The sequence below is a fragment of the Armigeres subalbatus genome, chromosome 1 (assembly GCF_024139115.2).
Source record: "Armigeres subalbatus isolate Guangzhou_Male chromosome 1, GZ_Asu_2, whole genome shotgun sequence".
In the NCBI taxonomy this organism is placed as follows: Eukaryota; Metazoa; Arthropoda; class Insecta; order Diptera; family Culicidae; genus Armigeres; species Armigeres subalbatus.
The window spans coordinates 257932487-258186028 of record NC_085139.1 but is presented as its reverse complement, the minus strand read 5'-3'; the positions used below and the strand labels follow the sequence as shown (position 1 = coordinate 258186028).

The window sequence follows — 253542 nt, the reverse complement described above, 5'->3', positions numbered from 1 at the left end:
GTAAGGGTGGAGTCGGTCGCCTCTTTGGCCGCAGTAACACCGCTAGGGGAGGAGAGGGCCTTAGTCTGGGTATCTTTGGCTACCTTCTCTGCTCCCGCTACACGCCCGATGAAAACGTCCTGTTCTTGTCTTGCGACTCGAACAGCTTGCCGAAGCACCAACTGTTTAAGCTCCTTGTTGGTGTTCTGCTACCGCTTATGAACTCGATGATGTCATCGAGTTTCTCGGCCACCACCCGTGTCCCTGGTAGTGGCTCAATGGACGTGCAAGCAGGGCTATTCCCCACCACCACTGGAAACTCTTCGGTACTGCCAGTTGCAGCAACCGTCATTCCATTCTCCCCCGCTCTAATAGGGGACCTCGCTAGACCCCTTCTGGCAAAGGGGTCCACCACCTCCATCTCCAAAGATTTTTGCCTTTCAAGACTCATTGCGATATGGGTCCTCCTTGCGGCTGCCGCCGAATCCTACTGGAGTAGTCGCCTTTAGTGATCCCATGGTTGTATATGCCTGCCTTGCGAGAAGCAGGGAAGCCATGAGAGGGTTGACACTTGCGTGTTCAGAGCCAGATCAGCGCATGTCAGGAAAGGGCATCTCTGAGTCTACTCCCACCCAGTAGGCAAAACTGGATGGCAGGATTGGGCAGCATGCTACAATGCCCTCCACGGTTTTATGGGACGGAAGACATCCTAGCCATTAGCCCACTCGCCGTTTCGAGTCGGTGTCACCCGGTCCTACTAAGAGAGTAGAATCTCAGAAGGCCAGCCCTCGCTTCACAATATTACAATATACCATACACATAGCCTTGACGTACCGTAATTGAGACCTTACTGGCGTCAGCCTCAATGCGCTACCGCGCTCCCTCGTTCGTAGCTCATTTAGCCGACTGGTCGTATCAACTACACTCTAACTTTCATCAACTCAGTGACTGAGTAAAATTGTATTGCCATCTCTTTTCTTCCCACGGAAATTTTACTCAATTTCCGTCAAAACCAGGATTACTCATAGTTTTGAGTTGTCCTGCTTTTGACGGAAATTGAGTAAAATTTCCGTGGGATAGAAAGAGAGAGCAATACACAGTCACTGAGTAGGTGAAAGTTAGCGTGTAGTGTTGACCGACCATCGTTTCCAGCAAGATTTTTTTATGTATACAGGTTATCCGACTTGTCAATATCCCCAACTCAGCCATCTTGGATTTTTGTATGGAATTTATGCTCGTTTGTTTACGTTTTGCACTGAAAATGTATGTTTCCCCCCCGCGCTGGTTATTCCCATCTACTGACGAAGTCGGATAACCGGTTTTGAATCGTTCTGTACTTTGCTAATAACACCTCGATATAATCTTCTATATAATAAAAATGAAATGGTCTGTGTTCGTATCCGCATAACTCGATAACGGCTGGATGGATCATCATTATTCCTTCAGCAGAAACCTCCATTATAGTTTCCGACGGGTTTATATGATATTTCTTTAGTAGAAATCACCAGTAAATATGAGTAAATCGTAAAAAACTGAAATTAGGATTTGTATGGAAATTTCCCACGGGCAGTTCACAACGTGCATTTTCGCCTACTATGCAGGACTACGTCTGCCGGGTCGACTAGTAGTTCTAGACCAACATTTGAAAAGGGTGTAACAGACAAAATTTATTCTTTTTGATTCCTCGACTGCATATAAAGCTGTATATGTAGGCAAAGATTCAGAAGGAATAAATTTTGGCTGTTACGCCCTTTACAAATGTTGGTCTAGAGTTAATAATATACGATCACGACTTTGATTTTCAGCAACGTACTTAGCGAATATTCTGCGGACAGCGATTGAAAAGACGTCAGTACTCAACACGACAACGACAACAATATGGCGTCCATACAGATGTGCTCGACTTGCGGTTAACGGCAGTACAGCTCTTCGGCGATGAACCTTCGACAAATAGAGTATTCTTCTCCACTGAAGTCGATCCTGGCCCAATCGCTTCCAGTCGCCCTGAACGTTAAGCGCCCTCAGGTCTGTTCGGCAGAGCAAACAAATGTTCGGCCGACAATGTCCATGTCATCTGCGAAACAAATAATTTGACTGGATCTATTGAAAATCGTACCCCGTCTGTTATACCCGGCTCTCCGCATCACACCTTCTAGCGCAACAACAGGCACGAAAGTCCATCACCTTGTCTTAGTCCCCGGCGCGATTCTAACGAACTGGAGTGTTCGCCCGAAATCTTCACACAGTTTTGCACACTATCCAGCGTTGCTTTGATCAGTCTGGTAAGCTTCCCAGGGAAGCTGTTCTCGTCCATAATTTTCCATAGCTCTACGCGGTCTATACCGCCTTGAAATCAACGAACAGATGGTGCGTTGGGACCTGGTATTCACGGCATTTTTGAAGGATTTGCCGTACAGTAAAGATCTGGTCCGTTGTCGAGCGGCCGTCAACGAAGCCGGCTTGATAACTTCCCACGAACTCGTTCACTAATGGTGACAGACGACGGAAGATGATCTGGGATATCACTTTGTAGGCGGCATTAAGGATGGTGATCGCTCGAAAGTTCTCACACTCCAGTTTGTCGCCTTTCTTGTAGATGGGGCATATAACCCCTTCCTTCCACTCCTCCGGTAGCTGTTCGGTTTCCCAGATTCTGACTATCAGTTTGTGCAGGCAAGTGGCCAGCTTTTCCGGGCCCATCTTGATGAGCTCAGCTCCGATACCATCCTTACCAGCTGCTTTATTGGTCTTTAGCTGTTGAATGGCATCCTTAACTTCCCTCAAGGTGGGGGCTGGTTGGCTTCCATCGTCTGCTGAACTGACGTAGTCATCTCCTCCGCTGCCTTGACTTTCACTGCCTGTACTCTCAGCGCCATTCAGATGTTCCTCGTAGTGCTGCTTCCACCTTTCGATCACCACACGTTCGTCCGTCAAGATGCTCCCATCCTTATCCCGGCACATTTCGGCTCGCGGCACGAAGCCTTTGTGGGATGCGTTGAGCTTCTGATAGAACTTGCGTGTATCTTGAGAACGGCACAGCTGTTCCATCTCCTCGCACTCCGCTTCTTCCAGGCGGCGTGTCTTCTCCTGAAAAAAGCGGGTCTACTGTCTCCGCTTCCGTCTATAACGTTCCACGTTCTGCCGGGTACCTTGCTGCAGCGCGACCGCCCGCGCTGCGTCCTTCTCCTCCAGAATCTGTCTGCACTCTTCGTCGAATCAATCGTTCCGTCGACTTCGACCCATATACCCGACGTTGTTCTCCGCTGCGTCGTTAATGGCTGCTTTGACTGTATTCCAGCAGTCCTCAAGAGGGGCCCCATCGAGCTCACCCTCTTCCGGCAACGCTGCCTCGAGATGCTGCGCGTATGCAGTGGCGACATCAGGTTGCTTCAGTCGCTCTAGGTCGTACCGCGGCGGTCGTCGGTACCGAACATTGTTGATGACGGATAGTTTTGGGCGCAGTTTAACCATCACCAGATAGTGGTCAGAGTCGATGTTAGCGCCACGATATGTCCTGACGTCGATAATGTCGGAGAAGTGCCGTCCATCAATCAGAACGTGGTCGATTTGTGATTCTGTCTGCAGTGGTGATCTCCAGGTGTACCGATACGGGAGGCTGTGTTGGAAATAGGTGCTGCGATCGGCCATATTCTTGGAGGCGGCGAAATCAATTAGTCGTAGGCGTTTTCGTTCGTCAGCCGATGGACGCTGAACTTCCCAATAGTCGGTCTAAACTCCTCCTCTTGGCCAACCTGAGCGTTCAAATCTCCTATGATGATTTTGACGTCGTGGCTTGGGCAGCTGTCGTACTCACGTTCCAGCTGCGCGTAGAATGCGTCCTTATCATCATCAGTGCTTCCGGAGTGTGGGCTATGGACGTTGATTATGCTGAAGTTGAAGAACCGGCCTTTGATCCTCAACCTGCACATTCTCTCGTTGATCGGCCACCACTCGATCACGCGCCTTTGCATATCGCCCATCACTATGAAAGCTGTTCCCAGCTCGTGTGTGTTGCCGCAGCTCTGGTAGATGGTATGATTACCTCTAAACGTTCGCACCATTGATCCCTTCCAACAAACCTCCTGCAGCGCTACGATGCCGAATCCACGGTCCTTGAGCACATCGGCGTGTATGCGTGTGCTCCCGATGAAGTTGAGAGATTTGCAGTTCCACGAACCGAGTTTCCAATCGCTAGTCCCTTTTCGTCGCAGTGGTCTTTGCCGATGGTTCCGGTCCGTACTCTCTTGTTGATTGTTCGTTGCTTATGATTTTTTAAAGGCTGGCTTGCAGGGCCTGACACCAAACCCCCTAAATTTCCGGAGGACCATTCCTCCTTATTTCCGGTGGACCATGGTGCACAGTTTCACTTAGAGTTTCACTCGCTGGCACTCGGACGATGATCAGCCGCCCTTAACATGGAGAACAGACGCTGTTGTGAGCCGATCCTGACATGGAGAACAGACGCTCAGTAAGATTTGCACCTCCCGAAATCTTCACACAGTTTTGCACACCATCCACCATTGCTTTGATCAGTCTGGTAAGCTTCCCACACTTTTTCACACTACTCAGTCTTAAATTTCTTCTCATTATTGTTGGGTCCATGGAACCATGCAGTTTAGTGTTTTTTACGCACTTCAACAGTTATTAACTGCGAGGTTTCTAAGCCATATCACCATTTTGGCTTTCTTATATCATGAGTAAGCATATGCGGTATTTCGAAAAATTTCGTTTCAGGTGGTTCGAAACAATCGAATTTCACGAAATTTGAGCATGGCGAAATCTGAGTTCTTGATTTCGTTTCGTTTCGTAAAATTACAAAAATTTCGCTAGAGAAAACTAGCTTCTATCGAAATTTAACGGAATTTCGAAACAAATTTGAACTTGAACCATGCTTTATATTATCAAAAAATTTGGCTGCGCCACTGAACAGAATCATAAAAAATAGCTTTTTGATTTTACATTTTTATGTTATGCAGCTTTTTCTATTAACGCTTATGTAGTAGTCCCATTAGTTTTGTTCTATGAAACGTCTTCAGTAAGGTGGCTCAAAAAACACTTTTTCAAATTTTTTGATGGGCCGCCTTCTTATTCGATTCTATTTGATGCCCTGATGCTCTGGACAAAATTTCAGCCAAATCGGTCAACGTTTGGGCGGTGCTAAACTCGTTGGAAGTTTATATGAAAAAATGTATGCAGAAACATCCAAAAACAGTGATTTGCAGTTGGACGGCACAATTTACGATCAAGAACAATGATACTCATTCAGTTCTTGTAGAATTAAATACAGAATGATATGCCGAAAACCGCGAGAAGATTAGAGTTTATTAGACAAAGATATTAGCATTTCACTGGAGTGTTGTATGGGTGAATTTATTTCTTTTCAAAGATAAAAGAAACGAAATTTGCTCAAACCCCACTTCAGAGAAATGCTAATAACTTATCCAGGAAAACTCTAATCTTCTCGCGGTTTTCTGCATAACATTCTGTATTGAATTCTTCAAGATCTGAATGAGTATCATAGTTTTTCATCGTAAGTTGTGCCGTCCAAATGCAATTCACTGTTTTTGGATGTTTCTGCATACATTTTTCCATATAAACTTCCCACGAGTTTAGCACCGCCCAAACGTTGACCGATTTGGCTGAAATTTTGTCCAGAGCATCAGGGCATCAAATAGAATCGAATAAGAGGGCGGCCCATCAAAAAAATTGAAAAAGGTTTTCCCATACTAATTTAAGCCACCCTCTTCAGTGTTTTGTTAGAAATATCTAAAAGAAAACGAAAAGTATCTTTAACTATTCTATCCTATGTTTTACAAAAGTGATCCGACTCAATATTTAAAACGTCAGGCTTAGAGTGTAAATTTAATTGGATATAAATCAGATCAGTATAACTTTGTTGAAGCGTGGCGTGGATTCCTAGGGCCCTTGTGAAGTTTTTTTAGCGCCTCTTTCTTATTAAAGGCCAATTTCTTCACCTCCGCTTAGGCCTCAAACCAGGTTTAAGCGCATGAGTAAGCACCGCTTAAGAGTTAGGAAGGCCCTAAGGAAAACATAATGCAACGTTTTACGTTCAAGCAACAATTAGAATCTTACCTAAAAGTAAGAATTAGAAGTTCAAAGGATTGAAGATCCTTGACACAACAGTCAGTATTCGGCGAATCTTCGAAATGTACATACAGCCCCCAAGATTTGAATTTAAACTCTGTGATATTATTTGACTATTTGCACAACATGAGTGCAGAATCGATCGTATTGCTACTGGTCACAGGACGGCAGCTAGTCTAGAAAACGCAAAATGAAAAAAAATCTGCCTCGCGAGCAGATTTTTTTTTAATCAGTGTGCTATCCATCGTGTTGATATTGGTGATGCTAGCTAGTGCGGGAGGATACGAGAATAAAAAATAATGTCTGCATCGAAGGGCACAAAATTATGTAGTGCAGAATCGATCGTGTTGTAGAGGTTTATTATACGAAGCACATTGATTATGCGTCGGATTGATTTGAAACCCGGTTTTAGTCTTCGGGTTTTCAAAATAACTTCGTTTAGTCGCTTACCAAGGTGGCTTCACATGAATTACCTTTTCAACTAACCAACGATTCCCGATTTGGTAATGCAGCAACTCAAATGTGATCAAATTCGGTTGTATATAAGTCCGAGTATAAGACACATAAGTTGTTGTGCCTCATGTGCTCGGGAAACTAATCTTCCTCTCCTAATCCTAAATTGACTGTAAGGACGTGACCAGCATCGTTATTGGTCATGAATTGGAAACTCCGAAGCAAGTACAATGAGATTTTTTTTATCTCAAGCAGATTATTAAATTGGTAAGCTATGCATATTCGCTGTTTCTCGGCCAATCAATATTAACAACTACGATGTGTACAATTAATCAAGCTAGGCTATTTATTACTATTTGTACAATATGTAAGGAACATTGAGGAGTCGTGAGCTTTTTGCATGCCTCATATGCACACACATATACAAGGAAAAACATCCAACAATTTCTTTATTTTTACATACTTACTGATATAAAACTGAATTGATAAAAAAAATGATCACTTTCTTGACCACTCGCTCCACGATGAATTCATTTGAAAGCGACACAAATGCTGGGGTATCGCCTTATCGCCATCACGAGTGGTTGACGAAGGCGGATGTGTGTCGTTGCGCTCCGCAAGTATTTAATTTTTTTTCTCGTCGTGTAGCCACTCGTATCGCGGCGTCTTAACAATTTTTAAACATTTAAACTTGACGTGATAAATATTTTTTATTTTACATACCCGCGCGTTCTCCTCGCGTTCAACTTTACCCCGCCGTGCTTATCTTTTAAATATTTTTACCTGACCCGCGCGCATTTCGCGTTTAATTGTGCCATCAAGCGTGGAATAAGAAATTGTGCGCAAAGTGACAATCACTTTTTATGGCGCTGTTATGGATCCTGCAAACGCACCTTTCATGCAGCATGCATAGGTGTCCAAAGGAATCACGAAGAAGTGCTACGCACTTTTATGCTGCCTCTCTGTAATGATTGCCAAGAAAAGTTCGCGCAAGAACTCAATCTAAATAAATTATCAATGTCTCTGAAAAACATTTCTGAGAACATTGAACACACATTAGTGGCAAATCATAAGGTGCTCACAAATTTTGAGACCTTAAGCAACACACACGATGAGGCGATTGCTCACGTCGAAACAATGCTTACCAACATTGAGCGGGGCGTCATCAATGCCACCAACAACAACAGAGCATACGCTACAGAAATTAAAAACAAGCTATCAGCATTTTTGGACACACCTCCTCCGGACGACCTCATAGTAGAAAAGGCGGTTAAATCAGCTACAGCAGCAGCAGTGGAGGCGATGGAAACAACAACAATTTCAATGGGCCTTATTCCACAACTAATAAATGACCTCAGAAGCGACCTGGTGCCATCTTCCCTAGTCCTCACTGAATCAAAAAAATTGGATGAATTATTGGATGAAGTGAAACATGTTTCTGCTGCTGTTTCCAACTTAAGTAACAGTGCAGAAATAAATTCACCTCCTTTACACAACACTTTGGCAGACGAGCTATATGACCTTTCGACTACTGAGCTGTCTCAACAACAACAAGAACTGCATCAACACCAACAACATCAACAACAAGAACAGCAACAACAATCTTTCCAAGACTCCAATGAACGGCAAAAGGCATCAGAACATCTACAACAACAACAAAATCAACAATCCCAGCAAGACGTGACCAATAATGCAATCATGGACCTGTTTGCTGAGCGTCGAGCCAAATTCTCTAAATTGAGCAACGAAGCTCAATCGAAAAAAGACCTTTCCTCCGCTGGTTGGCGAATGCTGGGAAATAAATGGTATTGGAGGCCATACTGGTCGACATACGACAAGAAGCTGAATAGGCAAAAGCTCCAAGAAAAAGCCGTTGATAAGGCTAGACAACGAAGGAAACGAAGAAAACAACAATCCGCTCGTATTAGCAACAAACCACCTGCAACTTTCAAAGATCATACTGAAGGACACATGGGTAAAGACAAGGAACTACTTGCTATTGCTAAAGTTAAATTTGCCGGTCCACCCTCTATCACCGACCATCCTATCCCTGGTCTATCGGTCCCAAAACTAATTAATTTTAGAAAGGGTGAAACTATCAACTAGGGTGGCTCAAAAAACACTTTTTCAAATTTTTTGATGGGCCGCCCTCTTATTCGGTTCTATTTGATGCCCTGATGCTTTGGACAAAATTTCAGCCAGATCGGTCAACGTTTGAGCAGTGCTAAACTCGTTGGAAGTTTATATGGAAAAATGTATGCAGAAACATCCAAAAACTGTGATTTGCAGTTGGACGGCACAATTTACGATCAAGAACCATGATACTCATTCAGTTCTTGTAAAATAAAATACAGAATGTTATGCTGAAAACCGCGAGAAGATTAGAGTTAATTACGCAAAGATATTAGCATTTTACTGGAGTGTTGTAGGGGTGAATTTATTTCTTTTCAAAGGTAAAAGAAACGAAATTTGCTCAAACCCCACTGCAGAGAAATGCTAATAACTTAGCTGGAAAACTCAAATCTTCTCGCGGTTTTCTGCATAACATTCTGTATTAAATTCTCCAAGATCTGAATGAGTATCACAGTTCTTCATCGTAAGTTGTGTAGTCCAGCTGCAATTTACTGTTTTGGATGTTTCTGCATACATTTTTCCATATAAACTTCCAACGAGTTTAGCACCGCCCAAACGTTGACCGATTTGGCTGAAATTTTGTCCAGAGCATCAGGGCATCAAATAGAACCGAATAAGAGGGCGGCCCATAAAAAAAATTGAACAAAGTTTTTCCCATACTAATTTGAGCCACCCTACTATCAACCCATATCGAGCAGAACCACCTATTCAAAAAGAACAACATCAACCAGAAAACTATCAACAGTCACAAAGCCAACAACAACAACAACAGCCAGCACAACTTTCTTGCAGCAGTGAAAGCCGACTTTAAATGGATATCGAGCACCCTTCTCTGCTGGACCCAATGCGACCACCTATAGTAAGACTCAAAGAGCAATCTGCGTCTGGTGATCGACGTTTTTTAAAAGCACGACTACGGGACCCAAAAATTATGGACATTGTGCGTATGTTCCTGTCATACTTGCACGACCAGCCACCTACAGTATGCATTCGTGGAACCACCAAAACCAGCGCCACTGCAATGCTAGCATCTGAAGGACTACCAACAGACTTACAACTATTGCGTCAAATTTTCCTGGATGTACCAGAGGATCTAGGAATATCTCGCAACGACGCCTTGGCAGACCTTCAATCACACCGTTCGTTCCTTTCCAGTGAACGCACTCAACAACTTCAACGCACTAGGGAGGCCGCATATAAATTCTACAGCCCACCAAATTTTCATCGGCAATGACGCACTCTCCGGAAATAACATTAACAAGTGAAGATAACACGCTACATGAAACATCAGAAGAGGTAAATATTTCGTCGACCGTCATACTTCCAAAAACTTCTTCGCAGAAACAGAATTCGACTGAAGTTCTAATTTATTGTCAGAATTTCAATCGAATGAAAAGCCCAGCCAAAATGAAGGATATATTTATAAATTTATTAAGCTCATCCTTTTCGATTATTCTGGCAACTGAAACAAGCTGGGACGAAAGTGTTAGGAGTGAAGAAATTTTTGGAAGTAACTTTAATGTATTTAGAGATGACAGGAGTTTTCTAACGTCTCAGAAAAAGTCCGGTGGTGGTGTTCTAATAGCTATTTCAGCAAACTTTAATTCAGAAATCATCACAACAAATAAATTCAATGAATTTGAGCATGTCTGGGTAAAAACCCATATAGCTGGAGAAATGCATATATTCGCATCAGTATATTTCCCACCTAATCATGCTTGTAAGCACAACTATGAATCTTTTTTTGAGTGCGCTGAACAAATACTATCAGAACGTCCACCGGAGGTTAAAGTTCACATCTATGGGGACTTTAACCAACGCAATGCTGACTTTATTCTAAACTCAGAAAACGAATGTATCCTACTGCCAGTCGTTGGGGATAACGAAACTTTGCAATTAATTTTTGACAAGTCTGCAAGTTTAGGATTGAACCAAATTAATCACATAAAAAACAATCAAAATTGCTATTTGGACCTCTTGCTGACAAATATCTATGAAGATTTCTGTGTAACAGAATCTATCAATCCATTGTGGAAAAATGAAGCGTTCCACACTGCAATCGAATACTCGTTATTCATCCATGAACAACAAAGACCCAACGATTGTGAGTATGAGGATGTCTTTGAATACAATTTAGCGAACTATGAAAATATTCGAGGTAGGTTAAGTAGTGTAAACTGGCAAATAGTTTTAAGAAATGAAGAAAATGTCGAAGCATCTGTTAACACTTTTTACAGATTATTATCTGACATAATCTCACAAGAAACTCCACTAAAACGAAAACGACGTCATAACAATAATAAAGACCCAGTTTGGTATAACCGGCAAATCAAGAATTTAAGAAATCGCAAGCAAAAAGCACACAAATTTTACAAAAGTCATAACAGTAATGAAAATTTAGTATATTACTTGGACGTATGCGATCAATTGAATTACGCTATCAGTAACGCATTGGAAGATTACAATTCAAAAACTGAGAGCGAAATAAAGAACTTCTTTAATTACGTAAAAACAAAACTGAAATCTAATAACTTTCCATCAATTATGCATCTTGACGAAAACGCGGGGGATAGCTCGGAAAAGAACTGTAATCTTTTTGCAGATTTTTTCCAGGAAACCTATTCTACATTTTCTGAAAATGATCGTGACCGCGACTATTTTGCATTTTTTACAGACTTTTCAAATGATATTGGAGTGAATCAACTTCATCTCCATGACATTTTGCAGGCCCTACGTAATTTAGATGCTTCGAAAGGTCCTGGTCCTGATGGAATCCCTCCTATATTTATGAAAACCATAGCAGTGGAACTAACCACTCCATTATTTTGGCTATTTAATATGTCACTAGAATCAGTATATAAACGGAAACGCGGCAATTTATCATAGACTGCTTCTTCTGTAATTATAGATCTATTGGTTGCAAAACAGATATTTAACTTCGAAAAAGTTAAATTCGAATTGCGTATTTAATGTAAAACCAAATCAAAATAAAAAAAATTCCGCGGAAAAAAAATTAAAATTTCGTTTCGTTTCGTAAAACTTCGAATTCAATGGAACTTGATTTCGTATCGTTTCGAAATCTCGAAAGTAAATCTATATTTCGTTTCGATTCGTTTCGAATCAACATAGACATTTTAAATTTCGTTTCGTTTCGTTTCGTTAGGAAAAAGTGTGTTATCGCATACCCTTTTCATGAGGCTAACACGATAATACTTTTAGGTCGAAGAAGGACGAGAAAATTCTCAACGCGAAAATGTGCTTCAGCTTTGCCCGCGACTCGTAACCGTGCATCTTACCGCACGGCTAAGGAAGGTGCTTAGCCTCTATCAATATTCATAACAGTGCTTGGCAGACGCAGAACCAATATTTTCAGGATCGTAGCAACATACCCCGCCAGTAAAAAGTCGCTGCAAAATGTGGTTCCTTAAAATTTGGGATGATACCTATGTCAGTTTCGGACTTTAAATAAGGGACAGATAGGCACACTCGAAGCTTTGCTCAACGAGAATATGAGACTACACGAAAGAAAGAGAGAACAGAGATGAATTACTCTCAGCTGGTGGTTACCAAAATCAAACTTTGCAAGCACGAAAATGAAAGCATCTTTTCGAAATGTCGAAAGCACAACCTCTCTAGATCAATAAGTTATGGATTATCCGAAGATCCAAAGCTATATATTATATATACGGTTTCTCTAGTATCTGGCAGCTTCTATTGAACACTGCAGCCGAAATTCCCTTTTTTTATTTATCATAATGTACGAAACTGAACATAGTTATTTGAAAGAGCTCCTGATTAGCTTTCTAGTTCAATGTCAACATAACCAAACTTAAACTAATATTAGATTAGTATTATTCAGAAGCACGCCCTTCTTCAACCATCACACGAGTTAACAAGCATACACTGCTTTTGATTAAAAGCTTAGAGCTCAATAGTGTTTCTGGATATGTACGTGGGTCGGCGTGAACTACATAATTGCAAACGGTTTACCAGAGTTTCTTCGGAAGTTCTTCACGAGTTCGTTGGAAAGTTTTACAAAAAAAAATCTTCTCGACATTCCTTCAGAAATTCCTCCGAAAGTTCCTCCAGGAATTCCTCCGAAAGTTCCTCCAGGGATTCCTCGGGAAATTCCTTCAGGAGCTCCTCCGGAAATTCTTCCAGGAATTCCAGAATTTTCCAGTTTTCCAATAAATTTTTCGACTAATGGCCATCGTTTTCCCCACCCTGACACGTTTGTCCGTCAAGATTAATTTCGGCGTGATATATTCCACGAGCCTACACTGTTTATGTGCCTCCGAGTCTCCTAATCTGAAAGACTAAGATGTGGGACTGGCTGCAAGCATGACATATTACTCAATTAAATGTCATTGGGATGTCATCCAAAAATAAGAAATGCTTCTATAATATTTTAAATTTTCTTCATTTTTATTACATTTTCTGTTTCACTTCTTCTCATTGTTGTTTTCTTTTTCCATCAACAATTGCATTTCAGCGCAGTGTTAATCAATTTCATAAGAAACAAAATCTAGTCTATCAGTAATAGTGTTTTCTCTTCTATTGTGATCCTTTTGCAACCACTTTCCAATTTTAAAACAACAAACAGAATAAATCGCACCACTTATTTGATGCACTGGTTTCATCAATATCCTTCTGTGTCGGATTGCTATTTTAATGCACGTATGCCTATTAAATAGTTCGCATTGAAGCGATGATGTTTCAAGTCGTGTCCAATTCTCGTTTGCGATAATATCATTCTAAATAACTATGTACAAATGCCGCGGAATGCTCGCCCGGATGGGGCCTGATAGCGTGGCGCCAGGAGTTTCGATTCAAGCTGATTTGCTCGACCTCGATCAGTGCAGTGTGGCGGCGGCGGGTGCACCACAATTGACAATTCCGCCACACCCATTTGCCGTTCTCGGGCAGTCCGGGAAACTGTTTGGAGATAGTGAGCATTTCCTTCGCAAAACTTCTAAGGTGAATGAGTCGTTTGTGCTTTGTTTTAGTGTTTTTTGAGTGATGAATTTGGTTTCGATTTAGGTGTAATGAGATTAGAACTGTGTGTAATGCGGAGCTGTAACGCCACATTTAGTTTTATATCAATTCCTATCCCAGCTGTGCTTTTTGCTCTTAATTTTTGATTCTTTCGACCAGCTGTTCATCAGCTGATCGTCGCTCTATTTTTAAGTAGTATAATTTTCCTTATCAGCTAAGTATCAAAGTGCATTTCCGCGGGTTTAGTTCCATTCTTTACAATAAATTAGAGCACTTTTCCGTCTCAAGAAACAGAGAGAGAAAGAGAGACATAGGTTATCTTTGTATAAATATTACTATACTAGTTAATAAATTGCAAAACAGCAGCCTAGCGCCAATATATTTTCGATAGTATTTTCTTTCTTTCGAATTGCAAACATTTCTCTTTGACTTAAAACTAAAATGAAAAAGACAGATAGAGGTGTAGACAGCCAGCTTTTTGAAAGCGTTAGTGCTTGGTAATTGTGGTTTCGCTGTGAGACTTTCGCATTGTAACAACAAGAGCCAGGTGTAGGGTGTGCGATACATTTGTTTTATTTTTTCCCAACCGCAGACAAACAGTCACAGCATCTGGGTTCTAGTGATCACTTCGAAACAACCGTGACCCGTGGAAGATTTCGAGGGGTGCCAGATCTGTTTGTCAACGATCAAGTGGTGAGGTGGGATTTATTTGTAGCGATTTTAGGTTCCCCCAAACACACGCGACGCGACTGTCGCGTGTGTTTAGGGTAACCATTATTCAGTTTTGAAATTTATGTAGAGCGTTTTTTCAGAAGCGTCATTTGCACACCTTTTCTATAACAAATTGTACAGCTTACATGGCTACAAAAGAGGGGAAATTACACAATTTGGCGAACTTTATATTGTATTTATTACGTATATTTACACATAACTAAAGAAAACCAGTCCAGGAAATGCATTTTGTTGTTGCGAGTTGCTTCGTATTTGGTCAATCCAAAGTGACAATTCAGTTTCTACTTTTTCAGAATTTATAAAGTTGAGTCGAACACCTTTCCATTTGTTTCCATTTCAACCTCCAGACTATCCTTAAAAGCTTGACCAATTCTCACCCCTAGACCCATTGTAAGCCCTGGCTTAATTTTATTCTTCTAAAGTAGACAATTCGACAACTGTTAAAATAATATTAAGATTATGCTTTTAATTTAAAATATAAAGTACATGACACATTCCGTGATGTTACAACGTTTTGACGTAGGTTCTTTTAAATGTTTTTTTTTTTAAAGAAAACTTGCATAAAGCATCAGAAAACCTTTGCTGACGTTCCAACGCGTGAGAATTCTTGACTTGGACTTAATTTTCTGCTCTGGACGATATTTTAATTCCAAATATAACAAATATAACACTCTTCAAATATATGAAGATCTCTGATGACCCTGCGGGTTGACATGTCCAAAATACGGACTAAGTTTGGATTATTCGACATCAACATTTCGTGACGTTACAACGCGAGGTACTCCAAAAACAGGATTTTCAAAACGTTGTAAGAAAAGTCTACCACTTTGAAATCAATTTCAAAAAAGGGATTTTCGATCCGCATAGAATGTTATTATACCAAAATGAAAAATATAAAATATTCGATTATTTTCACACGAACCCCTGATTTTTGATCAATGGACGGTCAAATCCAATGCCCAGATATGCAATCTGAAACACATAGAGAATCCAAGAAGGACACTTTAGGCACCGGGAACCAAAAGTAGTTTTGTTCTAGCGTGTTTTTTAGTATATTTCCTCTACACAAATGATCATTATGTGGAGAAATTATGTTTTGAATTGACAACCGCATTAATTCTGCAGAAAGGTTTGTGTGTTTTGACCCATGGTGCATGGATCCCGACGGGAATCCTCCAAGGATTTCGATAAGAATCCTATATAGTGATTCTGGCGAGAATCCCCAGAGAATCAACGGGAATCCTCCAAGCATACCGAAGGGTACCTCCAAGGATCCTGAAGGCAATCCACCAGGGTTTCCGCTAGGAATGTTCCAGATAGTCTGAAGGGAATGATTCAGGGATTCCAAATCCTCCCGGGATGTCGACGGGAATCCTCCATTCAGACGGAAATGTTTCAGGGATTCCAATGAGAATCTTCTAGAGACTCCGAATAAAACCCTCCTGGAATTCCGAGGGAAATCCTTCAGGAACTCCAACGTGAATGTTCAGAAATTTCGTAGGCAATGTTCCAGGAATGTAGAAGCAAATAGTCGAAGGATTCCTAAGAAAATTGTCGAGGAACTCCGAACTGATCCTCCAGAGATTCCGAAGGGAATCCTCCAGGGATGTTCGTAATCGTTGTAAATAAGTAGTAAATCGTTGAGGGAATCCGAAGCAAATCATCACGGATTTCGAAGCAAATCGTCGAATGATTCCGAAGCAATTCGGCGAAGCAAATTAACGAGAGATTCTGAAGCAAATCATTCATAGATTATGAAGGGTAACCCCCACAGATTCCCAAGTGTATCGATACCGAAAGAAATCCAGTGTGAATTCTTCTGGATTCCGGTTGGAATACTTCGATGATTCGGGTAGAAATTCTTTAGAGATGCCAACGAGAATTCTTCTCGAACTCTGATGGAAATTCCTCTCGGATTCTGATGAGAATCCTTCTGGGATGCTGATTATCATGTTGATGGACAAGTGGAAGTGTGCTGGAAAACTGTCACTCCAGTCCGAAATAGTTGACCACATGGCTTTAACTGCTGGCAAAGCAGCACGATTGCTTTGATTGATATTTTGGCGGCTCGCTGTTGTTGTTCATATCAAGCTTATTTTGGTGCTTTCAAATCAAGTAGCTATATTTTTCATAATTAACATCAAGTGTGATTTCATTGCCACATACACGGAAGACAAAAGTACCCAGCGTAGAGTTTTTTTAAACTTATTTTTGAGCTATTTTTTCTCTTCTCTTTCATCCACTATTTCATCTGTTGTCAAAAACAAAAGAGCCAAACAATCCAACAACGCCAGTTCAATACGGGAAGCCAATTTTGAGTTTTATTACCTGCATGGTTAGAAAAAAGTACCTAATATTAGGTACTTTTCACTCAAATCGGGGGTTTATTGGGGGAACCCAAAATTAAGCAATTTTTTTTGGAAATTAAGTAAAATTCTTATAATATTAAGTAAAATATACTTAATTCTAAATAGAAACTAATCAAAAATTAGGTAAATTTTGCTCAACTTTTGTAAACATGAGATTACTCAACGTTGGATTCCCACACTTTAATGCCCTTGTTGAGTGGTTTTGCTCTTCATTTTATGACAACAAAGGAAAGAGGGAAGGAGATGCAATAGAAAAAAAGTACCTAAAATTAGTTACTTTTTTCTAACCGTGTGAGGTCGAAATTGAGTGAATTAAACTTACATTTGGGTAAATAAATTTTCCGTTGGGTACTTTTTTAACAAGGGAGTAAAGGCAAACTACTTCGACCCGACATTTTGATTTATATCCTGGAAGTTCTAAAAAACCAACAAAAATGGCCCAACTCTATCGTGAAATCGCAGAGGAAGCTCTACAGCGCCATCCTGGGCGACTGCTCGCTTTAGTCTTGACCTGGGCATGAGCAGCAGATTTCTATCGACTTCCTTTATTTCTTTATAGAAGCTAGGTCGTCACGATTCCCTGGGTCTGCCTCTGCTCCGATGTCCTATCGGATTCCAGTGCAGCACTTGCTTGCAGATTTCGTCTCCTCTTTTTTGTAATGTGTAGCCGACCCATCTCCATTAACGCTCTCGAATTTCTGTTGATATCGGTTTTTTGATGGCATCGCCGACGGAGTTCAGCATTCGAAATCCAGTTATAGGGAGGCCTTATAATCAATGAAAACCCTGACTAATCCGCCTAGCAGTGTTGATGCCTTTCTCGTGCAAAAAATACTAAAAAAATATAAATCTCGCTTAACTTTTCAAAAGGTCCTAAGTATCATTTTTTTTCATGATTTAATTTGAGTATTGCAATCAACAGATTAACATGAAATATGTTGATTGCATTATTCAGATTAAATCATGAAAAAAATGTTACTTAGGACCTTTTGAAAAGTTAAGCGCGAAATGAGCACTTTTAGCGTGTTTTTCAAAAACGTAGACATCGATTGATGAATACTTTTTGCGTGATAGGGTAACCGGCGGTAATGTTGGCCCTGGATGTAACATTGGCTCATCACGCAAATTAATCAATATTTCAGCGATAATACGTCGATTTGTAGGGAGATATTAACCACTGCTTCTATAGAAAAGTGTATCAAACCCATATCTGCATCATAACTCTAGATTTATACACTTCTTAAACTATTAAAAGCAATTATCTTGCGTGAAAAATCACTTTGACTCGGTTTTTTAGCAGCCATGTTTCGTTGACTTATGCAGGCTGGCTGTACTAGAGTTTTACTTTTGCCCAATAAAAGAGTTTTCTGAATGAACATACCTGCTTTCGATCATCAGATGAATGGATAACAACCACACTATGTCAGCTATCATTTTTATTTCACAATTTCCATTAGTATAGCGACATAATTAACCAAAACTTTTTTGGGCAATACTGGGGGCACCCGTAGCCAAATGGTGGCATGCGCTTTCGATTTGTAGCACTACTTTAGTATAGGTGAAACTCAAAAATCGAAACATTCTCACCAATAACCCGTTCTGAAGAAAATAATTGAATATCCTATGCTTGCGATTAGGTTGCTAAGAATTTTTGTTAAAACAGGTTAATCCACTCAGCGGTTAAGTTTCATTCGCAAATTACATAACGCTAAACTCAACCCATACCAAGCCTCTAGTAATGCTTCATGTATGGTAGGATTCTGAAATTTATATAGTCCTTAACGCTCAGATATGTACCCTCCCACAACCTGAAACATCATGTAGTTTGTAGGGGAAGTGGGGATAGCACGCCCATAGGGGTTAAAACGCGCCACCCCTGAATAAGGTTAAAAATCCCCATTTTGATTATTTTCAATAGTCTATACGATAAAGCAATGAAAAATATTGCCATTGGATACATATATTTCATGATTTTTCTCTAGTTATACATGAAAAACTCGAAAAAAACGATTTTTGCGTGTTTTGATGCAATCTAGCTCGGTGGAATTTAGTCTTTCTGTTGCTGTTATACATTGATAAATTAATAATTGAGCCATGAGCCATGCTGCTTACTCGTGTTCTTTATGTTCCACACGAAATCGTCGTCAAAAATGGTTTTAAAACGATTTTATGGGCCTTCAAACTTCTGAGGTCGGTGTGGGGCATTACGCCCATGCTCATTCCGTATGACCGAAACAGCTGAAACATTCGGTTAATTGCCTTAATGTAGGAAATTAAAATGAAAATCAGTACGATAAGCACATGCGCGTTTTAACCCATCCACTGGCGCATCTCACCCCGCATGGTTTCAAAATCATTTTTTTCGGGTGCTTTTTAAAAATCAAATTTCTGTGCAATAAAATGGACAATTAGATATCTGTTATCGGTAGTCAGTCGCAGATATGCTGTTCTTCAGTATGCGCTGATGAAAACTGGCTGAAATGGTGGTTTTCATTGATAAAAATGGCATTTTCCTTAACGTGGGCGTCCTACCCCCAGTTCCCCTAAATGGGCCCTCATGATGCTTTTCTCGAATCACGATATAATCGCTTTCATTCGCAGAACATACCAAAAATAATTGCCTACCTTACGGCTTCCAAACACGATTCAAGCAAAAGCGATTCAAGCATCAACCTTTCGTGGTTCGATACACCATTTTCTTCATAATTTCGCAAATAAATGATTCAATTAGTATAAGAATATTTAGTTTTATCGTCTTTCGCACGAAACCTACAAACATTTTCTCATTTAATAATGGAAAGATACAATGGATCGTATGTTTTATTAGATAAACTTTCAACGTCATTTCATGTGAATAATTTCAAGTCAAATTACTTGACAAATACCATCATCATAATTGAGATTTATTATTTCTTGCAAAAATTATTTTGATCTGTAAAATGATACCGAAAAAGTATTCTTTCAACTCGGGAAGTTGAAACACGTGAAAGTTTTGAGAGGATTCACAACAGCTGATCGATATAGAGAGGAGTGGAATCAAACGCACGTATCAATCATAAAACTTCAATGCAGGCAGAGTTAAAAACAAGCATCCAATAATTTTATTTATGAATAATTGTGTAATAATATCAGGTAGTTGGCACAGTTATAACTGTTTATGCACAGTACAAAGCAAGGAATTGCCTAGAATAAGTTTTACAATTGGCTTTCTTTAGTAGTGCGTTATGCATCATCCCCACCTAAAGCGTTGTTTACGTTTTGGAAAAAATGTTTTTAGGAGAGTATCGCGAGAGCGAGAGCAACACAACTGCCATGGTTTCAACTAGCAGTAAATCTTAAAATTATGCGGCAGCCAATAATTAACGTACGCTATTTGTTTGAAGGCACAGCATGAGGGCTAGAACATGTAGCCTTTCTGCAAGTGCAGTTTTTAATGCAGTTTTCATTTTTTTAAACTTCTACACTTGCAAATATGGTAAATATTTGGGAAATAAATGATTCATATAATAGTATTTTCGTTAGCATGTCCTTGGTAAGCGTGCTATTGGGGGAATCTGAAACGCACTCTACAGTCAGTGTGGTAGTATTTTATTGTCAGATTTTCTGGATATGATACACTGCGCGGCGTTTGTAGTGTTCCCAAATGGGTACTTGCACAAAACTTCACGCGGCGAATGACTGTCGAAAGGTACGGCCGCGCCAAACGATACGCCGCAATGCTATTCACCCATAAGAATCAAGTAAACGGGGTGCAGAAAGCGCGGCGGTACCTTTCATGAAGGGTTCGCCGCGTGTAATTTTGAGAAAATCAGGCAATACATGCAACCAATTAGAATTCACGCTCAATAAGATGATTTGATTTTCTCTATTTGTTTGCATGCTGCCTTTATTTAACGCAAGCAAAATGACTTGTACTATAAACAGCAACCCATCTTTATCTCTCGTATGTTCGAAATCAACACTCACTCGTCCCAAGTGGGCTGAAAAATTATCCACCTGATAGGGACAAGGATGCCGACATTTTGTCCATTTCTCTCGAAAATTTCGCTGGTTTAAATGAGATATTGCGGACATTCATCGTCGTTTTTTGCTATTTGGCGTCAAAACCAAATGTAACCAAGCTGGCTGGTGGAATAATTCTGGTTAGAAATGCAATATATGAAGATTTATAACGATAAATGTGCTCAACCGTAGCATAATGGGCCAAGGTTTGAGCCGTTACCCCTATCTGCTGATACACATCGAGTCTCACTGGCGTATAACAACACAGGTTGCCATATATTTCGAAAGCTTGCAAAAGCAGCCCAAGCCTTCTTGATCCTTGCTGCTATGTCGATTTGTTTGCTTGGTTACTCAAATTGCTGGGTCGTAAACTCGCCAACTTCGATCTGCTGGCCTTATGGTCAGCACAATTACACCATTTTGTGACACAAATGGTTACTAACGCCTGAAAACGATAGCTAATGGGTGCGAGAATTGCAAAAAATTATGTATTCTACAATGTTTAACAATACAGTAGACGTTCGATAACTGCAAGTCATTTAACTGCAATGCTTTTAACCTGTAATTCGATAGTTGCAACAGTTTTGCAGTTATCGGACCGTTAAACTTCAAACTGATGTCAGACTCAATGACAGTTGCATTGCGCTGCACATTTAGATGCACTTTTACTGCATGCACCGTCTAGAATGCGTTGCAGTTATCGAACGGCATTCGTTAACTGCAAAGTAAACATTTTGCAGTTATCGAACGGCTACTGTACAGGATGTTTGCAAATTACCCGTACAGATTCTGACAGTTTGCTTCTGCAGAGCAAAAACAGACAAAAATAGACTGAATCAGTAGCTCTATGGGTATAACAACTAAGCAGGCTGTAACAGATATTCCGGGAGTCATTTTATTTAGGAAAAAAACTTTTAGTCTTTGTGAATACTTTTTCGCTTTTCTTTTCGAATACAAAATAATTGCCACCGGATTTGAATTGAATTTATTATTCAGTATGGTCCAAGATGAATACAAAACTAGGTGTTTCAATCTGCCAAATTTACGATTCAGCCATCTTGGATTTTAGTATGGGAGAACCATCGAGTTTGATCACGTTTTGCATTAAAAATAAATTTTCCACCCTCGCCTTCTTCTCTTCTATGAATTCGTCGAAAATGTCTGGAAACTTTCTGTATAGAAACGTGCGTTTATCCGACAGGGTCGAAGGTTTATAACTCGGGATACAAGGGTCGTTTTGAAGTGAACAAATTCAGCTTAATTCATGTAATCCAATTATAATAACATGCAATGCAAGCTGTTTTTTTATTTGTTCAAAAAATAATTATGAACCTGTTTTGTACGGATAATTAACAAACACCCTGTTGTAGATCAACGTAAAATGAAGTTCTGAAGAAATTATGACGTTCGAGCGGGTCGAATAATTAAAGGAAAATGAACTTTTGTTCGAGTGGACGACCCGCTGAAATGTCAAAATTCATTGAGTGATGTGTGCTATCCTCTGTTGGATCGTGCGTCACTCAAGATCAGTAGCTATTTTTAAACTTACTCCGGCATTGGCCGCCCCCATTCATAAGAATCTAAAAATGAATTCCAGTCGATTGTGAATAATTTTGGGAAAAAAAATCCTAAGCAGGATTAAGAAACAATGCCTGCGAAGTTCATGAAAGGAGTACTCGAGAAATAATGTGAAAATGGATTCCTTTGACATTTGAAAAGATTTCCTTGGAATCTAAAAAAGGTTTCTCGGAAATTCATGATAAGGTTTCCGAGAATCATAAAAAATATTAAAAAAAAAAAGACTGGACATTTTTTTGAAAAAATGTAGATTTTTGAAACTTTTGAGAAGAATAGCTGAGAAACTGATTGTTGGCAAAGCGAGATAGGATTCTCTCAATTCTGTGAAAAGATAATCGTGTTAATAATTTTTGATTCATGAGAATTCGAAAGTCCAAGAATGCAGAAAAGGAATGTTTCAAAATTTTCTGGAAAATTCCGAAATTATTATCATGAATTTGAATATTTTTTTAAAGTTGCCACGATGTGAAACCACTCATTGCTTTAATATTGCGCATAATTATCAACGTTCAACTCAACAACAGAAATGGGGGCGACTCCTTCATCAGTGCTGCCTCCTAGTAAAAACTTGAGAAAAAGTAGAAACATGGAAACTTGACATGACATGATATGGGAAATGAGAATTGAAATGACTCTAAAACGCTATAAAAAAAAATCAGACAAAAATTACTGGTTTGGAGAATAGAAAATTCAAAAATCAAGAATAAGTTGCTTCCATTATAGGTACTTCATTTCCTATCCCGGGCAGCAGAAAATGGACAAAAATTGTTGCATCAACTTGATTGTGACTAAATCTGGTCACATATGGGTTTCAGTAACTTATGTGGAACATGTGTGTTGCTAGGGATACCATACCGGGTGTAATTTCCATGATTCTCTGTAGCAGCTGGCGATCTTCGCTTCTTCTATTGTCTTCAGGAACCATAGCTAGACGTCGAATTGTCACTTTGCATGTAACCATGAGACCAGTATCGAACAATATCTCAACCCGTAAGCCATTTTCCCTATAGATCGCAGCAAATATATCCCTTCAAATGCATTTTAGTTAGCGAACAGCGCTTCTATTTAACACAATCAACAAAAGCGAAAAGCGACTAATGAAACGCCACAATCGCAATCCGCTTCCACGCCGCTCTTAACGTCTATATTTACATCCCACTCGTCGCCGTAGTCCCTGCGCCGGCACTGATGGTACCGACCGAGTCCTGCTGTTCATCCTCCCCGACGCTGCTCTGGCCAACGGAAGTCGGTCCACTGGAAGTGGGGTCCGTTCCACCGGCACTGCACAAACCTCACCCGGTGCTAGTGCCCACCGTTTCCGTTCCAACACTCGCCGTCGTAACCGCCGCCGACGACGACGCTCCGGCCGTCGCCGAGCTGCCACTTCCGCCGCCATGGCTTGGTCCAAACTTACTACTAATCTTGTGCGACGCGCTCACGATGGCCATCTCGTGCTTCGAGTCCAGATCACAGTCGTACAGGCCGCTCAGCGAGTCCAAACTCAACAGGCGGCTGCTGGCCCGGGACGATATCGAGGTGTCGTCCACGTCCGGTGCGTTGTACAGGGAGTTGACGTCCGAGAGGGCACCCTCCGCGTCCGTCAGACCGGCCTCGTTCAGCAGCGAGATGTTCTCCAGACCGGGCTCGTCCGTGATGTAGCCGGTGCTTTCGGCGCCACCTAAAATAAGTGAAAATTAGTTAAAATGGATTAGGTGTGGAATTGTTTTCTGGCGTGTTTACCGGTCGCCTCCTCCCGACAGTCGTCGTCGCTCCACTCGGACTGGCTCTCCACCGGATTCGAATCCAGCGACTGGTGGTTGTGGTGCGAGCTATGGCTATTGTTGTGATGGCTGTGGCTGTGATGACTGAGGTCTCGTTCGCGTTCCCGCGAGTGTCCTGCACCGTACTTCAACTCGTCCGAGATGTAGTTTCTCGTGGCATCACAGCTTCCAGTGCGGGATCGCTCCCCGCCTGCAGCACTCAGCCCCCTTCGGACCGCGTTCCGTCTAGGTTCTCGTTCGTGTTCATCCTCTTCGTCGTCGTCATCGTCATCATCGTCGTCGTCCTCCGACTCTTCCTCCTCTTCCACATCCTCTTCGTCCGGTTCGTCGTCGTCGAGCATGTCGTCCGAGTCCCGTCCCCGGCCCCGATAAACCGCTTCGTTCGACAGCCGCAGGTCCTCGTCCGCTTCGATGTTGGACGACGTCTCGTTGGAGGACTTTTTCGTACTGGGCGCATTGTACTTGTGGTGATGGCTTCGGGGGTGCATCCGAGGGGACTGCGCCAGTCCGTGGTGATGGTGCTGCCGGTGATGGTGGTGCTGATGCCGACGGTCCGCAGAATCGGACCGTCCGCCACCGGCGCCGGACGCCGTCGATCGGTAGTCGTGGATGATTTCGCACGATTCCGTGTCGGAGGTTTGCCTGCAAAGAATGAACATTTGATTAGTGTGAACATATAGATTACAATTGACGCAATACTGACATGTGACTGGACTCGGAGGGGTTTTTGTTCCGGGTGGCTTCCTTGATCGCCTCAAGCGTTCCGGGATGCTTCGCCAGTAGTAAGTTGTTGACGTTCTTGATCTTTTCTGCGGAGTCCCTCCGCGCCGATGGTAGATCCGGTTGGTGGTCGTAGTTGTTGTTGCCATTGCCAGCGGCGGCAGCCAGCATCGGACGCGACTGCGATTCAGCCAGCCGTCGTTGCAGCTCCCGTTCGAAGGGCGATTTGGGGAAGTTCGACGGAGGTTGAAGGGGTTGAGCTGTCGTTACGGGAGCGGGTTTGTCATGGAACTCGAAGCTATTGCACGATTCGCCCTTGTTCGGGTTCACCGATGATTTGGTTTCCGCCGTTGTGGTTACCTCGAAATCTTTCATGTTGGCGAAATCTATTGGACTGAGCTTTGGAGGGGAGGTCGGGTCCACCTGTATGTCACCCGGGTAGAGATACTGGAGAGGGTTGTTGAAGTTGTTGGGGTATGAGGTTCGTGCTGGGAGAGGCGAGTGACCGTCCAGCTCTTCGCCTTCGGTGGTTTTGGAGTAGCTTTCATCGGAAGACGAAACCGAGGGGGAGTGCGGTCGAGAGCTGAGATCATCTGTGGAGGACATTTCTCGCGATTCGTCGTATTCATGAGGAAGTTTGGGCAAGGGTTTGATGTACTGTTTGAGGAGTTGTTGCTGCTGGTGCTGTTGCTGCTGGTACAGCTGGTGCTGTCGGACCAGATGCGGGGGTGGTGCCTGCTGCTGATGATAGCTGGGGACTGCGGGGAAATTATAACTGGTATTGTTGTTCATCGGTTGTTGAAGGGGGAAGGCAGAACTTCCGGTGGCGTAACGGGGAGGTTCGTATTTAGGAATTTGTTGGATTTGCTGGATGGGTTTGATAATGGCATTGCCTATCATTCCCGTGCCCAGCAGGGGTTCGTTCTCTGAAGCAGTAACGTACCGATTGCTGGGATTGTGGCTGACGTTTACAGCACCGGGATCGTGTCGATGATGATGATGGTGGTGATGGTTTTTGTTGTTCCGGACTTTGTGTCCACTGTGGTTAAGTTTATTGAAATTGTTCTCGTCTGTTTCTTTTACGTTAGGATTTTCGATGATGTTAAAGTTTTCTCGGATGTTGTAGCTTGGTTGGTGCTGCCCAACTACCGAGCCGTTGCCATGGAGATAGTCATTTCGTTTGTTGTAGTTATTGTTGTTGTTGTTACTTATCTGGTTGGTTGGTTGACTGTGGTGGTTGCCATGGTAACCAGCACTAATGTGATTATTGTTGATGTTGTTGTGTTTGTAAGCAATCTTCATATGAGCTTGCTGCTGTAGTTGGTGCTGCTGAGCTTGCTGTTGCTGTTGTTGAAAATGATGCTGCCCAACCGCAGTTTGTTGATGCAGTAAGTTTGGGCTCTCCAGGAAGTTGTAACTCTCTTTCTTCGAGAAACTATCATTCCCTAATTGCCATTTGGTATTTTTCATACTCCCACTGTCCATGTCTGTCCGTTTCATGTAATAACTCTGCGGTTGAATGACTGGAGCCTGCGCTTGGAAGCAACCCTGAGGCTGAGCAATATTCATGTGATGGAAACTGTCCGTCTGGTAGTTCGAGATAATGTTTGGAACCGGCGTCTGACGCTCTCGCGTTCCTGCGCCTCCCATGGCGCCAGCACCATTCAACATATTTTCGTTCTGTTCGCACAGGAAATACGTCACCATGTCACCCTTACCCTTAACTTTAATCTGACCCCGACATCGGAATTCGAAGTGACTACCCTGAAGGCTGTCGATCACCTCCTGCGTCACCTGCGTATATCCAGGAATACCCGTCGAATCCATTCTACTGGCCACATTAACCGTATTTCCCCAGATATCGTACTGTGGCTTTCTCGCCCCAATCACTCCGGCTACCACTGGTCCAACGTTCACGCCAACTCTCAGCATGAAGTTGTTATACGAGTTCTCATTGATGTTCTTCAGCGTGACCCGCATAGCCTTCACGAAGTCGATCAACGCCGTCATTAACTTCCGCGTCGAACCCTGGTCGTTCGGGAGCATCTTGAACTCCGGGATCAATCCCACAGCAGCCATGTATGTGCTGCCCACCGTCTTGATCTTATCGATCGCCTGAAACCGTTCCTCACAAAGCAGCTCGTCAAAGTCTGCGATAATCTCGTTCAACAGCCGCAGACACTCCACGCCCTGGTTGGACCCATCCAGTTCCGTATAGAACTCGTGAAAGTTTGGCACACTGGCGAAGATCACGCCCACCTTGCAGTAGCTTTGATGGTACAGGTCCTGATTGCCACCAAGAGTTCCCTGTGAATTAGACTGGGGCTGTTCTTAAACAAACCAACACACTGCAAGCCGGCGACTACTCACCATGTTGTTCCGGCTGAAGTGGTTGTCCAGGAAGTGCGAGGCCACGTGCGACGGCAGCAGATTGTACAAGATCCGCCGATTGGACTGCTGCAGCACCGACATCTCCTTCTTCTCCTGCGAAGCCTGCAGCTGCCACAGAAAGTCCAACCGAGCGGTCCACTCAACCTGCCGCCCGTGGGCCAAGATCGCAATCATAAAGATGATGATCCTCGCCAGTGAGATCGTGTGCAACGGAATGGCCGACTCGACCCGTTGATCGTAACAGTCAAAGATATTCGTGTGCGACAGTTCGATGAACAAGCAGTACATAATGCCCATCAGCATCACTAGGAACGTTTTCACCATTATCGGAAGCCTAAAATATATGACGATTATGGCGGAGGTTACGAAGGATCACAATCTATTGAATACCTCAGGAAAATCGACACAGTCAAAAAGGAGAAAGCCGCCGACAGGGAAATGTACTGCGGTAGGGCGCACTTCCGGTGAGCGTAGTTGACTCCGGGAGGTGACTGCACGGAATCCTCCGAAAAGGGTACGTACGTCTCGTGCGATACCGACATCGAGGACGACGCCGAAGCTGCCGCCGGATCCACGTGTTGGAACGGATCCACGGCTTTCGTCGTAAAGTTAGTAGTGCAGGGATGGTCCGACAGGCAGGTAAACTGGAACAAGGGTCAACACACTCGATGTTAGTCTCACCAACAAAAAAACACGAATGTTAAACGTAGACGAAATCACTCACCACATTGACCTGCCCGACCGAGTAGAGCAGCACGATCGTAAACACGGTAATCGCCAAACGGAGCGAGAAACTCTGCGACAGATCCCAGAAGATCCACTTCAGTCTTACGGCCAACAGCAGCATCAGGATCGAGCTGATCCAAATGAACGCCGTCAAAAACAGCAGCAACAGTATCAAGGTACGTGGTAACGCTGAAATCTACGCAAACGAATTATTTCGAAAACCCTTTCAAACCGCACCCCAACAACACCCACCTGCAATCCAGCGCTGAGTATCAACAGCAGCAAGCTGCAACCCATGGCCGTGGTAAAGCCCAGATCAAAATCCTGGTGGTACTGACGTTCCTTGTCCTTCTCGCGGAACTGCAACGAGATCCGTTTGACGTGAACGGACTTCTCCCGGTCGACGCTGCGGGCTTCGATGGCCTGCGACAGGAACTTGTTGACCCGGTTCGATGGCTGGTGGTACACGCTGGAGTGGCGCTTCTTGAACGGCCGCTTGAACTTGTCCGTGACCTTGTTCTAGAATCGGTCGAGATTAGGGGGGAAAGTGAGACGGATTTCCTACGCTTGAAATTATGTTTTTTATGGAAACTACGGATGTATTTATGTGCTACAACTAGAGCGCAAATCAAAGCTACGAAACGTTGATTTAAACATAGAGGAAAATAACTACAAGCAGGCTTAAGAAATCGTGTTAAGATATCGAAGCTTGATGACGATCGCTTGCCATTCCAGATGGAGCTAACGAATGCACGAACAGTATGAGTGCGCTTTCATTTGGTGCACTGATGGGATGACTATTGTTAACGTTTTCATGCATGCGATTTGCACACGTTCATTTAGATACATGCATGTAAAGTCTTTTGGACGATTGTCAAGAACCGCTGGGAAATATTTTGAGAATCGATTACGCGTAGATCACCTGTTGAGCCTAAGTAGCTTTAGAAATAGCTTTAGAAATATCAAAATCTGAGGTCAACGAAGAGTGGAGAGCCGGAGGAAATTCTGTTACAGATTCGTTTGTAGGAACTTCCATTGAACATTCGTCGGAAGCTACGCTGAATATTCGCTCCAACAGGGACTCAAAATTATCAAGAATAACTGCTACAGATCTCTGTTGGTGTCTCGTCCAATTCTCCGTTGGAGATTCGTCGGAATATCCGTAAGAGCTTTGTACAATAAAACGAGTTCATTCGGAATCTCCGATGGAGTTCTTTCGGAATCTCCGATGGAGTTCCTTCGGAATCTGCGGTGGAGTTTCTTCGGAATCTCCAATGGGTCTCTTTCGGAATCTCCGATGGAGTTCTTTCGGAATCTCCGATAGAGTTCTTTCGGAATCTCCATTGAAGTTCCTCCGGAAACTCCGGTGGAGTTCCTCCGGAATCTCCGGTGAAGTTCCTCCGGAATCTCCGGTGGAGTTCCTCCGGAAGCTCCGGCGAAGTTCCTCCGGAAGCTCCAGTGGAGTTTCTCTAGAAGCTCCGGTGGAAATCCTCCAGAAGCTCCAGTGGAGTTCCTCCAGAAGCTCCGGTGGAGTTCCTCCAGAAGCTCCGGTGGAGTTCCTCCAGAAGCTCCGGTGGAGTTCCTCCAGAAGCTCCGGTGGAGTTCCTCCGGAAGTTCGGTGGAGTTCCTCCGGAAGCTCCGGTGGAGTTCCTTCAGGAAGCTCCGGTGGAGTTCCTCCGGAAGCTCCGGTGGAGGTCCTCCGGAAGCTCCGGGGGAGTTCCTCCGGAAGCTCCGGTGGAGTTCCTCCGGAAGCTCCGATGGAGTTCCTCGGAAGCTCCGATGGAGTTCCTGGAAGCTCCGATGGAGTTTCTGTGGAATCTGCAGTGGAGTTCCTGCGGAGTTTCCGAGGGAGTTCCTGTGGAATCTCCGGTGAAGTTTCTGTAGAATCTGCGGTTGAGTTCCTCCATAAGCTCCGATGGAGTTCCTCCATAAGCTCCGATGGAGTTCCTCCATAAACTCCGATGGAGTTCCTCAGTAAGCTCCGATGGAGTTCCTCCGTAAGCTCCGATGGAGTTCCTCCGGAAGCTCCACTGTTGTTCCTCCGGAAGCTTCACTGTAGTTCCTCCGGAAGCTCCGATGGAGTTGCTTCGAAATCTCCGATGGAGCTCCTGCCGAAGCTCCGGTCGAGTTCCTCCGGAAGCTCCGATGGAGTTCCTCCGGAAGCTCCGATGGAGTTCCTCCGGAAGCTCCGATGGAGTTCCTCCGGAAGCTCCGATGGAGTTCCTTCGGAATCTCCGATGGAGTTCCTCCGGAAGCTCCGATGGAGTTCCTCCGGAAGCTCCGATGGAGTTCCTCCGGAAGCTCCGATGGAGTTCCTCCGGAAGCTCCGATGGAGTTCCTCCGGAAGCTCCGATGGAGCTCCTCCGGAAGCTCCGATGGAGTTCCTCCGGAAGCTCCGATGGAGCTCCTCCGGAAGCTCCGATGGAGCTCCTGCCGAAGCTCTGATGGAGTTCCTCCGGAAGCTCCGATGGAGTTCCTCCGGAAGCTCCGATGGAGTTCCTCCGGAAGCTCCGATGGAGTTCCTCCGGAAGCTCCGATGGAGTTCCTTCGGAATCTCCGATGGAGTTCCTTCGGAATCTCCGATGGAGTTTCTGCGGAATATCCGATGGAGCTCCTGCGGAATATCCGATGGAGCTCCTGCGGAATCTCCGATGGAGCTCCTGCGGAATCTCCGATGGAGCTCCTGCGGAATCTCCGATGGAGCTCCTGCGGAATCTCCGATGGAGCTCCTGCGGAATCTCCGATGGAGCTCCTGCGGAATCTCCGATGGAGCTCCTGCGGAATCTCCGATGGAGCTCCTGCGGAATCTCCGATGGAGCTCCTGCGGAATCTCCGATGGAGCTCCTGCGGAATCTCCGATGGAGCTCCTGCGGAATCCCCGATGGAGCTCCTGCGGAATCCCCGATGGAGCTCCTGCGGAATCTCCGATGGAGCTCCTGCGGAATCTCCGATGGAGCTCCTGCGGAATCCCCGATGGAGCTCCTGCGGAATCCCCGATGGAGCTCCTGCGGAATCCCCGATGGAGCTCCTGCGGAATCTCCGATGGAGCTCCGACGGAATCTTCGATGGAGCTACTGCGGAATCTCCGATGGAGCTCCTGCGGAATCTCCGATGGAGCTCCTGCGGAATCTCCGATGGAGCTCCTGCGGAATCTCCGATGGAGCTCCTGCGGAATCTCCGATGGAGCTCCTGCGGAATCTCCGATGGAGCTCCTGCGGAATCTCCGATGGAGCTCCTGCGGAATCTCCGATGGAGCTCCTGCGGAATCTCCGATGGAGTTCCTGCGGAATCTCCGATGGAGTTCCTGCGGAATCTCCGATGGAGTTCCTGCGGAATCTCCGATGGAGTTCCTGCGGAATCTCCGATGGAGTTCCTGCGGAATCTCCGATGGAGTTCCTGCGGAATTTCCGATGGAGTTCCTGCGGAATCTTCGATGGAGTTCCTGCGGAATCTCCGATGGAGTTCCTGCGGAATCTCCGATGGAGTTCCTGCGGAATCTCCGATGGAGTTCCTGCGGAATCTCCGATGGAGTTCCTGCGGAATCTCCGATGGAGTTCCTGCGGAATCTCCGATGGAGTTCCTGCGGAATCTCCGATGGAGTTCCTGCGGAATCTCCGATGGAGTTCCTGCGGAATCTCCGGTGGAGCTCCTGCGGAATCTCCGGTGGAGCTCCTGCGGAATCTCCGGTGGAGCTCCTGCGGAATCTCCGATGGAGCTCCTGCGGAATCTCCGATGGAGCTCCTGCGGAATCTCCGGTGGAGTTCCTGCGGAATCTCCGATGGAGTTCCTTCGGAATCTCCGATGGAGTTCTATCGGAATCTCCGGTAAAGTTCCTTCGGAATCTCCGGTGGAGTTCCTTCGGAATCTTCGGTGGAGTTCCTTCGGAATCTTCGGTGGAGTTCCTTCGGAATATTCGATGGAGTTCCTACGGAATCTCCGATGGAGTTCCTACGGAATCTCCGATGGAGTTCCTACGGAATCTCCGATGGAGTTCCTACGGAATCTCCGATGGAGTTCCTACGGAATCTCCGATGGAGTTCCTACGGAATCTCCGATGGAGTTCCTACGGAATCTTCGATGGAGTTCCTCCGGAATCTTCGAAGGAGTTCCTCCGGAATCTTCGAAGTAGTTCCTCCATAATCTTCGAAGGAGTTCCTGCGGAATCTCCGATGGAGTTCCTCCGGAATCTCCGATGGAGTTCCTCCGGAATCTCCGATGGAGTTCCTCCGGAATCTCCGATGGAGTTCCTCCGGAATCTCCGATGGAGTTCCTCCGGAATCTCCGATGGAGTTCCTCTGGAATCTCCGATGGAGTTCCTCCGGAATCTCCGATGGAGTTCCTCCGGAATCTCCGATGGAGTTCCTCCGGAATCTCCGTTGGAGTTCCTCCGGAATCTCCGTTGGAGTTCCTCCGGAATCTCCGATGGAGTTCCTCCGGAATCTCCGATGGAGTTCCTCCGGAATCTCCGATGGAGTTCCTCCGGAATCTCCGATGGAGTTCCTCCGGAATCTCCGATGGAGTTCCTCCGGAATCTCCGATGGAGTTCCTCCGGAATCTCCGATGGAGTTCCTCCGGAATCTCCGATGGAGTTCCTCCGGAATCTCCGATGGAGTTCCTCCGGAATCTCCGATGGAGTTCCTCCGGAATCTCCGATGGAGTTCCTCCGGAATCTCCGATGGAGTTCCTCCGAATCTCCGATGGAGTTCCTCCGGAATCTCCGATGGAGTTCCTCCGAATCTCCGATGGAGTTCCTCCGGAATCTCCGATGGAGTTCCTCCGGAATCTCCGATGGAGTTCCTCCGGAATCTCCGATGGAGTTCCTCCGGAATCTCCGATGGAGTTCCTCCGGAATCTCCGATGGAGTTCCTCCGGAATCTCCGATGGAGTTCCTACGGAATCTCCGATGGAGTTCCTACGGAATCTCCGATGGAGTTCCTCCGGAATCTCCGATGGAGTTCCTCCGGAATCTCCGATGGAGTTCCTCCGGAATCTCCGATGGAGTTCCTCCGGAATCTCCGATGGAGTTCCTCCGGAATCTCCGATGGAGTTCCTCCGGAATCTCCGATGGAGTTCTCCGGAATCTCCGATGGAGTTCCTCCGGTATCTCCGATGGAGTTCCTCCGGAATCTCCGATGGAGTTCCTCCGGAATCTCCGATGGAGTTCCTCCGGAATCTCCGATGGAGTTCCTCCGGAATCTCCGATGGAGTTCCTCCGGAATCTCCGATGGAGTTCCTCCGGAATCTCCGATGGAGTTCCTCCGGAATCTCCGATGGAGTTCCTTCGGAATCTCCGATGGAGTTCCTTCGGAATCTCCGATGGAGTTCCTTCGGAATCTCCGATGGAGTTCTTTCGGAATCTCCGGTGGAGTTCCTTCGGAATCTCCGATGGAGTTCCTTCGGAATCTCCAATGAAGTTCCTTCGGAATCTCCAATGAAGTTCCTTCGGAATCTTCGATGGAGTTCCTGCGGAATCTCCGATGGAGTTCCTGCGGAATCTCCGATGGAGTTCCTTCGGAATCTCCGATGGAGTTCCTTCGGAATCTCCGATGGAGTTCCTTCGGAATCTCCGATGGAGTTCCTTCGGAATCTCCGATGGAGTTCCTTCGGAATCTCCGATGGAGTTCCTTCGGAATCTCCGATGGAGTTCCTTCGGAATCTCCGATGGAGTTCCTTCGGAATCTCCGATGGAGTTCCTTCGGAATCTCCGATGGAGTTCCTTCGGAATCTCCGATGGAGTTCCTTCGGAATCTCCGATGGAGTTCTTTCGGAATCTCCGATGGAGTTCCGTCAGATTTTTTGATGAAGTTCTGTTGTAATCTCTAATAGAGTTTCGGAGGAATCTCGAATGGACCTCCTTGCTGTCCCAGATGGAGCTCCTGCGGAATCTCCGATGGAGTTCCTTCGGAATGGACTTGAATGTAAAATTAAACTCAAATGTATTTTTGATAAAAACAAAATCAAAATTGAACGTATCATATCAAACGGTTTCTGCTCATTTGCAGTACCATGCGTCTCCATCTATTTGAATGCCTTCTCATCGATACAAAATTAGCTTTGGTTGTTTTCTCAGTAATTCCGAATTCAGGATTCTAACTAACTACTCGTTATTTGAAGATCATTATCCTTTTCGAAAAATGTAAATGCCTACGTATTTTACTTTATTTGTGTAAAAACTGCCACAGACGACTTCAACAAATTGGAGGAAATCACCTCCATATGCCTCTTTTCTGTTACTCTCGACCAAAAGATTCGAAGTAATGAAACACTTTTCCGTCAAATACAGGACACAAGTGACAAAATCTACTTTCTCTAAGTGCATAACGACATCCAACAGCAAGAACAATAAACATACAAAGTAACATAATGCTCGCAATGATTCTGAAGCACTCTCAATCCGGCTTCCTTCAACACAACTTGTACCTACTCACTTGTGGCGATGTTAATCTTAGTACAAACTCTCATATCTGCGGTACGTCAAAAAAAATGAAAAGAAAACATACCAAATGTGTGATGCTGAAGCAACCTTAGTCAGTCAGCCGGCGCGATGGCGGTGGCGAGCATTCAACTAAGCTCCGAGCGACATGGGCGAGCAAATGAGTGGGCTGTGCGCTGAATGGGTGGTGCAAAGGGAGGAGGCGCCGGATGCTTTTTCTCTTGAAGGAGGCGGAGGGTGGTGCTGCATTAATTGTCACAACCAGAGAAGTAAGTGCTTTTCGTGTTGTTGTGCATGGGATTGTGCTTGTGGTGTGCGGATGAGCATAACAACGTCACGAAAGAAAAACATTTCCCAAGCACGCGCGCGTCGCCCGGTGAAAGAATGAAACCACTTTCGGTCGATGGAAAATTTCAGACAACTTCAACCAAAGGAGGAAAGCGAAAATGGAGAAAAGCTTCGGGTTTCGGTTTGTTTTCATACGAGTCTAAAACTGGTAAACAAAACACAAAACAATGGAACGATTGGAATAAAAGTAACGCATACATAGTAAGCCATGAAGAGTTTGAAGAAGTAGAAAAATGCAATAAAAAGAGAACGAAAAACAATAAGAGTAGAAGAGAGAGAGAAAAAAACAAAAACCAAGCAAACCGTGTCCTCACTTTGAACGTGGTGCCACCGGAATCCGTATCGTACGGAGAGGAGTCGCCGGCGGCATCGCCGCCTCCATGGGCGGCTCGGGCTCCGGCCGCCATCAGACCGGTGCATTCTCCGATGGCGCCGGCGCCAGTTGCAGCGGCGGCAGTGGCCGCCAGGTGTGCCTGGTAGGGGCTGGCGTGGAGCATACGTTGCAAGTGCAGCACCTGGCATGATAGACATACGGGAGGGAGTGGGGTTTTTGTTCGTATGGATGGTTGGTTTATAGAACATGTTGTTAAGGTTTTGCATGATTTTGTGTGGTATTTGCCGCTTTACGATGTTTTTATTCGAAAGTTTTCCAGAACGGAATGAGAATGGATGAGAGTTTGAATGGTCGATAGGCGATCATTAGACCCATTGGACCCAAAAGACGAATTAAACTGTTTGAAAACAAGACCAGACAGCAATCAGAACTGTTCCGAAGAACTTTTTTTATTATCTTTATTAAGGAGACTTTCAGCCCTAGGCTAACTCGTCTCCGCCGAAGAACTTCGAAATGCGGCTTCGCAACTTCGAAGACCCATAGCCCTAAAAAGTTCCTGTCATAAGACGAGTTTAGTACTATTGCATTTAACTACACCACGTTGTAGTATCTACAGATACGTATTTCGAGCTCAACTGTAAGGCCGTCTTCAATGGCTCGTACTTGAATCGTAATATTTTTTTGACGTTGGACAACGTATTACCCGAAGGTACTGGGTTTCAAATCAGAATCTAAAATTGGGAACCGTCACGAAATCATGTGAGATTTTGAACGTTAATAGAGCCTTTATCTTTCGATGGATTTTCAAGATTTATATATCAATCGACTTGAAAACTCTCCAACAATTTGCCAGTTTCATCGAAGCTTTTGATTATTTACGATAAACTATTGAAAATTTCAATTCTTGTCCTACCCAGTAAATATATCAGAACCAACCAATGCCGTTCATGCATTCCTAACACGGACATCAGAATGATGTAAGTTACGGGTCTTTTGACCGTTTTCACCGTTTCATTTTCTCCGGGTATGAAAGCTCGCGCGTCATTTCTTAACGATGATCCACGGTGAGTGGTCACGGAGAGCGGTAACGGAGAGCGCATAGAACGATGGCTTGATAGCGGTCCCAGCCTCGATGGCGGTGGTTTCTGCATGTGTAACGCTTTAGCGGCAAACTATCGAGTGGATATCGTCGGCGTCAGCGGCACTCCACTGAAAACTTCTTGCATGGTTATGGATCTGGTTTTGTTGCAGGACCAATAAATTGGTTCTTTCCAGGGCCGCCACTTTATACAAGGGAAGGTTGTTGTGTGAAGACTATTGTTCAAAGTGCAAATTAACCGCTTTGCGACGCCAGAAAGTTGCCATCCGTAGGAGAATCACGAACGCGCGTCGGAGGGAGATGCTACAAATATTCATTGGCATGGATGGCATCAGTGGCATCCACGTGAAAGTTTCTCAAGGTTCTGATTTGGTTTTGTTACTGTTTGTGACTGGGAAGGCGATATGTTGAGAATCAAATTTTAGTATCAAAATCAGTACTGCAAAAGGTCGTGATCGTCATAAGACAGAGAGCAAAGTGCCTTTTTCTATCTCGGGTGACCAAATGAAAGTATCATTGGTTCTTTGTTCAATTTCGCATGAAAAGCAGTCATGGAAGGATGTTGTGCTTTGTTTTAAAATTAAAATTTCCAAATTATTTCAATAGATATATGCAAAGAAAAATGACAAGTCGATAAATTAATCATATTCCTTCAAACCAATGAATTGAAAGTGGTGATTTATTTATTTCGCTTGTTTCATCTGACTGTGTCGTCTACATGAAAACTTAAAACTAAAGGTCAGTTGATAAAATGTCTGTTTAGCCGTTAACGAAACGCGGATGAACTGATGTTGAAGTCGAATTGGTCCGACACCTCGTTGAAATGGCGGATCATAGCGACAAAGCAGCTATTGGCAGCATAATTGGTGTTATGCCTTTCTTTGAAGAGCAAATCTTGAGGTCGAAGGGATCGCGAGGGTGCATACAATGGAATTTTGTCAACAAATCTGGCACATCGTACTCGGATAACAGAAGTTTTGCGATGAAAACGGCTTGCGTCACATTTATCCGCTTTTCAAGAGTATCTGGCCCCAGCAGACTACAGCGATTAGCATACGGTGATAAATTCAGCGGGTCCGTCCATGGGAGATGGCGTAGGGCATATTGTACGAACTTGCGTTGCACAACATCAAACCGAGCAGTCCAAACAGCTTGATATAGATTCCAGATAGCAGAAGCATAATTCGAGCTGAGAGCGTACAAATGAGCAGTATAAGGCTTTGTAGCATAAAGGATCGCGGAATTCATTTGAGATTTTAAAAATAAAAACAAGCTGGCGATTCGCTCTGTCGATCGTAATTGAAAAATGACGTCTGAAGGTTAGCTTAGATCTTTAACATGATTCACACGTTGTAAAGTTGTACCTGCGATAATCGAAAACCACGGTTTCGGCAGAGAGATGAAAGTTTATTACGTAGCAGCCAGGCTCTCATGCTGCAGGATTAATGTTACGTCATTCACGAAGAGCGAAAACAACAATGGACCCAGCGTGCTTCCTTGGAGGACTCCGGATCCGTTCGAAAAACAGTGGGATGAGTGATCTCCAATGATGACGGTCACTTGACGTTGCACTAGATATGATCGAAGCCAGTTGCAGAATGTTGTAGAGCATCCCATTTTTTCAGGTTTTGCAAGCAGTATGTCGTGATTCACTTTATCAAATGCTGGTTGTAGTCAGTATACACGGCATCGACTTGCAGCTTTTTGCGCATTATCCATATAATATAATGTAAAGCTGACTAGATTCGTTTCTACGGATCGACCCGGAAAGAAGCCTTGTTGATACGAACTGATGCAGTTTTTGCATGAGGCAAACCGTTTTTCATAGTGACTCGAACACTTTCGATTCCACGCCAAGAGAAGTAATGCCTCGGTAGTTTCTCACATCGCATTTGTCTCCTTTTTTGTACACCGGATTCCTGAAACATGGTAGAGCACTTCCATTGAGTAGGAAACTTTTGCCGACGGAGTGATAAGTTGAAAAGCATGCACAGGGGGGTAGCCAAGATACCGGAACACTTTTTCAGAACCGCTGATGGTATAACACTAGGGCCTGCTGAAAAGGACGATTTTATCCTATTTATCGCTGAGACAACCATATCAGTTTCAAAGGTAAAAACATCCTTGCTGATGACATTGTTAGGTACGTCTCTCGCTGCTCTTGCGATGTCAGCTTGAGATGGCGAAGCATTCGACAAGACGTGTTCGGCGAAGAGAATGCATTTGTCCTCGGCTTTCAAGGCAACATCATTGAAAAGAAATACTCTTGACAGTAGTCCGATTTCTTTCCTCTTTGCATTGACGAACGACCAGAATCCCTTGGGATGACGGCGAAGATTATGCTGCACGTGACACACATACTGCTTGTAAAGATGCTTGTTATAGCGGCAAGTCACTTAGGAAACAGTTAAAACGGCCAACCGCTGTGTCAATGTCCGAGTCATTCAAAGCATTCCAGTCAAATCGAGATAATTTGCGTCGGAGTAGTTCAAAATTTGTCTTGCGAAAATTCAAACAGTCAGCATTCGAGCTATCATCAAATCTGACATGATCACTGTTCCCGATAGATATCACCAGAGCAGGATGATAATTATCGAGCGAAACGATGGCATCCGGTGATAAACACAAAAATGAAGCAGATATTGCACACTTTCATGCCCTATTACGAAATAATTATGTTTTGATATTTTTGTAGCATGCCTTTCATCCTTCACGTTTCTATTAACACGTACGTCCCCAACCCCCATTTTAGGACAAAACTCAAAATTCAAAACCACGTTGCTCAACCAATTTCTAACGGATTTTCAAGCAATCTTCTGGAATCGATCACAGAGTTTTAGGAACCAATGCAATGACCATGGTTTCGGATATATTCCGGAGAGTACTGGGGTTACCTCCCGGAAAAAATGATCACTTGCAGATCGGCTTCGAAATCCATCTTGCAACATGTCAAACTTCATGATTTTGCAAAACAAGTACACTGGAGTACATTTCGGCGATTTTCTGTCGAATTGGTCACCTTCCGGGTACTTCTGGGTACTGTGCGCTGATTAATATTTTACCGGCGGTGGCTTAATAGATCATTTTCAGCCAGCAGCGGTTGCGTGGCGTCGTAACGCCGTTGGTGATCGGTGGCGGCGTGGATCGGCGTTAACCAGTTTCAAGTGCCAAAATTCCTCCGGAAGTTTCTCCAGGAATTCCTCCGGAAGTTCCTCCAGGAATTCCTCCGGAAGTTCCTCCAGGAATTCCTCCGGAAGTTCCTCCAGGAATTCCTCCGGAAGTTCCTCCAGGAATTCCTCCGGAAGTTCCTCCAGGAATTCCTCCGGAAGTTCCTCCAGGAATTCCTCCGGAAGTTCCTCCAGGAATTCCTCCGGAAGTTCCTCCAGGAATTCCTCCGGAAGTTCCTCCAGGAATTCCTCCGGAAGTTCCTTCAGGAATTCCTCCGGAAGTTCCTCCAGGAATTCCTCCGAAAGTTCCTCCAGGAATTCCTCCGGAAGTTCCTCCAGGAATTCCTCCGGAAGTTCCTCCAGGAATTCCTCCGGAAGTTCCTCCAGGAATTCCTCCGGAAGTTCCTCCAGGAATTCCTCCGGAAGTTCCTCCAGGAATTCTTCCGCAAGTTCCTCCAGGAATTCTTCCGGAAGTTCCTCCAGGAATTCCTCCGGAAGTTCCTCCAGGAATTCCTCCGGAAGTTCCTCCAGGAATTCCTCCGGAAGTTCCTCCAGGAATTCCTCCGGAAGTTCCTCCAGGAATTCCTCTGGAAGTTCCTCCAGGAATTCCTCCGAAAGTTCCTCCAGGAATTCCTCCGGAAGTTCCTCCAGGAATTCCTCCGGAAGTTCCTCCAGGAATTCCTCCGGAAGTTCCTCCAGGAATTCCTCCGGAAGTTCCTCCAGGAATTCCTCCGGAAGTTCCTCCAGGAATTCCTCCGGAAGTTCCTCCAGGAATTCCTCCGAAGTTCCTCCAGGAATTCCTCCGGAAGTTCCTCCAGGAATTCCTCCGGAAGTTCCTCCAGGAATTCCTCCGGAAGTTCCTCCAGGAATTCCTCCGGAAGTTCCTCCAGGAATTCCTCCGGAAGTTCCTCCAGGAATTCCTCCGGAAGTTCCTCCAGGAATTCCTCCGGAAGTTCCTCCAGGAATTCCTCCGGAAGTTCCTCCAGGAATTCCTCCGGAAGTTCCTCCAGGAATTCCTCCGGAAGTTCCTCCAGGAATTCCTCCGGAAGTTCCTCCAGGAATTCCTCAGGAAGTTCCTCCAGGAATTCCTCCGGAAGTTCCTCCAGGAATTCCTCCGGAAGTTTCTCCAGGAATTCCTCCGGAAGTTCCTCCAGGAATTCCTCCGGAAGTTCCTCCAGGAATTCCTCCGGAAGTTCCTCCAGGTATTCCTCCGGAAGTTCCTCCAGGTATTCCTCCGGAAGTTCCTCCAGGAATTCCTCCGGAAGTTCCTCCAGGAATTCCTCCGGAAGTTCCTCCAGTAATTCTCCCGGAAGTTCCTCCAGTAATTCTCCCGGAAGTTCCTCCAGTAATTCTCCCGGAAGTTCCTCCAGTAATTCTCCCAGAAGTTTCTCCAGTAATTCATCCGGAAGTTCCTCCAGTAAGTCCTCTAGAAGTTCCTCCAGGAATTCCTGGAATTCCAGCTGGAATTCCAGCTTCCCGAGGAATTTCTGGAGGAATATCCGGAAGAATTCCTGGAGAAACTTCCGGAGGAATTTGTGCTGCAGATATTCCGGAAGGTGACAGCGTCACCTTCCATTAAGAATGCCTTCATCGCCAACCAGTGAGAACAATCTGGGCGAACTGCGCACCCAGAAAAAACAATGGATCACCGATGAGACCTGGAGGAAGATAGAGGATCGAAGAGAAGCCAAAGCCGCGATAGAGCGATCAAAAACCAGAGGAGCCAAAGTCAAAGCCCGTCAACGATACTCGGCTCTGGAGAAGGAAGTGAAACGTTCATGCCGACTGGACAAGCAAGCTTGGGCGGACTCTCTAGCCGACGAAGGAGAGAGAGACGCAGCAACCGGGGATATTCACCTCCTATACGATATCTCACGATGCTTAAGCGGGGCGAAGATGAATACAACGATGGCTGCGAAAGACGCGAATGGTCTGTTATTGACCGACCCTGAAACGCTGGTTCGAGCACTTTGAACAACTTTTTCAAGTGCCAGTCAGGCCACCACCACCTCGGCATGATCCGCCTTCGGCGTATAACACACGTCAATACCGAAGCTCCATCACTGCTCAAAGCTGACCCCATGACATCCGCTCAACTACTGAATCATTTATTTCGAAATATCTGGGACACCACAACTTTCCCGGTCGACTGTCGACTACCCAAAAAGGGCGACCTGACTGTATGCGATAACTGGCGAGGCATTATGTTGCTGTGTACCCTTCTCAAAAATCTATGCAAAGCTATCCTAGCCCAGATTCAATAGAAGATCGATGCGACTCTCCGGCGGCAGTAGACCGGATTCCGTGCCCGAAGATCCAGTGTGGACTATATTGTCACGCTCCGTATCATTCTGGAGCAGGACAACGAATTCTTGTATTTATTGACTATGAAAAGCTTTCGACCGGGGCGCCCTGAGACGCAAGGGGGTTCCTGAGAAAATCATCGGCCTCATCGAAGCACAGTACGAGGCCTTTTCGTATAAAGTGCTGCACAATGGGGTCCTGTCCGACCCTATCCGGGACGTAGCTGGTGTGAGGCAAGGATGTATTTTATCACCGTTACTGTTCCTCATCATAATCGACGAGATTCTGGTAAATGCGATATACCGTGAACCAAACCGCGGGCCGTTATGGCGGCCTATAACCATGGAGCACCTAAACGACTTTGAATTGGCTGATGACGTTGCACTCCTCGCGCAACGGCGCTCTGATATGCAGAGTAAGCTCAACGACCTTGCCGAGCGCTCCTCTTCGGCAGGTTTAGTCATCAACGTCAACAAAACCAAATCGTTGGATGTAAACACGGTGACTCCTTCCAGTTTCACAGTAGCCGGCAACCAGTGGAGAATGTTAAAGGCTTCCAATATCTTGGTAGCCAAATGGCGTCAGACGGCGGTACCAAGACCCGAGTAGACGAAAATAGCTCATTAATATCAAATGTTGATAAGATAGCAGAAGAACCATCCATCGTTTACACCGCGAAAATCGGACGACTGCGGTGGGCCGGGTACGTATCCAGAATGTCGGACAGTAACCCGGTGAAAATGGTTCTCGACAACGATCCGACGGGCACAAGAAGGCGAGGTGCGCAGCGGGCAAGGTGGATCGATCAGGTGGAAGATGACTTGCGGACCCTCCGTAAACTGCGTGGTTGGCGACGTGTAGCCATGGACCGAGCCGAATGGAGAAGACTCTTATATACCGCACACGCCATTTCGGCCTCAGTCTGAATAAATAAAAATGAATGATAAGATAGCAAAATGACATATGGACATAATTGATATAAGAGATAAAAGATCAGACGCTAATATCAAAATTTTGCTCTAAAATATCATGGGAATATCAAGTTATGCTATTTGTAATAAGTGATCAATATCATGTGCCATTAGCTTGTTCTTATCCATAGCATATATTGATATTTAAATGATATTTCGGTGCAAATTTTTGATATTGTTGCCTGTTCTTTTATCTTTTATATCAATCAAGTCCATATCATGTTTTGTTATTCTGTTCATTGCTTCTGCCCGGGGATCGACATAGGCGCACGGATCAAGAAAGCAAGGGCTGCCTTTGCGAGTTTAAGAAATATCTGGAAAAACAGGCAGATAAGTGTGGTAGAGGAATTGAATTTTGAGGACTATTATTATTTCTTATACATGACTATATTTACTACAAGTATTCCTCTACCACAATAAGTGAGTGCACTAGAATACGAATTTTCAACTCTAACGTAAGCTAGCGAAACATGGTTTGTATCAGTGGATAACACTCAACGGCTGCAGGTGTTTTTTTTTTTTTTTTCAATAAATTCATGTTTATTTCCAGATATTTTTTAAAAAATGTAACATGGTAAGTGTTTGACTAGTTGGCCCTTCAGCTTTAGTTCTATGTTTTCAAAGTTTTACTCTAGTTTACGAATTTAAAAAGTTTTCTAGTTTGGCAATTTAGCCTTTAGGAGGCATTGATTTGTTTGTAAAATTTGATAACCTAACTACTATGTACACTAATATTTACAATAAAAATTTGATAACCTAAATTGGAACTAGCGCCCTAATTGGAGCCTGATCCGAATGCAAGCAACGGACCCTAAACTTTTCTTTACACTCACCAAAGCGTTCATGTAAGGTTTTTATTCCGGCCAGACGGTGGACCTCGGATGTTCTTGTCCTGGGAGGGGTGTTGAGGATCATCCTCAGGAATTTGTTTTGGACACGTTAAGGTTTGAGGTGATGGGTTTTAGCGCAGCTCTCCCAGACCGGCATGCAGTATTCGATCACAGGGAGGATGATTTGATTGTAGACAGCAATCTTATTTTTCAGGGACAATGACGACCGACGGTTGATCAAAGGATACAGCAGTTTCAACAAATTGTTACCCTTTGTCACCGTTTTGTCAACCTGTTGCCTGAAAATAAGCTTGCTGTCGAGGGTCAAGCCAAGGTAGTCTGCCTCATTGGCCCATTCCACAGTCGTGCCATTGAGGATGATTTTACAGTCCCCAGGCGGAACAAGTTTAGGGGATTTGGAGTGGGGGAGAATGATGACCTGGGTCTTCGCCGCGTTGATACAGATCTTCCAGCTGGTGAGGTACTCTGTCAGGGCATCCAGGCCTCGTTGGAGTTTTGCCACTAGCGCTCTGATCACTCTACCGTTGTAGACGATGGATGTGTCATCTGCGAACAGAGACAGAATGCCGCCGTCTGGAGGTTCTGGCATGTCGGAGGTGAACAGATTGAAAAGCAGGGGCCGGAGGATACTGCCCTTGGGGACGCCTGCGACGATGTTGTGCGCATTGGAACTCGCGCCGCTGATTGAGACCCGGAAATGTCCTTGCCGACAGGTAATTGTTGATGATTTTCACCAGGTAGCTGGGAAGATTGTAGCGTTGTAGTTTGTACACCAGGCCATCATGCCATACATTGTCAAATGCCTTCTCGACATCGAGTAAGGCCATGGCGGATGTTTTCGAGACAAACTTGTTCCGTCTGAGGACGTTGGTAACTCGAGTCAGTTGGTGTACAGTTGACCGACCGCGTCGGAAACCAAACTGTTCCTCGAGCAAGATGTTGAGATTTTCGGCAGACTCAAGTAACCGGTGATGAATAGCTTTTTCGAATAGCTTGGATAACCCTGAGAGAAGGCTGATGGGTCGATAACTTTTGGGAGAGGAAGGATCCTTCCCAGGCTTCCGGATGGGGATGACTTTCGCTGACTTCCAGGACGATGGGAAGTAGCTGAGCCGGAGACACTGATTAAAGATCAGTGAGAGGTGCTCAAAGAACGGAGCACTCATGTGTTTGAGCTCGAGATTCAGGATGCTGTCGAAGCCTGGGGCCTTCATGTTCTTCGACGATTTGATATAGGCCGTCAATTCGCCAGCTGAGATCTCCAACTCCTCCGAGAAGTCGTTGGGAATCAAATGGATGTTGTTTGCATGCTCGTTGACGGCTGCTTCGTGAGGACTGGTGATGTTCTGCCCAAGATTGTGTGAGCTGACGAAGTGACGACCTATTTCAGCGACCTTCTCTGCAGGAGTTATCAAGCGATCCTTCGAGCCATTATTGTCTAGTGGGATCAAAGGTGGAATGGGCCGAGGCTTGGATTTTAGAATTTTGGTCATTTTCCAGAAAGGCTTAGCATAATCTGGGAGAGTGCGGATCTTATTCGAGAAGTCGTTATTTTTGAGGTCCACCATTCTGGCCTTGATAATTTTTGTGATTCGATTGCAGCGTGCCTTAAGCTCAGACAGTCCTGTCAGGGCTCAGGATGGTGTAGTGGCCCTCTAGTTCGTCGTTGGACCAGACGACTCCGTTCCGGTTGGAGACGGTGTTTCCCCACGATTGGTGCTTTGCGTTCAGGTCTCCGGCGATGATGAACTGCCCCTGCCGCCGAGTGAGCTTGACTATGTCCCTTCGTAGCTCAGCTGACGAGCCATCGTCGACTTTGGCTTGTGTGGGACAGTAAGCCACGATGAGAGTGACGACTCCGACAGAAGTGGTGGCTTCCACTCCAACGGCTTCGATGAGTTTAAGCTTGAAGTCCGGCAGCAGGCGGCAGGCGATGGTGCTTCGCAAGGCGATTGCCACTCCTCCCCCTCTGGAGCTTGTTCGATCGAACCTCACCAACCTAAAACCCGGAATTGTTGCACTTACCTCGGGCTTCAGGTGGGTTTCGGTGATGAAAGCGGCGTCAATCTCTTTCTCCTGAAGGAAATTGCTGAGCTCGATGATTTTGCTCTTTAGTGAGCAAGCGTTCCAATTGACCAGACCCACCCTAGCAGCCATTTTCAATGACGAACATGCCCAGGGTGAAGATCTGGTCGAAGCGAGTTTTGCAACCGCGAAGTCGCGTTGCCAGTTGGGTGAAAATCGGAACTAGTTGCTCCGATGTGTAGAGCGGTGGGTCGCCCTCGGCCGGAAGGGGCTCATTATCCTGACGACGGAATCCAGGGGGGGGAAGCGGGGGCCAATCGCTGGTGGATGGTGTTGGAGCTTGAACTAATGCTGCAGCAGCCGCCAGCCGTTTGTGTGGCTGCAAAGGTGGAAGAATTGGTATCGCTCGCCGGGGAGCCGGATGGCCGGAAAGTTCACCTCGTTGAGAGCAGGAACTCGGTTCTTTTTGGCAGGGACCTGGTGGAGGCCTTCTTCCTGATTTCCAAAAACGCCGCCCGCTTTGGACAGTCCTTGGTTGTAGCCCGATGCTTGTCGCCACAGTTGGCGCATTTGGGATCAGCAACCTCCATCTTGTCGCACTCATCGGTCGGATGGAGCTCGCCACATTTGTTGCAGCGCGGCTTCATGCGGCAGTTCCTGGTGCCGTGCCCGAAATTGAAGCAGTTGGTGCACTGCGTGACGTCGCGGTGCACTGGCCGATATCGCTCCCAGTCAACGACGGTGTAATTTATAACGCCGACCAGCTTCAGGTCCTTCCACGTGGTGGAGCCGTGCTTCAGGTGGATCAGGTAAAGCTGGTCGCGATATCTCCTCGTCTTGTCGTGACGAGCGATCTTGTGCACGGCCACCGGTTTCAATCCGCAACTTTCGAGCTCAGCTTTTAGCTCCTCTTCCTTCATGTCGTGGAGTCCTCGCAGCAAAGCCTTGAGCGGCTTCGTGCCGGGGTGGTCATGAGTGTAGTACTCATACTTGTGGACCTCGAGGAACTCCACGACGGATTGATGATGTTCCTTGTTTGCCGGCATCACTTTCACACCCTCGCTGCAGAGCCGAAAAGTACATTTCAGCCCCTTAGCGATCAGCTGGCGAATTTTTGGGCGCAAATCCGGTGGATCACCCTTCACAAATACGGGCGGGCACTTCTCCTTCCGCTCCGGTTGCACCTGCGGCAGCTGCGATTGCTGCTTCTTCCTCTTTTTCGGCGGATTGCCGGCGTCATCAAGCGGCAACGGCGAGAACACGTTGCTCTGCAAAAGCTGCTTGGAGGGGTTACCCGCGCCTCCAAGAGCAGTGCGCTTAGGCACTTTTCCAGCGACCGAAGCGGCCACCGAGTCTCCCATGACGGGTCCGGGAGAGAATAACGCCAACGCGACAAGCGAAAACGTAAACAGCGAAAGAACGAGAAAAAACACTTCGAAAAAATGCGCGAGCAAAAAACACGTCCGTACGTGTTGCTGTCTCGAACTGGAATGGCTGCAGGTGTTCATTAACAGATGCCTGCGGTATATAATTCGGGCCTGGTGGCCTCACAACTGGATCTCAAACAACGAGCTCTATCGTCGTTGTCACCAGAGGCCGATAGCAACAGACCTTAGCAGTACCGTAATAACAGGCACAAAGGATTCAGCGAAGATTTAACGAAAAATGTTGCAATTAATTGCATATTATTCGGCAACTCGGCCGTACGAAAACCATTTTTTTGTTAAATATCTTGGCTGTGCATATGCACAGCATATGTTTCGAAATGGACAAATTGATATGAAATTTGCGAAAAAGAATCCACGTGTCTTGGAGGGACTCGAACCCTCAACCTCCTACTCTCTAGATAGGCGTAGGAAGTAGGAGGTTGAGGGTTCGAGTCCCTCCAAGACACGTGGATTCTTTTTCGCAAATTTCATATCAATTTGTCCATTTCGAAACATATGCTGTGCATATGCACAGCCAAGATATTTAACAAAAAAAAAAAAAAAAGAAAAATGTTGATTTTTCATCATTTTGAATGGAATTTTGCCAAACAATAGCTGCTCTAGTCGTCAATTCGAAGAGCTTTAGCATACCCACAATTGTTTCTAATGCAACATTAGGACCAGGCATTGCAATATCATCTGAGCACAGGATATTATTTTTATCTGTGCAAAGATATTATCCCTAATCAAAGAGCACTCTGGAAAGATATTATCATTTGAGCATTTGATGATGATCCTGATAGCCAGCGCGATTCGAGGTTTGTTCGCGTTGCGAGGGCGTTGCTACAACAAAAGAAGTGAAAAAACGTTTCTCCATGGCGAACATTGTACTTTCGTTACTGAGCAGATAGATAACTAAGATCGATATCCCAGCATATCGTCAGTATCTTTGCTCAGAAGATCGAATGATGGGATAAATTGCAATGCCTAATTAGGACATACCACAACGATAGGACGTTTTATCCTAGATCACTGTTTCCTAAAATTTTTATTTCTTCAATTCCTTAATTCCTATGATGTACTTATGATTCTTAAATTGCTTAATAACAAAATTTCCAGATCCCTAAATCCCTACAATAATTAAAATTCAAAATTAATAAATTCCTTAATTTCTTAATTCTTAAATTCCTAAATTGCAAAACTTTCAAATTGCAATATTCATTGTTGGCTTAATTCCTGTTCCTATAAAATCCTAAATTCCCTAATTTCTTGATTTCCAAAGCCCTACTTTCCAAAGTTTCCAAATTTCTTATCTCCTAAATTGGTAATCACAAATTCTTGAATTAATAAAATTCAAAATTCGTTGATTTCTAAATTCTTAATCCCCTGGATTCAAAAATTCTTCAATTTCTAAATTTCTGAATTACTGATTTACAAGAGTAATAACTTAAATAGTCTTAGCTTGAAAAAATCCAAAATTTATAAATTTCCAAATTCCATAACTTCATCCAGCTTTCCACGCTCGCCATAAATAATTCTGACAGTTACTGCTTCCGACACTAGTCGGTTTTCGACGCTTATCGTATCTAAGCAACAATTTTCTCTTTTTATTTATTTCTTAAGAAAATTTGCGCCTGGAAAACATGAAAATTTCAATTTTTGGTTTAAACTTTAAGATTTAAAAACTAATGCCAAAAAATATGTAACTATTTTTTATGTTTTAGGTTGAAGTACAGGTTTTATTCTTGCATCGGTACCATCTTGTTTCAACTAGCATTGGATCATCTATTACTCATAACGCTGCAAACAAAATATATCTGTGTTTAAATTTCGGCGATATGATTCAAGTTTTTCCGAAACCGATGCATGGGCACTTGGTTATACCCTTTCAAGTTGGCCCTTTGCACTCCTGAGGGTGTACAGGACCCATTAGTAAAGTGATTTGGGAATTGATTGAACTTCTAATTTCATATATTCCTATATTTCTAAATTCATAAATTGCTAAATTCCCAAATTCCTAAACCTAAATTCCAAAAATGATGTATTCCTGAATTGTAATTTCCACTAATTTCCAAATTCGTAAGCTACAAAATACCTAAATGCCTTAATTACGAAATTTATAATTTATGTAAATCTCAAACTCCTAAGTTCATTGATTTCTACATTCAAAGTTTGCGGAATTCCTAAATTGCTGAGAAATTAATTTACTAGATTCCAAACATCCTAAATTCCTTTATTTCTAAATTGAGTTAACATTTTAAAATTCTCAAATTCCTAAACTTCTAAATTCTTTTATTAACAAATTCCCAAATGCATGAATTCCTAAACTGCTAAATGTATAAGAAATTTAAATTTCAAATTCCTAAATTTCTTGATTTGATTAGATCTTAAATAATTCACAAATTCATAAATTCCTTAAGTCTGCAATTTTAAAATATCTCAAGTTCTGAATTTCCCAAATTCTAAATTCCTAAATTCTTTAATGCCCAAATTCAAATGTCACAATTTCCCTATATCCTAAATTAACAAATTTCTAAATGAATTAATTCTTAAATTCCTCAGCTACTGTGTACTAAGTTATCAGTTTCTCAAAATCTTACATATTAGGATTCCCAAATTTAAAAATTCGATAGATTGACATAACTATGAGAAAATTAAGATTTCCAGATGATCCTCAATTTTAATTTTCATGGTTTTCATCTAAATATCATAACTATACAGTTTTTTGCATACGTTGCTACTCATGGTACTAATGAACACAACTTTGAATTGAAACTCTTGAAAAAAAATACATATAAAAAATTCCAGTGGTAGTCTGAACGTATGGCAGATGAAAATCCTGGAAGAACTCCAGAATGTATACCCCGGAAAAATGTAAGGGAAGATTCCGGAAGAATTATGGGGAATGCTTTAGGATTGATCTTGCGCAATTTCAGGAAAAACCGAAGAAACTATTCCATAAAAAAGTTAAAAAGAAATCTTTTGAATTATTCCCAGGAAAATCTTCTTGAGCAAGCGATTTCAGAAAGAGCTTCTGAACCAAATCAAGAAGTAGAGCCTGGAAGAACCTCAAGTGGAGTTCTGCAGCAACTCTTAAAGGAGCTCCAGGGTCATCTCAATTAGGAGCTCTTTGGGCAACTCTAGAATAAACTCCTGGGGCAACTCCAGGATGAGCTTCTGGAACAACTGCAGAAAATACTACTGGTAAATATCAAAGAGGAAAACCTCGAGCAACTCCGGCAGGATCACCAGAAAAAACTCCTGGAGTAATTCCTGGAGCAACTCCTAGAATAACTTCTGGAGCAACTCCTTGGGTAACTCATGGAGAAACTTGTGGAGGAACTAATGAAGCAAATCCTGGAAGAACACACCTGCAGGAACTCCTTGAGAAAATTCTAGAGGAGCTCCTGGAGCACCTCCTGGCGGATCTTGTGCAGCAACTCCTTGAGCAGCTCCTGGAGGAACTCCTTGAGCAACTCCTGGGGGACCTCCTGGAGCAATTCCTGGACATTTCTGGAGAAATGAACGAATTACTGAAAAAAATGGAAGTATTCAAAAGGAATCCTCGGAAGAAATTCAGGAACAATTTGAATAAGATTTCCTACATGTAGCTAAGGCGATTTTCTGGAGAAGTTTCAAAACCGTTTCCATAGAAATTCAAAAGAGTTCGCCGTGATAACTCAAAAGAATTTCCCATGGAAATTGAGAGAAAATAAATCCGTCGAGATTCAGCCAAATTTCCCTTGAAAATAAAAAATCTCTTGGAATATAAAAAAAAATCCATGCAAATTCAAAGAATTTCTCGTGAAACCTTGAGAGAATTTTGGTAAGAGCTTTTAGAATCTTTGTTGTAGTACAGTAAAGTTGTTCAACGAAGAGAAGCCATATAAAACACCCTTCATTCTTCTCCGCTTCGTTTCAAGCTTTGCATTTAAAATCCTCTCTTCTTTAAAAGATGAGGTATTTGTGGAGAAGGAAAAGGATCCTTTTACACATTAGACCCAGCTGAATAATTTGAAACTATTGTTTAACAGAAGCTATAGACATGCCGATATGTTAAAATTAAAAAGATTTTTTTCTAAATGTTATGTAGATTTGTCATTCTTTCTTACACATTGAAATTAATTTATTGCTTATAACGTTAAAAAACATCGATATTTACACCAGTTTTACATCAGCAAACAACACCGAAAGCGTTTGTTGCTGTTCAATTCGATGCATTCTTGTGAATCAATCCTCTAAACATCCAACTGTTGATCTATATAGTGTATCTATTGCCTAGCAAAATACCACCGTGGGACGTAGGAAAGCAGCTTTCAAGCGAAGAATTACTTACCGGATCCTGCACAGCATTTTTACAGGAGTCAAAAATGATGATGAAAATATACAAAAGAGAAAAGAAAGAAATACGAAATAATATACAAATAAATCTGGCACTTGGACTAATAGATTTCAAATGTTCGCTTGCTAAAAATGCTGGAGAAATTTCATCGCTTCGCTTTCAACAGCGTTCCCTCTCGGTTTTTTACTTTTGAAGAGACTTTCCGGAACTGGTTCAAAGAACTGTGTGCTACATGCCAATCATTGCCACCCTCGAGGAACAACATCGAAAAGCTTCAAGCATTCGCGCCAATACACAAGTAAAAGCAACTATGAAGCACTCGCTTGCTGACTAACTCAACAAATTGCTACGAAAGCTGTTCAACTCTGAAGCTAACTAACTCGGCAAAAGCCATTCTAGTAGAGGCAGCGTTATCTCCTCTAAACCGTCACTTACCTTTCGCGCGTTCTTATCGAGGAACATTCCGCCACCGGCGGGGCCACCGCTGCCCCCTCCACCGCCGGGATAGGGTGACCCACCGGTGGCCATGTGCGAGAACGGCACCGGCACCGAGTACTTGATGGTGTGTAGCAGCTGGACCACCACGTTGGACACGTTCCGGAACGAGAGCTTCCTTCGGTTGGCGGCCCCCAGCGCCGAACGGACCCCAAGCGTGTTCAACATCAGGGGCTGTGACACACAGACATCACACAACGGGAACAGTCAGGGATGACCACATGACGGACGGTGATGAAAGTGAGGATGATGGTGGTGGTGGTGGAAACAGGCAGGATGAAGACGACCAATGCGACGGCGATCGTTTTCCCGAGGGAAGAAAATAAAAGAATGTACGAAAGAATAAAGGATTAGCTTACATGACACTGAGACATTGGGCATAAGTGGGGTTCAGGAATCAGTCATCGCTTCCATGGCAATGAAGATCGTTAGGCCATATTCGTCAAACCGAACAGTCAGTCAGTTCCATCTCACAACAAGTTACCTTTCTGCGGTGAGCCGGCGGCACAATGAAGTACGTATCGATCTGGTGATCGCGTAAATACGAATCCCTCGTATCGCCGTGACCTGCCTCAACTTCGTACTCCCCTCCGAGGGCATCCAGCGTCGCCCGGGTCACGTGGACCCGTCCGGCCTCCCCTCCACTTTCCATGTGGTTCGCCAACGTCACGTCATTCGACCACACGTCAAACTGCCACTTGCGTAGACCCAGAACCCCACACAGCACTCTCCCCGAGTGGATTCCCACTCTCATGTTGAGTATCACATCCGTCTGCTCCACCACCGACGCGATCGCGTCGATCATGTCCAGCCCCATTTCCACAGCACATCGCGCATGATCCGCCCTCGGATCCGGGATACCCGACACGCAGTAGTAGCAATCCCCCAGGATCTTTATCCGCAAGCAGTGGTTGTCATGCGCCAGCTGATCAAACCTCCCGAACAACTCGTTCAACAACCGCACCAATTCCTGAGCGCTACATTGCGACGCCAGCACCGTAAACCCAACGATATCCGCAAACAGTATGCTCACGTTCTCGTGCTTCTGGATGTAGATCTTGTGGAACTGGCCCTCCACCGGCGACAGGATGTCGTTTTTCATTTCCATGGCCACGTGCTGCGGCAGCACCGACAGGAGCAACCGCTCCAGCTTTTCGTTTTCGTCCTCCATCTCCAGCCGGGCGGCGATGCAGTTTCGGGTGTCCAGAAAGGCTCGCCGCTGGGCCCGTTCCATCATGACGTTCACGACCAGCCCGGCCACGTTGACGCCCACGAAGATGACGATGTTGGCTGCGAGCTGTAACGCAAAGCGAGGGAAAAGAAAAATGGTAAGAAAAAAACTTTTAGGTGAGTGTATGTCTAATATATGGAGATCAAGCCCAGTGGAATCTTGTGGATAATATCTGGGAAATACGTATACATATAAGAATGGTGGATCCGGTTTAGTTGACTTGTGTACACGGGTCGCCTTTTACACGGATTTTAGGATTTACGCGTTTTATACGCGGTACGAATCCTCGCGTAAAAACCAACTTCTGTGTATTAAATCTAGAGAACGAAGGGATCATGGCCACCGTAAACTCAGAGAATTTGTTGATCAAGTTCAAAAGACTTGCAGATCAAGTTCAGAAGTTTTCATTTGTGTCAAACATCGTTCAAGTGCGATAGTATTATCATCGCTGAACGATAATAATTATTATACAGCTTTATCCGTGAATCCACGGGGTCACCGTGTTTTATGGTGATTATTCACTGACACAAGCCCCAATGATTGTTCCGTGTTTCCTCGCGATTTTCTCGTGCGTTTAGCCGTTAAAGGCCAGTATGCTGCTGAAAAGTACTGTGCAAATAAATAGGACACAGAATGGTCACGGAATGATTTCGCTAATGAAATTCCGTGAGCAGTACGGAACTGACAAGTAGAGAAAATTTAGTAACGCAAATAACGTGAAGCCTGTCGAACGAAATTCCTCTGGGACTCCAACTGAAATATTTCTGGTATTCTAACGAAATACTTTTAAGAATTCACACGAAAATCCTTCTGGGCCCCCACAAGAATTCTTCGGGATTTATTCGAGTAACATACTCCTGGGACTCTGACGGAATCTTTCTAGGATACCGAGAATAATCTCTCAGTGATTCCGATGGGAATTCTTATGGGATTCCGAGGGAAATCCATCAGTGAGTTCGACGGGAATTCTGCAAAAAAAATCGACGGGAATCCCTTAAAGATACCTACCAATGGAAAACCTTCTGGAATTTCGTAAGCGGATGTCAACACCCAACAAACATTGAAAGAGATTATTTCGTTGAAGATAAGATTCTTCAGCTAAAAAAACTAGCTTAATTAGCGAAAATTGTTTGTTAAGAAAGAACACTTCAGGGATTCCGAAGGCACTTCTTCAGGTATTCCGAAGAGAATCATTCTCGAATTCCGAAGAGGATCCTTCAGAAATACCGAAGTAAATTCCTCTAGGATTCCGACTAGAATCCTTCTTGTAATCCAACAAAAATCCTTCAGGGATTGCAACGGACGTCCATCAGAGATTCAAACTGAAATCCTTCGGAAACACCGCAGATAATCCTTAGGTATTAAGACGGTACTCGTACTTCCACTGCAATGCTTCCGAGATTCAGGCGAGCATCCGCATGGAACTCTGGCGGGAATTCTGCAGGGATCCTTGAAAGGCTTTCTTCGGAATCCTTGAAGGATTCTCTACGGAATTCCGAGGAGAATCCTTCCAGGATTCCGAGGAGAATCCTTCCAGGATTCCGAGGAGAATCCTTCCAGGATTCCGAGGAGAATCCTTCCAGGATTCCGAGGAGAATCCTTCCAGGATTCCGAGGAGAATCCTTCCAGGATTCCGAGGAGAATCCTTCCAGGATTCCGAGGAGAATCCTTCCAGGATTCCGAGGAGAATCCTTCCAGGATTCCGAGGAGAATCCTTCGAGGATTCCGAAGAGAATCCTTCGAGGATTCCGAAGAGAATCCTTCGAGGATTCCGAAGAGAATCCTTCGAGGATTCCGAAGAGAATCCTTCGAGGATTCCGAAGAGAATCCTTCGAGGATTCCGAAGAGAATCCTTCGAGGATTCCGAGGAGAATCCTTCCAGGATTCCGAGGAGAATCCTTCCAGGATTCCGAGGAGAATCCTTCCAGGATTCCGAGGAGAATCCTTCCAGGATTCCGAGGAAAATCCTTCCAGGATTCCGAGGAGAATCCTTCCAGGATTCCGAGGAGAATCCTTCCAGGATTCCGAGGAGAATCCTTCCAGGATTCCGAGGAGAATCCTTCCAGGATTCCGAGGAGAATCCTTCCAGGATTCCGAGGAGAATCCTTCCAGGATTCCGAGGAGAATCCTTCCAGGATTCAGAGGAGAATTCTTTCCTGGATTCCGAGGAGAATCCTTCCAGGATTCCGAAAGGAGAATCCTTCCAGGATTCCGAAAGGAGAATCCTTCCAGGATTCCGAAAGGAGAATCCTTCCAGGATTCCGAAAGGAGAATCCTTCCAGGATTCTGAAAGGAGAATCCTTCCAGGATTCCGAGGAGAATCCTTCCAGGATTCCGAAGAGAATCCTTCCAGGATTCCGAAAAGAATCCTTCCAGGATTCCGAGGAGAATCCTTCCAGGATTCCGAGGAGAATCCTTCCAGGATTCCGAGGAGAATCCTTCCAGGATTCCGAGGAGAATCCTTCAAGGATTCCGAGGAGAATCCTTCAAGGATTCCGAGGAGAATCCTTCAAGGATTCCGAGGAGAATCCTTCCAGGATTCCGAGGAGAATCCTTCCAGGATTCCGAGGAGAATCCTTCCAGGATTCCGAGGAGAATCCTTCCAGGATTCGAGGAGAATCCTTCCAGGATTCGAGGAGAATCCTTCCAGGATTCGAGGAGAATCCTTCCAGGATTCGAGGAGAATCCTTCCAGGATTCGAGGAGAATCCTTCCAGGATTCGAGGAGAATCCTTCCAGGATTCGAGGAGAATCCTTCCAGGATTCGAGGAGAATCCTTCCAGGATTCCGAGAGAATCCTTCCAGGATTCGAAGAGAATCCTTCCAGGATTCGAAGAGAATCCTTCCAGGATTCGAAGAGAATCCTTGCAGGATTCGAAGAGAATCCTTGCAGGATTCGAAGAGAATCCTTGCAGGATTCGAAGAGAATCCTTGCAGGATTCGAAGAGAATCCTTGCAGGATTCGAAGAGAATCCTTGCAGGATTCCGAAGAGAATCCTTGCAGGATTCGAAGAGAATCCTTGCAGGATTCGAAGAGAATCCTTGCAGGATTCGAAGAGAATCCTTGCAGGATTCGAAGAGAATCCTTGCAGGATTCGAAGAGAATCCTTGCAGGATTCGAAGAATCCTTGCAGGATTCGAAGAGAATCCTTGCAGGATTCCGAAGAGAATCCTTGCAGGATTCCGAAGAGAATCCTTGCAGGATTCCGAAGAATCCTTGCAGGATTCGAAGAGAATCCTTGCAGGATTCCGAAGAGAATCCTTGCAGGATTCGAAGAGAATCCTTGCAGGATTCCGAAGAGAATCCTTGCAGGATTCGAAGAATCCTTGCAGGATTCCGAAGAGAATCCTTGCAGGATTCGAAGAGAATCCTTGCAGGATTCGAAGAGAATCCTTGCAGGATTCGAAGAGAATCCTTGCAGGATTCGAAGAGAATCCTTGCAGGATTCCGAAGAGAATCCTTGCAGGATTCGAAGAGAATCCTTGCAGGATTCCGAAGAGAATCCTTGCAGGATTCGAAGAATCCTTGCAGGATTCCGAAGAGAATCCTTGCAGGATTCGAAGAGAATCCTTGCAGGATTCCGAAGAGAATCCTTGCAGGATTCCGAAGAGATCCGAAGAGAATCCTTGCAGGATTCCGAAGAGAATCCTTGCAGGATTCCGAAGAGAATCCTTGCAGGATTCCGAAGAGAATCCTTGCAGGATTCCGAAGAGAATCCTTGCAGGATTCCGAAGAGAATCCTTGCAGGATTCCGAAGAGAATCCTTGCAGGATTCCGAAGAGAATCCTTGCAGGATTCCGAAGAGAATCCTTGCAGGATTCCGAAGAGAATCCTTGCAGGATTCCGAAGAGAATCCTTGCAGGATTCGAAGGAGAATCCTTGCAGGATTCCGAGGGAAATCCTTGCAGGATTCCGAGGGAAATCCTTGCAGGATTCCGAGGGAAATCCTTGCAGGATTCCGAGGGAAATCCTTGCAGGATTCCGAGGGAAATCCTTGCAGGATTCCGAGGGAAATCCTTGCAGGATTCCGAGGAGAATCCTTGCAGGATTGCGAAGAGAATCCTTGCAGGATTGCGAAGAGAATCCTTGCAGGATTGCGAAGAGAATCCTTGCAGGATTGCGAAGAGAATCCTTGCAGGATTCCGAGGAGAATCCTTGCAGGATTCCGAAGAGAATCCTTGCAGGAGATCGGAGAAGATCCTTGCAGGATTCCAGAGAATCCTTGCAGGATTCCGAAGAGAATCCTTGCAGGATTCCGAAGAGAATCCTTGCAGGATTCCGAAGAGAATCCTTGCAGGATTCCGAAGAGAATCCTTGCAGGATTCCGAAGAGAATCCTTGCAGGATTCCGAAGAGAATCCTTGCAGGATTCCGAAGAGAATCCTTGCAGGATTCCGAAGAGAATCCTTGCAGGATTCCGAAGAGAATCCTTGCAGGATTCCGAAGAGAATCCTTGCAGGATTCCGAAGAGAATCCTTGCAGGATTCCGAAGAGAATCCTTGCAGGATTCCGAAGAGATCCGAAGAGAATCCTTGCAGGATTCCGAAGAGAATCCTTGCAGGATTCCGAAGAGAATCCTTGCAGGATTCCGAAGAGAATCCTTGCAGGATTCCGAAGAGAATCCTTGCAGGATTCCGAAGAGAATCCTTGCAGGATTCCGAAGAGAATCCTTGCAGGATTCCGAAGAGAATCCTTGCAGGATTCCGAAGAGAATCCTTGCAGGACTTCGAAGAGAATCCTTGCAGGACTTCGAAGAGAATCCTTGATTCCGAAGAGAATCCTTGCAGGATTCCGAAGAGAATCCTTGCAGGATTCCGAAGAGAATCCTTGCAGGATTCCGAAGAGAATCCTTGCAGGATTCCGAAGAGAATCCTTGCAGGATTCCGAAGAGAATCCTTGCAGGATTCCGAAGAGAATCCTTGCAGGATTCCGAAGAGAATCCTTGCAGGATTCGAAGAGAATCCTTGCAGGATTCGAAGAGAATCCTTGCAGGATTCCGAAGAGAATCCTTGCAGGATTCGAAGAGAATCCTTGCAGGATTCGAAGAGAATCCTTGCAGGATTCCGAAGAGAATCCTTGCAGGATTCGAAGAGAATCCTTCCAGGATTCCGAGGAGAATCCTTCTAGGATTCCGAGGAGAATCCTTCCAGGATTCCGAGGAGAATCCATCCAGGATTCCGAGGAGAATCCTTGTAGGATTCCGAAGAGAATCCTTGCAGGATTCCAAAGAGAATCCTTGCAGGATTCCAAAGAGAATCCTTGCAGGATTCCGAAGAGAATCCTTGCAGGATTCCGAAGAGAATCCTTGCAGGATTCCGAAGAGAATCCTTGCAGGATTCCGAAGAGAATCCTTGCAGGATTCCGAAGAGAATCCTTGCAGGATTCCAATCGAATCCTTGCAGGATTCCGAAGAGAATCCTTGCAGGATTCCGAAGAGAATCCTTGCAGGATTCCGAAGAGAATCCTTGCAGGATTCCGAAGAGAATCCTTGCAGGATTCCGAAGAGAATCCTTGCAGGATTCCGAAGAGAATCCTTGCAGGATTCCGAAGAGAATCCTTGCAGGATTCCGAAGAGAATCCTTGCAGGATTCCGAAGAGAATCCTTGCAGGATTCCGAAGAGAATCCTTGCAGGATTCCGAAGAGAATCCTTGCAGGATTCCGAAGAGAATCCTTGCAGGATTCCGAAGAGAATCCTTGCAGGATTCCGAAGAGAATCCTTGCAGGATTCCGAAGAGAATCCTTGCAGGATTCCGAAGAGAATCCTTGCAGGATTCCGAAGAGAATCCTTGCAGGATTCCGAAGAGAATCCTTGCAGGATTCCGAAGAGAATCCTTGCAGGATTCCGAAGAGAATCCTTGCAGGATTCCGAAGAGAATCCTTGCAGGATTCCGAGGAGAATCCTTGCAGGATTCCGAGGAGAATCCTTCCAGGATTCCGAGGAGAATCCTTCCAGGATTCCGAGGAGAATCCTTCCAGGATTCCGAGGAGAATCCTTCCAGGATTCCGAGGAGAATCCTTCCAGCCCAAGTAACAATTCTGTGACCGTTGGGTTTTATATGAATTTTAATAAGGTTTTATTCTGGGAATAATTAAAGCCTATTGTTTTATGGTGGTCATGAACAATGCTAACGAACAAAGGTTTTATATAACTCTTGAGATATCCATAAAACTCTTATAAACCATGTTTTAAAACTAAGCTTTTTGTTAGCTTTGAAGTTTTAATAATAGTTTTATTATTGCTTTCAAATGCATCATAAAACCAGCTTCGATCACTGCTTTAAAACTACTCAACGCGAATCGATCTATTCGCCATGTTGAATTTGGAAAGCAGTGTTGCTGTAAAACTTATAATTTAATCATCCAATAAGACGCATAATGAGGTTAGTATATTTTTACCGACATAATGTGAATGACATGTGTTTCTGATAAACTTAAGATGCTTCTCATTTCCCAAATTAAAAAAAAAAACTTTAGAACGACAAGTAAAAAATCCCCTGGTTATACGAATCTCCGGTGCTATCCAGTAATACCAATAAAGGTTTGTCAAGAATAATTCGCTTTCTGTCAATAGTAATTCTATGAGCAGGGTTATTTGAAAGTTATTGAGCTGTAACTCTTATGTTAGTTTTGATTTTGATTTGGGAAATGAGACACATAAATATGAAATGCTGTTAAAAATATGCCCTTATTTGAATTGCGGCTTTTCATGAAGAATCATTTTAATGAATTATTGGCAGTGGCTGATTTTCTACCCACCGCTTCCTCATCCAGGCGCTATCGTATATGCCCAAATAGCCAGCAAGAGTTAACCACCAGAAATTTGTATGGCGAAAGACATCTAACGCGGGTTTTCTCAAAATTAGTATCTTTTCATGAAAAACTATTTGGTACCAGTTATGTAGGAAGGTGTCCGCTACTACGCCTACCAAATATTTTTTCGATGAAGCCGCTTAATTTTGAGAAATCGAGCTTTAGATGCCTTTCGCCATACTGATTTCAGAAAGTTAATTCCTCGTGTGCCGCTGTAAGCACGCTTAAAGCGGGCGATTCATTCACGATGATTTCGAGTTTCTGGTTTCTAAAAAAAGGGAAGGAGGAAATAATCTTTTACTCATGCACATGTCCTCCTGATCAGAGCATAAAATATTCATCTTCATGAAGCAACTTCGGTCCGAATTTTGATAAACATCGCATGAATATTCAAAACATAGAATGACATAGTCAGACGACTACTCCACAAACTCATTCATTCGACTGTCACTGAGTGTGCTTACTATGTACAGAAAAAAAACATAATAAGCATTGTTTATGTTGATGTATACCGTTGAAAGTGCCTCGCGGATTAAAATCGGATTCAGTTCTATGTGATACATTACTTTACTCGTTTGAAACGTGTTCAGATTTCAGATAATTCAGCAATTTGTAAAATGTGCATAAATATTCAATGACTAATATTCAACTGAATATTGACAGTCCAGAGCCGACTATGAATGTGTCTGGAAGTGAGCTGTCAAGTGAAGAAAGGAGGAGTTCACCAAAAAAATCGATTATTTTACACTCTGCTCCTGATTAAAGAATTTTCTCTTGTAAATAACATACACACATTTAATTGCTACAAATTACACCGGAAATTTACGGCTACAAATTACGGCGGAAATACGAATTGGTAATGTTCCATATATTTGTAGGTTCACTAATTTCAGGAAATTACTAGCATTCGTAGATTTCTTATACGCATCCGCAAATCCGCCGAGAGCTTTAATTTCCACGGATTTGGCATCGTTGCCCGTAGGATGAAAAAGTGCTACCCGTCACTAACCACCAAGCCACAAGGCTGCATGTTATCGAACCGCAGGCCATCTGTAATGCCAAGTGTAAACATGACAAAGGTTTATAACAAGTTTAAAACGGTTATGAAGTAACCAAGGAGAATTATTGAGGTTATCACAAAAGCCTAAAAAGCTATTTATCGCCAGATTTTTTTGTTTTCATAAAAGAAATGTCGCCATGTTGAAATAACGATAAACGTCATAGCCGTGATTGAAAAAAATACATCAATTACCATCAAATAGACTATTCATTAGTGAAATTAAATTATTTATGAGGTTTTTTGATATAAGCAAGGTTACTTCATAACAAACTATTTGAAATTGAAATATTTTGAGCAGTTTGGATAATTATTTAATTTCCTATTTTCATGTGATTATTCGATAATTCCGAGGCGCGTTGATTTTAAGCTTCTACAACCTCAATATTCACGATAAATTTGGTTGCGCATGTCATTCTGATGTATGAACTACTTAAAAAATGCTTCATTTTCAACATCAACCATTACAAGTAAAATCAGAAGCATCATTTTCCACACATCAGCTTTACATAGGGGACATTGTTATCTAGTGAAAATAAAAACAAAGGCACTGGAACGACAATAAATATAATCCATAAATTGAAAAAGTTTTATTGTTACTCTTATGATGGTCCATGACAACCTCTCATAGAGTATCAATAAATTCAATACAATGTTTTATTGCAGTTTTATTACTACTCTTAATACGGTTTTAATAACTTCTTCTAGATTGGTCCATTAGGCCGGAAGGCTATCTTAATGATGTTATGAAGAGGTTTTGGTGGAGTTATTAGTTTTATTAGCAACTGGTCATGAAAACCTCTTATAGAGCATGATAAATCTTAAAATGTTACTTGGGAGGATTCCGAGGAGAATCCTTCCAGGTTTCCGAGGAGAATCCTTCCAGGATTCTGAGGAGAATCCTTTCAGGATTCCGAAGAGAATCCTTCCAGGATTCCGAAGAGAATCCTTCCAGGATTCCGAAGAGAATCCTTCCAGGATTCCGAAGAGAATCCTTCCAGGATTCCGAAGAGAATCCTTCCAGGATTCCGAAGAGAATCCTTCCAGGATTCCGAAGAGAATCCTTCCAGGATTCCGAAGAGAATCCTTCCAGGATTTCGAAGAGAATCCTTCGAGGATTCGAAGAGAATCCCTTCCAGGATTCGAAGAGAGTTCCTTCCAGGATTCGAAGAGGATCCCTTCCGGGATTCGACGAGAATCCTTCCAGGATTCGACGAGAATCCTTCCAGGATTCGACGAGAATCCTTCCAGGATTCGACGAGAATCCTTCCAGGATTCGACGAGAATCCTTCCAGGATTCGAGAAGAATCCTTCCAGGATTCGAGAAGAATCCTTCCAGGATTCGAGAAGAATCCTTCCAGGATTCGAGAAGAATCCTTCCAGGATTCGAGAAGAATCCTTCCAGGATTCGAGAAGAATCCTTCCAGGATTCGAAGAGAATCCTTCCAGGATTCCGAAGAGAATCCTTCCAGGATTCCGAAGAGAATCCTTCCAGGATTCGAGAAGAATCCTTCCAGGATTCGAGAAGAATCCTTCCAGGATTCGAGAAGAATCCTTCCAGGATTCGAGAAGAATCCTTCCAGGATTCGAGAAGAATCCTTCCAGGATTCGAGAAGAATCCTTCCAGGATTCGAGAAGAATCCTTCCAGGATTCCGAAGAGAATCCTTCCAGGATTCCGAAGAGAATCCTTCCAGGATTCCGAAGAGAATCCTTCCAGGATTCCGAAGAGAATCCTTCCAGGATTCCGAAGAGAATCCTTCCAGGATTCCGAAGAGAATCCTTCCAGGATTCCGAAGAGAATCCTTCCGTACCCCACCAAGATCACTATAAAGATTACACCTCAAATGCGCCTACAAGCATTTTCACGAAAGCCTCACTTCGCTTGGATCCCGGGGCACTCCACGTGGCTGGCAATGCCGGCAATGACATCAAGGCTAACATTCGTCCCCCTGGGTGATGTCAAAAGCTGAATAAAGAAAACCATCCAAGAAAAGAAATTCCTGGATGAGAAATAATGAGACCACATCGCACGCACTTTATGATATCAGTATCTACGAAGCATATTCTCTGGATATGGATCATTTTTTCAGCGTTGTTCGTTATGATTTTATTATTGTTTTCTTTTGGCAACCATTTTATCCACTTACTGTATTTTACACAACCTTAACCCTTAAAGGCACAAGACGATTTTTATTAGAAATTGTCGGAAATATTATTAACGTCAATAACCATTGCAATCATTAACATTAAACGTATTTTCGGTTTGTTGTTTTTTAAACAACATTGCGCATTTAAGGGTTAAAGTCTTAGCATTAAATTATTTTGCCAATTAAGGTCCCACGTTGGTTGAACATGAGAGGATAATTCCGCCCCTCCTCCCGCCAAGTGCAACGAGCCTTGGCTTTTATCGACGATCGAAGAACTTATAATTAGCTCAGATGATTAGGTTAGATGACTTGCAGTTCAAGTTCCGTGAAATTGTAGATCGAATGTACAGGATTTATAAATTAAGTTCCTTTAACTCAAGGATCCCCTGTAAATAACTATTCCACTCACCTGTTGATACGCCAAATACTGGAAATTCTCAGTGTAGATGTTGTACCCGGTCAGCCCGATGTGAATCGACGGCAGAATAATCCCAAACAGGACCGCTTCCCAGATCTGCAGCGGCATCATGGCGTACGCCAGGAACACCACAAACACTATCTGCCACACGCCTTCAGCCATGACTTCGCGAGTGTCGACGGGAAACACTATCCCAACGGTGGGCATCGATATGAAGCAAAACGCCGCCGTAAAGAACAAGATCCCGTAGCATAGGTACGGCAGGTGCGAGTCCCGGATGAAGCGAAACTGAAGCAGCGCAAGGATCACGGCGAACATCAGACACATGAACGAGTTGAAGACGTTCTGCGAAGAGAAATTGAAACTGTAACAATAATTGAGTCTCGAGCTGGGAAAGACTTACATGTAACGTCGGCGCCTGGTTGTAGCCGAGACTGAGTCCGGCCATGATGCCGCACAGGACCACGACCAGGGCAACGACCCCGGTCACGGAGAAGCGCTGCAGTTTGAGCGTGTACCGCTGGTAGAGACATTCCAGCTCGTTGTTCTCGAAGCGCAGTTTGTTCCATGGTCTTCCGCGGGCGGCGTGTACCGCGTGATCCATGGCGCAGGCAGTGGCAGTGCTGCCAGTGCTCCCTCCCTAACCGTCGTCCGTGCCGTCCGCCAGGTTGATGGTGGTCCAGGGTGAATTAGACGGGCTGTCGAGAGAGAGAAAAAAGTGGGAAATGTCTGAATGAGTAAACGAATTAGCGTGATGAAGTGTATTTACGTTGGAATTTAGCAGAAACCATTTACAACAGTGTTGCCATTTTGAGGGAAATTCATAGCGTTTAGGATTCGTACCAACTAAAGATTTTCCTGGAAATTTTGCCAACCAATTCTCGAGATTCCTCGCGTGTTATTTGCGTAGTAAACAAAATGAAGTGGCCAGCGCGAATAGCGCTGTGTTGAATCGTTTACACGCAGTTCAAATATACAAACAAACGTGGATGAGTGATTATTGAGCGATTCCCCATTGCTGGAGAAGCCATTAAATACAGCGCACCATCGCGTAGCTTAGTGCAATTTATTTGCCCTCCAACCAACCAAAGTGTGGCACCATTCGGGATTTCGGATGGAGGAAAAACTATCGAGAGGTGAATGATGACGCATTCCACCGCACGGACGCGGCCGGCGATGATGGGGCCATTAAAATCACAACGAACGGATGTCGTCGCGGAGAACGCATTCCATCTTGTTGTTGTTTTGCAACATCATCCACCGTACGGGCATCACGCTATATAGACCAATGCAAGATCTTGATCTAACCTCACTTATTTGACAGTTCACAGAGCTTGTTTACAAGGTGTTAGAAGAAAAATCGATGAGGAGAAAATTAAAATTCATATTTTTAGTTTAAAATTGCTTCGATCCGAATATTTCAATGATATTCTTTGCATTCAGCATGAAATCAATCGCAAAGGACATCTACATGCGAATAAAATGACGAAACAATTTTATCGGAAGCTTCGCCAGAGGCTAAGTCCCGGTGAAAAAGCTCTGTGAACTGTCAACCTACGTCATCATGCACTGGTCTATAGAAGGGGAAAACAGTTTGTTTTGATTCCATCGACGCCAAAACAAGCAACCGCCGAAAGATCGGATCATCAGCTGTTTTGGCGTTTCAAGGAAAGCCGGAGGAAATTGGACTTTTAAAATGTTATAAATTCGGACATCGCAGCAACCGATGCGTTGCACACGTTTGGATCTGTTTGGATTTGGGAAGGTTTCATCAAAAGATTGTCCATTGGTGGTAGGGAATGAGGGGTGACGGCGATGAGTGATTTGGCTAAGTCAGAAGTTGGCAACAAATTGCATCACCTCCCTCGCAATTTGTCTTGGATGGTTCTGCTTGGATAGGTATCAGCCCGAACGAAGAACAGCAATTTATGAATCTTTATTTGTCTGTACATTTTGATGGCTGCAGGCAGCTGAAGTCCTGACCTGACATTGTAGCCGGTGTTGGTTTTATGGCAATAATGAAGACAACGCACAGTCGTTGAATATATATGCCAATGTGGGACAAAAATCACCAGTGGATGTTTTTGGTTTTTTTACACATAGGAGGGCGGTTCGGCACTTCATCCTATAGCTCCTATTTCCAGCCCATCAAGAACAAAGCAATGAAAAGGAATTTAATTTGTTTCTTATTTTTATGATTTTTTTTCACCAGTAAGTGTGTGGCCCAAAATGGCCGGAGCGAATTGTTATGACGGCAGCTGTCCGTAGGTGCGTGTGCACGCCACGGAGGTCTGACCAGAAGAGGACGAGTCATGGCTTGCTGCGCACTGATCGACACGCTGAGGTGTTAATGTATTGTGTATCCGGAATAAATTTATACCGCTTTTTATACCGAAGTTGGATTTTTCTCCGGATACAGGCAACTTTCCCAACTTCGGAAGTAGTGCGCTGGATTCGCCTAAAGATGCGCTAAACAACGCATCAATTAGTTTGACAAATAAAACTTCGGAAGAAAGTTCGGTTCGGAAGTCCCGACTTCCGAATTCTAACTTGGTGCTACGCCGACAATATAATCACACGCTGATGGTAGTATACTCAAACCCCACAGTAACCAAATAGAGTTGGACCCCTGGCAACATTTTCGAGTCGAGTCGAGTCAAGTACGAGACACTGAAGACGGCCTTACTGTTGAGGTCGAAATACGTATCTGTCAAGATACAATTAAGTGGTGGAATTCAATGAGATGGTATAAACTCGTCTTAGGACAAGTGAACATTTTCTCGATTTCTAAAATAAAATTAATGCTGCTGCTAATTCTGTTGCAAAGAAACCGATACTTGAATGAAATTTCAATGGGATCATTTTGTTCATAAAGGTATGCGTTACCTTCAAATCATACTTCGTTAACGTGTTCGTTAAAAATCTGAGAATGTATCCAGCTTTTTACGCTAGCCATAAATTTACAAGGGGTGAACCAGATTTGACATATGCCGTGAACTTAATTTAACGTAAAATATCTGGGTAGCCATGAAATAGCTCTACTTAACAATCTGTCATATTTGCTTACATCGAAATATTTTTGAAAACGAGCAAGCAAGTTTTTGATGATAAATTTGTACTTCGTATGCTTTTGAATATCAAACTAACTACGGCTGAAACTTTGAAACTATATTGAGAAATAGGAGTGTTCGGAAATCGTGAAAAGAAGAATGATACCTCGGATATATTGTCCCATGATCCCACAGTGAACGATTTGAATGTCCACTTCAAAGGTTGCACAGGACATATAACCGCCATAAAGCCTGCTCTGTACTACAGGAACAAGCGGGCTTCAGAATGATTCATCAGCGATAGGTTGAGTTGTGATGGTTTTTAGGCGATCCCATTATTCTTCCCAAGATTTCCTCCTACATTGGAGCTTGAAATAATGTAAGACTGTTTCCTAAGACGTTAGTTTAAATATCAACAGGTCTTTCAAATAATTTCACTGGTAATCCCTCAGTAATAGAATGATATTCATATACTTGCTTGTTCAAATAGATTACCAGTCGATTATTACTAACGGTGAATGACAAATAATTATTGATAAAACACTCCCATCATATGAATGCATTAGGTTAATAATGTGAATCACTCTATAATCCTACTTCGAAATTCAATCGCAAGCCTAGAACGATAATTTAACTTGTAACCTTGTATTTATGTGAGAACATCATGTGGTCATAAGGTGGAAAACAACATTTTTTACATTCCAATCACTATTGGATATGATTCAGCGAAAAAGTCCTGGTCTTGGCCTGAATCCTGAAGATCCTATAACGAAAGATATAGGAACAAACAACTCAACGAATATAATTTTGCGGCTATAGAATGTCATGGTGTTGTATGTAATACACTCTTGTGCTTGCATTATAGATGATGCTGGGATTGTTTATAAAAGAAAACCATTAAACATTATCGAGATTCGTACACTAGGAACATGCCGAGCTTGCCTTTTTTATGGACACCTGAAATAAGTAAAAGAAATGAAAATTTTCAGTATTAGATATAATTGATTAAAATATTCAACCATTTTTGGAGCATACTTGCACCTCGAAAAAAATTATGACAGTTAAATGTTTTCATTGAAAATTTTAACTACTCATAGATTGCTAAGATCCATTTAAACAAATTGTGGTGAAAAATTATAGTGTACAAAGCATGTGTCAAGAGGGGTTATGGGTCAAACACAATTGATACGTTTGCGTGCGTTTTGACAGTTTTCCCATGAGAAAACTGTCAAAACGCACGCAAACGTATCAATTGTGTTTGGCCCATTATTCAAAGCATTATGGCACTGTTGCGTAAAAAGCTGGATATTGCTTTTTGCATTGAAACTTTTCGTTTCGTCACTGAAAGCATTGACACTTGTCTTCAGCGACTGCTTCCGCGATAGAGCATTTGCACATTTCATTCACTCATACATCTATATTGCTGTCGAAATGTACATTTGACAATTAAATTTTCAGCTAAAAGCTCTATTTTTTGACACCGGTGCACTCACACAACCAATCGACATCAGTTGTCAGAAAATCAGGAGTACCAACCTGACCACCATCTCCTTGTCGCCGAGTCTGGCGCTGAGTGCTCGGCGCGGAAACCCAAAGGTGGGAATAAAATTTTGGGGCTTATGCGCAATACACAATTACACAATAAGTTCATGCCCAAATTGTAAATTAAAAACGCAACAATCTTCTAATCAATGCATGACAATGGAAAATCTAGCAAAGAAGTCAATCGGAGGTCCATCGTGTCTGCCAGAGAGTTTCCTGATCGGACGCGTCGAGGACAATACGTCATTTTGACATCCGGAAGTCCCGAAAAAGGAGAAGAAGAGTAGTAAATTAGTGGGTAAGATGGCGAAGGTAGTGGAATCAGAGAGTGATGAAAAATTGGAGGGAAAAGAGTCGTCTAAAGGAGACAGTTCTTGCGAAGAAGAAAAGAATACCGAAGAAGAAAAGGAGAAAAGAATATCCCATCAAACGCGTGTAGGAGCGAAAGAAGGTCAGCGAACTAGAGGTCAAGAGCCAACGAGGGCTCAGTTATCCGCTTGCCAGTTCCTGTCCAGGAAGTTGCCAACATTTTCTCGGAAACTAGAGGAATGGCCGATGTTCATAAGCAGCTATGAGACGTCAACGAAAGCGTGCAGCTTTTCCCAAGTTGAGAACTTGGCAAGGTTACAAAAGTGTCTAAAAGGAGAAGCGCTTGAGACTGTTAGAAGCAGGCTGCTTCCGCTGAAATCAGTCCCGTAAATAATAGAGACACTGTAGATGCTGTATGGGAGACCGGAGCGACTGTAAAACATGCTGTTTGCTAAAGTTCGCAATGAAGCACCTCCCAAAGCAGATCTATTGGCGAGTTTCATCAGCTTCGGTGTGGTGGTGCAACAGCTCGATGACCATCTAGAAGCTACAGGGTTAACTTCGCAACTGGTAACACCATCCTTATTCAAGAGCTGATAGAGAAGCTGTATGCAGGGACGCAGCTGGAATGGGTAAGACAGCGAAGGGAAAGCAAGGTTGAAGGATGCAAGTGAAGTGGCTGCCTACGGAGAAGCATCCCGGTCTGGAGAGCTCGGTGTAAAAAAGGTGAACCCGAGAAACAGAGCAAGGGAAGGGTACATTCACGCGCATGATGCGGCGGAGAGCATAAATTCGAGTCCAAGAAGGAGAGAAGGCCATTTAGAGTTTGTGGCAGAGTAGATCACCGGATCAGAAATTGCGAGAAGTTCCGTAGACTCCACTACAGTGAGCGATGAGAAGCGGTTCGCAGATGGAAGCTGTGCTAACTGAATGAACGAGCACGGTGCTGCTAGTTGCAAGTTAAATATCCGTTGCACATCGATGGGTGCAAGGAGCTCCACAACCCTCTTCTGCATTTACCGAGATCAGTCGCCGGTTCGAATTGCAACATCCACGCTATCCATCTGTTACCATCCACGACAGCCATCCGTTATTTTCCTTATGATGCCTGTCACCCTGCACTGCGGAATTTACTCGGTGAACACGTTTTCCTAGACTAAGGTTCTTCCTATCTATACGCTGGTGAAGAAAACGCTGATCAACCGGCTGTAAATTCGTGGTGTGACGCAACCACTATGAGTGACGTGGACCACTGGAGTCTCAAGAATCTTTTTTTTTTTTTTTTTTTTTTTTTATTGTCTTTATTAACGAGGTTTTCGGCCCTAGACCGGTTCACCTCATACCTCTCAAGAATCGAAAAGGATACACAGTGCGTAAAAATGCTCATCTCCGCAGGAGGATATGCACAACATTTCCTCATCAAGAGTGCCCACACGGTAGAGAGTCTGAAGCTTCCATAGCATTCACTAGCTGTGTCAGAAATTGTGAAACAGTACAGCCACCTTCGAGATCTGCAAATTGCAGATGTTCCCAAACGTCGCGCAGATCCTGATCGGGATGAAGGACATCCACCTTTACGCTCCGATTGAGTGTACAATCGGCCGGCCAGACGAACCGACAGCAGTCTGATCAAAACTGGGATGGATTGTCTACGGACACACTTGTAGCTCGGTGACCAACCAGGAGCTGCACGGACTTGCTGAAGAGGAAGAATCCGGCATTTCAGTGGCCTTGCTTCCCAAGTCAGAAGAAGATAGAAGAGCGAAAGAGATTCTGAATAAGACAACAAAAAGGATTGAAGACCGTTTCGAAACTCCTAGTTCCCAGATAGGTACCCCATGGCCGTTAAGCGAATGATTGGCCTGAAAATCGTCTCAGTAAATATTCCGAACTGTATGCCAAGGTGAGGACCATGATCGCTGATTACCTAGTGGATGAATTACGCACACAAGGCAACGTCGTCGTTCGAGCTAGCAGAATTTGATTCCAGAAAAGTATGGTCCGTGCCACTGAACATCGTCTACAAAGCAGAAAAAGCAGAAGTTCCGTCTGGTGTGAGACACTTGAGCAGCGTGAGAGGAGTATCTTTGAACTCGAAGCTGCTGAAGGGGCCGGATATGCCGACTGCCTTTCCGGCGGTTATTTGCAAGTTTCGTTAACGAGAAGTTGGATTCGGTGCGGACATAAAGGAGATGTACCACCAGCTACGGATCCGAGAAGAAGACAGGCGAGCGCAGAGATTTCTGCTGCGAAGTGATTTATCAGCGAACCGTGAAGAACTGGAATGCAAGAGAATTTGCGGGGCAATTCCCGGCGGCGGCGAAAGCCATTGTCGAAAATCACTATGTCGATGACTATTTCGACAGTTCAGATACAATCGAAAAAAGCGCTGGCGCTGGCGAAGGAGGTGAGATACGTCCATTCCAAGGGCGGTTTTGAGTTGCGAAACTGGGTTTCCAATTCCGAAGAGTTTCTGGAGGTCTTGGGAGAACGTATAGATAATCAGGTCCTGCCTTTCGGTGAGGATAAGGAGTCCGGTTCCGAGCGGGTGTTAGGGTTCTTGTGGAGCCCAGCAAGCGACGAATTTTCCTTTTCGACCAAGCTCAGGACGATCTAGCGCCTTTCCTGCTCAGCGAGCAGCTGCCGACAAAAGGGATTGTGATGAGCTGCGTGATGAGTTTCCTCGTTTCAGCAGATTTGCGATGAAGGGTGGATCCGGAGGCTTTTGGAAGACGAGGAAGTGCGAATCCCTCGTTACTATTTCCGTGGTGGACGTTATCTGGTTTACGGCTGCCTTCAGCTGCATACATTTGTGGACGCAAGTCAGGACACGTACGGAGCAGCAACGTACATCCACATTGAAACGGGCAAGGGGCCGCTAGTAATATCAAGGACGAAGGTAGCACCATTCCATGTGTTTACCCCGTTTGGAGCTGCAAGCAGCAATGCTAGGAGCAACACTCGTCAATTCTGTTGGCGAGATTCTTACATTAGAGGTCAAGCAGAGTTTCATGTGGTCCTATTCGAAGGGGGTATACTCTCGTGGATTCGCTTCGACCACCGTCGCTATAAACAGTTAGTGGCGTTTCGGATCGGCGAGATACACAGCCTAACGAAAATAGCTGAATGGCGGTGAGTGCCAACCATGCAGTGCGGGCGACGCAATAACAAAGTGGGAGAAAGTGCACAGCATGCATTACGTTGCTCCGTGGTTCGGCAGCCCTGGATTCCTCTACCAGCCGGAGGATTATTGGTTGAAGCAGGACAGCATCGTATCAAACGTTGCCGAAGTGGTCCGAACGTGTGTCCAGTTCCACGATATGGCCATCACCATGTCAATAGTAGATTCGTAACAATTCTCGAAGTGGAGGGTATTGGTGCGGACAGTGGCATGCCTCTATCGGTTCGAGTCGAACTGTCGAAGGAAAAAAGGTGGATTAAAGATCGAAGCAGTTCTAGTCACAGAAGCGGTGAAGAAGGCGATTTAAAAAAACTGCACGATTGCACTGTTGAAACGCGAAGAGTACCGGAAGGCGGAGGCGTATCTCTGGTGTCAGCCCAGGCCGATTGTTTCGGCGACGAGATCAAGACGATCAAGAAGAACCAGTTACAGTCGGTCCAAGATCGGAGAAGTGGTACATCTGTTTGTTTACCTGCATGACTACGAGGGTTATCCACCTTGAAGTCGCTCACAGCCTGTCGACTCCAGCGTGTTTGATGGCCATCCGAAGGTTCGTGTGCCGCCGAGGAAATCCGTTGGAATTCTACTCCGACAGCGGCACGAACTTTCAACCTGCAAGCAAAGTGATTGTGAAGCAAATCGGAAAAGAATGCGAGGACGAATTTACGGATTCCAGAACCCTCTGAAATTTCAATCCGCCTAGCACTTCTCACATGGGAGGTGAGTGGGAACGACTGGTCCGCCCAGTAAAAGCGGCGCTGGCGGTATTCGACGATGGGCGGTCTATAACCGGCGAAGCTCTCCTGACAGCAGTTGCGGAGGCTGAGGACCTCATCAACTCGCGGCCGCAGAGATACGTACGAACCATTTCATTCGCGGCTTCGGAACAATCAATGTGGAACATGCCGTTCCAAGCACAAGCGAAGTCGAAGCACTGCGAGACCAGTACAAGCGGTCGCAATTGTTGGCGGACAAACTGAGGGCTCACTGGGTGTCTGAATATTTGCCATCAATGAACCAGCGAACAAAGTGGCAAAAATAGTCGCCGCAAATATCCCGAGGTGACTTCGTATACATCTCAGATGACACGGTTCGGAGGAGCTGGGTTTGTGGCGTCGTGACTGAAGTTTGCCCGGGAGCGGACGATCGGATTCGGCAAGCAATGGTGAAGGGCTGCTAAGGATAAGTTGAAGAGGCCGGTGACGAAGCTAGCGGAGGTCCAGGTTGGTAGCTCCGACGTTGCAGAAGCCCCACCAGAGATACGGGGAGAAGGTATGTTAGCACAGCTACCATACGACATCAAGAAACAGTAAACCGCGGGCTCCTGGCGAACGATGCTACATATGTTTCGCCAAAACTTAGGTTGTCGAGAATAGATGGTAGCAGCGCAGGTATTAATGTATGCGTGTACGTACGTGAAGATAAGAGAGTGGAGAAAGTAAATAAACAACATTTAAAGAAAAGCCCAGATCAATGCACCTAGCGTTGGTGGTGCCTTTCTCGCGCAATATAATAAGTAAGAAAAACACATAAGAGAGGTCGAAATAGCACTTTTACTTTTTCCATCAATTCATATTTTTTGCGGTCATTTCAATGCATTGCTGCAATCTTCGAAAAAAAAATTGAAAAAATGGAGAAAAAACAATGTTTTTTAATAACTCCGAAACGCAATGGCCGATCGGGCCAATTTTCAATAGCAAAAAATTAGGAAGGATTTCGCGTCGAATGCAACCTTTTGCAAGAATTCCGGATAAGGCTAAGCACAAAAAAGTGTGTCTCACATTTTTTTGTACGCACACACACATACAGACATCACCTTAATTCGTCGAGCTGAGTCGATTGGTATATAACACTATGGGTCTCCGAGCCTTCTATCAAAAGTTCGGTTTTGGAGTGATCCTATAGCTGGATATATGATTACAAAAAGTTAGACGTACCGCCATCGGGGGTGACATTGGGTCTGGGGGGTGAGAATGGGTCATCGCTCTCACCGGCAGTCTGGAGGTCGTAACGCAAAATCGTTCAAAAAGGTCTCTTATATTTTAGTCTTCTTGCCCTCAGATACATTCAATGTATTCTACACGCTTTTTAAGTAGTTGAAACAGTGACCCATTCTCACCCCCGTTTGACCCATTGTCACCCCCGATGACGGTAGCCAAATTATTAAGATGAGTCACTTTATTAAGCAACCTCTTATAATTACGGAAGTCAATCAAATTTTCAGTATGTTTCCACAAATTATACGAAGCATTCCTATCAATCAAGCTCATTATAGTATCGTCAAACCATGGATTCTTTTTTGGTTTGAAAATTCGAATAGGAACATGTGAATTGCAAAGTTATAAGAACTGAAAATTATTGACAAAAATTTAATGCAATATTCGAATCTGTAATACTGTATAGTATACTTCAATCAACAGATAACGATAAAGATGACAGGATCATTTATTATCATCAAATCGATAAGTGAACATGAGCTGGAATAAAAATGATTTTGTTCAGAACTGATAAATCCAAAACCTAAATTTTTAATAGCTTTTTATTAGTCGATGGTTCATTTGATGTCAACATATTTGTATTGAAATCACCTAACACTACCGTCTTAGAATATTGCAATGATAGGTCTGATAGCTTGCTATACATAATTTCAAAGCCATCATTTGTTGGAGGATTATAGATAACTCCAAGCAAAAATGAATCTTGCTTGATGCGAGTCTTTACGAATAAATATTTGATGACATTCAAATGATCCATGCCGACATATAATTCAGATGTGAGGCATTCTTTGCCCAGTTTTTCAATTCCATCTAAATCGTAATTTTTCGATATCAAATCTTCATATTGAGTCACGACTAACTTTTCAAAAGAGTGTATGTGAAATGGTTCAAAAATATTCGAAAATCTGCACGACAAAAACGGAATGTTCGATTGTTATGATTTTTTCAGCAAAGTTAGATAACTAAATGTTGATTCTTAAGAAAATGTACACCGTAAAATTTTTTTATTTGCGTTGAAAAATACAATTTTTGTCACAAAAACTCAAATATCTCAAAACCCTATTTTTTCACGTAACGTAGCATAAAAATTTGATGATGGTAAACTAATAAACAAAAAAGTTATGACATTTCAAAGATTTCACAATTTTTACATTTAGTAAAAAAAAAATTTTTTTCTTGTAAATTATTTCGAGAATCGTAGTTTGATGCTGAGTCATGAGCGTAGATGAAATTCCATCCTTGAAATAAATACCATGCCACCTCCACGACTATACTGCCGATCATTACGGATTAACTTATACCCATCAATAGAAATCAGCTCATCACTAATACGGTTGTTAAGCCACGTTCCTGATATGCGAATTATATCTAATTTACTTGAAAGTAGAGACAATTTAAGTTCATTGAATTTACTCATTTGACGAGCACAAATATTTTGAATATTGATATAACAAATATTGAGTTAAACTGAAGGCAAAACACAATTCATTAAAGTACGAGAAATACTTATAAAAGTCACTTGAAGACGAATCTATGGAATAATCCAACATCTCTAAAGAAGGAAACGAACGAATCAAAGCAAGACAGCGTGATAGAAGAAGAGCAATAAGAATTAATAGAAATTTGTGAGTGAAGCTCCATTTCAAAATATCGAATTTTTGTGAAAAAAAAACAACAAAAATAACTAAAAATAACACCTCCGTTATCGTTAATCAATGCATCACCGTACCGATAATTAACTTTTGAAAAGGAAGGAAGCCTTGGAACATAATGAGAGAAGACAAAGGAATAAACTGGAAGAAATATACAAAAGCTAGCAAGGAAAGGTTGATTTTGGCGGAATTCTTGACTTTCAGGAAAGACACTATGAAGTTGCCCACTTTTTTCAGCGTGCTAGGCTGTGCTTTTATTTAACGGGCCAGAATAGATAGATTCTCGTTTTAGTGTATGCGATTATTGACATTAAATCCAAGATGAATCAGCGACAAGCTGCGTGAAGAGAGATACCTTTGATGAAAGTCGTCTCGTACGTCCTTGAAGGCAAATTGTAGCACCACTGGTGGAGAAGCTCCTGCTTCTTTTGGGAGACGCACCAAACGTTTCGCATGAACAAGTGGTATTCCGTGTACTGCGTATCCTAGTACCATAGAAACCAATTTAATGTAGGAAGTCAAGTCTTCATTCGGCTCGTAGGGCACATCATCTTCATTAATGCCAATATTTGTTCTTCGTTCAGATGGATGGTGGAACGGACGACATTGACTGACTCCGCAATTCCTTGTATCTTGTTCGAGCAATCTTGCTTGAATTGATGCACTTCCTCACGTTGCTCAGCGATCTCACTCCACAGGTCACATTTACTCTGTTCGACCTTAGAGTTCGTTTCATTGAACATCAGCTGCATCCGAAAAATAAGATCGTCCAGGTTTTCAACGTGATCGTCCGACGAATCCAAATCCAAATCGACTCGTCCTTTAATGCATAATGCGTGGTTTTGAAACGACATCAACAAAACAGGAATCACATAAAGTTTCGTCACTTCTAATTGTTTCACTCACAATTCTATTTCACCCCTATCTTCATATAAACCAGGCTATTGTTCTCCCAAAATTCCGCTGAATTGATTCAAAATATTCTGAAAAACCTCTTTTAAAGCTTCTGGAGAATTTTTTCAATCAATTTTAGAATTTATTTTCAAAACTTCTAGAGGAATTTTTCTCAAAATACTAAGAAATTATTTTCAGGCAAATATATTGAGGCATTGTATCATGAATATTAAATATGATTTCTATCATTGATTGTCAGAGGCTGAACTCATCGCAATTAGCCACCGTAATGAAAATCCATACTCCGAATTCCGCCGGTAATTAAATCCATCCGATTGATTCTACGGAATTCCGCAACATCGCCATCCCGCAGCAGCAACAATTTTAACTGCGCCACCAAACAAGGCACCCGCACCACTATGGATCTCCCCATTTACCTACCAACAACTAACTGGCGATAAAAATGTCCGCGGTATGCCAATTTGTAGCATATTTGTGTGACACATGCAACGAAACCACTTGGCAGCAAAAGGTTCTCTCATTCCACTCCACTCGGGTACACCTCCGCAGCGTCGCGTCGCGTACCAACGATCCAAACGTCTTCTACAACGGAGTTCACAGTGACCGGTTAGTTCGTCCAATAGCTATGGAATTCATCAACGGATTTGCAAAAGTGTGGCACTCTTGTTCTAGTATTTCAAACAGCATCCACTCAATTGTGCTTAAATTTCGTACTTAAACAGACCACCGCCGAACGGCGCACGGTTTGTTAAACCTTTTCTCACGCGAATAATCACACCGCGTTGCCGTTTGGTCACGCAGTTCTCGGCTCGTCTCGCCCCGAGGCGAATTATTGTCCTCCTTCGATTCGATTGACGCAGTCTAATCTGCCGACAACGGTTGCTGCGCTGCGGTCAGGTGCCAGAATGATTTATTCACACACAATCCGAGCATCGCGTCGCCGCTGGTGCTGCAGTCATTGTAACTATCGGCACGACATGTGCATCTACATGCGCCAGTCACTAAACGTCGAACAGCCTCTAGTTATATCTGATGGTGCCTTGGTCCGTATGGGTTTTTGACATGACATCGAGCCGCTCTCCCCGAGTCTCCGAGTAGCCGTCGTCGTAAATCTCAGTCCAATAAAACGGACGAGTTGAACTCAATGCACTCGGTTTGTCATCGGATCCAGGTGATCCAGAATGTAGTTACTAAGTATTTAATGACGAGGGTTGCGTCAAACAAAGCGTCAAGAATATTAATCATCTGCGATACGTGACCTCTGAAGATTAACTATGAGGGCAGTGACGATAATGTGTTTTGATGTTGGATAACGTCTTACCCGAGCAACCTCTTTTTACGCTCCCTCCTTTTACGCTCCGTCTTTTTACGCCCCTTTTTTATGCTCAAAATTCCAAAAAACGCTCCCTCTTGTTACGCTCCAAATTAGAAATAACGCTCCCTCTTTTAGGAGCGTAAAAAGTTTCAAGCATTTATATGAGGCAAATTTGGATTAGTTTCGGAGTTTGTTTTTAGATGATCTATTTAAGTACTGCGGATGTTCTAGAAACAAAATTTGGGTTTGCATGCGAAGTGCTTTTAGCTGTTGTCATGATCTACGAACTCCATAGAGTCAAGGTCTGTCGATCAACCTTCGTTACGGAGACAGTTATTGAAGAATTAACAAGTTGTGTGACCCCTTCTTGGTATATGTTTGTATTCCAAACGAACCCCATTCCCCCTCGACACACGTTCACAAATTCCTAAAACGAGAGGAGCGATGAGCCTAGTTGGCGCACCAGATGAGTCTTAACGACTTTTACCGCGGCCTCCCAAAGGCCACCAAAGTAGGGAGCTCGAGGGGGAATCAGGTGTCACTGGATGTTGTTTTCGGCGAGATGTTTGGTGATCTTATCATTGTCGGGTCCTGGTTGAAGCATCTGGTACAAATGATGCAATTCGTTCCATTATCGGAATATAGGTGTTACGGCTTATTCCTCCTCCAAACGAAACGATCGAGAGCCATCAGAAAAGCAGCCGTGCTTAGATCACTGACGAGCTCAAGATGAACTGCCTTAGTGCTTAGGCACACAAATACGCAAATGTAGCATTTGCGTGCTGCAGCTTGGCGGTGGGTAGGTTTAAGGAAAACAGGACCGCAATAATCGACTCCTGTGCAAACGAAGGCTTCATTTGCTGTAACTCGGGGAATCGGTAATTGGCCAATCGGCTGCGTAATGGGACGGGGGTTGGCTTTGCAGCATTATTGGTAGCAACTTCTAATGACGCTGCGCACAGCTTTTCGACCATTTAATGGCCAAAATTCGTCGCGAACGACCGAAAGAGTCATCGCATTTCCACCGTGTAGCAGCTTGAGGTGAACATGCGCCAGAAGAAGTTTCGTGAACGGATGGAATCCAGGAAGAACCAGCTGGTGCTTCACGTCGTAAGGTGCGTCAGCTAGCCATAACCGACCACCAACACGAATCATGCCCTTGTCGTCCAGGAACGGGCATAACAGGCGGAGAGATGATTTGGTCGATACCGTAAATCCTTTTTTCAAGCGTCGCAGATCATCGGGGAACGTTTCAGCTTGAGCAAGCTTTACCAAAGCCATTTTAGCATTTTGTAACTCGGCAACGGTAAGTAGATTTCCGGAACTCCTCTGCTCTTTGCCACGAGAGTTGCGGTAAAAACGGAAACAGTACGCAACAACGTTGAGTAGAGTACGGTATGTCGAAAACCGTGCGATAATCGATTCGGGAAGGGCGATCTTGGTCGCCAGGATTGCATTTTTGTTCATCTCATTCCTCCACAGTAAATTTGGTTTCTGGAAGTATTTGAACTTGCCACGTTGATTTATCTTCGCGTAGCCACTTAGGACCACGCTTCCACAGTTCGCTGTTGATCAACTCCTCTGCGAAAACTCCTCGGGATATCATGTCCGCAGGATTTTCCCTGCCGGAAACGTGCTGCCAATGGGAACCAACAGTTGTGGCTTGAATTTCGACAATCCGGTTAGCTACGAACGTTTTCCTTGTTCGCGGCGGAGCCTTCATCCACTGAAGTACAATCGTGGAGTCAGACCAGAAGAAACATCCTTCTATTTCCATTTCTAGGGAACGGATGATTTTTTCGTACAGTCGAGAAGCGAGCAGAGCGGCACAAAGCTCTAGCCGGGGGATGGTAAGTGGCTTGAGCGGGGCCACTCTAGATTTCGAAGCTAGTAGACACACGTGTACGCGTTTATCAACAGTTTCGGAGAGAGCGTAAATGCACGCACCATAAGCGAGTTCGGATGCGTCCGCAAAGCAGTGCAACTCTGCAGAGAGAAAATCGGGAGCGAATGCACATCTTTCGATGCGAAAACTGGAAAGGGCGGGCAGCTGCTCGCAAAATTGAGTCCACTTGCGCCCGAGATCCGGCGAAACTTCATCGTCCCAGCCTAAAGCCAAGAGCCAGAGGTTCTGCATTAATATTTTCGCAGAAACGACGACGGGAGAGATGATACCGAGTGGGTCGTAGAGCTGTGCAATAGCGGAGAGGATTGTTCGCTTAGTAGGTCGCTGATTCTGCACTGTAACGGCTACGTCAAATCGGAACACGTCTGCTTCGGGTTCCCAGCGTATGCCGAGAGTTTTGATGCTTTCTTCGGGGTCGAATTTCATCGAATGTTGGGTCCCGAGTAATTCGGGCGGTAAATCAGCCAAAACGGGAAGTGCGTTGGAGCACCATTTTCGGAAGCGGAATCCACCCTTTTGTAGAAGATTGGAAAGTTCACCTCGTAGCTGAATGGCTGCTTCGATGCTGTTGGCGCCTGCGATAAGATCGTCCACGTAAACGTTCTTCTTAATGGCCGTGCTTGCGTTCGGGAACGGGATTCCCTCATCTTCGACGAGCTGTAACAGTGTTCGGGTGGCGAGGAACGAGGATGGAGCGAGGCCATATGTGACGGTGCCCAATTCATACGCTTGAATGGGCTCAGAAGCGTCGAAACGCCATAAAATCCTCTGCAACGAACGATCTGCCGGATTCATCGAGATTTGGCGATACATCTTCTCGATATCAGCCACTTGTGCTATCGGAAACTTACGGAACCGGATACGCACCTCCGTGGTCGAGCTCGATTCCTTCACGATAGGATGGTGTGGTAGATAACACACCTTTGAAATGTTTTCCCCATCATCCTGCACAGGAGCCATGTGATCAAGCGCCACGTATTCTCGCAGAAAATCGTGGTACTGCGTCCTAATGTTATCGTCTTTAGCCAATTTTTGTTCCAGCCACTTGAACCTGCGGATGGCGGACGATTTGGATGCACCGATCATTTGATCGTGCTCGGGATGTTTTGGCAAACGGACGACGTATCAACCGGTTGGGTCGCGACAAACAGTCCGGCGATAATAATCCTCGCACTCCTGCTCGTCGACAGAGTAGCTCGAACTATGCAATTCTTCGATTCGCCAAAATCGTTCCAATTGTTCCTCACGGTGGTAACTGTCGCCACATGACAAGTAACTGTAGGATGCCGGGGTTTTACCTCGAATTTTCCGACAACAATCCAGCCGAATACCGTCTCGACCAGCGTGGGGCCTTGCTCAGGCAAGCGGAATCGTCCGCTTTAGAGGAAGGAATAGAAACTCGCAACCCCTAGGATCATATCCACCTTCCTAGACGTATTGAAATCGGGATCGGCGAGAGCAAATCCTTCGGGAATTTCCCATCGACTGGTCGAAAACGACGCAGACGGGGTATCACAAGTCACCCTCCGTAGAACCAAAAACTCCATGGATTCGGCGTAATCGGTGACAAGGGAACGGATTTCTGCGCGGATTTCGTGATTGGCGTTCGTGACGATGCTGTCCACTCCAGCTATAGGCACGTTGACGACCTTGCGTGTGTAGTGGACGACATTCGGTCTCCGCTTTCGGTAAAAAAGCAAAACCCTTTAATGGGAACTCAGAGAGAAACGTTTGGATTATATTTTATGAGTTCAGCTCAGAGTTTTGAAATCATGTATGGAATATGGTAATAAGTCAGTTGTATTGAGACACCCGACTAACACGGTCTTCCTTTTAGTTATTCGTGAATTCAGAAATCCCGCTAAAATCTAAGATAAAATAGTGGCGACGAGGTGAAATTCATCTTGTCTGCGACCAATTTTTTTTTCACGACCACCGGTAATTTTATATTCACTTTTGGCGTGATTTGGTGCGGTGTAAATTTTTTTTTAAAGGTGAAAAAGTCGCAGTTTGTGGAATTGCTTTTAAATTCAACTCTACGTACTACAGCAGTACTTTTGTGTGTTTTTATTAATGTGGTTCCATTTTTCATTTGATGGTATAGCGTGGCTTTTTTTTATAACAAATGGCCTTTTAATCAGTGGAATGAAGTTCTTTTGTTCTGTACTATTCATCTATTCATCATAAATAATTGTGATAGAGGATTTTTTTTGTTATCCTCCATTTTAAATCATATTCTTTTATTGTAACCGAATTTCTTTTCATCCACAGCACACATCGGTCGAAAACTGTAGTTATCAGCTGTGGCAGTGGTAAGGCGAATTCCGCACACTGAAAAAAATTCCATGGTAACGGTTACTATTTTGTAGACTCCGCCATGCTTTTAAAACAACCATTAATTTTCAGTTTAATTAACCACGCATTCGGACAAATTCACCACTGATTCAGTTCATGCAACAACATTCCACCAGGACCACAGTTGATTTTTACTGCGCGCATGGTAAAATCAAACGGGTTTGCTGTCTGCTGAAAATCGTCGGTGCGTATTCTTAAATTAACCCTCGGAATGGTAGTTTCGACCGCAACATTTTTTTGCGTGTAGTTTTTCGTTTGGTGTGCGGTGACAGTTCACTATCATCAAGGAGGTGAACACAGCCGGAAAAAGTGCATCTCTGTTCAGCTGGAAGAAATTTGATTTTGAGCTCATCGGTTTGTTTATGTTGGTGAAGCAAAGAGTGCTACTCACGCCATATCCATTGCTGCATTTCGGTTTATTTGCATTACGGAGGATTTGCTTAGCGGAAGTTGTTGTTGCTGTTGTTAAGGGTGCTATTGCTGTTGTATTGTTGCTGCTGTGGGACGGTTTTGTTGTGCCGAACGGACCTTTCCGGCGAACTGTTGTTGCTGTGGTTGCTTTTGTGCTTTGAAGCTACGTATAGTAGTTTTTTTTCTTTGATGATCGTTTGGTTTTTGCTGACTATATACTTAGCTGCTGAACTTCAGGTACGTGGTTTGTTTTTTTTGTTGTGTGACCGACGATTAGAAAATTGCATTTCATACACAGAGCAGTACTATATTTTGCGCTTTGTTTCCTTTTTCCTGCTTTTTTTCAGTCTTTTACAATGTCATTGACCACTACTACAGAGCCTTATGTGCCTGGTACGATACCATTTTCTCAGTATTTAGAGCAACTGGAATTTTTATTCGAACATAACAATTATGCTGCCGACAAATACAAAATTTCTTTTTTGGCCGTTTGTGGTATAGAAGTTTTTAACCAAATCAAGCTTTTATTTCCGGGTCAGAATGTCCGAGACTTGACATACAAGCAAATTACCGACGAATTAAAGCGAAGATACGACAAACGAGATTCCGATGTAATTCATACGTATAAATTTTGGACTCGTAGGCAGGGACAGCATGAAAAATCTGAAGATTTTGTGCTGTCCATTAAACAATTAGCTGAATTGTGTAATTTTGGAGATTTTAAGGACCGTGCTATCCGTGATGCTTTGGTTATTGGTACATATGACCGGCAGTTACAGAGGAGGCTTTTTGATGAAGAAGAGTTAACAGCGGCTAAGGCGGAAAAATTAATTGTCAATCAAGAGTTATCTTCCGATAGGACACGTTTCGTAAATAGAGATGATGAGCCAAAAGGCAGTGTGGTAGCTAGGTTGGGTAGGAGAGAAGAACGTGATTCATATCAGCATGAATATCGCAGCAGAAGCAGAAGTTATGACAGGAACCGATCGACATATCCTAGAAGCAGAAGCAATAGTAGAAGATTTGGAGATAAAGATAACAATGAGGTGTTTAGGTGTTCCTTTTGTCACAAAACAGGAAAAACAAAGAAATTTTGTTTCAGACTAAAACGGAAGAGTCCTCGTAAAAGCAAACAGGGAGTTAAGTTAATCGATTCACCCAAACCTTCATCCTCGCATACATCTGCGCTTTTTAAGAGATTAAAAGATGAAATGTCTGCTGATTCCAATGAAGAAGAATCGCCATGCCTTATGATAGCGGCCAGAAGCAGGGTAAATGAGCCGTGTTATGTAAATGCGATTATTTAGCAAAAAGTAATGATAATGGAAGTAGACTGTGGATCCTCGGAAAGTGTTATATCAGAGGCACTTTTTTCTAAGTCATTCAGTAGATACCCAATTGAGAAAAATCGAAAACGGTTGTACGTGATAGACGGCAACAGGTTGAACATTTTAGGCAAAGTCAGAGTGAAGGTCCAGCTGAATAGTTTTGTGGAAAAACTGGATCTAATCATACTGCAATGCTAAAAAGATTTTGTACCGCTTATGGGTCGCAGTTGGCTGGACATCTTCTTGAACGGATGGAGGAATACTTTTGCAAAATCTGTAATGCCGAATCGGTTCATTAATGCGGATAAGATGCGTTGCGGGAGGAGACGATTATCGATGTAAACGCAAGTTTCCAACTTTATTTGACAAAAATCTTTTGAATCCTATTGTTGGCTTTGAGGGTGATTTAATTCTTAAGAATGATACGCCTGTGTTTCGGAAGGCATATGAGGTACCTTTGAGACTAAGGGACAAGGTTGTTGAGCACCTTGATTTTTTGGAAAACGACGGTGTAATTACGCCAATCGAGGCGAGCGAATGGGCGTCTCCGGTAGTAGTTGTGGTGAAAAAGGACCAAAGTATCCGACTAGTGATAGACTGCAAAGTCTCAATAAATAAATTAATTATACCGAACAGATACCCTTTGCCGCTGCCGCAGGACTTATTTACCGCTTTGTCAGGTTCAAAGGTTTTTTGCTTACTGGATCTTGCAGGAGCATATTCCCAGCTTTTGTTGTCCAAGCGTTCTCGGAAGTTCATGGTTATAAATACCATCAAAGGTTTTTACATGTACAACAGACTTCCGCAAGGTGCATCGACAAGTGCCGCAATTTTTCAGAAGGTTATGGATCAGGTGTTGAAGGGGTTAGAAAATGTTTGTTGCTATTTGGACGACGTTCTAATAGCGGGTAAAGACTTTGAAGATTGTCGCAAAAAGCTATATATGGTTTTAGAAAGATTGGCTAAAGCTAATATAAAAGTTAATGTTAAAAGTGTAATTTTTTGTTAGTTCTCTGCCTTACCTGGGTCACATTTTGACCGAAGATGGTCTTTTACTATGCCCGGAGAAAGTCCAAACAATTCGTGAAGCGCAAGCACCGCGAAACGTTACGGAACTTAAGGCTTTTCTAGGACTAATAACTTATTATTCCAAATTTATACCGAATTTGTCTTCCCGCATAACTTATTATTCCAACCCAGTACATTCAAAGTTAATTGCCTATATGCCGGGTATTAAGCCACCCGGAGTGGAAATTAATTACTATGTCTGAAACTTGATTATGCATATGTACAACATGTGATAGATTTAGTTCGGAAAAGGTATTGGAGGGTAACCGCCCCTTCGGTGGGGTTTGATCTTACGACCCCAGTTCGGTGGGGTTTGATCCCAACTGGGGTCGTGGGATCAAACCCCACCGAAGGGGCGGTTACCCTCCAATACCTTTTCCGAACTAAATCTATCACATGTTGTACATATGCATAATCAAGTTTCAGACATAGTAATTATTATTCCAAATTTATACCGAATTTGTCTTCCCGCATAAGAGTTCTGTACGAACTTTTGAAAAAGAACGTAAAGTATGAATGGAGTGCAAATTGTGATCAAGTTTTCAACCAATGTAAGCAATTCCTTTTAAAACCAAACGTTTTGGAATACTTTGACCCTGAAAAACCTGGGTGTCAGGCCATTTGGCCGAAGGTCATTAGGCCGAATGGCCATTAGGCCGAACGGTCATTAGGCCGAATGGCCATTAGGCCGAATTTGCAAAAAGAAGCAAAAAAAAATGAGAAGTTCTTTCTTCACCTTACCACTTCTTTCTTCCCCCTTTTTGGTATCTACCTTATTCCTTCTTCTTTCTTCCTTCTTCTTTCTTCCTTCTTGCTTCTTCCTTCTTCTTTTTCCTTCTTCCTTATTCCTTCTTCCTCTTTTCTTCTTCCTTCTTCCTTCTTATTTCTTCTTTCTTCCTTCTTCCTTCTTTCTTCTTCGTTCTTCTTTCTTCATTCTTCCTTCTTCCTTCTTCCTTCTTCCTTCTTCCTTCTTCCTTCTTCCTTCTTCTTTCTTCTTTCTTCCTTCTTCCTTCTTCATTCTTCCTTCTTCCTTCTTCCTTCTTCCTTCTTCATTCTTCCTTCTTCCTTCTTCCTTCTTCCTTCTTCCTTCTTCCTTCTTCCTTCTTTCGTCTTCCTTCTTCCTTCTTCCTTCTTCCTTCTTCCTTCTTCTTTCTTCCCTCTCCCTTCTTCCTTCTTCCTTCTGCCTTCTTCTTTCTTCTTTCTTCCTTCTTCCTTTTCCCTTTTTCCTTCTTCCTTCTTCCTTTTTCTTTTTTCCTTCTTCCTTCTTCTTTTTTCCTTCTTCCTTCTTTCTTTTTCCTCCTTCCTCCTTCCTTCTTCCTTCTTCCTTCTTTCTTCTTTCTTTTTCCTCCTTCCCTCTTCCTTCTTCCTTCTTCCTTCTTCTTTCTTCCTTCTTCCTTCTTCCTTTTTCCTTTTTCCTTTTTCCTTTTTCCTTTTTCCTTCTTCCTTCTTCCTTCTTCTTTTTTCCTTCTTCCTTCTTTCTTTTTCCTTCTTCCTTCTTCCTTCTTCCTTCTTCCTTCTTCCTTCTTCCTTCTTCCTTCTTCCTTCTTCCTTCTTCCTTTTTCCTTCTTCCTTCTTCCTTCTTCCTTCTTCCTTCTTTCTTCTTCCTTCTTCCTTCTTTCTTCTTCCTTTTTCCTTCTTCCTTCTACCTTTTTCCTTTTTCCTTCTTCCTTCTTATTTCTTCCTTCTTCTTTCTTCCTTCATCCTTCTTCCTTCTCACTTTTTCCTTCTTACTTATTCCTTCTTTTTTCTTCCTTCTTTCTTCTTCTTTCTCTTTCTTCCTTCTTCCTTCTTCTTTCTTCTTTCTTCCTTCTGCCTTATTCCTTCTTCTTTCTTCTTTCTTCTTTCTCCTTTCTTCCTTCTTCCTTCTCCTTTTTTCCTTCTCCCTTCTTCCTACTACCTTTTTCCTTCTTCCTTCTTATTTCTTCCTTCTTCTTTCTTCCTTCTTCCTTCTTTCTTCTTTCATCTTCTCTTTTCTTCCATCTTTCTCCCGTCTTCCTTCTTTCTTCTGTCTTCTTCCTTCTTCCTTCTTCCTTCTGCCTTCTTCCTTTAACCTTCTTTCGTCTTCCTTCTTCCTTATTCCTTATTCCTTATTCTTTCTCCCTTCTTCTTTCTTCCTTCTTACTTCTTAATTCTTCCTTCTTACTTCTTCCTTCTTCCTTCTTATTTCTTCCTCCTTTTTCCTTTTTTCTTCTTCCTTCTTCCATCTCCCTCCTTTTTCTTTTTTTTTCCTCTTCCGTTCTACTTCTTCCTCACTTCGCACTAGTCACTTCTCACTCCCCAGTACTCATTCGGCCTAATGGCCATTCGGCCTAATGACCGTTCGGCCTAATGACCATTCGGCCTAATGGCCTTCGGCCTAATGACCTTCGGCCTAACGGCCTTCGGCCTAATGACCCAGCATCAAAAACCTGTCATTGTGGTTACTGATGCATGCAGTTACGGTCTTGGAGGAGTGATTGCTCATGTCGTGAACGGAGAAGAAAGGCCGGTCTCTTTCACCTAATTTTCTTTAAATGCCGCACAAAAGAAATATCCTATTCTGCATTTGGAGGCGCTAGCGGTTATCAGTACAGTAAAAAAATTCCACAAATATTTATATGGAAAAAAGTTTATAATTTATACGGATCACAAGCCTCTGATCGGCATATACGGAAAGGAAGGCAGAAACTCTATTTCTGTTACTAGGTTACAGCGTTATGTGATAGACCTTTCAATATACGACTATGAAATAGTATACAGACCATCCGCTAGAATGGAAAATGCCTTGGAAAATGCGGACTTTTGTTCGAGATTCCCGGTTCCGCAAGAAGTACCCAAGGAGGTTGATCGAGACTACGTAAAAAGCCTTAATTTTAGCTGTGAATTTTCTCTGGATTATAAGACAGTAGCTAAGGAAACAGAGACAGATGAGTTCCTTCTTACGATAAGGGAATTCATAAGAAAGGGATGGCCAAGCCGTATGGAGAAAAGGTTCCGCGATGTGTATTCCCATTACAGAGATTTAGAGGAAGTTGATGGATGTCTACTGTTTCAGGATAGAGTCATTATTCCTAGCTCTATGAAGATTGCTGTTTTGAAATTGATTCATCGTAATCATTCAGGAATGCACAAGATTAAGCAGCTTGCTAGACGTACTGTGTATTGGTTCGGGATGAATAAAGACATTGAGGAATACGTCAGGAGCTGCAATATTTGCCAGGAAACTACAGCGGTTTCTAAGCGTCCTCCATACTCACCTTGGATACCTACAAAGAAGCCTTTCAGCAGGATTCACGCTGATTTTTTCTACTTTGAAAAAAAGATTTTCTTGGTAGTGGTAGACAGCTACACCAAATGGTTAGAGGTAGAGCAAATGAAATATGGTACGAATAGCCAGAAAGTAATCATAATATTTTTAAGCATCTTTGCAAGATTTGGATTGCCTGATGTTTTGGTCTCAGATGGTGGTCCACCGTTCAATTCTGATCATTTTGTTAATTTCTTCAAAGAACAAGGGGTAGTCGTCATGAAAAGTCCAGCATACCACCCAGAAAGTAACGGCCAAGCAGAGCGTATGGTGCGGTTGGTAAAGGATGTTCTTAAGAAGTTTCTGCTCGATCCGGAATTGAGGAGAATGGACATGGACGAGCAGATTGCATGCTTCCTCATGAATTATAGAAATATTTGCCTTGGATCAGATAACCGGTTTCCTTCGAAGCGCCTGCTTTCCTACAAGCCCAAAACAACGTTAGATTTAATTAACCCTAAATATAGTTATAGACATAATTTGACAAATTTGAATGATAGCCATAAACAATCACACCGTGACGGAAGTTGCACTGAACTAAATGCAGTAGTTGACACAGTAACAAAATTACAAAGGGGAGATTCTATATTTTATAAAAACCCAAATAAAACAGACATACGACAATGGTTGCCAGCTAAATTTCTAATGTATGTTTCTTCAAATGTTTTGCAGATCTCGCTTAACGGTCGGGTCGTTTCGGCTCATAAACGCCAACTTAAGATACCGACAGGCTCTCGCCGGCAACCATCGACACGTTTTGTTTTATCCGCAGAGAATCCCAACACAGCAAGCAAGCTCTGTAATAGCAACAATACCGAACCCATCAACCGCAAACGCAGGAGAAATGAGAACGACGAGTCTGATGACTCGGACTATGATTTTTATGGTTTTGCTGCCGATTCTTTCCTGTATCGGGAGGATGATCTCACAGCGAGAGATATTTGGCTTAATCAACACGTCCAAGTACCAGATAGCTTGGACAATATTGGCGAGGAAAATTCCCCTCTTGATGAACACCCCGCGGCGCAGAATATTGCTATCAGGAGAAGTAAAAGAAATGCAAAAAAGCGCAGGTGTGAAGATTATAAATACTATTGAATTCAATAATTTGAGTTCTTTCGAATCTAATGCTTAAAGTTAGCAATTCTGAGGAATTGAATTATATATATAAATATGAGCTCTGATTATACGTTTTATTAATGTTAAGTAGATAATGCATGTTGCGAAGTTAATTTCAAATAGCTCATAGTACGAGTTTTGTTTTAAGGGGAAAGAAGTTGTAGTGGACGACATTCGGTCTCCGCTTTCGGTAAAAAAGCAAAACACTTTAATGGGAACTCAGAGAGAAACGTTTGGATTATATGTTATGAGTTCAGCTCAGAGTTTTGAAATCACGTATGGAGTATGGTAATAAATCAGTTGTATTGAGACACCCGACTAACACGGTCTTCCTTTTAGTTATTCGTGATTTCAGAAATCCCGCCTAAGTCTAAGATAAAATAGCGTGGAAGATGGAGCAGTTGACACAGTCGTTCACTTATAGCATTGGGCTGGGATCCAGTATCCAGCAGGGCGCGGGCGATATGTTCCTGACCGTAGACGTCGACTACTATCAGGACTACCGTGGTTAACATTACGCTGGCGTTGGACGATTTAACCGTTGATACAATCTCGTGCGTCGGGGTCGGGATGGCTGTGACAGCTGTTGTTACGGGGGGCAAGCTGACCGAGCAATTTTCTGCGCATGCTTCGGGAACTAGTTTTTCCAACTCAAACGGTCCAGGGTGGATCATGGAATGATGTCGCTTCGAGCAGTGCTTGCAGTTGAATTTCGACCTACAGTTACGGGCGAAGTGGTCACTACGGAAACAATTGCTGCACAGCCTTTTGTCCGTTACCACCTTCAGCCTGCCTTTCGTGTCCATGCCGTTGAACACAGCACAGTCGAAAATCGAATGTTTTTGCTTCTCGCACGCAGGACAGGTGGGAAACGATTTGGATGGAACTTCAACGGCGGCGTTCGAAGTCAAACGATGCGGGCTCTGCTTCTTCTGGGTGAATGACTGGCTAGGCGATTTCGAAGACAAATGCTGTGGGCGATTAATAGAGATAGTCTCCAATATACGAGCTCGTCTCTGCAGGAACACGACCATGTTGTCATACGTGGGTTGAGCCTCTGTTGCAACGGATTCCTCCCACGCGGTGAGAGAAGCATCATCCAGTTTGTCCTCCAGCAGTTCGATGAGGATGGAGCTAAACCGGTCCACTGGTTCACCTAGCTGTTCGAGAACCTTCGTATGGCGTTGAAATTCATCAACGATCTTGTGCAGGGCATCTACGTTGTGGTTCGGGATCTTGGGGTACTTCAACAGCGCTCGTATGTGCTTCTTGCGGATGATAGCTTTTTTCGATTATCGATTCACCAGCATATACCAGGCAACGGCGTAATTATTTGCTGTGATCGTGATCGATTGGACGAGATTGGAAGCTTCACCTTTCAAGGCCGCTCGAAGGTAGTGAAACTTCTGGACATGGGATATCTCCGTGGACGAGTGGATCATCGACACTAACGTGTCGTGGAAGGTCAGCCAGTTGCTGAAATCTCCATCAAACTCCGGCAGCGATATCGTAGGCAGCTTGACGTTGACGAGAGTGGATAGGGCGGCCGGCTCAGCGGGGACAACAACAGCAGCGGGAACAACAACAGCAGCGGGAACATCCGGTACTGGCATTTTAGACGATAATCCAGCCTTCACACGCAGGTACATTTCTTCTACTTGGCCACGCAGCTCCAAATTCTTCTGGACGAACTCATCAGTGTCATCCAGCTCCTCGTACTCCTCTTGGATGATTTCGAACGCGTTCCACACTTTCTCCAGGCGCTCCAGACGATGGGACACTTCATGCTGGTGCTGGTCGGGATCATAGGTGCTGAGAAATTGGTTCAGTCGTTTCAGCGCCTCGATGACGTTCTTTCGTTTCATCTCCTTCGCCTTTATGCGCTTTTCATCCACCATGGCTGCAACTCACTCCGAACAGCAGGGCTGAAACGGTCGAAAAGACCCAGGAAGTACCGCAAAACGGGGGGTAGAGTGATTGGAATGGTACTCACCTGGTACCTCCAATCTCTGGGGGCCTTGTATTTATAAAAATAACGGGAACGAACGGCTACTTCCAGTCAATAGCGAGCGACGGGCAATCCTACAGCAATACCGTTGAGGTTATACTGTACACGTGCTGTTGTCGGGACGGGAAGAACAGGAACGCAAACTAACGATCGGACTAGTGGCAGTAAAAAACACTGTGCGATCACTTTCGCTTTCAGTTGGCTAATGAGTCTTGTCTATTGTATTGATATGAGATACAGCAGTTGGTGGCACGGTAGAGGCGATCGTACCTAGCAGCTTGCAGAATTAGACGAGCGTACAAAAAACTGCGTTCCATTTGTAACTGCATCATAATTCGAGAGATGTAGCATTAAAAATTTTAATTAAATTAATAACTCAAAATGTGATAACTATCAAGTTGTGAGACCCTTTCTTGGTCTATGTTTGTCTTTCAAGTAATTCTTTTGGTTGTCATGGGCTCCGTAATGGACGCAGTTATTGAGCCCTTAACACTTTTTGTGGCTCCTTCTTGGTACAGTAATATCCCGATTTTATCATTCCTAGTGAGTTCTGGGGTGATGAAATAGCAAATGTGACAAAATTGGAACAATTTTAATTTTCAATTTTTTGTTCGTTTCGCAAATATGAATCAGTTTATGCCTGGGAAAGGCAAAATACATGAACGGAACCCGTAATTTATTGTCGAAAATTTCTTGTCGAATGTATCGTATTTATATCAGGTTAAAAACCAACTAGTTATTGGTGGAAACCTAGAAGTATTACTCCTTAAATTTCTAGGATGGCGATTACACTGGCCCAGAATATAAAACGTCGTTGAATTCAACGGGGCACTCCCCATGATTTCGCCTTTGGATAAGAAAATCATTCTCTGAAAATTTCAGCTTGATCGGTTATTGTATAAGGTGGCGCCATTGATTTGAAGTTAATATGAGGATTTCAGCCGAAATATATGGGAAAATACACCTCTAATACTATTTCGTACAGAAAATTGGATGGAAGAGCCCGATTGAGCCCAGATTTGCCCCGTAGAAACCGACGATTTTTTTTTTCTCCCCATACTAGGCTAAGCCAGTATAATGGCCATTAGCATATGCCATTATGTATGGTTACGCGTGTAGATTTTACGGCCTTTTTCCAGAGTTTTCTTGGATGACCATGAACCTATGCAATGGACGCATTCAATTCTATGTACCACAAAGGGGTTGTAACACTTTTGAAACAAGCCGAAAGAGCACTGGCTACGCTTGCAGATCTGAAGGCCTAAACCAGAGTTTTTTGGATGACCATGAACCTATGCGATTGACCATTCTATTCTATGTACCACAAAGGGGTTGTACCACTTTCAAAACAAGCCGAACATTTTTTGATTACGCGTGTAGATCTTAAGGCTCTTTTCCAGGGTTTTCATGGATGACCATGAATCTATGCAATGGACGCATTCAATTCTATGTACCACAAGGGGGTTGTACCACTTTCAAAACAAGCCGAAAAACCACTGATGACGCGTGTAGATCTAAAGGCCCTTTTCCAGGGTTTCCTTGGATGACCGTGAACCTATGCAATGGACGCATTCTATTCTATGCATAGCATAGCAGCATAGCATACCATAGTTACGGTGTACTTCGTAGATTGGACACTAGTGATACTCATGTTTTTCTTTTGAAATGTCTATTCAGGTTGCTTTCAGAAATCAAGGTGGGTGTGGTCCTTGATTTCAATCTAAGATATGAATCACAAAAGCATGAGGATCACTACCCCTGGCCACGCCAATCTTCACCGTAACTTAAGAGAGAAAGGAAGTGTAGATGTAGTACTTACTTAATGAGAGGCCCCCGACTCAGCGACACCCTCATAAGAACCACGTAGTTCGATATTGGGGAAGGTATTCGTTGGGTCAGGATTTGTCTGTAGTTGACAATGTGACCGTGGTAGAACTTACACCGTAACACACCACGCAAAGGTGTCTACCCAGCGTTACGGGGATTATGCAATGGACGCATTCTATTCTATGTACCACAAAGGAGTTGTACCACTTTCAAAACAAGCCGAAAGATTTTTGATTACGCGTGTAGATCTTAAGACATTTTTCCAGGGTTGTTCTTGGATGACCATGAACCTATGCAATGGACGCATTCTATTCCAAGTACCACAAAGGGGTTGTACCACTTTCAAAACAAGCCGAAAGAGCACTGGTTACGCGTGTAGATCTAAAGGCCCTTTCCAGAGTTTTTTTGGATTACCATGAGCCTATGCAATGGACGCATTCTATTCTATGTACCACAAGGGGTTGTACCATTTTTGAAACAAGCCGAAAGAGCACTGGTTACGCGTATAGATCTTAAGGTTTATTCCAGGGTTTTCCTGGATGACCGTGAACCTATGCAATGGTTTCGTTCTATCCAATGTATCACAAAACACAGGTTCAAGCTCCAGGAGGTTCTTGTAAAACTTTAAATACTTGAAAACGATGATGAACGTTTTACTGTGCGTTATCAAGGATCTGCACCACTCAGGACTTGTTGATTTTCTTGGCGTACCAAGAACATCTTAAGGCCAGCATTCAAACAATTGGACGACCATGATAACGAAAACAATTTGGACGACCATAATACCAACATTGGTAAAAGACACATCTTAAGACTAAAAGTGAGTTAAATATCCAATTCTGCTTACCTAAAAGATAACAAATTCCAAATAGCGCTCCCTCTTTTTACGCCCTAAATGCGAAATAACGCTCCCTCTTTTTACGCTCTGATTCAATTTACGCTCCCCCGTTTTGAGCACAAAAAGATGTTTTGCACTACTGGGTGTCAAATCAGAATCTAAAATTGGAGACCGTCAAGGAATCATGTGAAGTTTTGAACGTTAATAACGCCTTCGAAGGATTTTGAAGATTTAAATATCAATCGACTCGGAAGCTCTCTCTCCAGCAATAGTTTTGGGCAAGATGCGCCAACGCGTAATTGGGTGGCAGCCAATCACCGCAAGGATGTGCAAGCTGAGGATAAAAGGCCGTTTCTTCAACTACATGATCATCAACGTGCACTGCCCACACGAAGTGCGACCAATTTGTTAGTACATAATATTATACGATTATAGGTAGTCTATTAATTTATGAACTCAATATAGTTTGAAGGTCTACGTCACACCAACATCGGGCGTTTCTCTGAAGAGGTAAAAAAAAAACCAACACTTGGGTAACGATGCTATACGTATTTTCTTATCTTCTATCCTGCAGGAGGATTCTGCTGTCCTCACAATAGGTGCAGTTACGAACCTGATGGACTAAATTTCATTTCCATGGCCCGAGCTGCATGGAGAAGACTTTCATGTACTGCACAGATCACTCCGGACGTAGTCTGAGTAAATAAAAGGTAAAAACTACTCTTAACTTCTAGAAGATTTCTGGAAGAATATTCTCTTTGAATCTCCAACGGAATAAGTGTTCTCATATGAATTTCCGATGATATATCCTCATTAAATCCAGTCGGACTCATTTCCAAATGAGATCATTTATAAAACCAAAACAAACGTCATAATTAGTGCATTGCACACATTTCATACAATCGCTCGGTATCGGCATCCAATTGACAGCCCCAGCAATGATAATTGATCCCTCAGGGCGGCGCGATATCACCAATAAGATATGAAACGCCATTGACTTAATTAGCAAGATCATAACATTCTGATCTCCGACTGAGTGGATCGACGACGACGGTGCAGCAAACGGTCCGTGACTGCACAGCAATTCCAAACACCTCGACATCGACGACGACGGCATCAGCAGCTGGCAGTCAATTAGCTTGTCATCCGATACGATATCTCCGATAGTCGGACAACTCCGCTAGTTTGGACAAACTTGCGTTCCAATTGTGATCAATACAGGTAATGTGCCCACGGTGAGGTGTTCACGTTCCAACTAATGGCGATAGGCTGCCGCTAGTTGTCCGCTTTGTAATAATGAGAGCATCTCGTTTCAAAGACCAGAAGTGGGGAAACCATCAACCGCTTCTGGTAATCTGATAGGAAAAGACGGCGGTGGCAGCTACGACGACGACGTCGTCGTACTCGTCGATTTGCTCCAGTTCTTGCTGTCGTAGGTACTTATAGGAACGAACGTTAGTCGCCGTTCTGTTCTGTTGTTTTGTGGAACAAAACTATTGCAAAAAGCCATCACACACGGACGGGGGACGGTGTTCACGATGATGATGATGATGATAGTGTCGCTCCGAAGAGTGTAACTAGGCCTAACGATGTTTTCGAAACAGGGGGGAAAGGTTTAATATGCACCAGAATTGTATGGCTTTTGTTTTTAAGACACAAAATCATAGCTTTGGAATTATTTTTTTTATTATACTTCATATTCGATTCTCAACCAACTTTGGGCCAACCTGTCTCACAGACTGATGCATTTCAGACCACGTTTTCCTAAATATTGTTACTGGATACCGGAGCAACTGCGGCAATCAAGTCAGTGATTGGGTGCCTGACGCGCGCATAATGGAATTTTCTCACGCACCGAACCACAAATTTGTTTCTCACGATATCGAGATTCCATGCTGATGTCGTTCAAATATAATAAACATATAGAATTTGTTTTGTAACCCGGATCTGAGAAATTCAAAACGAGATATTTATTCCTACGGAAGCGCTGAAAAATCGTCCTTCTACTCGTGAATTCGATATTGACTTGTTTTATACCTCCAGGCTTACAGAATGTGTGTAGCTCAGAGTGAATTTTATGAAATATGAAAAAGTCAAGAAATAAATCTAATAGCTACAGATGCTAATCTAATTATACACCTCTGGGGATCCAAATAATCGATTCCGCCACTCACTCATCGCTGCTACTTCCATTTCTCATCGGACGGAAGCGACAGTAGCCGATAGGCGGCAATCGAATATGCAGATTGCATCCTCTTCTGTAGGAATAGAGACGTGGAAAGGACCGGAGCACGAGATCGTTGCACTCGTGTCGCTGCGATGTGGGCTAAACTGATTCGAATCCCCCTCCGATTGTCTGCTGAAGATAAGCGTGGTGGAACCATTTGCTGAATTAGTTAGCACAGCTTACAACAATCTGGCTGGAAGGGATGAGATATGGAATTAAAAGTACTTGGTTAGGTTAGGTTAGGTTAGGTTAGGTTGGTTAGGCGAAGCTATTGAGGAAGTTAACGTTTTTCAGGTACTGAGGTATTCAAACTTCATTTAGAGCGCCATATTTGAAAATTCTTTTGTTTTTGGAAGACGCTTATGAGCATTCAGGATCAGAGTATGCAGAATTCGCTCTGAATTGATAATGATAGACGATAAAAGAAAGGCACAGGGACAAAAAAAATTCGGTGATACCAAATCATAATAATCTGGTTTTACAGTTTGCTCTTCAGTGATAAAACAGTTTACTTATATCAAATAAATAAGAGGTTTAATAACAATTATACAGGCATTTCAAACCATCCCATCATTCGATCTTCTGAGCAATGATTCTGATGAAATGATGCCATGTTAATCTTAGTTATCTGTCCGCTCAGTACACAAAAAAGAAACAAATTATACAATCAATCATTTTATAATATATAGTAGTAAAATTCTTCTATATTTATTTTTTTTTGTTCTACAATAAGGCCGTTACAAATATTTAATTTAAATTATGTCCTACTTGTCTCCGAAAGGTCAAGGGGAGGATACTAAAAAAATGAATATTAAAACGGAAAAAATCAATAAAACTTCTCGGATTTGTTAAAGAATGTTAAGAAAATCCTCAAAATCATTCAAATTTTTTGTTGTTGCCCCCTCAAAATATAATTTTTGGGCAACAAAATCCGAGGGGGGGAGACATAATTGTTTTTAAATATTTGTATCGGCCTAATTTTTTTTATAAACATGTACAGTGATCGGCCGGCTTGGCCCTCCAACTTCAATTTTAATTATTATTATAGAGTTTTGGCACTTCCTCAGCAAGCGTGCTGGGAGTTTTCACCTACCTCGGGTAATCTGAATGTAAAAGGGGATTAGGCTCTTTGGATCTCATTCGCCGGTTGACTTAAAATCCTATAATAAACGTTTGCACCGGATGTATTAGTTATGGTGGTTCAGGAATCTTCTTACGATGCTGCAAGTTCCAAGAACCACTGTCTTTTGGATGCTATAGAGGTTATGTGATAGTTCCAGCTCTCCTAAGGATCTCAGAAGAGATTTCGGGACGATTCCGGTAGCTGATATAACAACCGGAATTATACGCACGTCATCCAGGTGCCACATCTGCTTCAACTTCGCCAAGTCATGGTACTTCGTTATCTTGTTGAAGAATGTTGTTTGGACATTATGGTCAAGCGGTACAGCAATGTCGATGAGGGTTACCCGCTTCATCCTTGTGTCGTAGACCACAATATCGGGCCGATTGGCACGAATGAGGACATCCGTTATGATCTCGCGATCCCAGTACAGCTTCACGAAACTATTTTCCAGAACCGGGACAGGCACATATTTGTAGTAGGCGACAAACTGGTTAACCAAGTTGTGCTTTAAAGAAAGCTGTTGGTGCACAATCTTGGCTACTTCGTTATGACGACCGAGATAGGCTGAATCAGCTAAGGCTGAACACCCGGACACGATATGTTCGATCGTCTCTCCTACTGAATTGCACTTCCTGCAGCGGTCCTCCACGTTTTCGTGATATATATATCGCCGATAGTCGTCGCAATTACCCGGTCCTGGATGGCTACCATGAATCCTTCTGTTTCTGAGAAGAGTTCACCCCGCACCAGCCACGTATTCGACGCCGCTTTGTATGAGCTGACGAAGTGACGACCTATTTCAGCGTCCTTCTCTGCAGGAGATATTATTGTCTAGTGGGATCAAAGGTGGAATTGGCCGAGGCTTGGATTTTAGAATTTTGGTCATTTTCCAGAACGGCTTAGCATAATCTGGGAGAGTGCGGATCTTATTCGAGAAGTCGTTATTTTTGGGGTCCACCGTTCTGGCCTTGATAATTTTTGTGATTCGATTGCAGCGTGCCTTAAGCTCAGACAGTCCAGTACGCTAAAACTGCCTGCGAGTGACATTCCGCAATCGAATCAAATCTTTGGTGAGTGTGAGTGCTTACCTGCCGAACCGTCGGTACATGTTGCTCACGGGCCACCGAGATAGCCTCCTCGATAGCGCAAAGCTGGCGGTCGATACTTTCCGGCGTCTCCAGACGCACCTCGTAATCGACGGTGTTGTCGACGCACTGCTGGAACCGCTGCCAGTTCATGATTTACTAAAGTTCCAACTTCCGCCACCACCGGATAGTGGTCCGAGCTAAGCTCTTGGAAGACGACCGGCTGGGAGACGTGATTGTGCATGTTCGTGATGTAGATGTCGAGCGTAGCATGGGCCCCGGACCATGTCAACCGGGTAGGGCTGTCAGGACTCAGGATGGTGTAGTGGCCCTTTAGTTCGTCGTTAGACCAGACGACTCCGTTCCGCTTGGAGACGGTGCTTTGCGTTCAGGTTTCCGGCGATGATGAATCGCCCCTGCCGCCGAGTGAGCTTGACTATATCCCTTCGTAGCTCGGCCGACGTGCCATCGTCGACTTTGGCTTGTGTGGGACAGTAAGCCACGATGAGAGTGACGACTCCGATGGAAGTGGTGACTTCCACTCCAACGGCTTCGATGAATATGAGCTTGAAGTCTGGCAGCAGGCGGCAGGCGATGTTGCTTCGCAAGGCGATTGCCACTCCTCCCCCTCTGGAGCTTGTTCGATCGAACCTCACCAGCCTAAAACCCGGTATCGTTGCATTTACCTCGGTCTTTAGGTGGGTTTCGGTGATGAAAGCCGTGTCAATCTCCTTCTCCTGAAGGAAATCGCTGAGCTCGATGATTTTGCCCTTTGGTGACCAAGCGTTCCAATTGACCAGACCCAGCCTAGCAGCAAATATACTATATTAACAATATGATTCACTCTCACGAAATTTTGGCGACACCACATGTGGCGCCAACTCGCGTCCGAAAGGATCGATACACACGTAAATCGAACTACCCAAAATATGACGATCGTTTTACACACTTCAAAATGTCATCATGAAAAAATAGGGATGCTTGATGTTTTTTTGCAAACTTAATCGATTATGTTTAATCGAATGCAAATGGAAAATCAAATGTTGTAGCAGAAGTGTGGTAGGCATATTTTTATGGAAATGTATAATAAATTTGATATAGCTCGTTGAACTGTATCCGGCGGGACCATGCCGGTGCACCTACTCGCTTTCTGTTTCGCACACCATGTTGCTGTTTGCTCATTTGACTGCAACACTTTTATCAAATGTACTATTGTCGCGCTAATCTTTTCCTAGAATTCTGCGGCGGTCTTACACTCGCAGGCTCGGAAGCAAGAAGCCGCAGTATTCTATTTTATCTCGAGATGCATAATATATTAACAATATGATTTACTCTCACGAAATTCTGGCGACCCCACATGCGGCGCCACGATACACGATACACGTTATAATTAAACTACCCAACATATGACGATCGTTATACACACACACACACTTACGGAGCCAAGTTTATTGAATTCAACATTTGGCTAGCAAACATTACCGCTAGGCAATGGTTAAACTCACTGGTATTTTTTAACAGCAAGGAAGTAACCCTGATCAATTTACTTAAATTTTGTTACACTTTTTGAATTTAAATGTAAATTAACAAAATTCGTAGAGATTTATAGATTTATGATTTATAGATATATAGATGCATAAGAGTTTACAAAATGATTGTTTGAGCTCGAAAAACGATGGAATTCCGACATTCAAGACTTAAGGATTTTTGAAAACGTAACGATTTTTATCACATTTTCAAGGATGATGTGATCAAAATATTTTACCTACTTGTGAGATGAGCATTAGGGTGGTTCAAAAAATTGATTTTGATCCACAGTGCTCATCTGATTCTTTACCATGTTCTGAGTTTCCCCTGAAAATTTGAGCTCATTTGGATTAAAACTGATTTAGCACAAGCCGTTTCAAGTTTGCATGCAAATTAGTATGGAGAAAATTATTTTTCGTTGTACTGTTAATGAAGTTTCCCATCAAGCGCAGGTTAAAAGAAAACCTACATAGCTAAAAGGAATACTCAACAGCTCTCACTCAGTGTAAACCGCATCTCAATTAATCGTTCCAATAATTCATGATTAGACAATGTTTTCACCACTTTTTGGTAGTTGATTTGCATTATAAATATATTAGGGAGAAATATCAATATATTCAAGGGAGATTATATATTGCTGTTACAATTATTTTAAATTGATATTTGAAAACCATAGAGCGGAATAAAACTTGTAATGTTGCTTGGGATATCTACAAGTTAGCGATGGAGATATCATAAAAGCTTCGAAAAAACTAAAACCCAGTTCCTCACCTGGTCCGGATGGCATACCAACATGTGTGTTGAAAAGATGCATAGGTCAGCTGTTAGATCCTCTTCGCCACATTTTCAACCTGTCATTATCATCCGGAAAATTCCCGGAGGAATGGAAAGCTTCATTCATGTTTCCTATTTTCAGAAAAGGAGACCGTCGTGACATTTGTAACTATCGAGGAATTACGTCGCTCTGTTCAACATCGAAACTTTTGGAAGTGTTAGTTAACGAGTCTTTGCTGCACAGTTCCAGGAACTACATCAGTACTAAACAACATGGATTCATCCCAAAGCGCTCCGTAACATCGAATCTGGTTGAATTTACCTCGTTCGTGCTTCGTAATATGGATCGAAAAACTCAAGTAGACGCAGTTTATACAGACCTGAAAGCAGCATTCGACTGCCTTAATCACGATATTCTGATAGCAAAGCTGAACAAGCTCGGCATTGGTGGCGCACTCCTGAATTGGTTAAATTCATACCTACGGGACCGCGTACTTAAGGTCAAAATTGGCTCATGTTGTTCCTCCCCATTCGTCAGTACTTCAGGCGTACCCCAAGGTAGCAATCTTGGACCGACGCTGTTTGCGTTATTTTTCAACGACGTCTGCACGAGAATACCCCACTGCTCCAGATCGCTGTACGCAGACGATCTTAAAATTTTCAACACTGTTCGCTCCATTGAAGATGCACAACACCTCCAACAGCTTTTAACCAATTTTGAAAACTGGTGCAGCCGCAACAAAATGTCCCTTAGCCTCAATAAGTGTCAGGTAATAACATTCTCACGTAAGCAGATCGATATTGAGGCTTCTTATCAACTCAATGGCAGAGAGTTTTATCCGTAACGGATTTAGGAGTAATACTCGATTCCAAACTTAACTTCATACAACATATGACTTCCATTGTTAGTAAGGCAAATCGTCAACTAGGTTTTATCACAAAAGTTTGTCAATCATTTCGTGATCCATATTGTTTTCGCTCGCTTTACTGCTCATTAGTTCGTTCAATACTTGAATTCTCGTCCATTGTTTGGTCCTCCTATTATGTTACGTGGAGTCTGCGTGTAGAATCTCTTCAGCGTCGCTTTATTTGCCGTGCATTAACGTATCTTCCGTGGAATAAGCCTACTAACTTGCCCCCGTATGAAAATCAGTGCTTACTCTTAAATCTGGATACTCTATCAGTACGACGTACAAAATCTGAAGCTATTTTCGCTGCAAAGGTTGTACTAGGAGAAATTGATGCACCTAGTATTTTAAGCAATATTAGTTTTTCAGCTCCCTCTCGTTCCCTCCGCTCTTTCAACACTTTTGCATTGCATTTTAGGCGTACAAACTATGGAAAAAGCGATTCTATTTATAAAGTTTGTGCCGCCTTCAATAAGTTTTCTCATTGTATTGATTTTACAGGTAATTGTGGTTTGTTCAAAAGTAGAATTGATAGATTTAGGAATAATAATATTAAGCGTTCTTTTACATGTTCAATTAGACAGATAAGTGTTCGTTTTTGTAATTTTTGTTTGAAAGATGCAGGTTTTTCAACAAGCTCTGCTTGTTTTTCCTGCCAGAACAGATAACAACATCAATAAATAAATAAATAAATCACCGCATGGCTAAGGAAGGCTTTTATATTACTATGGTAGATTATTGTTTAGCATGATCAATCGTTTTGAATAATTTTATGACACCAGTTAAACTTATTCATTCGCATAACAAGTTTCAATTTTGGCAGGTGTTTAGAAAGAATTGGGTATATATGAAAAAAAGATATCGAACCAGTGCATAATCTCCATCCAAGCGTTTCTCAGCTATTTTCAGAGGATTTCATACATTTATCGAGTTTGGCTTCGTTATGCTCTTTGACGCTTGAGCTTCAATAAACAAGTTATTTAGACTATAACTTGGTAATAATCGATTCCTCCTTAATTTTTTATATGATGATTGGAAGAAAAAAATCGAGGAAACTCATTTAGTAGTGACGTGGTAAATAATTGACTGTTTTACAACTAAAAGGTTACAACTAAAAGGGAGAAAAAAAAGTTGTTTGGGATTTTTTTCAAATATGAAAGCCTAAAGGGTCAAACACAATGGACACGTTTGCGTGCGTTTTGACAGTTTTCCCATGTGTTTGGCCCATAAGAGCTATATTTTCACGTAGTGAAAGTATTAGCGATGCTCCCTTTTTTGTCACACACCGCGTTTAATTATCTTGATTTTATAAAATCAATGATGATTTCTTTTCAAATTAACTCGCATGCATAATCCCATTTTTGAGAATTCCCAAATTGTTATCAATTTGTGAATATGATTTGACAGAGAGAAACGTACTTTTGTGAACAAACTGCCCGATATGAGAGTCTGATATAAATACAATTTCAACATAATTACGTTTGTGGTACAATCTCTCTATATAAAAATTAGTTTGCATTTCCTTTGAGGCAATATAACTCACGAACGGGTTGACCGATTTGTACGGGTTTCTCATTAATCGATTCGTCTTGAGGACTGCTGTGTTATAAAATATCACTAAATTTTGAGGAGAAAGTTGAGAAATTGTGAAAATACAATTTCGATGCGAGTTGTAAGGAAACCCAATACGGTCGCGCTAAAAATGATCTAGAGTGCGGCGCTGAATGAACTCAACAATTGACAGTAAGAATGCAAAATATAGTTGACTCTGTAAATCTCGATGTTCTATATCTCGATATCTCGAGTCCTCGGTCCCTTCAATCTACATACACTTTGGCTTTCTACATCTCGATAACTTCCCTATCTTGAAATTTTTCTATCCCGATGTGTTGTAATCGTATTTTGTTCTGGATTCACTCTCCTTATGTCGATATGTTCAAATTTTTAGGCTACTAGATCATATTTGGACGATAACAATACAGATCAACAATAAGCAATGATATTTGTTTTGTTGTTGTTTTCATAGCAACAAGCTGTTTTGGATCTAGTACCCATTTAAATTTTCCTTCCATTCCTCGATCTCTTCCTATCTCGATGGTCCCTTCAATATCGAGATGTGGAGAGCGACTGTAGTATAATCCCGAGCAAGGTCGGGTACGTTCAACTAGTTTTTCTTGCGAAAGTATCGAAAAATAATCTATTAAATCCCAAAAAATATCTGATATTGGATACGAAATCGAGAAAGCACAATAAAATAGGCGTAATTAAGTTTAGCCGAAATATCTCACCGTAATGCTACGTTTTGAAAGGGCAAGTGAATTGAACAGCTTAGTTTAATGCAATTTACTTGCCAAGAGTTGAACATGTTCAACTTACTGTCCGTTCAAGTGAGTTGAGCGAAGGTGTTTGGACGCGTTTAATCCAAGCGACTTGTTCAATTCACTTTCCATGTCCAAATGTAACCAAATAATGATACCCATTATGATAAGCGTAATATAACAAAACGCAATCGGATGAGTGTCATCTTCATGGCTTTCCACTCAAGATACATATTCATTCATAATAAGTTGCAACGCAGGTGTTAAGTTCCAGTAGGAATTTAGGACACCGAAGAGGAAGAAGAATGATGCATTGGAATAATATCGATAATATTCAGAAAGAATTAATCAAATTTCTTGCTGAAGAAAATGATAGAAATGTTTACAGTGGAAAAATCATTTTAATGTTTGCGGAACGGTTTTCACAGTTTGAACGATTGAAGTAAAGGTGTAGTTTGTCTGCTTTGCACTGCTTCATCGAAATATTTACAGTAGTGTTTGCATTTAACAAAGTCGATATTTTGCATTTAACAAAGTCGATAATCGATTTATTGAAAATGTATGGACATCCCCACACTGTAAAATGTCATCGAACAACTGTATGACTACTCACCGGAAGATGGCAGCACAAGCTAGAAAAAACATGTTTAGATTCCTCTTTGCTCGCTAGATGATGTTGTTATCACCGGCAAATTGTTCGCCATTTCGTTGAATGGAAAAACTCGAAGTGAACCATATTGTTAATATAATATATTTGCTAGCAGCCATTTTCAATGACGAACATGCCCACATGTGAAGATCTGGTCGAAGCGAGTTTTGCAACCGCGTAGTCGCGTTGCCAGTTGAGGGAAAATCGGAACTAGCTGCTCCGATGTGTAGAACGGTGGGTCGTCCTCAGCCGGAAGGGGCTCATTATCCTGACGACGGAATCCAGAGGGAGGAAGCGGGGGCCATTCGCTGGTGGATAGTGTTGGAGCTTGAACTGATGCTGCAGCAGCCGCCAGCCGTTTGTGTGACTGCAAAGGTGGAAGAATTGGTATCGCTCACCGGGGAGCCGGGATGGCCGGAAAGTTCACCTCGTTGAGATCAGGAACTCGGTTCTTTTTCGGCAGGGACCTGGTGGATGCCTTCTTCCTGTTTTCCAAAAACGTCGCCCGCTTTGGACAATACTTGGTTGTAGCCCGATGCTTGTCGCCACAGTTGGCGCATTTGGGATCAGCAACCTCCATCTTGTCGCACTCATCGGTCGGATGAAGCTCGCCACATTTGTTGCAGCGCGGCTTCATGCGGCAGTTCCTAGTGCCGTGCCCGAAACTGAAGCAGTTGGTGCACTGCGTGACATCGCGGTGCACTGACCGATATCGCTCCCAGTCAACGACGGTGTAATTTATAACGCCGACCAGCTTCAGGTCCTTCCACGTGGTGGAGCCGTGCTCCAGGTGGAGCTGGTCACGATATCTCCTCGTCTTGTCGTGACGAGCGATCTTGTGCACGGCCACCGGTTTCAATCCGCAACTTTCGAGCTCAGCTTTTAGCTCCTCTTCCTTCATGTCGTGGAGTCCTCGCAGCAAAGCCTTTAGCGGCTTCGTGCCGGGGTGGTCATGAGTGTAGTACTCATACTTGTACATTTCAGCCCTTTAGCGATCAGCTGGCGAATTTTTGGGCGCAAATCCGGTGGATCGCCTTTGACAAACACGGGCGGGCACTTCTCCTTTCGCTCCGGTTGCACCTGCGGCAGCTGCGATTGCTGCTTCTTCCTCTTTTTCGGCGGATTGCCGGCGTCATCAAGTGGCAACGGAGAGAACACGTTGCTCTGCAAAAGCTGCTTGGAGGGGTTACCCGCGCCTCCAAGAGCAGTGCGCTTAGGCACTTTTCCAGTGATCGAATCGGCCACCGAGTCTCCATGACGGTGGGTCATGACGGGTCCGGGAGAAAATAACGCCATCGCGACGAAGCGAAAACGTAAACAGCGAACGAACGAGAAAAAAACACTAGGAAAAAATGCGCGAGCAAAAAACACGGCTGTACGTGCTCCTGTCTCGAACTGGAATGGGCTTAACTTTAACTTTATTGATTATAAGAAAGCAGCTCTCCGCGCGCGCGAACCATTTCGTTCGAGATGTCGGAAAAGCAGATCGTAGTCCCACCATCGGCATCGGCGGAGCTCCTACTGGAAATCTTATTCTCACTGATGGTGTGGGTCGTGCGGTCGATTAGAATCCTTTAGTTTCCAGTTAGTCTAGTAGCAGTTAGTCTAGTCCGATTAGAATTTTCTAGTCTGAAGTACTAACGATTGGCTACCAAAGTGAAACTTAATTGCTTGGTTATGGCAGATTGTTTTCCATCGGTAGCAGAATCACGAGCTCGCGTCAGAGAAAGACGCTGCCGAAAATTATTCGCGTGGATAGCAGTAGCAGTCAAGTGAAATTTCCCCTCAAGATTATAATTTTAGTAGATAGTCTGCTACTTGCTTCAGGTTTTATTTTCATCCATGCGAATACATATTTGCAGCTTCTCCTTCTGACACGCGCTCGTGATTCTATTACCGACGGAAACATTCTGCTGTCGCCAAGCGACTATAATTTGCACTTTAGAAAAAATTCGTCTAGGTTGAACCTTTGCTTCCACAAAATTGTGATCTATCGATCGATTGTTAATAATCTGCCTTCCCAATCACAAACTGCAACAAAACCAATTAAGAATCTTAATAAAATTTCACTTGGCTGCCACTGATCCATACATTATGGCGTCGCCAAGCGGTTAATTTGCCCTTTGAATAATATTCGCCTCGACTCAATCTTCCTTTGTATAAAATGGTGGCCCTGAGAAGAACCGATTAATTCCAAATAATGCATATTTCGAATCACTAACATCTGTTGACGACGACCACACTGTTGTCGCCGTTGCTCAGCAACTCCGCCGATGCTAAGACCGTTCTCCGCGACATTTCAAATGAAATGCCTCGCGCGCGGGGGAAAGCAGTTTACTTATAATCAATAAAGATATATCATTGGTCCCGCCTCTTTGTTGATCGGTATGAGTGCAAATATTGTGTAACCGTAACACTCACCAAAGGGGCGTGGATACAGGTTTAACTTTATTGATTACAAGAAAGCAGGTCTTCAGCGCGCGCGAGCCAATTCGATCGAGATGTCGCGAAAAGCAGATCGTAGTCCCACCATCGGCTTCGGCGGAGCTGCTATCGGAAATTTTATTCTCATCGATGATGTGGTTCATGCGGTCGTTCACGCTCAGATTAAATTTTCTTGTCTGAAGTACTAACGATTGGCTACCATCAGAGAAAGTAGCTCTTAAGTCACAATTTGAGGCGAGATGAATTTTGTTCAAAGTAAAACTTAATTGCTTGGTGCTGGCAGATTGTTTTTCATCGGTAGCAGAAACACGAGCGCGCGTTATAGAAAGACACTGCCGAAAATTATTCGCGTGGATAGCAGTCAAGTGAAATTTCTCCTCAAGATTATAATTCTAGTAGGTAGCCTGCTACTTGTTTAAGGTTTTATTTCCATCCATGCGAATACATATCTGCAGCTTCTCCTTCTGACTCGCGGTCGGACCGGCACTAATGCTATGATTCCGCTACCGATACCAAACAATTATGCTTTGTTCTATGAAAAAAGTTCTTATATCATCTTATATCAACTTTCTCAATCACTTATGAATCACTGAATCATTGTTCAATATTGAGTCCACAGCAAGAAGAGTGGTTAAGTGCTAGACAAACATCATATAATTGAGCTCAGAATCACGCTAGTATATTTTACTGAAAAAATTTCTAGTTCCTAGCGGTTGCACTATAGGCAAATTATTTCAACTTAACCTTCCTCCCAAACATAATGGTGGTTCTGAAAAGAACCGATCCATTCCCACTTATGTGCCTCACCAACAACAACTACTGGACTGCGCGACAGCTATCCGATGATTCGGCTCTACGCACGCCATTAATTGCCAGATCCAAAAATGCTGCTTGTAACACGGAAGTAAAGATGTACTGCTGTTGCCACGACCACCACCACCATCGAACAAAAAATTTTCATCCGCACCACCCCAGCCGTTGTCGTTGGGACCGCTTCTGGACGCCTTGATCCGCTTTCCATGAAATCCAGAATGAAAATTACGCGCGCACGCGAAACACGGGGCTTTTTATACACAGGGAAAACGAAGCAGTGGATCAAAAGGCCCGTACCTTACTGCAATCTGATGTCCGTGTTGGAGATTTATGAACGGGATTGGTTCTTTCTGAATTTTTCACCCGGTTTGGAAAGAAATAACATTTTCAATAGTTTGCCGTTGATAATGAATAGTTTTAATACAATTAGCAAGTTGGTGGAAAGTTTCCGAATCTATTAATAAGAAAATCTCGAAAATCCGATAAAAAAATAAAGTCGCTATTACCGTTTGAAATCTTACATGATTTCGTGACGGTCTCCAATTTGGAAATTTTCATTTTGCACATATTGACAAATTTTACGGATGTTCCGGATTGCACGGAGGGTTATTTTACAGACATTTGGGGGCCACAGTACACGTTCACTATTAATTGCACACATAAGTCGCCGGTATAGATGGTTATGAAAAAATCTCGAAGCTCTGGGATGAACTTTTGAACTGACCAAACTCACGGATGTTCCGGATTTCTGGGAGAGCCATTGAGTGGTGGTTGGGAGACACCTTGACCTTCGGGTCATATCCCAAAGCGACTGAGGTCCTGCTGTGCAGAATCTTACGCGTTGATCTCGCCCGCTGATGTTCGCTGGTTAAATGCGAGGCGTGAAATTGCCATCACATAACAACAACGACAACATGCGACTTACCCACAGAACTAGAATCGTTAGAGCGCGCGTGTTCGCCTGATGCGATCATTTCACAAAAAAAAACACAAAACGCACAGTGGCACACTTTATGTTCACTATTGATTGAACATATAACACGCCCGTATGGTTACGAAAAAATCTCAGAGCTCTGGAATGAACTTTGCGATTGGCCACTTTTACTGATGTTTCGGATATCCTGAAAAACCGTTTGGGGAGCACCTAAGGGTCTCAGGCGACTTTCACTATTGGATACACCCACAATTCGCCAGGATAGATGATTACGAAAAAATAGCGATGCACTGGAATTAAATTTTGGAATTGGCCACTTTTACGGATGGTCCGGATCTTTCGGAAGGCTTTCCTATGACCAAGAGATAAAATTGCCAAGCAATGCCTCATACAAGATAGCAAATAAAATTAGAATTACCAGAAAACATATTCGCACGAAGTTTTATGTTTTATACCACGAAACTCGAAAATTAAGTACCAGATTGAAAAGCTCATACAGTATCGCTTTAGTACAGGTTCCCCGGAGACCAGAGAGGTCAATTTGGATGAATTACCACCCTATTCTAGGAGACTGCAGCTTTCGTTTGGTGCCTAAAGATAGTAAATCGGTTGAAATTTGAATGTTTGCGAGCATGATGGAATCTTGAGTCCAAATGGACCCCAATACACAATGTGTAATTTCTTCTAATGCATTAGGAAGGTTAAGGTCCTCTTGTAAGAACTTCCGGAGGAATTCCTGGTGGAACTTCCAAAAGAATTCCTAGAGGAGTTTCTGAAGGAATTCCTATAGGACTTTCTGAAGGAATTCCTATAGGAGTTTCCGAAGAAATTTCTGCTGGGAGTTCCGAGAAAATTCTGAAAGAGCTGACGAAGAATGGCTTGATGAATTTATCGGAAGAATTCCTGGAGAAACTTCTGGAGAAATTTCTGGGGGAACTTCTAGAGAAATTTCTGGAAGAACTTCTTGGAGAAACTCCTGGAGGAGCTCCTGAGCTTCCGAAGAAACTCCTTGAGGAACTGGTGGAGGAATTTCTGGAGTGACTTGCGGAGATATACTGGAAGAACTCTCTGTAAAATTTCTAGAAGAACTTGCAGGGAAACTTGCGGAGTAATTCCTGAAGGAACTTGCATAGAAATTAGTGAAAAAAATTACGGAGCAATTTCGGGAGGAAATTACTGAGGCATTCCTGGAGAAACCTTCCGGAGGAGTTGCTGGAGGAACTCCTAGCAGATCCTTTTGGATGAATTTTCGGAGGAATTTGCAGAGGCATTTTTGGAGGGAATCCTGAAGAAATTCCTGAAAGAATTTGAGGGAAGACTTGCTTTGTAATTCCTGGAGAAACTTAAATAACATTGATATTTTTAATTTTAAAACACATACTCTTGGACAATTGAAGTATTTTTTACAAATTCTCAGAAGTTTCTTACAATTTCCCATACTTCCCAGCAATATCCCAAATATTTTATAATTAGTCAAAATCGTCCAGGAGCTCAATAGAATTCCTCTCTATTTAAAGTTAGTGTATTTCCAGGAATTGCTAGAAACATACTAAAATTTTGAGAAAATGTGAAAAATTTCATGTAAGGAAACACCAATGCCAATAAATTGTTTATATTCCGTGGTCCTCAGAGATTCAAAAGAAATCTTACACATTTCCAGTAAATACCTTAATAAATCCTGGGTTATTTGATTAACATCCAACTTCCAATGATCAGAAACTCATTTTTGATATCTGAATACTTAGAATATCCTGAATACTTAAGAAGTCTCCATAATATCATGTCTTAATAGCTACAAGCCGGAAATCTCGAGCGCCAGAGATATATCCATTTCGGAATAATTTATTCAGAGCCCTAAAACGACAAAAAATTAACTTCTCAAGTGTCAAAAACCGTATGCATTGTGGGTTGCTTATCCGTTTTGCGTACGTTTTGTATTTTGATACAAAACGTATCACACGAATTACAAAACGCAAACGCAAACGCAACGTATCCATTGTGCTCCGGCTTTAAATGTTATCCAAAAGTAATCTCTCCCCCTCTCAAAGTCAGGACTGCTCAGTCCTGGTTACTGTATCGTACACAGTTTCCACATTAACTACAGCAACCAAACCTATCCGCCTTGTGCCCCTTGCAGCATGCGATCGAGTTGTATGACATTTGATGGACATTTTACCGAATCGGAAAATGCATAAATGTAAACAAACAAATCCGCATGACCTGACCGAGCCAAATCACGCAAGACGGGGTGACGCAACCTTCGGGTCATATCCCAAAGCGACTGAGGTCCTGCTGTGCAGAATCTTACGCGTTGATCTCGCCCGCTGCTGTTCGCTGGTTGAATGCGAGGCGTGAAATTGCCATCACATAACATCAACGACAACATGCGACTTACCCACAGAACTAGAATCGTTAGAGCGCGCGTGTTCGCCTGCTGTGATGATCATTCCACAAAAAAAAACACAAAACGCACAGTGGCACACTTTTACGCGTCTTCCGATTCGGTTCTCGTTCAACTTGAAGTGCCACTCGTCCGAGCGTAATTAATTAGGTAAAGGTAAATCACCATCATCACACTATCTTCGTTGGCCGACACAGTCGGTCAAAGTGTGGTGGGAGTATGACAAATTCAGTTCTGAGTTCTAATCCTTCTGTTTGAACAGTTCGTAAATCAGTTGGTTGAAAAATTCCGCGCCCTCTCGAGATTGAGCTGTGTAAACATTTGCGAAACAAACTGAAAACTAAAGAATCGCAGCCACTAATTCAAACAATCGTTAAGTGTCCACCATTTCAAGGCTGCCATGGCTGATGATGCTGGTTAGCGGAGCATCATCCACTTGAAAAATTGCCGTGCGGTTGAAGTGCGAAGAAAGACGCTTTGTTCGCCAGAGTGCCCACAGGCAGCAGCGGGAAACGGATAGATGCGTAAACATTTTTGAGTGGACGGAGGTGACAAACCCCGACGACCGACGGATGGAATTCGGCCGATGTGTTTGCGTACGATGATAGTCTATCTGTAGCTGAAATAACGATGCTTTCAAAAGGAACGGATTCGACTCCCGAACCAGGGCAGGATTTCAGTAAATATTTGCTTGGTTTGACCATGAGAATTTTGGACGGCACATTCCAACAAATTTCTCGAGGAAATTCAAGATAATTTTCTGTGGATGCAGAAGAATAGCACTTGAGGAACACGGAGTCATCAGACATTGATCACCTGTAATCGAGGCTTCTAAAGACTTCCACATTCGAGACTTTTCTTGGATTTCCTTATTTCTTATTTCTGCTTTCCATCCTTTCTTCGTCTCAATTTATTTCTCCTAATTGTTTCATCTTTAAATTTCTTTCTTCACCTTAATAACCGGCAATGTTCCGATAATTCAAGTCACATTCCGAAGGTCCCGTCCCATTAAAGGCACAATGAACGGTTCCGATCTTTCCACACAGTCGAATCCCATCCATCACGAACTTCAATCGATTTGATTCACATTCCGAAAAACGTCCTTCATGAGTGACCGACCGGCGAATAGCGCGACTGCATCTCTGCCGACCGGAATGCATTAAAATTCCTCGAGCAGCACTCAGCCCTATACGATCAGGCTCCGTAATTCCAACCGAGCACAGCAGGGGCTGCTAGACGACCCTCCACAGTAATGATGCAGCCCATATGCAAGTGCACATGTAATTCAACTGCAACGCGGCCTGAAAATGTAATGAAATTAAACGGCCACCGTCACAATCGCTCTTTAGTCTGGTGTAGTGCACCCGGGGTAACATAAGAGCGACAAAAAATTATGTGAGCACGCACTCGACCTGATGGCCAGATCAGTTTGGTGGTGAGCCGACCATTCATACGGGAAGGGCCACCCTAAACGATGCGCTCCCCAACTCGAGCGATTTATTTATTGCATTTTATATCGTCCATTGAATCCATCCAGTTGCAATCCAGATGGAGTGCCGCCTTGCATCTGCAATTTGAATGGAGTTTCGATACACTTGTCATCGGGTCTGGCAGCCGGATGACAAGTTTTCCTCAAGGATTGCGTCAGCACACTGAAACAAAACAACTCCTTGAAGCGATTAATCGCACGATTTCGGTGGAAAATGTCACTTTCTGCGGCGGAGGACGGGACACGCTGGTCCGGTCCTGCCCGCCCGCTGTTATCGTTGACCTCAATCGGGTAGATTTAAGCAGCTCTCCGCGATCACCTCAACTGGTCAGATTATTGCGAACGCGTTTACTTGCGGTTTCGTGTACTTAAAAGCGCGATCGTTGATGGATTTTTAATGCTGTAAATGAGTCGAAACATATGTCACACGACCACGAGTCCGATTCCGATGTCACATGCCTTCCAGTCGCTGCCGCCGTCGCGGCACAATGTGACTGCAGTGGGACGAGATCCGAGCGCGAAAGTGCGCCTGTACTGGCTGGCATGGCCAACTGTGGTGTTGCGTCCCGTCCGGCTGTTGTTGCATTTTAACGCCTTGTTATGACTTCGAGCAACGGATGTGATTGGTGTTATCGAGTTTCGAGTATTTATTGTGCGCACACACAGCCAACGGTTGTCGGCTAGTGATTTATTCGAGTTAGTTAGCATTAAACTGTGCATTAGATAAAAAAAATTAACTACAATTGTAATTAGTACAATATTCAATTGCAAATACTAATGGAAATACATTAGACCTGTGCATTGGTCTCCGCCGCCGCCATTTCTAAAGGAGTTTTGAATGAATTTCTGAAGACATCCCGAAAAAAAAATCCAAAGAAGTTTAAGAATGTTGTAAAGGAATTCCTGAGGGAAATGTCACTGTAATCTACCGTATTTTATTAGCCTACATATGTCTGCATTTTTGTACACTTCGTACTCGTTATTCATTTATTAGTCTGCGCCATTTACCATTTTCTACAACGCTGCAAAGTATTGTGCACAGTATTTTCCGCTCAAACACTCCGAGAATTCGATAGTATGCATCTTTTGACGACCATGATTCATGGCCGTACAGGGCAACTAGACGAATCAACGATGTGTACAGAGCTAGTTTTGTCAGTGTCTGTAGGTAGCTTACCCGAAGAAATTCTCTCGAAATTGGTTAAGGTAGTTTTGAAGAGATTTCCTATGGAAATTCCAGGAAAAATGTCAAGGAACTTGCTACATAACCATTAGATGAATTTCTAAAAAATCCCAAGGAGCTACTAAAAGAATCTTCCGAAGGAATTCGTAAATAAATTTTCAGAGAAATTCCTAAGCAAATTTCCAAAGCTTAGAAATTTCCGAAGTAATCCGTGAATGAGTTTTGGAGAACTTTTGGTGAAATTCTGAAACAATTTCCGAAGGAACTCCTAAAACATTTTACGTAGATATTTCAAAAGGAATTTAGATATTTCTGAAAGGATTATCGTAGATATTTCTGAAAAGATTTTCAGAATGTATTTCCGAATTTCTAAACGAATTCTTGACGGAATTGTCAAAGGAATTCTCGGAGCAATCAAAGACTGTCTGAAATTTCTTCAGGACTTACTTTGAAAATTCCTTCAGGAATTTCTTCGAATATTCGTTAAGGAATTCTTAATGAAATTTCGTCTTAGAAGGACGGAAGGAAGGATTTCCAAAAGAGTTCTGAAAAGAATTTCTGAAGGAATTTTCGGAAGAATACCTTAACGATTTTTCATGGTTTTTCTAAGCAAATTTCTGAAGGAAAGCGTGGAGGAAATTCCGAAATTATTCTTGAGGTAAATTCCAAGGACTACTGTTATCGAATGAGATAGAAATATAGTCAACTACTGGTTCCATCCATAAAAAAAACCATCTCATCCAAAAACAACTAACACCCCTGGACATTTTCCACAACCGGCGAAATGAAATCGGGCAACCCGCACTTTGGAGCGAAAAGGTGACAACCCCAGAACTGGATGAAAGTGGCAGCGAAGAAAGACGGAAAAGAGGGTGAATCGAGGAGTCAGCCGTAGACAGTTGAAGCGTGCAGTTCAAAACGAGGAGTCTCCAAATCCAACCTCCGCTCCATGGAAAAAACGGGCAAGCGAACCCGTCGGACGCCACGAAAAATCTTCGAGTCCAACCTCCACTTCAAGGAACGGGCCAACGATCCCGTCGATAGCAACCAAGCCACGTAACGGGCATACGAACCCATCGGAAGCATCCGGCGACCAACTAAGCGACGCCACGTCTTAGCCGTCGCATTCATCTTGCCGCTCGTTCCGGGCCAGCCATCCCGTCGAACCCATTCCTCCGTTCCGGGCATATCAATCCGTGGTATGTCACCAGCAAGGTATGTCACCAGCACATCTTCTAAGTCGTATGAATACACCATCAGGTACCCAACGTCTGCATGTCAGCAACGAGATTTTGTAGAACTCCTTGAGGCAATCCCCGAGAGAATTCCTGGACAAATCTCCAAAGAAATTTCTGAAGCAAATTGCAAATTAATTACTAAAAAATACCAATGGAATTTCTGGAGAAATCCAGAAATTACTTCAGAAATACCAGCAGGCATTTCCTATGGAATTCTATTAGAAATTTCTTCATAAATTTCTTTGAGAATTCCTCCGGACATTCCTTTAAAAAATCCTTAAGAAATTTCTTAATGGATTTCTCTGGAAACGCCTTCGACCATTCTTTAGGGAAGTCTTGCAGAAATATCTTCAAAAACTTTTTAGCAGTTCCAACGGAAGTTTTTTTTCGAAAATCCATTCAGGCTTTTTTTAACAAATACCTTCGAAAATTCATTTGAAAATTTCTGCACGAAACCCAGGTTTTTAACGCAGATTGAATTTTTTAATTTCTTGATTAACCAAGCTGGTAACGTGTCAACTAAACTCAAATTTATAACCAGCCGAATCAAAAAATTACATCGGCCGAAATAAATATTGGGCTGAGGGGAAACCAATTAGCACACGTGCGTCTGTCGTCGCAAGAAGCACGACGATCGCTTTCTCACACGCTTTGGTCGGCCTCCTTATTTTTCATCAAAGCTTTCGCTAAAACGAACAAACAGTGCACGCTGCCATTTTTCACAACATTCGATGAAACTGTTTGATCCAATCCAAACCCAATCCATTTCATATCCAATCCAAATGCAATCATATCGAAATTCAACCCGATACGAATCCAATTCAAATTCAGTCCAAATCCAATTCAAATAGAATACATATTCAAATCTATTTTAAGACAAATCCAATCAAATCAAAATCTAGTTCTAAAACCAATCTAAACCCAATCCAAACTGAATCCAAATCCAATTTAAAACCATTCAAACAAAAAAAAAACAATCATCAAAATCCAATCTGAATCAAAATAAAATTCAATCCAAATTTAGTCCAAATATAGTCCAAATCCAAATCCAAAAACCAATCCGAAACCAATCCAGACCCAATTCAGATACAATCCAAAATCAATCCAAATCAAACCGAACCCATTAAAAAAACCAATCCAAATAAAATCCGAATTAAAAACAAATACAATCCAAATCCAGTATAATCTAAATTCAGTCAATCCGAATTAAATCCAATCCAAATTCAATCTAATCGAGGTCCAAAAATCAACCCAAATCCATACCAAACCGCAATCCAAATCAAATCCAAATCGAATCCAAATCCAATGAAAATTAAATTCAATCAGAGTCCAATACAAGTCCAATCCAAATATATTCCATAAACCAATCCAATTCCAATCGAAATTCAGTCCAAAAGCCAATCCAAATCCTGACCAATCCCAGTTCAATCCAAATCTATTCCAAAAACCAATTCGAATCCAATCCAAATCGAACCGAATCTAAACCAAAACCAATTCGAATCCAATCCAAATTCAGTCCAAATCCAATCCAAATGTAATTCATATTTAATCCAAATTCAAAGCAAATCCAAATCAAATCCAATCCAAATCCAATTGAAATTCAATTAAAACCTATTTAAAAAAACCAATCCAAATCAATTACAAACCAAGTGAAAATCCAATCCAAATATATTCCCAACCAATCCCAATCCAATCCGTTTCAAACCCAATCCATCTCAAATAAAATCGAAATTCAGTCCAGGTGCCAATCAAAATCCTATCCAATTCAAATTCAGTCCAAATCCATTCCAAAAACTAATCCGGATCCATTCCAAATCCAATCTAAATTCAATCTAAATCCAATTCAAATTCAATCCAAAACCATTCCAAAAACCAATCCAAATTCAATCCAAACCCAATGCAAATCCAATGCAACTCAATTCCAATCCAAATATATTCCGAAAACTAATCCAAATCCAATCCATTTCAAATCCAATCGTAATCCAATCCAAATCGAATCCAAATCCAAATCAAATTTAGTCCAAATCCAATCCAAATCTAATCCATATTTTATCTAAATCCAAATTCAATTCAAATTCAATCAAACCCAAATTTAGTTCAAACACCAAATCAAATTCAATCCAAATCCAATCCAAATCCAATCCAAATCCAATCCAAATCCAATTATTCAAATTCAATTCAAATTCAATTCAAAACCATTTCAAAAACCAACCTATATCGAAACCAAACCCAATGCTAATCCAATCCAACTCCAGTCCAATCAAAATTCAGTCCAAAAGCCAACCAAAATCCTATCCAATCCAAATCGAATCCGAAACCAATCCGAAACCAAACCGAATCATATCCACATTCAGTCCAAATCCAAACTAAATGCATATTCAATATAAATCCAAATTCAATACAAATCTAATCAAATCCAAATTTAGTTCTAAAACCAATCCAAATCTAATCCAATAAAAATCCAATGCAAATTCAATTCAAATTCAATTCAAATACAATCCAAATCCAATCCAAATCCAATCCAAATTCGATCCAAACCAATCCAAATCCAACACGAATCCAAACCAATCCAAACCAATCCAAACCAATCCAAATCCAATCCAAATCAAATCCAAACCAATCCAAACCAATCCAAACCAATCCAACCAATCCAAACCAATCCAAATCCAATCCAAACCAATCCAAACCAATCAAACCAATCCAAACCAATCCAAACCAATCCAAACCAATCCAAACCAATCCAAACCAATCCAAATCCAATCCAACCAAATCCAAATCCAATCCAAACCAATCCAAACCAATCCAAACCAATCCAAATCCAATCCAAACCAATCCAAACCAATCCAAACCAATCCAAACCAATCCAAACCAATCCAAACCAACCAAACCAATCCAAACCAATCGAAACCAATCGAAACCAATCGAAACCAACCAAATCCAATCCAAACCAATCCAAACCAACCAAACCAATCCAAATCCAATCCAACCAACCAATCCAAACCAAACCAATCCAACCAATCCAACCAAACCAATCCAACCAATCCAAACCAATCCAAACCAATCCAAACCAATCAAACCAACCAAACCAATCCAAACCAATCCAAACCAATCCAAACCAATCCAAACCAACCAAACCAATCCAAACCAATCCAAACCAATCCAAACCAATCCAAACCAACCAAACCAACCAAACCAATCCAAACCAATCCAAACCAATCCAACCAATCCAAACCAATCCAAACCAATCCAAACCAATCCAAACCAATCCAAACCAATCCAAACCAACCAAACCAACCAAACCAATCCAAACCCAAACCAAACCAATCCAATCCAACCAAACCAATCCAAACCAGTCCAAACCAATCCAAACCAATCCAATCCAAACCAATCCAAACCAATCCAAACCAACCAAACCAGTCAAATCCAATCCAACCAACCAATCCAAGTCAATCCAAACCAATCCAAACCAATCCAAATCAACCAACCAATGCAAACCAATGCAAACCAATCCAACCAATCCAAACCAATCCAAACCAATCCAAACCAATCCAAACCAATCCAAACCAATCCAACCAATCCAAACCAATCCAAACCAATCGAAACCAATCGAAACCAATCCAAACCAATCCAAACCAATCCAAATCCAATCCAACCAATCCAAACCAATCCAAATCCAATCCAAAATAATCCAAAAATAATCCAAAAATAATCCAAACCAATCCAAATCCAATCCAAAACCAATCCAAACCAATCAAAATCCAACCCAAATTCAATCAAATCCAAATTTACTTCTAAAACCAATTAAAATCTAATTCAAATCCAATCCAAATCCGATCCAACTCAATCCAAGCAATCTAAATCTAATTCAAATCCAATCCGAATTCAATCCAAAACCATTTCAAAAACCAATTCATATCGAATCCAAACCCAATGAAAATATAATCCAACTCAAGTCCAATCGAAATCGAGTTCAAAAGCCAACCAAAATCCTATCCAACCCAATCCAAATTCATTCTAAAAACCAATTCGAATCCAATTCAATTGGAATCCGAATTTAATCAAAATTCAGTCCAAATCCGAATCATATCCATATTTCATCTAAATCTAAATTTAATCAAATCCAAATTTAGTTCTAAAACCAATCCAAATCGAATCCAAACCTAATGCAAATCCAATCCAACTCAAGTCCAATCCATATATATTCCAAAAACCAATCCAAATCCAATCCATTTCCAATCCAATCAAAATTCAGTCCATAAGCCAATCCAAATCCTATCCAATCCAAATCCATTCCAAAAACCAATCCGAATCTAATACAACCCGAATCCGAATCCAATTCAAATTGTAATATTCGGCCAAATATCCTATTCGGTCAAAAGTCGTATTCAGATAAACGTCGTATACGACCGAATATCCTTTTCGACCAAATGATTTTCTCTCTGATGGGTTGCAACCTAATGGTTTGTTCGGTTACGTGGTATTCGGCCAAATGACCTTTCCGGCCAATTGTTCTATTCGGCCAGATGTCCTATTCGGCCAAGTGACTTATTCATTCCCATTTGGCCAAATGTCTGTTTCGGCCAAATGACCTTTTCGGCTAAATGTCCTATTCCGTCAAATGACCTATTCGGCCAAATGTCCTATTCGACCATATGTTCTATTCGGCCAAATGTCGTATTCAGCCTAATGTCTTATTCGGCCAAATGTCCTATTGGACCAAATGATCTTTTCGGCCTAATGTCCGTTTCCGCCAAATGTGCTATTCGTCCAAATGACCCGTTCGGCCAAATGACTTCCGGCCAGATGGGTTTCGGGCTAGTGGTTTGTTCGACCTAGTGGCAATTAGTCATATGTCTTTCGGCCGAATGGGTTTCAGCCAAACGACCCTCCTCCGCTGTTAAACTTGGCCTAACGTTCGCCCTATTTCGAACCAACATCAGGCGAATTCTTCTGGTCGGTTTATTCGTGCAGCACTTTTAGAGTTTGTGTTTTCGATTTTTAAAAAAAAATATGGGTTCTTCGGGAAAGTTGATCTCAAATGAGTCAAGGAATTGGCTGGGCTATAAAATGAGATACAAATTTTGACGGGGACGTGGACGGGGAGGCATTTGGAATAAGCAGCCTGGAGTACTGGGTGTCACTATGGAGCAGACCTGGATGAGCCAGAAGATCGCAAAGATGAAGCGTCTCTCTCTATCGCTCAACCGAGTGAGCAGCTTGGATAATAACCAGCATAATTAATTATGTATGTACGTGCGATAACCAGCATACTTTAGCTCATCTCCGGCGGTCCCAGGTGCGAAATTCAATGCGTTCAATTCGGTCAATGACACCCTTTATTCAACATTGTTTTTTTTCAAAATTTAGAAAAAAAATTCATGGAACTTAGCAAAAAGCAATGTTTTTTCAATAACTTTAGAACGCAATGGCCAATCGAGCCTATTTTCCATGGGAAATAACTAGACCGCGATCCGACGCGAGCTTGTTGCGAGCAAATCGGATGCTAAGTACCAAAAAGTGTGTCTCACATTTTTGTACACACTCACAAAGGTAAGGTAAGGATTTATTGTAAGCTTCCTCGTTTGATTGCTCGACATTATAGAGCGAGGCTGCTATACTGTCCGCAAAATTTGCACTGGAGCACTCAGTTGGGCAACAAAATAACTATTTCTCAGTGGTTAATATGATATAAAATTGCTTTCATTTCCATCTTCAAAAATGTAACGTTTTCCGACTGGTCGAAACACCCCAGTGTGGTGGGCAGGACGATATGCCCTTACCTACTGGACATAGCCGCGGCGAGCTCAGCAGCAGTTGCTTCCAAATGATAAGGCAACTATCGAAATGTAATTTAAGCCTGCTTAAATGGACTAGTGTTGGTTTTTCAAGTAAAGTACATAGGGCTTTGTAACTTTTTACCCTTCTTACACCCTAAGAAGGGTATAAAGATCGCTTGAAAAACCGACTTTTTATCCGAGGCTCGGAGACCCAAGTCGTATATACCAATCAACTCAGCTCGACGAACTGAGCACATGTATGTATGTGTGTGTGTGTGTGCGTGTGTGCGTGTGTGCGTATGTGTGTGCGTTACAAAAATCTCACATCAAGATCTCAGCCGTCCGTGGACCGATTTGCACGATTTTAACACTAAACGAAAGCTATGACTTTGTCATTGTACAAGTTCAATTTTTGTCATTTTTTTGCAATCGGACATTTGGTTCCAGAGTTTGGTTCATACGAACATGAAGTGTATTTTCAGAAAACTAACAAAATAATGTCACATAAATATCTCAGCCGTCTGTAAACCAATTTGCATGATTTTATCTTTAAACGAAAGCTATGACTTTGCCATTGAACCCATTGTATTTTGTTTTTGCAATTAGACATTGGATTCCGGAAATATCTCTGAAATACGAACATAAAGCATTAGACGTATCAACTTCACCCATTGGTAAAATATGCTAACAAGATCTCAATCGTCCTTGGACCGATTTGTGCGATTTTATCTTTAAACGAAAGCAATGTTTTTGTCATTGAACTCATTAATTTTTTTCTGCAATCGGAACTACTAATGAAGAATTGTCACACCAATATCTCAGCCGTCTATGACCCGATTTGAACTCTTTTGGGCTTAAACAGAAGCTGTAATATTGCCATTTAAGGCGGCAAATCAAATCTGCAGTCTTTTTGTATTTTTTTTTAATTGTTAAATTTCCAGAAATATTCCTTTTTACCCTTCTTACACCCTAAGAAGGGTATAAAGATCGCTTGAAAAACCGACTTTTTATCCGAGGCTCGGAGACCCAAGTCGTATATACCAATCAACTCAGCTCGACGAACTGAGCACATGTATGTATGTGTGTGTGTGTGTGTGTGTGTGTGTGTGTGTGTGTGTGTGTGTGTGTGTGTGTGTGTGTGTGTGTGTGTGTGTGTGTGTGTGTGTGTGTGTGTGTGTGTGTGCGTGTGTGCGTGTGTGTGCGTTACAAAAATCTCACATCAAGATCTCAGCCGTCCGTCGACCGATTTGCACGATTTTAACACTAAACGAAAGCTATGACTTTGTCATTGTACGAGTTCATTTTTTTGCTATCGGACATTTGGTTCCAGAGATATGTGAGAAATACTAACATGAAGTGTATTTTCAGAAAACTAACAAAATAATGTCACATAAATATCTCAGCCGTCTGTAAACCAATTTGCATGATTTTATCTTTAAACGAAAGCTATGACTTTGCCATTCAACACATTGTATTTGAATTTTGCAATAAGACATTGGGCTCCGGAGATATCTCTGAAATACGAACATAAAGCATTAGACGTATCAACTTCACACATTGGTAAAATATGTCCCAACAAGATCTCAATCGTCCTTGGACCGATTTGTGCGATTTTATCTTTAAACGAAAGCTATGTTTTTGTCATTGGACCCATTAATTTTTTTCTGCAATCGGAAATTCGGTTTCAGAGATATCTGTGAAATACGAATATGAGACATATTTTCAGACTACTAATGAAGAATTGTCACACCAATATCTCAGCCGTCTATGACCCGATTTGAACTCTTTTGGGCTTAAACAGAAGCTGTAATATTGCCATTTAAGGCGGCAAATCAAATCTGCAGTCTTTTTGTATTTTTTAAAAATTGTTAAATTTCCAGAAATATCCCTTTTTTGCCTTTCTCGTATACTAAGTATACGGTAAAGGCTATATGATCGCTCCAAAAACAAACTTTTTATAGAAGGCCCGGAGACCCATAGTGTTATATACCGATCGACTCAGCTCGACGAATTGAGGTGATGTCTGTGTGTATGTGTGTGTGTGTGTGTGTGTGTGTGTGTGTGTGTGTGTGTGTGTGTGTGTGTGTGTGTGTGTGTGTGTGTGTGTGTGTGTGTGTGTGTGTGTGTGTGTGTGTGTGTGTGTGTGTCGCACGGGCCCCAAAAAATGTCACTCATTTTTCGGGTACTTATCCTTAACCGATTTACTCGCAACAAGCAACAAGCATTCGACGCAGAACACTCTGCCATTGTTTCCTATTGAAAATTGGTCAGATCGGATTATGGGTCGGAAGTTACGGCCAAAATACCACTTTTTTTTATAGAAAAATTGAGTAAAGAAATGTCACTCATTTTTTAGGCACTTATCATCGACAAGTTGCATTCGACGCAGGATAATCTACCATTGTTTCCTATTGAAAACTGGCCAGATCGGACTATGGGCTCGAGAGTAATGGCCAAAATACTATTTTTATAATGCAAGAGAAAGGCACCATCACCGCTAGGTGGATTAATCAGGGTTTTTATTTTGAAATCGTTAAAAGCATGATAATATCAGTTATTTTATATTCAATTGAAGGTCATATGCATAGAAATTGTAATATGCACTGGGCACACACAACCATTCAAAAGTGTAAGAAGGGTTGCGTTCACTGTAGGTGGATTAAGTCGGGTTTTTTATTGTGTGATAGATAAAATACTTTTTGGACTACCAAATAACACAAAATTTGCATAAATTGCCTTGAAAAGTAAAAACTCATTATATGTATTGCCCCAAAAGGGGTATTTTACTCCGTCTTACTCTAAATTGCAAAAACGATTCACAACTTTTAAATACATTGTTGTTTTTTTCGCTGCTGGTTTTATTACAACGAGAAAACTGTCGATTGAGATTTCATTGGCTTTAACGATACTACTTAAGCATTAATGTGCTTTGATTACTTTTTATATTGCACTTGAATGCACCATCAGCTCTGTATACATAAATTTATTTATTTATATTGATTGTTCTCATTCTACTCACAAAATGCACCGATTGAATCAACTCCAACATACCTGAAATGGGACAAAAGGAATCAGATTAGAACAACGGCACTATCATTCTTCAAAACATTGAGTTCAAAACAACAAAACGCAGCGTAACAGTCATAAAACACCCACAAAACGACCCATTCGAAGCGAAACATTCCGAGATTAATTGATGTTTTAGAGGAGGAATCCGACACAAGAAAAAGTCGTCCAAACTGTCCAAGTCGTTTAGCACCCAAGCCGAAAGAAAATTCCAATCTCTCCATCTTTCACGGCGCGGCGGGTTGACAGATCCCTCGACGCTGCTGATGCGGCATCGACACGGCAGCAGTTGCCGGCGCGCCCGGACAGGTGTTATTTTGTCCACTGACGAAACGAAAACATTTTTACGATCAGCAGTGTTCTCCGCCACCATAAAATTACCGCGGCTGGTTGAAACACATTGAATTTGATATTTATTTTGGAGATGCATCCGAGAAAGGTTTTAAATTCTGCGTTTTTGTAGCAAATTTCAGATCTTCGTAGGCCTGTTACAAAGGCCAAAAAAACCTTCATCTGCTTATAGCGTTGCACTCTGCTTTTCATTTGTCTTTTGTAATTGTTTGGGCTGATTATTTATAAATGATAATCAAGTCGTATTATTGAGCTTCATAATTTTGTTAAATTTGAAAATGTGGCTCGGATGGTGGCTCTGATGTTAAAAACCGCCCTAAAACTAATTGCTTTTAGGAGTCACTAAATTTGGTATGATCTCATTTCGATCGAATAACACAGACCCATGAGAGAAGTGGGACAATACCAGAGATGGTTCAATTCGGCATTTCCGTTTCCCAAACTTTGCTCCAAATTGCAAGCTTTGTGCGTCATCAGCGCCGCCTTCCACCTACCATCATCGGACCAAGTGCCAGTTGTATAAACCGTTAAAACCATTTGCCACCATCACACAGCGCCGGTTATTATGAGGGTAAAACACCTCCATTGGCGAATAACAAAAGGGAGTCAACTTAAGTAAGAAAAAAAAAACAGGAAAATAAAATCAGCTCTTGAAGCTGCCATTTTTTTCATCGCCTGTTCCATTTAGAACAGAAAGAAGCATCCCAGTTGTGTTGCGTTTGCGTGGGTGTGCGGGGGAGGTCTTTAGTTGTCACATCACTCTTCCGATCCATCTCCATCGCACGACCAAACGAGCGAAGGGAGATACGCAGCTCACTCATCATCGGCTGGCACAGATAAATAGTAGGTTGATAGGTTGCGAAAAAATCTGCAACTATTTTTAGCGGATCGTGTCGTCCATCGTCAATTTGTGAAGCGCCTTCTTCCCAACTACCACCAGTCAGCACCGGTTCGAATCGGTGGATTGAGAAAACAAAGTTATGGTTGGAGGGGATTAAATACAATGTTTACGATATTTCTCAATCATATTATTTTCAATTTCAAAATAATCCAACCTTATAACACGGGTTTTCACTTTGTCATCGACACATTTTCTAACTGCGTGGCGGGCGGTGTAAGGCCTTTCTGAACGAGCAAATACCGCCGTAGAATTTGAGCCGTAACCTTTATTGCATGTGCCACGGAATCCACCAGCGACAGGAAAATCCTTGCGGTAAATCCTTTTTCACGCTTCTGATTTCATTTTCAGTGATGGTTTACCTATTGTGACAGAAGTATAGAAAATGTGGGTAAGCCCGTCATCCGCAGAGTTTTACTAGAAATCACTTTCTAATCAACTTTATAACCACATGTCATATGGGTTTTTTTCTAAAGTTGTGCCATTCCGTAACACATAACACCCATGAGTGGCAAGAAAATTACCAAAAAATCAGAAATACCAGCCGTTTTCCTTTTTTCCAGCCAATTTTTCATGAGAAATTCATGTAAGAAAACATAATCCCTGGCATATTTTATCATGGGCTTACCCGCACCTTTTTGAAGGCATCAATTTTCAACACGTTTTGACGTAGGATTATGTCCTTTGGGAAGATAGGGGAGTTGTTCTTCAGATTCAAATTTAAGACCGTCATCAAAAAAAGTCAGGAAGTATGCTGCCGTAATCTGAAAAAGTGACGTATACGCCATTTTTCAAAAATGGTGTTAACGAGTACTACTCATCGAGCTCTTTAACAGAAAAATGGAAAACATGCATGTTGTAAAATGTGTGTGACGTCACTTTTCCAGATTACGGCAGTATGGGTAATATCTTTGCTGTCTTTCAACTGACTTCGTAGATTTTGGTATCAATCAATCGACGAACTGTTAAAGGTTTTGCCGACTGTTAAAAATAATCAAACAAAAGCGCTAATCTATTGCTAAATTGAATTGAGCATCATGTGCATCACAAGCACAGACATCAAAATTGTGCAACTTACGGTCTTACACACTCCGACATGTAGTACAACTTTGACTTCGCCCCTGGGAATTTTGCTTCGGTCGGAGTAAAGTCAGAACGTCTGTGGACAAGTTGTACGAATGTTGGACAGTAGCCTTAATTCTCAGTTCAAACATGATTTCTTTGAGAGCGAACATGAAGGTCGCATAGTACTGTCGCAACGATGACGCCGGTAGCAGCAGTCCCGGATTATCGAGAGGCCGTCGCCAACAGCAGCAGTATCCAAGAGAAATTTCCACGCAATGATCGGACCATCGTAGGTTTGCTTTTGCTGAGTTGTTAAAGGAAAGGCGCATTGCGAAAAAAAATTTTTTAAGTTCTTTTCCGGACCAACTTTTTACTAGAAGAAAAGGTTAATTGCAAAATTGGCGTAGCTTGCGGTTCCGGGGCATCAGAGGAGGTACGGAAAATGTATTCTAATGGTGACCTTGCCACTCTCAATGACGGGTCCCCACCCTTTTCAACGTGCACTTTGCCACATCCATTGGTGTCACTGCGGTAAGTAATTTTACTGCGCTTAATCTTTGGAAAAACAGCACGATACCGGACGAATGGAGGAACAGTTTCGTTGTGCCCATCCCAAAGAGCAGCGTAACAAGCCGAAATGCATCCAAGTTTAGACCAATCTCCCGAACTTCTTGCGCGTCCAAAACCGTCGAGAGAATGGTCAATCGGCGACTCAGGGAGAAATTGTAAGCCGACGGATTGTTCGGTCAACGTCAACACGCTTTTCGCCCAGACTATAGCACCAGCACATATTTTGCCAACCTGGGCAGTGTGCTCCAAAAAGCGTATGAGGAAGGTATGCATGTTGACCTTGTATCACTTGATATTGCTTTCAGGAGGACCTGGACACTCTTGGTCCCTAACAAACTCCAAGAGTGGATTGTCACAGGCAACATGCTTGCTTTCGATGAAAACTTCCTCACTCGACGAACCTTTCGAGTCCTCATTACCGGCACAGCATCAGACCAGTTCCCCGAAGAAACCGGTGTTCTTCAAGGGCCGGTCTTAGCGGTAACGCTCTTCCTCATCGCTATTGACGGAGTTTTCAGCGTGCTACCTGCGAATGTGTACATATTCGTATATGCTGAAGACATTCAGGTTCAAAAGTCAGGCGGCAGTAAGAACCATTTAACGCTGGACTTCATCCGTTGGTTTTGTAATGAACGCCAGTAAGTGTGTCCGAGGGGCACATCTGCAGTGGACGACACCAGTTAGCAGGACCTTCCATAAAGCTCGCACGGAAGCCATCCCCAAACGGCAGATTATTCAGGTGCTTGAAGTCGACAATGACCGGAAACTCACGTTTCTGCCGTACCTCCTGGCGGTGAAAGTAGCTTGCAAGTCCCGCATTAGTCTTATGAAAAACAATAGAAGCACCAGATAAAAAGCTATTATCAAAAGCCGCTTGCTTAATGGTCTCGAGCTAAGGACATCGGATTCTGATGGACATCTACCGCAAAGCCGCCTCTTTTACGGCTGCCACTTCAGGAGAATTCAAGATTCTTCTCCTCGACGAGGCTCACCGCATTCTAAGAAATGGTACCGGTTCCCTCCAGTAGCGCGGGTTCTCTGGCACGGAGCGAGAAACTGGCTAATGTCTACTGCCAGGAGCGACCACACCATTACCGCCCGGAGAAACCTTTGACGAATTAAGAAATATCATCTGTTCTAGAACTGTTAGGAACACGGCTCCGGAACCATGAGATCCGGTACACCGACAGATCCGTCTCCAGCCGCGGGGTCGGTTTTGGAGTCTCCGGACCCGGTCTAAATAGATCAGAGAGTCTAGCCAGTCAGTGCAACATCTTCGCGGATGAAGCCGCTTCAATTTTTGTTGCCGCTTCGGTCCCGGCGTACAAGCCGATTGCGATCCTCACGGATTCAGCCAGTATCGTCACCGCCCTCCAGAGTAACACTCTCAAACATCCATGGATCCAAGAAATTCTCGCTAGCTTCGCACCAAATACCTGCTACGCCTGGATCCCTGGCAATTGTGGCATAAGGGTTAATATGGATTTCGATTCCTGGAGAAAATTGCGGAAGAATTCCTGGAGAAGTTTCCGAAGGAATTCCTCCGGAAGTTCTTCCAGGAATTCCTCCGGAAGTTCTTCCAGGAATTCCTTCGGAAGTTCTTCCAGGAATTCCGCCGGAAGTTCCTCCAGGAATTCCTCCGAAAGATCCTCCAGGAGGTTCCTCCGAAGGTTCCTCCAGGAATTCTTCCGGAAGTTCTTCCAGGAATTCCTTCTGAAAGTTTCTCCGGGAATTCCTCCGGAAAATCCTCCAGGAATTCCTCCGAAAGTTCCTCCAGGAATTCCTCCGGAAGTTCCTCCAGTTCCTCCGGGAATTCCTCCGGAAGTTCCTCCGAGAATTCCTCCGGAAGTTCCTCCGAGAATTCCTCCGGAAGTTCCCCTGGAATTCCTCGAGAAGTTCCCCGGTAATTCCTCCGGAAGTTCCTTCGAATTCCTCCGGAAGTTCCTCCGGGAATTCCTCCGGAAGTTCCTCCGGGAATTCCTCCGGGAGTTCCTCCGGGAATTCCTCCGGAAGTTCCTCCGGGAATTCCTCCGGAAGTTCCTCCGGGAATTCCTCCGGAAGTTCCTCCGGGAATTCCTTCGAAGCTCCTCCGAATTCCTCCGGAAGTTCCTCCGGAATTCCTCGGAAGTTCCTCCGGAAGTTCCTCCGGAATTCCTCCGGAAGTTCCTCCGAATTCCTCCGGAAGTTCCTCCAGGAATTCCTCCGGAAGTTCCTCCAGGAATTCCTCCGAAAGTTCCTCCAGGAATTCCTCCGAAAGTTCCTCCAGGAATTCCTCCGGAAGTTCCTCCAGGAATTCCTCCGGAAGTTCCTCCAGGAATTCCTCCGGAAGTTCCTCCAGGAATTCCTCCGGAAGTTCCTCCAGGAATTCCTCCGGAAGTTCCTCCAGGAATTCCTCCGGAAGTTCCTCCAGGAATTCCTCCGGAAGTTCCTCCAGGAATTCCTCCGGAAGTTCCTCCAGGAATTCCTCCGGAAGTTCCTCCAGGAATTCCTCAGGAAGTTCCTCCAGGAATTCCTCAGGAAGTTCCTCCAGGAATTCCTCCGGAAGTTCCTCCAGGAATTCCTCCGAAAGTTCCTCCAGGAATTCCTCCGGAAGTTCCTCCAGGAATTCCTCCGGAAGTTCTCCCAGGAATTCCTCCGGAAAATTCTCCAGGAACTCCTCCGGAAGTTCCTCCAGGAATTCCTCCAGGAATTCCTCCGGAAGTTCCTCCAGGAATTCCTCCGGAAGTTCCTCCAGGAATTCCTCCGGAAGTTCCTCCAGGAATTCCTCCGGAAGTTCCTCCAGGAATTCCTCCGGAAGTTCCTCCAGGAATTCCTCCGGAAGTTCCTCCAGGAATTCCTCCGGAAGTTCCTCCAGGAATTCCTCCGGAAGTTCCTCCAGGAATTCCTCCGGAAGTTCCTCCCGGAATTCCTCCGGAAGTTCCTCCAGGAATTCCTCCGGAAGTTCCTCCAGGAATTCCTCCGGAAGTTCCTCCAGGAATTCCTCCGGAAGTTCCTCCAGGAATTCCTCCGGAAGTTCCTCCAGGAATTCCTCCGGAAGTTCCTCCAGGAATTCCTCCGGAAGTTCCTCCAGGAATTCCTCCGGAAGTTCCTCCAGGAATTCCTCCGGAAGTTCCTCCAGGAATTCCTCGGAAGTTCCTCCAGGAATTCCTCCGGAAGTTCCTCCAGGAATTCCTCCGGAAGTTCCTCCAGGAATTCCTCCGGAAGTTCCTCCAGGAATTCCTCCGGAAGTTCCTCCAGGAATTCCTCCGGCAGTTCCTCCAGGAATTCCTCCGGCAGTTCCTCCAGGAATTCCTCCGGAAGTTCCTCCGGAAGTTCCTCCGGAAGTTCCTCCAGGAATTCCTCAGGAAGTTCCTCCAGGAATTCCTCCGGAAGTTCCTCCAGGAATTCCTCCGGAAGTTCCTCCAGGAATTCCTCCGGAAGTTCCTCCGGGAATTCCTCCGGAAGTTCCTCCAGGAATTCCTCCGGAAGTTCCTCCAGGAATTCCTCCGGAAGTTCCTCCAGGAATTCCTCCGGAAGTTCCTCCAGGAATTCCTCCGGAAGTTCCTCCAGGAATTCCTCCGGAAGTTCCTCCAGGAATTCCTCGGAAGTTCTTCCAGGAATTCCTCCGGAAGTTCCTCCAGGAATTCCTCCGGAAGTTCCTCCAGGAATTCCTCCGGAAGTTCCTCCAGGAATTCCTCCGGAAGTTTCTTTAGGAATTCCTCCGGAAGTTCCTACAGGAATTCCTCCGGAAGTTCCTCCAGGAATTCCTCCGGAAGTTCCTCCAGGAATTCCTCCGGAAGTTCCTCCAGGAATTCCTCCGGAAGTTCCTCCAGGAATTCCTTCGGAAGTTCCTCCAGGAATTCCTCTGGAAGTTCCTTCAGGAATTCCTCCGAAAGTTCTTTCGGGAATTCCTCCGGAACTTCCCGAAGGAATTCTCGGAAGTTCCTCCAGGAATTCCTTCAGCTGTTCCTCCAGGAATTCCTTCAGCTGTTCCTCCAGGAATTCCTTCGGAAGTTCCTGCAGGGATCTTCCCGTAAGTTCCTCCAGGGATCTTCCCGGAAGTTCCTCCAGGGATCTTCCCGGAAGTTCCTCCAGGGATCTTCCCGGAAGTTCCTCCAGGAATTCTCTCGGAAGTTCCTTCAGGGATTCTTCCCAGAAGTTCCTCCAGGAATTCCTCCCGAAGGTTCCTCCAGGAATTCCTCCCGGAAGTTCCTCCAGGAATTCTTCCCGGAAGCTCCTCCAGGAATTCCTCTCGGAAGGTTCTCCAGGAATTCCTCCCGGAAGTCCCTCCAGGAATTCCTCCCGGAAGTTCCTCCAGGAATTCCTACCGGAAGTTCCTCCAGGAATTCCTTCTGGAAGTTCCTCCAGAAATTCCTCCCGGAAGTTCCTCCAGGAATTCCTCTCGGAAGTTCCTCCAGGAATTCCTCCCGGAAGTTGCTCCAGGAATTCTTCCGGAAGTTCCTCCAGGAATTCCTCCCGGAAGTTTCTCCAGGAATTCCTCCCGGAAGTTCCTCCAGGAATTCCTCCCGGAAGTTCTTCCAGGAATTCCTCCCGGAAGTTCCTCCAGGAATTCCTCCCGGAGGTTCCTCCAGGAATTCCTCCGATGATCCACCAGGAATTCCTCAGGAAGTTCTTCCAGGAATTCTTCATGAAAGTTCCTCCAGGAATTCATCCCGGAAACACCTCCAGGAAGTCCTGTTGGAAGTTCCTCCAGGAATTCGTCCCGGAAGTTTCTCCAGGAATTCCTCCGGAAGTTCCTCCGGGAATTCCTCGGAAGTTCCTCCAGGAATTCCTCCCGGAAGTTCCTCCAGGAATTCCTCGGAAGTTCCTCCAGGAATTCCTCCGGAAGTTCCTTTAGGAATTCTTCCGGAAGTTCCTTTAGGAATTCCTCCGGAAGTTCTTCCAGGAATTCCTCCAGGAATTCCTCCCGAAGTTCCTCCAGAAATTTTTCCTGAAGTTCCTCCAGAAATTTTTCCTGAAGTTCCTCCAGGAATTCCTCCGGAAGTTCCTCCAGGAATTCCTCCGGAAGTTCCTCCAGGAATTCCTCCGGAAGTTCCTCCAGGAATTCCTCCGGAAGTTCCTCCAGGAATTCCTCCGGAAGTTCCTCCAGGAATTCCTCCGGAAGTTCCTCCAGGAATTCCTCCGAAGTTCCTCCAGGAATTCCTCCGGAAGTTCCTCCAGGAATTCCTCCGGAAGTTCCTCCAGGAATTCCTCCGGAAGTTCCTCCAGGAATTCCTCCGGAAGTTCCTCCAGGAATTCCTCCGGAAGTTCCTCCAGGAATTCCTCCGGAAGTTCCTACAGGAATTCCTCCGGAAGTTCCTCCAGGAATTCCTCCAGAAGTTCCTCCAGGAATTCCTCCGGAAGTTCCTCCAGGAATTCCTCCCGGAAGTTCCTCCAGGAATTCCTCCCGGAAGTTCCTCCAGGAATTCCTCCCGGAAGTTCCTCCAGGAATTCCTCCCGGAAGTTCCTCCAGGAATTTACTCCCAGATGTTCCTGCAGGAATTCCTCCCGGAAGCTCCTTCAGGAATTTCTTCCGGAAATTCCTCAAGAAACTCCTTCCGGAAGTTCCTCCAGGAATTCCTCCCGGAAGTTCCTCCAGAAATTCCTCCCGGAAGTCTTTCCAGGAATTCCTCCCGGAAGTTCCTCCAGGAATTCTTCCCGGAAGTTCCTCCAGGATTTCCTCCCGGAAGTTCCTCCAGGAATTCCTCCGGAAGTTCCTCCAGGAATTCCTCCGGAAGTTCCTCCAGGAATTCCTCCGGAAGTTCCTCCAGGAATTCCTCCGGAAGTTCCTCCAGGAATTCCTTCGGAAGTTCCTCCAGGAATTCCTCCGGAAGTTCCTCCAGGAATTCCTCCGGAAGTTCTTCCAGGAATTCCTCCGGAAGTTCCTCCAGGAATTCCTCCGGAAGTTCCTCCAGGAATTCCTCCGGAAGTTCCTCCGGAAGTTCCTCCAGGAATTCCTCCGGAAGTTCCTCCAGGAATTCCTCCGGAAGTTCCTCTGGAAGTTCCTCCAGGAATTCCTCCGGAAGTTCCTCCAGGAATTCTTCCGGAAGTTCCTCCAGGAATTCCTTCGGAAGTTCCTCCGGAAGTTCCTTCGGGAATTCCTCTGGAAGTTCGTCCACAACTTCCTCCGGAAGTTCCTCCACAAATTCTTCCGGAAGTTCCTCCAGAAATTCCTCCGCAAGTTCCTCCAGCACTTCCTCCTCCTTGAAGCTTCCGAAGAAATCCGCAGAATTTTTATGCATAAAATTAGCCCATGCCGATCCACTCCGCTGCGCCGCCGATCACCAACGGCATGACGCCGCCGATGCTGGCTAAAAATGATCTATCATGCCGCCGATCTTTCAGAAATCGATCAAGGGTGAGGTACTGCAAGTAGCTTAGTATTTGAGATTTATTGAGCGAGTTTAGAAAACAAGCTTGTGCTTAGTTTAGCTCTCAACCATGTTGTTTAGTAGCGTTCATTTCACTGAAAATATCTGTTGAATGCCAATCTTTCTATTCTAGCACTATTTACCAATATGAAAGACGAACAAAAAGCTAGATTAATGTCGTCTAAGATCTTAATTAATGATGCTCGGTCTGAAGTACGCTACTAACAACCAGGAACAAATTATTTATTATACCAAACAAACGTGATACTGGTGCAGAAGCGTGTGACACTTTCTGTGATACCTTCTCATTCAAGATAAAACGGAATCTCGTGACAAGTAGGCGTTGAAAGTTTATGGCAACTCCTTCTCGGGTCACAACGTGTGGGTAATGTCACAAATTTTTCAGCTCTGAAACAGGAAACCTGTCGCCACCACGATCCAGTTTGGCGACAGAGCATACGGGACCGCGCATGGAAGCGGCGGGGAAGCCGTTTCGAATTAACCAGTCGTGCAAATTCTCTGAACGACCGAACACAATGCCGGGAAGATAATGGCATGGCTTGCTGCGTTTGCAGCTACTGCCGAGCGATAAGGCAACTAATTCGAAATACTTGGCTAAATATGTTCGAATTCAATGACCAGAAGATAAGAGCTGAAAGAAAGATAAAAGCAATCAAAGCTTACTGAACAAAGACAACGCGATAAGCGATATTAATGAGGTTATAATTTAATCTGAGTAATCAAACACGGGAACGAAAGTTCCAATATATTAAAGTTCATTCTTATGAGCAGTAAGAGAGACCGTGGTTCAATTTCGATTAAACCTTAATGTCCGTGCAATCCTCGCTAATGTCCCTGCCCGCGGTTTACTGTTTATGTTTATTCTGGCTTACAATGGCGCCCAAATATTGGTATGCGATGCAATATAGCGCGCCTGCTATGGCTAACAACGGTGGAGGTACGGTGGGGGGCAGAATTGTGGGTCGCCGCTGAACGGCGGGCGATAAGCTCCGTCGTTAGGTAAACAAATGCGGAAACGATTAACTCAGTGCGGGGGTTCGCCATGATTAAGAGGGGGGAAATTGATGGAACTGCCGCCCGCGCCAGTGTCGACGGTGATTTATGATTGAGTGGCTTGCGTCCGCTGTCATTTTAGATAAGCCATTGATCATCTTTAATTATAAATTTGAGTTTTGATTCCCGGTAATAAATTGAAGCCCATTTTAGCGCACTGCTCAAGGTTATGTAACCGTTACCGATTCAGCTTTTCCGCCACCGACCGTATTCTGCCATTTCTCTTGCTTTCGCCGATAGTATGCCATCATATTCTGGAATATTTATGCCACCTTCTCGCACATGTCGTGCCGTGTGAAAATCTATATTTACGATTCCGTTCATTTTCTCCAATGTACCTGCTGTCGTTCGTGGATCGTGCTATTTCCATATTTACGCCCTTTCCTTGATACACTCCGTTCTGTTTTCAAGGTTAGCTTTTACAAAATAGGTTTTGGATTATAGGCGGGGAAGGAGAAAGCCCCGAATGGCATGGCCGCCACCACCGTCGTCACATGAGTTTTGCGGATTTTCCACCTTTGCATGCTTGTGAGCCACCAGTCATGCGATTAGAATCCTGTTCGAATCAGTTTAATTGCATTTAATTGGATATATGTCGACGATAAATAGTACGCTTTTGTTGCATTCCGAAAGAGTTTGTAGCAACAAAAATAGTATTCTGCAGTGGATAAGCAGACGATATCATACCTTGCAAACCTTGCATGAACATCAAGTGGTGTTGGTATCTTTCTGTTTTATTAGAAAAGATAAAATTTTGAGAATAAATGGATAAGACTTTTTTAATTTGTTTTTTAATGTAAAAATTCTATTCAGGCCTTACATTTTAAATTCAATCCGGCCAATCTCCGAATTCCGAAAAACTTTTGATTCTGATGCAAAAACTTCATTTTTCCATGCGTAATCTTCAGATTCCGGATCGTAATCTTCGGAATCAGATGCAGAATTTTTGAATATAGATTTTTAGATCCCAATTCCAATGTCGAATCTCCGGATTGCAATACGAACTCCTCGGACTCCGACGCGAAAGTTTCGGATTACAACTCAAAATCTTTAGATCACGAAACAGAATTTGGGGATTCGGACACGGAATCGTCGATACAGACTTTACGGATTCCGAAACGAAATCTTTGGATTTCAGCACGGATCCTCGGATTCTAACAAGAAATCTTCGTATTCCGATGCGAGATCATTGCATTTCGGATTCGACGTGATTCTCCGGGTAACGACACGTAAACAGATTTGTACGCGGATGAATCAGATTCATCGCAAATGTTTTGTAAATCAAATCTCGGAGTTTCAAAGCGGAATATCGCGATTCTGAACCAAAACTTCGGAAATCCGAAGCGGAAACGGAAACATAAAATTCCGAACCGAAGTCTCGGAGCTCCGAACCAGAAACTCAGGCTTCCCAAGTGGGATAGCTGCACTTTCAAGAGCAATCTTCAGGACTTCGAAGCGGAATCATCACTGGATTCTTAAATTTCTACCAAATTATTAGGCGGTATTTTCGCCTGATGTTGAAGCGGAATCCACGCCAAACTTCGAAACGGAGTCTCCGCTGGATTCCGAGTCGACATCTCTGTAGAAATTCTGTCAGACTCCAAAAGTGAACTCCAAAGCAAAATCTTTGCCGGATTCCGAAGTAGTATCTTCGCTTTATTCCAAAGCGTTATCTAAGCTCGATTCTGAAGCGAAATCTTCGCCGAATTTCAAATAGGATTTTTCTGGCGGATTCTGCCGGATACCGCGCCGGATCCTAAGGCTAAATCTCTGTCAACTCTCCGCTTTTCGAAGTAATATTTGCGCCTGAGCCCCAAGCAGAATCTTGGCCAGATTCAGAAGCGGAATTTATGCCGGATTCCGAGACGGAAACTTCGGCGGATCCCAAAGCGGAATTTTTGCCAGATTCTGTAGCGGAATCTTCGCCGGACTAAAAAGCGGAACCTCCGCCGTATCCTGAAGCGGAATATCAGCCGAATTCCGAAACGGAATCTCAATCGAATTACGAAGTGGAATTTTAGCCGAATTTCGAAGCGGAATCTTCACCGTCATCAAATCTCCGATAGATTACGTAAACGGAATCTCCGCCGAATTCCGAAACAAAATATTAGCCAGTAGTCGAACAAATGAAATTTATAATCCGCTTCGCAATTCGGCGAAGATTCCGCTTCTGAATCTGGTGAAAATTCTGGTAAGGACTCCAATGGAGATTCTTCATCGAAATACGGGGCAGATTTCGTTCGAGATGCAGTGGAGATTGCGTCTTAGAATCCGGCAACGATTTCACTTTGGAATCGGGCTGAGGATCTGCCTAGAAATCCGGCAGAGCTTCTGCTTTGGAGTACTGTGAATTTTCTGCTTCGAATCCTACGAAGATTTCACTTCGGAATCCGACGGAAAGCCCGCTCTGAATCAAAAGTTTTGCTTCAGAATTGAGCTCAAATAACGCTTCGGAATAAGACAAAAAAAAACTTTTTCGGAAGCCTGCGGAGATTTCACTTTGGAATCCCACGGAGATTCCATTTCAGACTTCGGCAGGAACTCGCTTCGTAATCCAGCGAAAAATCCATTTCGGAATCCATCAGCAATTCTGCTCCGGTATCCAGCGGGGATTCCGCTTCGGAATCTGAAGGATACTCCGCTTCGAAATGCGGTAGAGATTCTGTTTTCGGATCCGACACATATTCCGTTTTGGAATTCGAAGGAAATTGCACTTTGAAATCAGAATCGTTTCAGAATCCGGTGCAGATCGAGGTAAAGATTCCGCTTCGGATTCCGGTGAAGATTCTGCTTTGGAATGCAACGAAAATTCCGCTTTAAAAGCGGCTAAGGTTCTGTTTCGAAATGCAGTGGAGATTCCGTTCCGTTACCGAGCGCAGATAATGCTTTACAGCTTGATGAAGATTCCGATATGGAATCCGGCAAAGAGTCCACTTTGAAATCCAGCGGAGATTCCGCTTACAAATTCGGCCAAAATTTCGCTTCAGAATCCAAAGAAGATTCCGCTTCCGTAATCCAGCGGAGAATTCACATCGCGATCCAGAAGATATTCGGCAAAAATTACGCTTCGAAATTCGGCGAAGATTCCGGCTGGGAATCCGTTTCGGAATCCGGTGTGGATTCCGCTACGGAATCAAGTAAAGATTTTGTTTCCGAATCCGGCGGAGACTGCGCTTCGAAATTTGGTTGATATTCCGCTTCGAATACTGCGCAGACTCCTTTTCAAATCTGGCGGAATTTCCGCATCGGAATTCGGAGAAGATTTCGTTTCGGACGAGATTTCGCTTTAGAATCCGACAGAGATTTCATTTCGGAATCCGGCGAAGATTTCGGTTCGTAATCCTGTGTATATTTCGCTTTGGAATCCAGCGGATATTTCGCATCGGAATGCGGCGCAGATTCCGTTTTAGAATCTGAAGGTGATTTTGATTCGGAACGCATTGGAGATTCCACTTCGTAAAGCGGCGAAGGTTCCGTTTCGATTTCGAAGCAGAATATCCATCGAATTTCGAAGCGAATTCTTAGAATCCGACGCAGATTCCGTTTTAGAATCCAAAGGAGATTCCGCTTCGGAATCAGGTTTAGATTCCGTGTCGGAGTCCGGTGAAGATCGAGGTGAAGATTCCGTTTATGATGCAGATGAAGACTCCGCTTCGGATGCTGGTGAATATTCCGCTTCGTAATGCATTGAAGATTCCGCTTCGGAAGGCGGCGAACGTTCTGTTTCGAAATGCAGCGGAGATTCCGCTCCGTTACCAAGTTATGTTCGTTTTGGAATCCAGCGTATACTTCGTTTCAGAATCCGCCGGAGAATCCACTTTGGAATCCAAGATTTCGCTTCAGAATCCAGAGAAAATTCCGCTTCGGAAACTAGTGGACACTATGCATTTGAATTCTGCGGAGATTCCGCTTCCGTAATCCAGCGGAGAACTAACATCGAAATCCAGAAGAGATTTGGCAAAGATTTCGCTTCGGATCCCGGCGAAGATTTTGGTTTGGAATCGGACAAAAAATCCGTTTAGGAATTCGGCGTTTATTTCGCTACAGAATCAAGTAACGATTTCGGTTCGATATCCGGCGGAGACTACGTCTCAAAATTCGGTGGAGATTCCACTTCGAATCCGTCGCAGACTCCTTTTCGAATTTGGCAGAATTTCCGCATCCCAATTCGGAGGAAATTTCGTTTTGGACTCCGGAGCATTTTCCGCATTGGCATGCAGCAAAGACTTCGCTTTGGAATCCGGCGGAAATTTTGCTTTGGAATCCGTCGTAGATACTGCTTCAGAATTCGATGGAGGCTCCGCTTCGGAGTTCAGTCAAAATTTGCGACGAAAAGTCCGTAAGAATTTGCTTCGAAATCCTGCGGAGATTTTGCTTCGGAATCCGGCGGATACTTCGCCTCGGAATCCGGCGGAGAATCCGCTTTGGAATTCAGCGGAGAACTGCTTCCAAATTCAGCCAATACAGTCGCGATTCGCTGGTTGGGCCACGACCTCGGCCCAACTAACGAATTTGATTTTTTAGTTGGGCCAACTGACAGCCATTTGAACACGTGTATATCGACTTGAACATCACAAATGATGTCCAGTGATGCCCAATCCCGTTTTCCGTGTATACATTGAATTTTGACGTACGGTTGCTTTTTAGTTGGGCCATGGCCCAACCAGCGGAGGCCCAACTAAAAAGTGACCCAAGTATTAAAATCCCAACCAGCGAATCCCGACTGTATTTCTCTTCAAAATCCAAAGAAGATTCCGCTTCGGAATTCTGCGAAGATTCCGCGTCCGTAACCCAGCGGAGAATTCACATCGTAGTTCAGAGGAGAGTTGGCAAAGATTTTGCTTCGGAATTCCGCTTTGGAATCCGGCGGAGACTTCGCTTTGGCATCCAGCGGAAACTCCACTTTAGATTACTCCGAAGATTTTATTTAGCAGTCCGGCGAAGTTTTCGCTTCGTAATCCGGTGGATATTTCGCTTCGGAGTCAAGCGGTTACTGCTTTAGAATTCGGTGGATGCTCCGCCGGAGATTTTGCTTCAGAATCCGGTGGAGATTACGTCTCGGAATACGATGAAAAATCCGAAAGAAGTCGCTTTGGAATCCAGCGGAAATTCCGTTCCGAGATTCATCGGAAATTTTGCTTCGAAATCCCGCGGAGATTCTACTTCGAAATCAAGCAGAGATTCCGCTTCGGAATCCGAAGGAGATTCCGCTTCGAAATGCGATAGAGATCGTAATCTCTATCGCATTTCGAAGCGGAATTTACTTCGGAATACAAAGCGGAATCTCCTTCGGATTCCGAAGCGGAATCTCTGCTTGATTTCGAAGTAGAATCTCCGCGGGATTTCGAAAGCAGAATTTCCGATGAATCTCGAAACGGAAATTTCGCTGGATTCCGAAGCGAATTCTTAGAACCTGACACAGATTTCGTTTTGGAATCCAAAGTAGATTCCGTTACGGAATTAGGTTTAGATTCTGATTTAGGAATCCAGTGAAGATCGAGATGAAGATTCCGCTACGGAATGCATTGGAAATTCCGCTTCGGAAGGCCGCGAAGATTCTGTTTGGAAATGCAGCGGAGATTTCGCTCCGTTACCGAGTTTCCCGCGGAGATCTGCTTCCAAATTCGGCCAATATTTCTTTTCAGGATCCAAAGGAGATTTCCGATTCGGAAACTGGCAGACACTACGTATTGGAATTCTGTGAAGATCTTGCTTCCGTAATCCTACGGAGAATTCACATCGCAATCCAGAGGATATTCGGCTAAAATTCCGGTTCGGAATCCGGCGACGATTCCGGTTTGGAGACCGACAAAAAATCCGTTTTGGAATCCGGCGTGAATTCCGCTACGGAATCAAGTAAAGATTTCGTTTCGGAATCTGGCAGAGGCTTAGCTTAGGCGTCCAGCGAAGACTTCACCTTGGAATCCGGCGGAGATTTCATTTCGGAACTCGGCGGAAATTTTGCTTTGGAATCCAGCGGAGATACTGCTTCGGAATTCGGTGGGGGCTCCGCTTCGGAATTCAATCAAGGTTTAGCTTCGGAATCCGACCAAGAATCTGCTTTACAGTCCGATGGGTATTCTGCTTCGGAAGGCAGCGGAGATTCCGCTTTTGAATTCGGTGAAGAATCCGACGGAGGGTCTGCTTCGGAATCCGCAGAAGATTCTGGTTTGGACTCCAGCGGAGATTTCTCTTCGACTACCGACGAAACTATCACTCGGAATACTTTGGAGATTTTTTTTTGTATCTTCATTAAGGAGACTTTCAGCCCTAGGCTGGCTCGGCTCTGAAAAAACTTCGGAGATTGCTCCTCGGAGTACGGAATAGATTCCACATCGGAGCAGAAATTCTGTTTCTATTTTTGACGTAGGACTACGTCTGTCTTTTCTATATCGGGGTACACTTTACGATTGCGAAAATCAGGGACCGTCACGAAAATATGATAGACTTTAAACTTCAATATCTCAGCCGTTTCTCGATGGATTTCCATTTTTTTTGGACCATTCGATCAAGGATGACTCAACGCTTCTTTGTATTCATTTGAAAACACTGATTTTTAACAATTTATTATCGATAATTGATAAAAAGTTTAGAAATAGGTAAACCAACCAATCACGTACATGCATCACTAGCACAGACATCAAAAATCAATCACTTGTGGGTTTGGATCTAATCCTCAGTTTGAACAAGGTTTCACGCAGAGCAGACGCATCAAAGCGATCGCAGCGGAGCGGACACAGCAATGGTAACATTTTCAACGAAATCGCATTGGTGGTGGTCCTCGGTGCGTTGCTGCAGATCTTTCAACCTGAACGAATCAGCATTTTATATGAAGAAAAGGTTGACTACAAAAATAGCACTGTTGCGATCCCGTGCCACCAGTGGCGATGCTTTTATTACATTACATTTATTACAAATTGTGGTATCAGTTAGTTGTTGGAAAGGCGCATTGGTGAAAGAAAATTGGTTCTTCTCAGGACTAGCATTTTCTGAACAGAAAGGTTTAATTGCGAAAATGGACTGTTTCGGTGGCATCGGCGTTTGGTGTGTAGGCTGGGTTTCTGTTAGTGATTCCATCCATTCAAATTTACGGGCTTAATTTATTGAATACAAGTAAGCTGCTCTCCGGTGCGTGACCTATTTTGATCGGGATTCCGCAATGAGCGAATTAACCATTTATAAGGCAGCGGCAACTATATTTCCACCAACATGATGGATTTTCAGTTATAATTCGTTGAAAAATGACGACCAAAAGATATTTTTCCCATTGGTAATAATCATTTTGAATCTCATGCGTTAGAAAATGGCGTGATTAACTTGAAATTTTTTTTTGCCTTTCTTGTATATTTGTTTTTTGCATTTTTGACGAAACTGCTTGGGAAAAAAAAAGTGCAAAACTATTTTTTTTTTCACTTGTGATGCATTTTCCAACTTACGTATTACAATTTGTTTTACGTAAAAACCTAATTTTAAAAAATATTTTGTTTAATTTTGTTGTGTAAGTTTTGTTGCAAGGCAGTGGCGAATAAGATTCTCCGAACGGTTCGTTGTCTGCGGAATCCCGATCAAAATGGCTCGCACGCGCCGAAAGTCGAAATGGTGGTCGGACAGTTTCAACGCAAGGTGCCGACAAGCGTTTGGATGCAGTTAGTTATTGGAAAATTGGTTCTTCTCAGGACCAACATTTTATGGAAAGAAAGAGTTAATTGCGAAAATGGACTGTTTCGGTGGCATCGGGTTTGGCGTGGTGGCTTGGTTGCTGTTAGTGATTCCATCCATTCAAATTTACTGCATCATCTCCCTCCGACGCGCTATCAAATTCGCTTTTTATGATTGAGTTTTTCACTTTGAAGAAAGTTTATTTCGGATAGTCGGATCAACCTTCTTTTGTATAAAATAATGGCTTTTGTATAAAATCAATGAAGACGCCACCTCAGTGGAAACTATCTACAGCATCGAAAACTTAAACAAACGGCTCTTATCAGAGCCACCAATCTTTGATGAGGAAGAAAGAGTCTATGCTGAGATTTTCAGAAGAGTGAAATATAAATGTTGATAAAGAGACACAAATTATGATGACAAATACCATCCATTTCGCAAAGCTACGTAGTCTTACGTCACTTTTGCGTACAACCCGATTGGGCTGCACCTTTGAGTTTTTTAAATTTCGCTTCGGAATCTGGCTGTGTTTCTGCTTTGGAAACGACTACTGGCTAATATTCAACAGAGTTTTCGCCGTATTCCAAAGCGGAATTTTTTCCCGATTCATAATCGTTGCCGGATAATCTTTACTGAATTCCGAAGCGGAATATTAACTTGAATAGCGGAGTCTTCGTCAGATTCCGAAACGTAATATTTACTTGATTCCGTAGCGGAATCTACGCCGAATTCCAAAACGGAGTCACCGCTGGATTCGAAGCGGAATCTTTGCTAGATTCTTAATCGGAATTTCCACCAAATTATGAAAAGGGATATCCACCGACTTCCAATATGGAATCTCTATTCGATTGCGAAGTATTATCGGAATTTTCGCTGGAATCAGAAGCGGAATATCCGCCGGATTTGGTAGCGAAATCTCCACCGGTTTCCAAAGCGAAACCTCGGAATCTTCGGAAATGAAATTTATTATTTTATTTAATCAGACTAAGGCCGAAGTGGCCTGTGCGGTATATAAGAGTCTTCTCCATTCGGCTCGGTCCATGGCTACACGTCGCCAACCACGCAGTCTACGGAGGGTCCGCAAGTCATCTTCCACCTGATGGATCCACCTTGCCCGCTGCGCACCTCGCCTTCTTGTGCCCGTCGGATCGTTGTCGAGAACCATTTTCACCGGGTTACTGTCCGACATTCTGGCTACGTGCCCGGCCCATCGCAGTCGTCCGATTTTCGTGGTGTGAACGATGGATGGTTCTCCTAACAGCTGATACAACTCGTGGTTCATTCGCCTCCTCCACGTACCGTCCGCCATCTGCACCCCACTATAGACGGTACGCAGCACTTTCCTTTCGAAAACTCCAAATGCGCGTTGGTCCTACACGAGCATCGTCCAGATCTCGTGTCCGTAAAGGACTACCGGTCTAATGAGCGTTTTGTAGATTGTCAGTTTGGTACGGCGGCGAACTCTATTCGATCGGAGCGTCTTGCGGAGTCAAAGTACGTACGATTTCCAGCCACTATGCGTCTCCGAATTTCTCTGCTGGTGTCATTTTCGGCAGTCACCAGTGAGCCCAAGTACACAAATTCTTCTACCACCTCGATTTCGTCACCACCGATGCAAACTCGCGGTGGGTGGCTCACATTGTCTTCTCTTGAACCTCTTCCTATCATGTACTTCGTCTTCGACGTGTTGATGACTAGTCCGATCCGCTTAGCTTCCCTCTTCAGTCTGATGTAGGCTTCCTCCATCTTCTCAAAGTTACGTGCCATAATATCTATGTCGTCGGCGAAACCAAATAGCTGGACGGACTTATTGAAAATTGTACCACTCGTGTTAATCCCTGCTCTTCGTATTACCCTTCCAAAGCGATGTTGAATAGCAAACACGAAAGACCATCACCTTGCCGTAACCCTCTGCGGGTTTCGAAGGGACTCGAGAATGCCCCTGAAACTCGAACTACGCACATCACCCGATCCATCGTCGCTTTGATCAACCGTGTCAGTTTATCCGGAAAACCGTGGTCGTGCATTAGCTGCCATAGCTGGTCCCGATCGATTGTATCATATGCGGCTTTGAAGTCGATGAATAGATGATGTGTGGGCACGTTGTATTCGCGGCATTTCTGCAGTACTTGGCGAATGGCGAACACCTGGTCCGTGGTGGAGCGTTCGCCCATAAACCCCGCCTGGTACTGCCCCACGAACTCCCTTGCAGTTGGTGCTAGTCGACGGCATAAAATTTGGGAGAGTACCTTGTAGGCGGCGTTCAGCAATGTGATTGCGCGGTAGTTGCTACAATCTAGCTTATCGCCCTTTTGTAGATGGGACACACGACACCTTCCATCCACTCCTGCGGCAAAACTTCCTCCTCCCAAATCTTGGTAATGACCCAGTGCAGCGCTCTAGCCAGTGCCTCACCACCGTGTTTAAATAGCTCTCCTGGTAGTTGGTCAACCCCAGGGGCTTTGTTGTTCTTCAGCCGGCCAATCTCCTCCTGGATTTCCTGGAGATCCGGAGCCGGTAGAATTATGTCCTGCGCGCGTTCTCCCAGGTCCATCACCATACCGCCATCTTCGTCTGCCACATCGCCATTCAGGTGTTCTTCGTAGTGCTGCCGCCACCTTTGGATCACCTCACGCTCGTTCGTAAGAAGGTTCCCGTTTATGTCCTTACACATATCAGGCTGTGGCACGTGGCCCTTACGTGAACGGTTTAACTTCTCATAGAACTTTCGTGCGTTATTAGCGCGGTACAGTTGCTCCGTTTCTTCACGGTCTCTATCTTCCTGCTGGCGCTTTTTCCTCCGGAAAATCGAGTTTTGTCTGTTCCGCGCCTGTTTATATCGTGCCTCGTTCGCCCTCGTGCGGTGTTGCAGCAATCTCGCCCATGCTGCATTCTTCTCTTCCACTAACTGCTCACATTCGGCGTCATACCAGTCGTTTCTCTGATCCGGGGGCACCGTGCCAAGTGCAGCGGTTGCGGTGCTACCAATGGCGGATCGAATATCTTCAAGAAACGCTGCGCCTAGCTGCTCTTCCGTTGGAAGTGCCACTTCCAGCTGCTGCGCGTATTCTTGGGCTAGTCTAACATCTTGTAGCCGCCCAATGTTAAGCCGCGGCGTCCGACTTCGACGCGTGTTGTACACCGTCGAGAGTTTTGAGCGCAGGCATACTGCAACGAGGTAGTGGTCGGATTCAATATTCGCACTGCGGTAAGTGCGGACGTTCGTGATGTCGGAGAAGAATTTACCGTCGATTAGAACGTGGTCGATTTGGTTTTCCGTTTCTTGGTTACCCAGACAACCACACATCGCATAAGAGTGCACGATTAAAATCGCTTACCGATCCAAATTTCATCAAAATCGCATTGTGGTGCGAAGCTCATCAGTTTACTTATAAATTTTCTTGCACAGTAGGCTATTTTACGAGTTTATTCCTACTCCATTTGTTGACATCGACAAACTAACACAAATGAAATCGGTTAATTTGTCAAACAGATTTTGTTATCACAAACTACATCGCAATGTATAACGAACAAACTCGCTTAAAAATCGTGAATATCGCATACACTACCGTGCAACGTCGGATAAGAAGTACATATATATCTCCTCCACTTTTGGCCGTAAAAAGCGTTTTCGCGAGTGGTATGCGATGAAGTTTGTGCGCATAGACATCACATAACAGAAAAACAAATCTATTATGCATACATTCTGCTTGTCTGGGTAGGTGATCTCCATGTGGCCTTGTGGATATTTTTGCGGGGAAAGAAGGTGCTTCGGACTACCATTCCGCGGGAGGCTGCGAAGTTTATGCATCGTTGGCCGTTGTCATTCGATACGGTGTGCAGACTATCCGGTCCGATGACCGGTCTATACATTTCCTCCCTTCCTACCTGTGCGTTCATGTCACCGATGACGATTTTAACGTCCCGCAGTGGGCATCTATCGTATGTCTGCTCCAGCTGTGCGTAGAACGCTTCTTTCTCGTCGTCGGGTCTCCCTTCGTGTGGGCAGTGCACGTTGATGATGCTATAGTTGAAGAAACGGCCTTTAATCCTCAGCTTGCACATCCTTGCGTTGATTGGCTGCCACCCAATCACGCGTTGGCGCATCTTACCCAGCACTATGAAGCCGGTTCCCAGCTCGTTGGTGGTGCCACAGCTTTGGTAGAAGGTAGCCGCTCGATGCCCGCTTTTCCACACTTTCTGTCCTGTCCAGCAAATCTCCTGCAGCGCCACGACGTCGAAGTTGCGGGGATGTAATTCATCGTAGATCATCCTGTCGCAACCTGCGAAACCTAGCGACTTGCAATTCCATGTTCCAAGCTTCCAATCGTGATCCTTTATTCGTCGCCTAGGTCTTTGCCGATTATATCGAGTCGCATTATCTCTTATATTGTTCGTAATGATTGGTTTTCTAGGCGGCTTATTGGGCCAGCGCAAACCTCCTGTCTCGTCGGAGGGCCGTCGTGTCAGGGCTGTTTAGCGTCCCACCTAACACCAGGACTTGGGCTTGTGCGCTTTGAGCGGCACACGGTCGCTTTGGTGGGGCCTACTTGCGGATACATGCAGCTTTTTATAGAGGTTTAACAGGGCCCACTGTCAAACCCCACCACATCCTAGGCAAGCCCCACAACTCGCAGATGGCCTGGGGAGGGATCGGAAATGAAATTTCCACTGAATTAAATGTGGCACCGAATTCCAAAACGGGATTTCCGCCAGACTCCGAAGCGAAATCTTCGCAGGATTCGGAGTGGAATATTCACAGGACCCCGAAGCAGAATTTCCGTCAGATTCTTAAGCGGAATTAGAGCCTGGTTCCCTCCCCGGTTGGGGCCCTCATTAGCCGTGCGGTAAGACGCGCGGCTACAAAGCAAGACCATGCTGAGGGTGGCTGGGTTCGATTCCCGGTGCCGGTCTAGGCAATTTTCGGATTGGAAATTGTTTCGACTTCCCTGGGCATAAAAGTATCATCGTGTTAGCCTCATGATATACGAATGCAAAAATGGTAAACTGGCTTAGAAACCTCGCAGTTAATAACTGTGGAAGTGCTTAATGAACACCAAGCTGTGAGGCGGCTCTGTCCCAGTGTGGGGATGTAATGCCAATAAGAAGAAGAAGAGCCCGGTTCCGAAGTGAAATCTTCGCCAAGTACTGAGGCGCAATTGAGGAACCTCCATCGGGTCCTTGCAAGAATGTTCGCCAGGTTCCAAAGAGGAATCTCTGCTGCATTCCGAAGCGGAGTTTCTTCGGAGAGTGATCTTCGCTGGATTCCGAGGCGGAGTCTTTGTCGGATTAGGAGCGGAACCGAATTCCGAAGCGGAGTCGCTGTCTGATTCTGAAACGAAATTTTAACTTGATTCCGTAGCGAAGTGTAATTCTCGCTGTATCCCGAATCGAAATCTCCGCCTGGCTCCGAAGCGGAATCTCAGCCGCATTCCGAAGCAGATTTTCAGCCTAATTCCGAAGAGGAATTTTGGCCAGATTCGTAATTCCGAAGCGGAATTTCCATCGAGTTCTTAATTGGGGTCTCCGTCAGATTCCGAAATATCTTCGTTAGATTCCAAAGTGAAGCCTTCGCCGGATTCTGTGGCGCAATCTCCGCTCCATCCCATGTAAAATCTGTCCCGTATTTCGACGAGGAACCTCCATTGGAGTCCATACCAGACTTTTTACCAGATTCCAAAGCGGAATCTCCGCTGAATTCCAAAAAGGAATTTGTGCCAGAAATGTAATTTCCCTCGTATTTCAAAGCGTGATCTTCACTGGATTACGAAGCGGAATCTTTGTCGGATTCGGATCGGTATTTTGTTGTATCTTCGTTGGATTCTTAAACGAAGTTTTGGCCGGATCCCGAAGCGAAATCTCCGGAGCGGAGAACTCGGAGCAACCACAGATCTCCGTAGCGGAGTCTACGCCGGATTCCGAAGCGGATTCTAGACTTAATTCCGAAGCAGAGTTTTCGCCGGATTCCAAAGCGGAATCTCCACCTGATTCCAACGTAAGATCTCAGCCGGATTCCGAAGAGCCGGATTTTGGCTAGATTCGTAATTCCGCAGCTGAATCTTTATAGAATTCTGAATTGAAGTCTCCATCAGATTCCGAAACGTAATCTTAACTTGATTCCGTAGCGGAATCAGCACCGAATTCCAAAGCGGAATTTCCGTCCGATTGCGAAGCATTATCTGAATCTCCGTCGGATTCGGTAGCGAAATCTTCGCCGAAGCGGAATCTCCACCAAATTCCGAAGCGGAATCCCAGCTGTATGAAGCTAATTCTCTGCCGGATTCAGGAGCAGAAACTACGTTGGATTCCGAAGTGAATGCTCCTGATTCCTTCACCCAACCAGGGGATGGCAGATTTTAATACAGTTCTGCATAAGAACCTTACAGAAACTATATAATAATTGGGCATATACAATTCTGTAAGCTTTTTATACAAATATTGTATTAAAATAATACAGATTTGTATTATTTTAATACAATATTTGTATAAAAAGCTTACAGAATTTTATATGCCCAGATTTTATACAATAATTGTCAGATTTGTTTTTTAAGTGTAGTGAGAGCATTTAATTCCTACGGAATTTGATACAGGAGCTTGATATTCTGTATCTTAATATCCACGGATATCAAATCGAATTTACCGATCTCATGCGGAATTTTTGGATCAGAATTGTGTTTCAAGGATTTTTTTCATACGGAATACAACCTTGTATCTACGAATTGACATCTTGGAATTCCTGACCTGATTGCGTCATATGAAACCAACTCACAATACAAATCGAACCTCTTTAAATTCGCATCGGGACATATCGTAATCCTCCTCCTCGGAATTGAATCTGTTGTTACTTTCAACGGAGTTTCATTAGATTTTTTTTCGAAGTTCAATTTGTTTTGTTTTGAAAAATAGAAACGCTTCCAAATTTTATCCAAATTCTTATTCGAACGAAAATCTCCATTGATACATGCCCATATATCTTTTTTTTGGTCCTCATCGTTCATTGTATTCTTAATTGATATTTTACCGATGTTTTATTATCAATTATCAGCGCTGTAGTTGTAACTCAGAAGAATCTTTGAATCTTTTTTTTTTTTGAGAGCTAAAAACTACAACGACCAAAGTCGTTGAGGAAGCGTAGAGATCCAGTTGCTTAATGATGCGCTTAGATAATCCAAGTTGAAATAACGCATCAGTTCTTGTCCATATTTTCATATTTTTTATGACCCGTAACGCTGGGTAGACACCTTTACGTGGTGTGTTACGGGGTAAAATTTACCACGGTTACATTGCCAGCTACAGGCAAATCCTGACCCAACGAATACCTTCCTCATTATCCAACTCCGTGGTACTTATGAGGGTGTCGCTGAGTCTGGGGCCTCTCGTTAAGTAAGTACTACATCAACACCCCCTTCCCCTCCCAAGTTACGGTGAAGATGGGCGTGGCCAGGAGAAGTAATCCTCATGGTTTTGTTATTTTTCTCTAAGACTGGAATCAAGGACCACTCCCCTTCTTGATTTCTGATAGCATTCTAGACAAGGATCTCAAAAGTAAAACATGAATATCACTAGTTTCCAATCTACGAATTACACCGTAACAATGCTAATGCTAATGCTATGCTATATTTTCATATTTTTTATTTTATAACTCTAGTACTTATTCTGTTACCAAAATCCAATTTATAACCCCTAATGGATTCTAATTCACAGGCGGACAGTATGGCGAAAGACACTTCACTTTTGGGTCTCCGGATCGAAATATCTGGTTGTTGTCACGTAACGTACATACCAATGAAGAACAAGTAATGTAGAGATATTTCCCGATAATCCAAAACACTGGACAATACCGTGTCATGCAACTTTATAAAAATAGAAAAGCCGTTCACTCGTCCGTACGGACCTGTGTACCTGTGCACTCGCATCGATTACCGGTTGTCACATGCTTCCAAAGCCGATATCCCCCATAGTAATCCCCCAGTATGGTGCCCTGCTGCTGCACCTGGACCTGGGACGACGCATTTCGATGAGCTATGGACGACCATCATCATCATCTGCCTTCATCATGCATGACTGCGTGCGATACCAGAAGCGAGGAGAACCACAATGAAAGTGCATTCATAGATAAATATAGGACAGTAGCGGTACGGTAGCAACAACAACAACAACGGTTTTACGGTCACCGGCTGCCACCAAAGCAAACCTGTTCCTGTTTAACTGGGGGGAGGTTCAAGCGCTTCCAAGCGTTTCTATTCCTCATGGAGGAATGCGCCGCCACAGATATCGGTACTTGCGACATGAAGCATAATGCGTTTGTTCGTTTATCAAATCATTGAAAACTGTCATGACGAAAGAGCGTTGAGTTTGTTTGTCTGTGGATTGAACGTATTTAACGACAAACAGACCACGAACTAGTGATCCACGGTTCGATGCAACCAAAGTGCATATGGCGCAAACATGCCGCAGCGCGCGTAGCCTACTCCTCCTGTTGGGAAAACGTGATTGACATTGGCAATCGATATGATGCGTGGCCTATCTTTTTTTCCTAGCATTGTTTACCTTCTGTATTAGATGAAAGTAGGTACACAATATCCGAAATATGTTACACTCGTTTAAGATGACCCAAAATATTATCCACTACCGAGTCAGCCATGTTCTTGTCTCATCCGTGTCAAGTTTCCCATGCACTTACAATTTTTAAAATTAGCACAAAAACTGAGTGATACCAAAGATAACTCAATTTACTTCGCTCATCCGTCTGCGTCATCATCTCCTGATGGGACGGGCTGTGCAAAACCGAAGAAATGTTTCGGAGAAGCCGACAAACGACAACCGGCGAGAACGGGGCCGGATGTATTTGGTAATGGCACCGACGACGACGACGACGACGGCTGATGCTGTGAGCGAGCAGCAAATCAATCAGAAAACTCTTTCACGTCCATCCGCTTGGCGCTGCGCTGCTGCTGATGCTATACGTCGTCCTATTCGTGAATAGAAAGCCGACGGAAACTGGATGGCGCTTCACTTCACTTTTTGCCCCATCATCCTCATCATCATCATAAGTGGTCGGAGTTATGGATTTATTTTTTTCCTGAAACTAGGCGTTGCTGTCGTCGCAGTTGGAGAACGGATGATAACATTAGAAAAAGTGCTACCCCGTTTTAACAAAAGCTTCCGGCGTCGCTGTTGCGCTCATTACAACAATACATCCATGCTGATAGGGTTGCGTTGCAGTGTGTACTTTTTAGTGACTGAAATAATGAACCTTTTCAAACATGGATACGCTCCTTTCTGATGTTACGCGAGGAATTTCAACTGTATCGAAGCGGTTTCTTCTTGAAAGCTATGTCTGTTATAAATTACTTACAAGAGCCAAGAGATTCAAAATGTCAAAACATCTTGCTAACGCAAGTCATCTTTTGCCTTGTTCGTGTTGAACTTTACCAAGATTTATTTTCACCAGGTTGTTTTCTATTCTGGCTACATTTTTGGCCACCATAATTGCTCAACGTTTAATATTCGTCGTTTGGTGTTCCAACGCAAATGGTAGGATAAGTTATCCGAAAACCAAACCAATCAAGGGCAACAGGGTCTATGTCCATGACGATCCCTCCGCAGGAAGGCCCTACGTGGTATGTTGCGGAATTTAACTGTGGGCTCTGTTAAACTTCTACAAAAAAGCTACATGAATGTATCCGCAAGCCGGCCCCGTCAAAGCGACCGTGTGCCGTCCATGTGCACAAGCTGGAGTAAGGTGGGGACACTAAACAGACCTGAAACGACGGCCAAAACAACAAAGCCCCTGGGTTGCCCAACTAACAGGAGTGTTATTTAAATACGGTGGTGATGCACTGGCTAGAGCGCTGCACAGGGTAATTATCAAGATTTGCGAGAAGGTTTTTTCGCGGGAGTGGCGGTAAACTGGATTGCAGAAACTACCGCGCAATCACATTGCTAAACGCCGCCTACAAGGTACTCCCCATATTTTATGCCGTAATCTAACACTAATTCCAAGAGAATGATCGTGGGGCAGTACCAGGCGGAATTTATGGGCGAACGCTCTGCCCTGGACCAGGCATTCGCCGTACGTCAGGTATTGCAGAAATGCCGCGAATACAACGTGCCCACACATTATCTGTTCATTGACTTCAAGATCGCATATGATACAATCGATCGGAATCAGCTATGGCAACTAGTGCACGAACATGGATTTCCGGATAAACTGCTACGGTTGATCATGGCAGCAATGGATCGAGGATGTGCGTTGTTCGAGTTTCAGGGGAATTCAAGAGTCCCTTCGAAACAAGCAGAGGATTATGGCAACTCGATCGAAAGAAGTGGTCCAGGCTTCGGAACTCCCTCCTCTGGAAGAACTACGACAGATGTTTGAATTGCGGCCAGAGAAGAGTTCAGTCAACCAGGATCACCCACCATCATCCGTACCCGAGCTGTCACACCAGGACCAAGTGAGATCCGATGAGGTGATTCCAGAAAACCAACAGCAACCGCTCGTAGTCGAATCGGAGTCGCCATCTCATGAGCAAACGTTAATGAGGAGGACATGAACAGCGCTAGTCAGCAGGAAACGAGGACATGAAGAGGGAGATTCTGATGTAACATCCGAAGCATAAGGATGTATGAGTAGCCGGAAGGATGCAGAACCATTCAAGGCCACAACCGTGAACTACCTTCTCAAAAGACAGGTTAGAGCATCAAAGAATAGAACCAAGTCGAAAAAGTTTAAAAAGTAATTTGCAACTGTGCTAATATGATCGACACAATAAGCATAGCATCAATTAATTTGAATAGCAGTAATAATGATGCGTAAGTAAGTCATTGTTGAGGGATTTTGTGTACAACTATGATGTAGACGTAGTTTTCTTGCAAGAAGTTATGTTTGAGAAGTTCAATTTCCTGTCTTCACATAACGCGGTAATCAACATTAGTGTAGATAAGAAAGGTACTGGTGTGCTCATTGGGAAAGGATTCAATTATTCGTCTCCAATATTCGACCCCTCAGGCAGACAACATCCGTAATCAAACAAGTTATCTGTATTGCAAATTAGAAAATTTATCCGCCCGGAAGGCTAGTGGGAAGGTATTGAGTAACGACATCGGTAAAGTGAAATCCGCGCTCGACTAGACCATTTACGATGATTGACAGTTCTTCCTGGAGGAACGTACGGAGGAATTCCTGGAGGAGCTTTCGGAGGATCTTCCGGAGAAATTCCTGGTGGATCTTCCGGAGGAATTCCTGTCGGAACTTTTGTAGGAATTCCTGTCGAAACTTTTGGAGGAATTCCTGGCGGAACTTCCGGAAGCATTCCTAAAGGAACTTCCGGAGGAATTCCTGGAGGAACTTCCGGAGGAATTCCTGAAGGAGCTCCCGAAGAAATTTCTGGAATTTCTGGAGGAACTTCCGGAGGAATTCCTGGAGGAACATCCGGAAATCTCGGTGCGAAACTTCCGGAGGAATTCGTGACGGAACTTCCGGACTAAATCGTGGCGGAACTTCCGGACTAAATCGTGGCGGATCTTCCAAAGGAATTCCTGGAGAAACTTCCGGAGCTGGAGAAACTTACGGAGGAATTCCTGGAGGAACTTCCGGAGGAATTCCTGGAGGAACTTCCGGAGGATTTCCGGGGGGAACTTCCAGAGGAATTCCTGGAGGAACTTCCGGAGGAATTCCTGGAGGAATTTCCGGAGGAATTCCTGGAGAAACTTCCGGAGGAATTCCTGGAGGAACTTCCGGAGGAATTCCTGGAGGAACTTCCGGAGGAATTCCTGGAGGAACTTCCGGAGGAATTCCTGGAGGAACTTCCGGAGGAATTCCTGGAGGAACTTCCGGAGGAATTCCTGGAGGAACTTCGGAGGAATTCCTGGAGGAACTTCCGGAGGAATTCCTGGAGGAACTTCCGGAGGAATTCCTGGAGGAACTTCCGGAGGAATTCCTGGAGGAACTTCCGGAGGAATTCCTGGAGGAACTTCCGGAGGAATTCCTGGAGGAACTTCCGGAGGAATTCCTGGAGGAACTTCCGGAGGAATTCCTGGAGGAACTTCCGGAGGAATTCCTGGAGGAACTTCCGGAGGAATTCCTGGAGGAACTTCCGGAGGAATTCCTGGAGGAACTTCCGGAGGAATTCCTGGAGGAACTTCCGGAGGAATTCCTGGAGGAACTTCCGGAGGAATTCCTGGAGGAACTTCCGGAGGAATTCCTGGAGGAACTTCCGGAGGAATTCCTGGAGGAACTTCCGGAGGAATTCCTGGAGGAACTTCCGGAGGAATTCCTGGAGGAACTTCCGGAGGAATTCCTGGAGGAACTTCCGGAGGAATTCCTGGAGGAACTTCCGGAGGAATTCCTGGAGGAACTTCCGGTGGAATTCCTGGAGGAACTTCCGGTGGAATTCCTGGAGGAACTTCCGGTGGAATTCCTGGAGGAACTTCCGGTGGAATTCCTGGAGGAACTTCCGGAGGAATTCCTGGAGGAACTTCCGGAGGAATTCCTGGAGGAACTTCCGAAGAAATAACTGGAGAAACTTCCGAGGAATTACTGGAGGAACTTCCCGAGGAATTCCTGGAGGAACTTCCGGAGGAATACCTGGAGGAACTTCCGGAGGAATTCCTGGAGGAACTTCCGGAGGAATTCCTGGAGGAACTTCCGGAGGAATTCCTGGAGGAACTTCCGGAGGAATTCCTGGAGGAACTTCCGGAGGAATTCCTGGAGGAACTTCCGGAGGAATTCCTGGAGGAACTTCCGGAGGAATTCCTGGAGGAACTTCCGGAGGAATTCCTAGAGGAACTTCCGGAGGAATTCCTAGAGGAACTTCCGGAGGAATTCCTAGAGGAACTTCCGGAGGAATTCCTAGAGGAACTTCCGGAGGAATTCCTGGAGGAACTTCCGGAGGAATTCCTGGAGGAACTTCCGGAGGAATTCCTGGAGGAACTTCCGGAGGAATTCCTGGAGAAACTTCCGGAGGAATTCCTGGAGGAACTTCCGGAGGAATTCCTGGAGGAACTTCCGGAGGAATTCCTGGAGGAACTTCCGGAGGAATTCCTGGAGGAACTTCCGGAGAAATTCGTGGAGGAACTTCCGGAGGAATTCGTGGAGGAACTTCCGGAGGAATTCTTGGAGGAACTTCCGGAGGAATTCTGGAGGAACTTTTGGAGGAATTCCTGGAGGAACTTTTTGAGGTCTTCCTGACGGAACCTCCGGAGGAAAACCTGGTGGGACTTCCAGAGGAATAACTGGCGGAACTTCCGGAGGAATGCCTGGCAGAACTTTCGGAGGAATTCCTGGCGGAACTTCCGGAGGAATTCCTGGAGGAACTTCCGGAGAAATTCCTGAAGGAACTTCCGGAAGCATTCCTGAAGGAGCTGCAGGAGGAATTCCAAGGGGAACTTTCGGAGAAATTCTAAGAGGAACTTCCGTAGGAATTGCTGGCGGAACGTCCGGAGGAATTCCTGGCAGAACTTTCGCAGGAAATACTGGCTAATAATATAATCATTCCTGAACATCCGAAGGAATTCTTGGCTGAACTTCCGGAGAAATTCCTGGAAGAACTTAAAGAGGAATTCGTGTAGGAACTTACGGAGGAACTCCTGGAGAAACATCCGGAAGAATTCTTGAAGGAACTTCCGGAGAAATTCCTGGAGGAGCTTTTGGAGAGGAACTCCTGGAGGCACTTCCGTAGAGGAATTCCTGGAGGAACTTCAGGAGAGAAAATTCTGTAGAAATTTCCGGAGAGGAACTCCTGGTGGCACTTCTGAAGGAACACTAAAAAATGGATTTCTGTCTGTCTGACCCTTATAGACTCGGAAACTACTGAACCGATCGGCGTGAAAATTTGTATGCAGAGGGAAGGTTCTTAATATGGGTCGAGACCCCTCCCCCCTTTTGTGGCTCCTATACAAATGAAGACATTTCTGCAGACATTTCTGCATATCTCGAGATCTAATCAGAGAATAAATCAATTTTACGCGAAACGAAGTTCGTCGGGTTTGCTAGTTTGAGATATAAATTTCCCAGTTAGTTTCCCTAGGATCTCTTTGTGTTTGGAAGATTATAGAGCAGGGCTATCCAACGTACGGCTCGCGGACCGGAAGCGGCCCTCGGCTTCATTTTTTGTGGCCCGCGGCATGTAAGAAAAATAACCTCACAATTAGCCCGCAAGCTTTTCTGCCTGGCTCCACCTTTTTTTTTTATTATTCACTAGCAGACCCGACAAACTTTGTTTCGCCTAAAATTGATTTATTTTATGATTAGTTCTTGAGTTATGCAGAAATGTATGTTTCATTTGTATAGGAGCCTCCCTTTCCAAAGGAGGGAGGGGTCTCGAACCATTTTGATAACCTTCCCCGGCCGCAAAAACCTCTACATAAAATTTTCACGCCGATCGGTTCAGTAGTTTCGGAGTCTATAAGGTTCAGACAGACAGAAATTCATTTTTATGTATATAGAAGAAAGAAGATTATTCAATATGTAAGTTATAAATCATTGTTCGCGCTGCAAAACTGTTAATTTGAATTTGAAACGAAAAATAATATTTTACAAAACTTGCAATGATGGCAAGACACATAAGATTGATGTGGTTTGCTTAATTTGCCCGAAAAGATTTGCTACATTGAAGGAATAAAGTCTGAATCCAAGCATTCTATGAATTATGATATTTGGTCCCTGGTAGGAAACAAAAGTTGATAGAATTTCAAAGGTTTCATTTTGAATTTCCATTTATTGATTCAAATTATTGGTACAATGGATCATAGAAGCAACAAACTATTTTCTCTCGAGCTAATTCGAAGTCAGAAAACGCAGTACGGGCCAATTCCGCTGTTAGTAAGATTTTGACAAAACGGATGATGATTTTCCAGGACGGAAAACTTGTTAAGGAATGCATTTCGGTTGTTGTTGACATCGTGTCCTAAGGAAACAGCCTCCTTGTGTAGCGTAGTTTGCGCGGATGACGGTGAAGTGTAAAAGTTTTAGTTTTATTTTTTTATTTGAAAGCTACGTAACGTGAAAAAGCAGTCAGCTTCATATTGTACTCTCTCGCAAGCGATGAAAATATCGTCGTGACAAACGTGGCAAAGGTGGTTGTCTTCATGGTCATTTTTGAATGGCAGAGAAATTGGCAGCTTTATTCCCGATGCAGGGATCAACTAACGGGAAAAACCTGAGGGCTCCTCTTAAGTGACCTTATGATTGATAGAGTACCAGGTGGTACCAGCAATGACAGGAAAGAACAATGGTGTTGGGACAATTCTAAGCTATCACACAGGTATGGCGATATTTCCCTGTCATTCCATATTCACCAAAAGAGTCAATATTCCAATGACGATCGTTATTACCCACCTTCCTTGATACTTTTTAGGCACTAAAAAATGACTTTAAAAAATCATAACTCCCTTGATTCTTAACCGATTTTGACGATTCTCCTTACAAACGAACCAGTTAGGTCTCTAGTTTTCAAATCTGGGAAGAAAATAAGCATTGGCAACCTGGTGCCGGAATAATTCCGAGCTCGAGTGGGGTACCTTGTTTTTCTCGAATCGATCTTGACCTTGCTAAAAGTCTTAAAACTCATTTTTTGGTGTGTCCTACTTCATGAAATCACGAGACATGTTCTTAGTGCCTATTTTAAAGTTCCTTGGTGGGTTTGGACAGGTTTTGTGACATTCTGGGAACCTGATTCCCCCGGGGAAGTGGCCTCTATTCGTTTTGATCCGAAACCCATCTTGCGACGTCTCAAACATCATGAATTCGCGAAACGAGCTCAGGTTCCGTGGCATTCTGGGAACTTTTTGCCCCCGGGGAAGTGGTTACTTTTTTATGTGATCTGAAACCCATATTGCGGTGTCTCAAACTTCCTGATTTCGCGAAACGAGCTCTAAAGAGTCTAATTTGAGGTACCTGAGTGATGCTGGTCAGGTTCTGTGGCATTTCGGGAACCTGGTTCTCCAGGGAAGTGCCCACTTTTTGAAATGATCATAAAACCATCTTGCGACGTGTCAAACTTCATGATTTCGCAAAACGAGCTCAATATAGTCTAATTTAAGGTACCTAAGTGGTGTTGGTCAGGTTGCGTGGTATTCTGGGTGGAAACCATATTTTCCCCGGGGAAGCGGCACATTGCGATGCCTCAAACTTCATGATTTCGCGAAACGAGCGCAATAGAGTCGAAATTGAGGTACCCGAATGGTGTTCGTCAGGTTCCGTGGTATTCCGGAAACCGGGTTCCCCGGGGAAGTGACCACTATTCGATGTTATCTGAAATCCGTCTTGCGACCTCTTAAACTTCATGATATATGAAACCCATCTTGCGACGTTTCAAATTTCATGGTTCCGCGAAACGAGCTCAATATAGTGTATTTAGATTTACCTGAGTGGTGTTGGTCATAATCCACGGCATTCCGGGAATCAGGTTATCCCCGAGGAACTGACCTCTTTTCGATGTGATCTGGAACCCATCTTGCGGCGTCTCAAATTTCATGATTCCGCGAAACGAACTCAATAGAGTCTATTGAGGTACCTGAGTTGTGCTGGTTAGTTTCAGTGGTATTCCGGGAACCTGGGTCCCCCGGGGAAGTGGCCACTTTTTGATGAGATCTGAACGCCATCTTGCAACGTCTCAAACTTCGCGAAACGAGCTCAGTAGAATCAATTTTGAAGTACATTGAGGTCAGGTTTAGTTATATTCCGGAAACCTGGTTCATCTGGGAAAGTTATCACCTTTTGATTTGTGGGCTTTCATTGACTAAGCTTCGTACCATCCTTGAGAGATTTTATTCTTTTCGAAAAAAAATAGGACTATTTCTAAAAGATAAAGGAAAACCACTGCCCGAGCTGAATTCATCCTGAATATATGAGTGACTTGGCTTTTCTAGCAGATATCGCCAAACATCACAATGACTTTTCTCTCATCCTGTTGAAAACAGTTTATGCACATCTATTCAATATGCTGGTGAAGTAATTTTCATTTTTAACATCCGGTAAACGGTGTGAATAGATTAATTTAATGTTTTAATTTAAAAAATATTTTAAAAGTTATGTATAAAATATTTTCTGGCCCGCCAGCAAGTGTGAATTCTAAAAATTGACCCGTGGCTTGAAAACGACGGACAGGCCTGTTATAGAGGGTTGGAAAAGAAGGCAGGTGTGGTGCGAACTTTTCAACCAGATTTGAGAAGAATGTTCTCTGTTCTAAGGGGACGATTATAGGGAGTAGGAGTGTTGTTACAGTGAAATCTCCCTTACTCGATATTGAAGGGACCATCGAGTTAGGGAGGTATCGAAATAGGGAACATATTTAAATTTGGCCGAATGACGTTTAGCCGAACTGGTTGAATGAAGTGAAGTAAGAAGAGAGACTTTCGAAGTGAATGTTGAACAGCGAGAACTGAGAAGTGAGAAATGAGATTTTCGAAATGAGTACAGAGTAGTAAGAAGTGAGTACTGAGAAACGGAAGTGAGTATTGAGTAGTGAGATGTGTGCAGTAACATGAGGGTAGTGGAAAGTGAGAAATGAGAAGTGAGAAGAAAGTGGTGAGAAGTGAGTTGTGATAGTTGCAAAGTTAGAAAAAGGATGTGAGTAGTGAGAAAAACAGAAGCAAGGGGTGAGAAGGAGACAAGGGGTGTCTCACATAGAATAAATTGAATTTATCTGCCGAAAATTAACCAAGCAACCGAATCGACTTTAATTCGATTTAAATTGAAACTTATTGAAAGCCCAATTGTTGATTTTAGCAACACAACGAATCATTTGACATATTTTTGCAAATCGAACAGTGAGTGATTGTAAACACGTTGCATTTCGTTGCACGGTGTTCGTCGCAGATCAGGAATTACAAAATTAGTTTTTTTCTAATATACCAGAATCTTGACCAGAATGCATCGCTTGGAAGCGCAAATATGCAACAGCTTGCGTTCATCCCTTCCTTTCAAAGGAACATTTATTGATTACATTTTTTGAAACCCGGAAAACACTTCGTGCTGCTTAGAACATTTCCCTTCGGCGATCAGCCCTGACCCTTCTTTAATCCGACATATTTCGCCTGTTGGATAGATCATAAACCCCGCATATACCATCATCTAATACTAATCATTTTAGTGAAAAATATCTGAAGAATAATTGCTATAATTCTGTTTAGATCGATTCTATATTTCCAGTTACTTGCTAGCAAAAGTTAAGGATTGCCAATCCGGAGATGGTGATATCTCGGCCTGGTCACGGATGTTTTCGAATACCGTCGTTCGGGGTGACATTGGGCCTAGGGGGTAAGATTGGGCCAAAAACGAAAAATGTTTCAACTCCTAATATCTCAGAAACTGTTACGAATTTTGATGAAAACTTAAAACGGTTCGAAATTATAGTAAAATTCACGTCTAGGAAATCACAAAACAAATTCCAAGAACTAATTGTGCTCGTACCATAATGCTTGGAATTTGAATGTAAAACTATTGATTGAATGAACCCGTATTAAAATAGTGTCAGTAATGCCCCACAAATCTATTACATAACTAGTTTTAGGATCGATGGATACCTGGTTATCATGTTACGATAATCTGTTGTTGTTTCATCGAATTGTATGAATATTTATATAGCGGTTCTGGTTTTTCGTAGCAACGAGCAATGCACGCTGAAAAGGGGTGAGATTGGGCCAAGCCTTTGGTTGATTTGCCATACATAGTTGGTAAGAGCCGTAATGTAGGCAATTATTTTTAATGAACGATTGAATCGTTGCATCGTCACCGCTGAACTTTATTGTACTTGGCCCAATGTCACCCCCTGTGAGGGGTGAGAATGGGCCAATTTTAAACAACATATAACTTTGAAGAATTTCCCTCATTTATTATTTTTTCCCCACACAGTGATAAATTCATTGTTCAAGCTTGTACCAAACTAATTAAAACTTGATTCCAATGTTAACTACTAGAGCTTTGTAACATTTATTTGAAGCATACCACATTTTGGCCCAATGACACCCCCGTTGGCGGTACTACGTTGTCCACCTCCTGGGAATGGTTCCGTTCCAATGTGCTTACCATACAAGCTACAAATTCATGCAATGGCAGGCATAGAAAAGGTGGAAAAGCTTTCGATTGTTAATAAATTGGAAATTGGGCCAAGTTCCAGTTGGAACCTAGAAATGAAGTTAAAGGAACGCCTAACAAAAAGTAATCGATAAGTTTAAAGCGATCGTTTCGTTCAGTTGGTCCTAAAGCGTCTGGTAACTAACAAAAATTGATTTGAGAAAATCTCTAGCAAGACAAGACATTTTTCTAGTATTAAATATTTTTAAATTCTCGATACAAAAGACAAAATTCAACGGGCGTGTTTATCGATGTTTTTAGATTTAATTAGTGGACGATTCCAAATATACGTTTATTTTTAAACACAATGGAATTCCCGAAACACTTAAATGCTGCTTTCTTCAAAAGTGCTTTGTACCGCAAATCCTTTCTATTTCAATTTGTTTGCCACCCTTGTATATACATTTCATTCAATTAGAGCATTCAAACACCTACAGCTACAGGCACAAACGCTGCATCCTGCAGTCCAGAATATGTAGCCTAAAATATGGAAACATTATATTAATAAATGATGTTATAGATTGGAATCAAAGATCCTGAAATTTCGCAAAATTTTGTTTTGTTAGTGAAAAAACTTGAGTGGAGTCTTTGACACGTGAAAAATCCACGATTGCTTTGTCAAAAATTACAGTTCAATGGAAAGAAACTGTTCTGTCAAAACGAAAATGGTACGTTGCAATATTGATCAAACAGTATCGTATCAGGAATCAATGCCATTCGCTTTGAATCGACTTTATCTCGATTGATATTCGCTACGATCAATAGCAGTGAGACACCCCTTGGAAGGAGAGATGATAATTATGAGGTGAGAAGCGAGATGTTAAGTAGTGAGAAGTGAGTGGAGAGATATAAGGCAGGAGAAGGAAAACAGAAGAAAGAAGAGAAAAAAAGAAAGAAGGAAAAAGAAAGAATATCGTTTCTTTCTTCTTGTTCCTCGGTCCTCACTTCTCACTTCTTACTAGTCCCTTCTCAGAGCTTACTTCACTCCTCATTTCTCACATTCACTCACTCTTCACTACTTATTTCATACTTCTCTTCGCACATTTCGCTTCTCATCTCCCTTTTTCCACTATTCACTTTTCACTATTAATTTCTCACCTCTCACTTCGCACAGCTTATTTCTCACTTCTCACTTATAACTTCTTATACCTCACTTCTGACTTCTCATTTCTCACTCATCACTTTTCATTTCTAACTTTTCACTTCTTACTTACTTACTTACACTATTCGCTTCGATCTTCGTACTTTTAACTTCTCACTTCTCACCTCTCATTTCTCACTTCCCACTACTCACCTCTCACTTCTTACTTCTCATTTCTCACTCTACACTTCTCACTTTCAACTTTTCATTTCTCACTATTAATTTCTCACTTTTCACTTCTCACATATAGCTTCCTATATCTCACTTCTGTCTTCTCATTTCTTACTTATCACATTTAACTTCTAACTTCTAACTTTAAACTTCTCACTTCTCCTTTCATACTTTTCAGTTCTAATAACTCTCTTCGCACTCCGAATTTCTCATTTCTCACTTTGTATTTTTCACTTCCTATTACTTATTTCTCACTTCTTATTTCACAATTCTCACTGCTCATATCTAACTTCTCATTTTACACTTCTCATTTTTAATTTCTCACTTCTAACTTTTCCTCTCTCACGTCTCATATCTCACGCCTCTTATCTCACTTCTCATTCTTCACTTCTATTTCTTTTTATTTCTCATATCTCATTTCTCACTTCTCGCTTATCACTTTTGACTTCTAACATCTAACTATGTCGTGCATGTACTGTTTCTGACAACATCAAGTTAGCGAGGTGAAAATGCTTTGGAAAATTACTTCGACTTAGAGACTATTGAGTAAGGGAGATATCGACTTACGGAGGAAGCGCAGTATGCTAGATTCAAGGGACTTTGAATTTCATCGAATTATATCGAGTTAGGGAGAGTTCACATTTAAATGAAATATTTTTAAGGAAACGAGTACATATAAGAAACGACACTTGTTTTCAATCCCGGGCAAAGTCGGGTACAGAAAGCAAGTAATAAAATTAATGTCTCACCAAATTACCTAGATTTTTTTTTAAATGTCAAGGAATGTCAAGGCAAAATCCAAACGATTTGCCAATTCTATAAGTAAAGAACTTTTTTGGAAGGAAAACAAAGCGAGCCGCAGAAACAAATTTTCTCTGTTATTTCCTATCTCTTCTGTTGGTACCATAACTGTCCAACCGCATTTTAGTTCAACTAAATTGACGTCAATTTGACCCATCATCAATATTTAGCCATGGTTCGTATTTATTATCTTTTCCATTAAGCGTCACATTTAATTTGCGCCATAATTTTCTACACGTTGTGACATTGATTGAACCAGATTGATTCAATTTCATACTGCTATCTTCTTATCCAAGGTCGGCATCCAATCCTCATGAGACTTAGTCCAATCTCTCACCAATGTCGTATCGTTACATGTTTAGACGTCGTCCCGAGGAGCAACAGAATGCTCTTTCAATGTACTCGGTACTTTATACACTGGTGTCACTTTTTACGCGGTTTGCTTTTGCTTGTTTCTAGACTTTGGATTCAACGAAACTCAATTAACCCACGAAAAAATCAACTTCACTCATCTGCCCACCAATGCTGTTTTATTGTAATTTTTAGAATTCACAGCAAGCAATGAACATGAATTCGGCTGCTGCTGTTGATAAACGACTACATCATCTGGCAATGTCGATCTTTATGTGTTTCTGGCTTCGATTAGATCTCAGTATCGACAAAATTAACTCAATTTAATCCGGCTGACAGCTACATTATTGCGCCAAAGATCGTAATCGCATTCGACTGGTGGTGGTGGTGGCAGAGAATGCGGTTAAAAGCCAAATTTGTCTTCGCCACTGGTTCCAAAACTACGCGGATCGAATCAGACAAGCGGATCCCCTTACTAAGGATTAAAAAGTGCCGAAAAACGATTTATAATAACAGGCCGTTTCACTTGATTATCCGATGACGCTCCATTCTAATGCGCCATTGGTGACTGTCAATTCCAATCTCACAACGCACCAAACCAGTGTTTTGGAACCCCTGGTGTACGCGACCAGAAATCAGATGCGTGCGTTTCCAATTTGAGCATGAAAGAAGAAAGAGACCGACGCCACAATCTACCGGACCGGGCGGACTCGCAGACAGTGATCGATTTGAGCGGTCCGTTGTCGTTGCTTGGTTGGGCTGCTGTCATAATCGTAAACCTTCTAATTCGAGTCATGATTAAGGAACTGTGCCGGGGCTGCCACGCCACGCGCCTTGGTCCATAAATAGAGAAAAACGTGCGGTGGGGAGAAACACGCGGGACAGAAAGTGCGGCAGCAAACGTGTAAATTTGTTCACCATGTTTACATTCCATTGCCCGAAAGGTCCATATTATCATGATGTATGCGCGCGGCGGATGATGACGACGAAGACGGTGTTTACCGGTTCGGTCTCGCCAGACTTGAGATCTGTGTTGACTAATGCTGGAAGCTTGTTAATAATTATGCTCACCCGAAGCCGAGTTCCTTTTATGGGAAACGCACAACATGACAGTCAGTGTGTACACGATTATATGGGGGAAACATGGGTTCAAATGTAGCAGGGTTTGGGTTGGATTCAGAATAGTGCGACATGGCAATTTATCTTAGCCAAGGAGCTGCCTTGCTTCGGCAAGGAACGACACAGTGCTTAATATTTGGATTTTTGGATTGCAAAAAGGTCGCCATACAAGTTCCATTATCTATGCGGTGAACTAGCAAATGAAATGTACCAAGTCGCGAAAAAGCCCATTTTCATTTCCCCAGCCGATGGACCGTTGCAAACGGGAGTGTCACTGCTTGACCTGCCACGTTCTCTGCAAGTCACCATATATTGGGATTGATACAGACTTCTTGAAATAATTATCTGGTATCCCGATTGAACTATGTCATTTGTGGACGGCCTCATTCTGTGGGACAGTGCTGGCAGCAACACTAAGTTTCGAAGCTAATCTGACAGCATTGGTCGACAGTGAGATTGTATTCGGGATTCTCATGTGTTACAAATAGGCCAACCAGGAGAAACGATAGGTTTGGATATTGAAAACTTTTCAACAGCATAGAAGCATAAACGCATATGGAGACGCATGGTACATTTTTGCAATGATTCATCTGATGACTAAACTTTTTATCCAAATTTCATCACATCCGATAAATTAAATAAATGAACAAGTGTGCAAACATTTGTATGCCAACTTATTTTAAAGATAAAGGAATCATTGGAATTATTTCAAACAGCAAGTTCTCGGGCGGGTATACTCCGTTGGGCATGTGTACGTTAGGTATAATGAAGTTTAGGCTCAAATGACCCAAAGAACAGCATATGATATAAAGAAGGCAGAATTATGCCTAACGTCCATTATGCCTAACGTCCATTATGCTTAACGTCCTTATGCCTAACGTACTTATGTACAGGGGTTAGACAAAAAGGTTGAGATAGGCAAAATTACGCCGAAGTTCAAGTCAGCATAACTTTGCGTAGAATGATCCGATTTTGATAAAATTGAGAAAATCGGACGCAGAAACTCTTCTAGTATACTATCCCTATGCAAAACCTGAGATTGTTCCTCGGCCACCGGAGATGTTCCGGGTTTTCCGAGGGTACATTCAAGATGCATTTTTTCCACTGCTTGTCATTTTATATGACGTTTACTTTCATCATATTTTATGTTTTGTCCAGAAACTAGAACTAATATGCCGACCAATGGTGGCTGACGAAATTTTGCCGATCTCAACCTTTTTGTCTAACCCCTGTACAACGTCGCGGACCCTTCCCAGGCGTCTTCTAAGCGACACTCACAATTCATTCACGGTTGTCTTATCCATATCATCTAGTTTTTTGTAGTTTGCTCGTTTGTTATGTTTCTAGGGATGCGCATTTTTTTTCTTACGAGATCCGCTGAAGAACGGATGCAGTCAATCAGAATGAAGAAATTTCGATTTACCAACTTCAATATAAGTAAAATGTACAGATTCAATAAAATTTCATAAATAAAATAACCCCGCACGTCCTTCCACCACCTAAAGTGCTTACGGAATATATGCAGTTTAAAATCAGTTTCATGCAGATGTTCTAGATTCTCCAAATGCTCTGGAGTTCAGATCAATTGGTCTACCAGGTCAACTATGCCTGTCGCTAGAGCCCTTGCGTATCATGTGCAATTAAAATTAGTTTGATGCAGATGTTCTAAGATATCGAAATTTCTCTGGAGTTCAGATTAATGAGTTTCTCCAGAAAAAATCTACCAAAAGTTCCTCCAGGAATTCCTCCGGAAGACGTGATGGGTTGATTTCGATTGAATACCAAGCGTAATTGACATTGATAGACCATTCTATTCGAATTCCACGAGTTTGGAGAAATAGACCAATTGGTCTGAGCTCCAGAGCAATTCGGAGAACATCTGCATTAAACTGACATTTAACTGCATATATTTCGCAAGGGCTTTAGGGGGTGAATGAACATTTTGGGTTGATTTCTGTTATGAAGCTCTTCCGAATCTGAAAATTTTACTCATATTGGAGTTGGTAAGTCGAAATTTTCTGTATTAGGAATGACTGCATCCGTAATCCAGCCGATCTTGCAAAAAAAAAAAAATGAGCGTCACTAGAAACATAACAAACTAGCAAACTACATAAAACAATCGTGAAACGATTATGAGAATCGTTCAGAAGATGCTTGGGAAACTGCTGTTTGAAATCATGGTTCCAATCTAATGATTTCTTGACCGACAACATCACGAACGAATTGGATGATTTTTGCAGTTGATAAGTTTATGGTCACTGGGGAAACGAAGTTGGATCACGGCGCAAGTGCACTGACCAGGCTGGAAACCACAATCTGAACTGATAAACAATGACAAGTAATGACGATATATCAAATTTTAGAGTTTAGGATTTCACCCCGATCATTCTGAGTTCTCCCACGAATGCGTTCTAAATTCCCCCAGGAATTCTCACTGAGTTCAACCAGAAATTCATTTGAATTCTCCCAGGAATTTATTCCTCGTTGAGTTAATTCAGGAATTCCTTGTTAGAGACTTTTCAGGAGTTCGCCCAAGATTTCTCCAAAAAATCTTCTTTAAATTCCACCAGAAATTTTTCCTGGAGGTCCGCCAGTATTTCCTCCTGAAGTTTCTCCAATAATTCCGTTTACAGTCCCACAATAAATTTCTCTTAGAGTTCCATCGAGAACTTCTCCAGGAATTCCTCCTGGCGTATCTTCGGTACTTCTACTCCAGGAATTCCTTCTGGAGTAGTTGCCGGAATTCTACATGGGATTCATCCATCCAGGATATCATATTGGAGTTCCTTTAGGATTACTTCCTCCTGAAGTTTTTGCGGGGATTCCTCCTGGAGTTCCTCCACGAATTTGTTAAGGAATTCCTTCAAGCGTCTCTTCGAAAATTCTTCTTAGGTTTCCTCAGGAAAATCATCCTGAAGTTCCTCAAAGAATGCTTTCTGGGGTTCCTTCAGGATATCTTTTTTGAGATCCTACAGGAATCCTTCCTATAGTTTTTTTTTCGAAAATTCTTCTTGGAGTTCCTTCAGAAATTACTATTGGTTTTCCTCCAGAAGTTCTTCCCAGATATTATCCAGTAATTCTTCCTGGAGCTCCTCATGGAGTATCTTCAAAACTTCTTCTTTGAGTCTCTCCAGAAACTCATCTTGGAATAGGAGTACATCCAGGAATTCTTGGAAAAACTCACGGGGAAATGAGAATGAAGTCTTGGATGAATTCAGAATGAATTGCTGGAGATATTCGGGATGAATATCTGAAGGAATTCCTGGGTGAATTCAAAGTGAATTCATGGGTAGTTCAGATTGAATACCGTGGATAATCAAAATTCGGACACACTTAAACTTCGGACACTACAATTCGTATGGGAAATTTTCTGAAATATTTCATCGAAATGTTTCGTCAAGCTAGCTCGGAAAGACTAATAGTTTTCGCTTGTTTTAGTATAGTTACATTTCAATAAGACATGTTAAAACAATGCGACGAAATGATTAAAAGACAGTCTGAACTTTGCAGTGAAAATTGTTTTCAATTATTCTTCCCGGTACTGTGTAATCAGGTGTCCGAAGTTTGAATCTTTGTGTCCGAAATATAAATCCAACCTGGCCGGTGTCCGAGGTTTGAATCAAACCGAAGCCGGACATTTTCATAAATTGCAAACATTCTTCGCAAAATCTTGCTCATATTAAATACGTAGCTCAACCATGAATACTGTACTTAGTGATTGCAATGGTGATTTAAACGGTGTAATTCAAAATGTGAGTTAACAGGATGATTGTATTCCAGAAAGTGCTTAAGCGTCCGAAGTTTGAGTTTGCACGGTACCTGGGTGAATTCGGAATAAATTCCTGGGAGAATTTAGAATAATTTATTTTATGTCTTTATTAAGGAGATTTTCAGCCCGAGGCTGGCTCGTCTCCGGAGATTTAGAATAAAATCCTGAAGGAATTCAGAATAAATTCCTGGGAGAATTCAGAATAAATCCCTGGGGGAATTTAGAATAAATTCCTGAAGGAATTCAGAATAAATTCCAGGAGGAATTCAAAATGAATTCCAGGAGGAATTCAGAATGAATTCCCTGAGGAATTCAAAATGAATTCCCGGAGGAATTCAAAATGAATTCCCGGAGGAATTCAAAATAATTCCCGGAGGAATTCATAATGAATTCCCGGAGAATTCAGAAAGAATTTCTGAGGGAATTGTGCAAGTGGTGCAAGTTAGACTAAACATACGACGACAAAAAACAAAAATATTTTCCCCTTAAAAAAGACACAATCCCCGTGAGTAGCCGTTCAATAAATAAAATTAAAACGTACTGTCGATCCATAATCAGTAAACTACATTTCTGGGAAAATTCAGAATGCATTCCTGGGGGACTTCAGAATGAATTCCTGGGGGGAATCTGTGTCAATAGGTCGAAGGTCAAAAGGTCGAAGGACAAAAGGTCTAAGGGTCATTAGGTCGAAAGGACAAAAGGTCGAATGGACTAAAGGTCGAAGGGTCATTAGGTCGAAAGGACAAAAGGTCGAATGGACTAAAGGTCGAAGGGCAAAAAAGTCGAAAGAACAAAAATACAAGAAATTAGATGGGAGTTGTGAGTGAGATGCAAGATAGAAGTAGTGAGCATAGATAAATGAGAAGTAAGAAGTGAAAAGTGAAAAGTGAGAAGTGGAAAGGAAGAAATGAGAAGTACAAAGTGGCAAGCGAAAAATGTGATGTGAGAAGTTAGGAGAAGTAAGAAGTGAGAGATAAATAAGAAGTGAAAAGGAAAAAAGAAGAAAGGAGGAAACATATATAGTAGTTAGAGGAAAGAAAGAAAGAAAAAAAAAGAACGAAAAAGGAATAAAGAACAAAGAAAGAAAGAAGAAGGAAGATGGAAGAAAGAAAAAAGGAAGAAGAAGGAAGAAATAGAGAAGGAAGAAAAAGGTAAGAATGAATTCCAGGGGGAATTTAGAATGAATTCCTGGGGGAATTCAGAATGAATTCCTGGGGGAATTCAGAATGAATTCCAGGGGGAATTCAGAATGAATTCCAGGGGGAATTCAGAATGAATTCCAGGGGGAATTCAGAATGAATTCCAGGGGGAATTCAGAATGAATTCCAGGGGGAATTCAGAATGAATTCAGAAATCAGAATGAATTCCAGGGGAATTCAGAATGAATTCAGGGGAATTCAGAATGAATTCCAGGGGAATTCAGAATGAAATCCTGGGGAAAGTCAGAATGAATTCCTGGGGGAATTCAGAATGAATTCCTGTGGGAATTCAGAATGAATTCCAGAGGGAATTCAGAATGAATTCTAGGGAAATTCAGAATGAATTCCAGGGGGAATTCAGAATGAATTCCAGGGGGAATTCAGAATGAATTCCGGGGAATTCAGAATGAATTCAGGGGAATTCAGAATGAATTCCAGGGGAATTCAGAATGAATTCCAGGGGAATTCAGAATGAATTCCAGGGGAATTCAGAATGAATTCCAGGGGAATTCAGAATGAATTCCAGAGGAATTGAGAATGAGTTCCGGGGGAATTCAGAATGAATTCCAGGGGGAATTAAGAATGAATTCCGGGGGGAATTCAGAATGAATTCCGGGGGGAATTCAAAATGAATTCCGGGGGGAATTCAAAATGAATTCCGGGGGGAATTCAGATTTAATTCCGGGAGGAATTCAGAATGAATTCCAGGGGAATTCAGAATGAATTCCAGGGGAATTCAGAATGAATTCCAGGGGAATTCAGAATGAATTCCAGGGGAATTCAGAATGAATTCCAGGGGAATTCAGAATGAATTCAGGGGAATTCAGAATGAATTCAGGGGAATTCAGAATGAATTCAGGGGAATTCAGAATGAATTCCAGGGGAATTCAGAATGAATTCAGAGGAATTCAGAATGAATTCCAGAATTCAGAATGAATTCCAGGGAATTCAGAATGAATTCCAGGGGAATTCAGAATGAATTCAGGGGAATTCAGAATGAATTCAGGGGAATTCAGAATGAATTCCAGGGGAATTCAGAATGAATTTCAGGGGAATTCAGAATGAATTCTGGAATTCAGAATGAATTCCTGGGGAATTCAGAATGAATTCCTGGGGAATTCAGAATGAATTCTGGGGAATTCAGAATGAATTCCTGGGGAATTCAGAATGAATTCTGAAATTCAGAATGAATTCCTGGGGAATTCAGAATGAATTCCTGGGAATTCAGAATGAATTCTGGGGAATTCAGAATGAATTCCTGGGAATTCAGAATGAATTCCTGGGGAATTCAGAATGAATTCCTGGAGGAATTTAGAATGAATTCTGGGAAATTCAGAATGAATTCCTGGGGAATCAGAATGAATCCTGGGAGAATTCAGAATGAATTCCTGGGAAATTCAAAATGAATTCCTAGTGGAATTCAAAATGAATTCCTGGGGGAATTAGGAATGAATTCCTAGGTGAATTCAAAATGAATTTCCATGGTAATTTAAAATGAATACCTAGGGGAATTTAAAATGAATTCCTGGGAGAATTCAAAATGAATTCCTGGGGGAATTCCGGATGAAATCCCAGGGGAAATCCTAATGAATTCCTGGGGGAATTCAAAATTAATTCCTGTGGGAATTCCAAATGAATTCCTGGAGGAATTCAAAATGAATTTCTGGGGGAATTCAAAATGAATTTCTGGGGGAATTCAAAATGAATTCCTGGGAGAATTCCTAATGAATTCATGGGGGAATTCCGAATGAATTCCTGGGGGAATTCCGAATAAATTTCTGGGGGAATTCAAAATGAATTCCTGGGGGAATTTAAAATGAATTCCTGGGAGAATTCAAAATGAATTCCTGGGGGAATTCCGGATGAAATCCTAGGGGACATCAGAATGAATTCCTGGGGGAATTCAAAATGAATTCCTGTGGGAATTCAAAATGAATTTCTGGAGGAATTCAAAATGAATTTCTGGGGGAATTCAAAATGAATTCCTGGGAGAATTCAAAATGAATTCCTGGGAGAATTCAAAATGAATTCCTGGGAGAATTCCTAATGAATTGCTGGGGGAATTCCGAATGAATTCCTGGGGGAATTCCGAATAAATTTCTGGGGGAATTCAGAATGAATTCCTGGGGGAATTCAGAATGAATTCCTGGAGGAATTCAGAATGAATTCCTGGAGGAATTCAGAATGAATTTCTGGAGGAATTCAGAACGAATTCCTGGGGGAATTCAGAATGAATGTCGAATGAATTCCTGGGAATGGAAATGAATTCTTGATGGAATTTAGAATGAATTCCTGATGGAGTTTAAAATGAATTCCTAATGGAATTCAAAATTAATTCCTGGGGGAATTCAAAATTAATTCCTGGGAGAATTTAGAATGAATTCCTGGGGGAATTCAGAATGAATTCCTGGGGAATTCAGAATGAACTCCAGGAGGAATTCAGAATGAATTCAGAAATATCTTGTGGAAATCATAGAGCAATTAACGATGAATTCTTGTAAAAACTCCAATATGGACTCCTGGAGGATTTCCTAAATAAATTCCTAGAGGAACTCCAAAGGAACTGAAAGAATTTAAGAACTAGCTCCAGAAGAAATTCCCGGATCAACTGCAGGAAGAATGCCTGGAGGCTATAGGTTATTCTGGAATTCTTTCTAAAGTTTCTCCTGAAATTCATCCTTCTATCCTCCAGGTGTACTTCTTCAAATTTCTTTGAGAGTTCCTCCTGGAACTCCTTTAGGAATTATTCTTGGACTTTCTCCAAACTTTACTACTGGTATTGCTGAAGAAATTTCTCATGGAAATCTTCCTGGAACTACTTTTGGAATTTCTGCAGGAATACACATCTTTTTCCTGGAATTCCTTCAGATATTTATCAACTATACTAATATTAACAAACTATGCTAAATATGGACCTCTGAAGCAGATGACGCTGATTTTTGATAATATTTTGACAATATTGACCAATCGATACCATAAATGAGGCAAATATTACAATACTAGCTTTATGTACCCGGCCTTGCTCGAAATTGCCAGTTTGGTTTTCAGTTTTTTACAATCAGAAAAAGATAAAACCAATTGGTCAACAGAGTAATTGTGTTAACTTATTGAATCTTCGTCAATTGACTAATAGAAGGCTTTTGGAAGCATTGACTGATCTAGAAAAAGGGATCGTTGGTTTGAATAGGCTTATTCCTGGCAAACGTCATTTGCTAAAGAAGGAAAAACATCCACCGATGCTTTATTCCCGGCAAAAGCCTATTTTTAAAGAAGGGATCACACTCACCATTGCCTTATTCCGGGCAAATGCCTACTTTTAAAAAAGCAATCACATCCACCATCCAGAAGGAAACACATTAATTATTGCTTTTCACTGGGCAAACCATGATTCCGATGAAGGGTAACAATAATCATTGCTCTATACCCAGCAAATGCATGCTTTCTATGAAATTATTTTCTGATGCTGTTCATAATTATCCCAAATGCCCTTCATGTCAAATGACCTTAAGCCAAATATTGTTATGTTAATGGCCTGCTTCATTCAGGGATATGTCATTTTCAGGGAAGTTGAAGTTGAAGTCATGTTTGGGGAAATGTTATTAACGGGAAAATGTTATTGTCGAGGATTTTCTATTTTTAAGGAATTCGGGAAATTTGTTTTCGGAGCATTGTACAATGTGAAGGAACCTCGAATGAACTAAATTAAAGGGATTTTAAATTAAGACGTTTTCTGAACAATGCCTAACCCCAACAACCTCCTGTATTCCAAAAGTTTCTCCCAGCCTCTATATAATAGTTTCGGGCAGAGAATATGTTTTTACAAAATTGGTTTGAATTGACCCATGCAGTAAAAGGTATACTAAACTGTTCGTTTAATAAATATACCATCTCTCTCATTTAGCTATGACACTCCTATCCAGACTGATATAGTCTTCCTTAAACAGAGAATATGGGTTCCAAACTTAGTGGACATCGGTAAATGGGTTCAAAAGTTAAGCAGAATTGATCGATAGCTAAACAATACCCTCTCTCACACCATCCCATTTTAAAATAACCTACCCACATCCACCTAAGTTGTTTCCTTAGGACATACAATATTTGATACAAATTTAGTTCAAATCGGTCATTGGGTTCAAGACTTATATTTAGATGATCGATTGCTGAACAATACCCTCCTCCATACCCTCCCTTTTTTAAAGAGCATCCCTAATCACGCTATCGTCGTCTCCTTAATATGAAGAATGTGTGTTCCAAATTTGGTTGAAATCGGCCAAGGGGTTCAGAAGTTACACTGAGTTGATCTATAACTAAGCAATACGCCTCCCTCCACACCCTCCTCCTTTTCCATAGAGCATCCCTAGCACCCTTATCGTCGTTTCCTCAAGATAAAGAATGTGTCTTCCAAATTTGGTTGCAATCGGTCAAGGGGTTCAGGAGTTATGCTGAAACATACACACAAACATACAAACATTGAGTTTTATATAGGCCCAGCTTAGTATGGGGAGAAAAAAATGTTGGCGAATTCCAAGGGGCACCCCCAGAATTGTGTCTTTGGGTGAGAAAATCAATCTCTGAAAATTGCAGCTCAATCGCTTGTTGCATAAGCTGGCGCATTTGATTTGAAGTTTGTATGGGGATTTCGGCCAAAATGTATAGGAAAATACACCTCCGTAACTCATTCGATCTGGAAATTGGTTCTGATTGCTCGATTGACCTCAGAATTGCAAAAACGGCAGTTGGTATGCTACAGAACAATTTCACAGAACATTGCATGAAGATTAAATGAACTTTTATATAATTTTCGGCTGGTTTATTAGGAGCTGATTTGTGTATTTTTGGGTTTTTTTATCGAATCGCATCAGCCGAAACCTGGTTCCTCGTGGAATTCCTTCACCAATTTGTTCAGGGCTTCCTCCAAGCGTCTCTTTGGAAATTTTTCTTAGATTTCTTTCGGGTAATCATCTTGAAGTTCCTCAAAGAATTCTTCCAAGGAATACTTCCTGGAGTTTCTTCGACAATTCTTTATGGAGTTTCTTCAGAAATTACTACTGATGCCACTCCAGTTTTTTTTTATTCTTTATTAGCTTGATTTTTCCTATACAAGAAGTTCATCAATTAGTGTTCCTCCAGGAGTTCTTCAAGGATTATATCCAGTAATTCCTCCAGGTTCTCCTCATGGAGTATCTTCAAAAAATCATCTTTGAGTACAGCTAGAAATTCTTGGAATTCCTGGGGAATTCTGAATGATTACTTGGAGGAATTCAGAATGAATTGCTGGCGATTTTCAGAATAAACTCTGGAGAATTTCAGAATGAAATCCTGGAGGAACTAACTGGAGAAATGCACAATGAATTTCTGGGGGAATTCAGAATGAATTCCTGGGGGAATTCAGAATGAATTCCTGGGGGAATTCAGAATGAATTCCAGGGTGAACTCAGAATGAATTCCAGGGGGAATTCAGAATGAATTCCTGGACGAATTAAGAATAAACTCCTGAACGAATTCAGAATGAATTCCTGGACGAATTCAGAATGAATTCCTAGACGAATTCAGAATGAATTCCTGGGCGAACTTGGAATGAATTCCTGGGCGAATTCAGAATGAATTTCTGGGGGAATTCAGAATGAATTCCTGGGGGAATTCAGAATGAATTCCTGGGGAAATTCAGAATGAATTCCTGGGGGTATTCAGAATAAATTTCTGGGGGAATTCAGAATGAATTCCTGGGGGAAATCAGAAAGAATTTCTGGGGAAATTCTGAATGAATTCCTGGGGGAATTCACAATGAATTCCAGGGGGAATTCAGAAGAATTCCATAGGGAACTCAGAATGAATTTCAGGGGGAATTCAGAATGAATTCCAGGGGGAATTCAGAATGAATTCCAAGGGGAATTCAGAATGAATTCCAGGGGGAAATTAGAATGAATTCCAGGGGGAGTTCAGAATGAATTTCAGGTGGAATTCAGCATGAATTCCGGGGGGAATTCCAGGGGAATTGATTACCTGGAGGAATTCAGAATGAATTGCTGGCGATTTTCAGAATTAACTCTGGAGAATTTCAGAATGAAATCCTGAAGGAACTTAAGGGAACTGTAGGAATGCGCAATGAACTTCTGGGGGAATTCAGAATGGATTCCTGAGGGAATTCAGAATAAATTCCTGGGAAAATCAGAATAAATTTCTGGAGGAATTCAGAATGAATTTCTGGGGGAATTCAGAATGAATTCCTGGGCGAATTCAGAATTAATTCCTGGGTGAATTCTGAATGAAATTCCTGGGCGAATTCAAAATGAATTCCTTAGCGAATTCAGAATGATTTCTTGGGCGAATTCAGAATGAATTCCTGGGTGAATTCAGAATGAATTCCTGGACGAATTCAGAATGAATTCCTAGACGAATTCAGAATGAATTCCTGGGCGAACTTGGAATGAATTCCTAGACGAATTCAGAATGAAATACTGGAGGAATTCAGGATGAAATCCAGGGGGAATTCAGAATGAATTCCAAGGAGAATTCAGAATGAATTCCTTGGGGAATTCAGAATAAATTCCAGGGTGAATTCAGAATGAATTCCTGGGGTAAATCAGAATGAATTCTTGGGGAACTCAGAATGAATTCCTTGGGGAATTCAGAATGATTTTTTGGGTGAATTCAGAATGAATTTCTGGGTGAATCCAGAATGAATTCCTGGATGAATTCAGAATGAATTCCTGGGGGAATTCAGAATGAATTCCTGGGGGAATTCAGAATGAATTCCTGGGGGAATTCAGAATGAATTCCTGGGGGAATTCAGAATGAATTCCTGGAAGAATCCAGAATGAATTCCTAGGGGAATTCAGAATGAATTCCTGGGGGAATTCAGAATGAATTCCTGGAAGAATCCAGAATGAATTCCTAGGGGAATTCAGAATGAATTCCTGGGGGAATTCAGAATGAATTCCTGGAAGAATTCAGAATTAATTCCCGGAGGGGGGGGGGAATTGGGGGAATTCAGAATGAATGGGGAATGAATTCTTGAGGGAATTCAGCAAGAATCCTGGCAGAAATCAGAATGAATTCCTGGGAGAGTTCAGAATGAATTCCTGGGGAAATTCAGAAATAATTCCTGGGGGAATTTAGAAAGAAATCCTGGGGGAATGCAGAATAAATGGGGAATGAATTCTTGGGGGAATTCAGAATGAATTCCTGGGGGAATTCAGTATAAATTCCTGGGAGAGTTTAGAATGAATTCCTGGGGGAATTCAGAATGAATTCCTGGAAGAATTCAGAATGAATTCCTTGGGATATTCAGTAGGAATTCCTGGGGGAATTCAGAATGAATTCCTAGGGGAATTCAGAATAAATTCCTAAGAGAATTTAGAATGAATTCCTGGGAGAATTCAGAATGAATGATGGAATTCAAAATGAATTCTTGGGGGAAGAATTCAAAAATAATTCCTGGGGGAATTCAAAATTAATTCGAGGGAAAATTCAAAATTATTTTCTAGGGTTATTCAGAATGAATTCTTGGGGGAATTCAGAATGAATTCCTGGGAGTATTTAGAATGGATTCCTGAGGGAATTGAAAATGAATTTCTGATGGAATTGAAAATGAATTCCTGATGGAATATAAAATGATTTCCTGGGGGAATTCAGAATGAATTCCTGGAGGAATTCTGAATGAATTCCTTGGGGAATTTAGAATGAATTTCGGGGCGAATCCAGAATGAATTTCGGGGGAATTCAGAATGAATTCCTGGGGGAATTCAGAATGAATCCTTGGGGAATTCAGTATGAATTCCTGGGGAAATTCCAAATGAATTTCAAATAAATTCCTGGAGGAATTCCGAATAAAATCATGGGGGAATTCGGGATGAAATAATTCCTAGGGGAATTCATGATGAATTTCTATGTGAATTCAGAATAGATTCCTGGAGGAATTTAGATTAAATTCTGGGGAATTCAAAATGAATTCCTGGGGGAATTCCGAATAAATTCCCGGGTGAATTCCGAATAAATTCTTGGGTGAATTCCAAATAAATTCCTGGAAGAATTCAAAATGAATTCCTGGGGAAATTCAGAATGAATTTCTGTGAGAAATAAGAATGAATTTCTGGGGGAATTCAGAATGAATTCCTGAGGGAATTCAGAATGAATTCCTGGGGGAATTCAGAATGAATTCCTGAAGGAATTCAGAATGAATTCCTGAGGAAATTCAAAATGAATTCCTGAGGGAATTCAAAATGAAGTAGTAAGGAATTCAAAATGAATTCCGGGGGAATTCAAAATGAATTCCTGAGGAATTCAAAATGAATTCCTGAGGTAAATCAAAATGAATTCCTGAGGTAATTCAAAATGAATTCCTGAGGTAACTCAAAATGAATTCCTGAGGAAATTCAGAATGAATTCTGAGGAATCAAAATGAATTCCTGAAGGAATCAAAATGAATTCCTGGGGAATTCAAAATGAATTCCTGGGGAATTCAAAATGAATTCCTGGGGAATTCAAAATGAATTCCTGGGGGAATTCAAAATGAATTCCTGGGGGAATTCAAAATGAATTCCTGGGGGAATTCAAAATGAATTCCTGGGGGAATTCAAAATGAATTCCTGGGGAAATTCAAAATGAATTCCTGGGGGAATTCAAAATGAATTCCTGGGGGAATTCAAAATGAATTCCTGGGGGAATTCAAAATGAATTCCTGGGGGAATTCAAAATGAATTCCTGGGGGAATTCAAAATGAATTCCTGGGGGAATTCAAATGAATTCCTGGAGGAATTCAAAATGAATTCCTGGGGGAATTCAAAATGAATTCCTGGGGGAATTCAAAATGAATTCCTGGGGGAATTCAAAATGAATTCCTGGGGGAATTCAAAATGAATTCCTGGGGGAATTCAAAATGAATTCCTGGGGGAATTCAAATGAATTCCTATAGAATTCCAAAATGAATTCCTGGAGGAATTCAAAATGAATTCCTGGAGGAATTCAAAATGAATTCCTGGAGGAAATCAAAATGAATTCCTGGAGGAATTCAAAATGAATTCCTGGGGGAATTCAAAATAAATTCCTGGGAGAATTCCTAATGAATTCCTGGGAGCATTCCTAATGAATTCCTGGGGGAATTCCTAATGAATTCCTGATGAAATTGAGGATGAATTCCTGGGGGAATTCCTAATGAATTTCTGAGAGAATTCCGAATAAATTCCTGGAGGAGTTCCGAATGAATTCCTGGCGGAATTTCGAATAAATTCCTGGTGGAATTCCGAATGAATTGCTGGGGGAATTCCGAATGAATTCCTGGGAGATTTCCGAATGAATTCCTGGGGAATTTCCAAATGAATTCCTGGGGGAATTCCGAATGAATTCCTGGGGAAATTCCAAATAAATTCCTGGGGGAATTCAGAATGAATTCCTGGGAGAATTCAGAATGAATTCCTGGGGAATTCCTAATTAATTCCTGGGGAAATTCCGAATGAATTCCTGGGAGATTTCCGAATGAATTCCTGGGGGATTTCCGAATGAATTCCTGGGGAATTCTGAATGAATTCCTCATGGAATTTCGAATAAATTCCTGGGGGAAATTGAAATGAATTTCTGGAGGAATTCCAAATGAATTCCTGGGGGAATTCTGAATAATTTCCTGGGGAATTCCGAATAAAATTCTGGGGAAATTCCAAATAAATTCCTTGGGGAATTCAGAATGAATTACTGGGAGAATTCAGAATGAATTCCTGGGAAAATTCAGGGAGGGAGAATTCAGAGGGAGGAGGAGGAGGGAGGGAGAGGGAGGGAGAATTCAGAATGAATTCCTGGGAGAATTCAGAATGAATTCCTGAGAGAATTCAGAATGAATTTCTGGGGGAATTCCAAATTATTTCCTGGGGGAATTCCGAATAAATTCCTGGAGGAATACCGAATAAATTCATGGGGGTACTCCAAATAAATTCCTGGGGAGATTCCAAATAAATTCCTGAGGGAATTCAGAATGAATTCCTGGGAGAATTCAGAATGAATTCCTGGGAAAATTCATGGAGGGAGAATTCAGAGGGAGGTTGAGGAGGAAGGGAGAGGGAGGGAAAATTCAGATTGAATTCCTGGGAGAATTCAGAATGAATTCATGGGGGAATTCAGAATGAATGGGGAATGAATTCCTGGGAATGGGAATAAATTCCTGGAGGAATTCAGAATGAATTCCTGGGGGAATTCAGAATGAATTCCTGGGGGATGATGAATTTTAAGTACGCTCCACAAAAGACCCGTACAAAAGTGATTATTGTTAAGAACAATTAAACTAGCTATATTAGGAAAAGGTGCATATCTGGGCCTTTTCTTTCCGTTTTTCCTTCGGCGTGTAATCCCGGAGGTATTATTCTCTGCATCCACAGTTTCTTGGACCAGCCAAGCCGTGAAGATGGTCAGCAAATACCGCGCGGTAGTAAAACCTACCCCCCCTCCGATACCCCTCACCCGGCGACGCTAAATTTCTAAAGAAACATCGTTCTATTACGGGTCAGAACCAAGTCGCCACCTACCAGGTTCCCGGCGGCCATTTTGACGACCAAAAGCAGCCAATTAGGGGATCGGACACACCACGTTTCCTTATTTGATAGGCACTCTGTGTTACTTAACCGCTACTGTGCCGAGATCTACTATGGTATTCTGCAGCCAGAATCCACACAGAATCTATTTTTATATTTTTCCATTATTCATTGTTGTTGTCGTTGCTGGTCTATCTTCCCGTGAGTCCATTGTGTCCATTTGTCCGTGTCGTGAATCCAATGATCGTTGCATTGTTCGATTGCCATTTATCCGGGTCCGTTGGAGGAATGCCTCCGAGAAGAACAATTTGTCAGTCGTCATCAGGCAGTCGTAACGGTAAGGGCGCTCCCCAATACGCCACCGTATAAGCTGCGCATCCGGCGACTGATGAGGGTTTGATGGAAGGGCTGGAAATCGAATCCTTGACCATTCGCTTGTTAGGCAAACCTGTAGCCAACTACGATACGGGACCCCCTCCCTTTGTGTCTGAACTATGGTTCATCCAAATGTTTCTGCTGTCACAAAGAAGACTGTTCTCGGTGGCCGATACATGAAAATGTAATCGGCCTTCAGCATCCGATTTTCGACATCCCACAGATTGTCCTGTGAAAAATCAAGAGGTTTGGTTGAGCTCTGGATGCTGAAGTACTTTACGTTAAAAATCTTGGATCGGTACTTGTAGTGTTAATTCATGCTACGATCACTCGGCACTTTATCGAATTGAAAAATGTTGGAGCACGTGCTCTGCTAACGATTGCGCTCCAACCGAACCAACACTTTCTTATCAGACTCGAAACGCATCATACATAGGCTGACCATACGTACCGTATTTAACGGGACAGTCCCGTTTTTTAGACCTGTTTGTGCTGTCCCGTCGTAATCTGAAAAATTCTCAATTTGTCCCGTTTTTCATTGATTCTGCATTGATAATTTTTTCGTCCCTATTAGAGAGATTTACAGCTCTCGGCTGGCTCATCTCTCAACAAAAAAAGTGGACAAAACCCATAAAAAAAAGTTTGAGATTTTATGTTATTAGTGTTGCTTAAAATAATGCTTTCTATGCCGTTTTGTATTTTCCACTTTTCTTAAGCTTTAAACGGTTAATGACAACAGGTGCTTCTCCGGGAGATTTTTAACACATCCAATGATTTTTTCTGCTTATTCCGGAGGCATTAGAATTTGGCCAATTTCATCAGTGGATTGAACGGAATTAGTAACTTGGTAGACAAATATTTCCTTAAAATCAGGTCACGTCTCAACGTCAATAAAATGAAGCTAAGAGACAGATATTCTAATTTTCAGATTAAGTTTATTTTACATTACACTGGATTCTGTTTTTACACGATTTACATTTTTTCAATTTTGTACTTATCCTGAATGTTTAACGCATATTAATTATCATGTGATTTTTCTTTGATTTATTCTGGATTTTTTGAAACATGTTGCGAAGATTTTGGTGGTAAGTTGAAGTCACACGATCAAAAATACGAGCGAAAAAAAATCGTGTAAAAACAAAATCCTGTGTATTCTGTTTTAAATCTTCCGAAGTAGGTACTGTTGTTCAATAGTTTGATTCTTTTCGAATCATTCAAAGTCTTTCTTAATAATTCTGATTATTTCGAAATCATCCACTGTAAAAAAAACCGACAGCATGAAACTAATAATTTATAATAAATCAACTGACAAAATCGAGTTTAAGGCAGTTTCAAACCGAGGGAAAATTTGGTCGTATTATAGGCTAGATCTATGGTCCGCACGTACTTTAAGGCTTGTTCACACATCAGGATCTTGTCTGCTAATTTCGCTCCCATGTGTGTGGACGAGATTTATGGGATTCCGTTATGAAAATTAGAAATTTGGCTCGATTTAAAATACAATCCGGCAGAAATCTGCGAGAGTCTGAGCTTCAAATCAGGCTATAAATAGGCCAGGATTTTTTACCTTTCCGCGACGAAATTGCATGAGTCCCGCTGTTTTAGGAGCACATGGGAACAAAACCAATTAACAAGATTCCCGAAGTGTGAGGTTACTTTAAGCGTAATCGAACATCAATTTCGATCAAAAAGGACTGTGAATTGATTAGATTGGTACTTTGACTATTGTTTGTTATTTTCAAATGTTCAAAATTGAAAAGTTTTGATATTGGTCAATAACAAAACCTTAATGCATGTATAAGAGTAGATTAAAATAAAATGTCAAAATTCCCATTTTTTATATTCCTTCGTGTTTTTGGCTGCTTTCCATTGAAGAGTGAAATATTTGTAGTTTAGTATTTTTCCACAAATAACTTAGAATACAAAATTATGGTGGTGAATTATTCCCTCTAAAATATTTCTAATTTCCTACAAGAAAAATGAAAATTAAGCCCCTAAATATTGCAATTTCCACAGCTCTTGTTTTTTTTACATGTCCCGTTTTGCAAGCGTGTTTGTCCCGTTTTTTCACCGAAATTATCTGGTCAGCCTAATCATACAACATAATGGGAAAAACTAAAAAACCTGCATTATTAATCCAGCCTAGTTAGAAAGAACCAAAACAAAAAAAAAACAAATAGAGTTGCAAAACAGGTATCAAATGAATAAGTTTAGGGTAGCCAGTTTGTCTAATTAAGACTTTACCTCGTTCGCTTTACCCCATCACTGTCGTAAGAGCGGGGTTTTACGGTACCATGCGTATCCTTATGCTTTTATATTTACAATCAGGGCTTGAATCCAGAGGAGAATGAGAAAAATTTCCCACTTAGGGGTCGTACACTTATTACATAAGCAATTTTTCTGGGATTTTCGACCGCCCTCCCCCCATGTAAGATTTTTTTCATACAAATGATTTTTTATTTATATGGTGCATAAGAAAACAACAGACCCCCCTTCCTCCAGAAGTGCTTACGTTATATGTGTACAGCCCCTTATCATGTCTGTGTACACTCTCGATAGGTAGTATACCGTGAGAGACGTTTTTCGGTAGCTGTAACGATAATGAACTGATTCGGGGGGATACAACCCATGATAAGTTTCTTTTGGTAAGCCCCAATTGCGGGGGCACCAGTTCTGATGGTGCATTTCAACTTGTTTTACACGTTTTACAGCTGCGCGAAAAAATATGATCCTCAACATGAAATGAGCGAGAACAAAGCGTTTAATCAAACCTCATCGGTGGAAGCCACCTATTCGAATCAGTTTATTTTTCAACTTGTATACAAGTGCTGTAGTTTTGTTTTCATGGCTTGTTATGATTCGCAGAGGTTTTAGCCTCTCTTTTATCGTTGTTCGTTATCTATTGAGAGCGAATACTGCAAACCCTGCTAACAATGCTGTTGAAAAGTTTCCGATATCCAAACCTATCGTTACGCTAGACTGGTGCTTTGAACCAACTAAGCTATGGAGGACCTCCGTCAGGACTTGACACAGACAATACACTATTTGAATACTCACCCAAGCTTGTTGAGCTAAATGTGGTCATGTAACTATTGTTCTAATGCTGGTTGTTCATTACAGCACTCAAATGAGACCCACTCGTGCAACCCATTTGAGTCGCATAATTTTCATTGAAGCACCCATTTCATTGGAATGGAAAAGTAGGCCATTTTATCACCCAACCCCCAACTGTAAACCAGGTAGTATGATCAGGAATTTCAAAAAAGTCATTTACAATTTCAAAGCCATAATCACGTGGAATCTGCATGATAGTCATTCAAAGCAAGATAACTATACATCTCCTGTGAGTAAAGCATTTCAAAGGTGAGCCTAGATAAGTCATGGTGAAATTTAATAAGAAACATTGAAGGATCACTTTTTATCATTGCAATTTGAATTAAGCCATAAACAATAAATAATTATTAAGACGTTTTATCGAAAGCGTCATAAAACATTCATAGGTTAATCCTAAGCCAACTGAATATCGCTACGGCAAATTTTCCACTTGCAACCCTGAGCAATAAAATTTTACTGCAGTTAGCCTCCCTCGCCGAGCTGCACTTCCTTCAAAGAGTCAGGCGGTGTGTGCGAGCAAATAAACGATAGCTTCCCGAAGATAATGGCCTGCTGAAATCACACTCGCACCTTGCAGCACCTTTGGCAGTTAAATCGTTAAATCGCGATCCTGCACTGATCAAGAAATTCTTCGCATTCTACGCACGTGCCCGGTCGCACACTTCCGAAACCGGTCATCAGTTACTATTAGTTAGATTAGAGCTCTGTTGTGCTGAGCTTCTACGAACGGCGGTTAATCATCGCCTTCTACGATAATGGGCGAGTTGTATTCCGTCACCGCTGCAGCGGCGTTGCGCTGCCATCGGTGAAACGAAGAAAAATGATACCGCGCGGTGTTCCTTTGTTGTTTATGTTGGAACGAAAAACAAAAACATAATCAGTAGAGACAAACAGAAGCGCGGTTCTGACTCGACTCGACAACGTTTAGTCTTGTGGTGTCAGCAACGCAACAATAAAAACCGATCACAAGAATTTGTTTTCATTTATCATACCGTCGTCGCCGCCGCCGCGTCCTCGACTACCGTTTTACGAACGCATCGCATCCACTATCATCATCTCGCGTGAGTTGCAACAAAATGGGTCTGTTGTGGAAGAATATTTCTGAATAAATTCTTCATTAATAATTTCAATTGTTTCAGCGGGGAATTCACATGCACACACACATTCGTATTTGTTGATAGATCGCCACGGATAGAAACGAAAAGAATAGCAGGCATTGTTTATGTGCGGGCATTTAGCACAATGAGGACGTGGCCGGCGACGACTGGCGAATAATTTCCATAGAATGTGGCAAGGACACGGCAATCGTCGCCGTTGTCGCCGTCTTCGTGGTCGATATGCAAATCCAAATTGAATCGTGACGCATACGGCGGCTTCTACCGAACCAGTTGAAGACTCGGAATGAGTTCATAACCCCGCACAAAGCCAACGCGGCTAAATTATTTTTAAAACTTGAATGAAATTACGCTCGTTCTTCCGTGGAAAACTTGCGCTGCTGGCTGCTGCAACACAGTGCACATAAATTACCGAGTCTTGGTGGACTAATTGGTCACGGATTCGTGGTGAGTACCTCAATTTGGAGCCCTGCAGGAAAAAAAATGCATTTTTTGCGGAGCAAAAATTACCATACCAGTCAGTCAGAGCACTCGAACGAACGGTCGGTCACGCATGAGGAAGCTCAGCGGAATTCACCCTCAAGGGCGAAAACAGAAACGTGCCTTGCCGTCGTCGTCGAGTCGATCCGCTTCGACATCGACTCTCCCACTGAGTTAAGAATGCAATTTCCGCCGAATCGAAACATAAAATTTAATCTTTCGTGGGCGTTATCGTCTTGGCGAAAAACAAAAAAAAACTTTGCGACTCGGTAATTAGCATTCCGAAATTGAAAGACCGCCGAAAATCCATCAAACCGAGTAATCAGCAACGGTCAACGGTCGTCGAACGTACAGTTATTGAAGCAAACCCCGCCAGCCATGCTTACAATCGGACAGTTAAAACGATCGGTCGGTCACATAAAATTTTTGGTCTGCAATCGATAACGGTGCGCCGCCAGTTTCGATCGGTGTCGTCGTCGTCACCACCCGAACCTCAAAGTTTGAACTCGAACTCGCATATGACATTCATCATCAATCGTCGGTGGTCTGATGGCCACCGATGACAGTAAACATTCGGGCAATATGGATTCAAAACAAACCCAGCGGTTATTGGAATGAAAATATTTATCCAGCCGCGAGTGCGTGGGCAACATCGGCAGTAGCAGCGTCTTTTGATGCGCACACATCAGCAATATGCGATACGATTACAGTTATGGTGATTGGTTTGTTTACAATCAAGAAAAAAACAGAGACCAAGGTGTAAACTTTCGTTGGAAGCACATTATTTATCTATTGTCGATGGCCGTTGAAAGACATGTGGGTCTGTGTCTTTATCGCTGCTATGGGTGCAGCGCTTAGAACGGGACATGGTCGGGTGTTTAATTGAGCGATATCGGCGAACAATAACAAACATTCGGAATTAAGTAATGTTCTAGGAGCTCCGTGACAGTGGTGTGTTTTTTTTGCTTTGTAAATTTAGTCCAAAAACTGTTAGCTTAGCATGTCTCTGATGAACTGGCAACGAGGACCACTTCCGATTAGATTCAAACCGAAAAACAAAGAAAACTTGCAGTAGGTACTGCACGGGGTTATCGACACAGCTACTTTAAAACATATGCAGATATTTTTTATCTAAATTTGGAGAGTAAAGTCAAATGATTCATTAGTGATGACACTCTTTAGTTTTAAGCATTTCACCATTTTCAAAAGTATTCGAGGTTCAAAGTGCCATCCCTCTAGTTCAATGAGTATCTCGAATGGAGTCTACTGACCAAATTTCAGCCAAATCCATGGAGATTTAGAGATGTATCAAACGAGATTTGTGATTTTTTAGTCCTTTTCATAGAAATGTCGCCTGAATGCATCAATGTTACTCCACGTAATAGAAGCATTAGTGGTTAATAGCTTCTTTAGACTATTATCTACCACTTTGTCATTGATACTAGGATCTTTAGAGTTCTTATTCAGTAGATTTAGGTGAATAAAATGCCTAAAAACCAGAAAATTAATTTTGGGTGCTTCTGGGGGTAGTATAAATTTTCAATATGTGCCCAATTTAATTTTCCGTTCATTTTCTTGATTGCTGCGGAAGTTTCGTCCATACATCACTTTATTCTGAAAAATAATCTTCAGCTTGTAATAATGCAGTTTTTATGAAATACTCAACATTTGAATAGGGTAGTCAAGCAATGTTCACTATAATTTATGAGCAATGTCATCCAGTATGCTCACTGGTATGTATCTAGAGTGGGCTATGTGGTAGTGGCAGGGCCTACAGATCAAGAGATCTGCGGTTCGACGCGCTAACAGATTTTTTTATCAATCCAGCTAACTAATTCCATGTTGTCGATGATCTGTCGCAGTCGGAGACTTTTTTTAAATAAAGCGTGATAAAAAACCTTTAAGTTGAAAAATACCCCCTGATTTGTTTGTTACCCTCTCCTTTGTTATTGTGTCATAGACAATACCGGATCGATCCCTCCCAATATCAAACCATAACCCCAAAATTAGTGGACATAAACTTATTATAAACTCAATAATTGAAGGTTGTCTGAAATTAGTCACTAATGTACTAACTAGGAGGTGGGTATAAAGAATCAATCACATTCAAATGTAGTTAACGAGCACGAAAGGTCATTGTAAACATGACATTTTCCATTAAACTTGACAAGAAAAAATGTTTATCTACTCGGCGCCTTGAACCGTGGACCTCTTGATCTGCAGGCCCTGACATTACCACCTAGCCCGTTTTAGATTCATACCAGTGGGTCGAGCATACTGGATGACATTGCTCATAAATCATAGTCATGTAATAAACATGCCGAAGATTATTTTTCAGAATAAAGTGATGTATGACAAAACAACGATTAATACATCGATGGAAAGCTTAGCTTATATTGTGCATTGTGCCCAAAAATCTCAGGTGTATGTTTTTCTATCAAAAGTTATGTACGATTTGCCAAATTATTTTTCAAGGCGCATTTGACCAACGAACATTATTTTTATGGTTAATATGATACTTCGACGTCAGTTTCTTGATTTCATACCCTATTCTAATGTGGCAGCAGGGACTATGTCCAAGGGCTTGACGACCCCTCCCCACTGCGAGTTAGGGGACCTGCCTAGGATGTGGTGGGGTTTGACAGTGGGCTCTGTTAAACTTCTACAAAAAGCTGTATGTATCAGTAAGCAGGTGCTATCAAAGCGAACGTGCGCCGCTCAAAGCACACTAGCCCAGCCCAGGACGTCAATGGACACGAGCGGAGATCGAGATATACAACGAATCTAGGGCTGGCAGTTGTGTCATTCCACTCCTTGAGAAAAGCCGGGTGACACCGTCTTGAAATGGCGGGTAGACTAATGCCACAGATGCCTTCCGTCCCGTAAAACCGTGACAGGCCTTGGGGCACGCTGTCCCGATCCAGCCGTCTGGCTTAACCAACCAGATGGGAGTAGATCCAGTTGATTCCTTCCTGGCTTACGCCGATCCGGCACTGAACACCGAGGTGTCAACCCCCGCATGGCCTTACTGCATCGGTAAAAATTACCAACCATGGGATCAAGAAGGCGACTATTCCAGCTGGGTTCGAGGGCAGCCCTAAGGGGACCCAACAAACATGAATAAAGCTAAAGTAAACAAACAAGCATCGGAAGTGAACCCCTTCGCAAGGAGAGGTTTGGAGAGATCTCCACCCAACGCATCGGGTGCGAGAGAAATGGAGACGAAGGACACGAGTAGTGAAGTAGTCGTCGTGGAGAGCGATAACGATACGCCAATAGTCGATAAGCAGCAGCACAATGCAGTGGAGATAGGGTCGAGTGGCATCCTGCCGAGCTTGACCGTCGTCATGGTGCAACTCGATGACATTATCGACTTCACCAATGAACGGGGCAATATGTCGAGGGAGCTGAAGCTGAAATTGCTTAAGCTTCGCAATTTGGTTCTTGCTGCCAAGCAAGAACAGGAAGTGCTTGCGGCCAGGCTGGAAGGCTGTGGTAAAGCGGAGAAGAGTACACAGACTGCTCCCTCTCCTTCCATAGTACCACAACCATGGCACAGGAGGCGTTAGATTTTGCCCTCAGCGACAGAGCGGTAGAGAGGAGAACAGATAAGCGAGCCAGGGACTCGCCTGGCATTAAGCGCTTTAAACAGAACGCAAAAAGGCGTCGGGAGAGCGCAAATCAGAAGAGCGGGCCCACGGAAGTTGCAAACATGGGAGAACGGCGTAAGAAGAAAGCGAGGACGAAACGAGCCAGTCGGCCACCGGAGGAGGGAAGCCAACCCGACCAAGACAACCTGCGATCGGACGGTCCCTGGCAAACGGTAGTAAATAAACCGAAGGTGAAAGCGGCAATCACGCGCCCGGCGAGAGCCAGACAGAAGGGTGAAGCACTTCTCATTAAAACAGAGAAAGAGCGCTACGCCGACGTGCTCAAGGCGATGCGCAGCGCCGAGAAACTGGCGGACCTTGGTAAAGAGGTTCGTAGCATAAGGCGGACGAGAGCGGGCGAGATGATCCTTGTCTTAAGGAAGGGCTCACAGGCGAACGGTACCTCATATGGAGCGCTAGCCCAGGAAGTCCTAGGCGAGAGCGTAGAAGTGAGGGCTCTACACGACGAAGTGACTCTCCAATGCAAGCAGCTGGACGAGGTCACGACATCGGAAGAGATCGCCTCGGCCATCAAGGACCAAGGTGGAGTGGTGGTAGCAAATGCGTCCATCCGTCTGCGAAGAGGACCGCAGGGGACGCAGATTGCCACGGTGAAGTTACCGGCCATCGACGCTAACAAGGTGATCAAAGTTGGTAAGCTGAAAGTTGGCTGGTCAGTATGTCCAGTCAGCCTCTACCAACCACCGGTAGTCGACAAGTGCTTCCGCTGCCTCGAACCGGGACACAAATCGTGGGCGTGCAAAGGGCCGGATAGGAGTAACCTATGTAGGCAATGCGGCGAAGAGGGCCATAAGGCGCACACGTGCGAGAAAGCACCATCGTGTACGCTATGCGCGAGCAGGAAGCAGGAACATAACCACGCTATGGGTGGACCTGCGTGCCCGTTGAGTGGTTATACGAGGAAGCCGTGCAAGTAACGCAGCTCAACCTCAACCATTGTGCGGCCGCCCAGCAGTTGCTGTGGCAGTCGGTAGTAGAAGCGAGAACGGACGTCGCTATCTTGTCGGACCCGTACCGCATCCCCGCGGATAATGGGAACTGGGTAGCGGATAGATCCAAATCAGCGGCGATTTGTACGACGGGAAGATACCCGATCCAGGAAGTGCTGAACACAAGAGCGGAGGGTACTGTTATAGCTAAAATAAATGGAGTGTACTACTGCAGCTGCTACGCCCCACCAAGGTGGCCGATAGAGCAATTCACCGAGATGGTCGATCGGCTAACATCAGACCTAGTGGGTAGCAAGCCAGTAGTAATTGCAGGAGACTTCAATGCGTGGGCGATAGAGTGGGGAAGTCGCTTTACTAACCGGAGAGGGCAAACGCTGCTAGAGGCTTTCGCCAAGCTGGATGTCGTGCTGTGCAACGAAGGCTCCAAAAGTACCTTCCAGCGAAACGGAGTGGAATCGATAATAGACGTAACGTTCTGCAGTCCAAGTTTGATCGGTGATATGCAGTGGATGGTCGACGACGGTTACACCCACAGTGACCATCTAGCTATCCGGTACAGGATAGGCAGCGAGGCAAGAAGAGAAAGCCGGAGAGCTACTCCCACAACCCGGTCGTGGAAGGCCGCCCACTTCGACGGTGGGACCTTCAGTGAAGCTATGGGTCTGGAAGAAAACACGGGAAGTTTAAGCGGCGACGAACTGGTTGCGGTCCTGTCTCGAGCTTGTGACGCGACCATGCCGAGGAAGGTGCGACCACGGAACTGCAGGCCACAGGTATACTGGTGGAGCGATGAAATTGCAGCCCTTCGAGCAGCCTGTCTCCGGGCTAGAAGAAAAACGCAAAGGACACGCTTGGCGGAAGTGAGGGAGGAACGCATCGAGCAATTCAAAGCAGCGAGACTGGCTCTAAACAAGGCCATCAAAGAAAGCAAGAAAGCCTGCTTCGACAGACTGTGCCAGAGCGCCAACTCGAACCCATGGGGAGACGCCTATCGGGTGGTGATGGCCAAAACAAGAGGCTGAAGACTATAATCGAGGCACTATTCCCGCACCACGGCCCAACCCACTGGCCGCCAGCAGCGAGGGTAGCAAATGATGAAGCGGTGGAGAGGGTGACGGTAGAAGAGATATTGACGGTGGCAAAGTCCCTCGACCCGAGTAAAGCACCTGGTCCGGACGGGATCCCGAATATGGCATTGAAGGCAGCCATAACGACTAACCCGAACATGTTTAGGTTGGCCATGCAGAAGTGTCTGGACGAGAGGACATTCCCGGATATATGGAAGAGACAGCGTTTGGTCCTGTTACCGAAACCTGGCAAGCCACCAGGAGACCCCTCAGCGTACAGACCAATCTGTCTTATAGACACGGTAGGGAAGCTACTGGAGAAGTTGATCCTGAACAGACTGTCGCCGTACGTCGAGGAGGTAGGAGGATTATCGAGCGAGCAATTCGGCTTTCGGAGAGGAAGGTCTACTCTGGGTGCCATTAAATCGGTGGTTGACACTGCAAAGGTCGCCATCGAATGCAAGCGGCGCGGTATACCTTACTGCGCAATAATAACACTCGACGTGCAGAATGAATTCAACAGTGCGTGCTGAATGGAGATCGCGAACTCGTTGCTTCGACTGGGAGTACCGGTAGGGCTGTTCAAGCTTCTGGGAAGCTACTATCAGAATCGATTATTGATCTACGAGACAGACGAAGGCTTGGCTACCGCCCCATCACGGCAGGTATCCCACAGGGATCAATTTTGGGTCCATTGCTGTGAAATGTGATGCACGATGACGTGGTGAGTTTGAAGCTCCCGCCAGGAGGCAAGTTAGTGGGATTCGTCAATGACGTAACCAGGCCCGTGTACCGACCATCCGTCGAAGAGGGCGAATTGACTGCCGCCTATTCGATCATCCTAGTCGTGGAATGATTGCGCAGCAAGAAGCTACTATTGCTGCATCATAAAACGGAGATGATAGTCGTCATCAACCAAAAATCGATGCATGAGGCGACAATTAGAATCGGCGGCTGCGACATCACCTCCAAGAGATCTCTTGAACAATTGTCATGCTCGACGATAAGTTGAGCTTGAAAAGTCATGTCGATTACGTCTGCAAGCGCGCGACGACGGCGATAGCGGCACTATCAATGATGATGGCGAATAGCTCTAGAATAGCTTGCTAGCAAGCATGGCGGTTTCAATATTGCGATACGGAGGTTCAGTCTGGGTGTCGGCGTTGAGCGCAAACTGCAACTCCCGAAAGCTGGAGAGTAGGTACTCATAGGCTAATGTGCCTGCCCAAGCAACACCTCTTGTTTCTCAGTGAGTAACAACAACTGTGGTGTGACTTACTGAAGGTCTGACTTATGCACAACGCGTCGTATTTGGAACTCCTTTGTGACACAAAAAGCGCAAGAGGTGGAGCCTATTTGCAACATCTTGCGGCTACAATGAAAATAAAAACACAAAAACCAACCGGGAATCGAACCATGGACCTTGAGATTTGCAACCTGCTACTATAACCATCACACCAACAATTCTATTTGGAGATTCGGCTACAAGTGCACTACATAAACAACAAAGTCGTTTGTAACTTCATTGTACCTTATACGGAACATGCAGGGGACTGTCAAAAATAAAATACTGCTCAGCTGAGCTCAAAGTGTTTTGCAACATATCAGAAACATTGTCGTAACAGCAATGAACCGAAGTGTTATTAATTCTGCAACTTATCTGTTTTGTTTCTGATATGAAACACATCGAATTTTAAACCACCCAAGAAGTCAGATGGGTAAAATATTGCGACGCCACTTAAACGGAAATGAAACATTGTGATTTTCTGAAACTGTAAAGTGGCTGTAATGTGACTCGATGTATTGCCAGTGTCTTCAATGGAATTTATTAGGAACAAACACCTATTTGAAAAATGTTGCGCGTGCTGCTTGGGTGAGAGTCATCAGCGCATATCGCACCGTATCTCGCGAGGCGGCATGTGTACTCGCGGGCATGATGCCTATCAAACTGGTGGTAGATGAAGACGAGGAGTGCTACGCCCTGAAGGGCATCTATAATGCTCGCAGGAATATCAAAGCAGCAACGGTAGCCAAATGGCAGAGGGAGTGGGACGACTCGGCTAAGGGAAGGTGGACACTTCGCTTAGCCCCAAGTGTGTCTGCATGAATTAGAAGACCTCATGGAAAGCTAAACTTTGGCTTGACCCAGTTCTTAACAGGCCATGGATGCTTCAAGTGGTACCTACACAGGTTTGGTCACGCGGCTTCTCCCACCTGTCCGCAATGCCCAGACGTGACAGAAACGGCTGAACACATCCTGTTCACATGTCCTCGGTTCGAAACGGAGAGGAGTGCGATGTTGGGGGCATGCGGAACGGACACCAACACCGATAATATCGTCATAAAATGTGCCAGAACCCAGAACAGTGGAGAGCGGTTGCAAGAGCGACGTCCAGGATAGCCGACATCCTGCAACGAAGTTGGCGCATAGAGCAGCAGCAGGCAGCCGTTACGGATAGCGGACCATGAGTCGTGGAAGTCGTGAATATATATGTCGATAATGGATGGGAACGACAGCGTCGCAACTGTATTCAGCTTGCGGCGAGCGCGTAGCCGCAGAACGTGGCGAAACGGCCGCTTTCGGGGAACTTCTCGTCGGAGTAGGTTAGATCCGCCGTCGGGGACTATCCGAGTCGTTCGCGATCGCGACCGAGGCGGGAGCTAAATGGCTCAATGAATAAGGTGAGAGCTGAATGGCTCAAGGCAAATGAAACTCGGTTATCGGAGTAGGCTAGGTCCACCGCCGGGGATCAGCTGAGTAGACAGTGGCGTGCGAATGTACCGGCTTCGGGTCGTCGGGGCACCATTGAACTGGAAGTTATCTCCACCCGGAATCTTTGGATTGACCTCGGCACTCGCCCGGTCACCCGTTGAGACGGGTCGTCGGTTACGGGGAGCTTCCGACGTCGGGGAACTCCCTGTCGGAGTAGGATTGATCCACCGCCGGGGACTATCCGAGTAGTCCGCGACCAAGGTGAGAGCTGAATGGCTCATCGGTTAAGCAAGAAGCTGAAAGGCGCAGTTCATGGGAAATCGGTTAATCGGAGTAGGCTAGGTCCACCGCCGGGGACCAGTTGAGTAGATCGTGCCGCGTGAATGCACCTGCTTCGGGTCGTCGGGGCACCACTGAACCGGAAGCTATCTCCACCCGGAATCTTTGGCCTGACCTCGGCACTCGTCCGGTCACCCGTTGAAGTGAGAATGTGCGTAGGACTTGAGCGGATTTATGAACATGCATACCAGGTGAATGTGTAGTGTTGGTAATGTAACAGCCATCCACGAATGCGGGTCGTCGGTATCGGGGGAGCTTCCGCCGCCGGGGGACTCCCCGTCGGAGTAGGGTAGATCCGCCGCCGGGGGACTATCTGAGTAGCTTGCGAGCACGTTGAGAGCTAAATGGCTCTAAAAATAAAAAGGAAAGTAGATGCGTTGCTGAATGGCACAAGGAAAAAAAAGTAAAGGGCTTAAGGGCCCACGCTTTTGTGTGCTTGCTGGCACCAATAAGGGCTCAGACGTATGACAAAACATCGAAGAGAGGCACTGTGAAAGGTGTTGTTTTGGGAGGAGTACTTTTAGTACTGCTTTCCCCCACAGAAGTAATACTGAAAGGTAGTCCCGGGGGGAATTGTGCATTAGAAGAGAGGGTAACTCAAGTAACCTTCTGTTGCTTGGGTGGGTTTAGTGGGTCCGGCGGTCTGGCCTTCTGCCAACCGCGTCAACCCCACTCCCTGAGTGATAATTTCAGGTGTCTGTATGCAGATTTGCCTTCATCCCTCTAAAAAAAAAAAAAAAAAAAAAAAAAAAAAAATACCCTATTCTAAGCCAAATATGTTTCGAAAATTAAAAGCATATCTACAACAGTATTTTATTTGAAGGGCGTTTTGAGCATAACGGAGCCGTATTCAAGTTATTGTATTAAATAATTCAAGAATTTTGGTATTGGTAAATCGTACATAGCATTTGATAAAAAAAAACATGCACCTGAGATTTCTGGACATAATGCATAATGTAAGGATACTCCATTCGGCGTAGATTTATCAAAGAGCTGTAGCCCATCAAGTATCAAGTAGTATCACTATATAGCCTAAGCTTTCCATCGATGTATCAATATTAAAAAATCGGTGGTCTCGACCATGCGGAAAAATAGTTTTCAAAAAAAAATCCAAGATGGCGGTCAAATTCAATATGCCTGCTTCTATTTTCATTATTGCAAATTGAGCATACACTCTTCCTCTTTCCAACGATATGCTGATCTCTAAGATCGGTTGAGGAGTGTTGAAGATATGACAGTTTTGATGAGTCAAGATTTGTCAAAAATCGAAGGGGTCTATTAAAATGATATCGTGTATAACTAACGAGGGGTTCATCTTTCTGAAGAGTTTTACTCGGATACTTAATATACTCGCCAAAAGCACCTAATCTATCAGCTGCAACATTTTTGAGAAAAAAATGATGTTTTATACTGCCAAGTTGTTTTCTTTAAAATATCCGCCACCATCGACGTGGTTGGGCAGCACTCTATCTGAACTTCACGTCGATCACATAAGTCTCGCACAAATACAAACTGCTTTCCTCTAGGGTTCTGATGCACAGGCACTGGTCCGTCGAACTCCTGCTAAATTCAAGCTCCGTTAAGACTTCCGTAAGTTACTCAAACCATCATCGAGTAGACTATTTCAAACCATTGATACTTTTTATCAGCCTGCGAGCCGAGTCGTCCGTATCAGGGACTTCATAACGTGGAGGTTGCTTCATGAATATCTCCTCTTCGATGTTCCCATAAAGATACGCAGGCTTTGCAACAATCGCCAATGAATTTCGCAAAGTCGTTCGACTTACAACCGCCGCGTAGTCTTGATCGAAGTCTACACCATTTTTTTTTGTTATAACTTACTGATTATGGTTCGACTGTACGTTTTAATTATGTTTATTGAACGGCTACTCAGTCTTACAATTATTACAACGAGTTTATTATTTACCCGACGTTTCAACACGGGGATTGTGTCTTTTTTAAGAGGAAAAACAACAAAAATATTTTCCTTTGAAAAAGACACAATCCCTGTGTCGAAACGTCGGGTAAATAATAAACTCGTTATAATAATTGTAAGACTGAGTAGCCGTTCAATAAACATAATTTGGTTATAACCTTGGGCTTCAATCCTAACCTTAAACTTGACGATTTTATCAGTTTCGTTTACTTTAATTTTAATAATCCATCGACTACCAATGATTTCTCGGTCACATGACTTTTGTACCAGCTCCCAAGTTCTTTGCAAGGGACTGAATCTTGTCATCTATGGCACGGATTCACATTTTTTTCTCAGCAGACTCCATAACTTCACTAACTGTCGTCGGCTCTTGAAGTGAACACTTTGCAATACCTACTACATAGTCCGTATAGTAACTTTGTGGATAGTTTCCATCTTGAATGACGTAGTGGTATCTTCGTTTCATTGCTTTGCTCCTCCTGAAGCAGTGCTAATTAGACTTCTTCCTCTTATGCATCGATAAAATTCTCGTCATTCGAAAGTTCACCATGTGTACTAACTTGTCCGATGTCTGGATGGAACCCGGTTTCTTCATTGTTGATTTAAGTGACCAGACGTCCCGAATTATGCGGTATGGTCCCGGATTCGGCAAACATGTCCCGTATTGCCAGACGTCCCGGAAAGCATCCCGTAGTCCATGTTGAATCTTAAAATCTAGAGAAACTATGGAACCTGAAAATAGGAATGGATGTCTAAAAATCCGCAACCAGATACTGAAAATGGTGAACTTGAGCATGAGCATTATTAAATCAATGAGGCTTGGGGCTAGCTCAATGTAAACGTTTCGGAAGCTCAAATATGTGCAGCCAGTAACGGGGCTGGCCACGTATTAACTGCAATATAGGATGGACAGGATTGTAAGTTCGACTTTCTTGGCTAGTAGATACAGAGAACACCTCTACATCTTCACGATTGTCTTAGGAATGAGTGTTGCCGTCTGAGTACACGCGACCGCTTACGTAAGGCAATCAAACTCATCAAATGCTTTAGCCAAGCAAGCCTTTGGCACAGCAGAGTGCGATTGATTCGCATTCTATACCAGCCCGCCCAACCCGTTGTTGGGGGGCATGGTGTGCGATCCTCTCGTTTAATAAACAATGTGCACTCGCTTGACTGTGGATGTACAACAGTAAAGCACATGTGAAGATTGGACAAATCAAGCATCCGAAAGATATTCAATTTGCATAAAAAGAGCTAACCGCGGTGGAGGTTGGTACTCGGATTCTGATGGTGTTTCCGCAAACGTGACCTTTGAGTGGTCTTGTTGTGTAGGGGTTATCACGCGTAGGTTGTGTAGGGGTTATCTAGAGAGTAGGAGGTTGAGGGTTCGAGTCCCTCCAAGACATGTGGATTACTACTTACACTCCACTTACACTGTTACCACTTAGGAAACCGATGCGATCTATGAGATGGGGTGTATAGACTGTTCCATAAATTATGAGCACACTAAAAAATAGTCGGAAAATTGAAATGCATCCTATAGATAAGATCCATTTAAATAACGAGATCTAATAATTTACGTCAAATATTTAGCTTCTATTTTGGGTAAAAAAAATACTTTGAACAAACTGGCCATTTCTTCGGTGCCTTTCTCGAAAAATCGCCTAGTAAAAAACGTAGAGCTATTAGATCAGTCAAATTTTCATTGGAAGTGTATAGGAATGTTAGTATTGTCGTCTAGAAGTGGTTGCAAATATGTTGCGAAGGTTAGAAAACCTCGAAAAAGTGCAAAACTTTTTCTAGGTAAATAATAATAAATGTATAACAGGTATGGTATGGTATATCATATAACTTTTGCGTTTAGTATATATTGAAATTAATTGAAAATCCTAGTCATAAGCCAACACTGCCTAAATGAAGCAAAAAAAAATGCAAACACCTCAAAACCGTGTGAAGGAAAAAAAATCTTAAGGCATGACTTATATTCCATGAAATCGGCAAAATTTGGCACTAGAAGAAATTAGACAAGATAACAAACTATACGTAGCCAAAAACTACGAAAATTAAAAAATATTAAAAAACACAAGTTTGCTTATAATTTCTGGAACAGTCTATATTGGCAAGTATTTAAAATATTCTACTCACGTTTCTTTCTATTCTAATAGCGTGTTTAACGAAACATCGATTAATTAATTTACCGACCGCACAAAGCAGAACAAAATATTTGGGAAGATCACACAAGCGTTCTGTGCATTGGCGTCGCGTAACCGCACTGTTTACCTGTGCACTGACACAAGAAAAAAATGTTGATAAGTTTAGAGCCCAAATGGAACAATAAAAAAAATCAGAGCGTTAATAAGTACGCGATCGATCGTGTTTCGTCAAACAGAAGGCACATTTTATTGTGCTATGCGCAGCAGACAGAACCAGTGGTGTTTCATCAATCCAAACCTCAACCTACCTGTGCACTGGACTTAAATTTAAAGCACTAATATGCGGAAATGCATAGAATAACTAGATTTTCGTTAACTCGATTACTAATTTTTGGGGCGATTAATCAACATGCGGTTTTCCTTGGGTGAAAGCTGTTGAGTATTTCTTTTAGCTATGTAGGTTTTCTTTTAACCTGCGCTTAATGGGGAAACGTCATTAACAGTATAATAAAAAAATTAATTTCCCCATACTAATTTGCATGCAAACTTGAAACGGCTTGTGCTAAATCAGTTTTAATCCAAATGAGCTCAAATTTTCAGAGGACACTCAGAACATGTTAAAGAATAAGATGACAACTGTGGAGCAAAATCATTTTTTTGAACCACCCTAATGTATGCATTAAGGAATTGTATGATTTCTGAAAAGTTTAGGTCATGACAATGATCTGAATCAGGAATATTTAAGCCAGCTTCAGAATCTAAAAAAAAGGGATAACAAATAATATGTAAAACTAGAGGATCCTTAAATCTGCAAAGATTTTAGAATCTGCTAAATCATAAAAACACCTGAAATATCCGAAAATAAAGATTATTTCATCGTCTTCAACCAAACGTTGGAGAAATCCGGTTTCAAAAGTGGAAAAAATTGATAACTTTCTTTACGAACAACTCACAGATGAGATCAGGTCGGTGTGGGCTACGTCAAGAATTTTCTTCGCCTAACTGTCTGTAACACTGGAAAACGGTTTACGAAAAAGTCTACCCTCAAGACAGGTTTTACACACTTCTTGCTTGTCCCTTTTTGTTATTTTCATATCAAGACCTTCGACTTAAGAGATTCTCTTTTACAATTCTGTCCACTGCGTCAATGTCACGGTGTCCTAACCGCCGGTGCTTACAAAAATGCTTTTTTTTGTCTTTATTATCGAGACTTTCAGCCCAAGGCTGGCTCGAAAACAACAAAAATGCTGACTATGTTCACTGTGACACACTTCACACTGTGACAATATTCGCAATGCTACAATCGCTTTTACCAAAATGCACTTCAAATCTATTCCGGGTCAATTAATCCGCCTCCAACTCTGAAACATAAAGCACTTCTGTAAGTCAAATGTCCACCGCGAACAGAGGAATGCCTTCTTCTTCAAATCAATAAGATCAAACAGAGGAAATGATGCCTTCTTTCAATTAACACCGCTGAACAGCTTTGCGATGATTTTATCCATTATGTTGAGCATGCTATGTAGCTTCTAAATCGTTTCAGTGAGATCGGCAAATTTCCGAATCGATCGGTTTCCCCACACTTTGGGATGGACTGTTGCTTTCAGGGATGGGAAGAATCAAATTTTCAAATAATTGAGGATGAGCACAACTCTCACTCTTAGACCATGCCTGAAATTTTGCGATAATCGTCTTCAATTTTTTACTTTGTAGGTTCTTTACGAAGGCTCCGTGGATAGTTCCGTTCCATCTTCACTACACACTCAAGCAGAGGAAATATTCAAAACATTCGTACGAGGTTTAAAAATTTGGAGATCTTGAAATCGAAATTGTGTGTCTGCATCCGATGGTCCCGGTTTTATCAAAATCGGACCATTCTACGTAAAGTTATGCTGATTTGAACTTTGACAAAATTTTGCCTATCTCAATCTTTTTGTCTAACCCCTGTATGTGGACACCATGGGTTGCTATTTATTTTGTAGCGCGCCCAGTTGACTTCATAGAACAATTGGTCCGAACTCCACAGTGATTTGGAGAACTTAGACCATTCGGATTGGACATCTCTAAATCGTAAATCCTGCCCTGGATGGCGAATATGGCTTGCTATTGATTTTATACCGACCTCAGATGTCTTGGTAGATCAATTTGTCTGAATTCCAGAATGATTTGGGGAACCGAAGATATCCGGTCCAGACACATCTAAATCGTTAGTCATGCGCATGATCTCCAAGGCACTGTATGGATACCATGGGATGCTATGGGCTCTATATCGTGCCCAGTTGTCTTGGTAGATCGATTTGTCAGAAATCCAGAATGACTTGAAGAACTTAGAATACCAGGTTTTGACATATCTAAGCCATAAATCATGACCTCTTGAGGTCTGTGTAGACACCACGGGTTACAATTGTCTTTGTATCGAGCCCAGTTGAAATAGGAATATGAGTTTAAATAGGATCGAAGTAGTTCGTAAGTAATTTGAAAGAAGTTCCAACGCAATTTCGAAGTATTCTGACAGTAGTTTAGAAGTAGTTCCGAAAAAATTTCAAAGCAGTTCAGAAATAGTTCCGAAGAAGTACGAAAGTAGCTGCGAAGTAGTTCCAAAAAGTGTCATACTTAATGGGCATACCATTTACCAAAACGGATCCTTCCCAAGTAGCACACGCAACATCTTCCTAAAAGCACCTTGTTTCTATTCAGTTTCATTAAAGGCATTGGAAAAACATCAAAGCACGAAAAAGTTGCATCAAGATGACAAAAACGTTCGAATTGTGATCAATGTTTCATTAAAATTGCAATGCAGTACGTGTTTGACATTTGGAAACAAACAAACCAAGAATACTGCACTTCATGTTGCAGACACGAAACAAAATCATTAAGTTGCATATTTTTTACCATGTAACTTCAATGCGTCTTTGAAAATTTAATTGTTTGTTTAAATTAAGTTGCAGATAAGTTGAATGTGTCTTCTTGTTTGATTTAGCATCGTTCAACGTTTTGACATCTCACATTTTTTCTCCTGTGAAGGTGCAATTAAGTAACAGGAAAACTGAGTACAAAACTTCATAATCGTATGGTTTTTATTGTGAGTCAACATGCAGTCCCTTCGAAGTGTTGAATGGTGCTGTGGTAGAGTGAAGGACTATCAATCACAAGATCCATAAATCGAATCCAGTTTTATATTTTTATTTTATTTTTTTTCCGCTGTAGTATTTTGCAACATTATTGCAATTTTACTGCAATCGAAGGATGTTTCCGTAGGCTCCACCTCTTGCGCTTTTTAGATTGCAAGAGAGTTATATTTGATGGCACATACGCAAAGATTGTTTCTTTCCGAATAGTTGCAACACAGTGAAATGTTCAGTAGTGAAACAATTTGTGCTGCTTGGGTTTCCACCTCACATATCCTATTGCTTTTTGTTGCATCCATTAGTCGTTCCTATGAATATGGGCGGAGCTCAATCGCGCAAATAAGTTATTGCATTGCAGAATTATTGTGTATAAAAGAAAGCACATCGAGAAGAGGGATTGATTATTATTAGACCTGGTTGAGATTCTAACAGGGGCCGGCGTTAAAGATTATTTTTTGTCAAAGGCGGCGGCGGCGTGAACATATTTCTTGCATTAAAAATTCTCAGAAAATTCTCTGGAAGTTCCTTCAAAAAAATCCGAAAATTTCTCTAGGATTTCAGCCGAAGTTCCACCAGAATTTCTTTCAATTATTCATAGGGCAGCTCTTCCTGTCCGTTTCTCCGGAATTTATTTAAAAACTCCTCTGGAGTCAATAAATTTTAATAGGAGATAGGATCTAGAGATTTCGTGATGAATTCCTCCATAAATTCACCTGGGTACCAGTAATTCCTTTAGAAGTTCTTAGAAATTGTCATGGAAACTTCTCCAGAAATTGTCACTAAAATTCCTTCTCGGAGTCCTCAAACATTTCACAGAACCAACCCAAAAAAATCCTTCAGGAATTCCCCCGGAATATCGGTATGGTTTGTACCCGTAATGCTGGGTTGACCATGGTCAAATTGTCAGCTGCAGGTAAACCCTGACCAAACGAATACCTTCCCCAATATCCTACTCCGTAGTACTTATGAGAGTATCGCTGAGCCGGGGGTCCATCAACACTTCTTTCGCCTCCTAAGTTACCGTAAATATGGGCGTAGCCACGAGTAGTAATTCTGATGCCTTCGTGATTTTTGTCCTAGATTGGAGATCATAGATCAAAGACCACACCAACATTGATTTCTATGCTATGCTATGCTAATTCACTACGTAATTCCTGATTTGAATCCATGAAGAGATATTCGGATAAATTTTTGAAAGAATTTCTGGTGGATGAAGAACTGCCTGCCGGCTAGTTGGATGACCTCATATGCCCAATCTATAAGAAAGAGCACAGACTAGAGTGTGCCAATTACAGAGGGATCAGGTAGGTAAAAGATTTGCAAAAAGATTTTCAAAATTTTCTAATTTTAGAATTTAGACGAAAATGTGGAAGAAATTTTTTGATAGATTCAAAAGAGAATCTAAATTTCTTCGAAATTTTTGTGGGAGAAATTCGATAAGTGATTATTCTTGAGTGTAATTTAAAGGTATTTATACAATTAGGGTAGAGAATCATTTGGGCAGCACCCCTATTCCCGTCAGCAACGTTCATTACTCGAGCGCATTTCAACCGAATTACTTGTTTTTCAGTACATGATTAGTTTATGTCGATATCTAGTGATGTACAAACAATCAAGCCATTTGGTTGGAACGCGGTCGAGTAATTAACGTTACGGACGGGAATAGGGGGCACTGCCCAAATGGTCCCGCTCCCTATAATTGTTCCTTCACTTCACATAATGAGTGTAAAAAAATGTGGGAAATATTCTCGGTTCCCTCAATTGTCACTCAAGATACATACTCATGCAATGGCAAGCATAGAAAAGATAGAAAAGATTTTTAAGCTAAAGCTAAGCTAAAGCTAAGCTAAAGCTAAGCTAAAGCTAAGCTAAAGCTAAGCTAAAGCTAAGCTAAAGCTAAGCTAAAGCTAAGCTAAAGCTAAGCTAAAGCTAAGCTAAAGCTAAGCTAAAGCTAAGCTAAAGCTAAGCTAAAGCTAAGCTAAAGCTAAGCTAAGCTAAGCTAAAGCTAAGCTAAAGCTAAGCTAAAGCTTTAGCTAAAGCTTTAGCTAAAGCTAAGCTAAAGCTTTAGCTAAAGCTAAGCTAAAGCTAAGCTAAAGCTAAGCTAAAGCTAAGTTAAAGCTAAGTTAAAGCTAAGCTAAAGCTAAGCCAAAGCCAAGCTAAAGCTAACCTAAAGCTAAGCTAAAGCTAAGCTGAAGCTAAGCTAAAGCTAAGCTAAAGCTAAGCCAAAGCTAAGCTAAAGCTAAGCCAAAGCTAAGCTAAAGCTAAGCCAAAGCTAAGCTAAAGCTGAGCTAAAACTAAGCTAAAGCTGAACTAAAACTAAGCTAATTTTGGTAACAATAAGTGAAAGCAAGTTTTATTATCGATATGAGAATGGTAATCATCATGCAAATTGTTGTCAAAAGACATCTTGAGGAAAATAAGTGATCTAATATTTTTCTTCGCAACAAATTTGTGTTTTTCATGTCGAATGCAAAGAAATTCACTGAAATATTCGGATCACAGCAATTTATAAAATATGAATCACTAAAATATGAATGTGTTGCTTAAAGCTTGCTAAAGCCTGTTTAAGCTAAGCTGTGCCCGGTTAAAGCTGTTGCCAAGCTAGTTAAGCTAAATAACAAGCTAAGCCTTGAAGTTAAGCAGTTAAAGCCCTGTTAAAGCTCAGCTGAAGCTAAGCTGAAGTCTGTTGAAGCTAAGCTGCTGTTGAAGCCCGAGCTGTTAAAGCCAAGCTAAAGCTCCCATCGTCTAAAGCTAAGCTAAGCCAAGCTAAAGTTGCTTTTGCTCCGTAGCTAAAGCTAAGCCCCAGCTAAGCGCTCAGCCCCGTAGCTCAGCTAAAGCTGTTGAAGCTGTTTAGCTCCGCCTCAGCCTGGGTCTCAGCTCATCCCGAGCCCTGGCCTCCACAGCCTGGCCCCAGCCCAGTCTGTGCCCGTCTCAGCCTGCTCCGCCCCAGCCCGTCTCAGCCCCCGCTCAGTGCCCGCTGCCCAGCCTGGCCAGTCAGCTCCGCCCCAGCCCCGGGCCTCAGCCCAGCCAGCTCCTGGCTCAGCCCGCCCAGCCTGCTCAGCCTGGCTCAGCCCCGCCCTGCCTGGGCTCAGCCCTGCCTCAGCCCAGTCCGCCCAGCCTCAGCTCAGCTCACCAGCCCTGCCCAACAGCCTGGGCCCCAGCCTGGCTCAGCCTCCCGGCCTCAGCCCCAGCCTCAGCTGCCAGCCTGCCTCAGCCTCCTGGGCCTCAGCCCTGGCTCCTGCCTGCCAGCCAGCCTGGCTCAGCCCCCGCCTCAGCCAGTGCCTGCCTCAGTGCCTGCCTGCCTCCCACCAGCCAGCTCAGCCTCCGTCTCAGCCAGCCTCAGCCTGGGGTCAGCCTGGCTCAGCCCCGTGGCCCTGCGCTCGGCCTCAGCTCCACCAAAGCCTGCCTGCCCGCCTGCCTGCCTGCCTGCCCCAGCCTGGCTCAGCCTCAGCCAGCCTCCGCCTCAGCCTGGCTCAGCTCGCCTCAGCCTGGCAACAGCCTGGCTCAGCCTCACCAGTGCCTCCGCCTGCCTGGGCTCAGCCTCCTGCCTGGGGTGCCTCTCCGCTCAGCCCGGCTCCTGCCCCGCCCAGCCCTGCTCAGCCCTGGGCCCCCAGCCCGGGCCTCAGCCTGCGCTCAGCAGCTCCGTGCCCACCAGCCCCGCCCAGCCTGGGCTCTCAGCCTGGGCTCAGCCTGGGCTCAGCCTCCCAGCTCAGCCTCAGCCCAGCCCTGGGCTCCTCAGCCCGCCTGTGCCCGCCTCAGCCTGGCCTCAGCCTGCTCAAAGCTCCCACCAGCCTGGCTCAGCCTCCTGGGCTCAGTGCCTCACCAGCCTGTCTCCTGCTCACCAGCCTGGCTCAGCCTGCTCAGCCTGCCTGCCCGGGCTCAAGCCATGCCCAGTTGGGCTTGTTTAAGCCAGCCCTGGCTCAAAGCTAAGCTCAAAGTTGGTTAAAGCCTGTTCAGCCTGGGCTTCAGCTAAGCCAGTTGCCTTTTGTCAGCCTGGAGCTCAGCTTGCTCAGCCTGTGCTCAGTTTGCCCAGCCTTCACTAAAGCTCTTGCTCAGTTCGCCTGTTGCTAAAGCTTGCTTTAAAGTGCCTGCTCAAAGCTTGTTGCTTGCTTCAGTTGTTCCTTGCTCAGTTGCTGGGGTTGCTCAGTTACCATAGCTGTTTGAAGTTGCTTTCAGCTGCTCAGTGCTTGCTCAGTTGTCAGTTCAGTTGGCTCAGCTTGCTTCAAGCTAAGCTTTGCCTGTTGCTTCAAAGCTTGCTTTAAAGCTCAGCCAGCTAAGTCCAGTTAAAGCCTAAGCTTAAAGCTGTCAACCTAAAGCCGTTTAGCCACAGCTTCAGTTAACCACAAAGCCATAGTCAGCCGTTGAAAGCTAAGCTAAAGCTTGCTTAAAGCCATAAGCTAAAGCTAAGCCAAAGCTTTTAAAGCGTTTCAAAGCTATTGCTAAAGCCGTTTAAAGCTTGTTGTTTAAGCCAAAGCTAAGCTAAAGTTTGAGCTAAAACTAAGCTTAAAGTCGAACTAAAACTAAGCTAATTTTGGTAACAATATGAAAGCAAGTTTTATTATCGATATGAGAATGGTAATCATCATGCAAATTGTTGTCAAAAGACATCTTGAGGAAAATAAGGATCTAATATTTTCTTCGCAACAAATTTGTGTTTTTCATGTCGAATGCAAAGAAACTAACCGAAATATATTCGATCACAGCAATTTATAAAATATGAATCACTAAAATAATGAATAAAGCTGTTTAAAGTTAAGCTTGCTGCTTAAAGCTAAGCTAGTTAAGCTAGTTAAGCCAGTTAAGCTTAAAGCTAAGCTAAAGCTAAGCTAAGCTGGTTAAAGCTAAGCTTTTAAAGTTGGTTAAGCTAAAGCAGTGAGTTGTTAAGCTAAGCTGAGCTGTTAAAGCTAAGCTAAAGCTAAGCTAGGTTAAGCTGAAAGCTAAGCTGAAGCTAAGCTAGTTAAGCTGAAGTTAAGCTAAAGCTAAAGCTTAAAGCTTTTTAAGCTGCTAAAGCTAAGGCTAAAGCTGTTGTGTTTAAAGCTATAAGCTAAAGTTAAAGTTGTTAAAGCTGTTAAAGCTGTTGAAAATAAGCTTAAAGCTAAGCTAAAGCTGTTAAAGCTAAGCTAGTTAAGCTAAAGCTTAAGCTAGTTGCTTAAAGCTCAAAGCCCGCCCCAAGCTAAGCTAAAGCCTGGCTCCAGTTCAGCCTTAAAGTTGTCCGCCCAAAGCCCCAGTCTAAAGCTCAGTTTAACCTGTCTGGCTCCCAGCCCCACTCCCTGGGCCCCAGCCCCGCCCCAGCCCGGCCTCCGCCCCAGCCCAGTCCCCAGCTGATCAGTGCTCCGGCCCAGTCCGGCCCCTGCCCCGTCCAGCCCCGTCTCCCAGCCCGGCCTGCCTGGCCCCAGCTCCGCCTCAGCCTGCCAGCCTGGCTCCAGCCTGCCTGCCCCAGCCTGCCGCCCAGCCCGTCCTCAGCCCTGCTCCCAGCCTGCTCAGCTCAGCCCGCCAGCTCAGCCTGGCTCAGCCTCCGCCCTGCTCCCCACCAGCCCGGCTCAGCTCAACCGCCCCAGCCCGGCTCAAAGCCTGGCTCCAGCCCGTCTCAGCCCACCAGCTCAGCCTCAGCCCGCCTCGCGCTCAGCCACCAGCCTGGGCTCAGCCTGGCTCAGCCCGCTCAGCCTGCCTCAGCCCACCAGCTCACCAGCCTCGGCTCAGGTCTGCCAGCTCAGCCTGGGCTCAGCCTGGCCTCAGCTGGCTCAGCCTCCTGCTCAGCCTCCGGCTCAGCCCGCTCAGCCTCTCAAACAGCCCCAGCCTGCCTGCCTGCCTCAGCTCCAGCTCAGCCTGCCCACCAGCCTGGCTCAGCCCGGCTCAGCTCCAGCCTGTGCCTGCTCACCGTCTCCCAGCCCTGGGCTCCCCAGCTCCGCCTGGTTTAAAGCCCCAGCCTCAGCCTGGGCTCCGCTTGCCCAGCTCCAAAGCCTGTGCCCAAAGCTCCGCTCCAGCCGCGCCTGGCTCAGCCTGGGTTCAGCCTGCTCAGCTCAGTGCCTCACCAGCCTGCTCAAAGTCCTCAGCCAGTTTCAAAGGCTTGCTTAATCAGCCCTGCCTGCTCACCAGCCTGCCTGCCAGTTGCCTGGGCTCAGCCTGGCCTCAGCCTGCTCAGCCTCACAGCGCCTCGCCTCAGTCAGCTCAGCCTCGCTCAGCCTGGGCTCAAAGCCTGGCCCAGCCCAGCCCAGCCTCTGCTCAGCCTCTCGCTTCAAAGCCTGCTCAGTGCCTTGCCTGTCAGCCTGCTCAGCCTGTCTCAAAGCCTGCTCAAAGCCAAAGCCAGTCGCTTCAGTTTGGGTTGTGCTTGCTCAGTTCCTGCTCAGCCTGCCTCAGCCTGCCTTCAAGCACAAAGCTTTGCCAGTCATCAGCTTGTCGCTAAAGCTAAGCTAGCTTGCTTCAAAGCTACCAGTCAGTTTGCTCAGCCTGCAGCTGTCAGCTCAAAGCCCTAAAGCTAAGCTAAAGCTAAGTTGTCAAGTTTCCAGCTAAAGCTGTCAAGCTCAAAGCCAAGCTAACCCAGCTAACTTGGGGCTCAAGTTAAAGCTGTTGAAGCTTGTTCAGCTACTAAAGCTCAGCTCAAAGTTAAGCCAAAGCTGCTTTAAAGTTGCTCAGCCAAAGCCTAGCGTTAAAGGTTAAGCCAAAGCTAAGCCAAAGTTGAGCTAAACTAAGCTAAAGCTGAACTAAAACTAAGCTAATTTTGGTAACAATAAGTGAAAGCAAGTTTTATTATCGATATGAGAATGGTAATCATCATGCAAATTGTTGTCAAAAGACATCTTGAGGAAAATAAGTGATCTAATATTTTTCTTCGCAACAAATTTGTGTTTTTCATGTCGAATGCAAAGAAATTCACTGAAATATTCGGATCACAGCAATTTATAAAATATGAATCACTAAAAATATGAATTTTTATTTTCCCCTCATCGATTTGCTTGCATTGGTCTATGCCAGGGGGAGAAGGCGGAGCACTGAATCCCTACCCCAACATGTGCGACATCTGGATTTGGTTCTAAACTGTAAACAACAGTGTTAATCCTCTACCACCTTTTTGTTATGGCGAGGCAATTTTTATGCACACTTTTGTTTTCGATGTTTTATCAAAATTAAACACTCAATCATGCAGCAATATAACGATATGGTATGCTTGAGATAACTGCTTGATTATAGGGACTCGAAAAAGAATTTATTTGCAGTAACTAACCGAATATAAAAATGTTCGCATTAACGATTGCGCCCTAACACCGGTTCTAAGCTTCGATGCAGAGTACACGAGCTTTGTTCGCCAGTGACAGGCGTATGAGGCCCTTGGTCTATGCGGTATGAAGGGAAGAATTTTTTGGGAAGAGAAAGAGGATTTATGAATAATGCTGTCCAATGAGCAGCTCGAAGTAGCTCGAGATTATTCATATCCTGTTCATGCCCATTTGTTGACAAAAAAGAACGAGCAGAACAGGATAAACTTTGAGCTACTTCAAGCTGCTCAGCAATAATCTCTATCTATATATTCTTGAATCTTCGGTATTCGGCTGCTGATTTCTCCTGTGGCAGTCAGTTTTGGACACCGGTTCGACTGCGCACGGACAAGTTATTTGCTCGGCATAAAATCTTCCTGGAGCATTGATAAAAGAATTCAGTGTTTGTTCCATCAATCTGTTCCACTCTCATTACCGGTTTTCTTTGGCCTGTTATTGTTAGCAAGTGATTCAAATTGAGCACCGCACATTACCTACATTCGAACACGGCCGGCGCTGGTATTGCTTAATTTTGTGTCACCTGTTTTTAACCTGTCCCAACATAATCTGTTGGTTCTCTGGGTAACCACTGTTGTCCTGGCAACTACGGAACAGCGACCGTGAGCGATCATCATCAGTTTACGTTTAGTCGCAAATAACAAATAAGTGTTAATGTTTGACGCCAAAACCAACAACTATTAGTCGCATTACCGTGTCCAACTAGTAACATCAGCAATAAATGTTCAACAGTAGGCCAATCTCATTATTCGCAGAAGGTGAAACTAAATACTCAAAATTTACAGACCATTAATCCGGTGACTAATTAAAAACGAATAAATCTGTCCGAAAAATGACCAACCTCCGGCGGGTGGTGACATAACCCATTCCTGCTGCCGTTTCGTTTCCATGAATTCAACGAGAACGGCCGGCCATCGGTGTCATAAATAACGTGTTGTGCTGTTGCTACTCGACGCATAACAGCGCGCGTTTAGCGCACATTTGCCCATGACAGTGTTTTGAAAACATCGTTTTGGTGCGGACGACACAACGCGACGCAACGACTGACGGACGGTAAACGCACTAACCCGAACCCGAAAGCAACCAAGCCAAAAGGTTTATAAATAACTCGGTGACACATTGACCGCCAAAATCGGAATCCAATATGTGTAGTATTTCAGCTTGTAGTGGCAATAAGAAAAGGGTTTCGAATAACGTGAGGAATTGCGATTGGCGATTGGTCTGCGCGGCATAGAACAGATTGTCAAGTTGGCCATGAGAGGTTTTACTTATTTTGAAATTTGAAATTTAGCACATCTGCTGATGGGGAACGGTTGGAATGTCGTCAGAGCATACTTTGATCATTTACTTTCTTTGTCATAAGAGACGTTTTCTATTCGAGATTTTATATCGAATAAAGTTTGAACCGGGTTTGTTTTTCTCACACTTCTGGGAATATTTACGATCGATACAGCTCGACCATCTGAAACATTTCTAAATGAATAATAAACCTCCGACCAGTTGACACCTTAATGTTAAATGAGAAACACTTACCGTCTAACAATCACCTCCTTGCGCTTTAACGAGAACAAATCAATCAATCAACAGCAATTCCGTCTCCCAGCTGATTGCAAATCGTCTCCCCAACCACCAACGATTGTTGTTGTTGTTAGAACTCTTCTCGTCCGACTCAGAGAGAAGATCAAAAACAATCAAAATCAAAACATTTCTGTCGTCATAGACTCACTGCACTTTTACAGCCCTTTGCCAGATTTTCCACATTCCAGACGAAACACCTTCGCTTCTATTAGTGCTTCTTTTCTTTTCTCGCCCCTTGTAAAACCGATTTTAATCTTTTCGTAAACAACACGAAACAGGACACCACCTTTCTTCGCTGACTTGAACACACTTCAAAAGCATCACCGCAACAACTACGCTGCGCTTTCACATGACTTCTTAAACTCTCACCTCACTCATCGGCGTCACAGCAGCAGAAGACCCAGGCTTTGACACTTCTCGTCGTGGGGTCGTGATATGAACCTCCTTTTGTTGTCGTTATTTCACTTCTCCGATTTCCCCCCAATCAACGAGGCAACGAGAAAACAACGGTTCTGCTCCCGTCGTTCAACAGAAACAACACTTGGCGTCCTGACGTCGGTTGATTTCACTTCGAGTATGGATTTTCCTCTTTGCCTTTCAATTGTAATCTGGAATTGCAAGAAAAAAAAAACACTTTTTTAGAAACATGGCACCGGGCTTCCGAACGCTGACATTGTCGCCGGATTTGTTCAAAAGTTTATTTTTCCACGAGTTCGAAGAGCATTCCCCGATTCCCCCCGGACTTCCCCAAAAGGACTGCAACAAACCACATCAAAGCAAGCGCCGCATCATCACCATTGTGTGCAATAAATGTCATAGTCTACTGCGGACGGCTTTTATTGCATTTTCACGTCGCCGCGCCGCCGTCATCGCCGAGTTTCAGCCGCCGCGCCCTTTTGTTGGCGACAGTTTTGTGCTCTGTTTTCGACAAACCACATCAAACCGAAATCGTCACACAGCGGAAAAAGGGTTTTCCGAAGCCGAAACTTTTCCGATTCAGACGACTGGAAAGAAAAACTTCGCGAAAACTCGCTCTTTGTGGGGGGATTTGGATGTCGTCGTACCTTCAGAGGAATGACCTTGCTCCAGGAGGAAGTCAATCAAACTACTCGAGAAGAGAAGGATAACAATTTATTTCGTCCGTCTGGTTCCATCGCATACTGTTCAGGGGCGTTGCTTTTCGTGTCTGCTGGCAAGAATGTTATTTCACCAAATGACAATAACCGGCTTATAAATGTACGAGATGAAGGAATCGACAGATGGAGAAAATGAAGGTACTTTCCCGGTAGAAAACTTTTAAAAAGTCATCAATTTTACGAAAACTTCATCTTCAGTATCTTCTAATAAACGATTTTCATTTCAAGAATTTGATAATCCCAATAGCCTGAAAGCCCAAACATTGAGAATTAAGAAAAAACGACGAGCAATCCTTCGACAATTCCGCAATCATCATCAATTCGATCCAAAAGAGCACGCGACCATCGCAGACGACGATGGCCACAAAGACGCTTTGTCGCAAACGATACCAACGATGAAGTATCCTCATTTGGCCTGTTAGCGCCGCCACTTCTAGCAGCGAGAGAGATAAAATTTATTAAGATGTTCAGCAGTTTACCTCTGCTGTGGTATAGACGACGATTCACTTTCAATTGAATCCAATTTTGCGGCAGCTGTCCTCCGTTTTTTTTTTGCATTTCGAATTCATCTCGACAATCGACTCGACCCATTTCAAATATGGACCAAATCAACGCCAAAGACCGACCACCACCGCCTGCTGCCGTTTACCATTAGCGACGCGTAGTAGGCGGCGATGTCAAATCGAACCCGAGAGAGCGCACGAATGTTGCTTCAGAATTCGACTGCGACTACGATGGTAGCGAATTTTGAGTGAGTAGTGGGCGTTGCGTAAATTTAAAGGTTGAATAAATTTGAAGGATTAATGATGTCTGTTCACGTTTCTTTCGCCATCATTTACTTTAGCATGACAGAAAAATTGATAGACGTTCTTTTCTGGTTGCTATTTATTTTTCGAGTAATCATTCAATCATATCTGCTCAAATTCTAAACACAATTCCGTTTGAATTTAACAGGAATTAGGCTATCCATGAGGACATTCAGCGATGGAACTGACAATCGAAATCAAAACAAAGTGTGTATGCAGTTGAACGGAACTCACTTTTGGTGTAAACCGCACTTAACAATTTCCTTTGGATTGTTCTGTCAGTCCGGTCAGAATCTGTCAAAATTTCAAGGTAAACAAAAATCGTCAGCTGATCGCAGCTATCTTATGGATTGCCTTATTACGTTTTTCGATTCGGAATCTGAAATTAGGTCAGGATTTGGTTCTTATCTCGACGTAATATTGTTCGCGCTTTGAAACAACAACAGCATTACGCATTTTAACACAATATCACTTTTGTAATTCAGTTTATATTGTCTAATGTCTGATTTTTGAAGATAAAAGAAAAATCATATTTAAAATTCGAACAGAATGCACACAACTCGAATTTGATTTTATAATAATTTGTACTTTGGATAGGGTTCGAATCCTAAGCAGTGTTTTGATCGAACTCTGAACAAAAATCGGTGTGAATTCGAGACGTCATTTTAATACAATTGTCATGGTGCAATTTAAACAAAACCAAATCAAATTTCACTTTAAATCCGATTGAAATCAGAATAATACTCAAGTCAAATCAAACCGCAAACCTGATCCAATAAAAAACCTATCCAAATCCAATCCAAATCCAACCCAAATCCAGTCCAAATCCAATTCAAATCTAATCCAAATCCAAATCCAATCCAAACACAATTGAAATCCAATCCAAATCCAAATCCAATCCAATCCAAATCCAACCCAAATCAAATCCAAATCCAATCTAAACTCAATCCAAATCCAATCCAAATAAAATCCAAATGCAATCCAAATCCAAATCCAATCCAAATCGAATCCAAATCCAATCCAAATCCCATCCAAATCCAATCCAAATCCAATCCAAATCCAATCCAAATCCAATCCAAATCCAATTCAAATCCAGTCAAGTCAGTCAGGATCCAGTCCGGATCCAGTCCAGATCCAGTCCAAATCAGTCCAAATTCAAATCCAGTCCAGGTCCAGTCAAAGGTTCCAGATCAGTCAATCCAAATCCAGTCCCAAATCCAGGTCAAATCCAATCAGTCCAAATCCAGTCCAAATCAGTCCAGGTCAATCAAATCAATCCAGGTCAATCAAATCTAATCCAGATCAATTCAAATCCAATCAGTCCAGATCAATCCAAATCAATCCAAAATCGGTCAGGTTCAGATCCAGTCAGGTCCAGTCGGTCAGGTTCAAGTCAGTCAGATCCAGTCCAATCAGGATTCAGGTCGGCCTGAATCCAGGTCCAGATCAGTGCAGATCCAGTCCAGGTCAGTTCAAAATCAGTCCAAATCCAGGTCAGGTCAGTTAAGTTCAATGCAAATCCAGATCCAGTACAGATCTAGTCCAAGGTCAGTCCAGGTTCAGTCCAGTCCAATCGGTCAGTCCAGATCCAAGTCCAGGTCCAGTCAGTCCAGGTCAGTCCATCCAGTCTGATCAATCAAATCCAGTCCAGTCAGTCCAAGTCCAGTCCAGATCAATACAGATCTGATCAAATCGGACTCCAGGTCCAGTTCAGGTCCAGCCCAAGTCCAGTCCGGATCAAGGCCAAGATTTTCAAATCAGTTAACATCCAGTCAGGCCCAATTCCAGTCAAAATGCAGTTCCAAGTTCCAGTCAAATCAAATCCAAATCCAGTCAGATCGAGGTCCAGGCTACAATCCAAATCGAATCCAGGTCCAGTCCAAATTCAGTCAAATCCAATCCAGTCCAGATCCGATCCAAATCAATACAGGTCAGTCCAAATCAGTCCAAAATCCAAATCAATCGGCCCCAGTCAGTCGAATCCAGTCCAGAACCAGTTCAAATCAATCAAATCAATCCACATCAATCAAACCCCAAATCAATCAAAATCAATTCAATTCCATCCAATACCAATCCAGTCAAATCCAGATCGAGGTCCAAATCAATTCAAATCAATTTAAGTCCAAGTCCAAATCCAGTCAAAATCCAATCCAAATACAATCCAAATCCTATCCAAATCCAAATCCAATCCAAATCCAAATCAATTCAAATCAGATCAAGTCCAGTCCAAGTCCAATCCAAATCAGTCCAGGTCCGATACAGTCCAGATCAGTCCAGTCCAGGTCCAGGTCAGGCCAGTTCCAGTCAAGATCCAGTCCATATCCAGTCCAGATCAGTCCAGGTCCAGTCCAGTCCAGTCCCAGATCGGTCCAGTCCAGTTCCAGATCGGTCCAGTGAGTCAGGTCCAGTACCAGAGTCTGGTCGTGTCCAGTCAGGTCCCGGTCCAGGTCAGTCAGGTTTGATCCAGATCAGTTCAGGTTCAGTCACATCCCAGTATGGAGTCTAGTCCAGATCTAGTCAGGGTCAACAGGTTCCAGGTCAGTCCCAGATCGGTCCAGGTCGGTACAGATCTAGTCCAGATCCGGTAAGATCTAGTTCAGGTCCAGTCAGGTCCAGTCCAGGTCAGTCAGATCCAGTAGAGTCCAAGGCCAAGATCCAGTCCAGATCGGGTCCAGGTCAGTCCAGATCATGAGTCAGGTCCAGTCAGGTTCAAGATCCAGTCACTTGCAGTTCAGATCAGTCCAGGTCAGATCCAGCTCCAGTCCTGAGTCAGGTCAGTCCAGGTCAGATCCAAGTCAGATCCAGTCCAGTCAGGTCAGGTCAGTCCAGATCCGTCTGATACCGGAGTCCAGTCAGATCGAGTTCAGATCCAGATCCAGATCCAGTACCAGATCTGATCCAGATCTAGTCAGGTCAGTCCAAGTCACGGTCCAGTTCAGTCCAGATCCAGTGCAGGTCCAGTCCATCCAGTACAGATCAGGTCAGGTCAGGTACAAGTCTAGTTCCAGGTTCAGATCCAGTCACGTTCCAGATCCAGTACAGTCCAGGTCAAGACCAGATCTGAGTCCAGGTCAGTCCAGATCAGTCAGATCCAGTTCAGGTCCAAATGAGTCCAGATCGGTACAAATCTGATCCAGGTCCAGTCCAGATCGGTCAGGTTCAGGTCCAGGTCAGTCAGGTAGATCCAGTCCATCCAGTCCAGATCCAGTCCAGATCCAGTATGAGTTCAGATCAGATCCAGTCAGGATCAGGATCCAGGTCCAGTCCAGGTCATCAGTCCAGGTCCAGTCCAGGTCAGGTCCAGTCAGATCCAGTCCAGGTCAGTCCAGATCCAGTCAGGTCGAGTCCCAGATTGATCCAGTCCAGGTCCCAAGTCGGTCAGTCAGTTCAGGTCCAGTCGAGATCGGTTCCAGATCAGTCCAGATCCAGTCCAGGTCAGGTCAGGTCCAGATCCAGATCCAGATCCAGGTCAGTCAGGTCAGGTCAGTCCAGATCCAGGTCCAGTCCAGGTCCAAGTTCCAGGTGATCGGTCCAGGTCAAGATCCAGTAAAAGTCAGTCAAGTTCGGTCAGGTCAGTTCCAGTCCAGGTCGGTCAGATCCAGTTCCAGGTCAGGTCAGGCCAGATCCAGGTCCAGTCAGGTCAGTCCAGATCCAGGTTCAGTTCAGAGTCAAGTCAGGTCCAAGTCAAGGTCCAGTCCATATCGGTCAGTCAGGTCAGGTCAGTTCCAGTTCAGGTCCAATTCGGTTCAGGTCCAGTCCAGGTCAGTCCAGATCCAGTCAGGTCCAAGATCAGTACAGGTCTAGTCCAAGGTCAGTCCAGATCAGTCCAGATTCGGATGCAGTAGTCCAGATCCAGTCATCCAGTCAAAGATCCAGGTCCTGTTTAGGTCAGTCCAGATCAGTCAGATCTAGTCCAGGTCCAGATCCAGATCCAGTCAAGGTTCCAGTCAAAGATCGGTCAGATCCAGTCCAGGTCGGTCATTGATCCAGTCTAGGCCCAGGTTCCAGTCAGTCAGATCCAGTTCGGATCCAGTCCAGGTCAGTCAAGTCCAGTCAAGGTCCGGTTCCAGTCCAGATCCAGTCCAGATCAGTCAGGTCAGTTCAGGTCAAGTTCAAGTCCAGTCCAGGTCGGATCAGGTCCAGTCAGGTCCAGATCCAGATCAGGTCCAGTCCAAGTCCGATCAGGTCCAGTCCGATCCAGGTCAGGTCAGTCCAGTCAGATCCAGATCCAGTCAGATCAGTCCAGATCCGTCCAGGTCAGTCCAGATCCAGTCCGTCAGGTCAGTCCAGATCCAGTCCAGGTCAGTCAGGTGGAGTCAGTCCAGGTCAGGTCCAGAGTCAGTCCAGGTCAGTCCAGGTCAGTCCAGATCCAGTCCAGATCAGGTCCAGGTCCAGTCAGTCCAGATCGAGTCGAGTCAGATCGGTCAAGATCGGTCCAGATCCAGTCCAGATCCAGTCCAGGTTCGGTCCAGATCCAGTCCAGTCAAATTCAGTCCAGTCGGTCAGTCGTCCAGTCAAGTCCAGTCAATCCAGTCCAGATCAGTCCAAGATCCAGATCCAGTCAAGTCCAGGTCCAGTCAGGTCAGTCCAGATCCAGTCCAGTCCAGGTCCAGGTCCAGTCAGGTCAGTCAGATCGGTCAGTCCAGATCCAGTCCAGGTCCAGTCCAGATCAGTCCAGATCCAGTCAATCCAGGTCAGTCCAATCAGTCAAGATCCAGGTCAATCAGATCCAGTCCAGATCCAGTCCAGTCAGATCCGGTCAAGTCGATCCAAGTCAGTCCAGTCCAGGTCGGTCAGAGTCCAGTCCAGATCCAGTCCAGGTCAGTCCAGATCAGATCCAGGTCAGTCAGGTCAGTCGAGTCCAGGTCCGAGTCAGTCCAGATCAGGTCGGTCGAGTCAGTCCAGTCCAGTCAAGTCAGGTCGATCCAGATCAGATCAGATCCAGGTCAGTCAGTCCAGATCCAGTCCAGATCGGTCAGTCCAGATCCAGTCAGTCAATCAGGTCAGTCGTCAGTCCAGGTCCAGTCCAGATCCAGTCCAGGTCAGTCAGATCAAGTCAGGTCCAGTCCAGTCCAGGTCCAGTCCAAGATCCAGAGTCCAGATCCAGTCCAGGTCAGTCAGGTCAGTCCAGATCAGTCCAGATCAGTCAGTCAGATCCAGTCCAGGTCCAGGTCAGATCCAGTCCCAGGTCAGTCCAGGTCAGTCAGATCGGTCAGTCCAGGTCAGTCCAGGTCAGTCCAGATCCAGTCAGGTCAGTCCAATTGATCCAGTCCAGATCGGTCAGTCAGATCCAGTCCAGATCGGTCAGGTCCAGTCCAGATCCAGTCAGATCAGTCAGGTCAGTCAGGTCCAGGTCGGTCAGGTCAGTTCCAGATCCAGTCCAGGTCCAGTCCAGGTCAGTCAGATCCAGTCCAGGTCAGGTCCAGTCCAGGTCAGTCCAGGTCCGATCCAGTCAGTCAGTCCAGATCAGAGTCCAGTCCAGGTCGAGTCCAGTCAGTCCAGGTCAGTTCGGTCAGATCAGTCCAGGTCCAGTCCAGGTCCAGTCCAGGATCCAGTCCAGATCGATCCAGGTCCAGTCCAAGTCCAGTCCAGAGTCGGTCAGAGTCCAGATCAGTCCAGGTCAGTCGAGATCCAGTTAAGTCCAGTCCAGATCCAGTCCAGATCAGTCCCAGGTCCAGGTCAGTCAGTCCAGGTCCAGATCCAGTCCAGAGTCAGTCAGATCAGTCAGTCCCAGTCAAGGTCCAAGGTCAAGTCAGTCCAGATCCAGGTCAGTCCAGTCCAGTCAAGTCAGTCCAAGTCGGTCCAGGTCAGTCCAGATCCAGTCAGGTCAGTCAGGTCAGGTCAGTCCAGATCCAGTCCAGGTCCAGTCCAGTCAGATCAAGGTCAGTCCAGGTCCAGTCCAGGTCAGTCAGTCAGTCCAGGTCAGTCGATCCAGTCCAAGTCCAGATCAGGTCAGGTCAAGTCCAGTCCAGGTCAGTCCAGGTCAGTCCAGTCAGTCAGTCCAGTCAGGTCGGTCAGTCGGTCCAGGTCCAGTCCAGATCAGTCCAGGTCAGTCAGGTCCAGATCAGTCAAATCCAGTCCAGATCAGGTCAGTCCAGATCCAGTCAAGTCAGTCCAGGTCAGTCCAGGTCAGTCAGATCCAGTCCAGGTCAGTCCAGATCCAGTCCAGGTCAAGTCCAGATCCAGTCCAGGTCAGTCCAGATCCAGTCAAGGTCCAGGTCAGATTCCAGTCCAGTCAGTCCAGATCGGTCAGTCAGGTCAGTCCAGTCCAGTCCAGAAGTCGATCAGTCGGTCCAGTCAGTCCAGATCAGTCAAGATCCAGATCAGGTCGAGTCAGATCCAGTCCAGATCGGTCCAGATCCAGTCCAAGTCCAGTCAGGTCCAGTCGATCAGAGTCAGTCCAGGATTGGTCAGTCCAGATCCAGTCCAGATCCAGTCCCAGATCCAGTCAGATCAGTCAGTCCAGTCCAGATCCAGTCCAGATCAGTCCAGGTCCAGTCCAAAGTCCAGTCTAGGTCAGATCAGGTCAGTCAGATCCAGGTCAGGTCCAGTCAGTCCAGATCCAGGTCCAGGTCAGATCAAGGCAGTCCAGATCGGTCAGATCCAGTCATCGAGTCCAGATCCAGTCGGTCAGAGTCCAGTCCAGAGTCCAGTCCAGGTCAGTCCAGGTCCAGATCAAGATCAGTCCAGGTCATTTAGATCCAGTCAGATCAGTCAAGATCCAGGTCAGGTCCAGTCCAGGTCCAGTCCAGGTCAGTCAGATCGGTCCAGAGTCAGTCCAGGTCCAGTCAGGTCAGTCCAGTCAGGTCAGATCGATTCCGGTCAGAGTCCAGTCCAGGTCAGGTCCAGGTCAGATCGGTCAAGGTCAGTCAAGGAGTCAGTCAGGTCGATCCAGTCGGTCAGATCCAGTCCAGTCAGTCAGGTCCAGTCCAGGTCAGTCCAGGTCCAGTCAGATCAGTCAGTCCAGGTCAGTCCAGGTCAGTCCAGGTCCAGTCCAGATCCAGTCAGATCCAGTCAGGTCGGTCCAGGTCAGTCAGTCAGTCAGTCCAAGTCAGATCGATAATTCAGTCAGTTCAGGTCAGTCCAGATCCAGTCCAAGATCAGTCCAGATCCAGTCCAGAGTCAGTCAGGTCAGTCAAGATCCAGTCCAGGTCAGTCCAGATCAGTCAAGTCAGTCAGTCAGATCCAGTCCAGGTCAGAGTCCAGGTCCAGTCCAGATCCAGTCCAGGTCAGTCAAGATCCAGTCCAGATCCGGTCCAGATCCAGTCAGGTCAGTCCAGTCAGTCAGGTCGGTCGGTCAGTCCAGATCCAGTCAGGTCGGTCAGATCCAGTCCAGATCAGTCCGATCCAGTCAGTCAGTCCAGATCCAGTCAGGTCGGTCAGGTCAGTCCAGATCCAGTCCAGATCCAGTCAGATCCAGTCCAGATCAGTCCAGATCCAGTCCAGATCCAGTCAGATCAGTCGATCAGTCAGTCCAGTCAGGTCAGTCCAGATCCAGTCCAGGTCCAGTCAAGGTCAGTCCAGGTCGGTCAGGTCCAGTCCAGATCCAGTCCAGGTCAGTCCAGATCGGTCAGATCCAGTCCAGGTCAGTCAGTCAGGTCAGTCCAGGTCAGTCCAGGTCGGTCCAGGTCAGTCCAAGATCGGTCCAGGTCAGTCCAGGTCAGATCCAGGTCAGTCCAGTCAGTCCAGGTCGGTCAGATCCAGTCCAGGAGTCAGTCCAAGATCCAGTCAGGTCAGTCCAAGATCAGTCCAGATCCAGTCCAGGTCAGTCCAGATCAGGTCAGTCCAGATCCAGTCCAGGTCAGTCAGATCCAGTCCAGATCCAGTCCAGATCCAGTCAGATCCAGTCCAGATCGGTCCAGATCAGTCAGATCCGAGTCAGATCAGTCAGATCCAGTCCAGGTCAGTCCAGATCCAGTCCAGATCCAGTCCAGATCCAGTCCAAGATCCAGTCAGGTCAGTCCAGGTCAGTCAGATCGAGTCCAGATCCAGTCAGGTCCAGTCCAGGTCAGTCAGATCCAGTCCAGGTCAGTCCAGATCCAGTCCAGATCCAGTCCAGGTCAGTCCAGATCCAGTCAGATCCAGTCAGGTCCAGTCCAAGTCCAGTCAGGTCAGTCCAGGTCAGTCCAAGTCAGTCCAGGTCCAGTACCAGGTCAGTCCAGATCCAGTCCAGATCCAGTCAGTCCAGATCCAGTCAGGTCGGTCCAGATCCAGTCCAGATCAGTCCAGGTCCAGTCAGGTCAGTCCAGGTCAGTCCAGATCCAGTCCAAGTCAGGTCAAGGTCAGTCCAGGTCAGGTCCAGGTCAGTCCAGTCAGTCAGTCCAGTCCGGTCAGGTCAGTCAGTCAGTCCAGATCCAGTCAAGTCAGTCCAGATCCAGTCCAGGTCAGTCCAGGTCAGTCAAGTCAGTCCAGATCAGTCAGATCCAGTCGGTTCCAGTCCAGTCGAGTCAGGTCAGTCCAGATCCAGTCCAGATCAGGTCAGGTCCAGTCCAGGTCAGTCGGTCAGATCCAGTCAGAATCAGTCAGATCAGTCCAGGTCAGTCCAGATCAGTCCAGGTCAGTCGAATCCAGTCAAGTCAGTCCAGGTCAGTCCAGGTCAGTCCAGATCAGTCAGATCCAGTCCAGATCCAGTCCAGATCCAGTCAGGTCCAGTCCAGATCCAGTCCAGATCCAGTCAGATCCAGTCAAAGATCCAGTCAGGTCAGTCCAGTCAGGTCAGTCCAGATCCAGTCCAGATCAGTCCAGATCCAGTCAGATCCAGTCCAGATCCAGTCCAGGTCAGTCAGATCAGTCCAGATCCAGTTCAAGAGCCAGTCCAGTCCAGTCCAGATCGGTCCAGATCCAGTCCAGGTCCAGTCCAGGTCAGTCCAGATCCAGTCCAGGTCAGTCCATTCCAGTCCAGGTCCAGTCAAGGTCAGTCAGTCAGTCAGTCAGGTCAGTCAAGATCCGGTCCAGGTCCAGATCCAGTCCAGATCCAGTCAGGTCAGTCCAGGTCAGTCCAGATCCAGTCCAGGTCAGTCAAGGTCGGTCCAGGTCAGTCAGTCAGGTCAGTCCAGGTCAGTCCAGGTCGGTCCAGGTCAGTCCAGGTCCAGTCCAGATCCGGTCCAGGTCAGTCAGAGTCAGTCCAGATCCAGTCCAAGTCAGTCAGATCAGTCAAGGTCGATCAGGTCAGTCAGGTCAGTCCAGGTCAGTCCAGGTCGGTCCAGGTCAGTCAAGTCAGTCAGGTCAGTCAGGTCGAGTCCAGGTCAGTCCAGATCCAGTCAAGTCAGTCCAGATCCAGTCAAGTCAGTCCAGATCCAGGTCGAGTCAGTCCAGGTCAGTCCAGGTCCAGTCCAGGTCAGTCCAGGTCAGTCCAGTCCAGTCCAGATCCAGTCCAGATCCAGTCAGTCCAGTCCAGATCCAGTCAGAGTCAGTCCAGATCCAGTCCAGATCCAGTCCAGATCCAGTCCCAAGATCAGTCCAGGTCAGTCGATCCAGTCCAGATCCAGTCCAGGTCCAGTCCAGGTCCAGTCAGATCAGTCCAGGTCAGTCCAAGATCCAGTCCAGGTCAGTCCAGGTCAGTCAAGATCCAGTCCAGGATCAGTCCAGGTCCAGTCAGTCCAGGTCCAAGTCCAGTCCAGGTCAGTTCAAGATCCAGTCCAGATCCGGTCAGATCCAGTCAGGTCAGTCGGTCCAGATCCAGTCCAGTCAGGTCGGTCAGATCAGGTCGAACGGTCAGATCCAGGTCAGGTCCAGGTCAGTCCAGGTCAGTCAGTCAGTCCCAGGTCAGTCAAGGTCAGGTCGATCCAGTCAGGTCGGTCAGATGATCGATCAGTCCAGGTCCAGTCAGATCCAGTCCAGATCCAGTCCAGTCCAGGTCAGTCCAGGTCCAGTCCGATCCAGTCAAGTCAGGTCAGGTCAGTCCAGTCAGTCCAGGTCAGTCAGATCAGTCCAGATCGTCAGTCCAGTCAGTCCAGGTCCAGTCAGGTCAGTCCAGTCCGTCCAGTCAGGTCAGTCCAGATCCAGTCCAGATCCAGTCCAGATCCAGTCCAGATCCAGTCAGGTCCAGTCAGTCCAGGTCAGTCCAGATCCAGTCCAGTCCAGTCAGTCGTCGATCCAGTCGTCGATCCAGGTCGGTCAGTCAGATCCAGTCCAGATCCAGTCCAGATCAGGTCAAGTCCAGTCCGATCAGTCAGGTCAGTCCAGATCCAGTCCAGATTGGTCCAAGATCCAGTCCAAGGTCGATCCAGATCAGTCAAGTCGATCCAGGTCCAGTCCAGATCAGTCCAGATCCAGTCCAGATCCAGTCCAGATCAGTCCAGATCCAGTCCAGATCCAGTCCAGGTCAGTCCAGATCAGTCAGGTCAGAGTCAGTCAGATCCAGTCCAGATCCAGTCAGGTCAGTCCAGATCCAGTCCAGGTCAAGTCCAGATCGGTCAGTCCAGGTCAGTCCAGGTCAGTCCAGGTCAGTCAGGTCCAGTCAAGATCCAGTCAAGGTCAGTCCAGATCCAGTCAGATCAGTCCAGATCCAGTCAGGTCCAGTCAAGGTCAGTCCAGATCCAGTCCAAGGTCAGTCCAGGTCGGTCCAGTCAAAGTCAGTTCAGGTCAGTCCAGATCCAGTCCAGATCCAGTCAGATCCAGTCCAGGTCAGTCAAGATCAGTCCAAGTCCAGTCAAGTCAGTCCAGATCAGTCCAGATCCAGTCCGATCAGTCAGGTCAGTCCAGGTCCAGTCCAGGTCAGTCCAGGTCAGTCCCGATCAGTCCAGGTCGGTCCAGATCCAGTCCAGTCAGTCCAGTCCAGTCCAGGTCAGTCAAGATCCAGTCCAGGTCAGTCCAGGTCCAGTCAGATCCAGTTCCAGATCCAGTCCAGATCCAGTCCAGAGTCAAAGATCCAGTCAGATCGGTCCAGGTCCAGTCAAGGTCAGTCCAAGATCAGTCAGAGTCGGTTCCATTTAGATCCAGTCCAGTCAGTCAGTCCAGTCTTGATCCAGTCGGTCCAGATCAGTCCAAGATCAGTCCAGGTCAGTCCAGTCAGTCCAGATCCAGTCCAGATCGATCCAGATCCAGTCCAGGTCGGTCCAGGTCCAGTCCAGGTCGAGTCAGTCCAGTCCAGATCCAGTCAGTCAGTCAGGTCAGTCCAGGTCGGTCCAGATCCAGTCCAGATCCAGGTCAGTCAAGTCAGTCCAGTCAGTCAGATCCAGTCCAGGTCAGTCCAGTCCAGTCCAGATCGAGTCAGTCAGTCCAGGTCAGTCCAGGTCAGTCCAGGTCAGTCCAGGTCAGTCCAGGTCAGTCCGAAGTCGGTCCAGATCCAGTCAGATCCAGTCAGTCAGTTCAGATCCAGTCAGGTCAGATCCAGGTCCAGATCAGTCAGTCAGTCCAATCCAGATCCAGATCGGTCATCCAGTCCAGGATCAGTCAGATCCAGTTCAAGTCAGTCAAGGTCAGTCAGGTCAGTCCAAGTCAGTCAGATCCAGTCAAGTCAGTCAGATCGAGTCCAGATCCAGTCAGGTCAGTCCAAGTCGGTCCAGATCCAGTCAAGAGTCGGTCAGATCAGTCAAGATCAGTCCAGGTCCAGTCAGGTCAGTCCAGGTCAGTCCAGGTCCAGTCAAGATCCAGTCCAAGTCAGTCAAGGTCCAGTCCAGAGTCCAGTCCAGGTCAGTCCAGATCCAGTCCAGATCAGTCAGTCAAGTCAGTCAGGTCAGTCCAGATCGGTCGATCCAGTCCAGGTCAGTCCAGATCCGGTCAGCCCAAGATCGGTCAAGATCCAGTCCAGATCGGTCCAGATCCAGATCCAGGTCAGTCCAGATCAGTCCAGGAGTCAGTCCAAGATCCAGTCCAGACCAGTCAAGTCGGTCAAGACAGTCCAGGTCAGTCCAGATCGGTCAGGTCAGTCCAGGTCCAAGTCAGTCCAGTCCAGTCCAGGTCGGTCCAGATCCAGTCAAGAGTCAGTCCAGGTCCAGTCCAGATCCAGTCAGATCCGGTCCAGATCCAGTCAAGATCAGTCAGTCAGTCAAGTCAGTCCAGATCCAGTCCAGGTCAGATCCAGGTCAGTCAGATCCAGTCCAGATCCAGTCCAAGTCAGTCCAGGTCGGTCAAGTCAGTCAGGTCAGTCCAGGTCAGATCCAGTCAGGTCAGATCCAGTCAAGGTCAGTCCAGATCCAGTCCAGTCAGTCCAGTCAGTCCAGGTCAGTCAAGTCAGTCCAGATCCAGTCAGTCCAGTCCAGATCCAGTCCAGGTCAGTCCAGGTCAGTCCAGATCAGTCCAGGTCAGTCAGATCAGGTCAGTCCAGATCCAGTCCAGATCCAGTCCAGGTCCAGTCCAAGTCAGTCCAGGTCAGTCCAGATCCAGTCAAGGTCAGTCAAGTCAGTCAGATCCAGTCCAGATCAGTTCCAGATCAGTTCAAGGTCAGTCAGTCAGGTCAGTCCAGATCCAGTCAAGGTCAGTCAGAGTCAGTCCAGTCAGATCCGGTCAGATCCAGTCAGTCGATCAGGTCAGTCCAAGTCAGTCCAGATCAGTCCAGGTCAGTCAGTCAGTCCAGATCCAGTCAGTCCAGGTCCAGTCCAGGTTCAGTCCAGATCAGGTCCAGGTCAGTCCAGTCAGTCAGATCCAGTCCAGATCCAGTCCAGATCGAGTCAGTCAGTCAGGTCAGTCAGATCCAGTCAGATCCAGTCCAGATCAGTCAGTCAGTCAGTCCAGTCCAGTCAAGTCGGTCCAAGTCCAGTCCAGGTCAGTCCAGATCCAGTCCAAGATCCAGTCAGGTCAGATCCGGTCAGTCCAGAGTCCAGTCCAGATCCAGTCCAGGTCAGGTCAAGATCCAGTCCAGATCCAGTCAAAGATCAGTCGAAGTCAGATCCAGTCAGTCAGATCGGTCAGTCAATCCAGATCCAGTCAGATCAGTCCAGGTCGGTCCAGATCCAGTCAATCCGATCCAGTCCAGGTCAGTCCAGATCCAGTCAGATCCAGTCAGGTCAGTCCAGATCAGTCCAGATCAGTCCAGGTCAGTCCGATCAGTCCAGTCAAGTCCAGTCAGTCAGGTCGGTCCAGATCCAGTCAGGTCAGATCCAGGTCAGTCCAAGTCAGATCCAGTCCAAGTCAGTCCAGATCCAGTCCAGATCCAGTCCAGGTCAGTCCAGGTCAGTCCAGGTCAGTCCAGTCCAGTCAAGATCAGTCAGATCAGTCCAGATCCAGTCCAGATCCAGTCAGATCGGTCCGATCCAGTCCAAGTCGGTCCAGATCAGTCAAGATCGGTCCAGATCAGTCGATCCAGATCCAGTCCAGGTCAGGTCGGCCCAGGTCAGTCCAGGTCAGTCCAGTCAGGTCAGTCCAGTCAGGTCAGTCCAGGTCAGTCAAAGATCAGTCCAGATCCAGTCGAGTCAGGTCAAGGTCGGTTCAGATCCAGTCCAGGTCAGATCCAAGTCCGGTTCAGAATCCAGTCAGTCCAGATCGGTCAAAAACAGTCAAAGACAGTCCAAGTCCAGTCCAGGTCCAGTCAGATCCAGTCAGGTCCAGTCCCAGATCCAGATCAGGTCCAGGTCAGTCCAGTCCAGATCCAGTCCAGGTCCAGTCAGATCAGTCAGATCAGTCCCCAGATCAGTCCAGATCCAGTCAAGATCCAGTCAGATCCAGTCAGATCAGTCAGAGTCCAGTCCAGAGTCAGTCAGGAGTCGGTCCAGATCCAGTCAGTCAGGTCGAGTCCAGGTCCAGTCAGGTCCAGTCGAGTCCAGTCCGATCCAGTCCAGATCCAGTCAAGTCGATTCAGATCCAGTCCAGGTCAGTCAGAGTCGGTTCCAAGGGTCAAGTCCAGTCGATCCGATCCGGTCAAAGGAAAGTCAGAAGACAGTCCAAGTCCAGTCCAAGTTCAGATCAGATCCAGAGTCAGTCCAGGTCAGTCTTGAAGTCGGCCCCAGTCAGTCCAGAAGGTCAGTCCAGATCAGTCCAAGATCAGTCCAGTCCGGTCCAGTCAGTCCAGGTCAGTCGATCCAGTCCAGGTCAGTCAAGATCAGTCCAGGTCAGTCAAGGTCCAGTCCAGATCCAGTCCAGATCCAGTCAAAGATCCGGTTCCAGATCCAGTCCAGATCGGTCCAGATCGGTTCAGAATGATCCAGTCCAGTCAGTCCAGTCAAAGACAGTCAGGTCCAGTCCAGGTCCAGTCAGATCAGTCCAGATCCAGTCCAGAGTCGATCGGTCAGTCCAGGTCCAGTCCAGATCAGTCCAGGTCAGTCAAATCCAGTCAGGTCAGTCCAGATCCAGTACCAGATCGGTAGAGTCAGATCCAGGTCGGCCCAGATCAGGTCCAGATCAGTCCAGGTCAGTCCAGATCCAGTCCAGGTCAGTCAAAGATCCAGTCCAGATCCAGTCCAGATCCAGTCGAGATCCGGTTCAAGATCCAGTCAAGGTCAGTCCAAGTCAATTCAAAGCCAGTCAGTCCAGTCAGTCAAAGAACTGGTCCAAAACAGTCCAGGTCAGTTCAGATCAGATCCAGGTCAGTCCAAGATCAGTCTTGATCAGCCCCAGATCCAGTCCAGATCCAGTCCAGGTCAGTCCAGATCCAGTCAGATCAGTCCAAGTCGGTCAGATCCAGTCAGGTCAGTCCAGGTCAATCCAGATCCAGTCAGATCCGGTCAAGTCAGTCCAGATCAGTCAGATCCGTCAGGTCCAGTCCAGATCCAGTCAGGTTCAGTCCAGATTCAGTCAGGTCCAGTCCAGGTCGGTCAGGTCCAGTCCAGGTCAGTCCAGTCAGTCCAGGTCAAATCCAGGTCAGTCCAGGTCCAGTCCAGTCAGTCCAGATCCAGTCCAGTCAGATCAAAAGTCAGTCCAAATCAGTCAAATCAATCAAAATCCAATTCAAATCCAATCCAAATCCAATTCAATTCCAATCCAAATCCAATTCAAATCCAATCCAAATCCAATCCAAATCCAATCTTAATCCAACCTATTGCTGGCCTTGCCAACGTGAGGGGATGTCTTCCGAAATATTGAACCACCACAGGGAGTTAGCGGATAGTTAAAATTTCCTTTAATATGAATCATGGTTAGTATAGCATAAAGAAATAAATCACACTCGCTTACGTTTAGTGCCTCCTATTTCTTCTACCACAACTCGGTTGTATCAAGCCTCCTGCTAACTTAGATTCAGCTGCATGTATCAATTTAGGATAACAAATTTTAGGATAGGTTTTTAATCAATTCATTGCATAATGGTAAATTTTGGGGCTTACCCTTTTAAACATTAAGAATCACTTCGTAGGATAGAAAATTGTGGAACAATCAATTCATGCACCAGGTATTAGGTTGGAAACCAGCGGTCTAAATGGCAATAGAAAATAGTTAACAATTATCTGGGCAAATTCAATATTTATCAGCTCACTATTAACTTGTTCGGTGGCACAATTGATTAACGTATTATCTAAGAGTGGTAATAATATTCTAATATTAAGTTGATTTATCGCAATTTCGCAGCTAACAGTTCACGTGTTGATGAATTTGCACTTTTTCTGGCTTTCATCGCTGCTCTCTCCAGTAGATGCAAACATCATTCGTTAAAGCAATAGATCTGTACGTCAGTTGTATCGACAATAGTCGCAGCAAGGTGTTGAGGTGGTAGGTGCGCACTGTCCGAGACGTCACACAACCCAAATCCAATCCAAATCCAATCCAAATCCAATCCAAATCCAATCCAAATCCAATCCAAATCCAATCCAAATCCAATCCAAATCCAATCCAAATCCAATCCAAATCCAATCCAAATCCAATCCAAATCCAATCCAAATCCAATCCAAATCCAATCCAAATCCAATTCAAATCCAATCCAAATCCAAATCCAATCCAAATCCAACTTCAATCTTATTCCAATATCTAATCTAATTAAATTATCATGTCTGAAACTTAATTATGCATATGTACAACATGTGATAGATTTAGTTCGAAAAAGATATTGGAGGGAAAAGATATTAAATCAAAAGGCCTTCGATTGGTCTTACTTCGGCATCGAGTCGATAACCACGTAATTGGGTTGTTTAGCAAAGAAAAATATGAGACTTTTGCAGTTTAACATAAAGAGCATGCTTTTCTGATCTCCGACATATTTTTTTTATTAACTCTTCAACTCCGGTCGATTCTTACCATGTCCGGTGTCCATAGAACTTTTCGGCTTGAAAACTGACGAGACATATGGCTCTTCATAAAGGTGGCTGAAATTTTCATTATTTCGTGAAACTTACCTATTCAAGTTTAATTTATACATCAAGCGTCTTGAAAGTGGGATTCCGCGTCTCGTTGAAACGAACTTTCCGAGCCTCTCAAGGGAAAGCTCACGGGTCTCTAGATTTTAGAGCCACTTAAAAAGAGTTTTCTGATCATCCTGTAAGGACGCCTCTAAGCGTCTTGAAAGTAGGCTTACCAGCATCTTGAAAAAAAAAATCCGAGCCACTTGAAGAGAGGCGTCCAAGACTCTTGAAAGGAGGCTTCCAAGCCACTTGAAAGAAGTCTTCCGAGCTTTCTGAAGAGAGGCTTTGGAGCGTCTTGAAAGCCTCTTGAAAGGGGGCTTCTCAGCCAATAAAAAAAGGCTTCTGAGTATCTTGAAAGGACGCTTCTGGGCCTCTTGAAAGTACGCCTCCAAGCCTTTTGAAAGAATAATTCCGAGCTACTTGAAGAAAGACCTCTGAGCCTCTTTAAAAACATCCTGGCGAGCCTTTTAAAAAAGAGAGGAATGGAAAAAGGAAGTTTGAAGATAAAAGGTATAAAAGAAGGTACCTCCTGGGCCCGGCGAAGGTACCCCTAGGGTTACGTGTACCCCAGGTTGAGAACCGCTGCTGTTGACGATCGAAAAGTTCTTCGATGTTCAGAAGATGAGCTTCCTGGGCTTATTCTACGAGTCGAGTGACGTAAGATGAGTCGATTTTAACAATTCTCACGTGAGGTGACCATGTTATTCAAATGGGGCTATTCGACTCTTCTCACGTCATTCGAGCAATCTCACGTCACTCCACTCGTAGAATAAGCCCATCCATATCTCCTCCTTCGTGTAACACCCTGTTGCAAAGCTTCTTAAGCGTTGCGTTGCGTTGCGTTGCGTTGCGTTGCGTTGTAACGGAGTATTTCGTAGATTGCATACTGATAGTTGTCATGTATATTCTTTTTACCTTTCTTACCCCAATTGCTTATGGATTTCCATTTGGGATTCAATGGAAATCCAATCGGGGGTCCAAAATGATAAAACATGAAAGCTACCATTGCCGGCCACGCCCATCTTCTCCGTTACTAGGAAAGGGAAGGAAATGATGATATGACATCTACTTAACGAGAGGCCAGCGACTCACCGACGCCCTCATAGATGCCAAGGAATTGGATGGTGGGTAGGGTTTGTGGTTTAGGAGTATCATTATAAGCAAATGATAGAAAATTTGTGGAAATACGTTGGGAGTGACTTTGCTAAGAAGTTTATGTCACTCCATTATCCTTGCCGATGATTTTCCTCGGATGGGGCGAAGGTATTAGCCTTGCCCTGGCTAATAGCCTAGGTTTAAGCGCCTTTGCTCGCTCTCTGAAACGAAAAAAGAGCAAAAAGAAATTAAATTCCCCTTCCCCCCTGATATGATAATGATTTTGATCAACAAATGAATTCTAAGTGGATGAATAAATGATCAAACGGCTGCAAACAAGCCTCTATTGTCGTAGCAGAAGCAATTCCGCCTCAATACGACAGGCAGAAGCACATGTTTGTGATTCAAACGCGATCGACTGTTGTTCAATTTCGATACACATAGCTGGGTAGAGAGAAAAGATGTGAAATATTGCTAAAGAAGGATTCGATGGATACGGGGAATTGACTCATATGCCACCGTTATTAGCTGGTTATGGGACAGCTTCCTCGCAAGGGCAGCAAGTATAATTGGTAATACGTCCGTGTTCTTAATGGAATAGTGCGGGTTCAAGTCCCACCGGCAGCCGAACTCCCTCGCACACCTCATAAAAACACCCTCCAATGGCAAACCCAACTATGTGCATCAAAACCAACATCCCTTCCAAAAAAGAAAAAATCCGACCTCCCTTACAATTGATGACTTGTAAAAGCAAAAAAGTAAAAAATATATGTGTAACAAAAAAATAAAAACACAGTAAAAAGAGTATAATACTTAAGCTTTGTTTGAGATTACCCATTTTATGTTCACATCCAAAATGTTAAAATCACTATATGGCTTTTATATATCAACTAAACTTTTATTGTCTTTTTATTACAGGGACATTCGCGGCAATTTCATAATTTGTAACAATATCGATGGCCCAAACAAAACGTTCTTAATTTATTAATAAATTTAAACACAAATCTCATTTGACAATTTCTTGCCCGTTAAGCAAGATCGATCCCTCCAGGGTCATCGAAATCAAACCCAGTTCAGATGTTTAATTGTACATCCATCGCGAGACTAAACAATCACTCTTTCAAAGTAAGCGATTATTTATTTGCATTTTGGGTGAAATGCCCACGACACCATTTTTCCAAAGGGAGAAAGTAGAACGGGCTTGAGATTGAAGAAAAGGAGAGATATGGTCCAGCGATATAATATTAAATGCAAAGTAGGAAAGGAAATAAAAATAAATGTTTAAAGACAATAGATGGAAAGAAAATCTGGACTGCGATATAGTATAAACAAATCACTGTATGAAAATGTATACTTGAATTTTTGGAACGAAATTGTAGCAGGACATTATTACACTGTGTATTAAAAACTGTAAGTCTGTCGTATATCTGAGGAAGGATATCAAGAATAATAATAAAATTCATCAATGATTTTTGTGTGTTTAATTTTACAGCGATGTTTACAGCATTATTTAAAATAACTCCTCACGTTTAGAGATTATTAAATGAAATTCTGCTTTGGATTGGGGTGGATAATTAAAGTAATAACTTGTGTTTGCCAAACGAACATTAGATTAAAAAAAAAAGACAATTATATTGGGTCCATAGTAAACAAACAAACAAACAACTTTTTATTGAGGTAATCCGTTTTAAGAAGATCTCATAGATTATTAAATAATGTAATCAGCAATATTTTGAATCCGCGGAGCAGAAAATTGCACAGCAACGTAACAGCATGAGAAGATCATCGCTCGCGCTATGTTCTCCATTGTTGTCAGATAGCGAATTGGATAGAAAGCAAATATATGTAGCGCACAACCCATGTTTCATTTAACGATCAGTATGTTTTTATATATTCTTAAGTACGTTTACTATATTACGAATGAGACAAGGAACGAACTCACCAAATATGTAGTATTGTATGCTACAAGCGACGCCTTTTCCATATCAAACCATATAGGTAGTCGTCCGAAGTCCCTGTTCAGATTTCCATTCATTCAGACCATTCATCTTAAACTGTGCCAAGATCTCGTATATTCGGAAAGGACAGCTTCGAAATTTCGTCAGGTCAGGTCTTCATAATTCATACTTATTTACATCTTTTTCCAGCCTTGAAATTTGTAAGGATACTGAGTAGGAAACTTGCCCCCATCATTATTTTTGTCTGTGCAGCGCTTTCGTCAAAACTTTTGCAGTATCGCCCGGGATCCATTCGCCTTTCAGAAAATTTTGATTTTCCTTCCGACTGACTTCTGAACTGTCGCGTTGCGGTTTTCAATTTGAAGTTTTTTTTTCAAGTTTAAAGCAGGTTCCTTTTCTCCTACTTCACTTTATTTTTACGGAAAATGCCTTGTAAACACCCTGTTGCAAAGCTTCTTAAGCAACGAAAACCGAAATTTCACCGTAGAGTTTTCATGGTGATGCTTTAGTGTGTGGCCTAGCTGACTGTCTTCCTGACAAAAACTTCCCGATATTCCGAACGAAAAACTAGTCCCATAACCTGTCGGAGGTTTTGGCAGTGGAATCTCGCGCCCCAAACGAAGTCGACGAATATAACCAAATTCAGCTTTTCTAATTTACTTTATTATTCACGCAACATGGCAACTTAGATACACTACAAAAAAATCATCAATAGGTATTAATATTAATCTTATATACACTTGGTCAAAACGATTCAGACTTCACGTTTGGGCATCTCTTTCAAAACCTTGGGAGTCCTCTCAGTTCGTCACCAATTCCTCACAAGAAGTCGGTTTCTCCTAGATGAGATTGATCAGTATTTTAGAGTTCTGTTGCCCTTCATTAATCAAATGTTATGAGTCTTCTTGCTTCGGTGTCAAATACAATTCTTCGGAGTGCTTTTGCTTCTTCTATAAGAGCTTTCTCGTTCCAGCATTCTATTTCTTAGAACTCTTTTTGCTCGGAAATCAGTCTATTAGTAACCTCAATATACTCCAGATTAGTAGTCCTTCATCGTGGACTCAGGAACAGCCAACAAAACCAACCACCACGACCACGAACGTTGTCGGAGTCAATGAATAGGACTACTGAAATGTCAAAATGTCAAGTCAACTCAAGTACGAGACATTGAAGACGGCCTCACAGTTGGGGTCGAAATACTTATCTGCAAAGATTACAAAACGTGGTGGAATTAAATGGAAAGTGCTAAACTCGTTTTATGACAGGTGAAGCTCAATAATGTTCCCATAAAAGTATTCAACGATGACCGAATTAATTCGTGACGTCAACAATTATGAACAACGTCGAGAATATGTTCCAGTCTCAGACCAAATACAATTTTTTTGTTCAAATTTCAAACGGAAAACTGTTTGAAACTGAAACGGATCCTTTTTTCGAATTACGTGTGACTATTTCTGCTGTTTCGAGAACAACTTCTTGATTGGTTTTTCTTCAAGATTTTAGCTTCTTCTAAAGCCAACCTACTGCACTTGTAAACGCTTCTGAATGTCTAATTGAGCTTCATTCCAGCGATTTCTCGCCGCCGATGGATATCGATGGAAAAATTACCTTTTTTTCTCCACTTGACTTGCCTTGTTTACTACTTCGTGCCGAGATCAATCATCTCGATTGTTCCGAAATTGACGTTTCATCATCATTCTCATACACACGCCCCTCGGCCCATGCATCCATCCGCCCCCAAGACGAACCTCCAAGCAAGCACACGTTATTGTTGCTTGGTCTCGTCTCGCCTCAAATGCGGTATACTGACAGATGGGAAGCAGCTTCCCGGTGGGCGAGGGAAAAGGGCAATCTTCTGTACGCTGACTGATTGCAGCCCTATAACACACTGTCTCCGTTCCTCTTGATATGACCACCGACGACAGCAGCCAGCGAAGCAACAAGCTATCATAACATCGCTCGGATGATCACCTTTGACCGAGGCGCCGCATTCTCCGGGTTCGTCATCCGCATGTGAAGCGATCTCTTCGCCTACTCCTTCAAGTCCGACAACGCTGTCCCGTCGAGCCACCGTCGGAATCACTTCTCTGAGACTGAAGGAGAATGTTTTAAAAGGGCGTTTACAGCAACAACGTTCGACGTTGTATGCGTGTTCCAACTTTCGTGATACATCCGGAATGGAATAGAAATCGACTTGAATCGTAAATCGTTTTGGAAGCCATAATATTCGTTTTTCTACGTGTTGAAATTCCGTCAATCTCACCCTATTGAAAATACATGGGAACAAAATCCGTGAACAAGGTTTCTGATGTGTAAGGCTACTTGTTTCTTACCCTTTCCAAATCAACATCACACCATAAGAATCTGGTCCAGGGATTTTGTTCCCACGAGTTTTCAATAGAACGGGATTGACGAGATTCCGAGTCCGACACACATTTAAAATACATGGGGTTCAAAATGCGCCAGAAAAGAATCCCAAAGTGTGAGCCTGCCTTTCACCTGTGACTAGATTTTTAAGGTGTGAAAGTCCCTTAAGGAAAAGTACAATTTACCGTACGTGGATTATTTCAGAGCTTCTATTTTGATTCGCGCAGTCAATGCGAACCAATACACTCGAAAGCATCGCTCGCAGCACAAGAAAATTCCTCTCTTCCTCTTTTCTTCGCGTTCGTTCTCAACTACGTTGTTTGAGTCCGTAAACTGGATTGCTATGACTGTCTCCAAGAAATCCAATAATCCTTTCGATAAATGCTTGCTAAGATTCGGGCTTGTGAATGAAACTCCTTCCACTTTCATGACTTACTGCGTTTGGGATTGTCGCAAAATCTTGTTTTCACAGTAAAAAAGCAAACAATCCGCATGCCGCACACTATCCACTGTCCACGATCCATGGTTGGTTGTTGGTCAGCTCTTTTCACTTACGGAGTTGTGTGAGAACTCCGTCGCCACTCAGCCAACGACAAGCTCCAGCGAAACGACGACGGCGACGATTGATGTAAAAAGAACATGGAAGCCAGTCGGTCCATTTCCCTTCCCATCCCAGCGAGTGAAAAAGTCTTCCCCAACCTGACTCGCAGCCTAGCACATGTCTCAAGTATTCGCCAATCCCAACCAGCCGATCAATTATTCAACGACTTTGTTTCCTAATTTTGGCAACCTACACCTTGCCGTATCGATTGAGTCGTCCACGGCTCATTCGATTATACACTAACACCCCTTCCCCACCCTAAACTCGCTTCGATTCGGTTTTGCAGACAATCCCTGAACGGGGAATGCTTCTTCCTTCCGCTTGATTTCGCAAATCAGATAAAAAAGGATATTTACCACCAAATAAAACACCACCAATCACAAGTTCAATTCGCGAACATCAATTTATCACTTCCTTCGCACTGTTTACGACGATCACAACAAATCCATCACAGGAAACGCACCCTGTCTCACTTGTCACAAACGGCACTGCACAGGCAGGGAAAGATATCACACACAAAAAAAAGAAGACTTCTTTCAGAAATGGTCCGTTCGCGAAGAAGACACACGCCGTTTCGCGAGTGGGTTCGGTCGGTGTTCACGATTCGAGTTCTCTCCGTAGACTGAGCCTTTCTCGGTGGTCGATGCTTGGGAAAACTTGCGTCGCGGCTTCGCGACTGGTCACCGTGAATACACCTCGCAGAACCGCACGCGAAGGATTGTCATACTAAATGCTGTCGGAGTTGCATCATGGCTCTCTTCTCTCCCTCTCTCGCGGCGTGCGCCAGAGAAAAATAAGAGAATTAATAAATGGCCGAGGGTGTGTTCGTGAAGGGTACACAACATTGATTGGAATGAAAACAAAAATACGTAAACAAGAATCGAAAGGGTTCGTAATGGGAATTGGATAGCCCCTCGACGGTGTTTACAGAACAAGTGCGCTGTTCGATGACAGAAAGTTTGAAAGCCCAAGCAGCATGAAGGGAGAATCAGGTGTATGATGGGAGCCGTTCTGAAGATTTAAACGTCTTGCAAAATACAATAATTTAGGAGTAGAGAAACCGTAAAATAGGACAAAATGCAGAGACTGTCAAAGCCTCGCTTCAGGTTCTTGTTTAACACATTCGACGACATTTAGTTCCTAACAGATTGAAGCCAAACTACTTAAAAATTTGAACATTGTCCTGCACATTCAGAGAAGAGTCCTATAAAAACGAATTTCGGGTCATGATTTGGAATAATTCCTGTCCAGGGTTCGAACTGCAGACTGCAGATTTGGACTGAATTCTGTTCACGATGCAGACTTATCTGGCATTCGGATTCAAACCCGTACAAGATTCGAACTAAATCCAGACCATGAGTCGTACGGAATCATGTCAAGAAGTTGGAACGAATTCTGTTCGGAATTCGAACCAAATCTTGTCCAGGATTCGGACTTCGAACTAATTCCTGTCCAACATTCGGACAGAATCCTTTCCAGGCTTCGGACAAAATCCTTTCCAGGATTCGGACAGAATCCTTTCCAGGATTCGGACAGAATCCCTTCAAGGATTCGGACAGAATCCTTTCCAGGATTCGGACAGAATCCTTTCCAGGATTCGGACAGAATCCTTTCAAGGATTCGGACAGAACCATTTCAAGGATTCGGACAGAATCGTTTCAAGGATTCGTACAGAATCGTTTCAAGGGTTCGGAAAGAATCCTTTCAAGGATTCGGACAGAATCGTTTCAAGGATTCGGACAGAATCCTTTCAAGGATTCGGACAGAATCCTTTCAAGGATTCGGACAGAATCCTTTCAAGGATTCGGACAGAATCCTTTCAAGGATTCGGACAGAATCCTTTCAAGGATTCGGACAGAATCCTTTCAAGGATTCGGACAGAATCCTTTCAAGGATTCGGACAGAATCCTTTCAAGGATTCGGACAGAATCCTTCCAGGATTCGGACAGAATCCTTCCAGGATTCGGACAGAATCCTTCCAGGATTCGGACAGAATCCTTCCAGGGTTCGGACAGAATCCTTCCAGGGTTCGGGCAGAATCCTTCCAGGGTTCGGACAGAATCCTTCCAGGATTCGGACAGAATCCTTTCAAGGTTTGGACAGAATCCTTTCAAGAATTCGGACAGAATCCTTCCAGGATTCGGACAGAATCCTTCCAGGATTCGGACAGAATCCTTCCAGGATTCGGACAGAATCCTTCCAGGATTCGGACAGAATCCTTCCAGGATTCGGACAGAATCCTTCCAGGATTCGGACAGAATCCTTCCAGGATTCGGACAGAATCCTTCCAGGATTCGGACAGAATCCTTCCAGGATTCGGACAGAATCCTTCCAGGATTCGGACAGAATCCTTCCAGGATTCGGACAGAATCCTTCCAGGATTCGGACAGAATCCTTCCAGGATTCGGACAGAATCCTTCCAGGATTCGGACAGAATCCTTCCAGGTTTCGGACAGAATCCTTCCAGGATTCGGACAGAATCCTTCCAGGATTCGGACAGAATCCTTCCAGGATTCGGACAGAATCCTTCCAGGATTCGGACAGAATCCTTCCAGGATTCGGACAGAATCCTTCCAGGATTCGGACAGAATCCTTCCAGGATTCGGACAGAATCCTTCCAGGATTCGGACAGAATCCTTCCAGGATTCGGACAGAATCCTTCCAGGATTCGGACAGAATCCTTCCAGGATTCGGACAGAATCCTTCCAGGATTCGGACAGAATCCTTCCAGGATTCGGACAGAATCCTTCCAGGATTCGGACAGAATCCTTCCAGGATTCGGACAGAATCCTTCCAGGATTCGGACAGAATCCTTCCAGGATTCGGACAGAATCCTTCCAGGATTCGGACAGAATCCTTCCAGGATTCGGACAGAATCCTTCCAGGATTCGGACAGAATCCTTCCAGGATTCGGACAGAATCCTTCCAGGATTCGGACAGAATCCTTCCAGGATTCGGACAGAATCCTTCCAGGATTCGGACAGAATCCTTCCAGGATTCGGACAGAATCCTTCCAGGATTCGGACAGAATCCTTCCAGGATTCGGACAGAATCCTTCCAGGATTCGGACAGAATCCTTCCAGGATTCGGACAGAATCCTTCCAGGATTCGGACAAAATCCTTCCCGGATTCGGACAGAATCTATTCCGGTTTCAGACACAATCTCTTCCGGATTCGGACAGAATCCTTCCAGGATTCGGACAGAATCCTTCCAGGATTCGGACAGAATCCTTCCAGGATTCGGACAGAATCCTTCCAGGATTCGGACAGAATCCTTCCAGGATTCGGACAGAATCCTTCCAGGATTCGGACAGAATCCTTCCAGGATTCGGACAGAATCCTTCCAGGATTCGGACAGAATCCTTCCAGGATTCGGACAGAATCCTTCCAGGATTCGGACAGAATCCTTCCAGGATTCGGACAGAATCCTTCCAGGATTCGGACAGAATCCTTCCAGGATTCGGACAGAATCCTTCCAGGATTCGGACAGAATCCTTCCAGGATTCGGACAGAATCCTTCCAGGATTCGGACAGAATCCTTCCAGGATTCGGACAGAATCCTTCCAGGATTCGGACAGAATCCTTCCAGGATTCGGACAGAATCCTTCCAGGATTCGGACAGAATCCTTCCAGGATTCGGACAGAATCCTTCCAGGATTCGGACAGAATCCTTCCAGGATTCGGACAGAATCCTTCCAGGATTCGGACAGAATCCTTCCAGGATTCGGACAGAATCCTTCCAGGATTCGGACAGAATCCTTCCAGGATTCGGACAGAATCCTTCCAGGATTCGGACAGAATCCTTCCAGGATTCGGACAGAATCCTTACCAGGATTCGGACAGAATCCTTCCAGGATTCGGACAGAATCCTTCCAGGATTCGGACAGAATCCTTCCAGGATTCGGACAGAATCCTTCCAGGATTCGGACAGAATCCTTCCAGGATTCGGACAGAATCCTTTCCAGGATTCGGACAGAATCCTTTCCAGGATTCGGACAGAATCCTTTCCAGGATTCGGACAGAATCCTTTCCAGGATTCGGACAGAATCCTTTCCAGGATTCGGACAGAATCCTTTCCAGGATTCGGACAGAATCCTTTCCAGGATTCGGACAGAATCCTTTCCAGGATTCGGACAGAATCCTTTCCAGGATTCGGACAGAATCCTTTCCAGGATTCGGACAGAATCCTTCCAGGATTCGGACAGAATCCTTTCCAGGATTCGGACAGAATCCTTCCAGGATTCGGACAGAATCCTTTCCAGGATTCGGACAGAATCCTTTCCAGGATTCGGACAGAATCCTTCCAGGATTCGGACAGAATCCTTCCAGGATTCGGACAGAATCCTTCCAGGATTCGGACAGAATCCTTCCAGGATTCGGACAGAATCCTTCCAGGATTCGGACAGAATCCTTCCAGGATTCGGACAGAATCCTTCCAGGATTCGGACAGAATCCTTCCAGGATTCGGACAGAATCCTTCCAGGATTCGGACAGACACCTTCCACGATTCGGACAGAATCCTTCCAGGATTCGGACAGAATCCTTCCAGGATTCGGACAGAATCCTTCCAGGATTCGGACAGAATCCTTCCAGGATTCGGACAGAATCCTTCCAGGATTCGGACAGAATCCTTCCAGGATTCGGACAGAATCCTTCCAGGATTCGGACAGAATCCTTCCAGGATTCGGACAGAATCCTTCCAGGATTCGGACAGAATCCTTCCAGGATTCGGACAGAATCCTTCCAGGATTCGGACAGAATCCTTCCAGGATTCGGACAGAATCCTTCCAGGATTCGGACAGAATCCTTCCAGGATTCGGACAGAATCCTTCCAGGATTCGGACAGAATCCTTCCAGGATTCGGACAGAATCCTTCCAGGATTCGGACAGAATCCTTCCAGGATTCGGACAGAATCCTTCCAGGATTCGGACAGAATCCTTCCAGGATTCGGACAGAATCCTTCCAGGATTCGGACAGAATCCTTCCAGGATTCGGACAGAATCCTTCCAGGATTCGGACAGAATCCTTCCAGGATTCGGACAGAATCCTTCCAGGATTCGGACAGAATCCTTCCAGGATTCGGACAGAATCCTTCCAGGATTCGGACAGAATCCTTCCAGGATTCGGACAGAATCCTTCCAGGATTCGGACAGAATCCTTCCAGGATTCGGACAGAATCCTTCCAGGATTCGGACAGAATCCTTCCAGGATTCGGACAGAATCCTTCCAGGATTCGGACAGAATCCTTCCAGGATTCGGACAGAATCCTTCCAGGATTCGGACAGAATCCTTCCAGGATTCGGACAGAATCCTTCCAGGATTCGGACAGAATCCTTCCAGGATTCGGACAGAATCCTTCCAGGATTCGGACAGAATCCTTCCAGGATTCGGACAGAATCCTTCCAGGATTCGGACAGAATCCTTCCAGGATTCGGACAGAATCCTTCCAGGATTCGGACAGAATCCTTCCAGGATTCGGACAGAATCCTTCCAGGATTCGGACAGAATCCTTCCAGGATTCGGACAGAATCCTTCCAGGATTCGGACAGAATCCTTCCAGGATTCGGACAGAATCCTTCCAGGATTCGGACAGAATCCTTCCAGGATTCGGACAGAATCCTTCCAGGATTCGGACAGAATCCTTCCAGGATTCGGACAGAATCCTTCCAGGATTCGGACAGAATCCTTCCAGGATTCGGACAGAATCCTTCCAGGATTCGGACAGAATCCTTCCAGGATTCGGACAGAATCCTTCCAGGATTCGGACAGAATCCTTCCAGGATTCGGACAGAATCCTTCCAGGATTCGGACAGAATCCTTCCAGGATTCGGACAGAATCCTTCCAGGATTCGGACAGAATCCTTCCAGGATTCGGACAGAATCCTTCCAGGATTCGGACAGAATCCTTCCAGGATTCGGACAGAATCCTTCCAGGATTCGGACAGAATCCTTCCAGGATTCGGACAGAATCCTTCCAGGATTCGGACAGAATCCTTCCAGGATTCGGACAGAATCCTTCCAGGATTCGGACAGAATCCTTCCAGGATTCGGACAGAATCCTTCCAGGATTCGGACAGAATCCTTCCAGGATTCGGACAGAATCCTTCCAGGATTCGGACAGAATACTTCCAGGATTCGGACAGAATCCTTCCAGGATTCGGACAGAATCCTTCCAGGATTCGGACAGAATCCTTCCAGGATTCGGACAGAATCCTTCCAGGATTCGGACAGAATCCTTCCAGGATTCGGACAGAATCCTTCCAGGATTCGGACAGAATCCTTCCAGGATTCGGACAGAATCCTTCCAGGATTCGGACAGAATCCTTCCAGGTCTCGGACAGAATCCTTCCAGGATTCGGACAGAATCCTTCCAGGATTCGGACAGAATCCTTCCAGGATTCGGACAGAATCCTTCCAGGATTCGGACAGAATCCTTCCAGGATTCGGACAGAATCCTTCCAGGATTCGGACAGAACCCTTCCAGGATTCGGACAGAATCCTTCCAGGATTCGGACAGAATCCTTCCAGGATTCGGACAGAATCCTTCCAGGATTCGGACAGAATCCTTCCAGGATTCGGACAGAATCCTTCCAGGATTCGGACAGAATCCTTCCAGGATTCGGACAGAATCCTTCCAGGATTCGGACAGAATCCTTCCAGGATTCGGACAGAACCCTTCCAGGATTCGGACAGAATCCTTCCAGGATTCGGACAGAATCCTTCCAGGATTCGGACAGAATCCTTCCAGGATTCGGACAGAATCCTTCCAGGATTCGGACAGAATCCTTCCAGGATTCGGACAGAATCCTTCCAGGATTCGGACAGAATCCTTCCAGGATTCGGACAGAATCCTTCCAGGATTCGGACAGAATCCTTCCAGGATTCGGACAGAATCCTTCCAGGATTCGGACAGAATCCTTCCAGGATTCGGACAGAATCCTTCCAGGATTCGGACAGAATCCTTCCAGGATTCGGACAGAATCCTTCCAGGATTCGGACAGAATCCTTCCAGGATTCGGACAGAATCCTTCCAGGATTCGGACAGAATCCTTCCAGGATTCGGACAGAATCCTTCCAGGATTCGGACAGAATCCTTCCAGGATTCGGACAGAATCCTTCCAGGATTCGGACAGAATCCTTCCAGGATTCGGACAGAATCCTTCCAGGATTCGGACAGAATCCTTCCAGGATTCGGACAGAATCCTTCCAGGATTCGGACAGAATCCTTCCAGGATTCGGACAGAATCCTTCCAGGATTCGGACAGAATCCTTCCAGGATTCGGACAGAATCCTTCCAGGATTCGGACAGAATCCTTCCAGGATTCGGACAGAATCCTATCCAGGATTCGGACAGAATCCTATCCAGGATTCGGACAGAATCCTATCCAGGATTCGGACAGAATCCTATCCAGGATTCGGACAGAATCCTATCCAGGATTCGGACAGAATCCTATCCAGGATTCGGACAGAATCCTATCCAGGATTCGGACAGAATCCTATCCAGGATTCGGACAGAATCCTATCCAGGATTCGGACAGAATCCTATCCAGGATTCGGACAGAATCCTATCCAGGATTCGGACAGAATCCTATCCAGGATTCGGACAGAATCCTATCCAGGATTCGGACAGAATCCTATCCAGGATTCGGACAGAATCCTATCCAGGATTCGGACAGAATCCTATCCAGGATTCGGACAGAATCCTATCCAGGATTCGGACAGAATCCTATCCAGGATTCGGACAGAAACCTATCCAGGATTCGGACAGAATCCTATCCAGGATTCGGACAGAATCCTATCCAGGATTCGGACAGAAACCTATCCAGGATTCGGACAGAAACCTATCCAGGATTCGAACAGAATCCTATCCAGGATTCGGACAGAATCCTATCCAGGATTCGGACGGAATCCTATCCAGGATTCGGACAGAATCCTATCCAGGATTCGGACAGAATCCTATCCAGGATTCGGACAGAATCCTATCCAGGATTCGGACAGAATCCTTTTCTAGGATTCGGACAAAGTCCATTTCTGGAATCGGACAGAATCCTTTCCTGGAATCGGACAGAATCCTTTCCTGAATTCGGACAAAATCCTTTCCAGGATCCGGACAGAATATTTTCCAAGATTCGGACAGAATCTTTTTCAAGATTCGGACAGAATCTTTTCCAAGATTCGGACAGAATCTTTTCCAAGATTCGGACAGAATCCTTTCCAAGATTCGGACAGAATCTTTTCCAAGATTCGGACAGAATCTTTTCCAAGATTCGGACAGAATCCTTTCCAAGATTCGGACAGAATCTTTTCCAAGATTCGGATAGAATCTTTTCCAAGATTCGGACAGAATCTTTTCCAAGATTCGGACAAAATCTTTTCCAAGATTCGGACAGAATCTTTTCCAAGATTCGGTCAGAATCTTTCCAAGATTCGGTCAGAATCTTTCCAAGATTCGGGCAGAATCTTTTCCAAGTTTCTGTCAGAATCTTGTCTAAGATTCGGGCAGAATCTTTTCTAAGATTCAGGCAGAATATTGTCTAAGAGTCGGACAGATTCTTTTCCTGGATTTGGTTTGAATCCTGTTCAGGATTAATACTGACTTCTGCCAAGGATTTTTACTGAATTCCGTATATTATTCGTTCATAATCTTATCGCACTGAACCCTGCCTTGGATTCCACTGAACATGTTAAGGATGGGAATTGAATCTCGTCTGAGAATCGAACCGATTTCTGTCCCGGATTCGGACTGAATCATGTTCAGGATTTGGACAAAATCTTGCTCAGATTTGGGCAAGGTCCTTAGTTAGAGCTTCAAAAGAATTCACGTAGGGATTCAGTCGAAATTGTAATTAAAAAATATTGGCCGTCATGAAAGAAAAAAGAACCTGCTTATATCACTTCTGTAACCCAGCAACGTTAAGTCGCACTCTCTTAAATTGTTCTTACAGCTCAGTTAGGATTCTGTCCATGTTTGTATACAAATTCTTCAAACCGAAATGACGACTGATGGCGTGTCTCGGGGAGCAATCGTAGCCTTCATTTAACTAAACAATAAACAACAATGTTGATGTTCATGATACTGATGCTGATACTACCGGAACAGAGTGTCGTCCGCCTGTCCGCGAGCAGCCGCGCGAGTGATGTAATTTTGTCCACAAACAACCCTCTCTTCTCTCGGATGGCGTTTGTTTATGGAACTACGCATGCGTCACCCTTCTCCCACATGGTCTGATACTTCCCTCAACCCCACATAGAACCAATGTTGGCACTTTACACAGTGCTTCACGTGTTCCGAGCAACCGAAACGTAATATGAGTTGATTTCATAATAACGTACTAATGATTTTTAAAAATTCGCTTCGAAGCGTAGTTAGAAAGATGCTTCCACAGTCGAAGGAAATTAATTCGTAATATTCCATTGATATCGTTTTTTAACCGATACGCATGTTTCGACATCAACTGTGAAGCTGTTTTCAGTTTCTCGTACTTGAATTGAACGCCTCGTTATTTTTCGTGGCACAGTGTTAATATTCGAGAAATGAGAAAATGTTTGAGCCACGCCAGTGGGGTAGTCTCTGCTCGGGAGTAGCATAGAAGCTATTCTCGTTTCTGACTCGCAGCTTGCAAAAGCTGACTTTCTACGGCCTCCATCCCCGAATTGGTGAATTCAATTTGGAGGCCGAACTGCAAATAGTTCTTCTACTAATGTGCGAACTAGGGTTTTTTTTTCCAGTTCGCAAATTGTAACGAATAAAGCCGTTTGCTGCAGTACCAGTGCCACGCGATTGTGCTACCCTTTCGAGTCGCGCGAGGTGTGATTGGTAAAAGTGCAGAAAAGTTTTCATTCGCTCCTGCGATATAGCTAAGTGTGGTGGCCCCAGAAGTGAAGGTGAAAAAACGTGTGAGCAAAGGATTGGAAAATTTTTCCCAACCCCGCCGAGGAAGCCCATTTCCTGCCAATTAATCAGGACCCCATTCGTGGGGTCTTCCTTAGGGGGGGTTGAAGGATTCCCATGGAGCACTCCGGAGAAAGGCAATAGAAAAGGTCGATGACGACCGACCGTGCAATTTGCATCCAAAAATAACGCAAAGTGGCGAATGGGGAGAACAAAAAAACGGAACGGCAATCGCAGTAGCAGCCAGCAGCAATAGTCGTTGTCGTGACAGGCAGTGAGAAAATATAATCAACCCTCGCCTCGGTCTCGGAACCTAAGCAACCATGTCGTCGCTGGAACATTGTGATAGCAACGCACCGGTCGATCCCAGAGTGCAGGTAATTGAATGACACTTTTTCAGTGCAGTTCCCAGGTAGATAGTGCAGGTGGGTTATGGAGAAAGGAAGACGTTGATGGGATGGAGAGGTTTCATAAAAACGAGCACAACACAATAAAGTGGGAGTGCGGGTTAGTGGATGACGATGTTGAAGAACAATCAACACGGCCGGCGCGACATCATCGGCTTGCTTCTCTTTGCTCAGTTTGTCGTTCAGGTGATTGGCTTGTCGCTTCCACATATTGCCTGACTATATATTGATACACATATTCAGACTGTTGATTGGCTTTTTATCGGGGCTATCCATCCATCGGCGCGCTTCTTGGAATTGTGGCTGTCCTATAGAACAGCATGTGTGCTACATCCGTCAACATTTACGATTCTATTATGGGAGTCAAGATGGTGAACGTTCAAAACAAGTCGATCGCACAACTCGATGTGTATAATAGACCCTCTTAGATTTACTTTCATTATTGTGGAAGGATGGAAAATAGAAGTCGAGTAAATGCATTATTGAGCATACATATATCTGTGCATTGTCATGCGATTCGCTCTACCACAGTCAGATATTGTATAATGCAGCTTCGTTCTGCAGTCAGTGGGTGCAACGGTGATATAATTTTATTGGGAAATTTTAGTCAATGGATCAGTGCCAAACAAAGGATATGCATAAAAGCGGATGACTTCGAAGGACGATAATAAAATGCTTGAAGATGGTCTCACATAATTTCACAGACAACCGGATGAACCGTTCATATTTTTAAGAAAAGGTTAGTGTTTTAAAACTATTTAATGATTAACGGCGATTAACATTCATCTCCAAGGCCTCAATTGACGCAATTTGTGTTTGAAATTCCAACTGATTAAATCTCGAAACAATATTTGATAATGTCGGCAAAAATACGCTTATGCAGGCTCGCTCGTGCTGTGTACTGCCAGCGGTGTTTAGACATGGTGTGGTTTGAACGCTTTTTCTTACGAGCCGTCCGTTTGAACCGGCTCGTAAGAAAAATCGTGTAAACCACGGCTCACTAATTTTGAGCCGCGGCTCTCAAATGAACCGTGGCTCGAATAACAAACACTGTGTCATTTGATCAGCCGCTTAATTTTTACATTTGCTTTTTGTTTGTTCAGGAGCCAGTGTATATTTTCACACTCTCTTACATACTCCTCAGTAGTGATGTGCAAAACGGTTCATTCAGATGAGCGGCTCTGAACCAAGCATTCACTTCAATGAGCCGACTCATTTGGACGGCTCGTTAGTTCATTCAAAAGAATTATGAACTCCCGGTGGCTTGAGCGATGCATCATTCAAATTATCGGAGTTCATTTTTAATTTGAGCTTCTAGTAACTTTTTGACATATAACTCATTTCTAGTGTTTTTTTTTTGTTCTTTTGTTTGATTTCGTGCTCCGTGCTCCATTTTAATTTGAACGATTTACAGATTGAAGGAGTTCAGATTAAAAAGTGTTCAGATTAGAACGGTCAAATTACTGTAGTAGATATTTCTTTCAAATAAAAAAAGCCTAGCCTAGTTTTATATCTTGCGTATTCAGTTTTATTCAATATTATTAACAATAAACCAATATGAAGAAATTCAAAATATCAAGTAGGTGTATTAAAACAACAATGAAATGGCCGTTTATTTCTCAATTTCTCTTCAAATCTATTCAATCTTTTGAATTTAGGCTCAGTTTTTATAATAAATCAAGGATATGGTACGGCAAATGCTGGGTAAAGCGTACCATTGGTACTTCGCGTACCTGAAGAAATAAAATAGACCCCATTTTGGTCCTTAGCATTTTACCCAGCAACTCCTATCCCTACCTCCTCGTGGCGCTGGCCGGAATACGAGCAACTTTAGGGAAGATCGGGTAACCAACCCCGGTGGGAACTATGGTCGTATGCTGACAGGGAAGGGGGATTTGCTACTCTCCGAAGGTGAAAATCTGATCAAACGTCAGTTCTCCATGTTAGGAGCGGATCACAACAGCGTCTCCCGAGTAGACGAAAATAGCTCAATAATATCAAATGTTGATATAATAGCTAAATGAGATATGGACATGATTGATATAAGAGATAAAAGATCAGACGACAATATCAATATTTTGCACTAAAATAGCATAAGGATATCAAGTTATGCTTTTTGTAATTAGTGATCAATATCATATGCCATTAGTTTGTTCTTACCCATAACATATCTTGATATTTAAATGATATTTCGGTGCAAATTTTTGATATTGATGCCTGTTCTTTTATCTCTTATATCAATCAAGTCCATATCATGTTTTGTTATTCTGTTTATGGCTTCTGCCCGGGCTGTTCCCCATGTTAGGGGCGGTTGATCATCGTCCGAGTGCCAGCGACTCATCGAGTCAGCATCGAAAAGGCAGCCCCTTCAACGCGATGTAGGTAGCGCAACCCTGGTAAGATAGCCTACCGAAGATTCTGCAGAAAAACAAAAGTAGAACAAACGGATTGATTTAACGGCAATAGACCCGGCAACGAATAAAGGACAACGATTGGAAAGTCGGACCATGGAACGTGAGAAGTTTCAATGAACCTGCACGTGTTGGGCTCCTGGCTCATGAGCTGCAGAAGGTCAGCGTGAGTGTGGCAGCAATCCAGGAAATACGATGGCCCAGAACTGGAGAACGTGAATTCCGGACGGTGGATCCCATAGCGAACACTTCATTCAAGTACAACATCAACTATAGCGAGGAGTTTAGACCGACTATTGGGAAGTTCAGCGCACACCGGCTGACGAACGAAAACGGCCTACGACTAATTGATTTCGCTGCCTCCAAGAATATGGCCATTCGCAGCTCCTACTTACAACACAGCCTTCCGTATCGGTACATCTGGAGATCACCACTGCAGACAGAATTACAAATCGACCACGTTCTGATTGACGGACGGCACTTCTCCGACATTATCGACATCAGGACATATTGTGGCGCTAACATCGACTCTGACCACTATCTGGCAATGGGGCCCCTTTTGAGGACTGCTGGAATACAGACAAAGCAGCCATTAACGACGCATCGGAGAACAACGTCGGGTATATGGGACGAAGTCGACGGAACGATTGGTTCGACGAAGAGTGCAGACAGATTCTGAAGGAGAAGAACGCAACGCGGGCGGTCGCGCTGCAGCAAGGTACCCGGCAGAACGTGGAACGTTATAGACGGAAGCGGAGACAGCAAACCCGCCTTTTTCAGGAGAAGAAACGCCGCCTGGAAGAAGCGGAGTACGAGGAGATGGAACAGCTGTGCCGTTCTCAAGACACACACAAGTTCTACCAGAAGCTCAACGCATCCCGCAAAGGCTTCGTGCCGCGAGCCGAAATGTGCCGGGATAAGGCATCTTGACGGACGAACGTGTGGTGATCGAAAGGTGGAAGCAGCACTACGAGGAACATTTGAATGGCGCTGAGAGTGCAGGCAGTGAAAGTCAAGGCAGCGGAGGAGATGACTACGTCAGTTCAGCGGACGATGGAAGCCAACCAGCCCCCACATTGAGGGAAGTTAAGGATGTCATCCGACAGATAAAGACCAATAAAGCAACTGGTAAGGATGGTATCGGAGCTGAGCTCATCAAGATGGGCCCGGAAAAGCTAGCCACTTGCCTGCACAAATTGATAGTCAAAATCTGGGAAACTGAACAGCTACCGGAGGAGTGGAAGGAAGGGGTTATATGCCCCATCTACAAGAAAGGCGACAAGCTAGAGTGTGAGAACTTTCGAGCGATCACCATCCTTAATGCCGCCTACAAAGTGATATCCCAGATCATCTTCCGTCGTCTGTCACCATTAGTGAATGAGTTCGTGGGAAGTTATCAAGCCAGCTTCATTGACGGCCGCTCGACAACGGACCAGATCTTTACTGTACGGCAAATCCTTCAAAAATGCCGTGAATACCAGGTCCCAACGCATCACCTGTTCGTTGATTTCAAGGCGGCATACGACAGTATAGACCGCGTAGAGTTATGGAAAATTATGGACGAGAACAGCTTCCCTGGGAAGCTTACCAGACTGATCAAAGCAACGGTGGATGGTGTGCAAAACTGTGTGAAGATTTCGGGCGAACACTCCTGTTCGTTCGAATCGCGCCGGGGACTAGGACAAGGTGATGGATTTTCGTGCCTGTTGTTCAACATTGCGCTAGAAGGTGTCATGCGGAGAGCAGGGTGTAACAGCCGGGGTACGATTTTCAACAGATCCAGTCAATTTATTTGTTTCGCGGATGACATGGACATTGTCGGCCGAACATTTGCAAAGGTGGCAGAACTGTACACCCGCCTGAAACGTGAAGCAACAAAAGTTGGACAAAAGTTGGAGAATGCATCGAAGACAAAGTACATGCTAGTGAGCGGAACCGAGCGCGACAGGGCCCGCCTGGGAAGCAGTGTTACGATAGACGGGGATACCTTCGAGGTAGTCGATGACTTCGTCTACATTGGATTCTTGCTAACGGCTGATAATAATGTCAGTCGTCAAATACGAAGGCGCATAATCGGGCCTACTACAGGCTCCATAAGAAACTACGGTCAAAAGAGATTCGCCACCGCACCAAATGTGTCATGTACAAGACGCCAATTAGACCGGTTGTCCTCTACGGACATGAAACATGGACTTGCAAGCACTCGGAGTATTCGAGAGACGGGTGCTTAGGACCATCTTTGGCGGTGTGCAAGAAGACGGTGTGTGGCGGCGAAGAATGAACCACGAGCTCGCCCAGCTCTACGGCGAACCCAGTATCCAGAAGGTAGCTAAAGCTGGACGGGTACGATGGGCAGGGCATGTTGCAAGAATGCCGGACAGCAACCCTGCAAAGATAGTGTTCGCTTCCGATCCGGCAGGTACGAGACGACGTGGAGCGCAGCGAGCGAGATGGGCAGACCAGGTGCAGAACGACTTGGCGAGCGTGGGGCGTATTCGAGGATGGAGAGATGCGGCCTCGAACCGTGTACTGTGGCGTCAAATTGTTGATTCAGTGTTATCTGTTTAGATGTAGACTGAATAAATGAAATGAAATGAAATGAATCTACTATAGCGGTGGTGACAGAGCAGAACGAGGAGTTGGCTTCATGGTGATCGGGAAGCAGATGAAGCGTGCTATCCGGTGGAAGCCGATAAGCGACCGCGTTTGCGTGTTGAGAGTGAAGGGCAAATTCTTCAACTAAAGCGTGATCAGCATCTATGCCCCAACGAACGATAAGCCTGATGACGTGAAGGATGAGAGCCTTGATAAGCCCTACGAAGAGTGCCCAACACACGATGTAAAGATTGTCATCGGGGATGCAATTGCGCGGATCAAAAAAGCAAGTTTCTTTCGCCCTGTCATTGGTACGGAAGGCCATCATTCCGCTACCAACGATAATGGTCTGCGACTTGTAACCTTTGCTGCTGCTAGAGAGATGGTAATCAGCAGTACCCACTTCGCACGTAAAAATATCCGCAAACACACCTGGCAACATTTGAGTGGAAACACTTGCTCACAGATAGACCACATGCCGATCGACGGACGACATTTCTCGGATGTTATAGATGTGAGGCCCTTCAGAGGTCCGAACATCGACTCGGATCACTACCTTGTAGTTGCAAAAGTTCGGGCGCGACTCTCCAGCGTCACGAATTCACGAAACAACAGAACGATGCGTTTCAATATCCAACGCTTCTCAGTTGAAGGAGTTGCTGAACAGTACCATCAGAAGCTGGACGAGTGGATAGGAGATGCCACCGGATCTGGCGACGTCAACAGATTGTGGGAAAATATAATTGAAACTGTGACTACAACAGCGCAGGAAGTGTTAGGAACTGCACAGCGACGCCAACGAGTGCCAGCGTGTGATGGACGAGAAAAATGTTGCTAGGAGTCAAATGCTAGTGACTCGTACCCGTTCCAACAGAGAGCGGTACAGTGTAGCAAGGGCAGAAGAGAAACGAATCGACCGCAGAAAAAAGGCAACACGAAAAGAGTGTGATAGCTGAAGCGCAGGAGAACATGGATAGAAACGATATGTGGAGGTTTAACGCAACTGTCAATGGCGCGCGGCACAAGACTGCGCCTGTGGCCGCCATGTGCAATGACCGAGAGGGGAATTTGCTGACAGACGAGACTATGGTGGCAGCCAGGTGGAAGGAGCACTTCGAATATTTGTTGAAAGGTGAAAATGAAGATGATGTATTAATGAGCAGGATGGACAAAGTCGGCGATGATCAAGCTGTGGAACCACAATCCATTCCATTTGTGGAACCACAATCCATTTGTCAAACCAACACTTCCACATGTGTATAGTACACGTTCATGTGAGAGGGGCGTGAGTATTTAGAATATTGGTCAATTCCATACTTTTACGATTGCCGAGCATCCAACAGTCGTGATCTCGGCAGTTATTTCGACGAATCTCGGTAAAAATTTCACCGAGATTTCGATAAACTTTACCGTGTTTTTTTCACAATGTTATGAAAACTCATATGTGAATATGTACGTTATGTGGAAGATATTGATTTGGAAAATGTATTGGAGGTAACCACTTTCCCTTCGATGGGACTCGAACCCATGACCCTACAGTATGCTAGACTGGTGCTTTAACCAACTAAGCTACGAAGGACCTCCGTCGGCCTTCACAACCTAGCGGCTACTGAACGAGCTCGAGATTCCCAAATTGGACGCATAGTCAAATCACTCGCAATCTATTTCTCAAGCCAATACTTCCACATGTGTATAGTACACGTCCACATTAGAGGAGCGTGAGAATTTAGAATGTCTGGCGGCTATACACCGTGTTGTCGATAATCATTACTGAGATCTGGATACAAAAAATCAATTTTGTTGAATTTCGGTAAAACTATTGACGAAACTTCAAAAAAAGAAAAAAAAATCACAAGATCTCAGCTATTGGAATTTCGGCGATCACTAGCGGAATTGAACTGGGACACGTGACTCACCAAATTGATTTTTTTTTTAATTTGAATACGTCAATACATATTTTGATTTGATTGAATGATTTTTCAAGAAAGACTACTTGTATCTAGGAATTTCTTTGAAATTGAATGAAATTCTTTCGAAAATCCCTTCATGTTCTGCTTTGAAATGTCTCAAAAAATTTCTCCGGAAATATTTTAAGCAAGCCTCCTGAAATTCTTTTTAGAATACTTCCAGTTTTCTTTTTATAATTCCTCAAGCAAATTCATCTAGAAGTAATTTAGAAAATTCTAGCGATTCATTTATGAAATCTACCGGGAATTCTTTCAGGAATTCATTGAAAAGTTTCTTTCCTAGATGTTTTTTTTTAGAATTTTCTTTGAAGAATTGCAGTCCTTCAGAAATTCCAGGAAAACTATTTTATGAATTTCTTGGGATGTATAATAGAAAATACTTCTAAAATTGCTTTAACAGGATTTTTTGAAAATTCATTTCTTAATTTCTACGACCTGGATTCCGTCGGAAAAATATTTAGAATTACCTTCAAAAAATTTTTTTTTCAGAAATAATGTTTGAAGGAAGTATTTTGAAGGGAGTATTTTCAAAGGTATTCTTCAAGGAATTATTAATTTTAAGTATGTGCCATAAGACGAGTTTAGTACTATTCCATTTAATTCCATCACGTTCCACTAAAAGCGGCCTTAAAGTTGAAGTCTAAATACGAATTAATCTTGATTACAACATGGTGTAATTAAATAAAATTGTACTAAACTCGCCTTATGACAGGTAAAGACATTCCACTAAAAGAGCTGAATAATTTTCTTAAATTTCAGTAATACACAGCTACTTATTCTTTGATGTAGTGGAACGAGAATGCCATACACGGAGATTGTTTCTTCATCAGGGGGAAAATACTGTCCGTTGTCGTCTGCTTTTGGTCTAGACAGGTTTTAACTGTGTCATTTAATTTTTTTGGCGCTTTTTTTTTACTTTTATCACCCCCCCCCCTCTTTTCCTGAATTTTCTATTAGTAAACCTCAAAGAGTAAACAACATACTCGTTTAACTAAATCAATGACTGAATAAAATATCAAAAAAGGATCACCATACAAAAAATGCAATTATTTTCAAAAACCCTAAGGGAAGTTGGGATGGAGTTTCTAAAGGAATTCATAAAGAGATCCACAAAGAAATTTCTAAATGTGCTTATGAAGGAATTCCAGAGTAATTTCTGAAGGAATTCTTAAAGGCACATAGAAAAGAATTCCTGGAAGAATTTCCGAAGCAATTACTGGAGAATGTTAACAATGTTAGAACAACCTTCAGGAATTCTTTCTGAAATTTCTTTTAGAGTTTTTTCGGACATTTTTTTAGGAATTCTTTCGGAAGTTCCTAAAATTTTGTCATAGAATTTTCGGAATAATTCCTAGAGAAAATCTCGAAGAAAGCACTAGAGAATTTCCGTAGAAATGGGATTTTAAAGGGAAAGAATTTCTGAATAAAATTGCTGAAAGAATCTGCGGAGGAATACTTGGAGGAATTTTTGGAGAAATAATTTCCAGAATAAGAAATTTCAGTAAGAAATCTTTCAAATTAAAATTTCATAGAAATTCTAAATATTTTTTATGAAGAAATGTCTAAAGGAATTTATAAATCAATTTCTAGAAGAATTCTTGGACGAATTTGAGAATGAATTTTAATTTCTAATGGAATTCATGATGAATTTATTGGAAGAATTTCCGATAGAATGCCTGAAAGAATTTCTTGAACAAAACAAAATCTGGATGATGTTTTATTTTGAAGATGAGTCGACACCCTGAGTGTAAACGCAGATAAAAAACTCAAAATAATTAGGTTTTTTTCGATAAAATCTGGGAACGTATTGGTTCAAAAATGAGAAGCAAGAAGCCCGTTATTTAAATTTACCATGACAATCAATTCATTCCTTTTTGCTTGGACGTCCTGAACCATCCAAACTAACCTTGTGTTTACAACTTAAGAACTACAGCTGCCAAAAGGCTTTTCTCGTTCTTAAAAATTTCGAAACGCATTCAACCGTGTTCGTTACAACTCATGGAAGGTAAGAAAAACAACGTACGATATCTTTGGGATTTTCTGGGTCATCCAAACTACAGTACGGAATATGAGATCTGTAGTTGCTAGAAAAGCTGTTGCTCAAGGCTCTCATATGTATTCGATTATATACATTACATGTCCTGGAAGCTCAACAGATATCGTAAGCTTGTTTTGGAATATACTGGGTCATTCAAACTGTCCTTGACCCTAGTATGACACATAAAAGTCCGAATCTATCACACAATGTCCGTTGGTCTGCAAGGAGATGTAATATACTTTGTGTGACGGCATAAAACTAGTGTAAACCGAATGTTCTAAACTCAAGAATAGTCTGGATGACCCAGGATCCCGAATCTATCCTACGATGTCTGTTGAACTTCCAAGATGTAAAAGATTGGGTTGAATACATATCAAAATTAAGAGTAACTGAAAAGCTAATGTCGTAGTTGTAGATCACAAATTCTAAACTCGAGTGACATTGTTGAGTGTTGTACAGCATCAAGGTGTAAAGGATATGATTGAATGTGCATTCAAACCTTGAGGGACAAGTATGAGTTCAATCAATTTATGAGAAGTTGTTTAAATATTAGATTTTCAACTTGCTTT

At 43.8% G+C, this 253542-nt stretch overlaps 5 protein-coding genes across 8 annotated transcripts in view; 2 read left to right on the top strand and 3 right to left on the bottom strand.

Moving 5' to 3' along the window:
* The first annotated feature begins 7674 nt into the window (after window positions 1–7674).
* On the top strand, window positions 7675–9481 carry LOC134207245 (probable basic-leucine zipper transcription factor Q). The gene is made up of 3 exons (XM_062682964.1): window positions 7675–7996; window positions 8126–8512; window positions 9369–9481. The coding sequence occupies exons 1-3, from the start codon at window positions 7675–7677 to the stop codon at window positions 9479–9481; spliced, it is 822 nt and encodes a 273-aa protein (XP_062538948.1).
* Window positions 9482–23381: 13900 nt separating this feature from the next.
* On the bottom strand, window positions 23382–234296 carry LOC134206954 (Ca(2+)/calmodulin-responsive adenylate cyclase). 3 transcript variants are annotated; one of them, XM_062682695.1, is made up of 13 exons: window positions 234019–234296; window positions 209450–210102; window positions 63828–64122; window positions 63416–63769; window positions 52245–53057; window positions 51701–51934; window positions 28217–28483; window positions 27963–28160; window positions 27629–27882; window positions 27218–27572; window positions 24831–27154; window positions 24087–24769; window positions 23382–24024 (listed from the first exon to the last, which is right to left on the bottom strand). In XM_062682695.1, exons 3-13 carry the CDS (start codon window positions 64026–64028, stop codon window positions 23639–23641), a joined length of 6069 nt encoding a protein of 2022 aa, XP_062538679.1. In that variant the 5' UTR covers window positions 64029–64122; window positions 209450–210102; window positions 234019–234296; the 3' UTR covers window positions 23382–23638. The 3 variants fall into 3 exon arrangements, with proteins under 3 accessions (XP_062538679.1, XP_062538681.1, XP_062538680.1); XM_062682697.1 differs by having other exon boundaries at window positions 24831–27133; XM_062682696.1 differs by having other exon boundaries at window positions 209864–210102.
* On the bottom strand, window positions 78854–80377 carry LOC134207243 (uncharacterized). Its single transcript, XM_062682963.1, has one exon. It carries the CDS (start codon window positions 80375–80377, stop codon window positions 78854–78856), a length of 1524 nt encoding a protein of 507 aa, XP_062538947.1.
* LOC134207242 (uncharacterized) lies at window positions 82087–90756 on the bottom strand. The gene is made up of 3 exons (XM_062682962.1): window positions 90234–90756; window positions 89277–90140; window positions 82087–82220 (listed from the first exon to the last, which is right to left on the bottom strand). The coding sequence occupies exons 1-3, from the start codon at window positions 90754–90756 to the stop codon at window positions 82087–82089; spliced, it is 1521 nt and encodes a 506-aa protein (XP_062538946.1).
* An 8961-nt stretch (window positions 234297–243257) lies between the features above and the next one.
* The window catches only part of LOC134206936 (uncharacterized), a 20929-nt gene continuing 10644 nt past the window's right edge, over window positions 243258–253542 (top strand). For both annotated transcript variants that reach the window (XM_062682682.1, XM_062682681.1), the window contains exon 1: window positions 243258–243932. In XM_062682682.1, the coding sequence (XP_062538666.1) occupies window positions 243879–243932 (54 nt within the window). In that variant the 5' untranslated portion in view covers window positions 243258–243878. The remainder of the gene's footprint in view (window positions 243933–253542) is intronic.

Bases quoted from the DNA above. Each gene is read 5' to 3' on its own strand.
- LOC134207245 (XM_062682964.1), top strand. From the start codon at position 7,675: ATGCTTACCAACATTGAGCGGGGCGTCATCAATGCCACCAACAACAAC. The intron at 7,997-8,125 runs GTAACAGTGCAG...ATCAACAACAAG, and splicing joins TGCTGCTGTTTCCAACTTAA to AACAGCAACAACAATCTTTC. The intron at 8,513-9,368 runs GTAAAGACAAGG...CATATCGAGCAG, and splicing joins TCATACTGAAGGACACATGG to AACCACCTATTCAAAAAGAA.
- LOC134207242 (XM_062682962.1), bottom strand. From the start codon at position 90,756: ATGGTGGATGAAAAGCGCATAAAGGCGAAGGAGATGAAACGAAAGAAC. The intron at 90,141-90,233 runs GTGAAGCTTCCA...AATCGAAAAAAG, and splicing joins CCTTCGAGCGGCCTTGAAAG to CTATCATCCGCAAGAAGCAC. The intron at 82,221-89,276 runs GTGAACGACTGT...TACTATACGTAG, and splicing joins ATCCCAGCCCAATGCTATAA to CTTCAAAGCACAAAAGCAAC.
- LOC134206954 (XM_062682695.1), bottom strand. From the start codon at position 64,028: ATGGATCACGCGGTACACGCCGCCCGCGGAAGACCATGGAACAAACTG. The intron at 53,058-63,415 runs GTGAGTGGAATA...TTTGCGTTACAG, and splicing joins AGTATTTGGCGTATCAACAG to CTCGCAGCCAACATCGTCAT. The intron at 28,484-51,700 runs GTAAGTGACGGT...GACCGATTCTAG, and splicing joins TCGATAAGAACGCGCGAAAG to AACAAGGTCACGGACAAGTT.
- LOC134207243 (XM_062682963.1), bottom strand. From the start codon at position 80,377: ATGATCGGTGCATCCAAATCGTCCGCCATCCGCAGGTTCAAGTGGCTG.